At 50.3% G+C, this 285,923-nt stretch overlaps 4 protein-coding genes, 3 long non-coding RNA genes and 2 pseudogenes across 12 annotated transcripts; 6 read left to right on the top strand and 3 right to left on the bottom strand.

Annotated features, from left to right (window-relative positions):
• The first annotated feature begins 7,742 nt into the window (after nucleotides 1-7,742).
• LOC132244800 (uncharacterized) lies at nucleotides 7,743-8,400 on the top strand. Its single transcript, XR_009456572.1, has 3 exons — nucleotides 7,743-7,914; nucleotides 8,135-8,202; nucleotides 8,372-8,400. It is a non-coding gene; the product is annotated as an uncharacterized LOC132244800 (long non-coding RNA).
• A 5,316-nt stretch (nucleotides 8,401-13,716) lies between these two features.
• On the top strand, nucleotides 13,717-19,401 carry LOC132244816 (uncharacterized). The gene is made up of 3 exons (XR_009456592.1): nucleotides 13,717-15,933; nucleotides 16,929-17,084; nucleotides 18,642-19,401. It is a non-coding gene; the product is annotated as an uncharacterized LOC132244816 (long non-coding RNA).
• A 24,034-nt stretch (nucleotides 19,402-43,435) lies between these two features.
• Nucleotides 43,436-48,065, bottom strand: LOC132244901 (schlafen family member 5-like). The gene is made up of 3 exons (XM_059717666.1): nucleotides 47,262-48,065; nucleotides 45,143-45,271; nucleotides 43,436-44,181 (listed from the first exon to the last, which is right to left on the bottom strand). The coding sequence occupies exons 1-3, from the start codon at nucleotides 47,518-47,520 to the stop codon at nucleotides 44,039-44,041; spliced, it is 531 nt and encodes a 176-aa protein (XP_059573649.1). The 5' UTR covers nucleotides 47,521-48,065; the 3' UTR covers nucleotides 43,436-44,038.
• A 2,992-nt stretch (nucleotides 48,066-51,057) lies between these two features.
• On the top strand, nucleotides 51,058-132,507 carry LOC132244900 (AP-2 complex subunit beta-like; annotated as a pseudogene).
• A 20,902-nt stretch (nucleotides 132,508-153,409) lies between these two features.
• LOC132244831 (SMH class II histocompatibility antigen, beta-1 chain-like) lies at nucleotides 153,410-158,397 on the bottom strand. The gene is made up of 4 exons (XM_059717354.1): nucleotides 158,100-158,397; nucleotides 156,148-156,441; nucleotides 153,969-154,052; nucleotides 153,410-153,490 (listed from the first exon to the last, which is right to left on the bottom strand). Exons 1-4 carry the CDS (start codon nucleotides 158,380-158,382, stop codon nucleotides 153,456-153,458), a joined length of 696 nt encoding a protein of 231 aa, XP_059573337.1. The 5' UTR covers nucleotides 158,383-158,397; the 3' UTR covers nucleotides 153,410-153,455.
• On the top strand, nucleotides 158,174-185,787 carry LOC132244829 (uncharacterized). The gene is made up of 3 exons (XM_059717351.1): nucleotides 158,174-158,229; nucleotides 161,755-161,900; nucleotides 183,375-185,787. The coding sequence occupies exons 2-3, from the start codon at nucleotides 161,855-161,857 to the stop codon at nucleotides 184,934-184,936; spliced, it is 1,608 nt and encodes a 535-aa protein (XP_059573334.1). The 5' UTR covers nucleotides 158,174-158,229; nucleotides 161,755-161,854; the 3' UTR covers nucleotides 184,937-185,787.
• On the top strand, nucleotides 169,014-169,194 carry LOC132245249 (U2 spliceosomal RNA; annotated as a pseudogene).
• A 7,578-nt stretch (nucleotides 185,788-193,365) lies between the features above and the next one.
• On the bottom strand, nucleotides 193,366-197,311 carry LOC132244832 (uncharacterized). The gene is made up of 2 exons (XR_009456679.1): nucleotides 193,987-197,311; nucleotides 193,366-193,514 (listed from the first exon to the last, which is right to left on the bottom strand). It is a non-coding gene; the product is annotated as an uncharacterized LOC132244832 (long non-coding RNA).
• Nucleotides 197,312-224,858, top strand: LOC132244830 (hereditary hemochromatosis protein homolog). 6 transcript variants are annotated; one of them, XR_009456676.1, is made up of 5 exons: nucleotides 197,314-197,746; nucleotides 199,377-199,670; nucleotides 201,786-201,869; nucleotides 205,058-205,431; nucleotides 220,451-224,858. XR_009456676.1 is itself a non-coding variant. In XM_059717352.1 (4 exons), exons 1-4 carry the CDS (start codon nucleotides 197,437-197,439, stop codon nucleotides 203,562-203,564), a joined length of 768 nt encoding a protein of 255 aa, XP_059573335.1. In that variant the 5' UTR covers nucleotides 197,314-197,436; the 3' UTR covers nucleotides 203,565-205,046. The 6 variants fall into 6 exon arrangements, 2 of the variants coding, with proteins under 2 accessions (XP_059573335.1, XP_059573336.1); XR_009456677.1 differs by lacking the exon at nucleotides 220,451-224,858 and adding an exon at nucleotides 216,420-218,343 and having other exon boundaries at nucleotides 205,058-205,127; XR_009456675.1 differs by lacking the exon at nucleotides 220,451-224,858 and adding an exon at nucleotides 216,137-218,343.
• The last annotated feature ends 61,065 nt before the right edge of the window (nucleotides 224,859-285,923 follow it).

Here is a 285,923-nt window from a genome sequence, read left to right as displayed (position 1 = left end):
GCTTTACCTGCCATTTTGGGACAGCAACAAAAGGCATACCCAACCTTCCCAGGCAGCCCTCCAGACATTTTCCTACAATTCAAAGAAGATGGAAAGGGTTTACAGAGTACTTACTGTGACAGCTTGATTGTTGGCCCTGGGAAACAGGGCAGGTCTGCATCCAATGGGAAGTCAGGCAATGGCTGGATCAGGCACCCTGCTCTGCCTAGGCCACCTGCGCAGGGAGTTTGCAGTGCTGCAGCATCCTCACCCCTGTCTAGTTCTCTACTAGGGTACCACTACCAACACCAGACCTCACTGCAATCATCCTGGGCTTGACCTAGTATCAGAAAGGGGATAGAACAAGTTGATGGAAGAGACTTCTACTGCAGGGGGGAGAGGGTTTGTGATGCAGCCAGACGCAGGTACATCCCACCCCACTGGGTCATGCCATGCCACAACGTTATTGTTTCCACTGGGAGAAGCTTCATTTGCCTGGAGGTGGTGATCAGTGGTTCTCTGAGGGTCCAACTGTGGCTGTGTTGGCATGAAATCTTTGGCGTTCCTCCTCCCCTACAGGCCACCCCTTTCAACTTGGGTCTCGTCATTAGCCCTGGTGACACGTCAGCATGACAATGTTGTCTTTTCCTCTCTGCTAGGTGTCTGGCAAGAATTGAGACCGCAAAGATTCTGCTTGTGCCTTTTACGATCAAAATCATAACTCAACAGGTAATGGAAGTTAAATGGCTCATACTGGGCAGCCAAGTAGGGCAACGAAGCTGCAGAAGCAAGATGGGTGTCCAGTGCTTGCCTGAGTGTGCTGGCCTTGGTGAAGGTCACCAGATCCCTTCTGGCATGGAGGATAGCATCCAAACAAGTGTACAGTGTCCCAGTGCAAGCCCCCAGGGGTGCCTCCATCTGCAGGCCCACTTCTCAGTTGTTGCAGCCAGCCCCTTGCCCAAAGCGCAACGCTCCACTGTTCGCCATGGCACTGGATCCATGAATGCAGACAAGGCACCTGAGTCACAGTGCTGAGGTGAGTCGGGCGGGGACCTGTTACAAGGTTACACAAAAGTGAGGGGGGAATCTCAACATTAGGACTTACCAGGCCCCTCTGTTGGAGTGTGTAGGCTCAAGATGAGACAAAAGAAGAGGCTTCATAAACCTTCAAGGAGTGAGAAATGACTTCATGTTCAGAGAGGCAGAGGCACCAACACTGTCATCCCGTGGACCCATGCCAGATTGGGCACGGGAGGATGAAGGAGGAGAGGAAGGAGTGGACGGGGAGGGGAGGAGTGCAGGGCTTCACCTCCATAGGGTGAAGCAGCACGGGAGCAGCCAGGCAAGCTGGAACCTGCGGGAGAAGGGCAGAGTCAAGGCACGCTCAGTGTGCGGCTTCTCCGCTCAGCTCCGGGAACAACCACGGGGTAAAGGAGCGTCTCCCCAGCAGGGAGCAGGACGTGGCTCTCACACATGGCTCAGTGGGGCTTTCTGTCCCAGCAGGCCTGGACTCCCCCAAAAGCCCTGAGCTCAAACCCTGGCCTGAACCCCTGGCAACAGGGTCCTCGGGTCCAGAGGTGGGCAATGAGGGGCTAACCCAGGAGATAGCCGGTCCATGCAGGGCACTAGGGCCCTGGCAGGGAAGCAGGACGGGTCATCCTGAGCAGCCTGGAGGCAGGGGGCACTCATTATGTGGGCTGGTGGAGGGGCAGCCCCCCAGGCCTGGGGCTGGCTGGGGTGCAGGGGGGACGCTCACCACCTCGCTGCTCTGACCTTCTCCTCCTCCCCTCCGCCGCAGTGTCAGCCCTGCGGGTAGGAGGCAGAGACACTGGTCACCTCCCGTTCACCCCAAACCCCCAGGATCTGGCCATTGCCACCACCCCATGCCCAGGCCTCCCCTGTCTCCATCGCTGCCTCCGCACCAGGGACAGGACCTGGGCGTCCTGCCAGACCCATCTCCCTTCCTCCCACTGCTGCCTGTGCCTAGGACTGGTTCCTGGGTGCCATCTGCATATACACAACAGGGACAGCTCCCAACACAGAGAGCCCAGGCCTACAGCGCCCCTGCCCCAGCCTTGCCCCACCTAGACACCCATGGCACTGGAGGGAGTTGCGGGCAATGCGCTTGCTGAAGACAAGTGGTAAGTCATTTCCCCTTCACTCACCTCTTCCCTCCCAAGGTCTCCAGAGCTGGGAAGGATCCAGGGGTCCAGACCCTCGACCCGTCCTTCTCCCAACCTGCGAGACCCTTCCCAGGACCAGGAACGGGGTCCTGGCTCCAGCCCTCCTTCAGCTCCCCTCACTGATCCCACGTGCACAACCTAACCCTAGGAAAAGCATCATGTCTGTGGCTGTAGGGCCACTTATGATTCTGGATTGACTCATGGATTTCAATGATTTGGTTGATTTGGCTTGGAAAAGGCAACAATTCTTTAAAAAAATAAAACAATAACTAGGAAAAGCATCATACCTTTGCCCCTATCCTGTCATTTTTGGACCCTGAAAGGCCTTGGTGTTGACCTCCACCCCTGCATGGGGTCGCACCCTACGTCAAGCAGGCAGAAGGCCCTTGTCTGGGTGGAGGTGTCCTGATGTTGGGGGTCCCCTGCCTGGGTGCTGGCCTTCCTGGTGAGGGGAATAATGGCCTGCATCCCCACCTCAATCCCCTGGGAGGGACATTTCCTCCTGCTTGCACAAGAAACAACTGGGACTGAATTGAAGTCCAGCAGGCCCTTTGAAGGAAGAATTTCCCTACCTGCAAACACCACTGCTCCCAGCACCTCCAGCCTGCCCTGCAGCAAGAACATTGCACGTGTTTATATAACAGACAATAGTGACCCACCAATACTTGGTAGGGTGGCATGCACCACCTTAAACCTTATCAGATGACTCCATGGCATGGATCTGACAACACCTGCAACCAAGGCGCACCTTCTCAAGCTATACACAGATGTTTTTGAAGGTTTGGGCCAATTTCCTCTTCACTATACCAAAGGCAAAGACATGCTAGTGGCTGACACGCTTTCTAGAGCTACAATGCTCATTCCTCCTCCTGAACCTGATCTTTTCCACTCAGAAAAGGTGTTTCACACTCTGACGGAAATGGAGCCACTCAGCGACCAGTTACTCCAGCAGTTACAGGAGCACACAAAGTCTGACAAGGGCCTCCAAGCCCTTACAGCGCAGCATCTTCATGGATGGCTGAGCATGCAAAAGCAAGTCAAACCTGAACTGAAGCCCTACTGGCCTCTCAGAGACCAAATCTGAATTCAGGATGATTTGCTTATGATTGGGCCAAAAATAATCTTTCCAAGTTGAGCGAGGACCAACATGTCGACATTGCTTCACTCGCCCCATCAAGGCATACAAAGGTCTGAAGCCTGAGCTTGACAAATCGTATATTGGCCCAAAATGAATGCCCACATCAAGCAATGGATTGCAAATTGTGCACCTTGTCAAGAGCTCCAACCCAGGAATAAGAAGCCGCCATGATCTCACATGAGATCCCAGACCTGCCTTGGTTAAAACTGGCAGCAGACATTTTTGACCTACGGGGACAGTCTTATTTGATCATAGTTGACTATTACTCCAAGTACCCTGAAGTTTTGCACCTGCCAGACAAAACTGGTGGCATGGTAGTCGGCAAAATGTAGTTTGTGTTTGCTCACCATGGTGTACCTAAAGAAATTGTCTGGGCAAAATGTAGTCTGCATTTGCTCACCATGGTGTACCTAAAGAAATTGTCTGGGCTCATGTGCCACTTGCACGTCACATAATGAAACTATTTGTGACTGACTGGGGCATAACCATCACCCATTCTAGCCCAGGTTACCCACAATCCAAAGGTCAGGCTGAACGCACAGTCTGGACCATCAGATTGACTTTTCAGGACGGCTGTGATCTATATCTGGCTTTACTCGATCTGAGCAACACACCCATTACCAGTCTTGAGTATGCTCCAGTGCAGCCTCCAATGGGGAGACTTTTGCTTGGCCGCCCCCTGCTAGAACGGTGGTGCTAACTCCTAGACTACCATCGAATGCCTCCCACAAGTTGTGGGTTCTTCACAGGCACCAAACGGAGGCCTACGACCATGCGGCTGCATTCCTGCCATCTCTACAAGATGGGGAGAAAGTAAGGATGCAAACAAGTACAGGTTGGACACCAGCATTCCTCATGGTGAAAAGGGATGAACCACACTCCTATGTAGTAACAACCCCCAGTGATAATGTCTATAGGAGGAACAGAAGACACTTAAGAAAGGATTACTTGTCAGTCCCAGCAGGATATGTCAGTGTACCTCAAGAAATGGCAGCAGAACAAACTTCAGAAGACAAAATAGACCCCACAGGAGCAAGAGTGTCATCACATTGCAGAGAACCCACCAGTCCCCACAGAGGAACCTGATGCCACCACGTCAACTAAGAGTGGACGTGTGGTGAGATTGCCTGTGAAGTACAAGGACAATGCAATGGGACAGCAGTAAAAGCTAGACCCCACCAGTGAGCCAAGTGCTAGCAACCTCTGGCTTCACAATCCTGAAATGTTCTGAGTTAAAGTAGCGCCTGATGAACATCCAACTAGTTAAGAGGGAGCTCCCAGAGTAAAGAAGGGGGATGTAGTATATGTGATGTACCTTGAAGGGGCCAGCAGTGGGATGACCCAGGCTGAACCCATGATGCCCTGTGGGTGCAGTTTGTGCTGGTGGGTAGTTGTAGTTCTCCCTGCAAGCTGTGAGCATTTGAGTTGTTGCACCCTGTTCCTAATAAAGGTAAAGCTGTCTACCACCCCACTGCTCTGTGCTGAATGGTGACTGCAGGACAGGACCCCAAAGGCATGGAGGTCTGAGTGAGTACCCCATCCCTTGGACCCAAAGGCATAGAGCAAACACTATAATTGGTCCCTTTCCTGGCACTTTGGCTTATGTGAGGAGCCCTTAAATCTCCTGTTGGCCAAAACTATGAGCATGCCCAGCCCTCCTCCCCCTTCCCCATGTGGAGTGACAGGGCCCAGGGAGTGTCCCCCTGAGCTGCATGTGTTCACCCCAAGCCCTTCCTGAGGGCTCAGGTGGGTGCGGAGACAAGAGGATCATCAGGAAAGTCCACTCCTAGTGACTGCACCATGCTGGGGAGCTGAGCTGTATCTGAGCAGGGAAGAGGAAACCCTCACTGGGGACCATGTAATGGGGCTCCTGTAAGAGTCTAAGGAATGGGAGGTTTTTCTCTCCTACAGATGCAGGGGTGGAGGGTTCGGAGGCCTTTGTAACTCTGGATTTGCAGATGGGACAGGGCGCATGTATGTGTGTGTGCACCTGGGGGTCACTGCTCTGTGTGTGTGCACGCGAGTGTCACTAGGGGGGCAGTATGTGCATGTATGTGTGGATTTATTTGTGTCACTGCTATGTGCAGCACAGAGCACTGTTTATGCGCTGCGCCAGGACCAAGCCCAGCAGTGCTGGGCAGGGGAGACCGCATTGGAGGGAGGTGCATGCTGACCCTTGCTCCAGCCTGTTGTTCCTGGGATCCTGTCATCCCTCCGTGCACAGAAAGGGGCTGAGGCCGAGCTGAGCTCTGCATTCCCAGTCCCAGTCACTGCCCCCACGTGTCCTGACTGCACAGGGCAGTGATCAGAGAGGGGCTGAGGTTCGGGTAGCAGGGGCACTGTTTAACCAGGATGCCCTGGACCAGGGCTGTCACTGTTGTTAACCTCCAGCCATGGCTGTCACTGTGCTTGGCCCACACGGACAATGAACACACCCAAAGAGAAAGCATTGAAAGAGGTCAGGGTCTCAGGTCGTCCTGGGCTGCGAACACCCCCTGGCCAGGCCACACCAAAGGCACCCACAGCCCCAGCACTCAGCACCTTGCCCATGTGGGAGGGAGACTGCTGGTTGCCATAGCAGCAGGGCTGTTCCATACCCAGTGACATCACAATCCCAAGCCTCAGTGTCAGGCACTGGCTCCGCCCAGTGCTCTCCCGCCCTTCGCCTGAGCCGGTTGTCCTTCCTCGTCCCTCACGTTTTTAGTTAATTCTGTTGTGTAGAATTAGTTGATTAGTTTTGTAGGTAGTTAATTAGTTTGTTATTTCATTAGTTCATTAGTTAGTTCGTTAGTTAGTTAGTGTATTACTTAGTGTGTTACTTCGCTAGTTAGTTGTTAGTTTGTTAGACAGTTTATTAGTTAGTTCATTAATTCATTAGTTAGTTAGATTGTTTGTTCTTTAGTTCATTATTTAGTTCCCTAGATCATTAGTTAGGTAGTTAGTTTTTATCCAGTTTATTGTCTGGGTGTCGGAAGTGAGCACCAGTGCAGAGGTGAGTGCCCTTTCTCATTCAGCCGTGGGGATGGCACTGGGGACATCGCACAGGCCCATCACGGGGACTTTTGGGAGATGTGGCAGGTTGCCAGCTGGGACTCGGTCCAAACAAGGGCCCGGCACTTGGCCCCATGCCCTGTCCCTGCTCTCAGCAGTCTGGCTCCTCTTTCCCTCCTTCAGGGCATGTGCCCGCCATGGGAGCAACAAGGGCTGGGCAGCATGACAGGCTACAGGGATGTATGTCCTCCGCTCTTGGCAGGGTTTGGCTAGCAGGCAAAGTCCAAGGTGCAATTTGGACAGCACCAGCTCCTTGCCCCCTGAAGCTGTCACCCCCTGCTCTTCATCAGCAAGTTCCCTGGGGAAGGGGAAGAGGACTGGCCCCAGGGGCTCCTCACGCTGGGCCAGGTCCTGGCCCTGCAGCCCCTGCCCATGCCCCAGGCCTGGGAGTCTCCCCCTGGCAATGGCCCTGCTGCCCTCTGCTGCCTTGCACGGTGGGGCCCACACGGGCTCTGGGATCCCCATCCTCAAAGTAGTGCGCAGGCCCACCCAGCCTGATGCGCAGCCCTCATCTCCCCTCAGCACCAGATGCCAGCCTGGGTGCAGACAGTTGGGCAAGACCAAAACTGTCCCCCATTAAAGGGTGCCCATGTATAACCTTGGTTGGTGAAGGCCAGGAGAGGAGGGACCCTGCACCTGGTGAGTTTGGGTTTAGCCTGAGCTGCAGACGGACTTGTGCAGTTGCATGGGGAGGAGGCATGGTCTCTGCATGAGGGCACCCTGCTCTATCTACTTGGCCTCCATTCCCAGGGGGCCGAGCTAATCCAGCCAGGAAACCCCTTCCCACTTTTACTGCTCCTCATTCCCTTATCCCCTGGGACGCAGTGCCTGCCAGGGACATTTTGCATCTCAGACTACCAGCCAGATCCCTGGGGGTCTCTCTTAGACCTGCTTCCTGGAGGGACTCCCACCTGACCTCTTGTGGCACACAGGACTCCTGGCAGGTGCCCCCACACATTGCATCCCAGTGGGGCTGAACACCCTGCACCTTGGCACCAGATTGGGTCCAGCTGATGGTCCAGGAGCAGTGCTGGGGGCAAATTCAGGCAGGAATTCAAGGGGCCAGATGTGTCTACTACCTGCTGCTACAGTGAGTCTTTCTCCTGCCCAGGGAGTGGGATAGTTGGCTATGAGGTTCATGGCTCTGCAACCAGGTGCCTCATGCCCCTCCCAGCCCCATGCAGCACACGAGACGCTGGGGGAGAGTGTACCTCTCCTGCCAACTCCATGGGCCCTCCAGGAATAAGGGAGGGGGTCATGGGCTCATTCCCTGATCCCAGGAACAGTTCTTCCCAAATCCGATTGATGGGACCTGGGACCTTGAGCGGGGCATTGGGACTCACCTGAGAAAGGTGGTAACAACCCAACCCTGTAATCCCCAGGCTGTGAGCCCTGCCTGGCAATGGGGGTCACCTGCCCTGGCAATGGCAAGGGTTGCACCAACCCTGCCCTACCTTGCACCATTTGGACATGAGGAGTTCACTGATCCAAGGAGGCCATTGCTCCAGCTGCTCTTTTCTTCCCCAGGAAGGAAAACCCCATCCCGGGCTTTGCAGAAAGCAGGTGAGCAGGAGCCAGCCAGTGTGAGGACTGAGAGGGAGCCCAAGTGGGCTGGCTGATGGCTGCATGGAGGGGTGGACCAGAGGGACAAGGCTGGGGCTGGGCTCGGGGATAGGGGGCAAAGGCAGGGCCAGAGGGACAGATGGGCTAACCAGATGGCAACGTATACAGACAGACAGGCCGTCATGGCATGAGAACGCTCTAACCATTTTGTTTTTTGCAGCTTGAGCAGACGGCACTGAGGGTCCAGCTGGCACAACAGGAGCAGGATGTGGCAGTCCTCCTCTCCCGGTAGGAGTGGGGCTGGGCAGGGAGCTGACTGTTCCCTTGTGCAGCACAGGGGTCGGGCACAAGCCCAGGGCCCATCCCTGCTTCTGTGCATGTCTCGCCTTGGAGAAGGGGTGTTTTCTGGGACAGCGCCGTCACTCTCTAAGCCTACAAATATTTTTTGTCTCCACAGTGCATGGATAAAGGAGGAGCAGCTCCTGGTGAGTTTGCATGGGGCAGAGGCCGGCAGGGCCATGGGGCAGAGGAGGGAACAGGCTGAGGCCAAGCGTGGCCAGGCAGGGTAAAATCCCAGGGGTGTGGAAGTGGGGAACAGAGTCCTGGCACATTGTGTGTGGGGAGAGGTAGGGCTGATGGGTGCCCAGGCATGTAATGCTGTTGGGTGCTGTGGAAGAAATCAAACTTCGTGTTGTGGCTGTGTTAGAATTGGCAGAGCCATCTAGGTTTATTTAAAACTATACAAGTGATCACAGGGAGAGTTCTCAAAGGAACTCTGACCTCTACAAATTTACAAGCGTATTTATACTTTAGACAGCGAGAAAAGATGCAGGGTTCAGACAAAGCAACCTTTAGAGAAACAGAAAGATGTTGATCATTTGTTTGTCACATGTAAGCAGTTTACTTATTTAAAAGAACACTATGTTTTGGGAACAGTTATCAGCTTCTAGTTTGGCGGAAAGGAGGAGGTTAACATCTGCACACAGACAAAACAAGGCATGAAGGTTTTTCCTTATCTTAGAACATTTTAAAATACATGGCATCAGCATCAGCATCTTTTTTTCTTCTCTTTCCCTCTCTTCTTAGTCAAGTAAGAGGCCTGGTTAAACTTATTTCCACATTCTCCCCTTTTGGGCCTTTTTGGCCCAACATATTAGATATTTAGGTCTTCTGTATCTTCTTGGGTGCGGGTAAAGTTGGGCGCTGGAATACTAGGGTAAAGGTTTTTATATGTTGGAGGGCAATTTGGAGCTGGTGGAACGCTAGGGTTTTTCTCTTTTGTAGGAGGCTGTGCCAAATTTTCCTCCATTAATGTAGCCAATTGCCTTTTTAATTTATCATTAGAGTCTCTGAGACTAGTCTCAATAGATTTTTCTTTTCTTTTCGAAGCTTCATTATAGCCAGGAGCCTTTTAACGTCTAATTTTTTTTTTCTTTTTACTTTTTCACTATTTTAACATACATATCACAAAAGTTGTCTAATTATGGGATAAAGCAATTATGGGCACCCCTGTCATTGTACTAGGAGGCAAGTGGGAACATACTTAACATTTAGAAACATTTAAATTCTTTGCATATTGATAAGACAGTTGAAGAAAAGCATTTTGGTGAGCATGCCAGTGTGGGAGTGATCGTTTTGACCTGTTTTGAAGTCTAGTCTGATTTACAAAGTTTTTTTTAGCTGCTGAGTCTTTACGTTTATATAAGATGATTTAACAGGAAAGACTGAGAAGTATCTAGGTTACGACTAACCAACCTCACCTTGGGAACCAGGAACTAGGTAGAGGCCTTTTTCCTTTCCCGAAGGGCATAGTGGTGTCGTTGGGGTACATTTTTTTTATTCTGTAGTGGTCAATCCTCTTTGCTTTGTAGTGGCAAATCCTTTTCGCCAGTAGGCGCTTGGCACCAGTACTGGTCTTGAGCTCTCCTGTTGGCAGGCGCTAGGCTCACTACCAGTCTGCGGAGGCTGATTACAAGGTTGATATGGAGGAGACTCTATGTCTAATGGGGCTGATGTTTTTTTAGTGTGTGAAGCATGGATCCACGGTTGGAGTCCTTGACATTTTTTACAGTGTTGGTTTTCAGGAGTCCCTGGAATGGGCCTTTCTAGCAGGGTTTCAGCGATGACTTCTGTTGATGGACTTTTACATGAACCCAGTCAGCAGGCAGGATGGAATGGCATGGCTCATATGGTTCCTTGGGGAGAGTTGTTTGTCCCTGTGAAAGAAAAGCCTTAACACACTTCATTAGTGCCGTACAGTAGTCTAGAATAATATCGTCAAGTAAATGTATATTATAAAAGTGGGAGGCAACAGGTGGTGATGCAGGGAGCCTCATGGGTCTTCCCATTAGGATTTTATGTGTGCTAAGTCTGGTCTTTTGATTGACAGTAGATTTTATACTCATAAGGGGTATGGGAAGTGCATCTGGCCATTTTAAGTGAGTTTCAGCACAAATTTTGGCTAGTTTATTTTTTAAAATGCCATTTTGGCGTTCCGCTTGGCCCGAGGCCTGTGGATGGTACGGGCAATGAAAGTTCTGCTGGATTTGCAGGACTTTGCAGACTTCTTTCATTATCTGCCCAGTAAAATGAGTTCCTCTATCGGAGTTTATGGATAAAGGAATACCAAACCTTGGAATAAAGTCTCTGAGCGACTTTTTGCTTACAGTGATGGTATCAGCTTTTGCACATGGGTAGGCTTCTACCCATCCAGAGAACATACATACAATAACAAGAACATATTCAGAAGAACAACATTGCTGCATTTGAATAAAATCTATTTGTAAATTTACAAACAGCCTCTAAGGTGGGGGATGTGCTGCTTTATTTTGTTTTTACAGGTTTTCTCACATTATGGGCTTGACAAATAGGGCAGGTATAACAGTATTGTTGAGCTACAGATGAAAAAGTTGGAGCAAACCAATCAAACTGAACAGTTTTTATCATTCTCCCTTTGCTCACGTGTGCTATGTCATGGTGTATACGAGCAAGATAGGGAAGAAGGACTGTTGGGGCAACCAGGCGGCTGTCCGGGGAGCGCCACAAATGGTCAGGGTGTAACAAACACCCAGCCAGTCTCCACGTATAATTTTCTGGTTCGCATGTTGTCTGCACCAGGATCAATGCCGGTATGTCTTTGGATTGCTGCACAAAGTCGAGTTTGAAAATCGGCTGGATGCTCGTCAGGATTTTGTTTGCCAATTTCTACTTTTGTCCAATCTACATGAGTCTGAGCTACTCTGGTAATGGCGTTTAGCAAAGTAGCTCTAGCATTTTGCAAATTTTGCAGTCCTTGATTTTCTTCATAATTGTAATCATTTTGTGGCCAAGGGGTGCCATCCGGAATATTCCTAGTTTCTGCAATTAGGAGTCGTTTTTGTTCTGGTTTTAACAGACTGTTTAAGAGCCAGTTTACATCAGACACAGTGGGACTGTAAATACTAAAGACCTGCTGCTACTTATCTCTAAAATCAGAAGGGCTTTCTCTGAGTTTTGGAAAGGTATTACAAAAGGTAGTGATATCGCTAGCAGTCCAAGGGACATGAACTACAGTCCGTTGGCCTCCTGGTATTTGAGGCGGGTATTGTCGCAATGGGCAGAGAACAGTTGACTTAAAATACTGCGGGTCTCCGAAGGTGGTCACAATCAATCTTCCTCCCTCTTGGGCATATAGGGTTATTACAGTCTGCCCATTTGAACCTCTTTGGATATTCTTCACCTCGTATAAGGGTCTTAATTCAGACTTTAGATTTTTCTTGACTTCTCGCATACTAGGTAGGTCATCATCATCGGAGTCTAAATTAATGGAAGCTGGGGGAGAAAGCAGGCTTGCTGGCGGCTCTGTAGGTGAACAGCTAGCTGCAGCAGCAGGAGGAGCAGGGTTGACTATTTGGGCAGGAGGAGGAGGAACAGGACAAGGTACCCAGGAATCTAGTAGGTCTTCTGTATCTTCTTGGGTGCGGGTAAAGTTGGGCGCCGGAATACTAGGGTAAAGGTTTTTATATGTTGGAGGGCAATTTGGAGCTGGTGGAACGCTAGGGTTTTTCTCTTTTATAGGAGGCTGTGCCAAATTTTCCTCCATTAATGTAGCCAATTGCCTTTTTAATTTATCATTAGAGTCTCTGAGACTAGTCTCAATAGATTTTTCTTTTCTTTTCGAAGCTTCATTATCCCATAGGTACCAATATTTCATCTGCTTTGGCTTGGGTATCTCTAAGAATCCCCTCAGGTAATTTAATTTATTGGGATCAAAGATTCCTTTATCAGGAAACTGTAACCCAGGGTTTTCATAGGTATAACCATTCCAAGCATGTGCCAATTTAACTAAGTGCTTTTGCTTCTTTGGACCCAATTTAGTTCCATATTCCTTACACATATACCCCAAAGGTGTTTTTGGGTTTGGACAAGAGGATCCTTGACCCATTGTTAGGATAATATAACAAAACAAGGAGAGATTTACCTGAGACACAAGAGGAAGGGGAAACGGGTTCGTCAGAGCGATGCCCGGTGCCAGAGACACAAAAGGATGCACAAACTGGAACACGAGCCCTTGCTTTCAAGATTGGCTCGCAAGCGGCCAACTTGGGGCAGCTGCCCATGAACCAGACACAAGGGAAGGACACAAGACAATCTCTCAAATATAAATCAGAGTTATCAGGACAGACTGTTAGAGACCAGTAGCAAAGGGATAAACAGAGAAAAGTCTAGGCGTCCCCAGACAAAATCAGAACAGTCTACCTGTCAGGGATCCCAAGTCAGTCAGTTTCAAATAAAGTATTCAAATAAAGGTTATAGCTTTCAGTCAGTCAGATAAAATAAACTAATTCTTATACTTATAAAAGTAACGTAGGGAGCGCTTACCACCGAGAAGACATTACTTGTCCAGGCTAGGGAACATTGAGACCCGTTAAGTGAGATTTTTTAATTAGGATCTCTTACCTCTGAGATTTGGTGCCACGGGTGTCAGTTGTGTCCCCAGACTGTTCAAGCTGCCAACCCGGTGTTCTGATTCAATCCCACTGCTGACACCAGAAAACTGGGGGGGAAAACTTCGTCCCCGGGTTCGTTGGGCGGAGGCTCAGACAAACAGGCCAATCGAACTTTAAAGACTTAGTTTAATAAAGAATGCGTTCCTGGTCAGCGTCATACACAAATTCAGAATTTTGCCGTGAAATCTGACTCTGAACATAGGCAGTGAGGGGGTAACATAGAAAATGTGATGTCATAAGCATAGCAACAGTATAAACCAATCAACATTAGGCACGATGCAGACAAGTCTGCACATGTCTTCAACTTGTTACTGGATAAAAAAAACTAGTTTAAACCAGTCTGTAACAGCAAGGTCATGACCTGGCTACATGACTCACTCACAGACAATATGGCAGACTGGAACCATTTTGTTTTTCCCCTTCAGATCATTGGGACTCCTTGGTGTAGGTGTGCTGGGGTGTGAGAGCATATCCAGCAGTTACTTTTATTTCCAGCTTGAGCCACCGTAAGGGAGATCTGCGAGTACAAATTTTTCTCCCACCCCGCTTGTGTGATACTAAGATACCCAAGTGTGATGTATAAGGATATCAGTGCCATTTTTAGATACAGGAGGGACAAAGAATTTCAACAACAAACATAACCAGCACCAGTAAGAGAAAGAACACTACCAGCCAAACCCAGGATGGCAGCCAAAGTCTTTCTTCGTCCTCCGGGCTCAGGTTACCTAAAGGACTGAGAACGTCGGCTCTTGGTCTTGATCGAGGTGGTGATCTTCCGAGTGGGAGCATTCACTTTCTTCAAGGCTGGAGATGATATCTTTGTTCTTCAACTGATGAATCTGGCTGGGCTGAGGTGTTGGGTGCAGGGGAGAGGTTACTAGCACTTGCACCCTGATGCTCCTCACTTGCCTGAGTGAGGTCCTGAGGGTCTTTGTCCTTGGCCTCAGGGAAAGGTCCCAACCTGGGTTGGAATTCAGCTGCTTTGGGGTCCAATGGAGGTGATACCTTCTTGCAGTGCGAGGCATGAGTCCACGTTTGGTGACCTTGGCAACAAACAGCAGTATTAGTTGTCAGAAGTACCTGGAAAGGTCCCTTCCATCTTGGTTGAAGTGCGTTTTTCCGTTGATGGACCTTTACATAGACTTAATCTCCTGGTTCGAGGTTGTGACAGGGAACATCCGGTGGTTGAGGTAAGGCTTCTTGGACCTGTGAATGAACTGACCTGGCATACTTCATTAATGCCTTGCAATAATTTAGTACAGTTTCATCAGTTAATTGTAGGTCTGTTTGGTGAGGGGCAACAGGTGGTGTGGCTGGCATCCTCACGGTTCGTGCCATGAGTATTTCATAAGGGGTTAGGCCATGTTTTCTGTTAACAGTGTTCCTAATGTGCATAAGAGCAATGGGCAGGGCATCAGGCCATTTGAGGCCTGTTTCAGCACAAATCTTCGAATTGCGCGTTTTCAAATCAGAGTTTTTATGTTCTAAAGTACCACTTGATTGTGGATGATAACTGCAGTGTAGGTGTTGCTGTATGTTGAGTGCTTGGCAGATGTTTTTTACTATCTGCCCTGTGAAATGGGTGCCGCGGTCGCTATCTATTGTGAGGAGCAATCCAAATCTAGGGATGAATTCTTTGAGCAATTTCTCCGCTCCACTGATGGAATCAGCATGTACGCATGGGTAGGCTTCCACCCATCCAGAGAACACATCAATAATAACAAGAATGTACTCATAAGAACAGCACTTAAGTAGCTGCACAAAATCAATTTGCAGATTTACAAATGGTCCCCATGGAGGGGGATGGGCTGTGGGTGTCGTTTTTACCCATTGCCCAATGTTGTGAGCTAAACAGATGGGACAGGAGCTACAGTACTGTTGTGCCTTGGAAGGAAAATTTGGGGCAAACCAATTTCTTTGTACTGTAGCACTCATCCCCCCTTTGCTCTTATGGGCCACAGAGTGGGTTAAATGAGCAAGATATGGCAAAAGCTCTATAGGTGCCACCAGGCGGCCGTCCGGGGAGCGCCAGAGAGAGTCGGGGTGCAGTGAACATCCTGCACGCAGCCAGCCAGCTATCTCCTTTTTTGGGGCCTGTTTTTGAAGAAGGGCCAGACTTGAAAGGCTAGCCAAAGGAGACTGATCTGCTGAAAAACAAACAAGACCAGAGTTAGGAGCCTGTGGGCCAGAAAGGGCCGCGTTTCTGGCAGAATGGTCTGCCAGATCATTTCCTCGTGTGACATCATCAACGGGTTTCTCATGAGCTTTATATTTAACAATAGCAATAGCAGAAGGCAATTGAACAGCTTCTAAGAGCGCTTTTACATAACAACCATGACTGATTTGGGTCCCTGATGAAGTGAGGAACCCTCTTTGTTTCCAGGTTTGTCCAAAATCATGAACAACACCAAAAGCATACTTAGAGTCAGTATAAATGGTTCTGGTTTGATTTTTTGCAAGAATGCAAGCACGTGTTAAAGCAATGAGTTCAGCAACTTGAGCAGAACGAGCTTGGGGTGAAGAATAGGCTTCCAAAACGGCATACTGAGTGCATACTGCATATCTCGCAACTATTTTGCCTGCATCATTTCTAAGACAGGAACTATCAACAAACAAAACAAGGTCAGAGTTTGGGATAGGAATGTCTTTCAGGTTAATTCGAGGGGTTAACAACTGAGTTGTGACAGACAGGTAATTATGAGGCTCACCATCAGAGGCGATTGGCAGAAGTGACGCAGAATTTAGAATTGAACAGCGATTTAAGGTTACATTTGCAGCTGACAGTAAAAGTTTCCTCTATTTAGTAAGACGGGAATTGGAAATGTGCTGAGTTTTGCCCTTGAGGAGAAGGGCCATCACAGCATGTGGAACTGCAACGGTTAAAGAGTGTCTCAAAACTAGAGAATTTGCCTTTTCAACCAACAAGGCAGCAGCTGCAAGTGAATGGAGGCAAGGAGGAAGTCCCACAGCCACGGGATCAAGGGCAGAGCTGTAATACACAATTGGGCAATGCTTTTCACCATGCAGCTGAGTGAGTACTCCTAAAGCGATTTCTTCCCATTCATGACAAAACAAAGTAAAGGGTTTCTTATAATTAGGGAGTCCAAGAGCGGAAGCAACAGTGAGGGCTTTCTTAAGGGCCACAAACGCTTGTTTGGCTTCAGGAGTCCAAGGGAGGGGTTCTGGGGTGGTATCATGAGTAAATGCTTGCAAGGGTTTTACAAAAGCAGCATAACCCAGGATCCACTGTCTACAATAACCCGTTGCACCTAAGAATCCCCTCATCTGTTTTCTAGTCATAGGTTTGGGAATGTTGAGGATAGCTTCAACTCTACTACGGCTTCTCTGGTTTTTCTGCTGCTTCTGATACAGAAACCAGTGACCAGAAAAACCATCTCTCACGTGTTCCTTTTTGGGGTTTTTTGTTTTGTTTTGGTTTTTTTGGGGGCGGAGATCTGTGTTTTCAAATGTCTGATTGCATAAAGGCCCTGAATGCCATATTGCAGTGATCTTAAATGAAGGGCAGCAGTCATGCAACCGAGTTGCAATAGGTTTAACCCAGTCAACTCAGTGCCTTAAAATATTTTAAGGAAAGGATTCCTTGGGGTGATATCTTTTATTGAAGCAATTGCATAGTTGGGATAGTGTTAGACAAGCTTTCGAATGCAGGACATTCTTCTTCAGGTCACATGTTTTGGAAATAATGTAAATGCTATCTTTTGTGGTTTAAAACAACCTGAAACTATTGGGAGACTGTGATTGGATGTAGCTTATCCACATCCTCTCCCTATTGGGTTTTATTTTACTTGTCTTTGAAGCTTCTAGTGTTGACCACGGTTTCATTCAAGATACCAAATCACCTGGTTCACAAGTCTGATCTAGTGTGGCAATTCCTGTAACTTGTCTGAATGCTATTTCTAGTGCAACTGCTTAATTTGAAGGCTTGTGAAGCTATGATTTCAGTATAAATCCCATCAGCTTTGCCATTCATTCAGCTTACCCATCTTTTCACTCCCTCTTGTTCAGGTTCAAGAGCGGTTTGTGGCTGATGGAAATGACAGACTCAAGCTGATTGTGTTACTGTGTAGTGAGGATGATGAGACGGTCCAGAAAGCAGCTGCGGGAGCTTTGGCCATGCTGACAGCAGCACAGAAGAAACTCTGCTATAAAATGACTCAAGTGGTAAGGAGTGAAATCTGATTCCCAAAGACTGAATGGTGTGAGCACACAACTCCATAGCAACCTGGATTTATTCTTGTTCAAATATTCATGAATTCAGTGCCACTACCTAATGTTAAGTTTGGTAAAGGTTTGCTTTTCAATCACTGGTGATAGCTAAAGTCAGGTTCAGGTGACTGGCAGAACAGTACAGAAGTGCTTGGCTGGAAAAGCAGGAAGAATTAAAGGACATTATCAAAGTGCTTTCCTGGGCAGAGAACTAAAGCAAGACAGGTTGATGAAGGCTGCTTGCTCAGCCTCTGTTTCCATGGGCCTAATATCTCCATTTCTCAATTTAGCTATCAGTGATTCAAAAGCAAACTGTTACCAGACTTTAATATTAGACTTTAGGTAGTGACACTGAATTCATAAATGCTTGAACAAGAATAGTCTGTTTTCTGAAGAAAGCGTTTAATTGAGTACAGCAATTTGGAATTTCAAGTATGTAACAAAGACAACAGAAACATTCTGCCAAGCTAAGACACAGTCCAGTAAGACACAGTGACAGCACACACAACTTCTCCTAACTTAAAACGAAACGTAATAAGCCAAAGAGAGACAACAGGAAGCCTTGCATAGCTCTTACATAATCCTGAGGGCAGAATGTCTCAAAGTCTCCGGGGGATCTGCAGGTCATCTTAGATGATAAGGAGGAGATCCCACAGGTTTCATCTTTGCCTGGGTTTTTAGAGGTGAATTTGCACCACCTGCTCCCCCTTGAGTGCCTTGATCATAACATGCTTCTTATGTCCAGTCCATCATGTATTGCATACCCCACACAACTAATCCATTCAGTGTCTTTGTCTCTTCTCAGGGGTGTTGGTTGTAGCCGTGTTGGTCTAAGGACATAGGCAGACAAGGTTCTTTGGGTAAATGTGATATCTTTTATTAGACCAACTAAATAGTTGGAAAAATTGTTCTTTGCAAGCTTTTAGGCCCAAACACCCGTCTTCAGGCTCTCTCCCTATGCCTGAAGAAGGGTGTTTGCACATAAAAGCTTGCAAAGAACAATTTTCCAACTATTAGTTGGCCTAATAAAAGATATCACATTTACCCAAAGAATCTTGTCTGCCTCTGCCTCTTCTCATGTATTCCAGTCTCTCACCCCTTACAGGTTCTGCTTTGAAATGTAAATGTAGTTCCCTGCTGTCTGGTTATGCCAGCTGTTTAAGCAGCCTGGTAACCCTACCCTGCTCCCTTAGGTCACATAGCTCCAGAATCAGTTAAAGGCCCCACATATGTGGTAACTGTGCCAGGTCTTTTCCAGGAAAAGGAATTTGTTATTCTACAGTCAGAAGACACCATCTAGCATAACAGCTTGATGGGGGATGAGCTTTCATGGGAACAGAGAGAAATTTTCACGGGCTAGCATCAATTGTTCCTGTCTTAAGTGACCACTTTCTCCCCACTGAAAAGGACCTTACCTAGTGGCAGGCCAACCTTGTGCTCTTAACTGAGATTTTCCCATAATATAAAAAATCTCCAGTTGGTCATTCACAGTTTTTTTTTCCTTCCGTTCAGACAATTCAGTGGCTGGAAATCCTGCAGAGGCTCTGCTTGCAGGACAGTGTGGATGTTCAGCACCGTGGGCTGGTTGTTGCTTACAACCTAATCAGCGCTGACAAAGAACTCGCCAAAAAGTTGGTAGAGAGTGAGCTCCTGGAGATCCTGACAGTCGTTGGCAAACAAAAAGATGACCCCAAAATATAGCATGCTCTTGACGCAGCTCGTGAGTGCCTTGTGAAGTGCATGGACTATGGGCTGATCAAACCGCTGTCACGGGCATGAGGACATCATTGTCTATTGAGAAACGGCAAGGAAAGGGAGGCCACCAGGAGGTCTGGAAGTCTTCCAGATCTGCATAAGGACACTCAGTCCCATGGCCAAGGCTTTACTGAGCACTGGCTTTGTGTGTTTTGTCCTGAAAGAAGGTAAAACTTAATGATATCTAGGTACTGCAAATACCTTCAGTGCCAGGATGCAGCAAATTTCCACTGAAAGAAGCAATATGGGAAGCACATTGAACAGCTGCTGCTTCAGGAAGTCTCAAAAAGGATAAAGAGAATGAGTGGACTTTTTTCAAAAATGAAAATTCTTTATTTCAGCAATTCCTAGCAGTGGAAGAACAAGCACAAGGTTTTATTTCCTCACATCAGATGTTCAGAAACTAGTTCAGATTTGTTATTTAAAAATGATTGTTTCTTCTTTTGAATTGGAATGCAGGCATTTAGCGTGCGAGAGCACTGGGTGGATTCATAATAAACAGCATCTTTGCTCTGTGGGTTCCTTGCAGTCTCCCTTTGATTTAATAAGAGTCTTTGTTAGTCAGAATTTACTGAGGGGAAAAGAAGTGAAGACAGAGCTTGCACTTTTTCACCTCAGAAATAGGCAGTGCTGTATTGTCCTCTGATTATTCATCCAATAATATGAGTCACTGATTAACATCTAGATAAATCTCGGAGAACACTTCAGTATGTGCAGAGACAGTTGCGCATGCAGAGACATCATGCACGACTAGAGACTATGATAGAAGGTCTGTCCGTAGGTAGCTGGTATTGCGAAAATTTTCTAAAAGCCCTGCAGGGACAAGGATTCACAAGGGAAGTGGATTCAGCTAGTGCATATGGAGCAATGTGACCACACACTTTTGGTCACAAAAAAAAAAAAAAAATAAATATATCTTTCCCAAAGAAAAGGATCACCCAGAGGCACCCCTTGGAAATTGCCAGTTCTTAGCTTTTCAGTCAAGCAAGGAGTGAAAGGTAAGAACTGGCAATTTCCAAGGGCTGCCTTAACTCTGCAAATGTTGAGAACCACTGCTCTACAGGTTGAACCAAAGCACTTTGGACTTTACACTGTGAACCTTCACTGCCTGAACTAAACCCCCCTGTTGTGTAACAGATAGAAAAGGTCAGAATATTTTCATCAAAGCACAGGTTTTCATCAGAAAAAAAAAGTTGTTTCAATGGCCTGGAATAGTGTGCTAAATAGTATTGATTTTGAAGAAAATCCTAGTGGGGGAAAAATTCCTAAGAAAAAAAATTCTGTTTCATTTTGTCAAATTCTGACTTTTGGCTTTAGAATTGTCTTCATTTGTTTCAGGTTATCTTAGTCTTTTAGATTTATATTTATTACTGATATTGTATCAATGCTAGTGCAATTTTAATTTCAGAAGCATTGATGTCAGCTGCTATTTTTGTACCTATTGAAACATTTTGATTTACAAAACAAGATAATACCTGTCCCTGTTACAATGAAATAGCTTAATCTGGATCTTAATGCTGTGCGGTTAGAACAACCAACACAAACCCATGTAGATTAACCAGTACCAACAATGACTGAAAGGAACTTATCTTTGGCTGAAAATGCAGAAGTGCAATGTTTATTTCTTTATTCCTTAGATTTAGAAGGAATCCCAAGAAGGCTTGCAGTGGCTCACAATAACAGGAAAAAAAATGCCACTATACATACAAAATAAACTTATGCACAAAGAGAAATAGGAAACATTCATCTTGGTGTAGTAACATTTTGTTTAGCAGGAGCCTGTTTGGGTTTCACTTTAGCAGATTCAAACACCAAACTAGGGAAACTGGGACAATTTCCTGATCTTACCCTGTTAATAAAAAGAAGCAGATTTTCTCTAGTGAGTTGAACTGTTTCAGTTTAGGTGCCCAACTTGCGACCTCTTCAAGAAGCCATGAACCTGTTGGGCTCTTAGCAACTAACTGCCCAGCTGCCTGGTCACTTGTGAAAATCTCTGTGGAGTGCAGGAGCCGGCTACTTGGCTAACAGAAGAGTTCAGAAAACTCTACTGATTGCATGGGATTTGCTCCACATGAACATCAACCTACATGTCCTTTCTGTTAGAGCAGGTCAAATGGCACCTTTAAATCAACTCTGCTCCATTCAAAATGAGACCATTTCCACACCTGCAGAGGATTAGATGCACTGGATGGGCTCAGTGAGCTCTTGTCTTCCCCTAACTTGGCAGCTCTCAGCATTAAAAAGGTATTGTGACTTCCTGAGGCTGCAGTACAAGACATACAACTTTGAAGAACCCTCCACTTTTCTCGGCTTCACCTGTGTCCAGGTAGTGAAACAAGTCCTCTCAGTTTCTGATTTCCACTTCTTTCCTCTCAGTGTAGACTGAACCTCCCTTAGCATCAATAATATCTCCTGTCTCTGCTGGGGTTACCTCAAAGTAGTTGCCTTGATACAACCAGGTGTACTACTATGAACACCTGAAAAAGGAAGTGGTCTCATATCAGGCTCTGTTGGCTCCTAATGCCTGGTATGAATTGCTTGTCTTTCTAGCCTAGCGCAGGGGCTGGCAACCTTTTTCAAGCTATGGGCCAGAAGAACTGATTCCAGCCCAGCATTGGCCAGTTGGTGTTAGTGGCATGGGGGCTTTCCCGGCACCTCTACCGAGCTACGCAGCTGGGCGCTGCACCTGCACCACTGCCACTTTTCCTAGCTCCCCACTCCCTGGCTGCAGTGCCAGGGGAGCTGCACCAGGGCTAGGACCTGGCAGCTGCTTGTTATGCTGCTGCCACTTCCCTCTATGAATCCAGCCTGTGGGCTGTCCACCACTGACCCCTGGCCTAGTGCATTCCTCTGAAGATATTTTGGAGTAGATAGTGTCACAGGATGACCGGTCACAGGGGTTGGAAAGAGACCTTGTTAGGTTATTGTCAGGGACGGGAGATGTTTGTTGTGTTGGGCAGAGGAAGAGGCAGACTTCTGGGCTGGTGGTCAACATCTACGTTGGGAAAGCCCCCGTTAATGGTGAGTCAGAAGCACACAGAGATAAGGAAGGCTGCCTTTTTCAGAACAACAGGAGAATCCTATTTTTAGTGGACTTGGATGCCTAAGTGACTCTGTGGAAGTCCCAGAAAATCAGTAATGCTTTTTAGGAAACAGTTAGAATCAGGTTTGGACTGGTCCTTAGAGGTTCAGGAAACAACCTTTCCCAATTTCCAGCTTTTGGCCTGGCACCAACAGCACTCCTTTAAAGTGACAGCCTCAGATCCAGACATCAAGGGAGGCACAGGGATTTCTGATGATTCACGACTGTGCTCGATAGCGCCAGGAGAAAAGTAAGAAGCAAACTCAGTAAGGATCTTACGCCTTGTACAATGTTATTCCATTTTCCTACTGCTAACATGCTGAATTATTGGGGGTAAACTAATTAAGTCTTTACAGGTTGTCTAGGAATGGTCCCCAAAGAGGTAATACTCTCCTTCTTTTTCAGCCATATCAGTTTGGTTAAGTGGCCAGTAATCAATGCACGACCACAATTAACACCATTATAAAATGCTCTTTTACAGCACCTGTTTCTAATGGACAGCTTGTTCACTGGTGGGTGAGAGAATTCAGCCATTCATCATGCCTGCCCAGGCTGCTGGGTACATAATTTAATCTGTTCTGAAATACCTCCTTGATTGAGAAGCGCTATGTCCATGTTATAGCTCTAATCTGCTCTGAGTGAAAGGGCTAAGTGATGCATCCTGCCAGCATGTCGCACAGTGTAAATCTGGATTCAATGCTGTAAAGTCATTTAGTGCAGCAATAGAGTTGAATTCAGGCATGACTCAGAATCATAAAAAGTGGGGTTGGAAGGGACTTGGGAGATCATTTAGTTCAACCCCCTGCTCAAAGTAGGACCATCCCCAACTAAATCATCCCAGCCAAGGCCTTGTCTACCCATGTCTTAAAAACTCAGCTCAGGACAGGATACGGCTCTTTGACTGAGAATGCCAAAATGACTAGTGAGTGTGACTGTCGCAATGTTTGGGTGCCTGGACAGTGAGACAAGCCAGTCTTCTGTGTTTGCAAGCGCATATTTGTCCAAAAGTATGCAGAGGAATTTCCACGCTAGCCCCTCTCACACGCTGTACCTAACTGGACTCGTCAAAAGTAACATCATGTTAATGTCCTCAGTAACTGTATAAGGAGGCTTTCAAGGGAGTGAGAGAAAGCTTAGTGTGTTTTCTCTTTTGGGTGAGAAATGATTCTTGCACGACTAGTTAGACCAGTTATTCTCAAGCAGGGTGCTGAGGCAATACTAGCCTCAGGAATCCTTTCAAAGGTGCCATAGCACCTGTGCAATATTAGCACACTTAGGTGTGCAAGCACCTGTATGATTCATGAGATAAATTCAAGATATTTCAAATGGGAATCCATAGTGTAAAACATGTTGACCTGTTATGGTCTTTCTGAGTTTTTTGCACCCGAATTGCTCTATTATTTTTCCATAGTCAAGAAACAAGTGAAACTTAAGAGCTGGCATTTTCCAAGGGATGACGTAATGTCTAACTCTATGTCCTAAGAAGTATAGAGTTCAACATATTGCTTAGCCTTCCAATGTCATGCTCCTTGCCGTGGAAACCACATCCACAGAAGATCTTTACTTCTGTATAGCATGTTCATCCCTAGATCTGCAGCTAGATCTAGAAGTAAAAAGAGACTGTGTGCAAAGGAGGACAAAGAGACTGAAGACCTGCTTCAGCAGGCACTTCTCTTGGGACAGCTTCAGTCAGTGTAATGCCATTTCTGGGTTCTAGAGAGAACTGCTGGCTGATGGGAGCAGTTTGTGCTGCAGATAGGGATGTTTAATGGTGACTGATGAATATTAGGCTAACAAAAGCATTTTCCTGGAGATCTGCAGAAGCCGCACAGCAACAGGAGACCTCCTTTCCTGTTCAGAAACGTACTGCTATCAGGATCTGGAAACTTGCAATCCCCCACCATTATCAGTCAGTTCTTAATTAATTTGGAGTCAGCAGTTCATTGTTGAGGTTCCTGTGGTGGTGGTTTGTGTTGCTATTTAAAGGGGGTAGGTTCACTGCACATTAGAGTGTCTTGTGTCTGAAATGAATGGTGTCTCCTAAAATCCAGTAAAGGTAAATGCAAGCTTGTAGCAATGAACAAGGATCGTCTTACTAAGAATAATGTACACCTAAATATCTACATGTATCCCTGTAACCTGCAAATCCCCACCAGATTTCATACACAATATGCAAAATCTTGTGACGGGCTAGCTGGCAGTGCTTAGCCCAGGGGGTTTGCCAGGGTAAAAGATGATTGGAGGACTTGGGATTCCCTTTCCTCACCAGTCAGGCCCCAGAGACTCACCCTCCATGTCCCCTGATTGGCCTCTTGAGTCACCTGGAGGAGGATAAAAGGGGCAGCACAGCTGACTCAGGAGAGACCAGTGAGGGACCACAAGGAAAGAGTTCAAGGAGCTGGGCCAGCGGGGTGGGAGCAGTGGAAAGGGTCCACTGTGTTTTCTCCCCCTCCAGGTACCTAGGCCCTATATTTCTTGTCATTTGACATTTTGTATTTTGTGCCTTTTATATTTCACCAACCAGCATTGTTTGTTTTGCTGTTTGCGTTTTATATTTTGTTAACCCTGTCTTTCGTCAACTGGATGAATATGTCTAAGATTGTAAGTGTCTAACCTTTGTTGAATCCTGCCCCCTCGGGGCATTGTAGTGTCCCCTATACCCCCTGGTTTATACTGGTTATGGTCCCAGTACTGTTCTCGCATTAAAAGGTATATGGTTAAGTGCCCATTGGTGGTCTGGCTCTGCTCTATAGGGGGAGGAGAGTCCCTACACCCCCACAGCACTTGTGCACCTGCTCTGATCCCCTCAATTGGAGAGGGGGTACCTCTTGGAGTACCGCCCAGGTTACAATTTCATGGGTTTTCTCTGAAAACTGGGGATAATAAAGTGATTAACTTCACAAAGTACTTTTCAATGTGAAGGTGACAAGCTTTTATTTATTAATTTGCCAGGGAACAGGGCAGCCCTGGCAGGTGAAACATCTGCCCTCTATAAATAGGACATACAAGCTTTAATGAGCATGACTCCATTCTCTACATGCAGCCAGACCCTAAGGGCATCCTGGGCAGACTTCTAAACAACTCTTCATTATTAGTCTTGATATATATTCTCACTGTTCATTCATTCATTTGTTCAGTTTATATGTCACCCCTCAGGCCCAGATTATAGCAGGGGCAGGCAATTATTTTTGGTGGAGGACTGCTTACTGAGTTTTGGCAAGCCATCAAGGGCAGCATGACAGGCAGCCAGGGACAGATAAATATTAATTTTCTAAATTTGGGGGGGCCCTGCGGGCTGGATAGAATGGCCTGGCAGGCCACATCCGGCCCGTGGGCTGCATTTTGCTCACCCCTGGATTATAGCTTTGAGGACAGCCACAAAAGGGCAGAATGTTTTTAACACTACGGATTCCTATTGGAAACCTCTGGGTTTATTGTGTGAATCATGTTTGCACACCCAACAGTGCTAACATTGCATTGCTCCCTGTGGCACCCTTGAAAGAATCACTGATTTAAGATCTTACAGATCCAAACCAACACCATGGGTTGTACCTCAAAAGTTATTGGGAGCCAGTGTCCTGGGTATCACCCAGCTGTGACCAAAGCAGAACTGTACCCTACACCTTTGCTCCCAGGAGGGGGAGTGGAGGGTGGACCAGGAATGGCTGCAGCTTCATCCTGATATGCCCTGCAGGTCCTCCTTGCACACAGTAGAGGTGCTGTGGCACCCGTTGAGAACCACTGATATAGTCATTGCACTAAATCATTAAGGAGTGATTTCAGGAAGCTTTTTGATTTGATGGGACAATTTATCTTCGTTTATAGCGTTGGCCCGCAAAGGTGTTCCAGGAGTAACTACTTCCCCTGGGTTGTAAAGAGTTAAGCAGAGGGGTGGGGCCACTCCAAACCCAGGAAAGCCAGACCTAGATAGCTACAAGGCTACTTTGAGGGCTAGTAGGAAGGGAAAAGGGAAAGAGGAGCTGCAAATTAGAGGCCATTTTGCCTGGAGCCCTATGAAAGAATTTGGAGGGTGGCGTTGCTCCCTGATACGCTCCATGCACCCTTGAAGGAGGCCCAGGGAGACTGTGACCGACTACTGCTAAAGAGTGAGTGACATTTAAAAGGCGGCAGAAGGTAGTGAGGGAGGTCAGGGTGACTGTGAAAGTCCTTGAGGCATCTGGGACAGCTTGTACTATGCACAAGGTGAAGACTGTCACCCTAAAGGGTCTTTGCAAATGTTGGGGTTTTAAGTTGCACTGATGACAAAATTTCAAAAGGTTTCCATGCAGGGCTTCATGCATTATATTACAGTTTTTGTGCTAATGCCTATGGGTATAAATAAGTCTGACTTGTTTGTATGCTCTTATTAAACTGAGGTATTGTTGTGGACCCTAGGCCACCGCAGCTACACACCCCCTTGCAAGAAGGATTTTCTAAGTTGTAGGGACTAAGGAAGATTCAAAACGTCTGTCCCAGTAAAACCAAACACTCCAAGAAACACAGTGAAGGATATTTTAATATGATTTTAGCACTGAATAAGTGATGACAATACAGGTAATGATTAAAAATAATATAATGCTCATTATCAAAATAATTACTCATATCTAAAATAGAAAGATATTAATCTTAAATATATTGAGTCCTAAAATGTTAAAAAATCTCTAGATGAGCAGCCTGACAAGGAAAAGGAACTTTTTCCTAGATTTCAAAGACTAAGTTTGAAAAAATTCCTAACCTTAGTTCATCTGCAAATGAGCAGTTCAGTAAAAATCCCTGGGTGGATCTGAGCTCTATGCTTGCTTACTTTGCCAGACTGTAAAAACTTATGAAATAAAAATATCTCAAATAAGGTTAGTAGATGTTTGGATATACCTAATATGTTATCTACTCAATAATATGAAGCTGCATTATTCTAATATGGGAATCAAATGCACCTTTTTGTTGTCAAGTAGAGATCTCTTTGCAACCACTAACATAAACCTAGTTTTATTGTAGATGCAGTTTACCTGGCATAAAATCATTAAAGTAGCTCTAAGTGACCCAAAATTGATGTACTTTAACCTAGGTTCCTCTCTAAAATCTTCTGAACGATAGCATTCCCCCACCCCCTTCACCATTCTCTTAGCTTAGCTCTAGTCAAGCAAATGCTATTTTAGTCTAAATTATCACTATTTAGCGGTCAACTAAGGTCTATACAGGGTAGAGAGGGAGGAGATGGCAAGGAGGTTTAAGGTAGAGGTTTTCAAGGGGAGTGATAGCTGGAGTCCATGTTGCAGTAGATTACCAGATCAGCTGGGTAGTGTGTGCTAGGTTCTGAAGGTCCTGATGCAAACTTGAAGTGAGGAGCCCACAGAGGCGCCAAGGAGGAGCTTCATCTAGTCAGAGCAACAAACCAAGAAAATAATCTTAGTAACAACATTCTGGATAGACTTGATGGGTGCAAAGCTTCCAGAGATGAAGCCAGAAAGCAGGAGACTGCTGCAGTGACAACATGAACTCATGAGTGCTTGGACCAGTTTTGGTTGTACAGACAGGGACAAAAGACCAGATACTATTCACATGAAAGACAAAATAGTATCAACAGTGGAGGGTCAAGTCAAAGATGACACAGGCCAGAGGCTGGAGTGACAAGGAAAGTGTAAGTAGTGTCTGTAGTGAAAAAGAAGAGTCTGGGAGGGGAGATTGGGAGCTCAGTTTTGGCCAGCATAAGTTCAAGATGACATCAGAAAGGAACATCAGAAGCCCCTCTTTACTTACACATATGAATACAGAGAAGGGGAGACCCATCCCATCTCTGTCCCTGGCTGACCCAGGGCTGCAGGAGCCTCAGATGGGCTTCTATCCTGCTCCAGCTAGGGCTGTGGGGAGTGGGAGCTGAGCTCAAGTGGGGACAGCAGTAGCAGTGGTAGCATGTGGGCTCCTCTGCCTTGCTGGTCCCACCAGATGTTCCCCACCAGTTGGGGAGCAGGCATAGGGAGGGGAAACCCACCCATTGCCATCAGTGTCTACAGTGCAGCCTGGCTCCCTTTGCAGCCGTTCCCTGCAGCCCCAGCTGGAGCAGGCAGAAGCAGCAATGGCACATGGGTCTCCCATTCCTGTGCCCCAAAGCATAAGTGAGAGTGGAATGGGGGGGGACTGGAGGTCCTGCTGAGCACACAGTGAAGAGAGGGGACACTGAGGGTTGGGGATGGGGAGATTCTTACCTAATCTGGGAACTTTAAAAAATCCCTGGATGCTGCTTATGGTGTGGGGGAAAGGCCAGGAGCAGGGGGTGCAGCCACCCCCGACGTGCCAGTTTTTACTTTGGACCCCCCCGCCCCGCTTTTAAAAAATCCTGGAACCACCTATGATGGCAGCCAATAAGGAGCAGAATTTTAAGACGTGTAAGGTGTAACCGCCAGCATCAACACATACCAAGGGATCAAGGGGTCTAAGACTGCAGTATAGGCCTTGAGATGGGCCAAGAAGAGGTCATGGGAGTTGCTACTTTAGTAACAGACAACAGCTTCAGTGCAGTGCAAAGAACAGCAGCAGGATGGACAGTCATGGGAGTAATTCCAGAGAGTTGTTGCAGACAACACCTTCAGCTTTGCCATGAAGTTTTCCAACCTTACACTATCTTTCATCTTACACTACAGCAAATGAAGCTGTAAATTAGCTCGGGATGCAACACATAGTAACAGGTTTTCAGAAATTGCCTCATAGGTAGGGACAGAATTGATACCCAATATGATGCATCTTTCCAAGCCAGAAAAGCGACGCATGCTGTCAAGAACAATGCCATTTCTCATCATGTCTTCTGCTGTTGTGAAAGATGCCTCCAGCCTGAAATGCCTCATTTTGTTTCACATTAAGGATGGCAGAATTTCTAATAGCTTTCCTTCTCTCTCACTGTACAGCATAAAACAGCAATGTCTTTCCCTGAGTAACCATTTTTTAAATATTGGAGACACTTATCAACCACGTAATGTGCTATTTGCCTCTGACTCAAATTATACTTTATGCTGTAAGAACCTGGCGAGCAGTGGCCACATTCTGCTTCATCTAACAACTCTCTCAATTGTTGACAAGGGATATTTAGCTGCGAATCTTCTTCATCTGTTTTGCCATGATATTTTATATCTGTGTTGCATTCCGGACCCCTTTAACGAATAACATTGCGAAGAACCAGGGGAGATGGGATTAAACATCTTCCTCCCACTTAAGAACTAATCATCATCAAAGATGTGGCAGGCGAGACCCCTGGGGAGCTGACCCAAGGCTGCTCTCAGTAGCCTGGTCGTGCAACCCAGGTGGCGGTGGCGAGGTTTGAAGGAGACCCAGACTTGTGACGCTCGGGGAGAGAGGCACGGGAAGCTACAATGAGTAATCATAGCAACACAGGACTGTGTAATAACAAGTTGTGGTTATACCAACTCCATTATATCCTGGCTCTGGTTCCTACCAGCCAAGACTTCTACAGAGCACCCTGCAAAAACCCATAACTAAAAGGGGGTAACTGGGTCATCATCCCTGGGCACTGACTGGGGGGCAGGGGTACAAAAATAGGAGCTTCTAGCCCTGCTGCTGCCAGGGCACAAAACTGCCCAGTTATGTCTCTACAGAAACCAAGGCTGAACAAGTATATAAACCAAATCTAAGCATAGGAGTAGGTCCATTAGGATGAGAGAAGTTTAACAGTATGCATAGATCTGTGCCAGGGTTGGAAATCGCATAAATATGTTTATATTATCCATGGTGAAAGGGGCTGCATGTTAAACTAAACTGGAGAACATATAAACCTGACAGTGAGTGGTCATAGTAATACAGGGCCATGTAACAGCAAGCCATAGATGCATCAACCCCATCACATGATGGCTATAGTCAGGGATTCCTTACTATAGTCAGGCATTCCTTGGGGAACTAAGGCTGAACCTTCTGATTTAGCCCCTAGGCAAGAGGCTACTGGTTTGAAGTTTGTCTGTCCTCCACAGGGGCAAGTCTCCCAAATGGGGCAAAGGGGATAGTTGATTTACAGCAGAATAATTGACACAACCCTGGAGGGTGAATCTGGCCCCAAATATTTCAAGACACATGGTCAAGAAAAGCTTTCTAAAGTGTCTATACTGGCCTAAAACATGAAAACTACCCTCCCAGCTGTGACATCTTCTCAAGTGTTGATTCTGCTCTCCTGGAGGTAGCAGGAGTACAAACTAGAAATGTGGATGAGGACCAGAGGTTTTTAACACCATCTCATCTCCCCCTCATTAGTATGGAACTACATTGCTGCTGAACTATGAGCCTGCCAGCTCATACTGGAAAGAAGGTGTCAGAGAAGTAAAGACTTCCTACACGTTTGGGAAAGATTTCTGGCTATCAAGTTCTCCCCAGTCTTAATCCCTTTCATGTGTATTACTGTATTTTCCCTGAATCCAAGATGACCTTGAATTGAAGATGATGCCCCAATCATTAGGTTCTATACATGGAAAGCTGTGTGACAAGCAAGCTGTGTGGGGAGATTAAACAGTTTGCCCCTTCTTGTGCCTGCCCCCTTGCCACTTCTCGCCCTGCCTGTCCCCCTCTCCTCTCCCTACCAAGCTTTGCCCACCCATCTCCCTCCCCGTCAGCCTTTGCTCTCCTCCTGCCTCTGCCTGGCAGTTCCCTCTTCCCCCAGCCTTTGTTTCCCACCCCTCTCCTTACCCTTGCTTCGAGCTGGCAGAGTCCATGCCTATTCTAGCCTGGGATATTGAGCACAGCCACAGTCTAGCCCTGATAGCAGCTGTATGGGCTGCATGCCAGTACTACATGGCTGGGCTGTAGCCATGTTCAATGCCCCAGGTGGAAGTATGGAAGGAGCCTGCCAGTAAGGAGCATGGGTAAGGGGAGGGGGATGTGTGTGGAAACAGAAATTAAATGCGGGATGGAAATGTGGGGGAAGAGGCTGCAGGGGACAGATAGCAGGGTACAGAGACAGATGTGGTGGGGCAGGAAGCAGCTGCAGCTGCACCTACAGCCCTGACCCTGAGTAGGAGCTGGAGCTGGTGCTGGAGCTGCAGCAGTCACTTGGCCCCCGACAACCCTCATACTCGGTTCCAAGACAAGGGGCTTTTTTTCATGCTAAATGGAGAATAAAAACTCAGAATTGAGGAGATAAAGTATCTAAATAAGTTTGGAGGGACATCTGTAATGCTTACATCACCAATTCTCTCAGGGGCTGATTCTCACAAATGTAGAGAATTTCCTTCATTTCTCACAGAAACACATTCCCTAACTTCTCAATGATCTTCAGGGTCACAATTGTTTTCCCTTTTCCTGGCAGGTGATACATAAACAGCTTCCTGGTTTTGTAGGGGTCCATGGTCACTAACTCAGATTGTTTAAGAGTCAGAAGGTTGAAAAACTCACAGGAAAGGTGGTCACTTAAAAAGGACCTAAAACTCAGCAAGCCAATCACAAGTGCATCCAGTAATTTTTTGATGACTTCATGGGATATGATATAACTATTGCAATACATTATTTGCAACATAACGTATCCACTATCACTAGTGTCAAGCGCATCAGGGCAGTTGGCACGATTCTCTCGGAGGCGCTGCTGGGGGGGATGTCTCTTAGCAGGGTTTTTCAAACACTTGAGATTGAACCTCTGCTTTGGTTACTTCTTTTGTTGACATCAGTCTGTGGCCGTACGGATGGATGTAATTAAACGGATCAAACAAGAATCTATCCAGCAACCTTTGGGGCTAGTCTTCTCCTCGTCTTCTACACGTGTCCCACCTGAGAGAGCTGACGATAGGGATTCAGCAGAGTCTGAGGATTATTCAAATCTGAGCGGGCCATGATGGGAGTTGGAGTCCTGCACTGCCCTGCTCGTGCAGCATCCTCAGCCCTCTGTACTTCTCTGCTAGGATACCACTGCCATTTTGGGACAGCAACAAAAGGCATAACCAACCTTCCCAGGCAGCCCTCCAGACATTTTCCTACAATTCAAAGAAGATGGAAAGGGTTTACAGAGTACTTACTGTTGTCGTGGAAACACACGCAGCGTACTTTTGGGTCAGGTCAGCAGAAGCTTTTATTCAAAAGAAACTACAGCTGTAGGGGGGATTCCAAAGTGACATGGATTTCCCAAGCACTTGGAAGGAGTCCCCCACCAAGAGCAAAATCAGGAGGCTTATATACTTTTTAACAGTCGCTTACAACTCACATGATCATGTAGTGAAATTAGCTTGAAACGCGGCTATGACATTACTTCATTACTTCTTTGCTGTAATCAGGATGGGAACTTATGGGGGAGGCGAGGTTAGTTCACAAACCTTCTTGCACCTGCAGATCAGAGTTGTACATACATTTTGCTATCTTCAAGACTGCGGTGAGTGAAGCAGTTGCAGAGGAGTTACAAAGAACAAACACTTTCCCTTATCTGTTCTACTGTACAGAGCCAGCAATTCTCCACAAAGCGGTTATGTCATCTTCTAACTCAAATGATCAAAGTTTAAGGCATTTATTTTTTTCTGATTCCAGTCCCCACTTTGAGACTATTTAGTCTCACTTTAGCCTTAAAGTTCCATTCTCATGAGCCCCTCTATTTCATCATGCAGCCTTTCATGTTTTCTTTCAATTTGCTTACACTTTTGTAACACCATTATTCTAGACTCTGCCATGGGTTTTCTTTCCTTGCTAAAGCTTCTATTCTGGCTGAAATGTTAATTATGGCTAATTCCAATTCTCTTACTCCAAGCCACGGTATGAAGGTTCTCACAAAGGCCCTTTTCATGTGATGGTTGAAATTTTTTACTTGTTCCAGATATATTGCACTATGCATTTCAAAACCAGGGATAACATGTCCAAGAGTGCATGCCCCCACCCAATTCCAGGGCAAGATTTTATGAGCCCTGTTTCCGCAGATCCAATAAAGGCCTGGAGCAGAAAGGGTACTCAATTCTGGACAGGTGTTGTGCCATATCCGGCACTTTCGATTGATATGCATCGTATAGAGCAGACCACGTTCGGCTGCTATCCTGCTGGACCGAGATATATTACAAGAAGTAAAATTGGAGTGAATGTCAAATTCCGATCTGTTTGCAATGAGAGCAACAAGAGGTTCCTTAGAAAAGTTGTAGACCATGAATCCTGTACAATTGAGAGAGGGTACTTTACCCAACAAGATTCCACTGGTGCTATTAGGGCTATAATCTAGAGTAGTTAGGCAATGAGGGTAGTGTCCTACAGGTGTGGCTTTATTATAAGCTCCGGTGTTGTTGGATCTGTAACAGAAAGGCGCCTCTACTCTTGGGGAGTTTATCCAGTTAGCAGGGGCGGCCCTCCATTCCTTAGGAGCGGACTGATGGGCAGCTAACTAGTAGTATCTAATGAAGCCACCGTTTATTTTTCCCCATTGCTGGAGGGATATTGGCACTCCGATCATTGGGATTCCTTGGTGTAGGTGCGCTGGGCTGTGAGAGCATATCCAGCAGTCACTTTTATTTCCAGCTTGAGCCACCGTAAGGGAGATCTGCAAGTAAAAATTTTTCTCCCACCCCACTTGGGTGATACTAAGATACCCAAGTGTGATATATAAGGATATCAGTGCCATTTTTAGAGACGGGAGGGACAAAGAATTTCAACAACGAACATAACCAGCACGAGTAAGAAAAAGAACACTACCAGCCAAACCCAGGATGGCAGCCAAAGTATTTCTTCATCCTCTGGGCTCAGGTTACCTAAAGGACTGAGAACGTCGGCTCTTGGTCTTGGTCGAGGTGGTGATCTTCCGAGTGGGAGCATTCACTTTCTTCGAGGCTGAAGATGATATCTTTGTTCTTCAACTGATGAATCTGGCTGGGCTGAGGTGTTGGGTTCAGGGGAGAGGTTACTAGCACTTGCACCCTGATGCTCCTCACTTGCCTGAGTGAGGTCCTGAGGGTCTTTGTCCTTGGCCTCAAGGAAAGGTCCCAACCTTGGTTGGAATTCAGCTGCTTCGGGGTGCAATGGAGGGTGATACCTTCTTGCAGTGTGAGGCGTGAGTCCACGTTTGGTGGCCTTGGCAACGAACAGCAGAATTAGTGGTCAGAAGTACCTGGAAAGGTCCCTTCCATCTGGGTTGAAGTGCGTTTTTGCATTGATAGACCTTTACGTAGACCCAATCTCCTGGTTCTAGGTTGTGACAGGGAACATCCGGTGGTTGAGGTAAGGCTTCTTGGACCTGGGCTGCAGCCTGATGTTGAACCGGTTGTTGCTGATGTGGGAGTCTCAGGAGAGCAGGGTTCGAACAAAGGTCAGCGATATCCTCTGCTGGCTCCGGCGGTGGGGGCGCCCCGGACAATGCTGGATACATCAGAGCGGTGGCCGGCGTGTAATTTGGGGGAGCAGCCAATTTCTCCCGAACACCTTTGAACTGCTGTTTTAATTTTTCTTGAGAGTCTTTTAGACTTCTAGTTTGAGATTCTGTCCGCCTTTTGGACATTTCATCATACCAATAAAAGAATGCGACAAGGGGTTTGGAAAAGACAAAATCACTCAGACGCCCTGTCCACTGGGTCACGAGGTTCCAGCTGGGCCCCTTGCTTTCGACGCTACCTTTTTAGGCAGAATCGGGGCGGCTAGACCCAGCCTTAGTCCCAGACCTGGTCAGTGGCTCATTTTTTTAATTACACAGACACACATTCATTCAATAGCCAGATAGAAAAAGACCAAATCACTGGGAAGCCCTGTCCACTGGGTCACGAGGTTCCAGTTGGGCCCCCTTGCTTTCAAAACTGCCCTGTCACGCAGAATTGGGGCGGCTGAACCCAACCGTAGTCTCAGACCTGGTCAGTGGCTCATATTTCTAAATACACACACACGCGCATTCATTCAGTCAGCCAGACCTCCTCCCCCACACCGTCTTAGTTAATTAACTACAAGCCCGATGTGCTGTTGGATGAAGGTGCTTCAAACAGTTTCTCCCTGAATAAAACGTACGTTACCAGACACAAAATTGGATCCTTTACCAGACAGAAAAGTTTAGCCGGCAGTAAGGTTCAGACTGACCTGGGTCTTGTCATTACCCCTGGTGACACGTCGGCATGACGATCTTGTCTTTTCTTCTCTCTTAGGTGTCTGGTGAGACTTGAGACCCCAAGCATTCTGCTTCTGCCTTTTATGTTCAACTTCACAGCTCAACAGGTAATGGAAGTTAAATGGCTCATACTGGGCAGCCAAGTAAGGCAACGATGCTGCAGAAGCCAGATGGGTGTGAACTGCTTCCCTGGGCATGCTGGCCTTGGGGAAAACCACCAGATCCCTCCTGGCTGGGAGGGGAGCATCTAACAAGTTGACAGTGTCCAAGTAGAAGCTCCCGGGGGTGCCTCCATCTGCAAGCCCACTTTTCACCCGTTGCAGCCAAGCCCTTGGCCAATGGGCGAGGCTCCACTGTTCGCCGTGACACTGGATGCTTGAATGTTGCCGGGCCACCTGAGTGGCAGTGCTGAGGTGAGTCGGGCAGGGGCCTGTGACAAGGTTACATGAGAGTGAGGGGGCAATCTCAACATGAAGACTACCAAGCCCGTCTGTTGGAGTGCGCGGGCCCAAGGCAAGGACACAAGAGAAGAGGCTGCAGAAAACTACAAGGAGTGAGAAGCCACTTACATGCTCAGATAGGCAGAGGCACCAACACTGTCATCCCATGGACCCATCCCGGCAGATCGGGCAGGGGAGGATGCAGGGAGGAGATGACAGGGGTGGGCAGGGAGGGGAGGAGTGCAGGGCTTCACCTTCTCAGGGTGAAGCAGCACGGGAGCAGCCAGGCGAGCTGGAACCTGCGGGAGAAGGGCAGAGTCAGGGCACGCTCAGTGTGGGGTCCTTCTGCTCACCCCCGGGAACAACCACGGGGTAAGGGAGCGTCTCCCCAGCAGGGAGCAGGACGTTGCTCTCACACATGGCTCAGTGGGGCTTTCTGTCCCAGCGGGCCTGGCCTGGGCCAGAAACTCTGATTCCCGGGATGAACCCCTGGCAACAGGGTCCTGAGGCCCAGAGGTGGGCAATGAGGGGCCAACCCAGGAGATAGCTGGTCCATGCAGGACACTAGGGCCCTGGCAGAGAGGTGGCACGGGTCATCCTGAGCGGCCTGGAGGCAGGGGGCACCCGATCATCATGTGGGCTGGTGGAGGGGCAGCCCCTCAGGCCTGGGGCTCGTTGGAGTGCAGGGGGGAAACTCACCTCCTTGCTGCCCCCGACCTTCTCCTCCTCCCCTTTGCCACAATGTCAGCCCTGCAGGTGGGACGCAGAGACACTGGTCACCTCCCATTCACCCCATGCCCCCAGGCTCCGGCCACTGCCACCACCCCATGCCCAGGCCTCCCCTCTCTCCATCACTGCCTTTGTACCAGGGACCGGCCCTGGGTGTCCTGCCAGACCCACCTCCCTTCCTCCCACTGTGCTGCCTGCGCCTAGCTCTGGTTCCTGGCTGCCGTCTGGACATACACAACAGGGACGGCTCCCAGCACAGACAGCCCAGGCCTGCAGCGCCCCTGTCCCAGCCTTGCCCCACCTAGACACTCAGGGCGCTGGAAGGACTTGCGGGCAAGGCACTTACTGAAGACACACTAGCCATACCCTTTCACTCACCTCTTCCCTTCCTGGGCTCCTGGCCCCCACCCCGTCCTTCTCCCAACGTGCGAGACCCTTCCTAGGACCAGGAACAGGCTCCTGGCTCCAGCCCTCCTTCAGCTCCCCTCGCTGATCCCGCGCTCAAAAACTAACGCTAGTGAAAGCATCATGTTTGCCGGCTGTAGGGCCACTTATGGTTCTGCACTGACTCACGGAGCTGGCTGATTTGGCTTGGAGCATGAAACATTTCTTTAGAAAAAACCCAAAAAAACTAGGAACATCATCATACCTTTCCCCCCCGTCTTGTCGTCTTTGGACCCTGCAAGGCTTTGGTCCACAGGGGCAGGGGGTCACAGCCCACGTGTACCAGGCAGAGGGCCCTTGTCTATGTGGAGGCATCCTGATTTTGGGGGCCCTCTGCCTGGGTGCTGGCTTCCACAGTGGGGGGAGCACTTGTCTGCGTCCCGGCCTCAACCCCCAGGGAGGGGCATTTCCGCCTGATTGCACAAGAATCAAATGTTCAGAGATGGATCATGGACTGAATTCAAGCCCAACAGGCCCTTTGACGGAAGCACTCCCTGACCTGCAAAGACCCCTGCTCCCAGCCCCGCCAGCCTGCCCTGCAGGGGTAACACTGCACATGATACCCCCAGCACCCCCACACACTAGCAGTATAAAAAGCATCAAACCTCTCCCTGTGCCCCAGTCCTTTTGGACAGCGGCGAGCCTCTGTTTGTGTGCTCGCCGCTGTCCTGGCCAGGGGTTCCCCCTGGCAGCCTGCATCGGCCAGGCAGAGGGCCCTGGTCTGGGTACCGGCGTGCTCGTGGCGTGGGCCCTCTGCTTCGGTGCTGGCCTCCACAATAGCGGGAGGGCACTCCTCCACGACCCCCTCCACAGGAGGCTGTTGCAAATGAAAAAACAGTGGCAGTGAGGACAAAATGCAAGCCCCTGGCGCAGTGCTGGCAACCTGGCGGAGTATGGGAGAGGGGAGAGCCATCCACGAAGCAAGGGAGGTCGGTGCAGCACAGACCCACACCTGTCACCCCACCAGTCCCACAGTGTGACACCCACAAGGCTCACGTAGTGCCCAGCACCGCACACACACATGCCCTCCCCCCATAGAGCCGGGGCAGCACCCAGCCCCTCGACTGCATGGCCTGGCACAGCGGGGCACAGCCTTACCTTGGGCACACACAGGTGCACACACACTCCCCGTCTCCCTGGGCAGGGGCATGCAGAGCAACTCACCTCTGTGGGGCTGTCCTCCAGAGCCTGGCCCTGCTCCCTGTGTGCAGGGAGGGCCAGCACCAGGGTGCGATTCTCCTGTTGCATCTCCTCCACTTGAGTCTGCACCACAATCACCCCAGCCCGTCAGACCATGCCCACGGCTGCACCGAGCATATCGGGCACCCAACAGCGGCACCTCCTGAGGCACCCGTCAGGCCCCACCTGTCCCCACACGCAAGGTACCAGGACTCTGGTTCCCGCTTTCATGTCCTCTGGGATATACCCACCTGGCCAAGCTCAGCCTCAGCCTGCTCCCTCCCCTGCAAAACAGCCGTGCTTCCCTCACCCCGCCCCTCCCCACAACTCACCAGTAGCTGCTCTTCCCTTTGCCAAGCACTGTGGGGACAAAGCACATTTGTGGGCTCAGGGAGACTGACGGCGCCATCCCACAAAACAGACCTTCCCCAAAGAGAGACTCGTGCAGAAGCAGGGATGGGCCCTGGGCTTCAGCCCTGAGCCCTGTGCCGCACCCCAGGAACAGCCTGGTGCCCCCCAGCCCCACACCTACCGGGACAGGAGGACTGCTGCGTCCTGCTCCTGTTGAGCCAGGCAGGCCCTTAGTGCCTTCAGCTCCAGCTGCAGGAAACGAAAACGTGTGGGTTAGAGAGGCCTCACACCAGTGCCTGTCTCCACATGGAGCCACCTCTTGCCCCATCTGTCCCTCTGGCCCTGCCTTTGCCCTCCATCCTGCAGCCCAGCCCTAGGCTTGTCCCTCTGGTCCACACCTCCGTGCAGCCATCAGCCAGCGCACTTGGTCTCCTCACAGCCCCCAGCCCCGCTGGGACCTGCTCGCCTGCTGCTGGTGGTACCCGCCGCGGGGTTTGTCCTCCTGGAGAAAGAAAGAGCGTCTGGGGCGATGGGCTCCTTTGGGCAGCAAGGTCCCATCTGTCCGTGATGCAGGGTTGGTGGGCCTCCGAGCCCCGGGGCCGGGCAGGGCTCCTAGAGCTGGGCCTGGGGATCCCAGGGGTTGGTTGTTACCCCCTGTCCCAGGTGAGTCCCCACCTCCAAGCTCCAGGTCCCCCCAGACACTCGGATTTGGGAAGGACTGTCCTTGCGATCGGGGGATGAGCCCACGACCCTCCCTTAGTCTTGGAGGTCCCCTGGAGTTGGTGGGAGACGGAGACTGTCCCCCAGGGTCCCATGTGCTGCATGGGGCTGGGAGGGGCATGGGGCACCTGGGGAGAGACCCCCACCATCACAGCTGCCCGTCCCACTCCTTGGGCAGGGAAAAGACTCACGGCAGCGGGGGGGTGCGGCCACGTCTGGCCCCTCACCTCTCTTGCCACCCGCATGACTCCCGGCCCTGTGGGGAGACAAGGGGCCGCCCGTCAGCTGGGCCCACGCTGCTGCAGAGCGCAGGGCGACCAGCCCCTCTGGGCCACAACGCATTGGAGCACCTCCGAGGAGTCCTGCGTGCCACACGCGCAGGGCCTTCCTCCACGGCGGTAGGGTGGGAGTCCGTCCGGGGAGAAGGAACTTGTCCCATCCCCATGCAACCACGCAAGTCCCTCTACCGCTCACGCCAGTCCCAAACTCACCGGGTGCAGGGTCCCTCCTCTCCTGCACTTGTCCAATGGAGGGGACACATGAGGACCCCTTAATGGGGGACAGTTTTCTTTTGGCCCATCCGTCTGCGCCCAGGCAGGCATCTGGTGCTGAGAGGACATGAGAGCTGAGCGTCAGGCTGGGTGGCACTGAGCACCACTTTTAGGATGGGGATCCCAGAGCCCGTATGAGTGCCACCTTGCAAGGGAGCAGAGGGCAGCAGGGCCATTGCCAGGAGGAAGGCTCCAAGGGCTGTGGCATGGGCAGGGGCTGCAGGGCCAGGAACTTGCTGGTGAAGAGCAGGGGGTGACAGCTGGTGGGGGGTGACACAGGGCAGGGACTGTCCAGATTGCACCTTGGACAGCGTGGGCTTAGCCTGCTAGCCAAACCCTGACAGGAGGGGAAGCCACACAGCCCTGTGGACTATCGTGCTGCCCAGCCCTTCTGCCTCCCATGGCGGGGCACGTGCCCAGGTCTCACCCAGGTTGCTGGAGCGCAGGCGCACGGGGGGCAGCTTCTCCCGCCGGAGCATCTGCAAAGAAACACAGCCCTGAGCTGAAGGAAGGAAAGAGGAGCCGGACTGCCGAGAGCAGGGACGAGGCATGGGGCCGAGTGCTGGGCCCTTACCCAACCTCAGCCCCCGCTCACAGCTCATCACATCTCCCAAAAGTCCCTGGGACGGACCCGTGCCGTGTCCCCAGGGCCGCCCCCACGGCTGAGTGAGAAAGGGCACTCATGTCTGCAACTGGTGCTCGCCTCTGACGCCCGGATAGGAGGATGGACTAAACCTAACTACCTAACTAATGCCTAAGGAACTACTAATCTAACTAAGAAACAAACAAACAACTAACTAACGAACTAATGAAATAACTAACTATTGAACTATCTAATGGACTAACAAACTATCAAACTATGAACTAACTACCTAAATAACTAAGAAACTGACTGGCTAACAAACTAACAATCTGACTAGCTAAGGAACTAAGAAGCTACCTAAAGAACAAACAAACTACCCAACAAACTGCTAAACTAAGACACTAACTAACCAACAGAGATCGAGGGAGGGCAAGGAAGGGCGAAGCAACAGAGATCGAGGGAGGACGAGGAAGGGCAAGTGGCGCGGGCGAAGCACGGGAGAGCACTGGGAGGAGCTGGTACCTGAGAGTGAGGCTGGGCATTGTGATGTCACTGGGCACAACAGCTCTTTTGCCATGGCAACCAGGGGTCTCCCTCCCACCTGGGCAAGGTGCTGAGTGCGGGGGCTGTGGGCGCCTTTGGCCTGGCCTGGCCTGGGGGTGCTCCCGTCCCAAGGCGACCTGACACCCTGAGCTCTTTGGGCACATTGTCCGTCCTTGTCCATGTGGCCCAAGCAGTGACCGTCCTGGCTGGAGCATCATAGCAGTGACCGCCCTGGTCCAGGGGGTCCTGGTTAAACAGTAGCCCCCTCTGATCACTGCCTGGTGGGGTCAGGGCACATCAGGGCAGCGACTGTGGCAGGGAACAGAGACCAGCTGTACCTTAGCCCCTTTGTGTGCAGGGCGGGATGACAGGATCCTGGGAAGAACAAGCTGGCCGGAGCAAGGCTCAGCATGCACATACTTCCAATGCAGCCTCCCCTACCCGGCGCTGCTGGGCCTGGTCCTGGTGCAGCGCGTAGACAGTGCCCTGTGCTACACATAGCAGTAACACATATGGAGGTATACATGCATGCACACTGCCCCGGCCCCCCAGTGACACTCGCGTGCACGCACACGGAGCAGTGACACCCTTGTGCACATACAAACAGATGCGCCCTGCCCCAGCTGCAAATCCAGAGTTGCAAAGGCCTCCGAACCCTCCACCCCTGCTTCTTTTGGAGAGAAATAGTTCCCATTCCTTAGACTCTTACAGGAGCCCCACAACATGATTCCTCATGGGGGTTTCCTCTTGCCCCTGCTCAGATACAGCTCAGCTCCCCAGCACGGTGCAGTCACTAGGACTGGACTTTCCTGATGGTGCTCTTGCCCCCGTCCCCACCCCCGCCCCCTGGAAGGGGATGGGGCGAACACGTGCAGCTCAGGGGGACACTCCCTGGGCCCTTTCACTCCACATGGGGAAGGGGGAGCAGGGACGGGCATGCTTATAGATTTGGCACAACCGAATGACCAACTCAGGACGCTTGTGGGGTCCTCACATGAGCCCAAGTGTCAGGGATGGGCCCAACGATAGTGCTTGCTGTATGGCATGGGTCCCAGGGATGGAGCACTCACTCAGACCTCCATGCCTTTGGGGTCTGTCCACGAGTCACCATTCAGCTGAGACCGGCAGGGTGGCAAACAGCTTGATCTGTATTAGTAACCGGATTCAGCAACTCACAAGCTCACAGCTTGCAGGGAGAACTACAACTACCCACCAGCACAAACCTCACCTACAGGGCATCACGGGGAGAGACTGGGTCATCCTACTGCTGACCCCTTGAAGGGACTTCCCATATACCACATCCCCATCCTTTACTCAGGGAGCTCCCTCTTAACTACTTGGATGTTCATCAGGTGCTACTTTAACTGGGAATGTTTCAGGATCATGAAGCCAGAGGTTCAGCTCTAGCAGTGGGCTCTACCCTTTACTGCTATCCCATTATGGTCCATGTCTTTACAGAGCAGAAAAATCCCCCCCAAAATGCAAGAAGCCTTTAGCGTGAGACAAGCCATTACAGCGCTGGCTAGCTCTGGCAAAAAGCCATGAAAGTGAAACCGCTTTAGCATTCTTTGAGGCACGTTTTATTTCTTAAAGACATTTTTCACGTTCTAAGCCAAATCAGCCCAGTGAAGTCCAAATCAGTGAGTCAGTTCAGAACCATAAGTGGCCCTACAACCAGCAGGCCCAAGCCCAGAGGCTTGGGGTTCAGATGCCCCCAAGATTCACCTGCCCTCAGCCTTATGGCCACAGAAGCAAGCGAGGGAGGAGCCTCCCATTTCCATAAAGTGGGCTTTAAGCCCCAACACCTTGGCGGGTACTAAACCATGCCAGAAGAACAGTTATCCCCAGGAACACTTAAGGAAAACTGCCTTCATGGACCCAGATCCATGGTGTTTCCCCTGCCAGGAGCAGCCTCTCTGCAGTCTGCTAGAGCACCCCATGTGCTTCCCCCTTCCTGGGATCTCTGCCTGTATCAGGCCGGGGAGCTGGACCTCAGAGGGCAAAGCTCCCTCATGGACCATACCTGCATAGAAAGAGGAATGGGATCTGCCATCTGAAACCTGAGCCTATTCTAGAATCAGGAAGGGCTCAGCCTCCTCTGGAAAGTAGAGGGATAAAAACCCTCAGGGAAAATGGAAAGCAAAGACTGGGTAAATGGGCAGAAGGATGTGCTATACCAAACCCAAGCAGCTTCTTTACAGTGAAGCCCTTAGGTGAGTCCATAGCAATGCGATGCTGCGGCTAGTAAAGCGACCAAAATGCTGGCTTGCATCCATAGATGCTTCTCAAGCAAATCCCGGGACGTCATTCTCCCCTTGTACTCGGCCTTGGTGAGGCTGCAGCTGGAGTACTGCGTCCAGTTTTGGCCTCCACAATTCAAAAAGTATGTGGAGAAGCTTGAGAGAGTCCAGAGAAGAGCCACATGCATGATCAGAGGTCAGGGAAGCAGACCCTACGATAACAGGCTGAGAGCCCTGGGGCTCTTTAGTCTGGAAAAGCGCAGGCTCAGGGGTGATCTGATGGCCACCTATAAGTTTATCAGGGGTGACCACCAGTATCTGGGGGAACGTTTGTTCACCAGAGCGCCCCTAGGGATGACGACCAGGTCGAACGGTCATAAACTACTACAAGACCGTTTCAGGCTGGACATAAGGAAGAATTTCTTTACTGTCCGAGCCCCCAAGGTCTGGAACAGCCTGCCACCGGAGGTGGTTCAAGCGCCTACATTGAACACCTTCAAGAGCAAACTGGATGCTTATCTTGCTGGGATCCTATGACCCCAGCTGACTTCCTGCCCTTTGGGCAGGGGGCTGGACTCGATGATCTTCCGAGGTCCCTTCCAGCCCTGATGTCTATGAAATCTATGAAATTTCAGAAGGATTTGCAGCACTAATAAATTCTCCTGTCTTTTTATTACATGTTACACACTGACTCAATGGTGGCTTTAGCTAACACACACATGGGGGAGATGAATTCTTCCCCTACGTGTGCAAAACTGTCCATGTGGCAGGGTCCATCAAGTGACTGATCTGTACTGAAGGTCACGAATGTGGGCACTTCTATTTGGAGCTGATGTCACTGTGTGCTCTCTCCATTTGGAAGGCAAGCATTTCCCAATCATTCTCACTGAACCAGTCCTGAGGTTTCTTTGTGAGGAAGCCTTGACATTTTTGGCACGCCTCACGGATGCCTTTCTTGAAGCTCTTGCTCTTCCTCGAGTGAGCAAACCCGAGTCTGCAACCTGAAACCTGACATTTTCTTCTTATCCATTGGTTTGAAGCTTGAGGAGTTGTGGAATCACACATACCTTCTCCGTGTATCCCCCAATATTTACCAGTGTTTGCTTTAATGTTTGAGCAGAGTTTCTTGCATAATCAGGCATGGCTGCGGGATGGCTCTTCTCAGTGACTCTGTACAGCGTAGGGTGTTTGCCTGTGGCTATTAAGAGGACGTTGTGGACAACATGCTGGTTCTCTGACAATCCAACATCAACAGCTCAGCTTCTGGAAAATATCAGTAGTCTCTGGGAAGTCTCCAGAGCTTTCCTTTGCTCTTTTATTAAATCCTCCACGTCCTGATATTCTGAGAACAGTTCTTGGCTGAGTTTTTCTGGACTGTATGTTATCCCACTAGAATTCACTAGGGTTTCAGGAGAGAGAGGGAGAGAAAGAGACAGTGGAAAACAATAATAAAATAACATTAGCATCTTTCCAAGAAAGATGTATGTAGGACTGGAAAAGCCACCGCGGTCATAAGCCCAGGCATCTGTAATCAAGGGCAATTAAGATATTACATCCAAGAAGATCTACACTGTTATCCTCCCCACAGATAGGAAACACCATGCGACAGAATATGACAAACTAAGGGTCTTTAGTGTTAAACAATAAATGCCTCAAAATTGGCAATGTGTCAGAAAAGGAGAGCAGAAATGACAAGGCTCTTACCAATGCCTTGGGCCTGTGCAATGGCAAGGAATTTTTTGGGCCAGTATGTCCATACTAGGGATGTGAATGTTTAAATGTTTACCCATTCACATATTGATAATCGGTAACACCTTACTGTTTATCGTTTGCCATGGGGTGGGAGCAATCTGGCAGGGAAGGGGCAGAGGAAGAGGAGTGTAGTGCCCTGAAGGTGGCAGGGCAAACAGGAGGGAGGGAAAAGCATGGAGGAGGGGAGAGGGGACTAGTACCTAGTATAGCCGGGAAGTGGCGGGAAAGCTGCAAAATAGCAAGGGAGGAGCCACCACTGCAGGGGCTGTCAGAAAGTGAAGTCAAGCTGCTGCACCGCTCCAGCCCTTCTGCAAGCTCGGGGGGCGGTGTGACTGGCCACACATGCCACAGCCGGGGCTGCCCCTGCGGCTGGGCTGGGCAGGGCTGAGGGAGCCACTGTGGGCCAGATACAATCCCTTGGTGGGCTGAATCTGGCCCATGGGCCATATTTTGCCCACCCCTGATTTACAGCCTCAGGGTTAAAGCCAACAGTTTGTGATTGGAATATATAGTAGTAGTCTCTTCTCCCCTTCCCTTTCCTTCCCTTGCCAATCATCCAGCCTCTCTTAATTTCCAAAAACTTTTGAAACATGCTCACTCCACTGTACCTGCAAAAAGACGCTTTTGCAGATCTTCCAAACAGCTGAGGCCTTGCTTTAAATAGATTGGTTTGGCCACCGGAGGTGCACCTGACACACTTAGCTGAGTCATGAAGTCTGCAGCCAATTTGGAAAGATCTAAGAAAAACAATTAAAATTCATGTTAACACCCACTTTTCATTGCCTCAATCCAATCACCACTGGAAGGTCAAATGCCCAAATACCTAGTCCTGAATATCTCAGATAAGAATCCTGTCTCTGGCAATAGGAGCTATATAAGCCAAGGGTTACTCCTCCCAAGGGAGTCCTGTAACCACTACGCTACACAGGCAGGCTCCCTTTTGCTTATTTTTCTGGCCCCATGACTCTTGGCTGTCTATTGGTCCAGCTTCATCTATCCCAGGGGTTCTCAACCTTTTTTGTATCAGGACCCATTTGTAAACATTGATGGCCTGTCCTGACCCAGTGCCCCTCCTCCTAACCCACTGCCCTCTGCTGTCAGTCCGCAGTGTGTGGGGCAAGGGAGGCCCCAAACAGCCCCTCGTAGGCTGGAACTCTGCCAACTTGCAGGGGAAAAGCCACAGTTTCCCACATTTTTCTCCTTGAAAGGAGAATCCATTTTTTAAGTTTGTTGATCCATTTTTAAAGTTTGTTTCATATATTTTTGTGACCCAGGTTGAGAAACAGTGATCTATCCTATTCTGTAGTCTAGTGGTGAGGGCATTCTCTAGGGAACTGGATTCAAATCCTCTAGGGGTAAAGAAGGCCTAGAACTCAGGTCCCTACTTCTTGGGTAAATACTGTAAATACTAGGGTATTGGGCACCACCTGTAACCTGGTAGTTAGAATGCAGTGCGGTTGATTTTAGATCTGAACTGAATACCTTGTAGTTGATTTTAGATGTAGGTTTTTAATAACTCTGCCTAACTTCTGGGTCCTCTCTGAGGCTGCAGGCAGAGTTCATGCACCTCCTGCAAGTGCTAGAAAAATCTCAAGTGGAAGTTAGGCTTGCAAGTGGCTGCTTCAGGTCAGGTCTCAGCAGGCTCACTGGCCTGAGTAAAGACACTTTGGGAACTTTGCCCTCCAAAATGGAAATGTATAAGGCATATGAGCACATAATGAGTGTTGTGCATGCTGGCACAAAGTGACTTTGAATCACTGCTTGGGATGTAGGTGGGCAAAGTATCCCTTATGTGCATAATGAGACATTCTGAATCCAGCCTTAGATGTAGTCCTCTTCACTTGACTGTAAATACATCTCAAGGCCTTTGTGTGCCTCCTCTCTTAGGGCTCCTATACATGTGCAGAGAGCCTGCTCCAATGCATTGGAGCAGACTTGATTAATAATCGAGACGTTAATTCCATGCTCTGGCAGACTCAAATTAATGAGCTCCAGCAGACGCTAGCATCATGTGCATCAGCATCTCTGTGCTGAAAAATGGCAGTGGGGTACTTTGAACTAAAGCTCATTCAATGAGTTTTAGTTCAAAGCGCCCTGCCACCATTTTTTAGTGTGGAAATGCTGATACACGTGATGCTTGGGCACTTTTAATTAGCACAGCTCGCTAATTAAAGCACCCTCCCATGCCTTCCAGAGCACGTGTAAAAACGCCCTTAGTGCCTGAACTAAAATCAGTAGGAGGATTCCCATTGATTCCAATGGCATCAGGATCATAGATCACTTGAAAATGTCCCACAGGTTGGGTTGTGGAAAGAAAATCCTACTACTTGGAAAGTCATAAAGTCGAACTCATCATGCCTGGAAGATGTTTGCCTTCCTGTTTACTTGTACCTAAGTTGAAATACTGTGGGGCCCATACTACTGTATTCTCCTAAATCCACAAACCAGGTCCCTAGCGCTTCTCATACAGCTTGGCCTTTTTATGTGGCTACTCCTTTTTTTCTATTTAATTCAGGTTCTTAATCAGCCCTCACCCACAATGTTTGTCAGTGCTTCATACATGTAAAGCCCTGCACATGTCCTTGGCAGGATAAAGGCAGAGTTTTTTAGAGCCCTTTATATTATCATTTCAACAACAGACATCTGAAAGGTGGATCACCACCCTAGAAGCACGAAAGCCAAAGATCAGGAGGAATTCGCTATGAGACTTTCCTTCTTTCATAAGACCTGGGTCAGCAGCCACCATCATGTCTGTCCATTCCGTGACTCTCAGTCTCTTGGCAAGCCGGGCCTTCACAATCCATGAATCAGGGTTGCATGAAAACACAACACAACAAAACAGCTCAATTTTCACAGCACAAACATAACCGTATTTTCTTCTAGATGCATCATATACATCCAAGATTTTGATTTCATATTTCGCTTTTCCCCCTGCTTTGCAGAAATGATAGATAGGCAAATTCCCGATGCCATAAATTACTTCCATTCGTAACCTGTCAACATTCACATCCTCTTGACATCCAACCACACTGTCCTCTTATCATCCGCTCCAATAATTAAATAGCCTTATGTGTTTGCAAATGCAGATACATAATTTGGAAGAGTGCTTTTAACATATTTCAAGACATTCTTTGTTGCAAACCCTTTAAGTTCAATATGCGTAGACTCAGTGAATGGCAGCAGTTCATCTCTTTCAAAACATTTAGCAGTAACTTCAAGTATGTCATTTTTCTCCTGCACATTAGGTTCCAATGTTGCTTGAGTGTTGCTCTATCGGGCTCTCTTGGCTGTTGGACCTGTCTCTTCTTCATATCTTTGCCTAGAATTAGCTTTCCTCGCCTCAAGAAATTCAAAAGCTTCATCTGGTTTCAGGCTAACAACAAAGGCGAGAGATTTTTGACACAATCCAGAATTTAGGGAGCAGATATGTGGCTTCAAGAGAGCTGGGGCAGATGACAACTTCTCACTGCTCCAAGATTTAATAAAAATCAGAAATTTGCTGTTTTGCTGCATATAGTTAAAATATTTTGTCAAATCTGGAGATTTAATAACAGTTCCTAAAGGAGGTGTCTATATCCAGTCCAATGCCATAATTTTTGTAGTTGTAATCCTCATTTTCAATCTCTAGTGTTATCACACCACCTCCAGAATTTAATAGAGCACACGCTGCTGGGATAAGGACACTGTTTTGTGTCCTTATATGATCACCTGCCATTTTTTTCCTCTTCTCACCCAGAGTTACTTTTCCTACATCTACAACCACATCAGGATAGTCTGTATCATAAATACGCAGCGGTTTCTCCTATTGGGTCATCCTGCTTCTTCAACAGCCAGAACTTTCAGAAACCTTTGGAAACACATGGTTATAATCAATACCACATCTTCACACTAGATACAGTAATATGGACTCTAAGACTCTGGGAAGAATTTTCAAAGTAACATCAGAGTCTTATGGGATGGACATACAAACAACTTTGAGGTAGGAGGGAGCAGGGCTTTAGTGCACATAAGCTGTTCTGCAATAATGGCACATGTAAACAGCCTTACCCCGTGGTAAATGGAATTTAAATGTGGTAGCTTAGCCCTCAGTGAAGGAGGGCTAAGTAATCCAGTGGTATCTCCTATCTCAGGGGTTCCCAACACCATGGGCTGTGGGCCGGTGCCGGACCGTTAAGGGTTGGCTGCTGGTCTGCAGGAGGGTTGGCTGCCAGACCAGAAGTGACCACAGACTGGCAAACTGTGGACTGGAAATGACCAGCATACTGCAGACAGGCAGCCAACCCTTTTTTATACTGAGCCATTTCTGGTCCACTGTTTGCCGGACCTTAGCATAAAAAGGTTGGGAATCCCTGTCCTCTCTCTCCAGAACATAGACTCCGATTTCTGAAAATAAAATAATACCAATTTAAAGTACATGCCAACACAACTGTAACTCTGCATTTTGGGGTGGGCAATGTGCACTGGAAATTATCTGCATGCACTCCAGCAGTATTCAGTGTGTTAATTGTAACTGCCTTGGGAGTGCTGTAATTATAATGTGGAGTGCAATGGGAAAACTGTCTTCTGGGTTGGGAAGGGGGTGAGACCTTCTCCCCTTAATCTCTGTGTGTGATCAAAGCAAAGGGGTATATGTATACAATGAGTGATCCAACATGCCTCCTTTCACCACTCCACTGTATGGTTGGGGTGGCCAATTTGTGATAGGTGGGTCCTATGTGGCATGGACAGCCTCTATGCAGAGCATGCAGCAGATCAGGGAGGGGACAAGGGCAGGAAGCAGAAGGCAGCGCTGCGGAGAGAACTGTTAGGGTGACACTATTTGGATCTTTAGGAGTGCTGGATTTGCAGCTGAATAAAGGCTTCTTTCTGTCTCAGCAAAGCTGCAGACCACAAGGCAGAATGATATATTAAAAGTAACACTGCAGATGCTTAGGCAAGCAGTTTTCTAACAATGTCCTAGTGTTGTAAGTTCATGGTGTAAGGAAATAAGATGCAGCCCACCAGCTATTGTCAGGAGATAAAGCCAAAGCAAGACCTTGGAGATGAAGCAGAAGTCTGCAAGAAACAGCAATTGACCGAGAGAAGCTGAGTTCACGGTCTTACGCATGCGCTCATAGCAAAAAGATATGTAAATAAATGAAATGCATAGGCAACCTTATGCTAATGAAGTAAACCGTAAACACAGGCAGAGCTTGAGATAGGAGGAGATATGGGTAGAAGAAAGGAGGGGCAAAGGTGGAGTAAATGTTAATGAGTATAAACCAAGATGTATAAATGTGAAAAGAACTAATGTTTACTGCAGCTCCCTGGTATTTTTTGGGAGCTCCCCCGAAGCCATCTCCATTCTGAACAAAGCTGTTGTCGTGCAATGCGTGCTGGTGTTTGCTCCCTGCTTGCTCTCTGAGCAACTGGATCCACCCTGTCTCCCTAGTCATTGGGCACCGCATGGAGTCGGGGTCTCACAGGAACAGGGAGCACAGGGCAGGAAGCAGAAGGCAGAGCAGCAGATCAGGCATGGTAGGGGATTGGAGCAGCACTAGGGGAGCATGCGGGGCTAATTTGTGGCACACCTGCCAAAAACATTGCCCCCTGTGGTATGGGGCAGTGGCTGGCTACTGTATGGACTGCCAGCAATTACATGGGAGAAGGGTGTGATATGTGGGTTTAACCAAGGGTATGTGAAAACCTAGTGCCAGGTGGCATCTTGTACCCCCGAGTGAAGCAATGGGGCAGTTTAGCAGGTACTGGCAGTGGCAGAGTGCAGACAGGTCCTATTTAACATGGCTCAAAGCCATGCAAGAATGGGGGGCCTTGGGCCCTTCCCATCGCCTGAAAAACGAGGGGCTGGCAGCCGCCCACCCCGGCTGTCCTCGCGTGTGCTGCGCTGCGCTGCACTGCGCTGCGCTGCGGGGAGGACCGCGCTCTCGGCGCGGCTCGGTTTTCTCCAGTGATCTTTTGGAGTTTCCTTCCCAGGGTAACAGAGCGAAGAGCAGGCGAGGCCGGGGCTGCACGACACGACTCCGCTCCCCGGGGGCTGTCCAGCCCGGCGCCCTCCAGGGAAGCTCGAGACGCGCGGGCGGATGCCACGGCGGAGCGCCCCAAGGCAGGAGCCCGGAGCACGGGGGCTCCGCAGCCGCTGCCCCGGCATCCCCGCGCCAACAGGCCCCAGCGGCGCGGGCGGCGCCAAGCCCGAGCCGCGTTGCGGACACCCGCGGGGTCAGGCGTCGGGCGGGACCGCCACGCGGGACAGGCCGCTTCCCGCGAGGCGCTGCTGGGGGGGAGGGGACGCCCCGCCCCGGCCTGGTCCGGCCCACCTCACCCGCGGCTCCACAGCCCTCGAACCCCCCGCGCCGCCGCCGTCCCCCCCCCCGCGGTCTCCAAGTCCTCCCGCCGCCGGGTCACGGAGAGGGCAGTGCGCGTGCGCACCCCTGCCTCGGGCCACGCGCTCGGCTCAGCCTGGCGTTCTGGCGCAGTCAGGTGATCCGTGCGGGGCGCCGCGATTGGCTGCTGCGGGGAGGGGGCGGGGCAACCGGCGGCGGAGCGTGGCAAGGTGGCGGTGTCGGGTCGGGGCAGCTGCTGCGGCCTGAGGTGTGGCCGGGCCGGTCGGGACTGCAGGCAGTGCGTTTAAAAGTGGACCTAACCAGAAGCGTGCTTGGGTTAGCTGGAAAGAAAAAGCAGAGTTTAAGGATGTAGACTTGTTGTGTGTGTAGTTGTAGCCATTGGGAGTGTGGGGAAAGTTGGGCCACAAGTCTCAGATAGTATGTATGTGTTTTTAAAATATTATGGGTCTCTTCTTGCTGCCCCTTGCCAGTCCTGGTGAAATCTACCAAAGGAGGAAGACCCATGCACTTTTCTCACCTTTGTCCTTCACATGACTTCCTCTTGGGTTTATATGATGGTTTATATGATGGTTGCCTAGTTATTTCCCTTGCAGCGCTCAGGAAGAGCTGCCTCTTGTGAGTCCCAGCTCCTGTCTCCAGGCTGGCTGGGCCTCACCTGAGCTTCCCCGTACTCTTATTTGGTTGGGAAACCAAATGATATGAAATACCTAGGGAAATTGCCTTTGACAGCGTGTGTGGGGCAAGCTCCAGCCCAGAAGGCAGCAAAATGTCTGTTCACCCCAGGGACGGGCAGCCTTAGACCAGGTTGCACTTGGATGGTGGAAGCTGTGCTGCTAACTAAAATAACAGTCAGATATTGTTTGGATCTGCTAACAGTGTTGTGAAGGCACACGCTGTGATTACATTTAAATACGGGCGAGCTAATTTAATGACTGCTAATGACACTTGCAGGTACGTGAGCAAAAATAATAAGGGACTGACGTGTTCATCTTCAAGGCATAAAGGTCTCCTTGGATGTTTAGCAAGGAATTTTCCTCTGGCATTGCACAGTCAGGTGGGTGCGTCTTGGGTGTCTGGCCTTTCTCTGAAGTACCAGGGGTTGGCTGCTGTTCATTGCCAGACTACATCAGCCAGCATTTCTGGCCCACACTGCCAAATCCTGCGTGTAATATAATGAAACTGAAGAATGGGAAGAAATTTACATTACATCTCTTTTGGATGGTGTTAGGCCTTGTGGCCTTGTATATAGCAAAACATCTGAATCTTCTTTCAACTGGGCTAAAATCCTAAGCAATGTGTCAGCAAGAAGATTGCAGTGGAAAGTAGGCTGGGCTTGTTTGATAATTAAAAAGACTGTGGCAGCTTCCTGTCTTGGAACACTTACAGTTTTGCTTGAAGGGATTGTTGCCAAGATTGGTAAGCTTGAGGGGTTTACATTTGATTTGATCTGGGCAATGCTATATTTCCATGTTTTTTCTAGGTGTTTCCAGGCTTCATGAATCAAAATACTCTGTCCTGCAGTAGACTTGCACTTGGCGTTGTGTTTAGCTCAGCCGAAACAGACCTGGAATGAAAGTAAATTGCCCTGATCACTATCATCCTGTCCTAACTGTTGAGTTAAGGACAGGTAACGCAAAAGGTACAGTACAAGCACAATCTTTAAGGGGCACAGGGAGATAGAGACTAACATTTGCCTTTCCCACACTTAGGCATTTGGACATCACAGTCGTGCCCAGAGTGCTCCCTCGAGAGCAGACTGAAACTAACCAAGACTTGCTTACTGCTTCTCAGCTGCTGCTTCTGTTAACTTTACGGCTGAACCAAGAGCAGCAGCATTAGTCTAATCTTAGGGGTGGAAGAAAAGAAACAATCTTTGAGAGGAAGAGACGCACTAAGATGCAGGGTGTGTCTAGGGCAGTGGTACTCAACCTTTTTAGATTCAGGGCACCCCTTGTTAAATTTGGGGCACCCGCCAGCTCTTACCTTCACTTGTTTCTTGATGGGAAAAGTAGCAGAGCAATTTTTTGCAATAGAAGAACTCGAAAGACCACAACAGGTCAGAATGGTTTTGATTTTATGGGTTCCTATTTGAAATCTTGTGAATTTTACAGGTGTTTTTACACCTAATAGTGCAGCGTGCCATGCAATATCCTAAAAAGAATCTAATGGCACCCCAGGGTGCCACGGTACCCTGTTTGAGAATCACCGGTCTATGATTTGGAAGATGAGGTCCACAAATGATATATGGTGCTGTGTTGCTGTTCCATGCCAAATGTGTTCCCATGATTTCTGGGGCTGCAGTGTCTGTGTGCTCCATGGAAGCAAAGCAACCAGACCTTAGGAGAAAGAGATCTTATTTGTTTACTAGCCAATACTTTAAGCCAACAGAAAAAGGAAACAGGCTCAATATCTTACTGTAGGTTCTTAATTTGTTCCTCTTTAGCTAGACAGAGTCATTGAGAAAGCAGGGATATCCCAGGAGATGTCTTTAACCCAGAAAAAAAGGAAGAAAAATGAAATTGGGGTCAAGTAGGGCGTATTGCTCCAATATAGCAAGAGAGAAACAAAGGGAGGAGAGAAGTGTGCAGAAAGTGAGAAAGAAGATCAGGCAAAAATTGAAAGGAAAAAAGTGATTATGGCATTGTGGGGATAGATCGGATTTCAGGTTTTTGGTTGTTACCCTGATGTAATAAAATAATCAAAAGCAATAAGATCTCTTCCTCCAGTGGTCATTTCTTTCTCAGCCCATGGTTGCAAGTTTGCGAGAGAGTCAGTTTCCTCATCCAGCTGGCAGCAGTCCCATTTAAGAAAAAGTTCAAAATGGGTCTGCATTCATGGGAAGTTGGGGCAGCCCATCTGATCTCTATATTTTGTTGTTAATCAACTTAGCTTGGTGGAAGAAAAAAAAAGTGAACATCAAAGTCATTCTGAAATTCCTACAGCAGTAAATGAATGTGTGCTCCTACAGTCTAGTTTTCATGATCAGCCTATCCACAGTAGCTGCTGAATGTGAGACAATAGCACTACAGAAGAGGTTCCCAATCTGTGGCGCAGGTACCACTAGTGATACACAAACAACCCGTAAGTAGTACACGTTAACAGATTTATTATAAGTAATTTATATGACAAAAAATTTACTGGTGGTGCTTAAGGTTGAACTGAAAAAATTGGTGGTGGTAAGGCTGTATCATTTTAAATTGGTGGTGCTCAATCTATCAGAGTTTGGGAACTGCTGTACTACAGTAATAGGTCAAGGTGTCTGTGATAATGAGGGTGGAAAATGTTGGTGTAGAGAGCGATGGAGAGATTTCAAGCTTCCGTAAGGTGACTATAGAGCAATTTATTTTTCTTAATGTTGGGGGATTGCCAGTGTCATCACGATTCAGGAAACAAAGTGATTAAACAGCCTTGTGGTGTGTATAGAAACTGTTTTTACAGTCCTTTGTGTGGTGCTGCAACTCCTGAATATACCTGTAGGGGGAGTCCTACTTTTTTTTCTGTAGAGTCTGCCATTGTTTGAGAAGTCGTGAAACCTGGATTTCTTGCTTTTAGGAATCAAAGCCTTCTTTGATACTGTCTTTTTTTTTTGATACAGAATATATATATATTCTGGAGAGAGAGAGAGATGGATGTATCTATATAAAAATACTCTGTGATGTCATTTGTTGGTATAGTGTGAAGATTGTGAAACTTCTGGGGAATACATCTGCAGAGCAGCTATCTTCTATTATGTACTCTGGCTAAATTATGGTTCTTTTAATGCATGGCTCACATATTGGGGAACAGTGGCTACAGCGTTTGTCCAAATGTTCCTTGTTCTTGCAGGTGTTCTAAGGAATTGGAACCATGACAGACTCCAAGTATTTCACAACTAATAAAAAAGGTGAGCTTTAAACTATTCTAGTGTATTGGAGGCTCCTGGGGACAGTGAGTGCCTATTTTAAAATGAGGTTTTTAACTGCATACAACAGAGTTTGTGCTTTCTTATGTGCTGTGTCCCCATTTCTCTTCTTAGTCATCCAGAAGCTGTTCAAAAGCAGGCCATAAAACAGTTCCCGAACACCCAGCCCCCTCCCACACGATGTCAAAAGACAGGATTGATGAATTGAACATGCTTGCAGTATGCAAACAAGGCAGCCCCACTTACCTTTTCTGGCTCTGTATTACTTTCTGGAAGGTCAAAAACAGAACTTTGGGATTTGAAACATACAGCAGCCTTTTATAGAGATTTATATACACGGCAAAGTGGTCGGGACTGCAGGCAGTGCATTTAAAAGTGGACCTAACCAGAAGCGTGCTTGGGTTAGCTGGAAGGAAAAAGCAGAGTTTAAGGATGCAGACTTGTTGTGTGTGTAGTTGTAGCCATTGGGAGTGTGGGGAAAGTTGGGCCACAAGTCTCAGATAGTATGTATGTGTTTTTAAAATATTATGGGTCTCTTCTTGCTGCCCCTTGCCAGTCCTGGTGAAATCTACCAAAGGAGGAAGACCCATGCACTTTTCTCACCTTTGTCCTTCACATGACTTCCTCTTGGGTTTATAGTAACTATGATGGCTGCCTAGTGATATACTATAAACTGTGTTGAAAAGAGAGGTTTTTTCTGAGTAACTTGATTCATGGGCATAAAAAAGGCATAATGCACACATCAGGGTAGCTGTGGACTTCCTCCATCATTGTGAAGTAATTTTTTCTTAGTTTAACTTCTGGCATAAAGGACTAATGGAAATTATGGAACATTCATGCCAAACCCACTGAACTTGGCCTTTTCTAGTCCCAGTGGGCCTGTCGAACTAATCCTACATTGGATGCTGCCAAGATCAAAGTCCTGATTGAGGGGAGAATGTTGGTTTGATTATGTCGTCCATAGCCCCTCTACAGTGACAGAGTAGCTAGATGTTTCTGTTGACCAGTTACTAGTAACTGTGTGATGACATTGATGTCATTATGCTTCAGAGTCAACACACCCTTGGATCTAATGGAGTTCACATCTTTCTGAGAAACAACAGCACTCTCAACTTACTTCCCTTTGACTGAATCTGCAGGTTCTCACTGAGATGATTATACGAGGCCTCAGAACTGTACATCCTTACTCAGCGCAAAGGGAAAATGCTGGTGGTGCATACCGACCGGTTCAGTCAGGCTCCTGGGCAGGATCTCAGCCTGTTTATGATCTGGATGTCTTTTTCAGGTAGCTGGCAATATAAACAGACACCCCAGCATTCCTCAGAACAATAATTTCATTCCTTTTCAGGAGCCCTGCTAGTGAATGCTACCAAGGAAGAGAATGTACCTCACTGTAAAATACTGTGTTCATTTATAGCCCTGTAGAAGTAATTCATAACAACTCGGCAATCTTCTAGCAGCTAGTTTTGCTGCTGCTGTTTCCTATGGAAACAGTGGCTTGCTATTACCTGGGCCAATCAGCCGATGAAGCAAGAGGGCCAGCATCTCTGCAGCACTTTCCTTTTTGATTTTCTGGCCTTGCCTAATTTAAAACTCTTGGCACCCAGTACATTCATGACTCAGATGGAACAAATGGCTGGGCCTGAGAACCTGAGGCAATGCTTAATGAGAAGAACAGGATTTATGCACCTCTCTTCTCTCAGCAACCCTGGCTGCTGCACCCTGTTTCCAAACATGCCAGCCCACTAGGCTTCCTTAAAATTGCCGTTTGGATTAGAACATTTTTAAGGATATTTGTTGCATCCTTAATTTAAAGGAGCTGGCAAAAAATCCCAAGCAGGCTCCTTTATCCAGTCTGTGGTTTCATTGGCCTGTTTCATTGCTGGCTCATAAACTTGACCTACAGTAGTCCCTGACACTAACAAATCCAGTTCCTCGTGTATTCTTTATTGTTTTCAACTCCCTTTTCCTGTTTTGTTTGCCTTTAGAGAATTGTGCTCACTTCCTTCACCTGTAGTTTGGCATGGTGGAATCAACAATAACACATCATACCCCCAGGGGACTGTTGTCACATGCTGATTTATCTGTTCCTTTTCCTGTTTAAACGGTGATCAGGAAAAGCTGGAAAACTAGGGTGGGAAATGTTTCTTTGGTTTCAGAGCTGCCCGCTCGGATCCAGGAGTCTCATCCACATACCTACTAGAGGCCCAAAGAATATCTTCTCTGTTGGCTGGTTCTGTATCTCTGCTAATCGTTAAGGGAATAGGTACCTGTCACATTATTCAGCCCTCATACTGCAGTTGTAGGTTCTGTAGAAGACTCCTATGATAGATGGGACCATACCGTATCAGTGGTATATGGGAAACAATGGTTCAGACCTTGCAATGTAGCCTTGAAAGAGGTGTTTTGTCCCCAAAAGCTCATCTCTGCAGTTAGCCTGGACTTCTGCCATTCTGTGTGTCCTTATCGGATAGCTTGTATCCAGTGGTGATGCTGCCTTCTCTGTGTTCCTGCAAACCATCTCCAGTTGGAGGGAAAGTTATTTCCCTTCCCAGGCCAGCTGGATTCTATAGATAGATACTGTCCAAGCAGGTTCAGGAATCTGGTGTGGATTGAGGTTTACTTTATGGCTGCAGGGATCCGTCCTCAATTGATTTCTCTACACGGTAACAGCCGGAAGAGTTAATCTCACAGAAGGTCCTTCAGTCACTTTATGGATGGCATCAGGAATCCAGGCCTTGCACTTCCCCGGGTTTCTGTGCTTGTTAGCAGTAGTTCTCCCTTTTTTAACCCTGCATGTATTTTTCTGTTGGAGTAAAATTGATGCAGCTGTTCCTGCAATGTCTGTATTGCACTGTGACCTGTGTCATCTGCTGTTTCCTCATTTGTGCTTTGAGGAAGCAAATGATGATAACTAAAGGTAGGACAGTCCAGGGAAAATAATTAGCTGAACTGAGCCACTGTTTCTTACATTTTCTGTTCCAGGATGGCCTCTCTCTTCCCCCAGGTTTTTGTTTGATCCTTGATATGCTTCAGTGGCTAATTTAGAGATGCTGATCTAATGTTCCTTGAAAGTGGCAAGTTTTGATTGTACTTCATTACTTTTATTAAACATTTTGAAGCCACATCCTCCATATTATTATTACTGCAGCTCTGAAGATTGCCTTATCACTGTATCATAACCTCCATACATTTTGCAGGCCCCATGTGCTACTGCACCAATTCTCTGACTGTAGCGGACTGAAAAGAATGTCCTTAGGATACCATCAGCACTGCTCTTTAACTCAACAGGTTAGCTCAGTTAATCTTTCCTTCTTCTTGTCACAGGCTACCTCAGCTTGGATTGGAAAAGTCCAATAATCAAATTGGCACACACATGGTGGTTTTCTGGTTTCCCAGTAGCCAATGAATCACTTGCACTAGCCTAGAGGCAATGGCATTTACTTTTCACCTGTAGTGGTGGCACAAATCATTCTTCAGGGAGCCCTAAAGCTAGCCTTTCTCTTCATCTGAGCTTCAGGCTGTTGTGTCCCTTTACAGGAGAGATCTTTGAGCTCAAGGCTGAGCTCAACAATGAAAAGAAAGAGAAGAGGAAAGAAGCTGTGAAGAAGGTTATTGCTGCCATGACTGTAGGGAAGGATGTAAGGTAAACGCTGCTTTTGCTCTTCCTGGTGGTCTAACTTCAGCAGGTCCAGTCCTCCCCTATCCTACCTGAGGATCTTTCTCTCCTGAATTGGGGTAAAACGAACAGCTTAATCTTGGAGGGGCTGGCAGAACCAAGGGGCTTTGCAGGTTTGGGGTCTGGGTTCTTTATTAGATCAATGGGAGCTAGTGGCAATATGGGGGAAATTTTATCTGTCTTTGGCAGCCCTTTTGCTTGGTTCAGACCAGTTCTCACTTGGTGATTTCGTGAACAGTGATTTAATCACAGAATGAAAAAGTAACCAGTCCCAGATAAGCCAAAAGCTGTGTAGTTGTTTAAAACCTGTTTGTAACTCAGCTATTTTAGATGTCCTATCTGAGCTGACATTTTCAAATCAAGTTGTTAATCCAGAATTTTTTTTAAAGTTTTAAAAAGGCATTGTTTTTCAGATACCTCTTAGCTTGTGATAAAGTCATTAAACTGGGCCTTTAACACTTAATCGCGCTTGCTAAAGGGAAACCTTTAAATCAAAGGCAAATGACTGCCAATATTTTTCTTTTGTAGCAGCTGAAGTGACTTGAGTCAAGGCTTTCTCCTGTCAGCTTCTCCTAGATCCTGCAGTAAAGTCATAATAGTCCTGGATTCATGGTGACATAGTCTGTTGCCAGGAAAATAAATGTAAGGTTCCAGGTTTAGCAGCATGACTTAATTGCAGGATGAAGGAGCAAATGAAGCGTTGGAGGGAAGCATCTTTCAGTTAGCCAAAGACCTTAACCTTTAGATTCTCATAATGGACCTGAGATATGGGGATCCAGTATAACCTCTGAGTTTCCTCTGCAATGCGACTTACTAGTTGCCATTTGGTATTTATGTAAGACTCTGGTTATTGCAGTTTTAATTTCTTAATCGTTTTAGATTTTACCAGCCTGAAATTTGCTATATAGGTTCCTCTAAACAAGGCTCCTTTCTCAGGCAAAAAAATCTGAGGGTTTATTTGTTTCCTGCTGTTGCCAGTTAACCCCCAAAGCTGGGCACATTAACATTATCGTCTTGTTCTGTCAACTTCCTAATTGGATCCAATTTTGTATGAGCACTTTATTTTACCTGCTTCAGGCACCAGTTTAATCCAGGAGGAGATTAAATGATTAAACAGTTACAAAGTCCCCTGCAAACTGCTTTTGAAGAGGAGAGTGACCTCTAATTTGAATATAGAGTAGTTATAACAGAATATATGGGATATGTTCCAGCGTTCCCCTGGCCTCAGTCAATAATGTTACCATGTAGTCAGGAAGCTCCCTTTCCCTTTGCATATGGTAAATGTAACTTTTCTCTCCCTTTGCCCCACTCTCATTTTATCGAGCTCTCTCTTTCCTGATGTGGTGAATTGCATGCAGACTGACAACCTGGAGCTGAAGAAGCTGGTGTATCTGTATCTAATGAACTATGCCAAAAGTCAGCCAGATATGGCTATTATGGCTGTGAACAGCTTTGTGAAGGTAACATGGAGCAAGGCTCATTAGAAGGCTCCCTCCTATGGTTCTTGTCATTGTGCCTGCTTTGGTGTGTACTGTTTATCACATGTAGTGTGTGGCTTCGTGCTCGAAAGTTGCTGGACTGAATTGGGATTGTATCTAAGGAAGCAAAATTATCAGAGTGGACCAGACCAATGGGCCCATCTGAAATTGTTCCCTGTCTCCATCAGTAGGCAACACCAAGTGCTTTAAAGCAGGGGCAAGAAAAGTTCAGCCCACGGTCTGGATCCAGCTGGCAGTGGACTCCATTTCCTAACAGTGCCTGCCTGCATGGCTGGGGCTGATTTCCATGGAGACTAGAGCAGCAGTCACACTGATAGCGGAAGGCCAGGGTTTCCATGGAGACCAGCCCCAGCAATGCTGGCAGAGTATGTGGCAGGGCAGGGAGCTGCTCTGGGGCTGGGCTGGGATCTTGCAGCAGTGACGATGTGGTCTGGAGCCGGGGCAGAGCCATGATCTGCAGCCTGCATGCTCTGGGCTGGGGAGTGTAGGCAGTGGATTGTGACTCTACCTCGGCTCACAGATTTTCCCTTTTAAAGGAGACAATCACGGGACACCATGGGTTTCCCCTTGCAGGCAGGCAGAGTTCCAGCCTACAAGGCTGCTTAGGTCTCAGGGGAGTGGGAGAAGGGTGATTGGGGTCAGGGGACCATGTTCATGTGCACGCACAAACATGCACATGGATCAGAATGCAGACAGGCAGCATGGTAAAAAGCAGCTCCCTGGAAGTAAGTTTATGGGGTGGGGGGCATAGGCGATGTATGGGAGAACATGTGCCTCCCCCTTTCAGGTTTCTGCACCCACAGTGGGGCTTGGGGCTGCCTCCTGGCCAGACCAGCACTGAGCAGGTGCTGCCTCTGCAGTGCAGTGGGCAGGACCTGGCACAGGAGGGTGGAGTGGGACAGGGAGGCTCAGTGCTGCTGCCGCTGCTGCCACTAGGAGTGCTACACCACCATGGCCACCAAGGTGTGAAGTGTCCCCTGCCCACCAGGCAGCAGTGGGGGGCACAACTCCATGGTGCCGCCACTGCAGCACCTCACCTTGGTGGCCATGGCACGAGCATATCAGGACTGCTCAGTGCCCCAGAGCATCGGGGGGGACAGTTGCAGCTGGACCCGTGTCTTGGTGAGTGAAGGAAGCAGGGGGAGCTCTAATTTGCTATGATAATAAAAACCAACATCAAATGCCAAAATATGTAGGTATTCAGAATTTATCTTATTATAATGATTGAGGTACTGGTAGGCTTCCAAATTGCTTTAAAATTGTAAATATATAAATAAAACATTGTGTTCAGCTGATCCCTATATATATGGTTGCGTTTCATTTTATTGCGGAAAAACGTGGATTTGGGGTTTTTTAATTAGAGACTTTGTGATTTTTTTGCTTCCTGTCAGGCGCAGCTCTGGCTCCGTCCCCTCCCAGGACATGGAGCACATGGAAGCTCTGGCTCCTGCCTGACCACACAGCAATATCCTGGGGCCAGAGCTCCTGCTGCCACTGCTGCATGAGCAGGCAGGGACTAGAGCTTCCATCTACTCCATACCCAGGAGGGAATAAAGCTGAATCTGAACCTGACAGTAAGTGGTGGGGGGGAGGGAAGGCTGTAGAGATGAAGGCTGTGAGGAATGGGGCGGGGTGGGCCGCAAAGGTAGAGGCTGTGGGGAGTGGGAGGTAAAGGACAGTGAGTGGTAGGTAGACAGGGCAGGCAGGGGAGCAAGGGGCACAGGCATGATGGAGGGGGCAGGCTGCAGGGGAGAGAAGTGGTTGGAGGCAAGGGGTGGCTTGATCCCCTCTACCATATACCCCTTGTTGCTGCTTTCCATGCTGCAGCAGTGAGGGGGATGAATTTAAGGCAACCCTTTGATAATTAGATTCTATACATGGTGAATTATAACAGATTTATACATTTTCCATATATGGAATCTAATTTTTGGAATGGGTCACTTTAAATTAAGTTGTCTTAGTTTTAGATAAATCTGGTAAATTAGAACATGTCTGAGCTTCTAGCATGGCAGTAGGGGGGTGTCTGTCCTTCCTGGTTACAGGGAGGAAATCCAGTTCAGAATGGACTTCTGCTTTCCTGGCTAATTAAATTTTAGATGAGACTCAGCAGACTTCTAGGGCTGTGCACTCTTACCCATTACACCTTAAGCCCTTGCTTCCTTTATGACAAATTAGTGAGTAGATCTAATACTTTGACCACCTTTTTCTTTGGAAGGAAATGTTTTATCTCTGACTTCCCCTTCAATGTGCTACAAGGAACAAGGGTTGGTCAAATGAAAGTGTGTTTGAGATAATTTATGGTAAGTCAGCATTTCAGCTACAACTTGTCATCTCCGGGGTCTGTAAGAAAATAGTCTCTGTACGTTTTAAGCTCAGCCCCTTTTTGGTGCTTTTCATTGATAAGGGATTAAATAATTAAAGGATGTGTGTCATGCTTTTGTAAACTAAATTTTGGAGCACTTTCTTGACTGTATAAATGAATTATGTTTGATATGCTAGAAACAGACTGAAGCTAATGCTTGAATTTCTAAAATCAGGGTTTGAAAGTTGCACTGTCTGAGGCATTGAACCTGCTACGTGCATTTCTGCCTCTGAAAAGTACATCTATGTTGATATATCTTTAACTAGGGTCTGATAGATCAGATGGATTACTGCTGAGTCTATAAAATCTCAGCTTCAAGGCAATGCTGTGTAGAACTCTGTTTCTAGACCTGATGGTCTTCAGGAAGTTTACCTTAATGAAAATCGCCATGAGTTAATTACCATCTTTCACCACTTGAATTCTCTGATTTGAGCAGTGACTAGAATCACAGATGTGTTAATGTGCTGTGCCATCTGAAAGCCAAGAGTTTCTAGCTTTCAGGGTGCAAAAACATTTCTCCTTAGTTAGCAGTTCCCCAGATTTGGCTGTAAAGTCATGTTAAAGTTTTGGATGGAGAAAAGCAAGTAGCACAAACTGCCAGAAGTACAAACCATTTTGAACTTGTATAGAATGTTTTTGGAACCTGTAAACTTTCCTGGGGTTTGGCTTGGACTAGGGCAATTATTGCTTTACTCTAACGAGAGACCCATTATCTGGGCAGGGTAAGAATAGAATATCCTAATTCCAGGGCTAGCCATTCTAGTGCTCACTAATATCAGTGGTTAGTACTACAAAACCCACTTATTGCAAGTGCTTCCCCTGCAGGACTGTAAAGATCCAAACCCACTGATCCGTGCATTGGCAGTCTGTACAATGGGATGCATTCGTGTGGACAAAATCACAGAGTATTTGTGTGAACCACTCTGCAGGTGTCTAAAGGATGAAGACCCTTATGTACGGAAGACTGCAGCCGTCTGTGGGGCGAAGCTGCATGACATTAATGCCCAAATGGTGGAGGATCAGGGGTTCCTGGATTCCCTATGTGACCTGATTGCAGACTCCAATCCCATGGTAATGTATTTGTCCCTCAGTGTCTTCTCCTATATTTGTAATAGGGCATGTAGTTGGAACTATTATTTTGCTGTCCAGTTCATGGATGTGTTAACTGGAGATTATTCAAACCTTGAAAAGAACAGAAAGTATCTTGTTCTGTAGGTCTGATCAAGGCCTTACCTTGTTTGGACATGCCCTGACAACTAGGTTGGGTTCCAGTCCTTGCATCCTGTGTGCTTCAAGGCTCTAGGGCTTGAACAGCTTGTAGATGCTGCCCATGGCTCAGCTGGGGTCTCTTGGTATGCAGAGCCTTGATTTAGCATACCTTCACCCAAAAGCTAGAACCTATAATCCATCTATTTGTCACCCTGCATCTGATGCTGACCCATCTGTAGCTTAAATGCACGCTTTCCCCAGGGGCATTCTAGGCTGTGGTTTAGCCCTTCAAGGGTAGCTGATAGTAAAAGCAAACATGAAGACACATTTGTTTGCGCGCATTTGTATGCACACAGGTGGCTTAGCACAAGGATTCTGAAAGCACCATTGATCATTATTAAATAACCTGAAAAATGCACAGATCTATGAACCCTGCATGCATTTTCCATGCTTTAGCTTCCTTACCACTCTAAAGTATGTTGAGGGCTGAGGTCAGGTCCTCTGTGGTGATGTGGGATCCTTTTGTGATGCTCCCAGTTTGTCTTCTGAACCATGGAGTCCTTTCAGGTCACCTCCTTTCTGGCCTTGCCTGCTCCTACTGCTAAACCAGGATTTTGCACTACAGAAAACATACTTACCTATTCCTCTCTCCTGTTCAGTACTTTGTGTGAGGGTCATCTGAGTTCTTTATATACTGTTTCTTTATTACTTCTGTCCCATCATTCTGCTTGGGGGGGGGGGGGGGAATATCGATTCTCCACTAGCCCCAACAGAGGACCATGGTGAGACTGGTTTCCCTGTTCTATCCATCTCAACATGTATCTGGTTTTGGTCAAAGCATAGTTGTTAAGCTAAATACTCTCTCCATGGACCCTTGTCTAATGAGTACAAGCCACAAGTGTCCTCTGCTGGGGGGGTACACATTCATGAGGCTTTCATAATCCACCAGTCCCATGGCAATCCCAGAGGTCGGCCAAGAGCACCCTTCTGCAAATACGGAGTATGTCAAATTTGCTTGGCAAATATGTGTCAGAGGTTGTTCTCTGCCATTTTTCCTCAACTCTAGAACTCTTCCTTTTGAGGTCTGCCAGAGCCCAAGCCTGGACATGTTTTGGAAGCACTAGAAGACCTTTGCATTTGGTCAGGCATTTAGCAAGCAAAGCCATGCTGAGATACTCTTTAGTGGGTTTCTGTTTTATATTCCCCTTTTAAGTTGTTTTGTGTTCTTGCTCTTTTTTTTCTTGTCAGTTTCCTATTTTGTTCTCTTACTGTGAGTTGCCTTGAACCTTTATTGGGACAGGTAGCATATATATTGCATGCATAAATAAATAATAAATAAGTCTGCATAGTAATGAGTGCACAACAACTTCATCACCACAGCCAGAATGCCTGAACTTACAGTAGGTTCTTAAAATTATTGCAGTTTGTCCTTTCAACGTATACCCTCATTTTCTATACCTTGGTAGATTTCTTGACTCTTCCATGGTTGAAATGAAATTTTGGTTCACCTGGTACCTCTTCTCAGTATATCAAGCACCCTTTCCTTCCAAACAAATGCAGCAAAACTGTGTTGTAGATCCACATTAAAGTAAGAGAAGCATCAACCTATATGAGTTGGAAGGGTGATGGTGATGAAGAATTAGTTCTACCACAAACCTGCACTCTGGCTTGGTGGCAGCTGAGAAGCAGGGCTAGCCACTTGTCAGTTGTGGCTGCATTTGTCTTTATTAAAGTGGTTATGAACCAGTGTCTGGTTCTTCAGTGTAGCTGAATAGGAGTGGCACTTTAACCAGCCCATGAGTCAGCTGCCTCTTAAATCTGGCTGAAACCTTGGAATTGATCCCTCCTCTTCCCCAGTTAATGAGAAAAGCCTGTATTTCATAATTATAGTCTCTTTTTGTAATCAACCAGCTTTCGAAGGCAGATGGTAAAATTTACTGTGACTCCTGTTCTTTTCCCATACCCAAAGTTTTAGTCCTGGGAAGAGAGGAACACCACAGTATCAGTGTCATGCAAGTGACACACTTCCCTTTCAGCCGGGGCTGGAGCTGTAATGAGTGACTCATGAGCAAGTCATCTCTGATCTCCATCATAACAATGGCACTATCTGAAGTGGAGTCCTCAAGGAGGTTGAGGAGGCCCCAGGGGCTCTCTAGTGCTCTCTTCTGCCACCCTAAAAGCTGTTGCTCATTTTCAGTAGTTCTTAGATCTAAATGTGTGTGGGCTGGGGTTAGTTTTTCCAGCCAGGTGGGACATCCAGGTTTAAGACTGTATTGCAGGAAAAGCAACCAGGCTTTCCAAGTAAATGCAGAGCCTATGCACAGGGAAACAAGTTGTAAGTGAGAAGCACAGAGTAATTTGATTTTAGGTGTGAGCCAGCAAATAAGCACAAAGAGAAGGAAGGCTTTATCAATACAATGACAGCCATGGTAACAAAAGCAAAAGGTATTTGCCCTTGAGAAAGGGAGAAGATTGAGGTGAGTTTGAGAGTCTTGCTTCATGGAATATCATTTTAATGGTCTCCTGCTATTCTCCCCAGGCTCACTTTACCCATTGACTTGGCTGCAGTGCAAGGGAATCATGTATCCAGGTAGATTCATCCCTAAAATTTCCCTGACCTTTAATGTGAAGGTACTTGCTATATAGGTGGTTTGAGCCTGAAAGAAGGCCCTGCACTCCTTTATTGCTCTTTTAGTTCAGTGTTCTTTAGCACAGTTCTGTTCCTTTTTAATGGATGCTAAAGGCTTTGGGTTCAGAACCTGTAACTTGTTCATATTATAATAAAAGTAAAAAATATGCCCTGCCATGAATATGGTATCGTGGCCCTGACGGTTCGGTTTGAAATAGTGTTCAAGAAGAGACTGTGTCATCCTCAGGTTTTAATTATTCCAGGTAAGATCACTATCTGAGCGATCTTGGGATCTACACTTAGCTCATTCAGGTACCACTGTTTTCACTTGCAAGGAGAGGTGCAACACTGAGGCTTAATTGGGGCACTTAGGCTTAGTTGCTTCAGGCAGAATGAAGAGTTCATTGAACTCCCTGTGGGCACTGCCCATTTTAGTGCTTCTGAGCTTGAGGGAAAAAATGTAAGTGATTAATTGCAACATGGCCAGACAAGGTTCCTTGGGTGAATTTGATATCTTTTATTAGACCAACCCAGATAGTTGGAGAATAGTTATTAAGCAAGCTTTCGAGTTCAAAAACCCTTCGTCAGGCTAAGGAAGTTTTAGCAGTTGGTGTGTGCTCTTCCTGGATGGAATGAAAAGTAAAGAAGCCAGGGGCTGGGCTGGGGAGTCAGGTGCCAGGCAGATTATAGTTTGGCTTCTTTCTTTTTCATGTTGTACAGTTTCCATTTCAGACGGCTGAATTCGATATCTTCCATGTTGCAGGGGTGTAACATGGGCACTTATAAAATCAAATTGCTGAACAAGGGCAGTGGAGTCATCTATACAGGTCACTAGGTGTTAAACAGGTAATCCCTCTTTGGTCGTTACTTATAAGCAGGGATCCTGGTTTTCCCTGATAAAAAATCACAAAGTCTCTGCTAAAACCCCCAAAATCCATGATTAAAATTAAAGGTGCCCCCACAGCCCCTGCTCCCCCAGCCTTGCCAGCGGGGGCCCCCAGCTGTCAGGGGTATGGGCCTGGGTCCGCAGCACCCTGCCCCCCCCTGCTGCGGGCCCAGGTGAAGTGGCTCTCCGCTGCTGCATGCACTCCCAGGGGGTAGTGGGGACTGACACGCCCCCCCCCCCCCAGATCTGTACTTGGGGCAGGCACAGGCTGAGGCTGCTGCCCAGTCAGGTGGGGTTTGGGGCCCGGGGCTGCAGTGCGCAGCTGCAGGGCCCCAGCGGGGAGCAGGACGGGGCCGTGGGTAGCTTGTCCAGGGGAAGTTAAGAGGGAGGGCCAGTTCCCCACTGCCGTGCACACTCCTGGGGCTCAGGGGAGACCCATGCCCCCTAGATCTGTACCCAGGGCAGGTGCACGCTGCGGGGTCAAGCTTCTGCCCGCTTCCCTTCCCCAGGGCCTCTGGAGCCGGTGCCCACGACCCGGTGCAGCTGGGGATAGCAGGGCTGCATGGGGGTTCCTTGCCACTGTCAGCTGCCATTGCCGCCCCCCCCCCCCCCGCACTACCCTGACACAGCAGCTGCGCACACAGGAGTTGTATCGCCAGGGCGAGGGGGGGGCAGTGTACAAGGCTGGGCGAGGAGGTTTTCCACACAGCTCCTCCACTCCCTGCCACACCGGGTCATGGCGGGAGAAGCGGTGCGGCAGGGAACAGTAGGTCCCCTGCTCACCACTGTTCCCCAGCCCTGCCTAGCTCCCTCCCTACAGGGGCCTGAATTCCCCTCTTTCCCCCTGCACTTACCTGCTGGAGCTGCTCTGCAGGCTGCCTGAGGCCACACGCATGTCTATACATGTGATGCCCACTGTCTTTCCACCTTCTTCCCGCTCCCTCCCAGCTCCCTGCAGGCTGGAAGTCTTCCAGCCTGCAGGGAGCTCATTGCAAAATGGCAAAATCTGTGGGTTTCTCTGGTAAAATGAGAAATCTGCGTTTGCTTCTGGTAAAAGGCATAATCCACAGTTTACTCCATTTTTTGTGGAAAATGGAAAACCCAGATCTCTGCTTATAAGTGAGGAGGGGCAAGCTAGTTTTAAAACATCATCCATTCCCTGAGGGCTATTGTAGCAAAATCATGGTACAATTGCTCTATCTAGGAATCTGTGTGCAGCTGATGCCAGATTTCAAATACTTATGAGGAAAAGTTTCGTGGGGAAAAGCCTCTTACAAAATTCAGTACTGGAAGAACAACCTAATGAATTTTCTTTCCCCCTTCCCTGTCAAGTTTGCAAAGCAGATCTTGCTGTCTTCACTCCCTGTTTATCTACAGTGCAAAGGAGCAGAGATGGTTTTTCTCACCTAGCTGGTGAGAACTGCAAATACTAAGGAACTCTTTAGAGGCAAGATTGCTTTGAAGTCAGAATGGGAATTTAGTAAATAAACTACTTTTCCTTTAGCTTTCTGCAGTTCAGGGGACCTATCCTCTTCAATCACACTTCTTGAAATACTTTTCCCTTCCTTAGCTACTTGTAACACCTTTATCCAGTCCTAGAACTGGGTAAAGATTAGAGAGGAAAAATCCTCTGCTTTTATTTTATATTGTTTGTACATTTGATAACATGTGGATAGTGTCAGTTTCTCTGTAGTGCACACCTTTAATTAACTTTGTCAGGATGAAGAACAACAACATCTTCCTTGTGCCTTTTGGCTGAACAGAACTTCTTATATTAGCCTTTTTTTTTTAATCCACATAAAATGCACAGGGGTGTATATGCTGGCAGTTTTTCTGTCACAATTGTGCTTTACTTTTCTAGCTGCATTTTACTTCCATCATCACAATGATCTTTAGCTGGAGAGAGACTATAGATATTAGAGCCTTAGATAACATCCATCAAATCCTGCTGGGCCCAATAATAGCGCAAGGGAGTTTTTTTTTTATGTTTGGATGTTGTATTTATGCAAAATGATATTGTCACTTGTGTGTTTGACCTGGTACATCAAGTGGCACTGGGGTTTTTCAGAGACCTTCAAGGGAGAGATTTGGGCATTCACTGAATTTCAGTGAGTTAAGTGCATAACTCATAGGCCCCTTAGAGAATCCCAGGCTTTGTCCAGCTGTGGCAAGAGCTCAGAATCTTAAATTCTCCTTTAATGGCTTGAAAGAGTGAATGGCATGGAAACAATCCCTTCATCAACATGTGGGTGTTTGAATGATGAAGGGCTAGTTTGGCCCAGCCGTTTAATGCCATCTGTATGTTCCATATCTTATGTTTTAACCCCCTTACAACACCTTCTTCATATAAAACAGTGTCTTGAAATTGAGAGGTTTGGGATTCTATACAGCTAGATGTTGGCTCAGAGAGCTGCTTATGGCAGTTTGGAGTCCTAGGGTGCTGAAGTCCCATAAGGTTACTTTTCCATGAGGAAAATCAGAGTTGCAGAATCGGTCCATAAAAAATCCAGGCTTGCCCTGTATGTGTGACATCTGCTCGCTGCTGCCTTCCGCAGGCTTCCTGGCTGTCCTGGGGGTAGGTGGATTGATGACTTCAGTCATGACATGCAGTGAGTTTATATGAATTAGTGACTGGAGAAAATCAATGCTTGTATTTTTAATAAGGTTATGTGAACTGTTGGAACAGAGATGGAGATTTGGGATGAATAGTCCATCCTTTACAAGACACTTCCACTGGGCTCAGTTATGCAGTAGATCCGTCCATCAGCTGGGATTCTAAAGGAACCTGTTTCCGCCCCTGGGCCATCATTAGTACTTTTGATTAAAGCTGGTGGACAACAGCTTGAAAAATCCCTCAGTAGATGATCCTTTAAGTATATTTCCTAGGGATACATGTAAGATCCCTTATGTCTGATAAACTCTAAATGTAATTCCAGCAGGAAGCAAAGAAGGTAAATTTCTTCAAGTTTTTATGTTGGAAAGCAGGGGGACATAAAACTGTCACTGATTTTTGGCAGCTTGGGAGTACCAGGTTTGATGGACTCTGTTTGTGGTGATCATTTCCCACTATTCTATGTCCCACAGCTGTTTGTCATTTGTGTACATATCAAACCATACAACTACTGACTTGCCCAGAATTTCCTGCAATCAGTAATAAATCAGGGCAGGTGGTGAAAAGCCAACTTTTTTTGCTCTTTCCAGCCAGAGAAGAGAAGGTTCTTACTGCTCTTCTTGTGCTCTTTTTAGAGGCAGTAGAACTTAGGTGTTTGGCTTTTACGGGGGCAAGGCTGGTAGCTGGGACTCCCCCTAGATGTTTAGGGGACCTGTCAACTGAATGATCTCTTTCAAGATGTGTGTGGTTTTTTTTCCCATTCTGCCCTGAATTAATACCAGGCTTTCACATGATGTTTCCTTGGATACACAGTGCCCTTTCGAGGCAGCTGGTCCTGTCCTTTGAAGCATAAGGAGAAGACCTTTTTTCCTATGTTTGATTACAAGGCTGCATGTGGAGTAGCCCAAGAAGATATTTGCTTGTGGTCTTTTCAGTTTCACTGAGAGGGGACAATTTTTTTAGCAGGAATTAATAAGGCTTTGCCTGTCCTCCCTCCTGAATCCAGCACCTTGACCAGAAGAAACCACTGTGGTAAATTAACCTTCAGCTGTCATGAATGACCATATCTGTTTCTAAAGCATTTACACTACAGTTCTGCATTAAATTAAGTGAAAATGGGAAAAGTATCAAAGGCAATGATTGTCCCGTTTTTCTGGGTTAACCGCTTCAACCAGGCTGGGGAATCTTAATAAATCATCTCACCTACCATCCAGCAGAACAAACCTAGAATAGCCTACCTGATCCCAAGGAGGGTTAAGTGGAGCGGGTGTTACCTGTCATAGGTATCCTCCAAAAATTCAACAAGGCAGCAACACAAAACTGATTGACACATTCATTCCTGGCAGCCCTCTCTGGTTTTTGGGGTGTATTCATAGGAAGAGTGTTGATTTGAGGAGCAAGGTCAGGGAGGGGTGCAGAAGGCATCTAGTGTATGTATGTATTTATTTATTTATTCTGTCATTAGTTGGACTTTGTACATCCTTATCTTTTAACAATGACCAGGGTGAGAATTTATCCATTTCCAAGGGCAGAAGGGTTGTCTATATAACATTTAACCTCATTACAGTCTTTTATTAAAGGCATCAGTTAACCTGACTAGATATATTTTACCAGCCTCCTGTGATGGGGTCCACAGGGATTTTGTCTGTATCTGCTATAGATTAATATATTCATTTCTTTCCTATTCAGAAAGTCCAGCTCATCACTGCTTTCCCCAATGTGAAATTAAATTGGTTGTGTTGCTGTGAAGCTGATCACCAAGTGCTATATAAAAAAATACACCAAATAAGTTTCATCTTTGGGTAAACACCAATATTTACTAACAAGCTCCTTCTCTTTGATCTTGGGCTTTCACTAGGTGAAAGCAGGCCTGACTGGAAATTTTAAACAAAGAGTAGCTATCCAAGTACAAACAGCCTCTATCCCTGCAGGATATTCTCTCTCATGTACAAAGGTGTACCCAGCTGGCTAGAGCCCTTTTTTCTTAACTCATTCATGTTTTCTTGGGAACAAAAAAGTCTTCCTCTTCTTTTGATGAGATGTGAGAATGCAAAGCAGCTGCCATTTCGCATAAGCATAATGTTTAGCTTACGGCAAGAAATCCTCATTTCTAGTGTGTATTGGGTTTTTCTTTCCGGGGAGATGGTAAATATTTCTTCAAGAGAAGGCAAGAGGGGTATAGGATGGAAACCTCCTCTTTAATGATACATACATCCAGCATGATGGGTTTTTATTGTCTCTAATCAGCTGCCTCTCTGCCACATGGTACATCATTCAAGTTGGTTGCTGCATAGAGTAATAACTCCATCTGCAGTCTGCTGATTGCTGGGTAATTGAGCAAAGACTGGGATGTGCATTCCTACCAATCCAAATCTTCCTTATTTTTCTGTTGTCTGGCTCTAAATTACAGTGACCTTGTTAGCAGCAGACATTTGCCCTTACAGTAATATTTTGTTATGAAGGAGTCATGCGGCATTTAGACTTAAGTGTTCAGGTGCCACACTACTAATATAGAAATCCATAAGAAGGAATGCATGTAGATGTGTGCAAATATACCCTTAAGCTGGGCATCCTAAAACTTCACATTTTTGTTATTCTTTAAAATGTAATAGCCCATTTGACTTAGAAGGCACTGCCTTTTGAATAGGTTTACATTGTGGCCTTTCAGCCTTTGTAGTAATCCTTTTTCCCCCTCTCCCCTCAGACTAAGATGGGCAACATCTGGCTTTTCTTTTTGATTTATTCAGAAGCTGCTCTGTAGCGCTTATTAGGGTAGCTTCTCAGCTTTGCAGACCTGAATTAACTGGAACTCTCAACAGTTGTCTGAAGCGGAGAAAGAAATGACTCTGTTCACAGTCATGTGAGGTCCAGAGTACCTGGTGCTTGTCCAGTGTCCTCCATGAAACTGAAGAGAACCCAGGTCCTTTCCCAAACCTGTTGCTTGATCGCAAGACAACTCTTTTCTTTCTCTTTACTGCCCACCCCCTTGGTTCAGAACCAATGTGAGGATAAGTATGGAATTCGGAGAGTCGCCAGCTTAGAAGTATAGACTCTTTCTGGTCATTTTCAATCTCATGGCTTCCTTTGTTATACTAATAGCTTTGTGTCAGCTTGGTTTAGGAAAGGCATCTCAACTACATTTGCCTTATTTTCCTGAGACAGTATCTTCATTTTTAAAAAACCTCAGTTTTAATGCTCTAGTGTGCAGGGTTATGTCACCTGAATTCAGTATAATTGTGCTACTTCCAGAGATGGCAGATCTTACTGGGTCTGTTAGTATTGTTAATGAGAGAGGCTGGCACTTAATGGAGGAGCAAAAGGTAACTGGGCTCACCTGGCTCTGACTATTGGAGTATCTTCAAACACTTGTAATAAAGCTCCTGGTTTCAGTGTCATAAAATCTACTTATTACTGTTAATGGTGATCCTAGTTCATATGTTCCTAAGGAACTGTTCCTTGGTGTGCACAAGATGCTGGTACTGAAGTTTGTTCTTGCATTTTGAAACCCTGTTGTAGATGGGCTAATCACCAGCCTTTTCAGTAGTCCTGCATGCAAAATGGTCTCTGGGTTGTCTCCATGGCTATTAGAAAGTAAACCACAAGATGGCAGTCTTTTAAAGTAGAACATGAACTCCATTTGGATGAGAGAAGATCTTATTCTATAATTACTTCTCTTGGGGTTCAGGACATAGAGATGTTTGACTTTTTTCAGGAATTGGAAAGGTAGCAGGAAAGCACAGTATAAAATGCATCCTGGCCCATATCAACCTTCTCGCTTTTAAACCCAACAGTATTTTTCTGTCCTGATATTGGTCATGTTGCTACCATTGGTAACTTTTAATCTTCAGAGCAGTCTCTGTAGACAACTTCCCTAGATTCCATGCGTCTTGGGCTCAGTTGGCCTCACTCTTTTTGATTGGTGCCTTCAGGATGTAGTATTGCATGTTAGTCTTGCACATTTCTCCTCTTCAGGCTGTAGTAACACTTGGTACCATTCTCCTAAGTGTGGCTCTGGCAGTGTGACTGAGCACCACATGGCAGGGTTCCACATTTGCATCTAGGCTTCCCATGGGGTTAGGTTACTAGAAGAAAAATGTTACATTCTAGGCCCTGCAAACCTAGGTTCTTGGCTTAGAGCCAAGTTCGTTTTTTAATACACCACCATCAGGCCAAGCTAGACTGTCAGTAATATATGTGAAACCTTGTCCTCAGGTTATACAGTTAGTGACTCCTCTGCCAGCCCATTATCTTCAGTCACCTTCTTTTCTGTCCTTGTTATTCCATTGTTTGAAGCAGGTGTTGATTCCCAAGAAGGGTGGAAATCCAGACTGGACTCTGACTTGTGTTGGACCAGATGAGCTAAAAGGAATAGAATGTCTGTAATCAGCTCTAACTTCTATCCCAGGGAAAATCCTCGAATAATTAATCAAGGAATATGTATGCAATAGGCTTGCAGAAGGTGGGATTCTGAACGACAGCCAGCATAGCTTCGTCGCCACGCTGGCTCGAGAGAGTCCAGAGAAGGGCCACCCATATGATCAGAAACTTGCATGCCAAGCCATATGAGGTAAGGCTGAGGAGGGACCTGGGACTCTTCAGCCTGAAGAAGAGAAGGCTGAGAGGGGACTTGGTAGCAGCTTACTGCTACATCAGGGGTGTATATCAAGGGCTCGGTGAACAACTGTTTACCAGGGCACCCTTGGGGAAAGCCAGGAGTAATGGCCACAAACTCCTGGAAGACTGTTTCAGGCTCAACATTAGGAAAAACTTCCTACCACAGCCATGGTAGGAAGCCTGTGGAATAAGCTGCCTCCAGAGGTGGTGCAGTCACCTACCCTGAAGATCTTCAAGAGGAGAGTGGACAGTGACCTTGCTGGGGTTATTTGACCCCACTTGTCTTTCCTGCTTGGTTCAGTGAGACTGGACCCAATGATCTTCCGAGGTCCCTTCCAGCCCCTTCCAGTGTATGAATCAGAGCAGATGCGCAGTGAGTGTGTTAATGACAGGGTTCTTTTGTTAGTTTCTATTCACCAGTAAATATCCAGCTCATTTTGTTACAGAATACATGCATGACAAGCACTGAAATGTTCAGTGGCTGTAACAGCACCAAGATAACAACAGCCAAGTGAGTGTGCAGGAAGGAAGGAAGCTTATATTGCAGGCCTTCTGAAATAGGGATGGTCTTTTGATTTTGTGCTTGTTTGTGCAGGGCCTAACACAATAGCATTTTTGTCCATGAGTAGGGCTCCTGAGCTGTACAGTAATACAAATACTAAATTGTCTTGGCTGGAGGTTGATGCAGACAGCTTGGCTGATGGGAGAAAACTGGCTGGGATTAGACACTATGCAGTTGGGACACCATTTTCCTCCTATGCAAAAGCACCCTCTTGGTTTCTAATCTCTTTCCTTTGCCAGTACCTTTATGATCAAAGAATTCAGGAGTTGTGCTGATATGCTGAAACTCCTGTATTCTCTTGAGCATAAAGAGCAATTATAAAACCAAATGGTTTCGCAGAATATTACTTTTGCTGGGGTGATGCCGTTGTCCTGATTCTTGGCAGAGAAGAAGCGTCTTTGCTTGTGACGGTGAGCGGAAGCTGCTGGGAGGGGCTGCAACTGAGGGGACTCTCAGCCCGGGCAGCTGCTAACTCTGGGTCCTGGCAGCTGCAGACACTGGGTCCTGGCAACACATCTGGTGCTGGAACCCAGTTGGCTCTCGACAGCTGCAGGGTCTGGCTGCAGTCTCCCAGCCCCAGGAGTGTGTGAACCCTTGGGGCTGGGAGATGGCAACTGCCACTGTCGCCCAGCCTCCAGGATTTAATGCATCCCCCAAGGCTGAGAGATGATGGCAGCCATGATCTCTCAGCCCTGGGGTTTTCATGCACCCCCAAGGCTGGGAGCCCCTCAGCTTATGGGGCCCCCAGCCACAGGAGTTTGTTTCTTGCTGATGCAGGAGGAGCCTAGAATCAGGCAATAAAGTGTGATGAGATCTAATATGCAGTTCAACAATCGTGTCTCCTGCTATGCATGTGTGGCATAGCAGGAGGCGTGATTGTATGGATTACATATTGGATCCCCATTGTGCCTTTACCTGCACTTGTAGAGGGGCCCTGAGTCTGGGCATTCTTGAGAACTGGATCAAAGAAGCTTTAGTTGGTGGGACTGTTTTCCTACAACAAAATGAAAGGGTAATTGTTGCACAGGTAGGCATACCTGTGATATATTTAATCTGGATAAAACAAGGAATTGTGAACATATGGCCTTGTGAGCTAGTGAACAGAGCATCTGTCTGGCCCAGCTGGGCTTGAAATGTTTGCTGCCCCCTGCCAGGATATCTTTTCTGCTGTCGTCAATCCATCATTAACCTTATTCAGTAGATTAAAGCTATGACAGTTGTAGCTGCCTGTTTGGCAATCACACCTATGTTTTGCTGTGGGACCTAACCCTCAGCATGCTATTTGGACACTTTATTCCATTTAATACCTTATACAAGTTCCCCTTTCACCACAGAGTTTCTCCTGACAAACTATATGAGTAAGCTGAAATAGTACAAGCTAATTAGCAAACTTACCAAGCTATAGTATAGAACACGTAATTAGACTCATTTTGTTGTGCCTAGATCTTCTTCTGGCATTAATGGTGTGTACTGAGAAGAAAGTGCATCCAGGTCTGACAGCTGTGTAGGTGCTTTGAGCTGGTAAACCCATCAGGTTGATTTAATTGATCCGGTCTAGCAGCCTAGAGCTTATATCACTCCTAGATCAAGTTACAAACCCATTTAAGATGGGCTGTTACCACTCTGGTCCTTTTCTCTTTCCAGCTATAACCTTTACTTCCTTTTGGTGACCTCCTGGGGAGGTGGAACTCAGTAGTGTCCGTTTGATCAGTTCAGTTAGTTGATCTCTTTAGGGCAAGAGAGGGATGGTTTTTACCTCTCCTCCCCTCCCCTTCTCCACCCCGTCTACTGGATGGTACAGTTTGTGCAAGCACTGAAGATATTCTTGTGTAGTAGGCTAGATTCTATCCATAAAATAATAGGTTATAAGCTGGTGATATGCTCTTATCCCCCCATACTGATGCTCCAGAGATTTGATTCCTATTGACTAGTTATTAAATATTAAAGGTAAGAAATAGAACACTTTGTAAGAAAACAGTAATGGCTACGGAGTCCCAGGAAGACCTAAAGTAAGTGGCTTTGCTCATGTTCTGACCTGTTTCTCATAGCAAAGAGCAGAGGGACCTTTTCTTGCTCCTGCTGTACTTGAAAACAGCCTGGCATTTGGGGTCTGTTTTGAATAAGCCACCTATTCCTAAAGGATGACACTCCAGGATCAGAGAACGTGCTGGGATTGGCAAAGAGTTGCAATGAGGAGTGCCTCTGTTAAGAGGTTTAAACTGAGCAGCAAGCAGATATGAGTCAGGCAGGTCATCTAGTCACAGGGGTATGCTGTGAAGCACTCGGGTGCAATGGACAGAATGGGGGGTATATATTCTGAATTGATTTAAATTTTAACAAATGAGGGTTAATTTTGTATTAAACAGGAATTTAATCCCATACATTTACACAGTGTTTCTTATCCCACTGGATTAAGCCCTGTATTGGAATGCACAAGATATGGATGCAAATTCCAGCTCTGCCACTGACTTGCTTTGGGAATCTGTCAAGTCATGTGGCCTTCCCTTCCCCTGTTTTCCCGATATATTAAACAGGGATGATGATTCTGATCACCTTTATGAAACTGATTATGGGGGGCTGGTATGATTTTTGCAGAAGAAGCTGACTCCCATCTCCTGGGTGGCTTCGTGCTATCAGTCTTCCCTGCAGCTAGCTTTTTGTGCCATGTAAGAGCTGCCTTTGTCAGGCAGAGTTTGGGATTCTGCCTATCCACCCATCTCTTCTTCCAAACTGGGGATTTGTAGGAAAATTTTGCATTGGAATGTGCTGCTTGACAGAGGCTGAGATTTGCAGTTGGTTCTCTAATGCCAGTGCTTCTGTGCCTGGTGTGCCTCTTGGGCTGTTTGTTTTGATGCTTCTTGGCTATGCCTGAGCAGTGTATTATTAATTCCTGCCTCCAGACCACTCTGGATTCTCTTCCTCCTTCCAGCTTGTCTACTGCAAGATGCCTAAGATTGGAGTTCCCAAGCTGCTCCAGCCTGGGATGAATATCCTCACACTACCCTTCCTGAAAGGGTTGGTTGCAGTTGCTGGTGTGAAAAGTGAACGATGATGTCCCTTGTGATGGACACTGGCTCCATTGTCATTTTTTTCTTGGCAGCATGGAGCATGATCTCATCTTACCTCATATTGGGCTTTGCAGCAAGGGAGAGTTATACCATGGGATTTGGGATAGAATAAGGAGGTGACTCTTTATGGGCAGCTCTTCCTAAGTGTTGAAGAGCCTACGTGGACAAAGCCACAAATCTCCATCATAGGTGATGGCATCAACCAGGTGATACTGAATGGAGGAGGATGCATATGGTGGGAAGGGCTTTGAAGCCCACAACTTATGTTTGATACAGTAGAGAGTGGGGAAGCCACTGGAAAAGAGACTGGCATGGTCAAAGCAGTAAGCTTGGAAGACTCTCTTCTCAGAATACCCAAGAATCTGAGAAACCAGCCATATGGTTGTATTGCAGGGCAAATAAACTGGAGTTTAAACTACTGGTTCTCTACCTGGGTACCACAAGATGCTTATGCTACAGGGTGGCACACAATATTAGAAAGGTTAGGTGTGCAAATATATACACAAGATTCACAAGATAAACCCAAAGATTTCCTGTAGGATTTCATAGTGTCCAACACATTCTGTTCTGCTCTGGTCCTTCTGAGTTGTTTGCAACAGAAGAATTGCTAAACTATTTTTCTGTTGTCAAAAAGTGAGTGAAAGTGAAGAGCTGGTATTTTCTGAGGGGTGCCTCGATTCATAGATTGTAGAGTCAGAAGGGAACACAATGGATCATCGTGTCTGACCCCCTCCCCCTGGCAGGAAAGAGGACCGAGGTCAGATGACCCCAGCCAGGTGACTATCTAGCCTCCTCTTGAAGACCTCCAAGCTAGGTGATAGCACCACCTCTCTTGGAAACCCATTCCAGATCCTGGCCACCCTTACTGTGAAAAATTTCTTCCTAATATCTGACCTAAATCCACTCTCAACTAGTTTACATCCGTTATTCCTAGTCACTCCCTGGGGCACCTTAGTAAACAGCGCTTCCCCTATTCCCCATTGACCTCCCCTAATAAATTTATAGGCAGCCACAAGATCTCCCCTCAGCCGTCTCTTGTGAAGGCTAGAGATTCAGCTCTCTCAACCTCCTCCCGTAGGTTCTATCGCGAAGGCCACTAATCATGCGAGTGGCCCTCCTCTGGACCCTCTCCAGATTCCCCACGTCCCTCTTGAAGTGTGGCGCCCAAAAGTGGACACAGTACTCCAACTGCGGCCTGACCAGTGCCGCATAGAGGGGGAGCATCACTTCCTTTGTTCTATTAGTCATGCACCTGCTAATGCACAACAAGGTGCGTTTGGCCTTGTTGATGGCCTCATTACACTGCTGGCTCATGTTCATTTTGGAGTCAATTATGACTCCAAGATCCCTCTCTGCCTCCAAGCTGCTGAGAAGGACACTCCCCAACCTATAGGTGTGCTGGGGGTTCTTCCTTCCCATGTGGAGTACCTTACATTTATCTTTATTAAATTGCATCCTATTTCTCTCTGCCCATTGATCCAACCTGTCCAGGTCAGCCTGAATCTGCTCCCTGCCCTCCGGTGTACTAACTTTGCCCCATAACTTGGTATCATCAGTGAACTTGGAGAGGGTGCTCTCCACGCCCTCGTCCAAATCGCTGATGAAGATGTTGAATAATATCGGTCCGAGGACCGAACCCTGCGGGACCCCACTGCCCATCTCCCTCCAGGCCGAGACGGAACTATCCACCACCACTCTCTGGGTGCGGTCCCTAAGACAGTTGGCCACCCACCTGACCGTGTAGGTGTCCACTCCACAGTCCACTGGCTTCCCAATGAGGATAGGGTGCAAAACTGTGTTGAAGGCCTTCCTAACGTCCAGGAAGATGACATCAGCCTCGGCTCCCGTGTCCAGGCAGTGTGTGACCTGGTCATAGAAGGCTACAAGGTTTGTCAGGCAGGATCTACCTGTGACAAACCTGTGCTGGTTTCCTGCACAAATGTGTTCTTTGATTATTTTCTCTAGCATTTTCCCAGGAATAGAGGTAAGACTGACTGGTCTAAAGGTACCTGGCTCATCCCTTCTCCCTTTCTTGAAAATGGACACCACATTGGCCCTTCTCCAGTCCTCAGAGACCTGGCCAGAGCACCACAAGTGCTGGAACAGCTGTGCCAGCGGCTCAGCTACGACACTGGCCAATCCTTTCAGCAGGTGTGGATGGAGGTCATCCAGGCCTGCTGACTTGTACCCATCCAGCTCCTCCAGGAGCTCCTTAACTATTTCAGAACTAACCGTAGGCGGACTGGTGCCATGTGGACATCCGTCAACGATCGAGGTGGGGGAATTGGCTTGGTCGGTACATAGAAATACTGAAGTGAAGAACTCATTGAAGAGCTCTGCTTTTTTCCTCGTGTCAACCACCAACTGTCCTGATTTGTCCTGCAGTGGCCCTATGTTGGTCTGAGCTTTCCTTTTGCCCGCTATATACCTGAAGAAGGACTTTTTATTGTCCTTGATTGTTGAAGCCAGCCTGAGCTCAAGCCCCGCCTTGGCCTGTCTAACTGATTCCCTGCAATAGCGTGCCAGGAAGATCTATTCCTCCTTGGTGGCTGCTCCCTGCTTCCATTGCCTATACTACTCTTTCTTTGCCCCCAGACTCTCCTGAAGTTCCCTGTTCAGCCAAGGGGGCTTTTTTGCCCCCTTACCTCCCTTCCTACGTAATGGGATAGACTCCTTTTGAGCCCCAAGGATCACTCCCTTGAGATACCTCCAGCCCTCCTGGACCCCCATTTGCTCTATGTTCTTGAGTTGTATCCCCTCACTAACTAGCCTTCTAAGCTCGCTAAAATTAGCCCTTCTGAAGTCCAACACCTTAGCCCCACTAGTTACTTTACCCATCCTTCGCTGGATAGTGAACTCGACCAAGTGATGGTCACTATCTCCCAGGCTACCATGAACTCGCCTGTTCCCCATGAGATCATCCCCTGTTGCTAAGACCAGGTCAAGCAAGGCACTACCCCTGGTGGGACTAGACACCACCTGGGTTAGGTGGAGGTCCTGCACACAGTGTAAGAACCTCCATGAGCGGCTTGTTTTGGCTGTCTGCTCCTCCCAGCAGATATCTGGGTAGTTTAGATCTCCCATGACCACCGCCTCCCTCGCCTGCATGGCGTCTGCTAGCTGCCTGGAGAATACATCGTCTAGTTCTTGATCCTGACGAGGAGGCCTGTAGTAGACCCTCGCAACCAAGTCCTTTTCCCCGGCCCCCCCTGGATCCTGACCCGCAATGCCTCAGTGTTCCCCTCCTCCACCCCCGCCTTAATGGTGGAAGACGTATACTGCTCCTTAACATAGAGTGGCTATGTTAAGGAGCCCTTCTTAACATAGAAAGGCTACCCCCCTACCTTTTTTCCCCACTCTGTCACGCCTATACAACCCATACCCCTCAATGTCTACCGCCCAGTTGTGTGTAGAATCCCACCATGTCTCGGTTAGTCCAATTAGGTCATACTGGGTGCTAACAAGCAAGAGTGCGAGCTCCTCCTGCTTGTTCCCCATACTCCTGGCGTTTGTATAAAGATATTTTAGTCCCCCAAAGGGGCTCTTGGTGCCCCTGTGTCTTGATGGCATGTGTTCCCTTTATTACTTACCTGATGTGGTCTGGTGCCTTGTTTATGGCTTACCAACCCCTTAATACTTACCTGGTGCGATCTGGCATCTTGTTTGTGCTTTACCAACCCTGGGCTCTCTTCGACCACCGGTTCCCCGACCCCCGTCGAGCCTAGTTCAAAGCTCTTCGGAGGAGATCAGCCAGCCTGCGGGCGAACAGATACTTACCTCTGGGAGAGAGATGAAGATCATTTCCCAGGAAGCCTCCTCCCTGGAAGTTCTGGTTATGGCTGTAGAATCCAAAGCTCTCCTGAAGACACCAATTCTGGAGCCACTGGTTGACTTCCGTGTTGCGGGCACCCTGGCGTCTCCAGCTGCTGCCAACTGGAAGGATGGAAGAAAATACAACCTGTGCTCCAGTCTTCTTGAGGTTGTCTCCCAGTTCATGGAAGTCCTTCATGATGCGGTCAGGGCTGGTCCTAGCCGCACTGTTGGTTCCCACATGGACGAGGACCATGGAGTAGTAGTCAGAGGGCTTAATGAGAACAGGAATCGCCTCAGTGATGTCCCTGATCTTAGCTCCAGGCATGCAGGAGACTTCTCTCACAATAGGATCTGGTCGACAGATCGGCCTCTCCATGCCTCTCAGGATCGAGTCACCCACCACAATCACTCGGTGTTTCTTCTTCTGCCTGGGCAGCGATCCCCCAGCCTGCCCAGTAGGGGCTACAGGGATCACCACCTCTGCAGGAAAATGCTCCTCCTCTGTCTCCTCCACGGTTGTCAGAGCCCTGTATCTGTTCCCCACACGCAATGGGGAAGCAGACACCAGGCCCTGCCGCCTGGATCCAGAGGTGGCTGTCCTCCACTCCCCTGCTGCAGACTCCTTGTGTGGAGTTTCACCTGTGGGCATCTGGAGCTGTAAGGAATGGAAATACCCGTCAATCACGGCCTCATCATCCCTGATCCCCCTTAGCCTGCTCACTGCCTCCTGGAGTTCCCTCACTTGCTCCTCCAAGGCCCCAAGGTGGGCACATGAGGGACAGGCGAGGGGGCTCCCCCCCTTCCCTGATGGCAGGGTCACCACCAGGCCACCCCTGCAGACAGGGGGGCAGGGCTCAGTCTGAGCAGACACCTCAGAGGAACCACGGGTGGGCAGCGCCACCTGAGCTGCAGCTGCCTCCTGTGCTCTTACCTTAGCTGCTCTTACCTTAGCTGCTCAGCTTCAAGTCATCATCGCTCTTGCTAGGTGCTCCTACTTGTTGCTTACTCTTTGGGGGCCGCCTCACGCGAACGCCTGCGCAAACGCAGGTGCGCCCTGTTCACCGCCTGGCTCAGCAAAGAGGGACCCAGGGACTTCCCCTCCGGATCCTCTGCAGCTGCGCCAGCTCCTGCCCCACTTACCTTTGGGGGGTCAGCTGCTGCTGCCCCCACGGTTGCTTCTCAGCCTCCGCCGCCTCAGGTACGTTGCAGGGGACACACGTGTGCTGAGAGTCCGCACATGTGCCCAGTCAGCCTCCTCCCCCTCCTACTGCACCCAACTGCAGTCTAAACAGGATAAGAACCACTGATTTAAATAGTTGCAGTGGGGGCTAGGAATCATAGGAAACGTCACAGTTCCTAGCTTGGCTGCATTTTTTACCTCCTTGTGCCCTTTAAGGTTTCCCCACTAGCCATCTCCTCTCTTGGGCTGAATCCTGCCATTCTCTCCCTGCTGACTGGGGCTTTGGGTTGCATTGCCTCAGTAGGTCTGCCTTCAGCTCAGCCTCTGTAATAATGCTCTCTAAAGCAGTGACTGGGTTAACCAAGACCAGGCAGCTGTCACAATGCCATGCAATAGTTGTTCAGAACAAAATAATTTCAAAGAAAACACAAGTGCATGCTTAACTTAGCTTACCTTCCATAGAGTGACCCCAGCAGGTTTAAAGTGTTTCAAGTCTACACTGGCTGGTGTTACGCCTGTCAGTTCTTGGATGGAGTGTGTCAGTTTTACACGACTCTCTGCAAGAACCGTTTCTTATCCTACTCTAGGATTACAACTTCTGTCAACCCCGCAAAGATGCGTAACATTTATAGCATTAAGACAATCGTCTGTGCATATTTCATGATTCCATAGCATCTGTTTCAGCAGACACCTCATTTATAAAGGTTAACCGCCGGATTCATCCATCATAAGCCTGTCGTCTTCCGATTACTGAGCAATAATTTAACACCTGCTCCCAGTATCCAGCTCATTTCCAAGCTATGCTCATTCTAGGTTGTCTAATACCCATCAGAAGGCTGCAACCCTTGAGTAGGTTTTACCGTATGTCTGGCCTGTGTGTTTTGGAACAGAATGGTCCTCTCTAGCTGTTTGCTAGAGCAGACACTTGTTGCAGTGTATTCCCTTTTTTTCAGCTTGTGAGTTTTCTCCCCGATGTGACCATCTATGCTGTTGCCTAGAGTTTACATTTTTGTGTTTAGTGTTTGGTTAGAGCAGGGGTGGGCAATTATTTGGGCTGGAGAGCCACTTTGGAAGTTTTGGTGAGCTGTTGTGAGCCAGCGCAGCAGGGGGATAATGCTAGCACAGGTGGAGTAGGGGGACAGGCAGGTGAGTGATCCTTTCTGGCCCAGGCCCATCCACCTGGCACCGGGTTGGGGTGCCCAGGCAGAGTGGCTAGGTCCAGCAGCAGTGACAATGAGAGTGGCATTGGCAGCTGAGGGAGCTGCTGCTGGCAGCACTGCCAGGAAGCTGAGGCTGGCTGCTGAGCCACCATAGCCCCACTGTGCACCCAGGAGCCACAGAACCAGCTTCATGTGCCATGGCCTGTCCTGTCCCTTGTACCTGGGCTGGGTGCTGAGGGACCTGCCATGGGTCAGACAAAATCCCTTGGTGGGCCAGATCCAGCCCTCAGGCCTTGTTTTGTCCACCCATGAGTTAGAGCCAATATACCAGGGTCGGGTAATTATTTCAGCAGGAGGGCCACTTAACGAGGTTTGGTGATCTGTCGAGGGCCGCATGGGTAGTCCCGCCCCTTGACAGTTGCCCCGCCCCTGGTCACCATATTGGGACAAGAAATCCCACCCCCTAATCACTGACCTTTGCCACCAGAAGTCTGTCCCCTTGCCCCCCATAAATTCTCCTTTTGGGAGGGGAGGGTTACCAACTTAGAACCAGAAAAAAAAAATCTGCTAAAAGTCAAACATCTATTATAACATATTTTAATTTTATTACAAAAAATATTTTTTCATGTGGGGGCGAGGAATGCAGCCTGCCCGGCCCGCCTCTATTGTGGGGGCTCTGTGCTGCGCGCCTGCAACCCCCACACTCGCACAGCACTGGGGGAAGACCTGCGCTGGAGCTTCCCCGCCCCTTGCCCTGCAGGTCCCGGGACTCCGCCAGGAGTGGAGGGCGTCCCACCCCTGCTTCCCAGCAGAGTCCTGGAACTTGCACGGCAGGTGATGGGGAAGGCTGCCAGCTCCAGCCCGGGTCTTCCCCCAGTGCCGCATGAGTGCCAGGAGCTGCATGTGTGCTGCATGGAGCCCCTGTGATAGAGGCGGGCAGGGCAGACTGCACTCCTCACCCCCACCCGCAGCGCTGGCCAAAGCCGCATGCTGCTGGGTGCCAGCGCCTACGTGGAGCACAAGCACCCTGAGCACCCCCACCTGCTGCTGCTGCCCCGAGGGGGGGCTGTGCATCATGTAGGTGGTCCCCACAGCCCCCCCACCCTCCCTAGCCAAGCCTGCATTCCCACCGCACCCCTGGGCGCAGGCTGTGCACTGCCGCCAGCCCTAGCTCCATGCTATATGCCTGCACCCAGCTGCAACTCCTCCTGCCTCCACCTCTACCCTACATACTGCCTGGAGTGAGGGGGACACTGGGGGAGCCTGTGTGGGCCGGGAGCGATCCGCGGCCCTTTTTGCACACATGGGCTGTGGCCGGCAGCCTGGGCACGCGGGGTTGGAGAGAACGCACGGCGATGGGGTACACGCACGCTAGAATCAGTCACCGACGCGTAATGGTTGATTGAAAAGATTGTTTACTTACACCAGAGATGGTAGTGGTGTAGGCTGGACAGGTCTCCAGGCACAGCTCCCGCTTAGATCCTCGCTAGAGGACCACGACAAATTCAGTTGCTCCCACGGAGTTGGTTAGGCTCCGCAGGTCCGGTTCGGTTAGGTTCGAAAGACAAAGGGTTCCCCGGAGTTACTTAGGCTCCGTGGGTCCGAAATTTACCTGGAAGGGATACGTCTGGGATTGCAGTCGGCGACGGGGAGAGGCTAGAAGCTCCGTAGGTTCGGTTCTAATGCCTGCTTAGGGGAGGCGCGCCGGGTCCATAAGGGTCCGCAGCGCTTGGAGATCTTCACACCGAGTCTCTCTCTCTCTGACTCTACATCCGACTCTCTGACTCCCCCTCCTCCGGCTTGGGCGGAAACTACCCAAGCCTTTTGTACGGCTAGCAAGCCAATCGCTAGCCGCCACTTGTGCCTATATTAGGAATTGGCCAATAATATGGCGCGAATCCTAATACAAATGGCGGGAACTCCTTTGCAGCGTGTATCACTCAAATGCAAAAGAAATGCACCCTGCAAAGAAGCTGTAATTTGGCGGGAAATCCCCTGTTGCACCAGAGTTCTCTCCCGCAGCAGAGAACTCTATTGTGCAAAGAAAGCTACAGATCCGGCGGGAAAATAATTTAGCGGTGCTGAAGCGCACACAAACAAAAAACTACAACTTTGGGTTGTGACAAAGCCAAGCAGATATCCCCCAGGGTGGCTGCAGCAGTGGCAGCAGCCCCTCCTGGAAGCTGCCGCTGGCTGGGCCAGGCCCTTCCGCCCACGAGGGTGGGAGCAAGGGTATGTTGTGGGGGGGGGGGGGGGGGTGTATACAAGGGTGCCTCACTCCCACCTGTGTAGGCTGAAGGGCTAGGCAGGGTACAGTTCATTGGTGGCTGCCCATAGGCTGGAGGAAAGTCCCTGGTGGGCTGGATCCAGCCCACAGGCCATATTTTGCCCACCTCTGCTGTATATTGTGGGTGAGCAAAATGGGAGATCCGGTTGGTAGCTGGACTCCATTTCCCAGCAGCTCTTGCCCACACTGAGCTGGCCAGTGTCCATGGAGACCCCACGAGGGGCTGTGATGGCCCCGTGCTCACAGGGTTTCCATGGAGACTGGCCCGAGCAGCACTGGCAGGGCACGCGGCTGTGAAGGGAGCTGCATCTGGGGCTGGGATCTTGTGCAAGCAGCAGATCTTGGCTCTGCCCTGGCTTTGGCCTTGCGCTGTCACCACTGTAAGATCCCAGCCCTGGCCCCAAAGCAGCTCCCCACCCAGTTGCATATCTTGTCAGCAGCACTCGGGCTGGTCTTCATGGAGACCCTGGAAGCAGGGCCCCGTCACTCCTGGGGTTCCCGCGGAGGCTGGCCAGAGTGGCATGGGCAGGGGCTGCTGGAAAATGGAATCCCCCGTGGGCCTGATCCGGCCCATGAGGCAGACTTTGGCCACCCCTGCTATATATACCAGCAAGCCTGCCTACGAGACAGTGGTCATCTCTGCCACTGAATGGCACCAGGAAGTCTCTGCAGAGGAAATTACCAAGTGCCTTGTTTGAGAAGTGGCAGACAAACCTTGATAGGGCGTGGAGGACATTTGCCTGAGTAACCCAGAGAGAGAAAGATGGGGAACTGTCTCTCTGGGCAAGGAGGGGGTAAAAAGACTGCTAAACGGTCTGCCATGAGACTCCTTGGAGAAGACCCATCTGGGAATTCTCACTCTGCCTGTAGTGCTCAGAGCCACCCTGCCTAGGAGCCGCTGTCGCTGCTGGAATCCACGTGCGCGGCCTAGACAGATTCTCTGCATCCTGCCAAGAGCTGTGCCTCAATCTGACTTCCAGAGTAAATCTCACTTCCCGTCTGACTGCCAAGGTGGCCGTGTTCCTGAATGGGAGATGAGGAGGGGGAAGCGATGTTTCAGTTTGACAGAAGGTGGCATTTTTCAGCTCCGCCTGGTAGGAATGGGAAATGCTTAAAAATAGTTTAAAGAAGGCAGGCTGGTAAAACTTAGCACACATCCCCCCTCTTCCCCTCCCCCCCACACTCTACCTCATACAAAAAAATTATCTCATTGTCACTAAAAGGTTAAACTACAGGATGAGGGTTTTTATTCATTTGTTTGGTTTTTTTAACCATTTTAAAATGGGGAGCACTCTTCCAGCCTAGATTGAGGACCAGTCATTTACTCTCCCAAGGGCTGTAGACGTTACGATGCAGCAGCCCGGGAAAGCGACTGTAAGTTAGAGGATGGATGCGTTGCCCAAGGGCCCAGAAGGGAATTCTTTGTCAGTGGTAAAATTAGAAAATGGCACTTATTAGCGTCCAGTTCAGACCAGGAATAGCGTCACCAGGAAGGGAACAGTAATTGGTCTTTTTAAAATTGATACGTGTTACTAGCCTAAAATGGATAGAGGGCAGTCTGACCTTAATCTAAGCTATCTGGCCACTCAGGACGCATATGCTGTTTACTCAATTCCACATCAAGGTTTTTTCCCCTTATTTAACATGGTGGGAGGGATCTTGGAATAGAGTATGAGGTGGCAGGGTGCAGACAGCGGCTAGAGCCGTAACTGCTGCCTGCCCCTGCATTAGCTTCTGCACCCTGTGCAGCCTCAGGCCCCTGCCCCCTGGCTCCTTCCTCCAGCAGGCTCTATTCCTGCTGCAGTCTGGGGTACGAAGCACAGCCCAGCGTTGCCCCACAGCAGTGGCATGGAGCTGGCACTGCTGCTACAGGACTGAGCTGGGCCTCTGTTTCAGGCTGCAGCTGGGACAGACTTGTTAGCACAGAGCAATGGTAAACAGGAGAGGGGCGGAGAAGCTGTGGGGGGGAGCCAGGGAATTGAGGTTGTGGGAGGGCCAGGCACAAAGTGTAGGGTGAGTTGCTGGGAGGGATTACAAGGGCAGGGGCAGCCCCTGCTGCTCACCCTACAACCTGCCCTCTGACTGCCTCTTCCACTGCCTGCCCTATTACCACAGCTTTCTCTACTGCAGTGATGGTGGGGACAAACAATCCTTTAATAATTAGATTCTACACATAGAAAACGATAGCAGAATTTCAATGTATACAATCTAACTATTGGAAAGTTTTCTTAAATTTGGGGTCATCTTGGATTTGGGTAAATACAGTAATATTTTTAACCGTTGTACAGGAAGCAAAGTTAAGGTACCCCATTGCTGTGGAAAAGGGTGTAACTAGTATGAGCAGCAGAGCCTGTCACAACTCTCAGTACAATGTGTAGGTGCCAATTCAATAGTCATGTTAATAGTGTGGGTCTTATGTTTGAGGGTCCTTATGATTGCTCTCCTGTTTTACCCATCACCCAAGTGCAGAGTTAACGAGCATCATTGTAACTCTGCACTTAATAACATATACAGGTCAGTCTCATCATAAGTGCATTTAACTTGTGTGAATTCAACTATACGTGGGGTGGGAGGGGGAGGCGGGGCTTGAGTTTGCACGCGTGCCTGGAGCTGTGGCCGGGCGGCACGCAGCCATCCCCACCACGCGCTGCGCTGCTGCTGCCGCCGGCCACACAGCTCTAAGCACGGCTCCGTGACAGCGGCGGGAGGCTTTGGAGGCAGAGACAGTCACGGCTGGCACAGTAATATGCGATTTCACTATACACGATTTTCGCCTTACGCGCTGACTTTGGAACATAACCCCCGCGTAAGACGCGACTGACCTGTACATACCACATGGTCCCCTAGGCTTCTTGGGGAGGCAGAGCTGTTCATTGCTGCTGTGAGGAAAGCTCTTTGCTCTTTATGGAAACCAACCCGTCATCTCTCTTTGGAGCTGCTTAATCTGGTCACCTGCTTTTCACCATTTCTTTCTTATTTTAATGGTATAGTAAGTGGAAGATTCCTGTTCTGAAGCAGCAGAACATTATACTTCATTAAGTACATTACACACTTGGTTTAATTTCCATTTAGCATTAAATGCTAAAATAATCTGATTGCTTATCTTGCTCAGCATTCTCTGCTCCCTCTGCTTCCCCCCCACCCCCCCTCCATCAAAGCTTTTCTGTGTAGGTTGACAGAAAAACACGTGTTCTGGCTTCTACCCACCCCCTGCCTCCTTGTGAACATAATTTACTCTGCCATTTGAACTGAGCTGAGGGCCGGAGCTGCTGGAGGGGATAATTCACAAGCCAGAATTGCTCCTTCTGCAGGTTTCTCAAGGACTTGGTCTGGTCTAATACATTTGCTGCATAAACCCTGTTTCAGTGTCTGTCATGCCCCATGTAAACTTATATTTACAAGCCTGTAGTGTGGTTTTAAGACAGGTTATCAAAGGAATGTAGTAAAAACTTGATACCCAAGACCCAAGGAAATGCCTTCTGAGAATCTGAATCCTTCAGGAAATCCCAGCTGAAATTTATATCCAAACCCATGTTTGCAGCTCCCTTGGAATATATTGAAATGAGACCAGCAAGGGCTGATTTTAAATCAGAATGATTTAAGTTGCTGACTTGATCATAATTTTTCAGCAAGCAGAATACCTTGATTTTGAATGGTCAGCTTAGTATTGCTTTAAACTTCTATTCTTTTTCCAAAATAAATTATGTTTGATTGGTAAACATTAAACAGGTTAAATTCTTAACCTAAGAAATACCCTTTAAATTTAGTATTTTTTTGCTGTCTAAGATGCAGTTTACTTAAGTAATTATATTGCATATTATGCATTTATCTGGGAACTTTTTTTCAGGTTTTATGGCAGAAAAATGTGAATTATAAATTTGTTTTTTTTATATACTCGATGCTTAATATTTTTTATCAGATCTGTGGTATACTTGGACGGAAATTTGGGATAGAATTCAAAATTCAAAAACAACATTTTAAAACTTTATATTTTAAAAAACTTTCAGTACCTGTGCCAGATACTTTTTCTGTAAGTTAGTTTATCCAAACATATCGTGCATTTCAAACTAATTTACACTCAGGTGTAAATAATCCCAAATTATGTTGAAAAATGTGGTAGCTTTTCTCATCAGTCTCATTGCAAGCTTTTTTTATAAGTCCCCAGCTTTTCATTAAATCAGAGCAGTGTTGGAAGTCAGGATTGAGAGCCCTTTCTTTGGTTTTGTGGCAGGAGGATCATTAAAGAAATTAATTTATTTTTCCTCATAGAGGCTAAGGAAGCTGGGCTTATTTAGTCTAGAAAAGAGAAGACTGAGGGAGGATTTAATAGCAGCTTTCAGCTACCTGATGGGCGGTTCCAAAAAAGATGAAGCTGGACTGTTTTCAATGGTGGCAGGTGACAAACAAGGAGGAATGGTCTCAAGTTGCAGGAAGGGAAATTTAGGTAGTGGTCGTTTTGTGGGAGTTTTCTCATCAGTCTCCTCATCACAAGTTTTCTATAAGTCCCCAGCTTTTCATTAAATCATAGCAGTACTCATGAAGAGGGTAGTAAAGCACTGGAGCAGGCTACCTAGAGTGGTTGTAGAATCTCCATCCTTGTCTAGGACCTGGCTAGGCAAAGCCTTGGCTGGGATGATCCAGTTAGAGATGGTCCTGCTTTGAGCAGGGGGTTGGACTAAATTACCTCCTGAGGTTCCTTCCAACCCTAATTTTCTCTGATTTTTGTTGCAGTTGCAAATGTATTTACAGCACCTAGATCCCCTAAAGATATCAGTACATAGACACTAGTATTGGGGACATTCTGGAATCTGGTGTGACTTTGTATGTTAAAAAGTCGGTAGGGAGACTTGTTGGCTTCAGAAGCTGCCTGTTGCCTTTCAAACTGAATTAATTGGGTGTCATGCATATCAATATGGGAACCAATGGTTTTATGATGAGGACTGTTTTCTTAAACATTTTTCATTTAGGGGGGAGAGTGACCTTTATGGAAGTTAAGGCCAGGAAGAGCTTCATAACCTGGGTAGATATTTGACACCTGGAGTTAGTTGGAATATTTTGTCTACTTTACTTGTTCCAGCTGTGTACTTTGTATTGCTACCTCTTTTTGGCTGACATGGCCAAAAGTAGCATCACAAAAGGCAGTATTGCTGGAAGGACTCCATTCATTTGGACAACACCAACCAGCCACACCTATAGCCAATTTAGGACTTCACCCTTTTTTAAAAATATTTTTACTACAGAGTTTTTCTCCCTGCACCATCTGCTGCTGCAGTCTCTTAGTGCTCCCGTGGTATATCGGCAGCTGCCTCCCAATAGCACTGCTGATGTTCTCTTTCTGTTCCTCCCTCAGAGACAAAAAGCATTTTAGCAAGGACTCTCCATGCTTTTGGCAGACAGTGAAGAACAAATTGCAAGTTCTCAGGCTACTTTGGGTCCCCTGTGAGCTAAACCGGATAGTGCCATCAACCCCAATTCTCAACCTGTGCTAAGCCCCCAGATCCCAGCTATACACCCCAGTATGAGTGACACACAGGCAATGAATTGTTCTCATCTCTCTCTCCCAGGTGGAGGCGAATGCTGTGGCTGCCTTGTCTGAGATCAGCGAGTCGCATCCTAATAGTAACCTGCTGGACCTGAACCCACAGAACATTAACAAATTGTTAACTGCTCTAAATGAATGCACCGAATGGGGCCAGATCTTCATTCTGGACTGTCTGTCCAACTATAACCCCCAGGATGATCGTGAGCTCGAAAGGTATGCTGGGTCATACCCTTCACATGCAGCTAATGGCCACATGTCTATGCTGCCTCTGTGTCACATCTGGCACCCCTGCTGAGAAGTATATCTTGGTTGCTCACCCCTGCTCAGCATGAGTCGCATCCAAAAAGGAGGCAGGGTAGAAGATTTAGAGCAACCCTAACACACCTTGGCACCACTCTCAACTGCTCTTTCTTGAGCATGCTCCTTGTTGGATGCTCAGGGTTGTGCCAAGGCCTCATCTCTGGTATTTAACTGGACCAGCATGGGGGCAGTACAAAACAAACCCAGTGTCCCATCTCTTTGAGGCTGTATGGGCAGGCTTGATAAAACAGGTTTTTACAGGCTTTGAATGGCAGAAATAGATTTCACATAAAGTACTTCAAAGGCATGGGTGTTTGGTACTGCAGGCATCTACTAGGACCAGTTACCAAGCTGCATAGGCCTACCCTCTCCTATCAGGCCATTACTGGTATCTTGTTCTCTGTATTTTCCTTAAGGAGCTGGACATAGTAATCTCTCATCCCAGCAATGGATTAGTGGAGACTAGCCCTACTGTAAGAACTGGCCAATGCACTTTACACAATACATAAGTTTTAGTATTGTTCCTTAAAAGAAAAAAATGATTTTTGCTTTGTTTTCCTAGATTGCATGCCATGAAAGCCCTGGAAGGTGTTTTAAAAATAACTTATTTTTTATATTATGTCAGGTTTCTTATAAACCGGAAGTTCTTATGACTAGAAAACTAAGCTAACATCACAGGGCGGGAAATAAACCTGAGGAATGACAACTAGGAAGGGATCTTTGTCATGTGTTTAAAACTCTCTCTTTGGTTCATACCTATAACTTCAATGCACAACAGAGAATAAAAGGAGTTTGTGCTAGATTCAGCACCATCAATTCTGGTTAAGATCACAGTTAACACTACTTACTACTTGAAAACCTGCCTTTTGGTTCTCTGGCAAACCACGGAAAGGCCAGGCTCTGTCCCTGATATTTGAAGGGTGGGAGGAAAAGGTTGGGGGAGAGCATAAAGTCAAAAAGCTACAATTTTTTTTCTTAAAGTATTGAAAAAGGATGAAGGCCTGTGTCTTTAAAATTCTGTGCAGGCCTCCTTTTGATGTGCTAGGTTTTGTTCAGTGGCTGTGTTTTTGCAGCAGAACAGCTAATTCCATCTTAAATTGTGCTGGTTTCTTCTTTATACCAGATGTTCTAATATCTCCTGTGCCTGGGCCCAAACTCAAGCTCTTAATTATCTCTAAAACCCTGCAAAGATCTCCAAGACACTATGCCTGAGTTACCTTGGCTTCACCAGAATGGTGCTGTCGGTTTTAAATCCTTTGAAAGGCAGTGTTTGAAAACAGGTGGAATGTGTTTGTTGCACCTTTCTGTGAAGCTTGACCCTTGACTCCTTAGTTCAGAGTTGCTGGGTAGTCCTGACTTCTTGAATCCTGCCTGAACTCTGATAGGATAATTCCTCCTTATACAGATTTCCCTCGATTTATGTGTTACATGTGTTCCTGGAAAACTGTGCATAAATTGAATTTGCATAAAGGGAACCCAGTGTACAATATAAGAAATAGGGATACATTCCCACAGTGGTGAGGGAGGAAGGGAGGAAGGCTGGGGGGGATGGGACTAGGGAAGGAGCGGGGGGAAGGTTGTGGCCGCTCCTGGGGCTGCAGCAGGGAGCAGAGCAGAGGAAACTGTGAGTGGGCGTGGGATGCAGGGGGTGCGTGGCTTAGCTTTTGCTGCTACGCACATCCCAGGAGGGCCGTGGGCTGGGGGGGCTGTGCCAGGCTCTTTCCAGGGGACACACGGCCCCAGATCTGTGCGCAGGACGAGGACAGGCTGCTGCTGCAGGCTGGAGCTGGTGACGGCCCCATTTTCTTCTCAGTGCTCGCTGGTGGTGCTGGAAGGGCAGGTTGCGGGGGCTATGGCGAATTTTGAGGTAGTAGCAGGTCCCCTCCCAGCGCCGTCAAGCTCCAGGAAGAGCCTGGTGCCGCTGCCGGCCCACCCGGCCCATGCCCTGCACCCACTTACAGTTCCCTCTGCTTTGCTCCCTGCTGCAGCCCCAGGCCTCTGCCTCTCCCCACTTGCCCACTGCTGCAGCCGCCCCAGGAGCAGCCAACACCAGCTACCTGCAGTTGCTGGGCTACACCATGCCCCAACCCCCCAGGGGCTCCACTTTTCCCCACTCACCCCAACACCTGCTGCAGTAGCCCCAAAGCAGCCGACAACACCACCTGCCTGCACCGTGGCATGGCGCAGCCCAAGAGCTGGCGTGAGTGGGGACAAGTGGAGCCCTGGGGGGTTCGGGGCACAGTGCAGCCCAGCGGCTGCAGGCAGCTGGTGTCAGCTGCTCCCAGAGCAGCTGCAGCAGGGGCTGGGGTGAGTGGGGCCTTAGCCCCATGGCCCTTTCCCCTCCCCCCACAGACTTACCTGCTTTGGGGGGGGTGTGCCTATGCTGATCGCATAAGAGTGAATTTACCTCACATATAGTGAATTTGGGGTATAAAAAGGGTCATTGTATAAGAGCTAATTCACATATACAGAACCCGCATAACTCAAGGGAAACCTCTATAGCACTTTGTTTCATAGATTTCCAGGAGTTTTACAAAGAAGGTTGGTATCATTTCTATTTTTGGGGATAAATGCTGAGCGGAAAGTCTTGGCAATGTGAGCAGTGACACTTCCTTGTTCTGTTCCTTCTGTGTTCAGGAAAACAAGACTTGGATGGTTCTTTGTAAATATGCACCATTGCATGAAACAAACACCTGATTTCAGCCGTTTCTCTTCTGAACAGAAACAACTTTGTGTCCTCAGTTCAGGTGAAGTCTTATGGAAGGAGTTCTGAAATAATCTTAAAAAAAACCATTTCTTGTGTTTCTTCTTTAGCATTTGCAAGAGGGTGACTCCACGGCTGTCTCATGCCAACTCGGCAGTGGTGCTCTCTGCAGTGAAAGTCTTGATGAAGTTCCTGGAGCTCTTACCCAAGGCCTCAGGCTACTCCAACATGCTGCTAAAGAAACTAGCTCCTCCGTTTGTAACGCTGCTGTCAGGAGAACCTGAAGTTCAGTATGTTGCTCTGAGGAATATCAACTTAATTGTGCAGAAAAGGTAAAGACTGGAGTGCTGCCCTCCTTGGGTGCAATGAAAGGGTGCTGGTTGATATGTACAAGCTTACTTGGAAGACTTAAGCTCTAGATGCATCTGTGATGAAATGGTTGACTAGTTGTCACAAGAGTGTTCAGCCAGTAAGACTTTTTTTAGTTTTTGGTTTTTTAAGTGGATGATCTAGGACACTATTATTTTCTTCCTTTTCCTGTTATAGTGACAGCCAGAAGGACCCTTCCCTCCATGCAGTAAAGTAAAGAATCTAAACCAATAGAAGGGATTCATGAACATGGAGCTCTGCTGAATTAGAGGGCATGTGGTTGGTCTCTTTGAAACCAGTCCATTCTTGTGTACTCTTCAGATAGACGGTGGCAGCTTGAACTGTACATTTTGAAAGCATTGCTCTGCCACTAGAGCTTTGTGATTTCTTTTTGAACAACTGTTCTCGCATCTGTTTGCAAATCTGTGCTGAACTGATATCAGTGAATTCCCAGCAAAAACTGAAGTTGATTTAAAAACTAAACTACTTGTGTGTGAAATAGGAAGCCGTTTAATTGTCAGGCTTGGGTTGATTCTGTTGCATGTGTTCTCCAGGCCTGAGATCTTGAAGCAAGAAATCAAGGTGTTCTTTGTGAAGTACAATGACCCCATTTATGTCAAACTGGAAAAGCTGGACATCATGATCCACCTGGCCTCTCAAGCAAACATCGCCCAGGTCAGCTCCTCAAGGTGCTTTTAGCCCTGCATGCATCCTTGGGATGGCAAACAATGTGAGGGAGGATTTATGTACAAATTGATACCTCCTTAAATTGTTCTCAACTAGTGTGCAAGAAATGACAGCAAATCAATGTTCCCTTCAGCACAGTATATTGTTTAGTTACTTAAAAGCAGGAGCAGCACACCTGTTAATTGGGTTTTACATTTTTGTAGTTGGGTCTCAGCAGAGCTGAGGTTAAAATTTAGGAAACTCTTGACTGTTCATGCTGTGCATCTTCTCTGTCCTGTTACTACATTGCTGAAATGCCATGGTGTGTCCATTCTCTTTGGCAATATTTGTGAGCTCAAAGAGCCAGTCTGCATGAGAGAGCTTTAAGAGCAGCGAGCAAAGAGAAAGCGGGCACAAATTCTCCAGACAAATGTTTTTCTTCTTTTTTGCAACGCCTTTGTGACATAACCAATTCACATCAGCTCTTTCATACACATGGAACATATGAGAAACAAGAATATAAATGCTCTGCTGGGTCAGACTACAGATCCATCTAGCTCAGTATCTCGTCCCTCATAGTAACAGAGTCAATTCTAAAGGGAAGAGTTTAAACAGGACATACAGTATCTCAAATGATCCCTCCCCTGCGCCTCTCTCTTCACTGCTTCCAGCATTCAGGGTCCTAGGTTGTCCTGACTTTGAATTTGTACTCTATTGCATTAATACCCACTGAGGGACCTATCCACCATGAATTTGTTCAATCCCCTTTTGAACCTGGTTAAATTATCAGCTTCCGAATGAGGAGGAGCAGATGAGTTTGAAGTAGTAATACTATACAATAACACATCCCATTTGTATTTTAAATATCTCTAGGACTAAAAAAAAAAGTCAACCCAAAATTTTCCCATGAAAGAATTGCTTCTCTTAGGCAAAGTGTCCTAGAACCTTCATGCATCTACCTGCAAGGACTGCTGTTGTGCCCCAGAATTCATGCATCTCCGTGCATCAGACTGATAGGCCAGGGGTGTGCAAAATGGCAGATCTAGCTGGTAGCTGGACTCTATTTGGTAGCAGCCCTTGCCCACATGGCTGAGGCTGATCTCCATGGAGACCCCAGCCACAGCTCACTGTGATACCAAGGCTACAGTTGCCATGGAGACCAGCCCCAGCTGCACTGGCGGGACGTGCGGCAGGGCAGGGGGCTGCTCCGGTGTCACTGGGATCTTGCAGCAGGGCCAGCTTGGTCAGGGCCAGGGCAGAGCCACAGTCTCAGCCTGCATGTTCTTGGCAGGCATGTGTAGGCAGCAGATCGTGCCTTGGCCCTCGCTCGGGACCACACTGTCACCGCTGCAAGGAGCCAGGGCAGAGCCGCGATGCGCTGCCTGCGAGCTCCTGCCCAGTGGGCAGTCTGCAGATCACAGCTCTGCCCTGGCCCCCACCAAGCTGCCCCGCCACAAAATCCCAGCGGCTCCAGAACAGCCCCCTGCCATGCGCCCTGCCAGCACAGCTGGGGCTGGTTTCCATGTGGCCAGGGGCTGCTGGGAAATGGACTCCACAGCCAGCCGGACTTTGCACACCTCTGTGATAGGCCTATAAAGGAATGGACAGCACTAGCTCCCTTCTCCCCTTTTTCTCCTATACTCTCTGGTGCTGCTTCTAAATAAAGGATGGATTGTGCTAACAAGTTGGTCAAGGAAATTTGAAAATAGGTCAGATTGTGTCATTCTTCTTTCACCCACAGTGAAGTTGATCTTGCTGCTTCATTCTAGGCAGCCCTTCTCTAGGTGGAGTTCAGAGTTTGAATCTAGAGACTGCTCCTGGAGTTAAAGGAGTATATTCATTTAATACCTGCACCTACAGTTATGGAGGGGACATTTTAGATTAAGTTTAAATATAAAACTTGAATTGCATTTACTGCACTCTCTGCCATGGGGACACTATAGCTCCACTTACAGTCTAATAACCAAGCTTGGTTAGAAGTGAAAGAGTCATTGGAAATGTTACCCTTCACTCCCTGACCCAAACAATTCAGGTTTTGTGTGATGCTGCCCAACAGGTTCTGGCAGAACTCAAGGAATATGCTCCTGAGGTGGATGTTGACTTTGTCCGTAAGGCTGTGCGAGCAATTGGACAATGTGCCATCAAGGTTGAGGTAAGTATTTGGCATTTGTTTCTAGACTTCGCTATGACATGTGCAACAGCACAATTTTTGAGCTCTTTGGCAACGCTGATGTATTTCCCTCCTCTACCCTGCATGGTGGGGAAGGCTCCTTATCCCTGTCTTAAAGATTAAATGACTTGCTTATGGTTATACATGGGTCTGTGCCAGAGTCTAAGATGGAACATGAAAATCGTGACTTTCAATTCAGTGCCTTAGAGGGGATGGTCTTATGATTCTTTTGGATCTTGAGGTTGTGGCGGATGCTTAGCTGATATAAATTGCCATCACTCCACTGGCTTCAGTAGAATAATGACAATTACCCACAATGGCTGTGAGCTTGCATTTGGGGAAGGGAAAAGAGAGACCATGTTTATTGCATAAAAAAGCAGAAAAATGTTTCTTTAAAATGGTCGATGGCCCCAGATGCATTTGAACAAGAGCTTGGAGAAGTGTTGAAGATTTGTTATTTTTCAGTATTCAGATTTGAAGTCCCCCATCCTCGTCCTGCCCTTTAGATCATTTAGTGTTCAGATCATTTTGTGTTAAAGGTCTGTAAAACTTCTAGATTTATTTCAGTGTTCAACATTCCTTTTCAGTTTAAAGGCAGAAACTATTTTCAAAGGAAAACAGTAGGCAATATCTTAGTTTACTATTTTTAGGCAAACTTGTACTTCTCAAGGGTTGGACAGATCTATGAAGAGAGCAGGGACTTGTGGTGTAAAGTCCTGGCTTGTTAAGTCACTGTAGATAAACTCATGCAAAGTACTATGTGGACACTTATGCTTCAGGTTAAATCAAACTTGTTTAAATTTAGCTCAAGTCGCTGTTGACTTTGGGAACAGATTTAAACAAACCCAAAACAAACCTGCCTTAAACTAAAGTGTCCGCACACAGATTTGCACCATTTGCTTTCTTCTAGGGGATATGGTCCATTTGCTGCCTCCTGCCTTGCTGTCACCTAGTTCCTCTGGTCTGAATAGATTTTGGTTGAAGATTTTTACCTCTGTGGACTTCCCGCCACATGTCAGAGGCAGCAGAGGAGGTGATCTCCTGCCAGCCCATTTGCATTTCTAATTTTGATGAATCTTTTCAAGTCAAATAATGAGAAGGAGACTGTTTAAAAACCAGCAACAGCAAACAATTGGGCTCCTGAGGCAGAAAGTGCTACCTCTGCAAAGGAGCTTGAACAAATTTGGAGGTGATGCATTTACAGGCTAGTATTCTCCAAATCTCTTACTTGAATCCACTCCAGTCCCTCCACATCAGCAGTTGATGAGCTAACCGGGCCCTCTGATTTCCACAGAATCAGGTTGCTAAGATATCAGGATGCTGTAGGAGGCCTCTTGCCTGCCCTCACACATCAGGTCTTGTGAGACTCATGTCCAGTATATGTAAGGACTTAATAAGATGCCTAGCTTATTTTCAGTGATAATTCTTTACCATATTACCATAAAAATGCACGTCCTAATAAACAGTTAATTTTACTTTTAGCATCTTGTGAAGACTTTGCTTTTGAAAATTAAGGTCTGTTTATTTCTCTAACGATAGCTTGAAAAGAAGGCAATCTCAAAACAATCCACTATAGCATGTAAGAGGACTCTTGTCTCTGGGTTAATAGATACCTGTTCCCAGGGCAACAGAGTTTATTAGAGGCCATTTCCTTCATGGATTGTAACTAATGGAGGAATCTCCTCATTCTCTGAGCCGTCAAAGCTCTCAAGTTTTCGATGGCTTAAAAATCTTCCTTTGACACAGGACAGAGCCAACAGGAGCTCCTGATGGAAAGTTCACAGGGAACCTCATCTCCGCCTGCAGGAATCCTGCCTTTCATCTAATTGTATCTGTTCTAGGAGTAGATTCATGAATATATTTGTATCCACTGCGATTAGAGGCTGGGAGCAAATGCATTCCTCTAGTTTGGGAGCACGTGCATTATCTCTCAGGAGTACAGGGAATTGTGTATTGGCTAACTCTCAGCAAGGCAAAAGAGAAACATGCCACCTGCAGCTATCGTCATAGGGATACAAATGAAGCATCAGCCCGGCCCCAAAACTTTCCATCAGGTTAGAGTAGACAGGCTAAACAAGACACTGAGTGCAAGTAGCAAAGCTAATGTAGTAAATACAGTAGGTGTGGGGGGGTGTGGGGACATGGCAGGAGGGGTCAAATCCCATTCACAGTAAGACTTCCTCTGGAGAGACGTCAGCAAAAGTTCTCAGATAATTGCAGGAGTGGGATCTTTACAGTACAATTTACAGAATTGGGCTCACCTTTCCTGGGCTGTGTTTGGTTTCTGTAGAACAGCAGCAATTTTGAATACCCCCTAGCTGGAAACTGCTTCTTTTCATATTGGCTCGGTTTCTACCTTTGCACTGCACAGTAGTCTGCCACACACACACATCATTTCTGAACTGATATGTTTTTGTATGGAGTCTGCCTGCAGAACCCTCTCAAATGCCTGTCCTGCAATAATAAACTCCCCCCATATGGCAAGATGCATCTTGCCAAGAGTCAAAGTAGAATTGCATGTCCTTCCATAGCAATTCCCTTATAAAGAGCTCCTCATGGTACAGATCAGTACTGTGTAAACATAGGATATTATCCCTGGCATAAGAGAGCATTCTGCAGACTGTTCAATGGGTCAGAATTACCCATATTAATTTGCTTGTCCTGTTCCTGGTGCAGTTCTCAGCACTTGGACAATGAGGTTTCATCAATTTCACTTTTAAGTTCTCATGCCCCGCTGCATTGTTTGGACTGCAAGCAAAAATATTTCTAATGGCAAGCTAGGCTTTGTGCAGCTACTTTGAAAAGAAATCATACTGTTTTAGTACAATTATAACCCATGTTCCTTTAAGGTCAGGTAGGAAGAATGAAAAGTTCACCTTGTTTGAAATCAGGGAGCAAAGTGGAGTTGTAGAACTGCTTCATGTCCATCGTTGCTATTGAACATCTGGGAAGAGATGAAATAACTCATCTGGATATGTCTTCCTTACTGGCTGAGCCTGTGGAACTCATTGAGATCCCAAGTGAACAGACAGCCCAAAAGTCCATCTGCACAACATTTGTAGCCTGGAGACCCTGAGGCTTTTCAGCTTCACAGTCCTCAAATGATGGCTTCTTACACCTCAAATCATGGCTTCCCAAGCAAGCAAGAGAAGAGATCAGAGCACCCTGTTATCAAGGCAGACACCTTTCAATTACAAGGTTCCAGGTTGTATTTTTCTTGCTGTCTTAATGGTGTGACACACACTGAGCAGTGCTGAGGAGGACACCTTTGCTATTCTGTGTGCCTCTGTAAGAGACATTTCTAGGTAGCCTTTTGTTTTCAGTGCAAGGCCAGGACAAGTATGCAATTAAAGGTGTGCCCCTTTTCTACCTCTTCCTGTTGCCAGTGCTGTCACTGAGTAGGATGCTACACTTGGAAAAATGTCGTTTTCTTGGCTGGGAGGAGGTTCCTGGTCACTTGAGCCAAATGTCACAGACTTGATTTATTTGCTGCCTGAGGTTTGTCCATGAGATTTTGCCAGTTCTCAAACTGAGCTTCTGATTTTGCTGTTTAATCCCCTTTGTTCCTCCTTACCACCCCCAAGCACTTCAAGATTGAAGGGGACTATTAGCTCACTCAAGTCTAAGATCCACCTACGTAGATATTGTCTGTACCCTATAATGTTTGTGTCTCTCTACTGAATGCTCTGTGAATATATTTATGGTGGCTGCTTATACACTGCCTTGAGCAGTCTGTTCCTCAGGTTTAATCATTGGCTATGTAATGAGGCTTTATATGTACTCTGCTAACACCTCATTCTAGGCCCTGTTGCATCTGAGCCATTTATAGCTCTTGGGTGTGGCATCCTTTGCTAGTACCCCTCAGAGCGTTGTCTTCCTGATTTTCCTATCTGCTAATGAATATAGCTCTACTACCTAGATATTCTGTTAGCACAGAGAGCATTCTAGCATCCAGTCTTACCCTGTAATGGTGCTTAAAGCTAAGGTTTCAAGCCAGTTAGTCTTTAAATTGTTCTAGCCATAGTTAATCTAAGAGAGGTCTCTGGCCATAGAGTTAGTGAACCCACCCCATAGATACTGAAGCTGCTGTTCCATAGTTCCAAGTTTGCTTTGTGGTGCTAATCAGCAGGGAGCTGGGTTTTCTGTCTCCCACAGAAAAACGTAGTAAAACAAGGATTTCCCTCCTTACTGGAGTAAAACATGGGTTTCTCATTTTAGCAGAGAAACCCAAGGATTTTGCAGTTTTGCAGTGAGTTCTCTGCAGGTTGCCAGAGTTCCAGCCTGAAAGGGGCTGGGAGGAGCAAGAGGAAGGTGGTTAGGCAGGGGGTGCCATGTCATCGGTGGTGGCAGTCCCTCAAAGTCGAGGATGACATCCGTTAGGCTTGATGGGTCCTCAGGTGACTGAGAAGCCCAATTCTGGATGTGTACATTCTTTTGCAATGGGGCATGGTGTTACACGGAGGAGTGGGATTCACAGTCCTGGGTTGGTCTCCTTGTCCTTCCTCTACCGCTGCCATTTCACCTGAGTATCGAATTGTTGGGCCTCAAAATGGTGTGCACCTTGGTGGACCAGATGGCTCCACACCGAACAGTCAGCAGCTTGCTCCTCCCAGCTGTTGATGTCAATACCTATGTGCTTGAGGGCAACCTTGAGCATGTCTTTGTACCATTTCCTTCAGTCGCCCTTTGAGCATTGGCCAACAGAGAGCTGGGAGAAGAGAATCTGGCGAGGGAGGCGGTTCTCAGACATCTGTACGCGGTGGCCTGTCCATCAGAGTTGATTTCTCAAGAGCAAGGCTTTGATGCTAGTGGACGCAGCTTTGTGGAGGACACTCGTGCTGGTCCAGCGGTCCTCTCATTTGATCCCTGGGATTTGACACGGGCACCACTGGTGAAAGCTCTCGAGGGTCTTAATGTGGCGTCGGTAGACAGTCCAGCTTTCACTGCAGTAGAGGAGGGTGGTCAGCACGACAGCCTTATAAAGCAGGAGCTTTGTTGACTTCCAAAGGTCTCTATTTTCAAAGACACATTGCCGCCGTCTTCAAACTGCGACACTGATGCGGCTGACCTGATGGTAGCCTGTTGAGAGAGGTGGCTGTCGAGATACAGAAAGTGCTCCACGTACTCCAGAGCCTCCTTGTCTACGTAGCTAGCACAAGGGATGTTCAGCTGGCTTGGGGAGGGTGGGTGGAGAACCTTTGTCTTGGCAACGTTCAGGAACAGGCCAAGTCTCTTATATGAAGTGTCAAAGAGATCTAGGGTCACTTGCGCATCCTGTGCAAAGTGACCCATCACACAGCAATTGTCTACAAACTGAAGGTCATGGATGTCCTTGGTGGTGAGTTTCGTTTTTGCCCAGAAGTGCCCAAGATTGAAAATCTTCCTGTCCAGTTGATACTGGGTACTGATGCCAGATGGTGGATAACCTTGGATGAGGTGGATGATGACAGACAGGTAGATGGTGAACAAGCTGGGGGTGATCGCGCAACCTTGTTTGACCCCAGTCTGGGTGCAGAAGACATTGGTTTCAGATCTTCCACTCAGGGTAGTGGCAGTCATATTGTCACGCAGGAATCTCAGTATGGTGACAGACTTCAGCGGGCAGCCAAGGCATTGGAGGATGGTCCACACAGCTTCACGATTTAAGGAATCAAATGCCTTGGTCAGGTCAATGAAGGCAAGGAACAGTTCTTGATTTTGCTTCCGACATTTTTCTTGGATCTGCCTGGCAACGAAAACCATGTCTGCAGTGCCCCGGGATGGTTGGAAGCCGCATTGGGTTTCTGGAAGGATCTCTGTGGTGATGGGATGAAAGCAGTTCAGGAGGATGTGGGCCAGGATATTACCTGCAGTGGACAGGATAGAAATCCCCCTGTAGTTCCCACAGTCAGATTTGTCTCCCTTCTTGTGGAAGGTCATGATGATCGTGTTCTTGAGATCCCCAGGGATGCCCTCTTTGTCCCAAAGGTGGAGGATAAGCTGGTGGAGTTGTGATGCGAGCCGGAAGCCACCAGCATGGTAGACCTCTGTGGGTATACCATTGGGCCCGCAGGCTTTGTTGGTTTTCATCTGTTGGATGGCCCGCTTCAGCTCTCCGATGGTTCGTGGATCACCAAGGGAAACGACCACAGGGTGTTGCGGGATGACTTGGAGAGTCTCCTCTGATACGGTGAACTCCTGTTCAGGAGGAGTTCGAAATGCTCCTTCCAGCACAAATGGATGGCATCATCATCCTTGAGGAGCCAGGAGCCATCCTGTGATCGGAGGGGGTTTTGTCCAATGGAGCGGTGTCCATAAGTTGTCTTGGTAGCCTGGAAGAAGTTATGTATGTCATGCTGGTTGGCGTAGCTCTGGATCACGCGCACCTTCTCTACCCACCAGTTGTTTTTCATGTCGCGGATGCATCACTGGACCTTAGCCTTCAGCTGGTGGTACACTGCTGTCTTTTGCCGAGTTTGTGGATGGCTTTGCCAGGTGATGAAGGCTGCATGCTTCCACTTGAGGAGATTGCAGATCTGAGTGTCATTGGCGTCAAACCAGTCCTGGTTCTGTTTCATTGCGAACTCAGTAGTCTGGGCGCAGGCGTCTTGGACAGCAGACTTGAGTCTGTCCAGTGTGCCTGGATAGAGATGTTATCATTGCTAGGGACTTACTCCGGTGTACTATACAACTGGGCCTGGAACTCCTCCCACTGTAGAGGGGTACCAGCAGGGCTGTGCAGGCTGTGGGGAAGGTGTGGGGAGTGAGGGGCACCAGCAGGACTGTGGGGGTTGTGTGGTGCCTTTAATTTTAATCATGGATTTGGTGGGTTTTATTAGAGAATTTGCAATTTTTTTATCAGAGAATATGCAACTTTTTTATCAGGGAAAACCAGGATCCCTGCCATTTCTCCCTGTAGCTTTTACATTTTTCTCTTCCCCCAGCACATTGTACTAGTCCCCCTTGAACTTCCTTTCAATCCTGAATACTGACAGGCAGCTCCTGCAGGGTGCTAGCCTGTTTTGTGTATTGGCTAGCAAGGGGATGCAGAAGTATTAATGCAGGTAGTGTCTGTTAATATCACTTTTGCATGTGTGCTGACCACTGGTTGGATATCATGTCAGAATAAAACCTTTTTTTTTCTTGTGACAAGCCCTTGAGTTAAAGGACATTGTCTTTGTCCTGCAAAGTTTTGAATATGCCAGCACTAAGCTCCTATCTGCAAACTGTGCATGTGCTCAGGGCTGCTTGCTAGCCTTTGCCTCTGTTTTGGGCTTAGAAGTACACCTCAATTTTCAGATCATATACAACACGTGGGCGGTTTATTTGCTTTGCCTTGCGGCAAGTTGTTCCAAGACTACCCATACTGCTTTTCTCCTCAGCAATCTGCAGAACGCTGTGTGAGTACCCTGCTGGACCTCATCCAGACCAAGGTCAACTACGTTGTCCAGGAGGCTATTGTTGTCATCAGGGACATCTTCCGCAAGTATCCCTACAAGTAAGTGAAAGTATTTCAGGCCTAAGGACCTGAGCAGCTAATGCCTTAAAGGACAACTGCCCCTATTTTGCTCAGTGCCCTGTAACTCAAAGCTCCCATCATTTGTGTAACTTCTCCAACTTTAATGGATAAGGTGTCTCTCTTTCTGAAAAGTGGACTATTCTAATCCAAGAATGTGGTACCCTAGTGTTGCTAATAGATTGCTCTTTGACACAGTATGTGTTTGAGTGGGAAGAGTTTTCCTCCATACAGATGTTTAGTTTTCATTAAGTACAAGTTAATTAAAATCAATAAAATTCTGATTATGGTGGTTACATTGAAACACTGACCTATCTTACAGCATTAGGCTCCTGTAATTGCTAGCGTCTGTCAGGTGATTTTATAAGCCACCTCCAGCAGAAGGTTCACAAGCTTAAAAACATGTTTCATCTCCCAAGAGCTCAGGGTGTTGTTTCAAACAAACTCCATTTGTTAAATGTTACCATGGGCTTAGCCTTCTGTTTTCATAGTTTCATAGTTGGTAGGGTTGGAAGGGACCTGAGGAGATCATGTAGTCCAACCCCCTGCCGTGGCAGGAAAGAATACTGGGGTCAAACGACCCCGGCCAGATGGTCGTCCAGCCTCCTTTTAAAGACCTCCAGGGTAGGAGCCAGCACCACTTCTTTTGGAAGTTGGTTCCAGGTCCTAGCCGCCCTGACAGTGAAATAGCTCTTCCTAATGTCTAGCCTGGAACTACCCTCTGCTAGCTTATGTCCATTGTTTCTTGTAACTCCCAGGATTGCTCGGGGGCACAGAGATGCTCTCATTGCCTGTTGGTCCCCCTTGCCTAGTTTGTAAACGGCCACTAGATCCCCTCTTAGCCTTCTCTTTTGGAGGCTGAACAGGTTCAGGTCCCTCAGCCTCTCATTGTATGGCCTGCCCTGCTGCCCCCTGATCATGTGGGTGGCCCTCCTTTGGACCCTCTCCATATTGGCCACATTCCTCCTGAAGTGTGGCGCCCAGAACTGGACTCAGTACTCCAGCTGCGGCCTTACCAGTGTCGCATAGAGGGGGAGAATCACCTCCTTGGACCTGCTTGAGATGCATCTGTGGATGCACGACAAGGTATGGTTGGCCTCCCTGACTGCGTCCCCACGCTGTCAGCCCATGTTCATTGTGGCGTCAATGATGACTCCAAGATCCTTTTCTGTCTCAGCACTGGCAAGCAGGGAGTTCCCCAGCCTGTAGGTGTGTCGTTGGTTCTTCCTCCCCTTTTATTTGAGGGACTTGTGTGTGTTCAACTAGTACAGCAGCATCTTTCAACTGAGATGTGAGGATAGATGAGTAGCAAAGGGTATACATACATCTTCAGGCCTCTGTGGCTAATCCTGCTGCCAGTTGCAGGGAGACTCATTACATGCCATAGAGGTACCCCACCAGAGCTGTGTGCTGATGCCAATATTAATTTTAGTGCTAAGCTATTGGGGAGGTATTGATACCCTGGTTAGAAATCCCAGCCAGGAACAGCAGCCAGTGAAAAGGCAAGACCTGATAAAGATTCAAGAGAAGCGACTGAGCTTATTTGACTTGTTGGAGCAAAGATACCTTTTATTAAGGAGACAAATATGGCAAGTCTGTGTCTTGAGTTTTATCTCCTACATAGTCTTGCTGCCTAAAAGAGAAAGAGGAGCCTTTGGAATCTTAACTAAGTGGGCATCATTTATGAAGATGATAGTGTCATTGGAAACATTTTTTATCATATAACTCATCTCCTTGCTGTGTGCCATTTTATAGCTCGTAATAATGTAAGTTGTCATGATTTTGATCAGAGGGCTTCACCCCTAATGGCATGGCATGGGTTAGAGTGCTAGTTCCACAGTGACGTGATTTGCCCCCAGTAATCAGGCTTTGTTCTGGTAAATCAGGTATGAGAGCATCATTGCCACATTGTGTGAGAATCTAGATTCCCTGGATGAGCTGGATGCCAGAGCTGCCATGATCTGGATAGTGGGTGAATATGCAGAAAGAATAGACAATGCAGATGAGCTGCTGGAGAGCTTTTTGGAAGGATTCCATGATGAAAGCACCCAGGTAAAGCTGTGCTCTCCACCCCCATCCTTCAAGGTGATATGCAGTGGGTGTACATGGCTGACCATAGTATTACTAGAGCTAATTGGAAAACTTCAAATGTTTGGCTAAAATTCAAGGACTCTTGGGAGGCTGTCCTTCAGGATCCCCTGCTTTCATTTCCCTCTGTAGACTGGCTCCCTGGTTTGACTGTGTCTTGCATAATACACCATAATATGTCCTCTAAAAAATAAAACAGGTGGAAAGCAGTGCATGATGGGAGTTTCCATATGTAGTATATAATGGGAAATGTTACTTCTGTCAGGGAAACCAGGACAAATGGGGACACAAGGATATCCCAATGTGAGGCCCCTGAAGGTGCTACAACAGCAAAACATTTTGTGGCTTGGGGCCATTTTGTTTTCTGACAAAAATATCAATGTTATGGGAAGACCTGACACTTCATGCAAAATTTCATTTAGTTGAAGACCCAGTTTTCTAGAGGACACTCTCTGTTGAAAACTTTCAGCCAGTCCTGAGTGTGAAATTGCATATTACATCAGGCGTGATCCTGACTGACCTAGCTATGCTGGCGTAGTGGGGACTCAAATTATTCTGACAAAACTTCACTGTTACTAGTTTAAATCTGGTTCGCTAGGTTGGAGGTTGAAATAAGCTAACACCAGCTACAGTGCAGTCTTGCCATTATGAGTTGATGGTAGGAGCACTTTGCCAGTATAGCATGTTGGTATTCCTATTGGGGTAATGCACTGCTAGTGTAGCCATGGCCTGAGGCTAAGTCTAAATGGTCCTCTCTGCCATTTGCAGAAGAATTCAGTAGGCTTGTTTTGTGTCTTACTGGAATACTGAGTTAGTGCATCAAGTAGGTAGTTTCTTTTGCTCTGAGGAAAGGAAAGACTTACATATGCTGTCCTAGTTGGCTTTAACACCCCCTCCCCCCCATGTCTGCTTGGGAGAGGTGAACAATGAAGTAACTTATAATGTGGTCATCACTGACCCCAACAGCTTGTTAAGACAGCTTGAGATCTTAATGCAAAACTACAGCAATGGAAGTATAAAATAAAACCTGTGATTTAAAAAAAAACCCATGGAGCTGTTTAACTCATTGGGCAAAAGGTTCACATGCTTTGTGCTAAATCAGTATTCTGTATTTGCATGTGATCTGTGCAGTTTGCATTAGCTTCTAGCCAGTTAAAATGAGACAGTAGCATATGCTGGTATGCAGGGTTCTGCTGTGTTGTTTGGGTTTGGACAAGGCAGTGTTACAAGCTAACCTCACATTGTAGCTTTGAGTATCTGCATACTTTTATGTTCCTTTCCTAACCTTTGTTGTGTTCCTGCTTTATCTTAGGTGCAGCTCACTCTGCTGACCGCTATAGTGAAGCTGTTCTTAAAGAAGCCCTCAGAAACGCAGGAGCTGGTTCAGCAGGTCCTAAGCCTGGCCACACAGGTATGCCAAGCTGTATCCAGTAGGAACCCAGGTGGTCCAAGCATCATGATGCTGGCAGACAGTACAGTGTGCTCTGCCTTGACAATGCCAAGGGAACTAGATGTGCCAAGAGACAGGAATGAAGGGTATCTACAGCATAACCAGTTCCTCCACTCTGAGTCAAAGGGCTGTGACTTTCAGTGTTTGGGTTTTCCAAGACACTATTGCTGTGGTGTAGTTGCTGCTTAATTCTTCTTCAACCCTTGGTCCTACCCTGGTTTTGTCTCTGTGATGTGGAACACGAAGCATAGGATGGGTAGGTTCCATAGAGATCCAAAGAATCTTCTCCCTCAGAAAGATGGCTTGTAGTTAAAATCAGAGAGATGAAGTAGAAGAGAAGAGATGTCGGGACTGGCAAACATTTTGTAACCAGCGGGCATTGGATCAGAACACTAGCAGTGTTTTGAAATCAAAAGAACAAGGCTTTATTTTGCTCCCAGGCTGCCAACAAAAGTGGCAATGTTGTTGGACATTTTTAATACTGGATTTAGACCAGCTTGCATGGGCTGCTGAGCAGAGATCCCCTGACCTTGGATCCCTGTGAATCTGAACCAGATTTGAACTGACAGCCTGAAGTCCTGCAACTCCAGATCGTTAGAGAGGATTTTCCTCTGACAGGAACAGCGGAGGCCTCAGCTTAGCTCTCTTGCATTCACTGGGGCTAGTCGTCCAGTGCCCTTTGCACCCTCTCTTCCAAAGACCTGCTGCATTGTACAATTAATATAAAATCCCTTCCAGCTTTCAGAGAGTTTGTTCTTTTTCCAAAATGTTTTAAACTGCCATCATCTGGTCTGCTTTGCTTTAAGAAAGGTCACAGGCACGGTCTGCTGGCATTTAGAATCCTCACCTTGATGTGTGGAGCCACTGTTAATGCCATCAAAGAATGGGGTAAAAGTTAGGTTTGGAGCCTGCATAGCAGCAGAGACAAAGATGCCATTAGGCAGTCCCTGAACTTTATGCTTGGTTGGGTCTAGGATACAGTGTATCACTATAGAGAGAGCCTGCAAAAGAAATGTGCCAGGCATTAAACCCCACTCTGCTGAGTCACAAAACACTTAAGAGCCTAGTATGATCCTAGGGTGCCATTTTTTCCCCTCTTGTTTGTCACAAACCTTAATTCAGTCTGGCTTATTGCATATTTCTATGAATAATAATGCAATGCAAGTTGCATAGCAATAGGCCCTTTAGTGTTTTAGTGCTCTGACCTCTGATTCAGAGGTAGAGATACTGTTATTTTTCACTTTAGCATGAGAGTATCTAAGCATGTATTTCTAGCCATCTCTAATTTGAGGGCTTAATGTGTGTCAGGAGAGATCTCCGGAACAAAATGGAGGTGAGATTGTAGCATGTGGTAGGGTACCCGTGCTAGCCCAAATCATCCAGCCTAGATAACAACCTCCCTGAAGACAGAGTAGGAGAAGGAGGTGAGGAGAAAAAAAAATCTACTTTTGTCTATTCCAGCAGGTGTTTTGAGATTTGAAATCTTATAAAACCTGGTTACATTCAGTTGGCTATAATGCTGGAGAAGCATTTAGACTTGAGTACGGGTATGTGGGGTGGGGAGGGGTGCATTTGGGGAGGGATGTGTGATTGTGTGTAGGAGATGGTGTGGTTGTGGTGCTTGTGGGAGAAGGGGTTTTGGGTATGGCGGGGTGTGCATGGAAGCCTGCTGCACCCTCCCCATCCCCCCCCCCGCACACAGCCCCGTGAGCTGGTCAGCATCTGCCCCACAACAGCCTAGAGTCTGTGCACCCAGCCCCACAGTCCCAGCCCCATCCCACACCCACTCTGGACTCACCCCAGCAGGAGCAGACCAGCCAGAAATCCACATACACATCCCTGACCCCAGCCTGCCCCGTGCCTGCTCTGCACCGCCCACATGTGGTATATCCTGCTGCCCCCTGGACACACAGCAGGGCAGAGGCGGCTCCACACCTGGACTACTTTTCTAGACAGCCCAGGTGGCGGTGGCTCCTTCCAGCTGCTGCCACCGCTGGCCCCAGGCCTGTTGTACTGGTAGGAGCCTATATGTGTAGCCCTGATCCAGCCTGCCCCATGCTTGCTCTGGACTCATGTGCCCAGGCTCAGCAGTGGCGGCTGCCAGGCAAAAACTGTTCCTCAGCGTGGGGGAAAAATGGCTCCTCCCCCTCATTGCTGCTGGATCCTTCCTGCTGCAGCTGCCTGGAGCCCGTGTTGGGTTTCCCTGCATCTTCAGCACCACGTCTGGGCTGCCCAGTGGGGCAGCAGTGACAGAGCAGTTGAGACACAAGGCACCCCGGCAAAGGCTCTAGGCAGCTGCAGCAGGAAGTACCTGCCTGGCAGCCGCCACTGCTGATCCTGGACTGGTGAGTCCCAAGTAGGTGCAGAGTGGCTGGGTTGGAGTTGTGCTGCTGGTTCCTTGCTCGTACCATGGATCTGGGGCCAACAGCAGTGACTGCCAGAAGGAGCCACTGCTTCCTGGGCTGCCTAGAAAGGCAGTCCAGCCACAGAGCCACCCCAGCCCTGCTGCGTGTCCAGGGGGCTGCAGTACATGCCATGGGTGGGTGGTGCCTGGGCCAGGCGGGGCTGAGGGACCCACCACGGGCTGGGCAAAGCCCCTCCATGGGCCAGATCCAGCCCACAGGACGTATTTTGCCCGCCCTTGGCTGAGGGTTTGCCGCACTTTTGGAAGAAGCTCTTGCAGGCTGGAACTCTGCCAGCCTGCAGAGAGCTCTTTGCAAAAGTAGAAAATCTGTGGGTATCTCCATTAAAATGAAAAATCCACTTTTTTTTGTCTGTTAAAAGGGAAAATCCACAGTTTTTCCCATTTTTGCATGGGAAGCAGGAAACCTGGATCCCTGGTGATCAGCGCCCTTACTTCCATGGGTAGCTTAAATGTCCAATATAAAATTACTCCTTACACCCCAAAAATACTGGAGCTTCTTGTTTCTTTTCCTTTGGAAGCTAGGCTTTTATCTCTCTTTTTTAAAACAGCTTTTCATGCTGGTACAGAATTATCTACAATAAAAAGGATGTTACTGACAGCTGGAGGCCTGAAAGACTGAAGGATGTCTTTAACAATGAGAGTGTGTGTGTGTGTGTGTGTGTGTGTGTGTGTGTGTGTGTGTGTGACCTTTTATGCTCCCTTTCAAAAGTGTATGTAAAGCAAACTCTTAGCAAATTAGCCACCTATCCTGTGGCTTTATGTGCCTTGTCCTACCAGTGCCCTTGTAATCCTCAGTCATTGTCTTTCATGGCACAGTATTATGCATCTGCTACTAGTATGTGGCTGAATGAGGAAGTCATTTTGATCCCTCTATTTATATTTATGGTAGGATTAAATAAGGACAATTAGAAGAGCACATTTGGAATGGAGTGGAGGGAGTTCTAAACCCTGAGGTCTGTTGTACTTGATTATCTCACTCGATCCCTTTTCTATTCAACTAGACGTTTTCCTCTTTGACTGGCTATTTAGCTGAGGGGCAAGAAGCCAAACTCTAATTTTTGTTTCAAATGTTGCTGTTTATGACAAGTACTTCAGTCAGTAGCATTGTCTTCAAGGTTGTAGTTTCATTTCCAGTAAAACAGAACAAGGTTACTGGAAGAAAAAGAATGTGACTGCAGCAAATAAGCCTGCTTCAAATCCCTGGATGAGACTCTGTTTTCTTTTAGGATTCAGACAACCCAGACCTGCGAGATCGTGGTTATATCTATTGGCGCCTTCTCTCCACGGATCCTGTGACTGCCAAAGAAGTGGTTTTTATCAGAAAAGCCACTGATTTCTGAGGAGACTGACCTGATTGAGCCAACACTGCTGGATGAGCTCATCTGCCACATTGGGTCATTGGCTTCTGTGTACCACAAACCACCCAATGCCTTTGTGGAGGGCAGCCACGGGATCCACCGCAAGCATTTGCCAGTTCACCATGGCAGGTAAGCAAGGAATAGCTACGTTATTGGCCTTCCCTGCTCTGAGAATGTGAATTAGGGAAGAAATAATAAAAAAATTCCCCCAGCTTTGTTTTGAAAAGTTTGTTAACTTTTCAAAAACAGAACGGGTAGAAAAAGTGCTAGGTCAGGTCATTGAAGTTTGCCCTGGAGTAAAACTAAGATAAGTTAAAGCTTAAATAATGCTGTGAAAATAGAAAGGTTTTGGTTTGTTCTGTATGTTACAAATTTTCTCTAAAGACAAAAAATACAAACCGAAGAGCAGACTGGGCAATAAGCTTGTGATCTGAAATCAAATAGTAAGTGCACAGTGTACTGGAATCCTTGTTTTATAGCGATTCTGTTCAACTGGCAGCCCACAGGCTGTGTGCAGCATGTGAGGGGTTAAATTGCAGTCTTCAGGCTCAAACCAGGCAGCTGCTCCTAGCAGCCAAAGTCTCTGGGCTCTCCCTCCTCCTGCTTTTGCTTCAGAAGGCAGTGCAGTGCAGCACTGCATGGGGAGCTGATAGTCAGGCTGGGCTGTGCAAGGGGAGAGGGAAATGGGAGGTCGAGGGGGGAAGCATTGTATTCCCTGTGGTATGTGAGGTGGCTTTTTGTGCAGTGATGCTGGGGAAGTGCCCATGAGTGCATGTATTGCAGCAGTATGTAAAGGAATTGTGCCTCTACGGTGTAGCAGCTTGGGGGAGGGATTCACAGAGCAGTTGGGGGCCTCGTGGTGCATGCCTGTGCAGCCCAGTTGTCCATCCGTGGCTTGCCTGCTGCTGTAGCCTGCACAGTGTGCAGCCCCCATTGGTGTGGCTTTCAGTGGCTTAGAAGTTGGACAGCCCCATGTTACAGTATTTCATTCCGTTCCATGGTTCCTTCTTCAGGTGAGTTATACTACTTGCTAAGTGCATCAGTTACAGTTGCAGCTCTTTTTCCAGTTGAAGGTATAGTGTCAATGTAATGTGTACCAGAAACCCTGGGAAGTCGTTCTTGAACCACTGTTGGTTTATTGTTTGTCTGATTGTTTTGCTATCCTCTTGCAAATCGGTATAGACAGTTGTGCCTTTGCTGTCTCCTCATATCTCCCTTCCATAGATACAAATACTCCTGATGGCTAAAACACTTTCCATGGCTTTGGAGCATTATGAAGTTTAGTAGCTTTTCCTCTGTCTGAAACTTAGTCTGGCTGCATTGACCAAAGTCCTGCAACCTCAAGTTACACTCAGGACTTCTGGGGCTTCTGCAGCATAGTGCAATGGAAACAGAAGAACTATGTCCTGCTCAGGGGCCAAGAGCAGAATGGGCTAGCTCAGGCCAAAGGTGAGACCAAATCTCCATCTCAGGCTTGGCCAACTAGCTCTCCTGTTCATTGTTATTTCAGGTCAAAGCTGGTATAGCTCAGATGAGTTCTTCACCACTTCTAGAGCACAGAGCTTAGGGATTCAACACTGGCAGATGCTGTCCAGATAGCCAACGGACTCCCTTTGATTTTCCAAGTACCGTATAGCTATTGCTTATATCACTGCACTGCTCTAATATCACGTTACTTAAACATCTGTTAGCTGGGCCAATATCCTCTATACCTCAATCCGCAACAACGTGAAGAAGCAACCAGGGGAACAACAAACAGTACTTTGGAGAGAGTATTAACTTTCAGTGCTGTGCTCCTGTGCTCTTTGTAAATTAAAGGCAAATGGTGCTATTCATTGGCAAATTAGATTTCTTCTACATGAGCTCAGCTTAATAAAGAGATGTCCTTATTGTGATTATCAGCCTTACTGCCTGATAAAAAGACATGTTGATCAGGCTTCAGGGGAGGGCCTTCTTTGCAGCAGTATTGCAGTAAGCCAAATTATGGCTTTCAATTTCATATTCACAATACTACTCCTCAGAGGCAGTGTTGCGGGGAGACTGAAATCACTCATTGCATGTCCTCTTGCTCTGCGCAGGGAAATTGACTTGCATCTTCCGGATGCCAGCAATACTTGCATGTCTGTTCACTTGGATCAAGCTAAAACTGCCAGTGGAAGACAGTGATTTTTAAAAAAAACTTGGGTGGGATCTTAATTTCTTTTGTTCTGAGGAGACGAAACTTTTCGGTGGCAGATTCTTGGGATAAGTGCTTGCTTAAATTATTGATTCCCCCCCTTCCCCCCCTCTCCCCCACCATACGAATGGTATAATTAAAATGGAAGGGTTAAGTGTTGAACTTCTGGGCGTAATCCTGCAAGAAATTACTCATAGTTGTGTTGGCAGTGTGAACTTTCTCCTATGCATTGTCCTCTAAAGGTAGTATGTTGGCCTTTAACTGCTCCAGTTCTCAGCTGATAAGAAGTTCTCAGCTACATGGGCTGCTCAACCACATGAGCTGCTTCCAGGTGCTCTGCTCTTTCTATTCAGGCACACCAGTTGTCATGAATTAGTGGTACCTTTTTGGGGTTCTGTGATGAAATCCCAAGAGTCAGGGGAGTAGGTTGAAAGCCAGCGTTTTGCCTATCAGCTGTGGAAGGTCAGACCCTTTTTTTGCTTGTGGGGATTTTTCTTTAGAGTGATATTATCTTTAAATACCATGCTTGCTCTTCTCTTAGGATGTTTATATTTCAGTCCTTGGTTTGCAGCCACCAGCAGCTACTTGTCTTCCAACAAGTTTTTGCTGCTGGTGTTCTGGGAGCAGCCAAAGCTGGGTCCGATTTAACTTTGGCTTAAGGATTCTGGGAGCTGTGCTGATGTTCTGGGAAAGCCCAAATATATTAATTCAAGAGAAGATCTGCTGGTGAACAGGGATTGAAACATTCTCCCTTTCATTGTTCTCCCAGGGCAATAAAAGAAGGGAAACATGATAACTTGTCTGTATTCTTAATATATGGCCATTCATGATTCTTTTTATTCTTTTGAAAGCTGTCATGCAGATTTCTCATTGGCCTTGGGGGCCGCTAGAGTTTAAAAAAACAAAAAACGAAAAACACACACACACACACACACACGCACACACACAGTCTTTGAAGAAAAGTGATTGTGCATCTCCATTAGAGAAGAGAAAGGGCGTATAAGTAGAGGAGAGGTGGAACATTAAAGTGTCATCGTATACAGGAGGAAGGAGACTGAAGGAAGGGGTTTGACCCTTTGGCATTGCTGTAATACAATTTTACTCATGTCCATTGTTCATAAAAATCATCCAGGTTACACGTTTTGCTCTTACTGGGGATTGAGCTGGATCAGGGAAACTGCTTTCAAGTGAGCATTTCAGCATATTCAGTATGTAAAAGCCCTGCTACTAAAGGTGGAAGCATGAAAAAAAGTCAGCATTAACACTATTAAGGGACTAAATTTCATTCCAATAATCTTTTTCTTATATCTTTTTCTGCATTCACCAAAGTGACCAACAGCATGTATGCAGTTTCCAAAGGTATCTTCAGACAAATCATGGCAGTATCAGGAAGGAGGATCAAGGCTACTCACAAATTAGTAGGGTGGGATCCCTACAGGAATGTTCCCATTTTAAAACACCTTATCAGAATATTAATTCCAGGAGAACTTCCTTAAAACCCCCTGATGCATGTACAGTAATACTGCGTGAAAATAACTTGCTCCCTTACTGCAGACAGTTGGGAGTGTGGGGGTAGGAGAAGCATAAAGTGAATCTAAAATTGTATAGCTTCTCTGAATATAAAAATATTGTAATGATGCACAGGAATTTGAGTGGCCACTATGGCACTTGCAGTCCACCTGTCATGTGTGTGTGTGTGTGCATCTTGTGTGTGTGTGTCCCACTACCTTACATTGAAATAATGCCAGCTGGGTTGAAAAAAAGGTCTAGAATACTTCACAACAAGTGAAAGTTAGATGCTGGCATAGGGCAAGTTATATTTCATGCTTTAGCAAGAAAGCTAATTTCTAGAGAAAGAAATTTGTCCTTTTCCCATTTGTGCCTTGTGTCTGAAGCTTCAGACTGTTGCGATTGCTAGAAGGAAGAAAAGACAGTTGAATAACTTGGTATGTCCCATGTGTGTTGGCTAAGGAGATAATTCGGCTAACCCAGGGACACCTTAAGCAATAAACACTAACCACCAATTCCCATTACTTGTTGCCTCCAATTTGTGATCATAAATCATGCGTTTTGGTCAGTCGCCAAAAAAACAAAACACCATTGCTTGGAGCTGTACCATGTCGCTGTTTGTGGGTCATTTGTATTTTTGGCGGTCATTCATGGGTCTTTGTTCTGCAGTTTCTCTTCTCTGGAGCTCCAAAGGCTGCAACAAAAGTGACTAAATATTCTACCTTATTTATTTTCTGTTTGCCCACAGCACTGACGCAGGAGACAGCGCTGTGGGAACCACTGCCACTACCAACTTGGAGCAGCCTCAGGTTATCCCATCTCAAGGTGACCTTCTGGGTGATCTTCTGAACCTTGACCTGGGCCCCCCAGTGAATGTACCCCAAGTGTCCTCCATGCTGTGGTGCTGTGGACCTCCTTGGCGGAGGGTTAGACAGTTTGGTAAGGAATGTACTCTTTCTTCCATTTCAAATGCTGTACAGTAACTGAAAACATTTGTGGTCTCAGCGGTTGGCAAGACCTTGGGTATTCATTCCCTTCGTGCTGAGTGCCCGCTACTGGGACCTGAAGAGATTCATAGATTACTGGGACCCTCAGCAGCCAGTGTTACTTCTGTGCCAGTTCACAGCCAGGTTCTTCCTTTAGTAAAGAATGCTACCACACAACTTAGATTCCCATTGTAGATCGATAGGACTATTTCCTGCTTTCTCTCACTGGGAAGCAGGGGTGGAGGATTGAAGAGCCCTGTCAGTTCCTAAGGTGTCCGAGAGCATTATAAAATACACCAGTTCCCCTTCTAAAGGGCTTTTATGGTGCCCTCTTGTTCCCAACTCAATTGAATTTCATTACAAGCTCCATCTTTATAGCCTGCACCATCCTATTTGTGTATTCTCCAGAGCATGTCTTGCTTTAAGTATCGGTGACATCTTAATTGCAGTTAGGCCAAGAGGAAGCACTCTTCTACTCCGCATAGTCCTGCCCTTCACCACAGGCACTCACAAGGTAGTATTCTAATATTAAAAGGGTCAGGCACCAGAGAATGAATAAATTCATTCTGCCTCTTGCCTGGGGAGGGCAAGCTGGGCATAAGCTGTCATGACCGAATCAGAAGGGGGAAAATTTATTATGCAACTGAATAATAGGTGCAGCGGGTCTTAAATCTGTGGCTGCCATTCAGTAAGAGAACAGATCACTGAATACAGTAGCACATTTAGCCTTCAGCACTGTGAGTCAGGCCTCTACCATCAGCCAGCAGCTTTGGAGGAGTGGGAGGCTGTTTGTACAGCTGGACGAGCCCCGATGCAACAAATCCTTATTTGTCAGCTTCTCCATTCATTGTAGCAGTCTTGCTAAAACAGACATTAAATACAGAGCCCGACTTGTGGTGTTTCACAAGCTGATGAAGTAAAAACAAATCTAACCCTCCCTAGCATTGCTATTCACAGAGATCAGATGTGCTCAACTTATTTGATCTCTGTGCTGTTTGAGCAGCAGTTGATGCACCTGAAGTTCACGTCAGTGGAACAGGCATGCTAGTCCTTGGCTGCAGTTCTCAGCAGCATGTACTGTATAAGCCCAGCAGCGGGAGCTCAGTTCAGTGACCTCTGATGAAGAGAGAGACAGCCACTGCTGTGCACTGTAACTAATTTTATTTCTTTAATTACATTCATACAATTCAGACAACAATGTCGTGTGACAGCTTGAAAGAGGCATTTGAGCCATAAATCCCTGTAGAGACACCTTCATCTCTGGCTGCAGAGACAAACCTTCTCTATTAAATGTCGAGGCACTTGGTTGTTGGCCAGAGACCTTGTGGATGAGAGTAACTTAAGGACAAAAATGGGTTAGATAAGTCATGTCCAACCTTTTAGCCCCATGTGGTTGGACAGTTGGGGTAGGATCAGTGTACAGGGTGGATCCAGTTTGTGTGCCCAAGCTGCAGCAGTCACTTGGCCCCCCACAACCCTCATACTTGGTTCCAAGACAAGGGGCTTTTTTTCATGCTAAATGGAGAATAAAAACTCAGAATTGAGGAGATAAAGTATCTAAATAAGTTTGGAGGGACATCTGTAATGCTTACATCACCAATTCTCTCAGGGGCTGATTCTCACAAATGTAGAGAATTTCCTCCATTTCTCACAGAAACACATTCCCTAACTTCTCAATGATCTTCAGGGTCACAGTTGTTTTCCCTTTTCCTGGCAGGTGATACATAAACAGCTTCCTGGTTTTGAAGGGGTCCATGGTCATTAACTCATATTGTTTAAGAGTCAGAAGGTTGCAAAACTCACAGGAAAGGTGGTCACTTAAAAAGGACCTAAAACTCAGCAAGCCAATCACAAGTGCATCCAGTAATTTTTTGATGACTTCATGGGATATGATATAACTATTGCGATACATTATTTGCAACATAACGTATCCACTATCACTAGTGTCAAGCGCATCAGGGCAGTTGGCACGATTCTCTCGGAGGCGCTGCTGGGGGGGATGTCTCTTAGCAGGGTTTTTCAAACACTTGAGACTGAACCTCTGCTTTGGTTACTTCTTTTGTTGACATCAGTCTGTGGCCGTACGGATGGATGTAATGGAACGGATCAAACCAGAATCTATCCAGCAGCCTTTGGGGCTAGTCTTCTCCTCGTCTACTTCACGTGTCCCGCCTGAGAGAGTTGACGATAGGGATTCAGCAGAGTCTGAGAATTATTCAAATCTGACCGGGCCATGACAGGAGTTGGAGTCCTGCACTGCCCTGCTCGTGCAGCATCCTCACCACTCTGTACTTCTCTGCTAGGATACCACTGTGTCGTGGAAACACACGCAGCATACTTTTGTGTCAGGCCAGCAGAAGCTTTTATTCAAAAGAAACTACAGCTATAGGGGGGATTCCAAAGTGACATGGATTTCCCAAGCACTTGGAAGGGGTCCCCCCCAAGAGCAAAATCAGGAGGCTTATATACTTTTTAACAGTTGCTTACAACTCACGTGATCATATAGTGAAATTAGCATGGAACGCGGCTATAATATTACTTCATTACTTCTTTGCTGTAATCAGGATGGGAACTTATGGGGGAGGCGAGGTTAGTTCACAAACCTCCTTCTTGCACCTGGAAATCAGAGTTGTACATACTTTCTGCTATCTTCAAGACCGCAGTGAGTGAAGCAGTTGCAGAGGAGTTACAAAGAACAAACACTTGCCCTTATCTGTTCTACTGTACAGAGCCAGCAATTCTCCACAAAGCGGTTATGTCATCTTCTAACTCAAATGATCAAAGTTTAAGGCATTTATTTTTTTCTGATTCCAGACCCCACTTTGAGACTATTTAGTCTCACTTTAGCCTTAAACTTCCATTCTCATGAGTCCCTCTATTTCATCATGCAGCCTTTCATGTTTTCTTTCAGTTTGCTCACACTTCTGTAACACCATTATTCTAGACTCTGCCATGGGTTTTCTTGCCTTGCTAAAGCTTCTCCTGCTGGCTTTCACGCAGCAGAGGATCACTTGCACTAAGACATAAAACATTGTCAGCACTATCAAGACAAACAATATTCCATACAGGATTTTCTTGCCAAGGGCCCCGAAATCTGGGAGCCAGGAGATTAGCCAAGACCACATTACTTCTAGACCCCAGTCAGTATTTTTTGAGGCCGCTTGATGTAGGACCCTTAACTGATTTCGAATTTTACGAATGTCGGTTTCTATTCACATGTCCTGATTGACATAGACACAACAGGTGGAGTTTACTAAGGCACATACTCCTCCCTGGGATACTAATAAGTAACCTAGGGCTATGTGGTGTTGTATAGTTACTTGTGAGATCTGGGAGATCTCTTCTTGCAGAGCCTCAATTCCATCCGCAGTGGCATTTCCCATAGCTTCAATTGTGGCTGAAATGTTAATTATGGCTAGTTTCAATTCTCTTACTCCAAGCCACGGTATGAAGGTTCTCAGAAATTGATGGAACCCTGTGTTTCTGGTAGCTAAGGGGTTAACCGACCTTTTCATGTGATGGTTGAAATTTTTTACTTGTTCCAAATATATTGCACTATGCATTTTGAAACCAGGGATAACAAATCCACAAGTGCATGTCCCCACTCAATTCCAGGGCAAGATTTTATGAGCCCAGGTTCCGCAGAGCCAGTAAAGGCCCGGGGCAGAAAGGGTACTCAAATCTGGACAGGTGTTGTGCCATACCCGGCACTTTCAATTGATGTGCATCCTATAGGGCGGACCACGTTCGGCTGCTATCCTGCTGGACCGAGATATATTACAAGAAGTAAAATTGGAGTGAATGTCAAATTCCTATCTGTTTGCAATGAGAGCAACATGAGGTTCCTTAGAAAAGTTGTAGACCATGAATCCTGTACAATTGAGAGAGGGTACTTTACCCAACAGGATTCCACTGGTGCTATTAGGGCTATAATCTAGAGTAGTTAGGCAATGAGGGTAGTGTCCTACAGGTGTGGCTTTATTATAAGCTCCGGTGTTGTTGGATCTGTAACAGAAAGACGCCTCTACTCTTGGGGAGATTATCCAGTTAGCAGGGGCGGCCCTCCATTCCTTAGGAGTGGACTGATGGGCAGCTAACGAGTAGTGTCTAACGAAGCTGCCGTTTATTTTTCCCCATTGCTGGAGGGATATTGGCACTCCGATCTTTGGGATTCATTGGTGTAGGCGCGCTGAGCTGTGAGAGCATATCCAGCAGTCACTTTTATTTCCAGCTTGAGCCACTGTAAGGGAGATCTGCAAGTACAAATTTTTCTCCCACCCCACTTGGGTGATACTAAGATACCCAGGTGTGATGTATCAGGATATCAGTGCCATTTTTAGAGACAGGAGGGACAAAGAATTTCAACAACAAACATAACCAGCACCAGTAAGAGAAAAAACACTAGCAGCCAAAACCAGGATGGCAGCCAAAGTCTTTCTCCGTCTTCTGGGCTCAGGTTACCTAAAGGACTGAGAACGTCGCCTCCTGGTCTTAATCAAGGTGGTGATCTTCCGAGTGGGAGCATTTACTTTCTTCAAGGCCGGAGATGATATCTTTGCTCTTCAACTGATGAATCTGGCTGGGCTGAGGTGTTGGGTTCAGGGGAGAGGTTACTAGCACTTGCACCCTGATGCTCCTCACTTGCCTGAGTGAGGTCCTGAGGGTCTTTGTCCTTGGCCTCAGGGAAAGGTCCCAACCTTGGTTGGAATTCAGCTGCTTCGGGGTCCAATGGAGGTGATACCTTCTTGCAGTGTGAGGCGTGAGTCCACGTTTCGTGACCTTGGCAACGAACAGCAGAATTAGCGGTCAGAAGTACCTGAAAAGGTCCCTTCCATCTGGGTTGAAGTGCGTTTTTCCGTTGATAGACCTTTACGTAGACCCAATCTCCTGGTTCTAGGTTGTGACATGGAACATCCGGTGGTTGAGGTAAGGCTTCTTCGACCTGGGCTGCAGCCTGATTTTGAACTGGTTGTTCTTGATGTGGGAGTCTCAGGAGAGCAGGGTTCGAACAAAGGTCCAGGATATCCTCTGCTGGCTCTGGTGGTGGGGGTGCCCCCGGGCAATGCTGGATACATCGGAGCGGTGGCCGGCGTGTAATTTGGGGGAGCAGCCAATTTCTCCCGAACAGCTTTTAACTGCGGTTTAATTTTTCCTGAGAGTCTTTTAGACTTCTAGTTTGAGATTCTGTCCACCTTTTGGACATTTCATCATACCATTAAAAGTAAGTGTCCCACTGGTATTGTGGTGTTTTGGATCCACAGGAATCTAAAGCCCCTCTTAAGTGCGCTATTTTATCCCGATCAAGTTTTCCTTCCTGTGGAAAATGCTTCACGGGATCATCCCTAGTATACCAGTTCCACTTATCCAGGTACTTGCAAGCCTCGGGAGAATAGTGTGTGCACATGAAGTACGCCGGAGTCCCCTTAGGGGGGACGGGAACTTTTTTAGACTGACTTGTTCCCATTTTCAGTCACACAGGGAGACAAAGGAGAGGCTTATTTAGGATGTCCGGGCCACTCAGTACCTTGCCCCGCAGTTTTTCACCGCCCAGACAAAAGGCTTCTGACCTGACACCGGCTCATAAAATGGAAATGGGGAGGGAAACACAAGAGGGATCCTTTCACTCCTGCTCTCGGCAGAAGCTACTGGGACAAGGGGTTCGGAAAAGACAAAATCACTCAGACGCCCTGTCCACTGGGTCACGAGGTTCCAGCTGGGCCTCTTGCTTTCGACGCTACCTTTTTAGGCAGAATCGGGGCGGCTAGACCCAGCCTTAGTCCCAGACCTGGTCAGTGGCTCATTTTTCTAAATACACACGCACATTTATTCAATAGCCAGAGAGAAAAAGACCAAATTACTCGGAAGCCCTGTCCACTGGGTCACGAGGTTCCAGTTGGGCCCCCTTGCTTTCCAAACTGCCCTGTCAGGCAGAATTGGGGCGGCTGAACCCAACCGTAGTCTCAGACCTGGTCAGTGGCTCATATTTCTAAATATGCACACACGCGCATTCATTCAGTCAGCCAGACCTCCTCCCCCACACCGCCTTAGCTAATTAACTACAAGCCCCATGTGCTGTTGGATGAAGGTGCTTCAAACTCTTTCTCCCTGAATAAAACGTACGTTACCAGACACAAAATTGGATTCTTTACCAGACAGAAAAGTTTAGCCGGCAGTAAGGTTCAGACTGACCTGGGTTTTGTCATTACCTCTGGTGACACATCGGCATGACAATCTTGTCTTTTCTTCTCTCTTAGGTGTCTGGTGAGACTTGAGACCCCAAGCATTCTGCTTCTGCCTTTTATGTTCAACTGCACAGCTCAACAGGTAATGGAAGTTAAATGGCTCATACTGGCCAGCCAAGTAAGGCAACGATGCTGCAGAAGCCAGATGGGTGTGAACTGCTTCCCTGGGCATGCTGGCCTTGGGGAAAACCACCAGATCCCTCCTTGCTGGGAGGAGAGCATCTAACAAGTTGACAGTGTCCCAGTAGAAGCTCCCGGGGGTGCCTCCATCTGCAAGCCCACTTTTCACCCGTTGCAGCCAAGCCCTTGGCCAATGGGCGAGGCTCCACTGTTCGCCGTGACACTGGATGCTTGAATGTCGCCGGGCCACCTGAGTGGCAGTGCTGAGGTGAGTCGGGCAGGGGCCTGTGACAAGGTTACATGAGAGTGAGGGGGCAATCTCAACATAAGGACTACCAAGCTCCTCTGTTGGATGCATGGGCCCAAGGCAAGGACACAAGAGGAGAGGCTTCAGAAAACTACAAGGAGTGAGAAGCCACTTACATGCTCAGACAGGCAGAGGCACCAATGCTGTCATCCTGTGGACCCATCCCGGCAGATCGGGAATGGGAGGATGAAGGGAGGGGACGACAGAGGTGGAAGGGGAGGGGAGGAGTGCAGGGATTCACCTTCTCAGGGTGAAGCAGCATGGGAGTATCCAGGCGAGCTGGAACCTGCGGGAGAAGGGCAGAGTCAGGGAACGCTCAGTGTGGAGTCCTTCAGCTCACCCCCGGGAACAACCACGGGGTAAAGGAGCGTCTCCCCAGCAGGGAGCAAGATGTGGCTCTCACACGTGGCTCAGTGGGGCTTTCTGTCCCAGCGGGCCTGGCCTGGGCCAGAATCTCTGATTCCCAGGATGAACCCCTGGCAACAGGGTCCTGAGGCCCAGAGGTGGGTAATGAGGGGCCAACCCAGGAGATAGCTGTTCCATGCAGGGCACTAGGGCCCTGGCAGAGAGATGGCACGGGTCATCCTGAGCGGCCTGGAGGCGGGTGACACCCGATGATGATGCGGGCTGGTGGAGGGGCAGCCCCTCAGGCCTGGGTCTGGTTGGGGTGCAGGGGGGAAACTCACCTCCTTGCTGCCCCCGACCTTTTCCTCCTCCCCTTTGCCACAGTATCAGCCCTGCAGGTGGGAGGCAGAAACACTGGTCACCTCCCATTCACCCCAAGCCCCCAGGCACCGGCCACTCCCACCACCCCATGCCCAGGCCTCCCCTCTCTCCATTGCTGCCTTTGTACCAGGGACCGGCCCTGGGTGTCCTGCCAGACCCACCTCCCTTCCTCCCTCTGTGCTGCCTGCGCCTAGGTCTGGTTCCTGGCTGCCGTCTGGACATACACAACAGGGATGGCTCCCAGCACAGAGAGCCCAGGCCTGCAGCGCCCCTGTCCCAGCCTTGCCCCACCTAGACACCCAGGACGCTGGAGGGACTTGCGGGCAAGGCACTTACTGAAGACACACTAGTCATACCCTTTCAGTCACCTCTTCCCTTCCTGGGCTCCTGCCCCCACGCCGTCCTTCTCCCAACCTGCGAGACCTTTCCCAGGACCAGGAATGGCCTCCTGGCTCCAGCCCTCCTTCAGCTCCCCTCACTGATCCCACGCTCACAACCTAACGCTAGAGAAAGCATCATGTTTGCCAGCTGTAGAGCCACTTATGGTTCTGCACTGACTCACAGAGCTGGCTGCTTTGGCTTGGAGCATGAAACATTTCTTTAGAAAAAACCCCCAAAATCTAGGAAGGGGGGCAGGGGGTCACAGGCCACGTCTACCAGGCAGAGGGCCCTTGTCTGTGTGGAGGTGTCCTGATTTTGGGGGCCCTCTGCCTGGGTGCTGGCTTCCACAGTGGGGGGAGCACTTGTCTGCGTCCCGGCATCAACCCCTTGGGACGGGCGTTTCCGCCTGATTGCACAAGAAGCAACTGGTCAGAGATGGATCATGGACTGAATTCAAACCCAACAGGCCCTTTGACGGAAGAACTCCCTGACCTGCAAAGACCCCTGCTCCCAGCCCGCCAGCCTGCCCTGCAGCGGGAACGCTGCACGTGACACCCCCAGCACCCCCACACACTAGCAGTATAAAAAGCATCAAACCTCTCCCTGTGCCCCAGTCCTTTTGGACAGCGGCCAGCCTCTGTTTGTGTGCTCACCCCTGTCCTGGCCAGGGGTTCCCCCTGGCAGCCCGCAGCGGCCAGGCAGATGGCCCTGGTCTGGGTACCAGCGTGCTCATGGCAGGGGCCCTCTGCCTGGGTGCTGGCCTCCACGGTAATGGGCAGGCACTCCTCCGCGACCCCCTCCATGGGAGGCTGTTGCAAATGAAAAAACGGTGGCAGTGACAACAAAATGCAAGCCCCTGGCTCAGTGCTGGCAACCTGGCGGAATATGAGGGAGGGGATAGCCAGCCACGAAGTAGGGGAGGTCCATGCAGCACAGACCCAGACCTGTCACCACACCGGTCCCGCAGTGTGACACCCACAAGGCTCACATAATGCCCAGCACCACACATACACATGCCCTCCCCACATAGACCCGGGGCAGCACCCAGCCCCTCGAGTGCAGGGCCTGGCACAGCAGGACACAGCCTTGCCCTGGGCACACACAGGCGCACACACACTCCCCGTCTCCCTGGGCAGGGGCATGCAGAGCAACTCACCTCTGTGGGGCTGTCCTCCAGAGCCTGGCCCTGCTCCCTGTGTGCCTGGAGGGCCAGCACCAGGGCGCGATTCTCCTGTTCCAGCTCCTCCACTTGAGTCTGCACCACAATCACCCCAGCCCATCAGACCATGCCCACGGCTGCACCGAGCATATCGGGCACCCAACAGAGGCACCTCCACCGCCAAGCTCGGCCTCAGCCTGCTCCCTCACCTGCCCCACACTGCTGCTGGACTTGCCCCACCCCACAACTCACCAGGAGCTGCTCTTCCCTTTGCCGAGCACTGTGGGGACAAAGCACATTTGTGGGCTCAGGGAGACTGACGGCGCCATCCCACAAAACAGCCCTTCCCCAAAGAGAGACTCGCGCAGAAGCAGGGATGGGCCCTGCGGGGAGACAAGGGGCCGCCCGTCAGCTGGGCCCACACTGCTGCAGGGCGCAGGGTGACCAGCCCCTCCAGGGCACAATGCGTGGGGGCACCTGCCAGGAGTCCTGCATGCCACATGGGCAGGGCCTTCCTTCACGGGGGTCGGGTGGGAGTCCGTCCGGGGAGCAGGAACTTGTCCCCTCCCCATGCAACCACGCAAGTCCCTCCAACGCTCACGCCAGTCCCAAAGTCACCGGGTGCAGGGTCCCTCCTCTCGTGTACTTGTGCAACGGAGGGGACAGATGGGGACCCCTTAATGGGGGACAGTTTTCTTTTGGCCCACCCGTCTGCGCCCAGGCTGGCATCTGGTGCTGAGAGGACATGAGAGCTGAGCGTCAGGCTGGGTGGCACTGAGCACCACTTTTAGGATGGGGATCCCAGAGCCTGTATGAGTGCCACCTTGCAAGGGAGAACGGCAGCAGGGCCATTGAAAGGAGGAAGGCTCCCAGGGCTGGGGCATGGGCAGGGGCTGCAGGGCCAGGACCTGGCCCAGCGTGAGGAGCCCATGGGGGCCAGTCCTGTTCCCCTTCCCCAGGGAACTTGCTGGTGAAGAGCAGGGGGGACAGCTGGGGAGGGGGTGGCACAAGGCGGGGGCTGTCCAGATTGCACCTTGGACAGCATGGGCTTAGCCTGCTAGCCAAACCCTGCTAGGAGGGGAAGCCACAGAGCCCTGTGGACTCTCGTGCTGCCCAGCCCTTCTTGTTCTCATGGTGGGGCACATGCCCAGGTCTCACCCAGGTTGCTGGTGCGCAGGCACACGGGGGGCAGCTTCTCCCGCCGGAGCATCTGCAAAGAAACACAGCCTGAGCTGAAGGAGGGAAAGAGGTGCCGGACTGCTGAGAGCAGGGATGATGCACAGGGCCGAGTGCTAGGCCCTTGGCCAACCTCAGGCCCGCTCACAGCTTGTCACATCTCCCAAAAGTCCCCGGGACGGACCCATGCCGTGTCCCCAGGGCCGCCCCCATGGCTGAGTGAGAAAGGTCACTCATGTCTGCAACTGGTGCTTGCCTCTGACGCCCGGATAGGAGGATGGACTAAACCTAACTACCTAACTAATGCCTAAGGAACTACTAATCTAACTAAGAAACAAACAAACAACTAACTAACAAACTAATGAAATAACTAACTAACTATTGAACTATCTAACGAACTAACAAACAACCTAGCAACTAACAAAATACCTACCTAATGAACTAAGAAACTAATTAGCTAACAAACTAACAATCTAACTGGCTAACGAACTAAGAAACTACCTAAAGAACTAACAAACTACCCAACAAACTGCTAAACTAAGGAACTAACTAACCAACAGAGATGAGGCACGAGGACAAGGAAAGGCAATTGGCGCGGGTGAAGGGCAGTAGAGCACTGGGAGGAGCCGGTACCTGAGAGTGAGGCTGGCCATTGTGATGTCACTGGACAAAACAGCTCTTTTGCCATGGCAACCAGGGGTTTCCCTCCCACCCGGGCAAGGTGCTGAGTGCGGGGGCTGTGGGCGCCTCTGGCCTGGCCTGGCCTGGCCTGGCCTGGGGGTGCTCCCGCCCCAGATGACCTGAGCCCCTGCACTCTTTGGGCGCATTGTCTGTCCTTGTCCATGTGGCCCAAGCAGTGACCGCCCTGGCTGGAGGTTCACAGCAGTGACTGCCCTGGTGCAGGGAGTCCCGGTTAAACAGTAGCCCCCTCTGATCACTGCCCGGTGGGGTGGGGCTGGGAACACAGAGCCCAGCTCGGCCTCAGCCCCATCTGCAAATCCAGAGTTACAATGGCCTCCAAACCCTCCACCCCTGCTTCTGTCGGAGAGAAATAGCTCCCATTCCTCTTGCCCCTGCTCAGATACAGCTCAGCTCCCCAGCACGTTGCTGTCACTAGGAGTGGACTTTCCTGATGGTCCTCTTGCCCCGCACTCACCCCCGCCACCAGCAAGGGGACAGGGCGAACTCGTGCAGCTCAGGGGGACACTCCCTGGGCTCTGTTACTCCACATGGGGAAGGGGGAGCAGGGACGGGCATGCTCATAGTTGTGGCACAGCTGAATCGCCAACAGGACACTTGTGGGCTCCTCACGTGAGCCCAAGTGCCAGGGATGGGCCCAACGATAGTGCTTGCTCTATGGCATGGGTCCCAGGGATGAGGCACTCAGACCTCCATGCCTTTGGGGTCTGTCCACAAGTCACCATTTGGCTGAGACCGGGGGGGTGGCAAACAGCTTGATCTTTATTAGGAACAGGATTCAGCAACTCACAAGCTCACAGCTTGCAGGGAGAACTACAACTACCCACCAGCACAAACCGCACCTGCAGGGAATCACGGGGAGAGACTGGGTCATCCCACTGCTGGCCCCTTCAAGAGACCTCCCATGTACCACATCCCCGTCCTTTACTCGGGCAGCTCCCTCTTAACTACTTGGATGCCCATCAGGCGCTACTTTAACTGGTGTGGAAGAAATCAAACTTCACATTGTGGTTGTATTAGAATTGGCAGAGCCATCTAGGTTTATTTAAAACTGTACTAGTGATCACAGGGAGGGTTCTCGAACTCTGACCTCTACGAATTTACAAGCATATTTATACTTTAGACAGTGAGAAAAGATGCAGGGTTCAGACAAAGCAACCTGGGGAGAAACAAAGATGTTGCTCATTCGTTTGTCACATGTGAGCAGTTTACTTATTTAGAAAAAAACACTATGTTTTGGGAACAGTTCTCAGCTTCTGGTTCGGCGGAAAGGAGGAGGTTAACATCTGCACACAGACAAAATAAGGCATGAAGGTTTCTCCTTATCTTAGAACATTTTAAAACACATAGCATCAGCGTCAGCACCTTTTTTCTTCTCTCTCTTCTTAGTCAAGTAAGAGGCCTGGTTAAACTTATTTCCACTTTCCCCCCTTTTGGGCCTTTTTGGCCCAACATATTAGATATTTATAGCCATGAGCCTTTTAACTTCTAATTTTTCTTTCTTTTTACCTTTTCACTATTTTAACATACATAACACAAAAGTCATCCAATTAAGGGAGAAAGCAATCATGGGCACCCCTGTCGTTGTACTAGGAGGCAAGTGGGGACATACCCAACATTTAGAAACATTTAAATCCTTTGCATGTTGATAAGACAGTTGAAGAAAAGCATTTTGGTGAGCATGCCAGTGTGGGAGTGATCTTTTTGACCTGTTTTGAAGTCTAGTCTGATTTACAAAGTTTCTTTTAGCTGCTGAGTCTTTAAGTTCATATAAGAGGATCCAAAAGGAAAGACTGAGAAGTACCCAAGTCACAACTAACCAACCCCACCTCGGGAACCAGGAACTATGAAGAGGCCTTTTTCCTTTCCTGAAGGGCATAGTAGTGTCGTTGGGGTACACTTTTTTCATTCTGTAGTGGTACATCCCCTTCGCTCTGTAGTGGCAAATCTTCTTCACCATTAGGCACTTGGCTCACTACTGGTCTTGAGCTCTCCTGTTGGCAGGCGCTAGGCTAACTACCGGTCTGTGGAGGCTGATTACGAGGTTGATATGGAGGAGACTCTAAGTCTAACAGGGCTGATGTTTTCTTAGTGTGTGAAGCATGGATCCACGGTTGGAGTCCTTGACACTTTATTGCATTGTTCGTTGTCAGGAGTCCCTGGAATGGGCCTTTCTAGCAGGGTTTCACCGATGACTTCCGTTGATGGACTTTTACATGAACCCAGTCAGGAGGCAGGATGGAATGGCACGGCTCATCTGGTTCCTAGGGGAGAGTTGCTTGTACCTGTGAATGAAAAGCCTTAACACACTTCATTAGTGCCATACAGTAGTCTAGAATAATATCATCAAGTAAATGTATATTGCAAAAGTGGGAGGCAACAGGTGGTGAGGCAGGGAGCCTCGTGGGTCTTCCCATCAGGATTTCATGTGGGCTAAGTTTGGTGTTTCGATTGACAGTAGATCTCATACTCAAAAGGGCTATGGGAAGTGCATCTGGCCATTTCAAGTGAGTCTCAGCACAAATTTTGGCCAATTAATTTTTTTAAAAGCCATTTTGGCGTTCCACTTGATCGAGGCCTGTGGATGGTACAGGCAATGAAAGTTCTGCTGGATTTGCAGGACTTTGCAGACTTCTTTCATTATCTACCTGTCATATTGAATGAAATAGTTTGAATGTTTGTAATAGTTGCCCATTAGCCAGTTTCAGGAAGAAGACAAGATTTATCTCCTTATCTAGATCATTGTTTTGGTCTACGTGCAGAAGTTCCTGACTTTGCTCAGTCTTAACTCTTGAATTTTATCTTTAAGAGGCTTTTAACAAAGAGAACCTAACAATGACCCTTAAGCAAATATCCCGAGTTCCGAGAGATCAAACCCTAGGGCCTTTTGACAAGATTGGTAAGAAAAGGTCACTTGCAGTGGTATGGAAGTTCCCCAAAGTAATTAAATTGATCAACAAAAGAAACTAATTACCAAGCAAAGAATCTGTAAAGTAAGATCCGAGCAGAAATTTGGGAGTGATGACAGGTTTGGGTAGGATTGGCCCAGGATGGCAACTCACTCAATAAAAACTGTAACTTACTCTCCCAAATTAGAGGTGACTATACTTGCAGAACAACGAAGGAAGAATCGCAAGTGTAGGCCAGATCAGACTGATCACCTGAACCACCCTCTCCGTGAACACGAATCTCTTAGTTCACGCTGAAGCTGCAGAGCGCCTGAAAGGGACTGAAAGAAGGGGACTTAGTCCTATCAGTATTCAGGCCAGCCCATTGAACCGTACTGCTGAGGTGAGCCCATTGAACCGTACTACTGAGGCCAACCCATTAAATTGTACTACTGAGGAATGAAAGCATATTTAGGTATTTGGCTTCTTGGAATTCTAGGATTGTAAGTATATTATGAAAATAATAGTATTGATTCAAATTTAACTTTTAATTGTAATTGTAGTTGTTTTTGTAATACTATTGTCGTGGAAACACGCAGCATACTTTTGGGTCAGGTCAGCAGAAGCTTTTATTCAAAAGAAACTACAGCTGTAGGGGGGATTCCAAAGTGACATGGATTTCCCAAGCACTTGGAAGGGGTCCCCCCCCAAGAGCAAAATCAGGAGGCTTATATACTTTTTAACAGTTGCTTACAACTCACATGATCATATAGTGAAATTAGCATGAAAAGCAGCTATAATATTACTTTATTATTTCTTTGCTGTAATCAGGATGGGAACTTATGGGGGAGGCGAGGTTAGTTCACAAACCTCCTTCTTGCACCTGGAAATCAGATTTGTACATACTTTTTTGCTGTCTTTAAGGCCGCGGTGAGCGAAGCAGTTGCAGAGGAGTTACAAAGAACAAACACTTTCCCTTATCTGTTCTACTGTACAGAGCCAGCAATTCTCCACAAAGCGGTTATGTCATCTTATAACTAAAATAATCAAAGTTTAAGGCATATATTTTTTCTTATTCCACACTATTCTTATAGCATTGTTTGGGAAGGAAGTACATTCGGAGCATTGTTTCTGATATATGTAATTATTGTGTTCTTAATGTCTGTGGTATTTCTTAAAGCTAAGCAGTGTTACATGCGTAGCAAAGAATTCTAAAATAAAACTGTGTTGTATGAATTGTGTGTATCATTGTGAAAATGTGCAATCAACTAACTACTCCCCCAGCCAGTGCATCAAAACGAATCAGTAAATTGTGTGGGATTTTCTCTGTTCCATAACCCACTAGAGACACTGCCCAGTAAAATGAGTTCCTGTATCAGAGTTTATGGATAAAGGAATACCAAACCTTGGAATAAAGTCTCTGAGCAACTTTTTGCTCACACTGATGGTATCAGCTTTTGCACATAGGTAGTTTTCTACCCATCCAGAGAACTTACATACAATAACAGGACCATATTCATAAGAACAACATTGCTGCATTTGAATAAAATCTATTTGTAAATTTACAAATGGCCCCCAAGGTGGGGGATGTGCTGCCTTTTTTTGTTTTTACAGGTTTTCCCACATTATGGGCTTGACAAATAGGGTAGGTATAACAGTATTGCTGAGCCACAGATGAACAAATTGGAGCAAACCAATCAAGCATAACAGCTTCTATCATCCCCCCTTTGCTCACGTGTGCCATGCCGTGGTGTATGCAAGCAAGAGAGGGAAGAAGGACTGTTGGGGCAACCAGGCAGCCGTCCAGGGAGCACCACAAATGGTCAGGGTGTAACAAACAACCAGCCAGTCTCCACGTATATTTTTCTGGTTCTGGAGCCTGATCTTGGAGGAGGGCAACGTCATGAAGACTTGCCAATGGAGACTGGTTGAGATAGACAGAAACACAGGTGTAGCCTGAGGAGTGGAAATAGCCACAGCTTTGGCAGTGGAGTCTGCCAGAGCATTTTTACATGTAACATTATCATAAGGTTTGTGGTGAGCTTGGCATTTAATAATAGCAACAGCAGAAGGTAACTGTAAAGCATTTAACAAGGCATTTACATATGGCCCATTACTAATTTTGGCACTTCTTGACATGAGGAAGCCTCGTTGCTTCCAAAGTTGACCATAATCGTGTACAATACCAAAGGCATAGCGAGAATCAGTGTCAATATTAACAGAGGTACCAGAGGCTAGGGTGCAAGTCCTGGTAAGGGCCACAAGCTCAGCAACTTGAGCTGAATACACATTGGGCAAGTGATGGCTAACTATAACATCACATTGGGAACATACTGCATATCCTGCAACAGGAGAACCTTTTGAGTTTCTTTGATGTGACCCATCAACATAAAATACTAGATTTGGGTTTTGCAAGGGGCATTGTTAGGTGGGCAGTAACAACAATACAATCGTGGGGTTCACCATCTAAAGGAGTAGGCAACAGGGAGGCAGGGTTTAAAACAGGGCATCTAGTGAAAGTAATATTTGCAGCAGAAAAAGCAAAATGTCATACTTAGTCAATCTAGCATTTGAAAGGTGTTGAGTTTTAGTTTTCAGTAAAAGAGCTGCTACAGCATGTGGGACAGCAACAGTAAGGGGAAAACCTAATACAAGGGTACAGGACAGTTCAACAGTAATAGCAGCTACAGCACGAAGACATGGAGGAAGTCCGGCTGCAACTGGGTCAAGAGCAGAGCTATAATAAGCAACGGGACGGTGCTTGTCTCCATGTGCACAGCAAGTGCAAATCCATCTTTTTCATGATAAGAAAGAATAAATGGTTTAATGAGGAAGGCCTAGGGCAGGAGCTTGCGACAGAGCTTGTTTAATAGAGGCAAAAGCAGCTTCGGCTTTTGAAGTCCAGGGCAAAGGCTCAGAGGTATTAACAAGAGTCAGGTTTTGCAGTGGCTTGACTATAGAGGCATAGCAGAAATATCATGACCCAAATAGTGGACACGAGGGAGACAAAGTTGTAGCTTTTCTTTAGATGCCTTATGGCCTTTTAGGGCAAGAAGGTGAGAAGAGTTAAAGAATCAGCTTTACGGGGTTTAGGTTGTAGCCGCGTTGGTCTAAGGATATAGGCAGACAAGGTTCCTTGGGTGAATTTGATATCTTTTATTAGACCAACCCAAATGGTTGGAGAATAGTTATTAAGCAAGCTTTCGGGTTCAAAAACCCTTCATCAGGCTAAGGAAGCTGCAGGAGTTGCTGCGTGCTCTTCCTGGATGGAACGAAAAGTAAAGGAGCCAGGGGCTGGGCTGGGCGGGGGAGTCAGTTGCCGGGCAGATTATAATGTATCAAAAATCCAATGTCTATGTTTAGTCCATGATCTCTAGTATCCAGCAGGTTGATGAAATGGAGCTCATAGCCTGGTCTCTGGGAAGTGTTGTGTAAGTTCCCCTTGAGGATCAGGACTGAGAGATCTCTCAGTGTGCAAGGATTGCACTTTTTGTTTGGATGTGTGCACTGCTGAAGGCAATCAATGTAACATGAGCTGGAGTCTTCCGCACTTTCCCTTGCAAAGGCTTTGCTACATCTGCTGGGATAATGTTTGCTTCTGCTCCAGGATCTCACTTCAAAGCAACTGGCCAGCCAGCGATCACGACTGTGCTATACCAGGCATTCTGGCTATGAAAGGTCTGTGAAAGCCGCCTTGCAGCCATTGGGACCATATATAGGGCACTGGCTCCTTTTCCAGATTTTGGACCCTCTGCCTTTGATTTGCACATTTTTGCGAAGTGGTTCACTCCCAAGCATTTGTAACAAGTTTCTCCAAAAGCGGGGCAGCACCGAGACTTGTGTGTGCTTCCACACCTTCTGCAGGCTCTGCCTTTGTTAGCTTCATTGCTCAGCTGTGGAGCAAGCTTCGCTGATGGCTTGCTTTGCTTTTGCAAAGTGCTCTGGCAGCTTGGCTTTTGATCCCTGTATGCACGCTTGCTTCTGCAGACATAACTCGGGCCTGAGCACTTGTGAGAGCCTTTGCTCTGCAGTTATCCACAGGCTGCGCTAGGGTGAGGGAGGGATTTAGCTGAAGCCTTTCTTTCAGGTTGCAGGCAGTTATGCTGAAGGCAATTTTGTCCTGCAGCATAACATCCTCAGCGAGTGCAAATTCACAATGCTGTGCTCTGCTTCCGAGCTCCCTTACAAAATCAGCTATGCCTGCAGCCTCATATTGTAGCTAAGCTGCCTGAACTGCTACCTTTCAAAGACAGGGTTTTTCCTGGGTTTGCAGTACTTTTTGAATTCTGCAAACATCTCAGGAAGGGTTTTGACACCCCTTGCATGTTGGTGTCAACTTCTAGGGCTTTATCCCCAGTGCAGTGAAGCATGACTGCAATTTTATAATCCTCTGCCTCTTCCGCAGCCTTTGTGACTGCAAGGTGTAATCGAAGCCTCTGTTCCCATCTCCTCCAATCTGCCCAAGATTTCCAGTGAAGGAGGATGCTGGTGGAAGTTTGAAATGCTCCATTTTTTTCTTGGAATGAACGCTGCAACCCCCTTAATCAGGATGCCGGTGACTCGACCGAGAGACGGGTCACTTGTGACACTGTACAGTGTTTGCTGTATGCCACCGGGTCCCAGGGACGGGGGCTCGCTCAGACCTCCGCGCCTTTGGGGCCCCATCCTCCAGTCACCATTCAGCAGAGACCGGTGGAGTGGTAGAGAGCTTTATCTTGATTAGGAACAGGATTCATCAACTCACACGCTCACATTGTGCAGGGAGAACTACAACTCCCCACCACCACAAACCGCACCCGCAGGGCATCATGGGGAGAGACTGGGTGGTCCCGCTATTGGCCCCTTGAAGGTACATATCATATACCGCAAACAATGCTCGCATCCGAAGGGGTGTGATGGTGAAGCCTAAAGAACTTGCCCAGCAGAGACGGGGAGGCCTGGCCAGGGACAGAGGAGTGCACATGCCCTCTCATCTGTCCCGGCCTCCCCTGGCACACTACCTCTATGCTAATCACAATTCACTCCTGCTCAAGGACCTGCCCTGGGGTGCTGGGGACCACGGCCCCAGGAGCTGACCTTTTCTCCTCCGCTCTGGGCTCCCCTCCTGCAGCACCATGACACCCGTGGTCAGGGCCCTGCTCGTCCTGGCCCTGCTCCCCCACAAGTGCTTGGGGCAGGGCTGGGGCTGGCAGCAAGAGTAGAGTCAGGGCCCGTGGTGCCCAGTGCCAGGTGCCCCAGAGCCAGGTTGGGTCAGGTGAGGGGGGCTCCTGGAGGCTGTGGGGAGAGACCCGCATCCCACGGACAATCCCCTGCTCCCCACAAGCAGTCCAACCCCAGCCCTGACCCTCCAGCCTCAGCTCAGGCCACACCACCCCTCTGGGCCACCTCTAGCCCCAGCTCCTTCTCCCACGGCCCAGCCCCTGCAGCTTCCCTGACAACTGCTGTCATCTTCTGGCCCCGCCAAGGCTGGGGCTGGTCCAGGGCTTTGGGCCCCCACCACCCCTGCAGACCAGCACCGTACAGTCCTGGGGTGGGGGGGGGGGGGGGGGGGGGAAGCTGCTCTTCCTTCTCACCACCCTGCCAGGTGAGTCCACATCTCACTGCCCTGAAATATCCCAAAGTGTTGAGATCCCAGAGACCTTGGCACATGCTGAGCCTGACCGGGGCATCCTCAGGGAGCTCCAACATCTTCCCATGTGCCCAGGCAAGGACTGGTACGATGCTTAGTCTTACCCTTGCTTTGTTATAGAAGCCCAGTCTCGGATCTGGAGGGGGAGTTCAGATGCCTGTGGGTTGGGGTTTGGGGCTGTACTGCAGCAGTTCTTCACGTGGTATCCGGGTGGCTCTTCCAAACGTACGATCTACCTCTCTGGAGGAGTGTCCTTGCTGGGTGAAAGCCTGTTTAAGATTGGTGAGGTGGCGATCCCGGGTGTTCTCTTCGGTACAAATGCAGTGGTATCTGAGGGCTTGGCTGTATATCACAGCTTTTTTGGTGTGTTTAGGGTGATTGCTGGTTCTGTGCAGATATGTATGTTGGTCTGTGGGTCTCTTGCATACTGTGGTCTGTATTTTCCCCTTCTGGATACTGATCATTGTGTCTAAAAAGGAGGTGATGGTGCTGGAGTATTCTAAAGAAAGTTGGATGGAGGGATGGTGACTGTTGAATTTCTGATGGAACTCAATCAGAGATTGCAGGTTTTCAGTCCAAATGATGAAGATGTCATCGATATATCTGAAGTATAGCAAGGGTTTGATGGGGCAGTTCTTGAGGAAGTCTTCTTCCAGGTGGCTCATAAAAAGGTTGGCATACTGTGGGGCCATTTTAGTGCCCCTTAGCTGTTCTCATCATCTGGAGGAAGTGTTGATTATTAAAAGTTAAATTGTTGTGTGTGAGGATGAAGTGTATAAGCTCAGTAATATCTTTGGGTCTGTATTTTGAGTTGTAATCATGTTCCTGTAGATATGCAAGGCAGGCTTGGATGCCATCCTGGTGTGGGATGTTGGTATATAGGCTGGTAACGTCCATGGTGGCTAGGAGTGTGTTGCTGGGAAGGTGGCCTATGTTTTTAAGTTTCCGTAGAAAGTCTGTGGTGTCTTGTACAAAACTTGCTCTGTAGGTGACAAGTGGTTTTAGGATTGAGTCAACGAAAGAAATGCAAAACCTGCCAACACATCTCCACCACCCCCATTATTACTACACCCCACAACAGAGCCATCAGCATCCCAGGATCTTACAGCTGCACCTCCAGAAATGTAATATACCTCATCCAGTGCACCAAAGCCCTGATGGAAGATATGTAGGAGAGACCAGACAACAACCGCGCACCAGAATGAATGCACACCGGAAATCCATCAAAGACAGAAACACCCAATTACCGGTGGGGGCACATTTCTCACGGGAGGGCCACTCTCTCTCCAATCTCTCAGTCCTCCTCAAGGGAAACTTGCACAACACTTCCCAGAGACGAGCCTACGAGCTCCATTTCATCAACCTCCTGGATACTAGAGATCATGGACTAAACATAGACATTGGATTTTTGATACATTACAATCTGCCTGGCAATGGACTCCCCCGTCCAGCCCAGCCCCTGGCTTCTTTACTTTTCATCCCATCCAGGAAGAGCACACACCAACTGCTGCAGCTTCCTTAGCCTGATGAAGGGTTTTTGAACCCGAAAGCTTGCTTAATAACTATTCTCCAACCATTTGGGTTGGTCTAATAAAAGATATCAAATTCACACAAGGAACCTTGTCTCCAGCTGTGTGTGTGTTAGTAAAAGCCACCATTGAGTAGGTGTGTAACATGTAATAAAAAGACAGGAGAATTTATTAGTGCTGCAAATTCTTCTGAGATTTGCTGTGGACTCACCTAAGGCCTTCACTGCAAAGAACCTGCTTGGGTTTGGTTTAGCACTTCCTTCTGCCTGTTTACCTAGTCATTGTTTTCCATTTTCCCTGAGGGTTTTTCCCCTCTACTTGCCAGAGGAGGCTGAGCCTTTCCTGAGGCTGGAACAGGCTCAGGTTTCAGATGGCAGATCCCATTCCTCTTTCTACGCAGGTACTGTCCATGTGGGAGCTTTGCCCTCTGAGGCGCAGCTCCCCGGCCTGATACCGGCAGAGATCCCAGGAAGGGGGAGCACATGAGGTGCTGCAGCAGGCTGCAGAGAGACTGCTCCTGGCAGGGGAAACACCATGGATCTGGGTCCATGCAGGCAGTTTTCCTTAAGCATTCCTGGGGATAACTGTTCTTCTGGTATGGTTTAGTACCCGCCAAGGTGTTGGGGCTTAAAGCCCACTTAATGGACATGGGAGGCTCCTCCCTCGCTTGCTTCTGCAGCCATATGGCTGAGGACAGGCAAAACTTGGGGGCATCTGAACCCCAAGCCTCCGTGCTTGGGCCTGTTGGTTGTAGGGCCACTTATGGATCTGAACTGACTCACTGATTTGGACTTCATTGGGCTGATTTGGCTTGGAACATGAAAAATGTCTTTAAGAAATAAAATGTGCCTCAAAGAATGCCAAAGCGGTTTCACTTTCATGGCTTTTTGCCAGAGCTAGCCAGCGCTGCAATGGCTCGTCTCATGCAAAAGGCTTCTTGCCATTTTTGTTGGGATCTTTCTGCTCTGTAAAGACATGGACCACATCTCCATCCTAAATTAGGCCTGGGGCCAGGGAGCCAAGGTGCTGGAGAACTGTCCAAATATCTACAGGCCACCAACCCTAAAATATTAAAATGGATTTGTCCTGGAGAAGGCAGGCAGCCCGAGTCTCATTTCCTCTCTTACTGTGTTCCCTGTATCATGGAGCCATACAGGTCCTTTCCCTAGCCTTGGTGTAAGGCAGAGCAATATGAAGGCTTTAGTAAATGAATGTGCTGCTTCCAAGGACTCCCCTAGACCCGGGACAGGAGGTCTTGCCTACAGCATAGGAGATTCAGTGGGAGCGTCTACCCGGGCCTTTAGGGGGCAAAGCTCCTGGGTGCGCGTCTGCAAGTGCACCCAGATCACAGCACACTGAGCCAAGTCACAGCAGCGCTAGGTGGCAGGGGAGCCAGGGGGTCGACTGGGCTCAATGTGCTCAGAGGGGTTGGCTGGGGCATGAGGGAGCTTCGGCGCGGGGCTCGCTGGCAGACAGCCCCAGCACAGAAGCACCCTCGTGCCACAGCCAGCTGGACGGGTCTTCTTGTGTGCTGCTGTGCACAAAAAAACTCTGCAGCTGTGTATTTACAAGTCCTACCCTGCTGCAGAGTTGATTAGTTTTGTGCTCTTTCAAAGACACATGGACAGGCTGTGCGGTTCTTTAGGCAAGTGCGCAGTAAACGTTTCATGTAAATGTGCCTGCACTCCCAAAATACCCCGATCTGGGGAGCAGGGCTAGTGTTGAGTTGTGATGACCTCCTGATGGCAGCTGGCAAGACCCTCTGCCCACCGCTCTCAGGCCCCTCATGTCCAGCCGCTCCCCGGGCACCTGATGGAGCTGGTTTCTGGAGTTGCTGCAAAAGGTGAATCCAGAGGCTTTGCAGAGAGGTGCAGAGACCCCTGCCCCAAACCCCAACCCACTGTTGGGCATCTGAACTCCCCCTCCAGATCCGAGACCGGGCTTCTATGACAAAGAAAGGGTAAGAATAAGCATCGTGCCAGTCCTTGCCTGAGCACATGGGAAGATGTTGAGGGACCCTGAGGATGCCCCGGTCAGGCTCACCCTGTGCTGAGGTCTCTGGGATCTCAACACTTTGGGATATTTCAGGGCAGTGAGACGTGGACTTACCTGGCAGGGTGGTGAGAAGGAAGAGCAGCTTCCCCCAGGACTGCACAGTGCTGGTCTGCAGGGGTGGTGGGGGCCCAAACCCCTGGACACCCCCTGCCAGCCCCAGCCTTGGCGGGGCCAGAAGATGCCAGCAGATATCAGGTGTTTGTGTCTCTGAATTTGCCTCACTTGGCCTTCACAAGGTCCCCTCACAGTCCAGCACCTCCCACTCCTGGAGACAGGCCCAGGAAAGAGCCTCAGTGGCCGCGGGTGCTGGTGGCAGGGAAGCTGCAGGGGCTGGGCCGTGGGAGAAGGAGCTGGGGCTAGAGGTGGCCCAGAGGGCTGGGGTGGCCTGAGCTGAGGCTGGAGGGTCAGGGCTGGGGTTGGACTGCTTGTGGGGAGCAGGGGGTGGCCTGTGGGATGCGGGTCTCTCCCCACAGCTTCCAGGAGCCCCCCTCACCTAACCCAACCTGGCTCTGGGCACCAGGGGCCGTGACTCTACCCTTGCTGCCAGCCCCAGCCCTGCCCCAAGCACTGGTGGGGGATCAGGGCCAGGACGAGCAGGGCCCTGACCAGGGCGGTCATGGTGCTGCAGGAGGGGAGCCCAGAGCGGAGGAGGGAAGCTCAGCTCCTGGGGCCGTGGTCCCCAGCACCCCAGGGCAGGTCCTTGAGCAGGAGTGAATTGGGATTTGCATAGAGGTGGTGGGAAGTTGTAGTTCTCCCTGCATGATGTGAGTATGTGAGTTGATGAATCCTGTTCCTAATCAAGATAAAGCTCTCTACCACTCCACTGGTCTCTGCTGAATGGTGATTGGAGGATGGGGCCCCAAAGGCCCCAAAGGCGCGGATGTCTGAGCGACACTGTACGGTGTTACATGTGACCCGTCTCTCGGTCGAGTCACGAGCATCCTGATTAAGGGGGTTGCAGCGTTCATTCAAAGAAAAACATGGAGCATTTCAAACTTCCACCAGCATCCTCCTTCACTGGAAATCTTGGGCAGATTGGAGGAGATGGGAACAGAGGCTTCGATTACACCTTGCAGTCACAAAGGCTGCGGAAGAGGCAGAGGATTATAAAATTGCAGTCATGCTTCACTGCACTGGGGATAAAGCCCTAGAAGTTGACACCAACATGCAAGTGGTATTTGCAGACCCTAATAACAAAACCCTTCTTGAGGTGCTTGTAGAATTCAAATAGTACTGCAAACCCAGGAAAAACCCTGTCTTTGAAAGGTAGCAGTCCTGGAAACTTAGCTACAATGTGAAGCTTCAGGCATAGCTGATTTTGTAAGGTAGCTCAGAAGCAGAGCACAGCATTGTGAATTTGCACTTGCTGAGGATGTTGTGCTGCAGGACAAAATTGTCTTCAGCATAACTGCCTGCAACCTGAAAGAAAGGCTTCAGCTAAATCCCTCCCTCACCCTAGCGCAGCCTGTGGATAACTGCAGAGCAAAGGCTCTCACAAGTGCTCAGGCCCGAGTTATGTCTGCAGAAGCAAGCGTGCATACAGGGATCAAAAGCCAAGCTGCCAGAGCACTTTGCAAAAGCAAAGCAAGCCATCAGCGAAGCTTGCTCCACAGCTGAGCAATGAAGCTAACAAAGGCAGAGCCTGCAGAAGGTGTGGAAGCACACACAAGTCTCTGTGCTGCCCTGCTTTTGGCAAAACTTGTTACAATCGCTCGGGAGTGAACCTCTTTGCAAAAACGTGCAAATCAAAGGCAGAGGGTCCAAAATCTGGAAAAGGAGCCAGTGCCCTATATATGGTCCCAATGGCTGCAAGGCGGCTTTCACAGAGCTTTCATAGCCAGAATGCCTGGTATAGCACAGTCGTGATCGCTGGCTTGCCAGTTGCTTTGAAGTGAGATCCTGGAGCAGAAGCAAACATTATCCCAGCAGATGTAGCAAAGCCTTTGAAAGGGAAAGTGCGGAAGACTCCAGCTCATGTTCCATTGGTTGCATTTGGCAGTGCACACATCCAATCAAAAAGTGCAATCTTTGCACGCTGCGAATCTGGTGCTAATGAACATGACTTAACTTTTTATATAACAGACAATAGCGACCCACCAATATGTGGTAGGGTGGCATGCACCACAATAGACCTTCTCCGACGAGTCCATGGAATGGCTCGGACAGCACCTGCAACCAAGGCGGACCATTTCAAAATATACCCGGATGTTTTTGAAGGTTTGGGCCAGTTTCCTGGTACCCACCACACCTATGTCGACTCAGCGGTACCACCAGTTGTTCGTGGTTGTAGAAAAATTCCCTATGCAACCTCAGGCGAGTTGAAATCTGCCCTCAAGACGAAAAGTGAGCCTAAAACGAATGCCCACATCAAGTGATGGATTGCGAATTGTGCACCTTGTCAAGAGCTCCAACCCAGGAATCAGAAAGAGCCCACGATCTCACATGAGATCCCAGACCTGCCTTGGCTAAAACTGACAGCAGACATTTTTGACCAACAGGGACAGTCTCATTTGATCCTAACCAACTATTACTCCAAGTACCTGAAGTTTTGCACTGTCTCTAGTGGGGTATGGAATAGAGAAAATCCCACACAATTTACTGATTCGGTTTGATGCACTGGCTGGGGGAGTAGTTAGCTATTTGCACGATTTCACAATGATTACACACTTAATTCATACAACACAATTTTATTTTTAAATTCTTTGCTACGCATATAACACTGCTTAGCTTTAAGAAATAGCACAAACATTAAGAACACAATAATTACATATATCAGAAACAATGCTCCGAATGTACTTCCTTCCCAAACAATGCTATAAGAATTAGTATTACAAAAACAACTACAATTACAACTAAAAGTTAAATTTTAATCAATACTATTATTTTCATAATATACTTACTGTGCGGGCCGGGAGCGGTCTGAGGCTTTCGGGGGCGCGCGGCGGGCTGTGGCCGGGAGCCCGTAACGGTTGGGCGGGTACTTTTGCACGACGGACTAGAATTAGGCATGGACTCGTAGCGGTTGAACAAAGAAAACTTTACTTACACCGTAGATGGTCGTGGTGCAGGCAGGAAACACTTGCTTGAGTTGCAGTTACAAACGAACACACGTGGAGTTTGCTATGCTCCACGAAGACACACGAGCGGAGTTTGCTAGGCTCCGCTAAACGAACAGAGCTCTGGATACCACAATGAGAGTCCGAAAGGTGACTCTCGACGAGCGCACAGGGTAGGGATACGTCGGGATCGTTCGATGACAGGGAGAGGTTCTTGGTAGTTGATCAGGCCACCATTCGGTCTGAGATTTACGCAGAAGTCCACGAAGTAATCATGGAATTCTCTCGGATTTCTCCCGGAATTCTCGGAATCGGGGTTCTCGGGGTCCTCCCGAGATTCTCGGAGATCTCCGGCTTGGGCGGAAACTGCTCAAGCCTCTTATACGGCTAGCAAGCCAATCGCTAGCCACCACGTGGGAATAATTTAGAAACAGCCAATAGTGGAGAACAAATTTACATATGGGTGGCAGGAACTCCTTTGCACCGGGGGTTTTGTCTCTGCAGCTGAGAATTGCACCGTGCAAAGAAAGCTCCATGTGGCGGGAAACAATTGTGCAGTGCCAAAGCACACACAAAATCATTGGGTCATGACACTTCCAATCCTAGAATTCCAAGAAGCCAAACACCGAAATATGGTTTCATTCCTCAGTAGTACAATTTAATGGGTTGGCCTCAGTAGTACGGTTCAATGGGCTCGCCTCAGCAATACGATTCAATGGGCTGGCCTCAGCAGTGATAGGACTAAGTCCCCTTCCTTCAGTCCCTTTCGGGCACTCTGCAGCTTCAGCATGAACTAAAAGATTCGCGTTCGTGGAGAGGGTGCTTCAGGTGATCAGTCTGATCCGTTCTACACTTGTGATTCTTCCTTCGTTGTTCTGCAAGTGAAGTTTACCTCCAAATTGGGTCAGTAGGTTACAGTTTTTCTTGAGTGAGTTGCCATCCTGTGCCCCTCCTACCCAAACCTGTCACTACCCCCAAATTTGGGCTCGGATCTTACTCAACAGATTCTTTTACTTGGTAATCAGTTTCTTCTGTTGATCATTTTAATTACTTTGGGGAACTTTCATACCACTGCAAGTGACCTTTTCTTTCCAATTTTTTCAAAGGCCCTAGGGTTTCATCTCTCGGAATTTGGGATATTTGCTTAAGGGTCATTTTTAGGTTCTCTTTGTTAAAGGCTTCTAAAGATAAAATTCAAAAGTTAAGACTTTGAGCAAAGTCAGGACCTTCCGCACGTAGGCCAAAACAATGGCCTAGATAAGGAGGTAAATCTTGTCTTCTTCCTGAAACTGGCTAATGGGCAACCTTTACAAACATTCAAACTATTTAATTCAATATGACATGCACCTGCCAGACAAACAGCTGGCATGGTAGTAGGCAAAACAAAGTCTGTGTTTGCTCACCATTTCATACCTAGAGAAATTGTCTGTGATCACGTGCCATTTGCAAGTCACACGATGAAACAATTTGCGACCGACTGGGGCATAACCATCACCCATTCTAGGCCTGGGTACCCACAATCCAAAGGCCAGGCTGACCGCACAGTGCAGACCAACAAATCAACACTTAAGACGACATTGCAGGACGGCTCTGATCTACTTTACTCAATCTGAGCAACATGCCCATTTCCAGTCTTGAGTAAGGTCCAGGGCAGCTTCTGATGGGGAGACTCCTGCGCAGTCCCCTCCCTGCTACAACGGCGGTGCTGACACCCAGACGACCGTCGATCGCCTCCCACAACTTGCGGGACCATCAAAGGCACCAGAAGGAGTGCTGCGTCTGCACAGCTGCTTTCCTGCTGCCTCTACCACACGGGGAGAAGTAGGGATGCAAACAAGTACAAGTTGGACACCAGCATCCATCACGGCAAAAAGGGATGAACCGTGCAACAGCCCCCAGCGGTAATCAGGAGGAACAGAAGACACTTAGGATAGGATTGCTTGTCAGTCCCAGCACGACAAGTTGGTGTACCTCAAGAAATGGCAGCAGAGCAATCTTCAGAAGATGAACCAGACCACCATGAGCAAGAGTTTCATCACATTGCAGAGAATCCAGCTGTTGCCCAGAGGAACCTGATGCCACCACGCCAACTAAGAGTGGACGTGTGGTGAGATTGCCTGTGAAGAACAAGGACCATAATGGGATAGCGGTAAAGGCTAGAGCCCACTGGTGAGCCGAGTGCTAGCAACCTCTGGCTCCATGATCCTGAAACGTCCCCAGTGTGGAAATAAGTTTCACCAGGCCTGTTACTTGACTAAGAAGAGAGAGAAAGAGAAGAGAAAAAGGAGCTGATGCTGATGCCATGTGTTTTTAGATGTTCTAAGATAAGGAAAAACCTTCATGCCTTGTTTTGTCTGTGTGCAGATGTTAACCTCCTCCTTTCCGCTGAACCAGAAGCTGAGAACTGTTCCCAAAACATAGTGTTTTTTTCTAAATAAGTAAACTGCTTAGGTGTGACAAACGAATGATCAACACCTTTCTGTTTCTCCCCAGGTTGCTTTGTCTGAACCCTGCAGCTTTTCTCGCTGTCTAAAGTATAAATACGCTTGTAAATTCGTAGAGGTCAGAGTTCCTTTGAGAACTCTCCCTGTGATCACTTGTATAGTTTTAAATAAAGCTAGATGGCTCTGCCAATTCTAATACAACCACAACACGAAGTTTGATTTCTTCCACACCAGTTAAAGTAGCGCCCGATGAACATCCAAGTAGGTAAGAGGGAGCTGCCCGAGTAAAGGACGGGGATGTGGTACATGGGAGGTCCCTTGAAGGGGCTAGCAGTGGGATGACCCAGTCTCTCCCCGTGATTCCCTGCAGGTGTGGTTTGTGCTGGTGGGTAGTTGTAGTTCTCCCTGCAAGCTGTGAGCTTGTGAGTTGCTGAATCCTGTTCCTAATAAAGATCAAGCTGTTTGCCCGCCCCGGTCTCAGCTGAATAGTGACTCGTGGACAGACGCCAAAGGCATGGAGGTCTGAGTGAGTGCCTCATCACTGGGACCCATGCCATAGAGCAAGCACTATCGTTGGGCCCATCCCTGGCACTGGGGCTCATGTGAGGAGCCCACAAGTGTCCTGTTGGCGATTCGGTTGTGCCACAACTATGAGCATGCCCGTCCCTGCTCCCCCTTCCCCATGTGGAGTAACAGAGCCCAGGGAGTGTCCCCCTGAGCTGCACGAGTTCGCCCTGTCCCCTTGCTGGTGGCGGGGGTGAGTGTGGGGCAAGAGGACCATCAGGAAAGTCCACTCCTAGTGACTGCACCGTGCTGGGGAGCTGAGCTGTATCTGAGCAGGGGCAAGAGGAATGGGAGCTATTTCTCTCCGACAGAAGCAGGGGTGGAGGGTTCGGAGGCCATTGTAACTCTGGATTTGCAGATGGGGCTGAGGCCGAGCTGGGCTCTGTGTTCCCAGCCCCACCCCACCGGGCAGTGATCAGAGGGGGCTACTGTTTAACTGGGACTCCCTGCACCAGGGCGGTCACTGCTGTGACCAGCCAGGGCGGTCACTGCTTGGGCCACACGGACAAGGACAGACAATGCGCCCAAAGAGTGCAGGGGCTCAGGTCATCTGGGGCGGGAGCACCCCCAGGCCAGGCCAAGCCAAAGGCGCCCACAGCCCCCGCACTCAGCACCTTGCCCGGGTGGGAGGGAGACCCCTGGTTGCCATGGCAAAAGAGCTGTTGTGTCCAGTGACATCACAATGCCCAGCCTCACTCTCAGATACCGGCTCCTCCCAGTGCTCTCCTGCCCTTCGTCCGTCCGCACCACTTGCCCTTCCTCGTCCTCCTGCCTTATCTCTGTTGGTTAGTTAGTTCCTTACTTTAGCAGTTTGTTGGGTAGTTTGTTAGTTCTTTAGGTAGCTTCTTAGTTCGTTAGCCAGTTACATTGTTAGTTTGTTAGCTAGTTAGTTTCTTAGTTTGTTAGGTAGGTAGTTTGTAGTTGATAGGTTGTTTGTTAGTACGTTAGATAGTTCAATAGTTAGTTATTTCATTAGTTCGTTAGTTAGTTGTCTGTTTGTTTCTTAGTTAGATTAGTAGTTCCTTAGGCATTAGTTAGGTAGTTAGGTAGCTTGCCTATCTGGGTGTCGGAGGCAAGCACCAGTTGCAGACATGAGTGCCCTTTCTCACTCAGCCGTGGGGGCGGCCCTGGGGACACGGCGCGGGTCCGTCCCGGGGACTTTTGGGAGATGTGACAAGCTGTGAGCGGGGGCTGAGGGTGGGCAAGGGCCCAGCACTCGGCCCCATGCCTCGTCCCTGCTCGCGGCAGTCCGGCTCCTCTTTCCCTCCTTCAGCTCAGGGCTGTGTTTCTTTGCAGATGCTCCAGCGGGAGAAGCTGCCCCCCGTGCGCCTGCGCTCCAGGAACCTGGATGAGACCTGGGCACGTGCCCCGCCATGGGAGCAAGAAGGGCTGGGCAGCACGAGAGTCCACAGGGCTGTGTGGCTTCCCCTCCCGCCAGGGTTTGGCTAGCAGGCTAAGCCCACGCTGTCCAAGGTGCAATCTGGACAGCCCCCGCCCTGTGCCACCCCCACCAAACTGTCACCCCCTGCTCTTCACCAGCAAGTTCCCTGGGGAAGGGGAACAGGACTGGCCCCCATGGGCTCCTCACGCTGGGCCAGGTCCTTACCCTGCAGCCCCTGCCCATGCCCCAGCCCTGGGAGCCTTCCTCCTGGCCATGGCCCTGCTGCCCTCTGCTCCCTTGCAAGGTGGCGCTCATACGGGCTCTGGGATCCCCATCCTAAAAGTGGTGCTCAGTGCCACCCAGCCTGACGCTCAGCTCTCATGTCCTCTCAGCACCAGATGCCAGCCTGGGCACAGACGGATGAGCCAAAAGTAAACTGCCCCCCATTAAGGGGTCCCCATCTGTCCCCTCCATTGGACAAGTACACGAGAGGAGGGACCCTGCACCCGGTGAGTTTGGGACTGGCGTGAGCGGTGGAGGGACTTGCGTGGTTGCAAGGGGAGGGGACAAGTTCCTGCTCCCCGGACGGATTGCCATGCGACCCCTGTGGAGGGAGGCCCTGCCCATGTGGCACGCAGGACTCCTGGCAGGTGCCCCCACGCATTGTGCCCTGGAGGGGCTGGTCACCCTGCGCCCTGCAGCAGCGTGGGCCCAGCTGATGGGTGGCCCCTTGTCTCCCCACAGGGCCGGGAGCTGTGCAGGTGGCAAAAGAGGTGAGGGGCCAGACGTGGCCGCACCACCCCGCTGCCATGAGTCTTTCCCCTGCCCAGGGAGTGGGACGGGCAGCTCTGAGGGTGGGGGTCTCTCCCCAGGTGACCCATGCCCCTCCCAGCCCCATGCAGCACATGGGACCCCGGGGGACAGTCTCTGTCTCCCACCAACTCCACGGGCCCTCCAAGACTAATGGAGGGTCGTGGGCTCATCCCCCGATCACAGGGACAGTCCTTCCCGAATACGAGTGTCTGGGGGGACCTGGAGCTGGGGACTCACCTGGGACAGGGGATAACAACCAACCCCTGGGATCCCCGGGCCCAGGGACAGGTTTGATGCTTTTTATACTGCTAGTGTGTGGGGGTGCTGGGGGTGTCATGTGCAGCGTTCCTGCTGCAGGGCAGGCTGGCGGGCTGGAAGCAGGAGTCTTTGCAAGTCAGGGAGTTCTTCAGTCAAAGGGCCTGTTGGGCTTGAATTCAGTCCATGATCCATCTCTGACCAGTTGCTTCTTGTGCAATCAGGCAGAAATGCCCCTTCCAGGGGGTTGAGGGTGGGATGCAGACAAGTGCTCCCCCCACTGTGGAAGCCAGCACCCAGGCAGAGGGCCCCCAAAATCAGAACGCCTCCACACAGACAAGGGCCCTCTGCCTGGTAGACATGGGCTGTGACCCCCTGCCCCTGTGGAACAAAGCCTTGCAGGGTCCAAAGATGACAAGACAGGGGGAAAGGTATGATGATGTGCCTAGTTTTTTTGGGCTTTTTCTAAAGAAATGTTTCATGCTCCAAGCCAAATCAGCCAGCTCCGTGAGTCAGTCCAGAGCCATAAGTGGCCCTACAGCCGGCAAACATGATGCTTTCGCTAGCGTTAGGTTGTGAGCGTGGGATCAGTAGGGGAGCTGAAGGAGGGCTGGAGCCAGGAGCCCATTCCTGGTCCCGGAAAGGGTCTCGCAGGTTGGGAGAAGGACAGGGTGGGGGCCAGGAGCCCAGGAAGGGAAGAGGTGAATGAAGGGGTATGACTAGCGTGTCTTCAGTAAGTGCCTTGCCCACAACTCCCTCCAGCGCCCTGAGTGTCTAGGTGGGGCAGGGCTGGGACAGGGGCGCTGCAGGCCTGGGCTTTCTGTGCTGGGAGCCGTCCCTGTTGTGTATGTCCAGACGGCAGCCAGGAACCAGACCTAGGCGCAGGCAGCACAGCGGGAGGAAGGGAGGTGAGTCTGGCAGGACACCCAGGGCCGGTCCCTGGTACAAAGGCAGTAATGGGGAGAGGGGAGGCCTGGGAATGGGGTGGTGGGAGTGGCCGGTGCCTGGGGGCTTGGGGTGAATGGGAGGTGACCAGTGTCTCTGCCTCCCACCTGCAGGGCTGACACTGTGGCAAAGGGGAGGAGGAGAAGGTCGGGGGCAGCAAGGAGGTAAGTTTCCCCCCTGCACCCAAACCAGACCCAGGCCTGAGGGGCTGCCCCTCTACCAGCCCACATGATGATCGGGTGCCCCCTGCCTCCAGGCCACTCAGGATGACCCGTGCCACCTGTCTGCCAGGGCCCTAGTGCCCTGCATGGACCAGCTATCTCCTGGGTTGGCCTCTCATTGCCCAACTCTGGGCCTCAGGACCCTGTTGCTAGGGGTTCATCCTGGGAATCAGAGCTTCTGGCCCAGGCCAGGCCCACTGGGACAGAAAGCCCCACTGAGCCATGTGTGAGAGCCACATCCTGCTCCCTGCTGGGGAGATGCTCCTTTACCCCGTGGTTGTTCCCGGGGTTGGGTGGAAGGACCCCACACTGAGCGTGCCCTGACTCTGCCCTTCTCCCGCAGGCTCCAGCTCGCCTGGCTGCTCCCGTGCTGCTTCACCCTGAGGAGGTGAAACCCTGCACTCCTCCCCTCCCCTTCCACCCCCGTCGTCCCCTCCCTTCGTCCTCCCCTGCCCGATCTGCCGGGATGGGTCCATGGGATGACAGCCTTGCTGCCTCTGCCTGTCTGAGCATGTAAGTGGCTTCTCACTAATTGTAGTTTTCTGAAGCCTCTTCTCTTGTGTCCTTGCCTTGGGCCCATGCACAGAATGCTTGGGGTCTCAAGTCTCACCAGACACCTAAGAGAGAAGAAAAGACAAGATCGTCATGCCGACGTGTCACCAGGGGTAATGACAAAACCCAGGTCAGTCTGAACCTTACTGCCGGCTAAACTTTTCTGTCTGGTAAAGGATCCAATTTTGTGTCTGGTAACGTACGTTTTATTCAGGGAGAAAGAGTTTGAAGCACCTTCATACAACAGCACATTGGGCTTGTAGTTAATTAGCTAAGGCGGTGTGGGGGAGGAGGTCTGGCTGACTGAATGAATGCGCGTGTGTGCATATTTAGAAATATGAGCCACTGACCAGGCCTGAGACTACGGTTGGGTTCAGCCGCCCCAATTCTGCCTGACAGGGCAGTTTGGAAAGCAAGGCGGCCCAACTGGAACCTCGTGACCCAGTGGACAGGGCTTCCGAGTAATTTGCTCTTTTTCTCTCTGGCTATTGAATGAATGTGCGTGTGTGTATTTAGAAAAATGAGCCACTGACCAGGTCTGGGACTAAGGCTGGGTCTAGCCACCCCAATTCTGCCTAAAAAGGTAGCGTCGAAAGCAAGGGGCCCAGCTGGAACCTCGTGACCCAGTGGACAGGGCGTCTGAGTGATTTTGTCTTTTCCAAACCCCTTGTCCCAGTAGCTTCTGCCGAGAACAGGAGTGAAAGGATCCCTCTTGTGTTTCCCTCCCCATTTCCATTTTATGAGCCGGTGTCGGGTCAGAAGCCTTTTGTCTGGGCGGTGAAAAGCTGCGGGGCAAGGCACTGAGCGGCCCGGAAATCCTAAATAAGCCTCTCCTACGTCTCCCTGTGTGACTGAAAATGGGAACAAGTCAGTCTAAGCAAGTTCCCGTCCCCCCTAAGGGGACTCCGGCGTACTTCATGTACACACACTATTCTCCCGAGGCTTGCAAGTACCTGGATAAGTGGAACTGGGATACTAGGGATGATCCCGTGAAGCATTTTCCACAGGAAGGAACATTGGATCGGGATAAAATAGTGCACTTAAGAGGGGCTTTAGAGTCCCATGGATCCAAGACACCACAAAACCAGTGGGACATATACTTTTATTGGTATGATGAAATGTCCAAAAGGCAGACAGAATCTCAAACTAGAAGTCTAAAAGACTCTCAAGAAAAATTAAAACAGCAGTTAAAAGCTGTTTGGGAGAAATTGGCTGCTCCCCCAAATTACACGCCGGCCACCGCTCTGATGTATCCAGCATTGCCCGGGGCACCCCCACCACCAGAGCCAGCAGAGGATATCCTTGACCTTTGTTCGAACCCTGCTCTCCTGAGACTCCCACATCAGCAACAACCGGTTCAACATCAGGCTGCAGCCCAGGTCCAAGAAGCCTTACCTCAACCACCGGATGTTCCATGTCACAACCTCAAAGCAGGAGATTGGGTCTACGTAAAGGTCTATCAATGGAAAAACGCACTTCAACCCAGATGGAAGGGACCTTTTCAGGTACTTCTGACCACTAATTCTGCTGTTCGTTGCCAAGGCCACCAAACGTGGACTCACGCCTCACACTGCAAGAAGGTATCACCTCCATTGGAACCCAAAGCAGCTGAATTCCAACCCAGGTTGGGACCTTTCCCTGAGGCCAAGGACAAAGACCCTCGGGACCTCACTCAGGCAAGTGAGGAGCATCAGGGTGCAAGTGCTAGTAACCTCTCCCCTGAACCCAACACCTCAGCCCAGCCAGATTCATCAGTTGAAGAATAAAGATATCATCTTCGGCCTTGAAGAAAGTAAAGCTCCCACTCGGAAGATCACCACCTCGATCAAGACCAAGAGCCGACATTCTCAGTCCTTTAGGTAACCTGAGCCCAGAGGACAAAGAAAGGCTTTGGCTGCCATCCTGGGTTTGGCTGCTAGTGTTCTTTCTCTTACTGGTGCTGGTTATATTTGTTGTTGAAATTCTTTGTCCCTCCTGTCTCTAAAAATGGCACTGATATCCTGATACATCACACCTGGGTATCTTAGTATCACCCAAGGGGGGTGGGAGAAAAATTTGTACTTGCAGATCTCCTTTACGGTGGCTCAAGCTGGAAATAAAAGTGACTGCTGGATATGCTCTCACAGCCCAGCGCACCTACACCAATGAATCCCAATGATCGGAGTGCCAATATCCCTCCAGCAATGGGGAAAAATTAACGGCGGCTGCCTTAGACACTACTCGTTAGCTGCCCATCGGTCCGCTCCTAAGGAAAGGAGGGCCGCCCCTGCTATCTGGATAATCTCCCCAAGAGTAGAGGCGTCTTTCTGTTACAGATCCAACAACACCGGAGCTTACAATAAAGCCACACCTGTAGGACACTACCCTCATTGCCTAACTACTCTAGATTATAGCCCTACTAGCACCAGTGGAATGCTGTTGGGTAAAGTACCCTCTCTCAGTTGTACAGGATTCATGGTCTACAACTTTTCTAAGGAACCTCATGTTGCTCTCATTGCAAACAGATCGGAATTTGACATTCACTCCAATTTTACTTCTTGTAATATATCTCGGTCCAGCAGGATAGCAGCCGAACGTGGTCCGTCCTATACGATGCATATCAATCGAAAGTGTCGTATATGGCACAACAGCTGTCCAGATTTGAGTACCCTTTTTATCCCGGGCCTTTCCTGGATCTGCGGAAACAGGGCTCATAAAATCTTGCCCTGGAATTGAGTGGGGGCATGCAGTCGTGGACGTGTTATCCCTGGTTTCGAACTGCATAGTGCAATATATCTGGAACAAGTAAAAAATGTCAACCATCACATGAAAAGGGCGGTTAACCCCTTAGCTACCAAAAACACAGGGTTCCATCAATTTGTGAGAGCCTTCATACCGTGGCTTGAAATAAGAGAATTGGAATTAGCCATAATTAACATTTCAGCCACAATAGAAGCTTTAGCAAGGCAAGAAAACCCACGGCAGAGTCTAGAATAATGGTGTTACAAAAGCGTGAGCAGATTGAAAGAAAACATGAAAGGCTGCATGATGAAATAGAGGGGCTCATGAGAATGGAAGTTTAAGGCTAAAGTGAGACTAAATAGTCTCAAAGGGGGGGACTGTGGAATCAGAAAAAAAATAAATGCCTTAAACTTTGATCATTTGAGTTATAAGATGACATAACCGCTTTGTGGAGAATTGCTGGCTCTGTACAGTAGAACAGATAAGGGAAAGTGTTTGTTCTTTGTAACTCCTATGCAACTGCTTCACTCACCGCGGCCTTGAAGATAGGAAAAAGTATGTACACTCCACGCCTGCTTGTTCACCTTCTCCTTCAACAGCTCCAGGATAGCGTTGCCTGCACGGGGTCACTAGGGTAAGTGCAGGGCTGAGGGGGCAGACCCCCTCTTAGCAACCCCAGCCAGGCCAGGCACCCCCAGAGCCCCGCTTGCAGACCCCCTACCCTAAGGGGCCCCCCGCACAATGAGGATGCCCCAAAGTTCCATGCCCTGCCGCCTGCACAAGCCCTGCCCCCAGGCTCCAGGCTTCGCCCATCCCACCAATCCCCTTCCCGGCCCAGCCCACAGCCAGGGTTTGCCTGTGGGGCAGTCCTCCTCAGGCTGGGGCCCGTGCCCTCCGCTGGAGCTTCAGTCCCTTCTTTTGGCAGTGGCTGGCAGGCAGGAAGCCATGCTCTAGCGCCCCCCAGCGCCACTGTGGGGATGTGGCTGCCTTTCCTGAAAAAAACTGAATGCCTGTTCACTTGCTTCTCAGTTCAGTCCACGCAGCTTCGACTGACAGGTGAGCACTGACTGCGTTGTTTCATCCTCAGGCTCTTTGGCTGTCTGTGCTTAGCTCAGCAACCACTCAGCTAGCAGCACGCAAAACTGCTGCTCAGAGCATAGGACCCACACACCCAGCCCGCCAAACAAGCTCTCAGCAAGCCCAGCACAGGCAGGCCTTGCTCCCTCTCCTTCCCATCATGTGCACGTGCACATTGCCTCCGATGTGGCTTCCCCCTCACACCAGTCCCTCCCTTCCTGTGCATCCCCAGTGCAGAGCTGGCTGTACGTGGGCTCCTCCATGGATGTGACCCAGGTCAACACCGTGGCCTGTGAGCAGTACAGCAGCTGCCACGGCTGCATCCTGAGTTGTGACCCAGCCTGCGCCTGAAGCAGTGAGCTGGATGCCTGCGTTGTGCACTGGAGACAGAGCGGGTGAGTCCCTCCCCTCCTGCCCCATGGCTCTACCTACGGTGTGTCCGCTTGGCCATCTGAAGAGGTCTCCATGGCCCTCCAGATGCCCAGGACTGCCCCTGCCACAGTCCTTTGGTCCACTAAGTAGTGGTTCCTGGGTATCGCCTCTGTCGCTGACCTGCTGGACCTGACACTGTGGCTCCTGCCCCTTTTTCTCGGCTATTTGCTGTGTAGCTGGTGCCCAGAACCAGGTGCTGGCCCAGTGCACAGCCCCTGCTCCCTCCTCCAGGTCCTCCAGGCCCTGCCCAGACCAGGGGATGAGCGGGCCGTGGGCATCTGAGCCTGAGGCTGGTGCAGCCACGGGACTCCGGTCATCTCTGCCTCTCTCCCATGTCGGGTTACTGCAGGACATCATATCTGCCAACATCTCAGGGCTGTGCCCAAAGGAGATGGAAGGTGGATGCCTGGAGGGTGATGGTGGCAGGGGAACCCAGGATCTGGGCAGGGAGAGGGAGAGGCCAAACACTCCTCAGCAATGTGGATGCTGCACAAGCTGCAGGCTGGGGAGCTGTGAGCCACAGCAGGCAGAGGCTGTGCAGCGTGTGCATCCCTGGGTGAACATCAAGCAACCTCAGGACCATGCATGGGACTGTGCTCCTGAGCCTGGCCGGGGTCTGCGCCCTCCAGATGTGTTGAGAAGTGGTGACTGTATTAGCTGAAGTTGGCCTGGTCCTGCCTCTCACCCAGAGCTCACACCAAGGAGCTCCGTGGCCCCACACCCAGCCAGAGCTGCTAGCTCCACGAGAGCGAGGGTGAGACCTGTCCCCAGCCCCAGCTGCTGCCACCCCCGGGTCATGTGGGCCTGGGAGCCCAGAGCAGCTGGAGAATCCACTGTCCTCCCAGGTCCCAGGCACAGCAGTGATGAGCCCTTCCTGCTCCCCTGCACCAAGGCCTGGGCACGGCCTGGCTCCAAGGGCTCTTCCTAGCACTTACTGTGGCAGTAAACACCTGCAATGACCCACACAACACCAATAAAGATGCCCACAGTCAGCACTAGGTTGGACTCTGGAAGAGGGAAGGGGTCTGTGAGTGAGGCAAACCCCCAGACTTGTTCCCAATGCTGCATGGGCCCAGTGCCCCCTCCCCATCAGTACCCCTGCATCCTCTGACCCCCCAATTCCTCCCCGCTCAGTAGGGTCAGTCAGCTCCTCCCTCCTGAGCACCATGTTTCTTCTCCCTCCCTGTGCGGGGGTCACTCACCCGTCCGGCCCTTGTCCCAGGCCACTCTCAGAGCTGCCCCCAGGCTCTCGTGCCTCACGCTGCAGGCGTAGTTGTGGTTGCTGCTCGGGGCAATCTCGATGGTGGCCCAGGTCTGGTAGGTCTCACCTCTGCTGGGAAGGACCCCTGCATGGCTCGTCTCCTGGGGTTGCACCTCCCCATTTTTCAGCCAGACAGCAGCCATGTCCTTGGGGCAGAAGTCATGGACCTGGCAGGCTAGGGTGGTGCATCCGCCCCAGGATGATGGCTTCTCGCTCACCTGTGCCACGGGATGCTCTGGGAGGGAGGAGACACCTGCTAGAGTGACTGCCCTGTTGGGCCCTCAGCACCCCTGCCAGAAGCCCGGGCTGGGCCCTGCACCGGGCCACACAAACTGGCTCCAGCGCCCATTTGAGGCAGGAGCAGGCAGTGTTGGGGAAGGAGCGTGGGGGACGGGAGACACGGATGCGCTGGGCTCAGGGCTGCAGGAACAGGGTTCGACACAGCTGATCTCTGGTTCTCAGACACGTGGCCAGGGCACAGACACCACGTGGGCTCTGCCCAGCTGGGAGGCCTGACCAAGGCAGGGACAGAGGCACCGTGTCCTACAGCTGTGCTGGGGTCTCACCCAGCAGCAAGACCAAGAAGCAGTGGTCGCCATCCTGGACACAGGGGGATGGGGCAGGCATTCCCTGGGGTGAGGGGGTGCCCGGTCAGTGCTGTCCTGGGCGGTGACACTGGGACTCACTGCTCTGCAGCGCTGCCTCCCCGTGCTGCAGGTACTGCCGCAGCCTCTCCATGCAGGTCTCCTGCAGGTAGGCTCCTGCATGCTAAAGAATGGCCTTGTTCTCATTCCACCTGCGCTGGGTGACCTGGGTCTGCGTTGTTCCTGCTACCCAGAGTGGTGCTTCTCTGTGCGGGAGCAGCGCGGCACTGGGCAGCCTCCCCATGGGGCAGTGAGGCCCGGGAGCAGAGCCCGAGCAGGGGATGCTGCAGCTGCCCAGAGCAGCGACCCCACTGCAGCCCCAGAGGTGCCACCAGCGCTGTGCCCCAGTCAGCCCAAACCCTGCCTGCACCAGGGGGGGGGACAGGGCCTGGTCCCTGCACCCCATGACTCTCCCCACATGGACATCTGAGTCCCTGCAGTCACTGCCCACCCAGCCCTCATGCCTGGGGGTCTGGTCCTCGCCCCCTGGGACTCTCAACTCCTGCCTTGCCAAAAGTTCACACACTTTAACACAAAACTTTACTTCTGTCCTGCTCAGGATCCAGCTCCACATCCAGCCTCCACTCTCTTGTGTTAATGGACCCCAGCCCTGGGCCTGCTGGCACTGTGGAGGGCTCCAGTGTGTGTGTGTGGGGCGGTGGGGGGCAGTTCCAGTTTGGGGAGTGGATTTGCCCCCCTTGGGCCACAGCCTGGAGTAGCTGATGGCTCCCGGTTACCTCCCAGATGCAGTTGGCTGGGGGTCCTGAGCTCATCCACACCTGGGGGGCAGCAGTGGGAGGCTCACAGAGAGGCATGAGAACCCCCCACCACCCACTTCCCTCAGGGAGTCACTAGCTGGAGCTGGGGGGCAGCAGGGGCTTGGGGGGGCACTCTGCGCTCACCACCCCTCCCCTTGCACCCCTCCTGCCCAATGCACGTGTCCTTTGCCCCCCCCCGCCCCCCGTCCATGGATACGCGGTTCTGCATGCATGTGCTCCCCTCTGCTCTGGGGACAGCCCCCTCTCCCACGCCCATGTCTGCTGCCTCCCATCACATGCACACCATCATGATGGGGAGAAAAGCGGGGCAGCTGGGTGCTGGGGGAGAAGGGGGTGCAACTGGAAGCCTGGAGGTAGACACAGGTGTGACCCGGTGCCCAGGGTGGGTGCAGACAGGACACGAACGGGTTCAAGTCTCTCCGCCCCGCCCTCAGCCCGCCCACCTGCGCCGCGGCCAATGGAGAGCTTACGCGTCACAACAGCGGGGCGAAGGGGGGGAAGGAGCAGAGGGTTCGCGCGTGCGCAGTGCAGCGCAGGCTGGGCGGCGGGAGTCACGTGCCCGCGCCTAGGCCCCGTCCCCCACGCCCCGCGCCGCTGCCGGTAGGGCCGGGACTGCGTCCGTCCGTCGCCCCGGAAACGCGGCAGGAGCGGCGGGGGGGGTGTCGCGGGCACGCGCGCTCGGCAGCAGCAGGCGGCGGAGGAAGCGTGTCGAGGCCGCCTCAGGCCCGCTTTGACACCCTGCGGCACCGACATGAGCGCTGGGGCAGCGCCGGCACCGGCCCGGCACCGCCCCGATGGAGGCCGGGTCTCTGCACAGCCGGGGGGCGGGGGGCGGGGGGAGCCGGAGGGGCAGGAGCAGGCGTTGTGTCCGGGTGCGCACTCCAGAGCCGCCCGCCCCCCGCGCAGACACGCGCCCCGGCTGCGCTAGAGTCCGCACCCAGTGTTTGTAGGGGGTAGGGCGGGGTGTGGATATCCACATATACACTTGTACATGTATACACATACATGTGCACGTCAGTATACATACTTGGAAAGAGTGCGTGTGGCAGTGCACATACACGTCTGCCTGTTTGTGTACACCTGCATGCACGCACACAAACACGTGCACACTGTGCACACACATGGTATGCACATGCACCCCATACACTGCACTGTGTGTATACACCTACACATACATATGCGTGTGCATGCATGTACGTACACACATGTACATGCATGTATGTGGCTGCATGGGCTCACATACAGAGTGAGTGAGGCGAGCACCGGGTGGATTTGAGCACTCGATTCCCAGAGCAGTGGGTGCGGGGGACAGAGTTTGGTGGAGTCGCCCTTTACAATGAGATCCCTTTTAGCCCAGGGAGGTGAATCCGGGCGACCCCTTTCACTGGAAGCTCATGGGCACGTGCAGCCCTTGCTGGTGCTGTTCTTGTTTTTCCTAGCCCATGCTGCCTGCCCAGCTGGACGTGGCCCAGGTGTAAGAGTTAAGGCTGGTTCAATACTTAGATTTCTGCAGTAACCTTAGGAATGGTGTTGGTTGTCGTATGCACCACATAGACTCACTGAATCAGAGATGCGTCAGCTTTTGTAAGCATCTGGCAAAAATCAACTTTTTTTTCCAGCAACATCCCAAATAAAGAGACCTTACAAGATTGTCTCGGTACATGAAATGTCAGTCTCAGCTGGGCTCCTTTGTGATATTAGCTCTATTAGGCATGTAAACACCTGCATGTGATTCACAAGACAAACCTCGAGATTTCAGGTAGGAAGCCATAGCTTCAGAAGCCGTTCGTATCTGCTGTGGTCTAAGCTCTTGGCAAGAGGTAGGGGTGGGAGTCAGTCTACTATTTTTCATAATGAAAAAATGAGTGAAATTTTTGAAATGCAGGTGCCACAAAATTCAGGCAAGTTACAGAAGGGCACCTGGAGCTGAAAAAGGCTGAGAAACCAGTGTACTAGGTACAGGAAGCCATGATGATAGCTTTCTCTACAGCATCTTAAATAGCAACTGGATATATTTTTCATGCCTGTTAATGGGGACTGATTTCAGAAATGCTCCTGTGAAGACATTAAGTAGGACTGGAATTGTCTCCTCGTTTTATTCACCTTAGGCCTAAAGGCCTCAAGTTGCAGTTTGTTCATTACTGTACCTGCCAGTTTTCAGGGACTCTCCAGCGCTTGACACTCCTCACTTCCCTCTCCAGCGCTCTGCGCCGTCTTCCCCAGGGCACTAAAGTTCCTGGTTATGCCTCTGGCTTTGCTTACACAAAAAATTGACCCAGTTTACCTCTGGTTTACTCAATCTGGCCAATTTAAGTAGTGCACACCAATTCACAGGTGGTTTTCTTGGTGTAGCTTGTGTTGATAACTTTTTTAAACCAATTTTAATTAAATAGGCACAATATCTGGCTCGGTGAGGCCTGAAACATTATTTCCCACACCCTTTGCATAGTCATGCATGCACATAGGAAAAGAAAGGAGAAAGTGCTTGATGAAGTTACGGAACCACTTTGATCTCAGTTAATTTACTACATATCTGCTCCCTGACATAGGAAGTTGCTTGGCTTACCTTTCTAGTAGGATCTATTCATTTAGCAATAGCAGTTATAATTATGCTTTAAAAATACTTACAGTAAAATCTGATTTCACATGCTCCTGCATTTTGGGGGGAGGGGAAAAATCTTGACTAGAAAGTCTCACTTCTTGAATGAAACTTTCCGTGCTTCAAAGCTCTCAAAGCTAAACAGAATTATTGAAAACTAGGGTTGGAAGGGACCTCAGGAGGTCACCTAGTCTAATGCCCTGCTTGAAGCAGGACTACCCCCAACTACATCACCCCACCAAGGCTTTTAAAATTTCCAAGTGAACATAAGTAATAGGTTTAGATGCCAAAAATGAGTCCAGTAAGGCAGTTATTTTAGTACTGTAGTGTATATGAATCATTGTGTTCCTGTGAACTTGAACGTGTAGGAAGAATTATATTTGTCAATCTTCTTTTGTTAAATAGAAACCAAAAGACTTATCTAGGCAGAATTGTGGTGGGGGATATTTATTCCAGTTTTTGCTATAATTTTAAATCTTCCAATTTGAATGTTGTATCACTGGGATTTTTACCTTTAAATGGGTAAAGTATTGTCATGAAATACTGTATGATGCACACCCAAAGAGAAAGTACAATGTATTTTAAGGTTGGGAAATGATATTAGAGCAAATAGAAGCAAAAGTGTCTAGCCAAACCAATAATTACCCTTCCATGAATACTAGATTCTGTTTCTCACCTGTCTAAACGCTTTCCTCTGGTGAGATAGTATCATCTTTTTACATTAATCTTAGGATTTAGTATGGGATATTTTAAAAATTGCTCTTCTGTGTAAAGTTAAGACTAACAGTCCTGATTTCCTCAGTTCTGAAAAAAGCCCCTCTTCTTCCTGATTTACATACTTAGAAATGTGTTTCTGTTTTAACACTGATTGATGGAGGTTGGGCGTTTTGCTTTTGTTTTGGCGAGTCTCTGCTTTTACACTGGTATGTGGTATCATAAGTGGTAGGTGATTTCCCTTGTGGAGTGGGGGGTGGGGTTCCAAAGAGGAAATCATCCACTATGAATACAAAGTACTGAATCAAGCCCAAAGCAAAGTCAATGAAAAGACTCCCATTCATCTCAGTGTCAATTGGATTGGATCCTTAAAATGGCTTTTCTTGGGGAAACAAGAAAGATTAAAAATAAATTAAAAACAAAAAACAAGACGGCTTAAAAATAGAATGAAAAGTTTTGACTTTTAAGCTGCTAGTTCAGGTCTAGTAAAGGCTGGTAGGGAATAAAAGTCGTAACTGTTTGGGAACCTTTTGGCCTTTTTGAAGATAGGCTAGTATGATTTGTGGTGGAAAAGCATCAAACCCTACTTTCCAGCTTTTCTTGTGCTGTTTTCAAGGTTGCTTTGAAGACTGTTTGTTGGCTCTGTTAATATCTTTGGAAATGGTGATTTGTATTGGACATGGAACTTTTGTAACTCTTGGAAAGGATTTCTAAATGTATTGTCTACAGAACTAACCGTGGGTATTTTTAGAGTCCAAAATGTGAACTGATTCACTAATTGAGAAATTAACTGTTTTTTCTTCTTCTTTCAGCGCTACAACTTGTTGTGAAGCATTTCCAGCTGCTCCACTTGTGCATATTTTCAAACAGGCAGGATCTTTTGAAGACGACACCTCATGTTATATTATTAAAATGGCTATCCATACAAGGCTGAGTGTAAAAATGAAAATGCTGACAGGTATTTCTTAATCTTTTGAGATTTTAACTAACATTTCATTCTTATTTATGTTTTATTAATTATCTCTGTAAGCAAATATAAATTGCTGTATTATGCATCTACTAGACAAGGGTTGCTCAATTTCCAGCCCCGGGGCCAAATGCAGCCCCATGGCTTGTGGGGCTCCCCATGGGTCTGGGGAATTGGCAGCAAGCGAGTGGTGGCCATGAACACAGCCTCCCCCCCACTTTCCCCTGCCAAATCCCCAAGCCCCAATACCTGCATGGCTGGTCTGAGCCAAGCTATGCCTCTTTCCCCCGTGGGCCTGGGCCACGTTCCCCCACTTTGGGATCAGGGTTGGACCGTGTCCCCTTCCTTTCCTGCAGGGCCGGGTTGGGCCAGGCCATGCACTCTTTCCCTCCCTACAGGGTCACCTGGCTAGCCTTCTTTCCCTCTTCACAAGGATGGGTCAAGCTCCTTTCCCCATCAGGGCTGTGTTGAAGCCAGTTTGTCCCCCACCTGGCCAGATGGTGCCCACCCACTTGCCAGAGCAGGAACACCTGGATCCAGCCCATGAATGTACTGGCCACTGACAGTCTGGCCTGCCGTGTAAAACTGTTGGGGCTGCACTGTACTATCGGTGGTCCATTAAACCAATTTTAAACAAACAAGTCATGGAATCACAGATTATGTGATCATAATTTTATCACTAATTTATATTTTCCTTTCAAAGGAAAAAATAGAAGTACTCTGTGACAGGCTCACAGCCACAGGGGCTGCCATGACACCCCTGGCGGCCTTGCTGCTCCTGCCTGGCTCCAGCTCTAATGTCACTCTCTCTTCATTGTTCACCAGCCGTGCCTCGCTCTTAATAGTACAGGTTGATTCAAGGAGGCTGCCAGCAGGCCTTAGAGCGAGCCCGAATCCAGTAAATTTCCACTGGGTCTGAGGCCCCATTGGCCTCTGTCCAGACATCCAACCTTGGTAGGTTCCTCTCGGCCTGACTACAGGTGCCCTACAGGGACCTAGCCTTAAGGGCAAACTGTGTGGTTCCTTTTCCTCCCCTACTCCACGCCCTAAGCCTCAGAGATGTTCTCCCTTTGATTTTCCTCCTTATACACTCTGGCCCCTTGAGCTCTCAGACCCCTCCCCCGCCCAGCCCTGGACACAGGTGGCTCTGGGCCTCTTGGACCTCGTGATCTGGGTCTCGGCCTTTTTTCAGTTCTGGGACCCCTCCCTGGGTCCCACCCTCAGCGTGAGGGCTCCTGGGATACTGGCTCTCTAAGCAAGCCTTGAGTCTGTACCCCCAGGGTTCAAGGCTAAACATAAATCAATAAGAAACATCACCGCCGTCTGGCAGACACCTCAGTCTTTAGAGGTGTAACATAAAGACCACTTGCCTGTAAACCCAGTCTTCCTCAGTCCAAGGAACTTGCCTCTGTTTCCAGACCTGTAGAGTTGTTCAGCCAAAATCCAGTTCCCTTCAGGGACCCTGGAGCCAGGAGTTCTGCACTGTGCAGTAGCTGGGGAGAAACGAACAGACTGGTGCAGACTCTGGGCTCATATAGCTCCAGCCTGAGCCCTCTTCCAGCCAGGTGAGGCCCTCATTAGCTCCCCCTGCCCCCTAAAAGCAGCCTCTCAGGCTGCTTGCTCTCCTAAAGGATCAGGCACATCCCAGTGCCCTGCTACATATTCTGTATACTAGATAACCAAGAGATGATTACTGTGTTAATTATTTGTATGTCCTTCGATGAGGACAGGTGACAATCCTGACTAAAGTTCTGTTGTAGCAGATGCTGTACAAATGCAAATAAAGACTTAGGGTGCGTGTAGATGAAATGAAAATTCCCGTTTATGTCGACGCAACTGCATGTGTCACTATGGCCTGTTTGTTACTTCTTATCCTGAAAAGATATAGTCTGAAAAAGCTCCATTTGTATTCAAAGGCCAAGTCTGTGTGTGCATAGTTTTCAACAAATGAGCTGTTAAACTCAGTAGGACTATTAGCGCATGAGGCTAAACGTATGCATAATCATTTGCAGAAGTGGGGTGTGAAACTGTAGTTTTACAAATACACAGCAAAGCTAAGGCAGGTCTTACCTTTAAAGCAGCTAATCAGTCTAGTATTATGACTTCATTTGCTTAGCTAGAGTAAACCAAACAAAGGAAATGAGACTTAATAGATACAGCATGGGATATTGGAGTTTTTACAGCTTAGTTTTATTTTGGAACAGTTTGTAGGCCGCATTAGCCCACTGATTGCACTGGTGGTTGTGCAAACACACATGAGCTTCATGCTGATAAATTACAATTTTAAGCCTTGGGACCGTTCTCTCTCTCTCTTGGTTGGAGGATTTGGACCAAAAAGGAAAAACACAGGAGGGGGGGGGGGGGGTGGACTTTGAGGAAGTGATTGAAGAGAACAAAATCTGAAAAACGATTCTGTAAGAATATCTTCTTTTACCACCTGTCATGATGTATAAATAGGCAAGAGGTCAGTTTGGCTTTTAAATTCAGGAGCAGTGTGTAGGTCTGGGATGAAAAAAAACACCCCATTTCTTCCACCTGTTCCCTTATATACTAAGCAAATTTGATTTAGAGAAAGAAGGGTTTTGTTTTTACTAAAACTGCACTTAACCTTGACCTGGCAATCGCATAGCATCATAGCTCTTAACTTATCTGAATATTTGATTACTGTAACTTAAAAAAAAAAAAAATTAAACATCTAGGAATTAAGAACTGTAAAGTAATAGGTAGTGTGTTATTTTATCATCTCAGGTTCAAGCAGGACAGTTTCAGGAATGTATGACTTGAGAGAGGCAGCCAGACAGACAATCCAAATGCTTCAGTTGGCAGGATGAAGTGATATGCTAATGTAAGAGAAAAGGTGGGTGTACAATGGCAAGGAAATAAATACCCGTTAAAGAGGTGGGAGGTCTAGGACAGTGGTTCTCAACTTTTTTTGTACCAGGACCTGTTTATGAAGATCAGTGGCCAGTGCTGACCTGCTTTCCCCCAGCCCTGCTAAAGGGAGCCCCCAGCTGCCCCTGTGCCATCCGGGCCAAAGTCCCGCAGTTCATGCGGATTTCAGCGGAGAGAGTCCGCTGTGGCAGCCCCCCCTGCCCTGGTCTGGGGCTGCCATGCCTCACCAGGCAGCCTGGTCGCGGTCCTTCCAGCCCGTCCCCCAGCAGCGTCTCCCAGTTGCTCTGCCCGTACAAGTATGAGCACCAGCTCAAGTACCACCAGCCCAGCTATGCAGCTCCCCCCGATGCCTCCCTCTCTTGCTGAAGGGGCAGGCGCCTACCCCTCCCGTCCCCCCTGCCCTGATGCAGCCTCGGTGCCCGGCTATCTTCCCCCATATCTGGCAGGTACCCATCCCCCCCCCCCCCCCCCCCCCCCCAGAGAGAGAGAGAGAGAGAGACAGACAGACAGACAGACAGAGAGAGAGTCCCCAAGTCCCGGACCTCCAACCCCCACTGATCATACACTTAACTGCATCCAGCTATTGGTGCTTCTCCCAGGGCCCTGCCTGGGTGCATGCAGGCCATGTGGATGTGTGTGCAGAGACACTTGTGCCTGCTACCTCCAGTCACCCAAAGCAGTGACTTGCAGGCAGGCTGGAATGAAGGTTATGTGTATGGGGAATGACAAGCTAGATGTGTGTGGAATTAAGGGCTAGCTCGGAAGAAGATGACGTTGGGAGAGATCGGGGGTGGAGGGGAAGAGGTGGATTCTTTGCTAGTGAGCTTTCCTGGGAGTCAGGCAGCGTGGGATAGCTAGAATCTTCCTGCTAGCCCTGCTGTAAGTGTTCGGATTCAATGCTTGCAAGCATAATATTGTTATAGCGTTTTGATGATAGCGTTAGAGCACGGGTGCTCAACCTCTGGTCCTTGAGCCAATTGCAGCCTGTGGAGCTATGATACCTGCGTACTGCTTGCATATGGATTGGGCACTGTCCATCCGTCTCACCAGACAAAAAGGTTGAGCACTCTTTGTTAAGAGTGGTGTTTTAGCTGTGATGATCCAGGAAGTATGCAAAAGGCAAGGATTTTTTGGGTGTGGTGACTTTTACTGGACCAACTGCGTGGTTGGAATTAAATTACACTTCACTCCCTCATCCAAGTCGCTGCTGAAGACATTGAAGAGTACTCTGTCCAAGTTTGCAGATAACACAAAACTGTGGGGAGGAGTGGACATGCCGGAGGGCAGGGAACAACTACAAGCAGACCTGGACAGGTTGGACAAATGGGCAGAACACAACAGAATGCAGTTCAACAAGGGGAAATGCAAAGTGCTGCGCCTAGGGAGGAAAAATCTCCAGCATACCTACTGCCTGGGAAATGACCTGCTTGGTGGCACGGAAGCGGAAAGGGATCTCGGAGTCCTAGTAGACTCCAAGATGAACATGAGTCGGCAGTGTGACGGAGCCATTAGAAAAGCCAATGGCACTTTATCGTGCATCAGCAGATGCATGACGAATAGGTCCAAGGAGGTGATACTTCCCCTCTATCGGGCGCTGGTCAGACCGCAGTTGGAGTACTGCGTGCAATTCTGGGCGCCACACTTCAAGAGGGATGCGGATAACCTGGAGAGTCCAGAGATGGGCCACTCGTATGGTTAAGGGCTTGCAGACCAAGCCCTACGAGGAGAGACTAGAGAACCTGGACCTTTTCAGCCTCCGCAAGAGAAGGTTGAGAGGCGACCTTGTGGCTGCCTATAAGTTCACCACGGGGGCACAGAAGGGAATTGGTGAGGATTTATTCACCAAGGCACCCCCAGGGGTTACAAGAAACAATGGCCACAAGCTAGCAGAGAGCAGATTTAGATTGGACAGTAGGAAGAATTTCTTCACAGTTCGAGGGGCCAAGGTCTGGAACGGGCTCCCAAGGGAGGTGGTGCTCTCCCCTACCCTGGGGGTCTTCAAGAGGAGGTTAGATGGGCATCTAGCTGGGGTCATCTGAACCCAGCACTCTTTCCTGCCTATGCAGGGGGTTGGACTCGATCTATTGAGGTCCCTTCCGACCCGAACATCTATGAACTGTTGTTATTTTTGTTGCTGTGGTTGTGACGTTTGCTGGCAGGTCCTGAACTAACGAGTTCTGCGAAGCTTCGAGGCCCCCAAAAGTCAGTTTCTGAACTGGTGTTATCGCTGACAGCGCTGAGCATTTCACGGGCCCCGCTTACGGTGCTGGCAGTGCTACGGTATTTGCAGCATACAGGGAGACTGACAGCCTCGCGTCCTGTTGAAGACTTCTGACTGTCAGTTTCAGCCGTGTATTTAACGTGCACTTTGTTGACACCGCCTTCCAGCAAGCGCAGGGTCCCTGTGTGGGGTCGGTCCCTTGCTCGAGTCGCGCGTGCTCCTGGAGGAAGTAGGGCCGGGCAGAGGAGAGGGCGGGCGGCCAGAGGCACGTCCCCTTGCCAGGGGAGGGTTCAAGTCAGGATGTCGTCATCACGTTGGGGCGTTGCGCTGCCTTCATTCAGATCCTCCGTGTCTCTGTCTCTGTCTCGTCTCTTCTCCTCACGCAGCCAGCCAGGAGGCGAGAGGCGGGGAAGCGTTGAGGGGGTAGGAATCTTTGGGATACACGAGCGAGGGAGACGCCAGTGCCAAGGGCGGTGTTGCGAGAGGGATTTCTCCCCAGGTTGCTGGGCCCAGAGGCTGCTCGTGACAGCCGAGAGACAAGGGGCCTTTTCCAAAGGGGAGCAGCAGCTCCGTCGGGACGGTGGGGTGTGAGCATGCTGAGAACGCCTCAAATGAGGCAAAGCAGAGGCTCCGCGCCCCAAACTGGAAAGGAGCTGCCACCTTCAAGTTGTTCTCGGCTCGTGCCTGCACAACTGTTAAGCGTGTTCGCTCAGCGCTCGCTCTGTGCGATTAAGTGCATTTGCACGCAACAGGGATGTCCACTGACACAAATTGTGTGTCAGTGGACATCCCTGTTGCGTGCGGGTGCACTTAATCGCACAGTGTGTGCACAGAAACAGAGAAGCGCAATCACTTGCAACCCTGTTCTTGTTGTTAGCTGTAAACTAGCTGAGAACTAAGACGAAGCAAAGGAGAGGCGCCGCAGCCGAAACTGGAAAGAAAAGTTTTGCTCTGTCTGTTTCAGTCGCCCGCAGCTCCTTCACAGGCAGCGATTAAAGGTGTTCCTGTTCAAATACCGGTGGGTTGGCTCGCACTCAGTGATTAACGGGAGTTCAAGCACAACTGAAGCACAATCACACTCTCACAGGCAACAATTAAGGGCGTTCCTGTTCAAATACAACCGGGTGGGCTCACACTCAGTGATTAATGGGTGTTCAAGCACAACTGCAGACATTCACACTCTCACAGGCAACAATTAAGGGTGTTCCTGTTCGAATACAACCGGGTGGGCTCACACTCAGTGATGAAGGGTGTTCAACCACAACTGAAGTACATTCACACTGATGTATGAATGTGACGAACATCCACTAAGCACGGTGGCACCGACCAGTGAAGCGCATTGCCCCTCAGGGATTAGAGCCTGTTCCCCCTCAGGGATCAGCAGCTGCCCTTTTGATCCCTGCCCCTTTGACAAGGGCTCCCAGTGTACCCGTGTCTGCTCAGGGGGTTGCTGCTGCTGGCAAGAGCAGGGCTGGAGGAACGCCCCGCGAAACAGGAGAGGGTTAAAGCGAGACGCTGTCGTCATCGCGCTCGCTCGGGCTTTGAGCAAATCATCTCTCATCTCATGGCCAGCGAGGAAGAGGCGAGAGGCAGGGCAGTGTTGAGAGGGCATGAATGGGGGGGCCTTTGGGCTATGTGGGGGGGGTGGGAGGGGGGCGCTTCGGACCTGTTGGGCACGAGATATTGCGGAAGGACTTTTCCGTGTGGGTTTGTGGCGCCAGAAGCTGCAGGTGACGCTTGTGAGCGGAGGGGCCTCCATGGCAGCTTGCGGTGTGTTTGGGGAGGCTGCCCGTGGGGGCCCCGAGGTTTCCACGGGGTTCAGGGTATTGCTTCTCGGCCTTTTGGCTAAGATCAAGTGTAGTTGGCTAACTTTGTATCGCATGTAACCTAGGTGCGTTCCCAACCTCACCCCCATCCTTCTATTGTTAGTCCCTCGCCCGGGAGTTCTGTATTTCCCTATCGGCTTTGTCATCTTTTTTTTTGGATTTACCATCCTTACCATTTACTAATAAAAGTCAATCTGTTCTTATCAGTTTAATATCTGATATGTCCTCGATGTGAGGACTTTATATTAAATGGATTTTTGGAATTGGGAGATGGACTCGGAGCTTGCTCCATCCACTCCACGCATCGGCCTGGTATTGCAGTGCCTCCAGGAGCGGTGCACCTCCCCTCGGGGAGAACTTGCTGCTGTCAAAAAGTAGATCTTGTCGCTTCTTCAGAGACACTGGGGGGGGGCTGGTGCTAGGCAGGGACCCCTAGTAGTCTGGCAAGCGAGCTACTACTTGTCTGAAGCTTTCAAGAGGACGGGTTGGCTGTCTGTCTGGAGGAAAGCGGTCCCTCTGCCTGTACCTGGATGGAGAATGCGGGCAGCAGCGTGCAGCTGAGGAGGGTGTCAGGGGCAGCCTGCTTGGTGACCCCCTGCGAACAGCTCTGTTGCAGCGGAAATCCTCTGTCACAGCAGAAATTGTGGGCTTTAGGATGCCAGAAAGCTGTGGATGTTGTCATCACGCTGTTATGAAGCAAAACGAACTAAACTGAACACAGGCGGTACGGTACGTCTCAGAGATCAGATGCGAGCCAGAACTGAAAGCTGGAAGGCCTGGGAAGAGCCAGAGGCCGCCACAAAACCAAGGCGAGGCTTCTGGAGCACTATGCGCTACACACCAAAAGCACTGTTCTAGTGGTTGGGTGTGAACAACTGAGAGGCTCCACACCCGGAACTGAAAAGGCTTGGCTCCATTTAAATTGTCCTCGACTCCTTCACAGGCAACAACACCTCTCAGTTGTTCTCAGCTAGTTCACACCCAACAACTAGAACAACGCTTTTGCATGTGGCCACCAGCCATGAGGCGCCAGGCACGCTGTTGTAGGGGGCAGTCTTGAATATGAGCCTTTGGCCAGGAGGTGGGGTTTGTGCATCTCCCCTGCCCACGGAGGGCACTCCTTCCTCCCACTGCACCGTCCATCTTCCCCTGCTCAAAGGCCACACGACGACAAAACTATGCATGCACTCACCACGTAGTTGGTGTGTGGCGCATAGTGACTAGCTAAAAAACAGACTTGTTTTTAGCTAGTCACTCAGCTAATACATTCTGATTTTTTTTTTGAACTGTTACTTGAAAGCAAAAGTGAACGTGACTAATTACTAACAGTTAAGCATACACTAGTAGGTATACATTCTTGTCTTCATAAGAGTAAGCAGACACACCCAAACCCGATATACTTAAGGTAGTTGTGAGGTCCAGGAAGTGTACAAGAGGCAAGGATTGGTGTGGGTGATATCTTTTATTAGACCAACTGCATGGTTGGAATAGATTAGTCAAGCTTTCAAATGCAATGCATCCTTCAAGATATCACCCACAAAAACCCTTGTCTCTCACATACCTCCTGGATCATCACAGCTACAACATCATTCCAACAGCAGGAGAACCAATGATTTTTTTGGTGATGTCTTTCATCAGACCAACTCTATAGCTGCGAGAGCTGTTAGATAAGCTTTCAGACATCAAGTGTCTTTCCTCAAGTCCAAAAAACCTTGCCCAACAGCTCTCCCAACTATACTAAAGAGAGCACAAGAAATCCTTGCCTCCGACTCCATGTAAATGCAAACAGTCTGCTTGGAGGCACAGAGGAAAACTGTGAACTAGGTGTGAAGAGGAATTATCATTATAGGATACAAGAAATGCAGTAAAATAGTTCAAGCACCATGCAGGCTTACCCAGAGACATCAACATTTTTCACATACTGCAATACCTGCTATTTGAATATGAAGCTCAAAAGATGAACACCAAAGCCTGGTTCCTACTAATCACAAGTTTATTGCCATGGCAAACAAAAGCGCAAAATAGTTCTACAAGGTAAAATATACAGTCCTCTGCAGAGGGAACAGGCCCACTAGCACTATCAAAAGATGTTCATTAGCACACTGCAGGTTACATGAAAAGTACCAACTTCTATTTAATACAGTTTTTCCAGACAAGACAAAAGCACTATCAGGCTGAAGAGGACAATTACTGCATTCCCTTCTGTGATAAAGACAAAGGTAGGAATTAGACCTAATACAGAACAGTTAACTATTAGACATTACCGCAGCCTCAGAACATGTTATTTCCAGTTTTAAATTACAGTCTGAGATGAGGAGACTGACAGAGAATTAGAGGCAGTGAACTGGCCAATGTGCTGCAATAGCCAATTAGAAGGGTAATCAGCTTATACTGGCAAATACGAAGGGGACATTAAGGCAGTTAACATTTTATTTCAATTAAAACTTCTACAACTGACACTTCAGGTCCCAATGAAAAACTGCATCTTATAAGATAGACTGTTTTTCTTTCCCCAAACACAAGGCCTAAAAATATTCCCTAATCGTCACTAAAAATGTCCTTGATTCCTGATCAGAATTATCTTGGTATACTATACCATTTCAGGTTTCTAGTTGGGGGGAATACTATGAAACAAAAATATGGTTCAGTGGTAAACTGTGCAGCGATCCTGAAATACATTATGCCAGCTTTACTTTGTGGGGGAGAAACCCAACAGCTCCATAGCTAAAGCAAGCCAAAATACCAAAACTTCTAATTCAGTGACTCTCCACCAAGGTGACTTGAGCTCCTCTGAAGGCAGCCATAGGGTGCCACACAATCACCCTTAGTGCTGGCAGACAGGAAAATAGGATTCAGAAGTAGGGGTCTACCAAATTCAAGATTTTCGCAGAAACCATGACTCTGGTAGGCGTCTTGTGAAAAAGCCCAAGCTGAAAACCTGGCAGCAAGCAGGGCTGTGGGGAGGGGACGGAGGGAGCTGAAAACGGGCTGGAAGCCCCGTGTCACGGCGGGGTCCTCGCGGAGGGCCGTGACCTCCTTAAGGTCCCTCGCTCCGTGTCAGGCCGGCCCAAGGCACCCTCTAATTCTCGCCCGCCACATCTTGCTGGAAAATGTAATAGGGAGGCTGCCTATGACTCCCTGGGCACGGCTACTCGGGACCTCTGTCCCCGCGGTTCTCCCGGACCCCCTGGGGGTCTCCTGATACAATGGGTGCTTCCTAGGCACCCCAGCCTTATGGGCTATGCGTGGCTCCTACCAGCCCCTAATACCACGCCCCAAGCCTCGCAGATGTAATAGACGTCGGTATGTCTGCAGGCCCGCTTCCCGGGCCTCCTCTATGATCTAGCCCACTCTGGGCTTTCTCTAGTACCCAGCCTCTCACTGGGACTCTCGTCCAGCCCGCTCTGGGCCTCCCCTGACGGCGTGGTCCCGCTCAGGGACTCCCTAGCGGGCCCCCGGTCCTTCCCGCCAACCGCACGGGTACCCTCTCCGATACGGGCTCCCCGCGCTGCTACTCCCCGTTGTCGCGGGGGCAACCGCAGCGCCTTGCCTCTGTCTGAGGGGTGTTGCCGCACTAGCCTGCGGCCGGGCTCGCTATGCCCGTCTCGGGCTCCTCACTACGGCCCGTCTCGGGCTCCTCACTACGGCCCCGCTCTAGGGCTGGGGTCTATGCACCCCGCAAGTGATGCCCTTGCTGGCCTCCGCTGTGCCTGTCCTGGGCTCCCTAATATGGCGCTCCCCCTCTTTGGGGCTCGCCGTGCCCCCACGGGGCTTCTCAATGAAAATCGCCCCTCGCTCTGGGGCTGGGGTCTATGTACCCCGCACGCGATCCGGGGTCTATGTCCCCCGTCTGCAACCTACTTACTGGTCGTGCCCGCGACCCACTGGCCGCGCTCCTCGCCGCCAGTTGCTCCCGCACTGGCGTGCAAGCTGCGCCTTCTTCACTGGCGCTGTGAAAATAATGCGCCCTCTTGGCGCTAGCCAGCGCCCTCACTGGCGCTAGGGCACCCCACACTCTCTGGGGTCCCTATGAGGACACTGCGCCCTCTTATGAGGGCAATGCACCCTCCTGCGCTAGGGCTCCCCACACTCTCTGGGGTCCCTATATGAGGTACCTATACGGTACCTAGTATTGAGGCCTCCTCCAACCCCTACAGCCTCACCCAAGCCTCCGGGTGTAATATCACAACGTCAAAGCAAAACCACAAGCCCCTAGGCTGTAACCCAAACGCAAATTCAAGCCGTCCGGCTGTAACTCCAAACACAACCCAAAGCCGCCCGGCTATAACTTAACATCGTGGCTTAACCTTCGCTCGAGCGGTACTTGCTGTTAGCCTCGGGAGCTCCTGCCTCTCTGGCTGCTGGCAGAGAACTGCTAGCCTGGCTTCGGCCCTGGGCTTTATAAGGGCCAGGCCCTGCCCCCTGCTGGCCAGCTGGCTCCCCTTAGTTGCTCCGGCAACCCGCAGCTGTGCTCAACTGGCTCTGCCAGGGCTCTCTCCCTGGCAGTTTCCCCTCTCTAGGAGCAGGCACCGAGGTGCCCTGCGACACCCTGGTCCTGGGGGGAGTGAGGGGGGAAGCAGGGGCAGGCTGGACTGAGAGTTTCTCTGCAGAGCATGACAGGCCCCTCCCACGTCTCCAGTTGGCTGAGGGGCCCTGGAAGCCCTGCCCCTCGCTGGAGATTGAGAGAGGGCCATGGGTTGGGACTCCCAGGGCCCCTCAGCCAGAGGTGTGGGGGGGCCTGCCATGTGCCACCGTGAAAATGGCGACCGCCACTGCACTCGCATCGCAGAGTCGGGGGGAAGCCCCTGTGAACGAGGTAGGCCCCATATTCATAAGGTAAAGTCAGAGATTTCAAGCAGGAATTCAATATTAAAGACGTTCTGACCTGCCCTGGCTTTTCTGAGTTGGTTGCAACAGAAAAATTGCCATTATTTTTCTGTAGTTAAAAAAAAAAAGGTAGAAGCTAAGACCTGGAATTTTCCAAGCCAGGTCTTCAGTCTAAAAAGCGGAGGAACACAGTACTAATTAAGAGCTGATTATGAAAAGTCTTTAGGAGGAAAATTTGGAGAAAGAGCAGCACAAGAACTACAACTTTGACAAACAGGATGTTAACATGCAAGCCAAGCGTCTGTTTAATTCGCATTTTTACTTGAAAGGTTATAAGAAAAGTTCCTACACACCAAAGAGCTACTCAGCACAGCTCACAAAGACATGCACAAGGACCCAGAGGGACGGCCTTCCATCTTCAGCTCCCTCTGTGCAAAAACGAAGTTTCTTTCCTACCCGTGGGGACTTTTTACCGTCTTGTACCACCTACACTTTCCCCAGAGCCTAATGAAGGGACTTTGATCCCGAAAGCCTGCAGAAAAGGACAGTTTTCTTGCCATTTTCCAGTTGGTCTAATAAAAGGTATCATTTTGGAACCCAGAGTTCTAGTTTTTTGTATATAAGAAAAGTTAGCAACTTTGCAGTCATATATGAAAGCCTAGAGCTACAATAAGAGACCTTGTGATTTGCACCACTTAGCAGCACTGTGAGCAATCATATAAATTAGAGGTGCACTGATACCTTGGTCTCATATCGGATCGGTACCAGTACCAAGAAAATTCGCTGTATCGGATATCGGGCCCAATGGGGCTGATAATTTGGCTGATAAATGCCTGTGCTGTGCGCAGTCACAGCACAGCACTCAGGAAGCAAGAAGCGCATCTGGCAGCGTGGAGAGCTGCCTTCAGCTGGCAAGTCCGGTGTGGTGGAAGGGGAGGGAAGCGGCATGTGGGGGGCAGATCAAGGCTCTCGCTGGTGATGGAGGGGGCGGGGGCAGGTGCTGTCCAGGCGGGGTGGAGAGGGGGAGCTGCAGCTTGTGGTGGGGGGAGGTGGCTCCCACTGCTACTTGCACTCTGGGAGGGCACGGGGGGGAGGGGGTGCCCCTTGGATCTGTGCACGGCAGGGTGGGCTGCAGCCGGGGCTGCGTGGAGCTCTTCTCGGTGGAGGCTGGGCTCGGAGAGGGCGCCGGTGGCATTGGGAGGATGCTGCATCCACCCCAAATTTCACCACCGCTGTGCTCCCAGTGCCACCGCTGCCAGCAGCCCAACGCAGCCCCGGGTTTTCCTGGTGCGTGGGTGGAGGTGGGGCGTTGAGCCAGGGCTGCACCGAGTGGCTGGCGGTGGTGGCGCTGGAAGCAGAGCCCTGGCAAAATTTGGGCTGAATGCAGCATCCTCCCAGCGCTGCCGGCACCCACTCCAAGCCTAGCCCCTGCCGAGAAGAGCCCCACGCGGTCCTGGCTGCAGCCTGCCCCGTCCCACACAGATCCAGGGGGGCACATGTCCCCCCGGTGCCTTCCCGGGTTGCAAGCAGCGGTGACAGCCGGGCCCCCATCACAAGCTGTGGCTCCGTCCCCTCCACCCTGCTTGGGCAGCACCTCCCTCTGCCTCCTCCCTCACCACAGGCGGGGTTGATCTGCACCCCCGCCACGCCCCTTCCCCTTCTCCTTCCACTTCCCCTTCCACCAGACCGGACTTAACCAGCTGGAGGTAGCTGTATCGGAAACCAGATCGGTATCAGCCAATATGCCTCCTTAAATATCAGCTATCGATATCGGCCCCAGAAATCTCTATCGGTGCGCCCCTAATATAAATTCATAACTTTTAAAAAGTATTTTAAAGGTAGTATTTGGTTATTGTCCCAAATTTCACTAAGGTTTTAATAAACATAAGAGTATCTTACTACTCAGAAAGAGCTTAACTAATTTCCTTTTTCTCTAAAAGCTGTAAAATGATCAGCAATTCATAAAAAAGCACAAGTTTCTGGGCAAAGCCTTCAAAAGCCAGAACGACACTGCATGTTGTGTTAGAGTTTGATTGAGTATGTCAGGAACTCAGCTAAAATGTCTTTATTAAATCCAAAAGCCAAAAGCAGATACATAGTGACTTTAAGCTGGTAGTTTTCAACCTTTTTTTTTTAGTAAGTGTACCCCCGGCAGCCCCCTTTTTAAAAAGTGTACCCCCAGGGGGGTGGGAGCAGCCGGATGCAGAGCAGGTGGGGGTGGCGAGCGGTCAGACGTGGCGGGGGGTGGCAAGGGCCAGACACAGAGCAGGGGCACGGTGAGTGGCAGAGCAGCGGCAGTGCAGCTTCTGTGGGCCCTGCTCTCACGCTGCCCTGGCCCTGTGCTCCTGTGAGGCAGCAGGTGTGCTACAACTGTGCCCGCCCCTGTATATTCCCTGGGACCTTTCAAATTACCTCCAGAGGTAGGCAACACCTGCCTTAAGCAAATGCTCTAAAACACTGACAAAGAAAGTTTTGCGTTTCAAAGCTTGTCTAACTTATTTCCAACCATTCAGTTGGTCCAGTAAAAGTGATCACACCCAAAAATCCTTGCCTCTTGCATACTTCCTGAATCATCACAGGTAGAACATAACTCTAAACACACGGGTGCTCAAACCACGGGGTGCTCAAACATCACTCTAAACAAAGGCATGCCAGGGCCCCATCCATCTGTGCAGAGGGAGGCAGGGGGCACGCCAGCCCCAAGACAGCGCAGACAGGGGGCTTTGTCAGCCTCAACCCGAGCCCAAGGGCCTTGACAAGGCCCCACTACAGCGGCCGGTTGGGGGTGTGCCCATCCCCATGGCAATCCCATGGAAGGAAGAATGGCCAGGCGCCAAACCAGCCACGCAGGGAAAGAAGGCAAAGCGCCATAAGAAGAAGTGCAAAGGCCTGAACGTAGGACAGAACAGTCTCATGCACCGCTACGGGCTTGGGACCAACTGGCTAAGCAGCAGCTCCACAGAAAAGGACCTGGGGGTTACGGTGGACAAGAAGCTGAATAGGTGCCAACACTGTGCGCTTGTTGCCAAGAAGGCTAACAGCATACTGGGTTGCATTAGTAGGAGTGTTGTCAGCACTGAGGGAAGTCACTATTCCCCACTTTTCTGCACTGGTGAGGTTACATGTGGAGTGCTGTGTTCAGTTTTGTGCCCCCTGTCAGGAGGTGATGTGACTCCACCAGATTGCTGTTTGAGACATTAAGTGACATGGCTACCTGTGAGTGACATTCGGTGACGCAGTGGCGGAGGAATGTGACCTTAATATGCACCATCATGCGGACAATGCGTGATCGCTTATAGCCTAACCGATCAGAAGTTACCCCTAGAGCGTGGCTGGCTGGACCAGCATGCTGAGGCCTCCAGAATGTTCCATCAAGGGGGGACCCTGATTGGCTAGGGAGTTTATAAAGGGGACTGCGCGCCTCGGCGTGGGGTCCCCAGACGCTCCCAGACGCCGGTCCTTGGGATCTGATCTCAAAGACAGCCTGATCCCCTGTCTTGCGGTCTGGACAGACCCCTCGGCTTCTAGCTAGATTTCTAGCGTAGGCTGCTACAGCTTACAGTTAGACCACACGCAATCCGGAACGCCCTGGGTGTTGCCCAGCCAGGCATCCTACTTGTACTGCTATTACTTTCGGCTGCAGTCGACCTCCACGACTACACCTTACTTTGTCACTCGCCGCCACCATCATTTGCTCGTCTTTTCTACCCACACCACATCGTCTGTATCCACCTGCTACTGTAAATAGTCCTTGTAGTTAGTTCCTGTATTCACCAAGTTACTTCAACTCGTTAATCGTCTTGTTGGCTTGTAAGTAAACTTATAACTTTTCTTCACCTACCGTTTGTCTCAGTGTCGCGCTCATTCTCTCTCTCTCCCGTACACCTGGCATCCCCGAGCGTGTCTGGGTTGGCGTCGCTACCCAGTGCCCCACTCGACACGCAACTGCGGCCGCTTCCCAAGCACCATCTGGGAATCGTGGCCCACGTGGCGACGAGGATGGGATCGCCGAAGGAGCGAGAGAGGAATAATACCCGAGCCCAGCAGTGAGGTATCGACCTTATGATAAAGTACAAGACGTAATTCCTTTTATAACATGGAAAGAAATCGCCGAAAACAAAGATAAAGACCCCAGACGAGAATACGGGCGATGCATTAAATATGTAAAACAGAGTAGCGGCCGTGCCACGCCGTCGGACAGATTCAATTGCCCCACTCTCCGTGAGGAGAGCAGAGAGAGTGAAATCCTAACGGAGCTCAGGGAACAATTAGAGAAACAGGGGCGAGAGTCCTCCCGGTGCAGATGTGGAGGAGAAAAACAGAAAAAAGGAAAAGTTATCAATATAATGTTTAGAACAATAACTGAGCTCTTAAGACTTGCAGCGAACCAAGCCGGTGACATCGAGGCCTTGGCCCAAGGTGTCGCCGACAAGAATGCAAAACTTGCAAGGTTAAAGTCTCAAAATGGCGGCGACGCTGAGGAGAAAAACACGGTTGGCGAAGAAAAGGCGCGAAAAAACCTAACGGACGTTGCAGCGGGTAAGGAAGGCGCAGCTCACAAGATGGGAGGGGTAAGTGACATCACCCCAGGAGGGGAGGAGAACACCGGCCCCCTAGCGCCCCCCACCGTCTTACCGGGAAATGTAGGGAATGATGCTTCGGCGCCCCCTACGGTGTTAATAAAGGGATCAATCACCGACCCTCTAGCGCCACCTCCCCCACCGCCACCATACAAAATCCCCTCAGCATACCCCAGTCTTCCCCAGAAGGCCGACACCGCGAGTGCCCCCACCTTCCAAGTACATCCAATCGCCACAGTCACAACAACGGTGGAGGGTGAGGTAACCCGGACGGTTGCAGTCTACCGGACCCGGACAAGGGGGGAGATGCAAGATTTAATCAGGGAGACAAAAATCAGCCCGGAGGAGACCCCAGTAGTGTGGGTGGGGCGCCTCGTATTAAATCACGGAGGCGAATTACTCGACACGGAAGAGGCCTTTACTCTGATGAGACTGGAGCGGGGGAACACGCACGGACCAAACCCAAATTGCTAACAACTGGGTATGGCCGATACCAATAAGCGCAGTAGTAGTCCCGACCCTTTTAGCACAAATTCACAAGCGGCATGCAAACCCACCATCTCATCCGACGCCGCTGCAGTTGCTTTATTCCATAGCTGGCACGAGTTACCTGATATGGAACAGAGGTACGGCCAGTGACGCTAGATGAGCGACAACGGCGAGAGTACTGGCCGCACCGTTGGTGCAGGGAACCAGGCAGAGCTCCCGTGGAGGCGGATGCGGTGAAAGCCTGCGCAGAACTGTACGGGGGACACCAAACCCCCTTGCTAAAGGTAACGCTACACACTTTGATAGGGAGCCCCATAGGGAACATCCTTACGGAATTACCAGACCTTACAAGGACCAGCAAAGTGGAGGCGGCCACGGCTAGTCCAATCATACAAGTAGCAGAGGGGCAGGAAAAGAAACACCAATCCCCTAGGTCATCTCTAAAGATGTCCCCCAACGTTCAGTGGAAGGAGAGAACCCCGGAAGAAAAGGCTAGATTTGGGTTCCTTCTTAAAAATACTGGCCTCACACCGATGCAACTACGAAGAATAGAAGATCAAGGCCAAAAGGAACTAGCTACCCGCATGGGATTCAAATATAAAAAATTGGATCCAGACAAGAGGACCCAACAAAAAAACGAGTAGCGGCCATTGAGGCGGGCACCGGCGGCCGCTTTAGTAGCGACGAGCGCCCGTATATAACTTTAACTATACAGAAATTAAGCAGTCGAGAGGAAACGTCTGTGCGCTTTTTACTAGACACCGGCGCACAAGTTAATGTTATTAAACCCGACGTCTATCATAAAAAACTTTCGGGCAAAGCATCCACACCAGAAGACAGGCGGATGATCCAGGCTGACCTGGACAGGCTCAGCAAGTGGGCGGATGAGAATCTGATGGTGTTCAACGCCGATAAATGCAAGGTTCTCCACCTTGGGAAAAAAAACCCGCAGCATCCTTATAGGCTCGGCAGTGCTATGTTGGTTAGCACTATGGAAGAAAGAGACTTGGGGGTCATCGTTGACCACAAGATGAACATGAGCCTGCAATGCGATGCTGCGGCTAGTATAGCGACCAAAACGCTGGCTTGCATCCATAGATGCTTCTCAAGCAAATCCCGGGACGTCATTCTCCCCCTGTACTCGGCCTTAGTGAGGCCGCAGCTGGAGTACTGCGTCCAGTTTTGGGCTCCACAATTCAAAAAGGATGTGGAGAAGCTTGAGAGAGTCCAGAGAAGAGCCATGCGCATGATCAGAGGTCAGGGAAGCAGACCCTACGATGACAGGCTGAGAGCCCTGGGGCTCTTTAGCCTGGAAAAGCGCAGGCTCAGGGGTGATCTGATGGCCACCTGTAAGTTTATCAGGGGTGACCACCAGTATCTAGGGGAACGTTTGTTCACCAGAGCGCCCCAAGGGATGACGAGGACGAATGGTCACAAACTACTACAAGATCGTTTCAGGCTGGACATAAGGAAGAATTTCTTTACTGTCCGAGCCCCCAAGGTCTGGAACAGCCTGCCACCGGAGGTTGTTCAAGCGCCTTCACTGAACACCTTCAAGATGAAACTGGATGCTTATCTTGCTGGGATCCTATGACCCCAGCTGACGTCCTGCCCTTTGGGCGGGGGGCTGGACTCGATGATCTTCCGAGGTCCCTTCCAGCCCTAAGGTCTATGAAATCTATGAAAAAATGTCAAAAATAATATTCGTACAGGGGCTCCCTGCAGTTGCCAGTACTCCTGTGATAAGGTTTAAAGTCAATGGCAAGACCCTATCTGGGACCCTAGGGGGCATAAATATCTTAGGGGTCCCCGGAATTAAATCTTTGCGACTACAACAACATCTTATCTCAGCCCTACCATTAGAAATCCTGGAGACGGAGAGACACCGACCAATCGTTAAGAACCCGACGTCGTGGCGATACGAGCCGATAGCGACAAAAGAGCATCTACGGGCATCCATTGAGAAGCTGCTACAGAGCCTTCAACATCACGGCTGTATAACAGAGGTGAAATCTTCCACTTACCTCTCACCCGGGTGGGGCATACCAAAGCCCGGGAGGCCATCAGAGGCCCGGCTAGTGGTTGATTACCGGCAGGCCAACCGCCGATGCGCCTTACTGCAAATGCCTGCAAATCATACGATCAAAGAAATCATACAAGACGTTACAAAGGCCCAGGCCGGGGGTGAATGGTGGGCAGTAACATTAGATTTAAAAGATACGTTTTATTCAGTCCCAATGATAGACGACCAAGGAATATTAAATATGTGTGTCGGTGGCAAGATATACGGATGGAATGTATGCCCACAAGGATACCAAAACTCCCCAGCTCTTGCAACTGCTATGATGAATAACAGCATCCAATCTTTCAGAAACATCTATGCAGGCACACAAGAAATCAACATCTGGACCCATGTAGACGATGTAGCAATAATGGGACGTCACCGGGAAGCCGTACACCAAGCAGCCACGAACCTAAGGGCCCATCTGTGGAGGGAAGGTTGGAAGATAAACGACGAGAAGTCTATGAACGAACCAGCTAACAGCTTCACGTTCCTGGGGACTCATTTTGAAGGTCAGTACCGTTCGGGTACTACACATAACACTATGCCTACATATACAAAACGACCAAAGACCAAGGCTGATTTTCAAGCCCGGCTGGGACACCTAAATTGGCTCCGAAATTATGTAGCACCTCCACATCTTAAAGTGGTACAGCGTATTCAACAACAGCTCCGGAAAAAGCCTAGGAATCGAAAGCCATGGACGAATTATGACCAGAGGGCTCTAGAATCAGTACTAACTGAGGTGACTAACACTCGCCTGACGGTGCCGTCAGAAAACGCTCCTCTAAACGTCTACGTAGGGTTCACAGAAGAACACATTTGGGCCACTGCTAGAAACACTGAGGCCGAACACCCAGCGTACATGGGTCGCCGCACCCTGCAAGAGCATCAGCATAGATATGGGTGCCTAGCAAAGGCCATGTTGGCTACCCAACTGGTAGAACACTTAGCTCCATATACGGGAACTCTGATTGCACCGGGAGGGTCACTCTTAACATCGTTAAACCCTGGCAAAATCCACCCAGAGTATCCGGGGACTGCGAAGACATGGTGCGCAGTAGTACTGAGATTTCATTACTACTGGTCAGGATGGAGAGTTTTAGAGGGAGATTTACCCCCGAGTGAAGACGAAGAGTCCCTCATGCCTAAGTTATATGGGACAACGGAACCAGGTTGGGTGGCATCAGATGGGACCTCAAGAGAAAACGGGGCTTACGGATTTTATTGTAAGCCCTGCCAACTCACTAAAATCTATAACACACATAACAGTGAATCAGTTCAGGCGACGGAGCTGAGGGGATTCCACCTAGCCCTCGAGCACATTCGAGGCTGCCATGATAACACCTTGCCAGTTCCTGTAATTACAATTGATTCCGAGTACATCTATAGAATCATGACCAAAACTGCTAGGGCTACAGAGCATCTACAAATCTGGGAGGACATCAGAGAAACCCTGCTACAGCTCGAGACATTACCACTGATAAAACACACCCGGTCGCACCGGGGGGACACAGACCCAGCACATCAGGTCACTGATCAAGCTCTTGCACAAAGAGTAGTATCGAGATGTACAGAAGCGGTCCAATCAATCCAAATGAGTAATAAGAATAGTCAAGGTACAGTGGACGACCAATTATTCTTAAAGTGGCTTCATGAATTCTGGGGGCATCCCAGTGCTGCCAGAGCCCGAATCCGATGGCAATTAGATGCGGAGAAGGGGCCTAATATAAAACGTTGGCGAGAAATAGTGCAGGCATGCCCCACCTGCGCTAAAGAAAAACCGAGACAACATAGACACAAATATGGAGCTTTCAACACCGAGTACTTCTCACCGGGAAAAACCTGGCAGATTGATATATTAGGCCCCCTACCAGAGGCGAAAATACCTAACAAGGGCTTAGCTATAGTAGACCTAGGAACAAGACAGCTCCTTGTCCTCCCGCTCACAAAAACAACTGCAATAAAGGTCCAAGACAGTTTAATAAATGCACGCGCTCGTTGGCAAGTGCCAGCTGAAATACATTCAGATGGAGGGCCGCCTTTCACCTCTAAAGTTATTGAGCAATTTGCGGCCAAACATAATATCAGTTGGCATCACCATTTACGATACCATCCCCAATCCAACGGGGTAGTTGAGAGGCATATCGGCCTCTATAAGGAGAACCTACGCCTACGGGGCAATGGTAGTTACAAAAATTGGATCAAATTCAATGATGAAGTCCTAATCTCACTAAACAAAGTCAAAGATTTATGGCAGGAAAGACCAGCGGTTACACCACCTACTTGGAAACCTTGCTACAACGAAAAAGAAAGAGTATGGCTAGCAGTACCCACGGCCATAACAACGCGACCGACGCCTCTCCCTGGGACAGTTGAAAAAACAGGAAGTTATCCTAATACTTACTTTATTTCCCTAACAGCAGCCACACCGCCACGCACCATCCTGGCCCACCATAATTGGTTGAGCCGAAGGAGTTAGGGGGAGGGTTTCCCAATTAATAATCGGGCGCAACATTGTATATATATATATACATTTATACTAATTAGGTGATGTTTTCTTTTCAGATACCTCCTATTTTAATGGGCAAGTCATCCCCAGCCTGTCGTCTAGCAGCCTGCCTGGGGTCGCCAATAGTGCAAGGATGGTGACAACTTTCACCACCATCCACCTGTTCCTGCTCCTAACTCAAGCAACACCAGAGCCGAGCGCTGAGGAGGACCCGCTACATCGGAACTCTGTGCTCCGGATGATTGAAATCTGGGCGAATGCCACCGGCCCGCATCCAGAGGGGGTCACCGCTTGCATCCCGAAGCCTGCAGCAATCGAGGACAATGTTCTAGAGGCGTATGTTACTCCCCTTAATATCGCAAAATGGTTTTCAGAGGTACGAGGACCATTGTGCGGAACCTCTATTTGTAGAATCAATGGTCCCATACCTTGCCCAGGTTGCCAAGTAGTTTCTTTTCCCGACTATACACGCATAAGAGGGAATAAAATGGCGGCGTACTACTGGCCGTCAGGTCAGATAACGGAGAAAAACATCTCTAGCCTAAACTGTAGGAGTTGGGGACTAGGGAGTAACAAAGCAGAGCCAACTGATTGTCATCGTATCCCCTGGGGGGCTCGAAAGTGGGGCACCGATGAAGATCAAGTGCAATTCCTACCATGGCAAGCCCATAGTCTCCAACCTTCATGGTTCCTTTTCCTTAATAGCACTCCCATGCCAGAGGGAGGGTGGAATGTAAGCAGAGGGGTAAATCTCACTATTTTCCACGGGACACATCAGCTGTTAAGTGCCTTCTTCCCATTGAGACAAGCGGAAGTGCGGCATTTAGAAAGCCGCAACCTAACACACCCCTACTGCACACCTAAAATCCAGGCCCTTTGGTGTCGTAGAAAGGGGCTACCGACCAACGCACCCCGAGGACTCATGTGGGCATGTAACAACGATGTACTATATACTGCTCTACCTGCTCGCTTTGATGGGGCTTGCTTTATTGCCAGCGTAGAACTCCGCCCACCTCTTGCTACAAACACTTCCAACCCATACACTCCCTGGTTCGCACACACTGAGGCCAGGGGAAAACGCTCCGCTACCACTTGGTCCAGAATGACCTATAGCCAACAAGTAGGCAAACGTTTTGAATGGGCAATGGAAGGGTTGTTCCTTTGGTATGTAGGAATCATGAGAGCTCGGGAGGCCATTGTAAAATTAGCAGAGGAAGTAGAAATAGGCTTCAATGCCACCAATGAAGCTCTATTCCTGCTAAACAAGCAGTTACAAGAAACCTCAAGGATGACTATGCAAAATCGACTTGCCCTCGATGCTATGTTACTTCATAATGGAGGAGCATGCAAATACCTAAATTTATCTGATGAGTATTGCTGTATTTCAATTCCTAATGTGACCGTACCGCTAACGGCTCAACTGGAGTTAATTAAAAAGGCCGCTAAAGGTGCTAATGCCATAGCGAAAGTAAGCAGTGGTTGGCTCGCGGACCTTTTTTTCCAGTTTTGGTTGGAGTTTTTCCTCGTTAGCAACGTGCATACTCGCCCCATTATTAACCCTGTGAATACCTCTATTCAGTTGTTTATTGTGTGTTTGCGTAGGATGTTGTGTCGTTGATTCAGTCAAAAAGAAAGTCATAACACCATCAGCCTTAGTCTACGCTCAAATACCTAATCCTTCCGAAGACAAGGACTTTGAGTATGTGTCTATGACCAGTATTAGATAAATTAATGATGTATTCGTGTTCAATCATATAACAATCTGGCAGTAGTCAAGGGGGCATGTCAGGAGGTGATGTGACTCCACCAGATTGCTGTTTGAGACATTAAGTGACATGGCTACCTGTGAGTGACATTCGGTGACGCAGTGGCGGAGGAATGTGACCTTAATATGCACCATCATGCGGACAATGCGTGATCGCTTATAGCCTAACCAATCAGAAGTTACCCCTAGAGCGTGGCTGGCTGGACCAGCATGCTGAGGCCTCCAGAATGTTCCATCAAGGGGGGACCCTGATTGGCTAGGGAGTTTATAAAGGGGACTGCGCGCCTCGGCGTGGGGTCCCCAGACGCTCCCAGACTCCGGTCCTTGGGATCAGATCTCAAAGACAGCCTGATCACCTGTCTTGCGGTCTGGACAGACCCCTCGGCTTCTAGCTAGATTTCTAGCGTAGGCTGCTACAGCTTACAGTTAGACCACACGCAATCCGGAACGCCCTGGGTGTTGCCCAGCCAGGCATCCTACTTGTACTGCTATTACTTTCGGCTGCAGTCGACCTCCACGACTACACCTTACTTGTCACTCGCCGCCACCATCATTTGCTCGTCTTTTCTACCCGCACCACATCGTCTGTATCCACCTGCTACTGTAAATAGTCCTTGTAATTAGTTCCTGTATTCACCAAGTTACTTCAACTCGTTAATCATCTTGTTGGCTCGTAAGTAAACTTATAACTTTTCTTCACCTACCATTTGTCTCAGTATCACGCTCATTCTCTCTCTCTCTCGTACACCTGGCATCCCTGAGCGTGTCTGGGTTGATGTCGCTACCCAGTGCCCCACTCGACACGCAACTGCGGCCGCTTCCCAAGCACCATCCGGGAATCGTGGCCCACACCCCCTACCACAGAAGAGATGTGAACAAGCTGGAGATTAGGAAAAACTTTCTGACTAAGAGATTGGTGAAGTACTGGGACAGCTTATCTAGAGGGTGGTGGACTCGGAATATTTTAAGGCCCGGCTCGACAAATCTCTGGCACGATCAAATTAAGGATGGTCCTGCTTTTAGCAAGGGGTTGGACTAGATGAGTTACTGGAACCCCTTTCAACCCTAGTTTTCTATGAGTTATTAGAAACATTTGGAAAAACAGCCGTATAAGAAACAAAATTGGCGATGTAGCATCCATGGGCATCTACACGCAAGCAGCAGCTACGTCCCCATTGCAACACGCTCCTCTGGTATAGCGCGCCACTACGGTGAAGTAGCGGCTAAAAATAATCATGTGCCACACATACAGCACAGTAAAGTTGCCATAGTGACACATGTAGATGCGCCCTGTATGTTGTGTTAGAATTTGATTGAGCGTGTCAGTAATTCAGTTCAAATGTCTTTATTAAATCCAAAAGCCAATAGCAGAGATACAATTACTTTAAACAAATGCTCTAAAATAGTGACAAAGAGCTTTTCAACTCAGCTCTGGTGGTGCGGTGGGTTAGCATGTGATACTTATAAAACAGCACTGGGGAAGTGATGCCAAGGTTGTGAGTTCAAGCCTTACCTAGAGCATTTGACTTTTAGTTGGGATGCTGAAGCAAGCATGTGTGCGCCCTTCGCTCCTGTGCGGCGGTAAGGAACCAGCAGCAGCAGCAAGCTGAGCTGGGCCAGCTGCAGGGAAGTGGGAAGGGGTTTTCTCCCATCCCTGTTTAGTTGAGGGGAGAGCAGGAGGAGTCTGAACTGCGCATCAGCATCATTGGCTTCAGACAGTGTCCAGGTGAGTGCACAGAAGGGAGTCTTAAGAGAAAGTTAAAGCATTGTGGGTTAGGACACATGGAGGTCAAGGGGAAAGGGACCTGGTGATGGGGGTCTGCTACAGACCACCACATCAAGGAGGAGAGCTAGACTGGGAATGCTTGAGGCAGCTCTCAGGGGCCGTACAGTCTAGGGACATGGTTGTCATGGGGGACCTAAACTACCCTGACATCTGCTGGGAAGAGCAGTCAGCCAAATCCAACCGTTCACCTAACGCAGGAAGTATATGGTCCCACTGGACGTGGTGTTGGCTATGGGGGATGACCTGGAAGGGGAACTAGAGATTCGTGGTCACCTCGGGGACAGTGACCACCACTCACTCAATCAAATTCATCATACGGTGTAGAGTGGGTAAGATAATAATAGGGTGGAGGTGCTTGACTTTAGGAAGGCTAACTTCAGCGTGCTCAGTTTAATCAGCGATGCACTGCAGGATAGGAGTATTGGCGAGATGGGAGTCCAGGAAGGGTGGTCGTTCCTAAAGGAAGTGATCCTTCAGGCACAGAGGGAGATGATCCCAGTGCGAGGGAAAGGGGAGAAAGGGGCCAAAAAACTTCCTTGGCTAAACACAGACATCTAGAAGAGCCTAAGGGAAAAAAAAAAAAAAAAAAAAAAAAAAAAAAAAAAAAAAGGCGGCATATAGGTGGTGAAAGCAGGAGGAAGCTACCAAGGAGGAGTGTATCTACTTGGCCCGCACTTGCAGGGAGGCAGAAAGGCCAAAGCAACTACAGAGCTGAGGCTGGCAACACAAATTAAAGACAACAAAACGTCTATTGTTAGGTATGTAGGGAGTAAAAGGAAGGCGCAGGGCAGCACAGCACCCCTACTGAAGAAACAGGAGCAATTAGTGACAGACGGGGGGGACAAGGCTGAGCTATTCAATGAGTTTTTTGCCTCAGTGTTCTCGAACAAGGGTCAAGATCAGTCTCCTAACAGGCTCTTAGATGGGATCAGAGGGATACCAGCCCACCAACTGTCAACGCTGACGTGGTGCAGAGTCACTTGGATGGACTGGATGTGTAGACGGGGGGGACAAGGCTGAACTCCTCAACGAGTTCTTTGCCTCAGTGTTCCTAAGCGAGGGGCACGACAAGTCTCTCACTGGGGTTGTAGAGAGGCAGCAGCATGGCGCCAGACTTCCATGCGTAGACCCTGAGATGGTGCAGAGTCACTTGGAAGAACTGGATGCCTTTAAGTCGGCAGGCCCGGATGAGCTCCATCCGAGGGTGCTGAAGGCACTGGCCGACATCACTGCAGAGCCACTGGCAGGAATATTTGAACGCTCGTGGCGCACGGGCCAAGTCCCGGAGGACTGGAAAAGGGCCAACGTGGTCCCCATTTTCAAAAAGGGGAGGAAGGAGGACCCGGGCAACTATAGGCCAGTCAGTCTCACCTCCATCCTTGGTAAAGTCTTTGAAAAAATTATCAAGGCTCACATTTGTGAGAGCCTGGCAGGACAAATTATGCTGAGGGGAAATCAGCACGGGTTCGTGGCAGGCAGATCGTGCCTGACCAATCTAGTTTCTTTTTATGACCAGGTTACGAAACGCCTGGACACAGGAGGAGGGGTGGATGTCGTATACTTAGACTTCAGGAAGGCCTTCGATATGGTATCCCACCCCATACTGGTGAACAAGTTAAGAGGCTGTGACTTGGATGACTACACAGTCTGGTGGGTGGCGAATTGGCTGGAGGGTCGCACCCAGAGAGTCGTGGTGGATGGGTCGGTTTCGACCTGGAAGGGTGTGGGCAGTGGGGTCCCGCCGGGCTCGGTCCTTGGACCGATACTCTTTAATGTCTTCATCAGTGACTTGGACGAGGGAGTCAAATGTACTCTGTCCAAGTTTGCAGATGACACAAAGCTATGGGGAGATGTAGACACGCCGGAGGGCAGGGAACAGCTGCAAGCAGATCTGGACAGGTTGGACAAGTGGGCAGAAAACAACTGAATGCAGTTCAACAAGGAGAAATGCAAAGTGCTGCACCTAGGGAGGAAAAATGTCCGGCACACCTACAGCCTAGGGAATGACCCGCTGGGTGGCACGGAAGTGGAAAGGGATCTTGGAGTCCTAGTGGACTCCAAGATGAACATGAGCCGGCAGTGTGACGAAGCCATCAAAAAAGCCAATGGCACTTTATCGTGCATCAGCAGATGCATGACGAATAGGTCCAAGGAGGTGATACTTCCCCTCTATCGGGCGCTGGTCAGACCGCAGTTGGAGTACTGCGTGCAATTCTGGGCGCCGCAATTCAAGAGGGATGCGGATAACCTGGAGAGGGTCCAGAGAAGGGCCACTCATATGGTCAAGGGCCTGCAGACCAAGCCCTACGAGGAGAGACTAGAGAAACTGGATCTTTTCAGCCTCCGCAAGAGAAGGTTGAGAGGCGACCTTGTGGCCGCCTATAAGTTCATCACAGGGGCACAGAAGAGTATTGGTGAGTATTTATTCACCAAGGCGCCCCCGGGGGTTACAAGAAATAATGGCCACAAGCTAGCAGAAAGCAGATTTAGACTGGACATTAGGAAGAACTTCTTCACAGTTCGAGTGGCCAGGGTCTGGAACGGGCTCCCAAGGGAGGTGGTGCTCTCCCCTGCCCTGGGGGTCTTCAAGCGGAGGTTAGATGAGCATCTAGCTGGGGTCATCTAGACCCAGCACTCTTTCCTGCTTATGCAGGGGGTCGGACTCGATGATCTATTGAGGTCCCTTCCGACCCTAACATCTACGAATCTATGTTTAAGTTAGCAGGCCCAGATGCGCTGCATCCGCGAGTACTGAAGGCATTTGCCGGTGTCATAGCAGAACCACTGGCACAGCTGTTTGAGCACTCGTGGCACTCGGGTCAGGTCCCAGAGGACTGGAAAAGGGCCAATGTGGTCCCCATTTTCAAGAAGGGGAGGAAAGAGGATACAAGTCATTATAGGTCAGTCAGCCTCACCTCCATCCTTGGAAAAGTCTTTGAAAAGATTATTAAGGATCATATTTGTGGGAGTCCAGCGGGAAAAATAATCATAGAATCATAGAAGTCGGGTCGGAAGGGACCTTGGAGATCTTCAAGTCCCACCCCCTTCCTGGGCAGGAAGAAAACTAGGCTCAAATGGCCCCAGCCAGGTAGGCATCAAGCCGCTTTTTAAAGACCCCCAGGGTAGGAGCCAGCACCACTTCCCTTGGAAGCTGGTTCCAGATCCTAGCCGCCCTAACCGCAAAGTAGTTCCTACGGAGGTCTAATTTAAACCTACTCTCCAACAACTTGTGGCCGTTATTCCTTGTTATCCCGGGGGGCGCTAGGGGAAACAAGGTCTCCCACAAACCCTTCTGGTCCCCCCAAGTGAGTTTATAGACAGTCACCAGGTCCCCCCTCAGCCTTCTCTTGTGAAGGCTGAAGAGGTTCAGGTCCCGTAACCTATGGTTGTAGGGTCTGCCCTGCTGTCCCCGGATCATGCGGGTGGCCCTCCTCTGGACCCTCTCGATGTTGTCCACATCCCTCTTGAAGTGGGGTGCCCAGAACTGGACACACTACTCCAGCTGCGGCCTGACCAGTGTCGCGTAGAGGGAGAGGATCACCTCCTTGGACCTACTTGAGATGCACCTGCGGTTGCACGATACAGTCTGGTTAGCCCTGCCGACCGTGACCTCGCATTGTCGGCCCGTGTTCATCTTGGAGTCAATAATGACTACAAGATCCCTTTCTGCCTCCGTGCTCTCAAGAAGGGAGTTTCCCATCTTATAAGTGTGCTGCTGGTTACTACTGCCCAAGTACAGCACCCTGCACTTGTCACTATTGAAACGCATCCTGTTTTTGTTAGCCCACCCCTGCAACCTATCCAGGTCTTTCTGCAGTCTCTCCCTCCCTGCTAACGTGCCCACCTCTCCCCATATTTTGGTATCATCAGCAAATTTGAACAGACTGCTTTTCACCCCCGTCTTCCAAATCGTTGATAAAGCAGGGCAACCAGCATTGATCTGTAGCAGGTAGATCATGCCTGACTAATCTGGTTTCATTTTATAACCAGGTCACAAAATGCTGATGCAGAAGTAGAGGTGGATGTTGTTTTTTGGGATTTTAGGAAGACCTCCGATACGGTATCTCATCCCATTCTCTTAAATAAATTAAGAGGCTGTGACTTAGATGTTTAAACGGTCTGGTGGGTGGCAAATTGGCTTGCGGGTCGCACCCAGAGAGTGGTAGTAGATGGGTCGGTATTGACCTGGAAAGATCCGGGTAGTGGGGTCCCACCGAGCTCAGTCCTCAGACCTGTACTCTTCAGTGTCTTCATCAGTGACTTGGATGTGGGCGTGAAGTGTCCTGTGTCCAAGTCTGCAGATGATACTAAATTGTGGGGTGAAGTAAGCACTCTGGAGGGTAGGGAATGACTGCAGGCAGACCTGGACAGGTTGGAAAAGCGGGCTGAACACAACAGGACGCAGTACAACAAGGACAAATGCAGAGTACTGCACCTAGGACGTAAAAATATCCAGCGCACCTACTGGCTAGGAAATGACCCTCTCAGCAGCACAGAAGCGGAAAGGGATCTCGGAGTCCTAGCAGACTCCAAGATGAGCATGAGTCGTCAGTGTGACGAAATCATCAGCAAAGCTAACTGCACTCTATCGTGCATCAGCAGATGCATGACAACTAGAACCAAGGAGGTGACACTTCCCCTCTATGCGGCACTGGTCAGACTCCAGATGGAGTACTGCGTCCAGTTTTGGGCACCATACTTTAAGAAGGATGTGGACAGCTTCAAGAGGGTCCAGAGGAGAGCCACTTGTATGGTTAACGGTTTACAGCATAAGCCCTATGAGGAGAGACTAAGGGACCTGGACCTCTTCAGCCTCCACAAGAGAAGGCCGAGAGGTGATCTTGTGGCCAACTACAAATTCATTAGGGGGGCGCAGCAAGGAACCGGAGATGCTCTGTTCACCAGAACGCCTCTTGGGGTAACAAGGAACAATGGTCACAAACTGACAAAGAGCAGATTTAGGCTAGATATCAGGAAAAATTTCTTCACTGTAAGGGTGGCCAAAATTTGGAATGGGCTTCCAAGGGAGGTGGTGCTCTCCCCTACCTTAGGAGTCTTTAAGAGAAGGCTGGATAGGCATCTGGCTGGGGTCATCTGACCCCAGCGCTCTTTCCTGCCTAGGCAGGGGGTCGGACTCAATGATCTGTTGAGGTCCCTTCCAACCCTAGCATATATGAATCTATTAATTTATGAATCTTGCGTTTGAAAGCTTATCTAACTTAATTCCAACCACGCAGTTGGTCCAATAAAAGTCACCACACCCAAAAAATCCTTTCCTTTTGCATACTTCCTGGATCATCTCAGTGAGAACACTACTCTAAACAAAGAGTGCTCAACCTTTTTGTCCGGTGAGACGGATGGGCAGTGCCCAATCCGCATGCAAGCAGTACGCAATCGAAGCCCATGGAGGGAGGAAAGGTAGGGGCAGAACAAGAACCCAATCCATCGACAAATGGGGGGGAGGGGAGTGCCTCACCGAAGGAAAGAGTTTAGACAGGTGAGAAACGCCAAATTTCCCAACTGTGGGGAGCCTAGTGGGGCAGATATCATAGCTCCACAGACTGCAATTGGCCCAAGGACCAGAGGTTGAGCACCCGTGCTCTAACACTATCATCAAAACGCTATAACAATATTTATTATGCTTGCAAGCATTGAATCCGAACACTTACAACACGGCTAGCAGGAAGATTCTAGCTATCCCACGCTGCCTGACTCCCAGGAAAGCTCACTAGCAAAGAATCCACCTCTCCCCCTCCACCCCCAATCTCTCCCAACGTCATCTTCTTCAGAGCTAGCCCTTAATTCCACACACATCTAGCTTGTCATTCCCCATACACGTAACCTTCATTCCAGCCTGCCTGCAAGTCACTGCTTGGGTGACTGGAGCCAGCAGGCACACGTGTGTCTCTGCACACACATCCACATGGCCTGCATGCACCCAGGCAGGGTCCTGGGAGAAGCACCAATAGCTGGATGCAGTTAAGTGTATGATCAGTGGGGGTTGGAGGTCCGGGACTTGGGGACTGTGTGTGTGTGTGGGCAGGGGGGATGGGTACCTGCCAGATATGGGGAAGATAGCCGGGCGCCAAGGCTGCATCAGGGCAGGGGGGACGGGAGGGGTAGGCGCCTGCCCCTTCAGCAAGAGAGGGAGGCATCGGGGGGAGCTGCATAGCTGGGCTGGTGGCACTTGAGCTGCTGCTCATACTTGTACGGGCACAGCAACTGGGAGACGCTGCTGGGGGACGGGCTGGAGGGACCGCGACCAGGCTGCCTGGTGAGGCATGGCAGCCCCAGACCAGGGCAGGGGGGGCTGCCACAGCGGACTCACTCCACTGAAATCCGCGTGAACTGCGGGACTTCGGCCCGAATGGCAAAGGGGCAGCTGGGGGCTCCCTTTAGCAGGGCTGGGGGAAAGCAGGTCAGCACTGGCCACTGATCTTCATAAATAGGTCCTGGTACAAAAAAAGTTGAGAACCACTGTCCTAGACCTCCCACCTTTTTAACGGGTATTTATTTCCTTGCCATTGTACACCCACCTTTTCTCTTACATTAGCATATCACTTCATCCTGCCAACTGAAGCATTTGGATTGTCTGTCTGGCTGCCTCTCTCAAGTCATACATTCCTGAAACTGTCCTGCTTGAACCTGAGATGATAAAATAACACACTACCTATTACTTTACAGTTCTTAATTCCTAGATGTTTAATTTTTTTTTAAGTTACAGGAATCAAATATTCAAATAAGTTAAGAGCTATGATGCTATGCGATTGCCAGGTCAAGGTTAAGTGCAGTTTTAGTAAAAACAAAACCCTTCTTTCTCTAAATCAAATTTGCTTAGTATATAAGGGAACAGGTGGAAGAAATGGGGTGTTTTTTTTCATCCCAGACCTACACACTGCTCCTGAATTTAAAAGCCAAACTGACCTCTTGCCTATTTATACATCATGACAGGTGGTAAAAGAAGATATTCTTACAGAATCGTTTTTCAGATTTTGTTCTCTTCAATCACTTCCCCAAAGTCCCCCCCCCCCCCAATTTATATTTGCTTACAGAGATAATTAATAAAACATAAATAAGAATGAAATGTTAGTTAAAATCTCAAAAGATTAAGAAATACCTGTCAGCATTTTCATTTTTACACTCAGCCTTGTATGGATAGCCATTTTAATAATATAACATGAGGTGTCGTCTTCAAAAGATCCTGCCTGTTTGAAAATATGCACAAGTGGAGCAGCTGGAAATGCTTCACAACAAGTTGTAGCGCTGAAAGAAGAAGAAAAAACAGTTAATTTCTCAATTAGTGAATCAGTTCACATTTTGGACTCTAAAAATACCCACGGTTAGTTCTGTAGACAATACATTTAGAAATCCTTTCCAAGAGTTACAAAAGTTCCATGTCCGATACAAATCACCATTTCCAAAGATATTAACAGAGCCAACAAACAGTCTTCAAAGCAACCTTGAAAACAGCACAAGAAAAGCTGGAAAGTAGGGTTTGATGCTTTTCCACCACAAATCATACTAGCCTATCTTCAAAAAGGCCAAAAGGTTCCCAAACAGTTACGACTTTTATTCCCTACCAGCCTTTACTAGACCTGAACTAGCAGCTTAAAAATCAAAACTTTTCATTCTATTTTTAAGCCTCCTTTTTTTTTATTTTTTAAATCTATTTTTAATCTTTCTTGTTTCCCCAAGAAAAGCCATTTTAAGGATCCAATCCAATTGACACTGAGATGAATGGGAGTCTTTTCATTGACTTTACAGAGTACTGAATCAAGCCCAAAGCATTCATAGTGGATGATTTCCTCTTTGGAACCCCACCCCCCACTCCACAAGGGAAATCACCTATCAGTTATGATACCACGTACCAATGTAAAAGCAGAGACTCGCCAAAACAAAAGCAAAACACCCAACCTCCATCAATCATTGTTAAAATAGAAACATGTTTCTAAGTATGTAAATCAGGAAGAAGAGGGGCTTTTTCCAGCATTGAGGAAATCAGGACTGTTAGTCTTAACTTTACACAGAAGAGCAATTTTTAAAATATCCCATACTAAATCCTAAGATTAATGTAAAAAGATGATACTATCTCACCAGAGGAAAGCGTTTAGACAGGTGAGAAACAGAATCTAGTATTCATGGAAGGGTAATTATTGGTTTGGCTAGACACTTTTGCTTCTATTTGCTCTAATATCATTTCCCAACCTTAAAATACATTGTACTTTCTCTTTGGGTGTGCATCATACAGTATTTCATGACAATACTTTACCCATTTAAAGGTAAAAATCCCAGTGATACAACATTCAAATTGGAAGATTTAAAATTATAGCAAAAACTGGAATAAATATCCCCCACCACAATTCTGCCTAGATAAGTCTTTTGGTTTCTATTTAACAAAAGAAGATTGACAAATATAATTCTTCCTACACGTTCAAGTTCACAGGAACACAATGATTCATATACACTACAGTACTAAAATAACTGCCTTACTGGACTCATTTTTGGCATCTAAACCTATTACTTATGTTCACTTGGAAATTTTAAAAGCCTTGGTGGGGTGATGTAGTTGGGGGTAGTCCTGCTTCAAGCAGGGCATTAGACTAGGTGACCTCCTGAGGTCCCTTCCAACCCTAGTTTTCAATAATTCTGTTTAGCTTTGAGAGCTTTGAAGCACGGAAAGTTTCATTCAAGAAGTGAGACTTTCTAGTCAAGATTTTTCCCCTCCCCCCAAAATGCAGGAGCATGTGAAATCAGATTTTACTGTAAGTATTTTTAAAGCATAATTATAACTGCTATTGCTAAATGAATAGATCCTACTAGAAAGGTAAGCCAAGCAACTTCCTATGTCAGGGAGCAGATATGTAGTAAATTAACTGAGATCAAAGTGGTTCCGTAACTTCATCAAGCACTTTCTCCTTTCTTTTCCTATGTGCATGCATGACTATGCAAAGGGTGTGGGAAATAATGTTTCAGGCCTCACCGAGCCAGATATTGTGCCTATTTAATTAAAATTGGTTTAAAAAAGTTATCAACACAAGCTACACCAAGAAAACCACCTGTGAATTGGTGTGCACTACTTAAATTGGCCAGATTGAGTAAACCAGAGGTAAACTGGTTCAATTTTTTGTGTAAGCAAAGCCAGAGGCATAACCAGGAACTTTAGTGCCCTGGGGAAGACGGCGCAGAGCGCTGGGGAGGGAAGTGAGGAGTGTCAAGTGCTGGAGAAACAAGGAGACAATTCCAGTCCTACTTAATGTCTTCACTGGAGCATTTCTGAAATCAGTCCCCATTAACAGGCATGAAAAATATATCCAGTTGCTATTTAAGATGCTGTAGAGAAAGCTATCATCATGGCTTCCTGTACCTAGTACACTGGTTTCTCAGCCTTTTTCAGCTCCAGGCGCCCTTCTGTAACTTGCCTGAATTTTGTGGCACCTGCATTTCAAAAATTTCACTCATTTTTTCATTATGAAAAATAGTAGACTGACTCCCACCCCTACCTCTTGCCAAGAGCTTAGACCACAGCAGATACGAACGGCTTCTGAAGCTATGGCTTCCTACCTGAAATCTCGAGGTTTGTCTTGTGAATCACATGCAGGTGTTTACATGCCTAATAGAGCTAATATCACAAAGGAGCCCAGCTGAGACTGACATTTCATGTACCGAGACAATCTTGTAAGGTCTCTTTATTTGGGATGTTGCTGGAAAAAAAAGTTGATTTTTGCCAGATGCTTACAAAAGCTGACGCATCTCTGATTCAGTGAGTCTACGTGGTGCATACGACAACCAACACCATTCCTAAGGTTACTGCAGAAATCTAAGTATTGAACCAGCCTTAACTCTTACACCTGGGCCACGTCCAGCTGGGCAGGCAGCATGGGCTAGGAAAAACAAGAACAGCACCAGCAAGGGCTGCATGTGCCCATGAGCTTCCAGTGAAAGGGGTCGCCCGGATTCACCTCCCTGGGCTAAAAGGGATCTCATTGTAAAGGGCGACTCCACCAAACTCTGTCCCCCGCACCCACTGCTCTGGGAATCGAGTGCTCAAATCCACCCGGTGCTCGCCTCACTCACTCTGTATGTGAGCCAATGCAGCCACATACATGCATGTACATGTGTGTACGTACATGCATGCACACGCATATGTATGTGTAGGTGTATACACACAGTGCAGTGTATGGGGTGCATGTGCATACCATGTGTGTGCACAGTGTGCACGTGTTTGTGTGCGTGCATGCAGGTGTACACAAACAGGCAGACGTGTATGTGCACTGCCACACGCACTCTTTCCAAGTATGTATACTGACGTGCACATGTATGTGTATACATGTACAAGTGTATATGTGGATATCCACACCCCGCCCTACCCCCTACAAACACGGGGTCCGGACTCTAGCGCAGCCGGGGCGCGTGTCTGCGCGGGGGGCGGGCGGCTCTGGAGTGCGCACCCGGACACAACGCCTGCTCCTGCCCCTCCGGCTCCCCCCGCCCCCCGCCCTCCGGCTGTGCAGAGACCCGGCCTCCATCGGGGCGGTGCCGGGCCGGGGCCGGCGCTGCCCCAGCGCTCATGTCGGTGCCGCAGGGTGTCAAAGCGGGCCTGAGGCGGCCTCGACACGCTTCCTCCGCCGCCTGCTGCTGCCGAGCGCGCGTGCCCGCGACACCCCCCCCGCCGCTCCTGCCGCGTTTCCGGGGCGACGGACGGACGCAGTCCCGGCCCTACCGGCAGCGGCGCGGGGCGTGGGGGACGGGGCCTAGGCGCGGGCACGTGACTCCCGCCGCCCAGCCTGCGCTGCACTGCGCACGCGCGAACCCTCTGCTCCTTCCCCCCCTTCGCCCCGCTGTTGTGACGCGTAAGCTCTCCATTGGCCGCGGCGCAGGTGGGCGGGCTGAGGGCGGGGCGGAGAGACTTGAACCCTTTCGTGTCCTGTCTGCACCCACCCTGGGCACCGGGTCACACCTGTGTCTACCTCCAGGCTTCCAGTTGCACCCCCTTCTCCCCCAGCACCCAGCTGCCCCGCTTTTCTCCCCATCATGGTGGTGTGCATGTGATGGGAGGCAGCAGACATGGGCGTGGGAGAGGGGGCTGTCCCCAGAGCAGAGGGGAGCACATGCATGCAGAACCGCGTATCCATGGACGGGGGGCGGGGGGGGGCAAAGGACACGTGCATTGGGCAGGAGGGGTGCAAGGGGAGGGGTGGTGAGCGCAGAGTGCCCCCCCAAGCCCCTGCTGCCCCCCAGCTCCAGCTAGTGACTCCCTGAGGGAAGTGGGTGGTGGGGGGTTCTCATGCCTCTCTGTGAGCCTCCCACTGCTGCCCCCCAGGTGTGGATGAGCTCAGGACCCCCAGCCAACTGCATCTGGGAGGTAACCGGGAGCCATCAGCTACTCCAGGCTGTGGCCCAAGGGGGGCAAATCCACTCCCCAAACTGGAACTGCCCCCCACCGCCCCACACACACACACTGGAGCCCTCCACAGTGCCAGCAGGCCCAGGGCTGGGGTCCATTAACACAAGAGAGTGGAGGCTGGATGTGGAGCTGGATCCTGAGCAGGACAGAAGTAAAGTTTTGTGTTAAAGTGTGTGAACTTTTGGCAAGGCAGGAGTTGAGAGTCCCAGGGGGCGAGGACCAGACCCCCAGGCATGAGGGCTGGGTGGGCAGTGACTGCAGGGACTCAGATGTCCATGTGGGGAGAGTCATGGGGTGCAGGGACCAGGCCCCGTCACCCCCCTGGTGCAGGCAGGGTTTGGGCTGACTGGGGCACAGCGCTGGTGGCACCTCTGGGGCTGCAGTGGGGTCGCTGCTCTGGGCAGCTGCAGCATCCCCTGCTCGGGCTCTGCTCCCGGGCCTCACTGCCCCATGGGGAGGCTGCCCGGTGCCGCGCTGCTCCCGCACAGAGAAGCACCACTCTGGGTAGCAGGAACAACGCAGACCCAGGTCACCCAGCGCAGGTGGAATGAGAACAAGGCCATTCTTTAGCATGCAGGAGCCTACCTGCAGGAGACCTGCATGGAGAGGCTGCGGCAGTACCTGCAGCACGGGGAGGCAGCGCTGCAGAGCAGTGAGTCCCAGTGTCACCGCCCAGGACAGCACTGACCGGGCACCCCCTCACCCCAGGGAATGCCTGCCCCATCCCCCTGTGTCCAGGATGGCGACCACTGCTTCTTGGTCTTGCTGCTGGGTGAGACCCCAGCACAGCTGTAGGACACGGTGCCTCTGTCCCTGCCTTGGTCAGGCCTCCCAGCTGGGCAGAGCCCACGTGGTGTCTGTGCCCTGGCCACGTGTCTGAGAACCAGAGATCAGCTGTGTCGAACCCTGTTCCTGCAGCCCTGAGCCCAGCGCATCCGTGTCTCCCGTCCCCCACACTCCTTCCCCAACACTGCCTGCTCCTGCCTCAAATGGGCGCTGGAGCCAGTTTGTGTGGCCCGGTGCAGGGCCCAGCCCGGGCTCCTGGCAGGGGTGCTGAGGGCCCAACAGGGCAGTCACTCTAGCAGGTGTCTCCTCCCTCCCAGAGCATCCCGTGGCACAGGTGAGCGAGAAGCCATCATCCTGGGGCGGACGCACCACCCTAGCCTGCCAGGTCCATGACTTCTGCCCCAAGGACATGGCTGCTGTCTGGCTGAAAAATGGGGAGGTGCAACCCCAGGAGACGAGCTATGCAGGGGTCCTTCCCAGCAGAGGTGAGACCTACCAGACCTGGGCCACCATCGAGATTGCCCCGAGCAGCAACCACAACTACGCCTGCAGCGTGAGGCACGAGAGCCTGGGGGCAGCTCTGAGAGTGGCCTGGGACAAGGGCCGGACCGGTGAGTGACCCCCCGCACGGGGAGGGAGAAGAAACGTGGTGCTCAGGAGGGAGGAGCTGACTGACCCTGCTGAGCGGGGAGGAATTGGGGGGTCTGAGGATGCAGGGGTACTGATGGGGAGGGGGCACTGGGCCCATGCAGCATTGGGATCAAGTCTGGGGGTTTGCCTCACTCACAGACCCCTTCCCTCTCCAGAGTCCAACCCAGTGCTGACTGTGGGCATCATTATTGGTGTTGTGTGGGTCATTGCAGGTGTTTACTGCCACAGTAAGTGCTAGGAAGAGCCCTTGGAGCCAGGCCGTGCCCAGGCCTTGGTGCAGGGGAGCAGGAAGGGCTCATCACTGCTGTGCCTGGGACCTGGGAGGACAGTGGATTCTCCAGCTGCTCTGGGCTCCCAGGCCCACATGACCCGGGGGTGGCAGCAGCTGGGGCTGGGGACAGGTCTCACCCTTGCTCCCGTGGAGCTAGCAGCTCTGGCTGGGCGTGGGGCCACGGAGCTCCTTGGTGTGAGCTCTGGGTGAGAGGCAGGACCAGGCCAACTTCAGCTAATACAATCACCACTTCTCAACACATCTGGAGGGCGCAGACCCCGGCCAGGCTCAGGAGCACAGTCCCATGCATGGTCCTGAGGTTGCTTGATGTTCACCCAGGGATGCACACGCTGGACAGCCTCTGCCTGCTGTGGCTCACAACTCCCCAGCCTGCAGCTTGTGCAGCATCCACATTACTGAGGAGTGTTTGGCCTCTCCCTCTCCCTGCCCAGATCCTGGGTTCCCCTGCCACCATCACCCTCCAGGCACCCACCTTCCATCTCCTTTGGGCACAGCCCTGAGATGTTGGCAGATATGATGTCCTGCAGTAACCCGACATGGGAGAGAGGCAGAGATGACCGGAGTCCCGTGGCTGCACCAGCCTCAGGCTCAGATGGCCACGGCCCGCTCATCCCCTGGTCTGGGCAGGGCCTGGAGGACCTGGAGGAGGGAGCAGGGGGTGTGCACTGGGCCAGCACCTGGTTCTGGGCACTGGGCACCAGCTACACAGCAAATAGCCGAGAAAAAGGGGCAGGAGCCACAGTGTCAGGTCCAGCAGGTCAGCGACAGAGGCGATACCCAGGAACCACTACTTAGCGGACCAAAGGACTGTGGCAGGGGCAGTCCTGGGCATCTGGAGGGCCATGGAGACCTCTTCAGATGGCCAAGCGGACACACCGTGGGTAGAGCCATGGGGCAGGAGGGGAGGGACTCACCCGCTCTGTCTCCAGTGCACAACGCAGGCTGGCAGCTCACTGCTTCAGGCGCAGGCTGGGTCACAACTCAGGATGCAGCCGTGGCAGCTGCTGTACTGCTCACAGGCCACGGTGTTGACCTGGGTCACATCCATGGAGGAGCCCACGTACAGCTAGCTCTGCACTGGGGATGCACAGGCAGGGAGGGACTGGTGTGAGGGGGAAGCCACATCGGAGGCAATGTGCACGTGCACATGATGGGAAGGAGAGGGAGCAAGGCCTGCCTGTGCTGGGCTTGCTGAGAGCTTGTTTGGCGGGCTGGGTGTGTGGGTCCTGTGCTCTGAGCAGTTTTGCGTGCTGCTAGCTGAGTGGTTGCTGAGCTAAGCACAGACAGCCAAAGAGCCTGAGGATGAAACAACGCAGTCAGTGCTCACCTGTCAGTCGAAGCTGCATGGACTGAACTGAGAAGCAAGTGAACAGGCATTCAGTTTTTTTCAGGAAAGGCAGCCACATCCCCACAGTGGCGCAGGGGGGCACTAGAGCTGGGGGGCGCTAGAGCATGGCTTCCTGCCTGCCAGCCACTGCCAAAAGAAGGGACTGAAGCTCCAGTGGAGGGCACGGGCACCAGCCTGAGGACGACTGCCCCACAGGCAAACCCTGGCTGTGGGCTGGGCCGGGAAGGGGATTGGTGGGATGGGCGGAGCCTGGAGCCTGGGGGCAGGGCTTGTGCAGGCGGCAGGGCATGGAACTTTGGGGCGTCCTCATTGTGCGGGGGGCCCCTTAGGGTTGGGGGTCTGCAAGGGGGGCTCTGGGGGTGCCTGGCCTGGCTGGGGTTGCTAAGAGGGGGTCTGCCCCCTCAGCCCTGCACTTACCCTAGTGACCCCGTGCAGGCAACGCTATCCTGGAGCTGTTGAAGGAGAAGGTGAACAAGCAGGCGTGGAGTGTACATACTTTTTCCTATCTTCAAGGCCGCGGTGAGTGAAGCAGTTGCAGAGGAGTTACAAAGAACAAACACTTTCCCTTATCTGTTCTACTGTACAGAGCCAGCAATTCTCCACAAAGCGGTTATGTCATCTTATAACTCAAATGATCAAAGTTTAAGGCATTTATTTTTTTCTGATTCCACAGTCCCCCCCTTTGAGACTATTTAGTCTCACTTTAGCCTTAAACTTCCATTCTCATGAGCCCCTCTATTTCATCATGCAGCCTTTCATGTTTTCTTTCAATCTGCTCACACTTTTGTAACACCATTATTCTAGACTCTGCTGTGGGTTTTCTTGCCTTGCTAAAGTTTCTATTGTGGCTGAAATGTTAATTATGGCTAATTCCAATTCTCTTATTTCAAGCCACGGTATGAAGGCTCTCACAAATTGATGGAACCCTGTGTTTCTGGTAGCTAAGGGATTAACCGCCCTTTTCATGTGATGGTTGAAATTTTTTACTTGTTCCAGATATATTGCACTATGCAGTTCGAAACCAGGGATAACACGTCCACGATTGCATGCCCCCACTCAATTCCAGGGCAAGATTTTATGAGCCCTGTTTCCGCAGATCCAGTAAAGGCCCGGGATAAAAAGGGTACTCAAATCTGGACAGCTGTTGTGCCATATACAGCACTTTCGATTGATATGCATCGTATAGGACGGACCACGTTCGGTTGCTATCCTGCTGGACCGAGATATATTACAAGAAGTAAAATTGGAGTGAATGTCAAATTCCGATCTGTTTGCAATGAGAGCAACATGAGGTTCCTTAGAAAAGTTGTAGACCATGAATCCTGTACAACTGAGAGAGGGTACTTTACCCAACAGGATTCCACTGGTGCTATTAGGGCTATAATCTAGAGTAGTTAGGCAATGAGGGTAGTGTCCTACAGGTGTGGCTTTATTGTAAGCTCCGGTGTTGTTGGATCTGTAACAGAAAGGCGCCTCTACTCTTGGGGAGATTATCCATTTAGCAGGGGTGGCCCTCCTTTCCTTAGGAGCGGACCGATGGGCAGCTAACGAGTAGTGTCTAAGGCAGCCGCCGTTAATTTTTCCCCATTGCTGGAGGGATATTGGCACTCCGATCATTGGGATTCGTTGGTGTAGGTGCGCTGGGCTGTGAGAGCATATCCAGCAGTCACTTTTATTTCCAGCTTGAGCCACCGTAAGGGAGATCTGCAAGTAAAAATTTTTCTCCCACCTGCCTTGGGTGATACTAAGATACTCAAGTGTGATGTATCAGGATATCAGTGCCATTTTTAGAGACAGGAGGGACAAAGAATTTCAACAACAAACATAACCAGCACCAGTAAGAGAAAGAACACTACCAACCAAACCCAGGATGGCAGCCAAAGCCTTTCTTCGTCCTCTGGGCTCAGGTTACCTAAAGGACTGAGAACGTCGGCTATTGGTCTTGATCGAGGTGGTGATCTTCCTAGTGGGAGCCTTCACTTTCTTCGAGGCCGGAGATGATATCTTTGTTCTTCAACTGATGAATCTGGCTGGGCTGAGGTGCTGGGTTCAGGGGAGAGGTTACTAACACTTGCACCCTGATGCTCCTCACTTGCCTGAGTGAGGTCCTGAGGGTCTTTGTCCTTGGCCTCAGGGAAAGGTCCCAACCTTGGTTGGAATTCAGCTGCTTCGGGTTCCAATGGAGGTGATACCTTCTTGCAGTGTGAGGCGTGAGTCTACATTTGGTGACCCTGGCAACGAACAGCAGAATTAGCGGTCAGAAGTACCTGGAAAGGTCCCTTCCATCTGGGTTGAAGTGCGTTTTTCCATTGATAGACCTTTACGTAGACCCAATCTCCTGCTTTAAGGTTGTGACAGGGAACATCCGGTGGTTGAGGTAAGGCTTCTTGGACCTGGGCTGCAGCCTGATGTTGAACCGGTTGTTGCTGATGTGTGAGTCTCAGGAGAGCAGGGTTTGAACAAAGGTCCAGGATATCCTCTGCTGGCTCCGGCGGTGGGGGCGCCCCGGGCAATGCTGGATACATCAGAGCGGTGGCCGGCGTGTAATTTTGGGGAGCAGCCAATTTCTCCCGAACAGCTTTGAACTGCTGTTTTAATTTTTCTTGAGAGTCTTTTAGACTTCTAGTTTGAGATTCTGTCCGCCTTTTGGACATTTCATCATACCAATAAAAGAATGCATCCCACTGGTTTTGTGGTGTTTTGGATCCACGGGACTCTAAAGCCCCTCTTAAGTGCACTATTTTATCCCGATCCAATGTTCCTTCCTGTGGAAAATGCTTTACGGGATCATCCCTAGTATACCAGTTCCACTTATCCAGGTACTTGCAAGCCTCGGGAGAATAGTGTGTGTACATGAAGTACGCCGGAGTCCCCTTAGGGGGGACGGGAACTTTTTTAGACTGACTTGTTCCCATTTTCAGTCACACAGGGAGACGTAGGAGAGGCTTATTTAGGATGTCCGGGCCGCTCAGTGCCTTGCCCCGCAGTTTTTCACCGCCCAGACAAAAGGCTTCTGACCTGACACCGGCTCATAAAATGGAAATGGGGAGGGAAACACAAGAGGGATCCTTTCACTCCTGCTCTCGGCAGAAGCTACTGGGACAAGGGGTTTGGAAAAGACAAAATCACTCAGACGCCCTGTCCACTGGGTCACGAGGTTCCAGCTGGGCCCCTTGCTTTCAACGCTACCTTTTTAGGCAGAATCGGGGTGGCTAGACCCAGCCTTAGTCCCAGACCTGGTCAGTGGCTCATTTTTCTAAATGCACACACACACATTCATTCAATAGCCAGAGAGAAAAAGACCAAATCACTGGGAAGCCCTGTCCACTGGGTCACGAGGTTCCAGTTGGGCCCCCTTGCTTTCAAAAGTGCCCTGTCAGGCAGAATTGGGGCGGCTGAACCCAACCGTAGTCTCAGACCTGGTCAGTGGCTCATATCTCTAAATACACACACACGCGCATTCATTCAGTCAGCCAGACCTCCTCCCCCACACCGCCTGAGTTAATTAACTACAAGCCCGATGTGCTGTTGGATGAAGGTGCTTCAAACAGTTTCTCCCTGAATAAAACGTACGTTACCAGACACAAAATTGGATCCTTTACCAGACAGAAAAGTTTAGCCGGCAGTAAGGTTCAGACTGACCTGGGTTTTGTCATTACCTCTGGTGACACGTGGGCATGACGATCTTGTCTTTTCTTCTCTCTTAGGTGGCTGGTGAGACTTGAGACCCCAAGCATTCTGCTTCTGCCTTTTATGTTCAACTTCACAGCTCAACAGGTAATGGAAGTTAAATGGCTCATACTGGCCAGCCAAGTAAGGCAACGATGCTGCAGAAGCCAGATGGGTGTGAACTGCTTCCCTGGGCATGCTGGCCTTGGGGAAAACCACCAGATCCCTCCTGGCTGGGAGGAGAGCATCTAACAAGTTGAGTGTCCCAGTAGAAGCTCCCGGGGGTGCCTGCATCTGCAAGCCCACTTTTCACCCGTTGCAGCCAAGCCCTTGGCCAATGGGCGAGGCTCCACTGTTCGCTGTGACACTGGATGCTTGAATGTAGCTGGGACACCTGAGTGGCAGTGCGGAGGTGAGTCGGGCGGGGGCCTGTGACAAGGTTACATGAGAGTGAGGGGGCAATCTCAACATGAGGACTACGAAGCGCCTCTGTTGGAGTGCACGGGCCCAAGGCAAGGACGCAAGAGAAGAGGCTTCAGAAAACTACAATTAATGAGAAGCCACTTACATGCTCAGACAGGCAGAGGCAGCAAGGCTGTCATCCCATGGACGCATCCCGGCAGATCGGGCAGGGGAGGACGAAGGGAGGGGATGACGGGGGTGGAAGGGGAGGGGAGGAGTGCAGGGTTTCACCTCCTCAGGGTGAAGCAGCATGGGAGCAGCCAGGCGAGCTGGAACCTGCGGGAGAAGGGCAGAGTCAGGGCATGCTCAGTGTGGGGTCCTTCCGCTCAACCCCGGGAACAACCACGGGGTAAAGGAGCGTCTCCCCAGCAGGGAGCAGGACGTGGCTCTCACACATGGCTCAGTGGGGCTTTCTGTCCCAGCGGGCCTGGCCTGGGCCAGAAGCTCTGATTCCCGGGATGAACCCCTGGCAACAGGGTCCTGAGGCCCAGAGTTGGGCAATGAGAGGCCAACCCAGGAGATAGCTGGTCCATGCAGGGCACTAGGGCCCTGGCAGAGAGGTGGCACGGGTCATCCTGAGTGGCCTGGAGGTGGAGGGCACCCAATTATCATGTGGGCTGGTGGAGGGGCAGCCCCTCAGGCCTGGGTCTGGTTGGGGTGCAGGGGGGAAACTCACCTCCTTGCTGCCCCCGACCTTCTCCTCCTCCCCTTTGCCACAGTGTCAGCCCTGCAGGTGGGAGGCAGAGACACTGGTCACCTCCCATTCACCCCAAGCCCCCAGGCTCTGGCCACTGCCACCACCCCATGCCCAGGCCTCCCCTCTCTCCATCACTGCCTTTGTACCAGGGACCGGCCCTGGGTGTCCTGCCAGACCCACCTCCCTTCCTCCCGCTGTGCTGCCTGCGCCTAGGTCTGGTTCCTGGCTGCCGTCTGGACATACACAACAGGGACGGCTCCCAGCACAGAGAGCCCAGGCCTGCAGCGCCCCTGTCCCAGCCTTGCCCCACCTAGACACTCAGGGCGCTGGAGGGAGTTGTGGGCAAGGCACTTACTGAAGACACACTAGTCATATCCCTTCATTCACCTCTTCCCTTCCTGGGCTCCTGGCCCCCACCCCGTCCTTCTCCCAACCTGTGAGACCCTTCCCAGGTCCAGGAACGGGCTCCTGGCTCCAGCCCTCCTTGAGCTCCCCTACTGATCCCACGCTCACAACCTAACGCTAGAGAAAGCATCATGTTTGCTGGCTGTAGGGCCACTTATGGTTCTGGACTGACTCACGGAGCTGGCTGATTTGGCTTGGAGCATGAAACATTTCTTTAGAAAACCCCCCAAAAAACTAGGCACATCATCATACCTTTCCCCCTGTCTTGTCATCTTTGGACCCTGCAAGGCTTTGGTCCATAGGGGCAGGGGGTCACAGCCCACGTCTACCAGGCAGAGGGCCCTTGTCTGTGTGGAGGTGTCCTGATTTTGGGGGCCCTCTGCCTGGGTGCTGGGTTCCACAGTGGGGGGAGCACTTTTCTGCGTCCCGGCCTCAACCACCTGGGAGGGGCTTTTCTGCCTGATTGCACAAGAAGCAACTGGTCAGAGATGGATCGTGGACTGAATTCAAGCCCAACAGGCCCTTTGACAGAAGAACTCCCTGACCTGCAAAGACCCCTGCTCCCAGCCCTGCCAGCCTGCCCTGCAGCAGGAACACTGCACGTGACACCCCCAGCACCCCCACACACTAGCAGTATAAAAAGCATCAAATCTTTCCCTGTGCCCCAGTCCTTTTGGACAGCGGTGAGCCTCTGTTTGTGTGCTCGCCGCTGTCCTGGCCAGGGGTTCCCCCTGGCAGCCCGTATTGGCCAGGCAGAGGACCCTGGTCTGGTACCGGCGTGTTCGTGGCAGGGGCCCTCTGCCTGGGTGCTGGCCGCCACGGTAACGGGTGGGCACTCCTCCACGACCCCCTCCACAGGACGCTGTTGCAAATGAAAAAACAGTGGCAGTGAGGACAAAATGCAAGCCCCTGGCGCAGTGCTGGCAACCTGGCGGAGTATGGGGGAGGGGACAGCCAGCCACGAAGCAAGGGAGGTCCGTGCAGCACAGACCCAGACCTGTCACCCCACCGGTCCCACAGTGTGACACCCACAAGGCTCACGTAATGCCCAGCACCGCAGACACATGCCCTCCCCCCATAGAGCCGGGGCAGCACCCAGCCCCTTGAGTGCAGGGCCTGGCACAGCGGGGCACAGCCTTGACCTGGGCACACACGGGGCCACACACACTCCCCATCTCCCTGGGCAGGGGCATGCAGAGCAACTCACCTCTGTGGGCTGTCCTCCAAAGCCTGGCCCTGCTCCCTGTGTGCCTGGAGGGCCAGCACCAGGGCGCGATTCTCCTGTTGCAGCTCCTCCACTTGAGTCTGCACCACAATCACCCCAGCCCATCAGACCATGCCCATGGCTGAATCGAGCATATCAGGCACCCAAAAGAGGCACCTCCCGAGGCACCTGTCAGGCCCCACCTGCCCCAACACGCAAGGTGCCAGGACTCTGTTTCCCGCTTTCATGTCCTCTGGGATATACCCAACTGGCCAAGCTCGGCCTAAGCCTGCTCCCTCCCCTGCCCCACACCGCTGCTGGCCTTGCCCCCCCGCCCCGCCCCCAGCTCACCAGGAGCTGCTCTTCCCTTTGCTGAGTTCTGTGGGGACAAAGCACATTTGTGGGCTCAGGGAGACTGACGGCGCCATCCCACAAAACAGCCCTTCCCCAATGAGAGACTTGTGCAGAAGCAGGGACGGGCCCTGGGCTGCAGCCCCGAGCCCTGCGTGGCACCCCAGGAACAGCCCGGTGCTCCCCAGCCCCACACCTACCGGGACAGGAGGACTGCTGCGTCCTGCTCCTGTTGAGCCAGGCAGGCCCTTAGTGCCTTCAGCTCCAGCTGCAGGAAACGAGAGCGTGTGGGTTAGAGAGGCCTCATGCCACTGCCCGTCTGTCTGCGCACGGAGCCACCTCTTGCACCATGTGTCCTTCTGGCCCTGCTTTTGCCCTCCATCCCGCAGCCCAGGCCCAGCCTTGTCCCTCTGGTCGACGCCTCCGTGCACCCATTAGCCAGCGCACTTGGTCTCCTCACAGCCCCCAGCCCCGCTGGGACCCGTTCACCTGCTGCTGGTGGTACCGGCAGCGGGGTTTGTGCTCCTGGAGAAAGAAAGAGCGTCTGGGGCGATGGGCTAACTTAGGCAGCAAGGTCCCATCTCCCCGTGATGCAGGGTTGGTGGCCCCCCGAGCCCTGGGGCCAGGCACGGCTCCTAGAGCTGGGCCCGGGGATCCCAGGGGCTGGTTGTTACCCTGTGTCCCAGGTGAGTCCCCAGCTCCAGGTCCCCCCAGACACTCGTATTCGGGAAGGACTGTCCCTGTGATCGGGGGATGAGCCCATGACCCTCCCTTAGTCTTGGAGGGCCCGTGGAGTTGGTGGGAGACAGAGACTGTCCCCAGGGTCCCATGTGCTGCATGGAGCTGGGAGGGGCACGGGTCACCTGGGGAGAGACCCCCACCCTCACAGCCCCAGAGCCCGTATGAGCGCCGCCTTGCAAGGGAGCAGAGGGCAGCAGGGCCATGGCCAGGAGGAAGGCTCCCAGGGCTGGGGCATGGGCAGGGGCTGCAGGGCCAGGACCTGGCCCAGCGTGTGGAGCCCATGGGGGCCAGTCCTGTTCCCCTTCCCCAGGGAACTTGCTGGTGAAGAGCAGGGGGTGACAGCTGGTGGGGGGTGGCACAGGGCGGGGGCTGTCCAGATTACACCATGGACAGCGTGGGCTTAGCCTGCTAGCCAAACCCTGACGGGAGGGGAAGCCACACAGCCCTGTGGACTCTCGTGCTGCCCAGCCCTTCTTGCTCCCATGGCGGGGCACGTGCCCAGGTCTCACCCAGGTTGCTGGAGCGCAGGCGCACGGGGGGCAGCTTCTCCCGCTGGAGCATCTGCAAAGAAACACAGCCCTGAGCTGAAGGAAGGAAAGAGGAGCCGGACTGCCGCGAGCAGGGACGAGGCATGGGGCCGAGTGCTGGGCCCTTGCCCACCCTCAGCCCCCGCTCACAGCTTGTCACATCTCCCAAAAGTCCCCGGGATGGACCCGTGCCATGTCCCCAGGGCTGCCCCCATGGCTGAGGGAGAAAGGGCACTCATGTCTGCGACTGGTGCTCGCCTCCGATGCCCGGATAGGAACTACTAATCTAACTAAGAAACAAACAAACAACTAACTAACGAACTAATGAAATAACTAACTAACTATTGAACTATCTAATGAACTAACAAACAACCTATCAACTACAAACTACCTACCTAACGAACTAAGAAGCTACCTAAAGAACTAACAAACTACCCAACAAACTGCTAAAGTAAGGAACTAACTAACCAACAGGCACAAGGACAAGGAAGGGCAAGTGGCGCGGGCGAAGGGCAGGACAGCACTGGGAGGAGCCGGTACCTGAGAGTGAGGCTGGGCATTGTGATGTCACTGGGCACAACAGCTCTTTTGCCATGGCAACCAGGGGTCTCCCTCCCACCTGGGCAAGGTGCTGAGTGTGGGGGCTGTGGGCGCCTTTGGCCTGGCCTGGCCTGGGGGTGCTCCCGCCCCAGATGACCTGAGCCCCTGAACTCTTTGGGCGCATTGTCTGTCCTTGTCCGTGTGGCCCAAGCAGTGACCGCCCTGGCTGGTCACAGCAGTGACCACCCTGGTGCAGGGAGTCCCGGTTAAACAGTAGCCCCCTTTGATCACTGCCCGGTGGGGTGGGGCTGGGAACACAGAGCCCAGCTCGGCCTCAGCCCCATCTGCAAATCCAGAGTTACAATGGCCTCCGAACCCTCCACCCCTGCTTCTGTTGGAGAGAAATAGCTCCCATTCCTCTTGCCCCTGCTCAGATACAGCTCAGCTCCCCAGCACGGTGCGGTCACTAGGAGTGGACTTTCCTGATAGTCCTCTTGCCCCACACTCACCCCCACCACCAGCAAGGGGATGGGGGGAACTTGTGCAGCTCAGGGGGACACTCCCTGGGCTCTGTTACTCCACATGGGGAAGGGGGAGCAGGGACGGGCATGCTCATAGTTGTGGCACAACCAAAACACCAACAGGACACTTGTGGGCTTCTCACATGAACCCAAGTGCCAGGGATGGGCCCATGGACAGTGCTTGCTCTATGGCATGGGTCCCAGGGATGAGGCACTCACTCAGACCTCCATGCCTTTGGGGTCTGTCTACGAGTCACCATTTGGCTGAGACCGGGGGCGTGGCAAACAGCTTGATCTTTATTAGGAACAGGATTCAGCAACTCACAAGCTCACAGCTTGCAGGGAGAACTACAACTACCCACCAGCACAAACCACACCTGCAGGGCATCACAGGGAGAGACTGGGTCATCCCACTGCTGGCCCCTTCAAGGGACCTCCCATGTACCACATCCCCGTCCTTTACTCGGGCAGCTCCCTCTTAGCTACTTGGATGTTCATCGGGCGCTACTTTAACTGGTGTGGAAGAAATCAAACTTCACGTTGTGGTTGTATTAGAATTGGCAGAGCCATCTAGGTTTCTTTAAAACTGTACTAGTGATCACAGGGAAAGTTCTCAAAGGAACTCTGACCTCTACAAATTTACAAGCGTATTTATACTTCAGACAGCGAGAAAAAAACACTATGTTTTGGGAACAGTTATCAGCTTCTGGTTCGGCGGAAAGGAGGAGGTTAACATCTGCACACAGACAAAACAAGGCATGAAGGTTTCTCCTTATCTTAGAACATTTTAAAACACATAGCATCAGCATCAGCACCTTTTTTCTTCTCTTTCTCTCTCTTCTTAGTCAAGTAAGAGGCCTGGTTAAACTTATTTCCACTTTCCCCCTCTTTTGGGCCTTTTTGGCCCAACATATTAGATATTTATAGACATGAGCCTTTTAACTTCTAATTTTTCTTTCTTTTTACCTTTTCACTATTTTAACATACATATCACAAAAGTCGTCCAATTAAGGGAGAAAGCAATCATGGGCACCCCTGTCATTGTACTAGGAGGCAAGTGGGGACATACCCAACATTTAGAAACATTTAAATCCTTTGCATATGGGTAAGACAGCTGAAGAAAAGCACTTTGGTGAGCATGCCAGTGTGGGAGTGATCTTTTTGACCTGTTTTGAAGTCTAGTCTGATTTACAAAGTTTCTTTTAGCTACTGAGTCTTTAAGTTCATATAAGATGATCCAAAAGGAAAGACTGAGAAGTACCCAAGTCACGACTAACCAACCCCACCTCGGGAACCAGGAACTAGGCAGAGGCCTTTTTCCTTTCCCGAAAGGCATAGTGGTGTCATTGGGGTACATTTTCTTCATTCTGTAGTGGTAAATCCTCTTCTCTCTGTAGTGGCAATCCTCTTCACCAGTAGGCGCTTGGCTCACTACTGGTCTTGAGCTCTCCTGTTGGCAGGCGCTAGGCTCACTACCGGTCTGTGGAGGCTGATTACAAGGTTGATATGGAGGAGACTCTAAGTCTAGCAGGGCTGATGTTTTCTTAGTGTGTGAAGCATGGATCCACAGTTGGAGTCCTTGACACTTAATTGCAGTGTTGGCTGTCAGGAGTCCCTGGAATGGGCCTTTCCAGCGGGGTTCCACCGATGACTTCAGTTGATGGACTTTTACATGGACCCAGTCAGCAGGCAGGATGGAATGGCAGGGCTCATCTGCTTCCTTGGGGACAGTTGCTTGTACCTGTGAATGAAAAGCCTTAACACACTTCATTAGTGCCGTACAGTAGTCTAGAATAATATCATCAAGTAAATGTATATTGCAAAAGTGGGAGGCAACAGGTGGTGAGGCAGGGAGTCTCATGGGTCTTCCCATCAGGATTTCATGTGGGCTAAGTTTGGTGTTTCGATTGACAGTAGATCTCATACTCATAAGGGCTATGGGAAGTGCATCTGGCCATTTCAAGTGAGTCTGAGCACAAATTTTGGCCAGTTAATTTTTTTAAATGCCATTTTGGCGTTCCACTTGGCCCGAGGCCTGTGGATGGTACGGGCAATGAAAGTTCTGCTGGATTTGCAGGACTTTGCAGACTTCTTTCATTATCTGCCCAGTAAAATGAGTTCCTCTATCGGAGTTTATGGATAAAGGAATACCAAACCTTGGAATAAAGTCTTTGAGCAACTTTTTGCTCACAGTGATGGTATCAGCTTTTGCACATGGGTAGGCTTCTACCCATCCAGAGAACATACATACAATAACAAGACCATATTCATAAGAACAACATTGCTGCATTTGAATAAAATCTATTTGTAAATTTACAAATGGCCCCGAAGGTGGGGGATGTGCTGCTTTTTTGTTTTTACAGGTTTTCCCTAATTTGGGGCTTGACAAACAGGGCAGGTATAACAGTATTGTTGAGCCACAGATGAACAAGTTGGAGCAAACCAATCAAGCTTAACAGCTTCTATCATCCCCCCTTTGCTCACGTGTGCTATGCCGTGGTGTATGCGAGCAAGATAGGGAAGAAGGACCGCTGGGGCAACCAGGCGGCCGTCCGGGCAGCGCCACAAATGGTCAGGGTGTAACAAACACCCAGCCAGTCTCCACGTATATTTTTCTGGTTCTGGAGCCTGATCTTGGAGGAGGGCAATGTCATGAAGACTTGCCAATGGAGACTGGTTAATTGAGATAGACAAAAACACAGGTGTAGCCTGAGGAGTGGAAATAGCCACAGCTTTGGCAGCGGAGTCTGCCAGAGCATTTTTACATGTAACATTATCATAAGGTTTGTGGTGAGCTTGGCATTTAATAATAGCAACAGCAGAAGGTAACTGTAAAGCATTTAACAAGGCATTTACATATGGCCCATTACTAATTTTGGCACTTCTTGACATGAGGAAGCCTCGTTGCTTCCAAAGTTGACCATAATCATGTACAATACCAAAGGCATAGCGAGAATCAGTGTCAATATTAACAGAGGTACCAGAGGCTAGGGTGCAAGTCCTGGTAAGGGCCACAAGCTCAGCAACTTGAGCTGAATATACATTGGGCAAGTGATGGCTTTCTATAACATCACATTGGGAACATACTGCATATGCTGCAACAAGAGAACCTTTTGAGTTTCTTTGATGTGACCCATCAACATAAAATACTAGATTTGGGTTTTGCAAGGGGCATTGTTAGGTGGGCAGTAACAACAATACAATCGTGGGGTTCACCATCTAAAGGAGTAGGCAACAGGGAGGCAGGGTTTAAAACAGGGCATCTAGTGAAAGTAATATATTTCCAGCAGAAAAAGCAAAATGTCATACTTAGTCAATCTAGCATTTGAAAGGTGTTGAGTTTTAGTTTTTAGTAAAAGAGCTGCTACAGCATGTGGGATAGGAACAGTAAGGGGAGAACCTAATACAAGGGTACAGAACAGTTCAACAGTAATAGCAGCTACAGCACGAAGACATGGAGGAAGTCTGGCTGCAACTGGGTCAAGAGCAGAGCTATAATAAGCAATGGGACGGTGCTTGTCTCCATGTGCACAGCAAGTGCAAATCCGTCTTTTTCATGACAAAAAAGAATAAATGGTTTGGTATAATCAGGAAGGCCTGGGGGATGAGCTTGCGACAGAGCTTGTTTAATAGAGGCAAAAGCGGCTTCGGCTTTTGAAGTCCAGGGCAAAGGCTCAGAGGTATTAACAAGAGTCAGGTTTTGCAGTGGCTTGACTATAGAGGCATAGCAGAAATATCATGACCCAAATAGTGGACACGAGGGAGACAAAGTTGTAGCTTTTCTTTAGATGCTTTATGGCCTTTTAGGCCAAGAGAGGTGAGAAGAGTTAAAGAATCAGCTTTACAGGCTTTAAGGGAGGTAGATGCTAACAGCAGATCATCAACGTACTGCACAAGCACAGAATTGTCTTTAAATATTATGTATTCTAAATCCTTCTTCAGAATTTGAGGAAAAAGACAAGGGGATTCAGTCTAGCCTTGGGGCAATCGAGTTCAGGTACACTGAAGTCTCTTCTAGGTAAATGCAAAGAGAAACCGGCTATCAGGATGTATAGGGATAGAGAAAAATGCAGAACACAAGTCAACAACAGTAAAATAACAGGCATTAAGATGAATACAGGACAAGACAGCGGCTGGATTTGGCACAACAGGAAAAGTAGGTAAAACTGCAGAATTTACTGCACGGAGGTCTTGTACAAAGCAATAGGTATTCTTTCCAGGTTTCTTTCCAGGAAGAATAGCTGTATTACAAGGACTCTTAGTCAAGACAATGAATGATACCTTGCTTCAAAAGAGCTGTTATAACAGGACGTATCCCTTCTTCGGCTTCTGGGCATAAAGTGTATTGAGCAACTTTAGGTAATGGCTTAGCTGGGTTTAATCTAATTTTTACAGGCTGGGCAGTATGAATTTGCCCTACTTCATTAGCATGTTGGGACCAGAGAAACGGAGGGACAGCCTTTATGATTTCCTCTTGTAACAGAAAGATTAGGGGACTCAGGCTCAGGAGGTGAGCTAGCTAGCTAGGGTAGCAAGTACAGCCATTTCATTAACACAGGGAACATCCACATAAACACCATGAGGAGAACAATAAATAGTACAGCTGAGTTGACAAAGCAAATCTCTGCCTAACAAATTAACAGGAGAACAAGGACTGAGGAGAAAAGCATGTTGATCAGAAACAGGGCCGAGAGAAACATGTAAGCGTTGGGAAACAGGATGAGAAACTATCTGATTTGAAATTCCTACAGAGTTTACAACAGCAGAGGAGAGGGGGGGAGGGAAAATTTGTCACACAACCCTGATCTCCTCCAGTCTAAGAGTTTCCACCTTGCACCCTTGCTTTCGAAGAGCACACAGTCTGGTGTCCTGGGGGCAGCTGCACAAGGTTTCCACTCCTAGCTTCAGAAAGACCTCATAGTTCTTTGCAGAACTGAACTCAATGCACACGGGGAAATGAAATACATTCACTGACCACAGCAACACAGTTTCTTTACTCTTTTCTTTAACCTTCATTCACAGTTCCTACTTACATAGTGGGTCTGACAATTCTGGCAGCAAAAGGGTCGGATACGGTAAGCCTCAAGCGGCGAACAGGAAGACACACAGGCAGTCTCTCACTGAAAAGCCCCAGTAGAGATTTCAAACGGTCTCTTACCTTAGTTTGGCTAGCCGGGGCATCGGTGAGGAGATGGTCTGTATCTCAACCGATCACTCCGGGCGTCTCTATCCGAGTCACGGCACCAAATTGTGGAAGAAATCAAACTTCGCGTTGTGGTTGTATTAGAATTGGCAGAGTCATCTAGGTTTATTTAAAACTATACAAGTGATCACAGGGAGGGTTCTCAAAGGAACTCTGACCTCTACAAATTTACAAGCGTATTTATACTTTAGACAGCGAGAAAAGATGCAGGGTTCAGACAAAGCAACCTGGGGAGAAACAGAAAGGTGTTGATCATTCGTTTGTCGCACGTAAGCAGTTTACTTATTTAGAAAAAAACACTATGTTTTGGGAACAGTTCTCAGCTTCTGGTTCGGCGGAAAGGAGGAGGTTAACATCTGCACACAGACAAAACAAGGCATGAAGGTTTTTCCTTATCTTAGAACATCTAAAAACACATGGCATCAGCATCAGCACCTTTTTCTCTTCTCTTTCTCTCTCTTCTTAGTCAAGCAAGAGGCCTGGTGAAACTTATTTCCACACTGGGAACGTTTCAGGATCGTGGAGCCAGAAGTTGCTAGTACTCGGCTCACCAGTGGGCTCTAGCCTTTACCGCTATCCCATTATGGTCCTTGTTCTTCACATGCAATCTCACCACACGTCCACTCTTAGTTGGCGTGGTGGCATCAGGTTCCTCTGGGCAACAGGTGGATTGTCTGCAATGTGATGAAACTCTTGCTCATGGTGGTCTGGTTCATCTTCTGAAGTTTGCTCTGCTGCCATTTCTTGAGGTACACCAACTTGTCGTGCTGGGACTGACGAGCAATCCTATCCTAAGTGTCTTCTGTTCCTCCTGATTACCGCTGGGGGCTGTCGCACGGTTCATCCCTTTTTGCCGTGATGGATGCTGGTGTCCAACTTGTACTTGTTTGCATCCCTACTTCTCCCCGTGTGGTAGAGGCAGCAGGAAACCAGCTGGGCAGTCTTAGCGCTCCTTCTGGTTCCTTTGAAGGTCCCGCAAGTAGTGGGAGGCGATCGACGGTCGTCTGGGTGTCAGCATCCCCGCTGTAGCAGGGAGGGGACTGCGGAGGAGTCTCCCCATCAGAAGCTGCGCTGGACCTTACTCAAGACCGGAAATGGGCATGTTGCTCAGATTGATTAAAGTAGATCAGAGCCATCCTGCAATGTCGTCTTAAGAGTTGATTTGATGGTCTGCACTGTGCGGTCAGCCTGGCCATTGGATTGTGGGTACCCGGGGCTAGAATGGGTGATGGTTATGCCCCAGTCGGTTGCAAATTGTTTCATCGTGTGACTTGCAAATGGCACGTGATCACAGACAATTTCTCTAGGTATGAAATGGTGAGCAAACACAGACTTTGTTTTGCCTACTATCATGCCAGCTGTTTTGTCTGGCAGGTGCAAAACTTCAGGGTACTTGGAGTAATAGTTGACTAGGATCAAATGAGACTGTCCCTGTTGGTCAAAAATGTCTGCTGTCAGTTTTAGCCAAGGCAGGTCTGGGATCTCATGTGAGATCGTGGGCTCTTTCTGATTCCTGGGTTGGAGCTCTTGAGAAGGTGCACAATTCGCAATCCATCATTCGATGTGGGCATTCGTTTTAGGCTCACTTTTCGTCTTGAGGGCGGGCTTCAACTCACCTGAGGTTGCATAGGGAATTTTTCTACAACCATGCACAACTGGTGGTACCGCTGAGTCGACATCGGTGTGGTGGGTACCAGGAAACTGGCCCAAACCTTCAAAAACGTCCAGGTATATTTTGAGACGGTCCGCCTTGGTTGCAGGTGCTGTCCGAGCCATTCCATGGACATGTCGGAGAAGGTCTAAGGTGGTGCATGCCACCCTACCACATATTGGTGGGTCACTATTGTTTGTTATATAAAAAGTTAAATCACGTTCATTAGCACCAGATTTGCAGTGTGCAAGGATTGCACTTTTTGGTTGGATGTGTGCACTGCTGAAGGCAATCAATGTAACATGAGCTGGAGTCTTCCGCACTTTCCCTTTCAAAGGCTTTGCTACATCTGCTGGGATAATGTTTGCTTCTGCTCCAGGATCTCACTTCAAAGCGACTGGCAAGCCAGCGATCACGACTGTGCTATACCAGGCATTCTGGCTAGGAAAGGTCTGTGAAAGCCGCCTTGCAGCCATTGGGACCATATATAGGGCACTGGCTCCTTTTGCAGATTTTGGACCCTCTGCCTTTGATTTGCACATTTTTGCAAAGTGGTTCACTCCCAAGCATTTGTAACAACTTTCTCCAAAAGCTGGGCAGGACCCAGGCTTGTGTGTGCTTCCACACCTTCTGCAGGCTCTGCCTTTGTTTGCTTCATTGCTCACCTGTGGAGCAAGCTTCGCTGGTGGCTTGCTTTGCTTTTGCAAAGTGCTCTGGCAGCTTGGCTTTTGCTCCCCTGTATGCACGCTTGCTTCTGCAGACATAACTCGGGCCTGAGCACTTGTGAGAGCCTTTGCTCTGCAGTTATCCACAGGCTGCGCTAGGGTGAGGGAGGGATTTAGCTGAAGCTTTTCTTTCAGGTTGCAGGCAGTTATAATGAAGACAATTTTGTCCTGCAGCACAACATCCTCAGCAAGTGCAAATTCACAATGCTGTGCTCTGCTTCTGAGCTCCCTTACACAATCACCTATGCCTGCAGCTTCACATTGTAGCTAAGCTGCCAGAACTGCTACCTTTCAAAGACAGGGTTTTTCCTGGGTTTGCAGTACTTTTTGAATTCTGCAAACACCTCAGGAAGGGTTTTGACACCCCTTGCATGTTGGTGTCAACTTCTAGGGCTTTATCCCCAGTGCAGTGAAGCATGACTGCAATTTTATAATCCTCTGCCTCTTCCGCAGCCTTTGTGACTGCAAGGTGTAATCGAAGCCTCTGTTCCCATCTCCTCCAATCTGCCCAAGATTTCCAGTGAAGGAGGATGCTGGTGGAAGTTTGAAATGCTCCATTTTTTTCTTGGAATGAACGCTGCAACCCCCTTAATCAGGATGCCGGTGACTCGACCGAGAGACGGGTCACTTGTGACACTGTACAGTGTTTGCTGTATGCCACCGGATCCCAGGGACGGGGGACTCGCTCAGACCTCCGCGCCTTTGGGGCCCCATCCTCCAGTCACCATTCAGCAGAGACCAGTGGAGTGGTAGACAGCTTTATCTTGATTAGGAACAGGATTCATCAACTCACATGCTCACATCGTGCAGGGAGAACTACAACTCCCCACCACCAGAAACCGCACCTGATATATATCACAGGGAGAGACTGGGTGTCCCGCTATTGGCCCCTTGAAGGTACATATCCTATACCACAAACAATGCTCGCATCCAAAGGGGTGTGATGGTGAAGCCTAAAGAGCTTGCCCAGGCTTCCCCAGCAGAGCCGGGAAGGCCTGGCCAGGGACAGAGGAGTGCACATGCCCTCTCATCTGTCCTGGCCTCCCCTGGCACACTCCCTCTATGCTAATCACAATTTGATCCTGCTCAAGGACCTGCCCTTGGGTGCTGGGGACCACGGCCCCAGGAGCTGAGCTTCCATGCTGGGCTCTGGGCTCCCTTCCTGCAGCACCATGACCGCCCTGGTTGTCCTGGCCCTGCTCCCCCACGAGCGCTTGGGGCAGGGCTTGGGCTGGCAGCAGGGCTAGAGTCAGGGCCCTGGTGCCCAGAGCCAGGTTGGGGCAGGTGAGGGGGGCTCCTGGAGGCTGTGGGGAGAGATGTGCATCCCACGGACAACCCCCTGCTCCCCACAAGCAGTCCAACCCCAGCCCTGACCCTCCAGCCTCAGCTCAGGCCACCCCAGCCCTCTGGGCCACCTCTAGCCCCAGCTCCTTCTCCCACGGCCCAGCCCCTGCAGCTTCCCTGCCACCAGCACCCGCGGCCACAGGCTCTTTCCTGGGCCTGTCTCCAGGAGCGGGAGGTGCTGGACTGTGAGGGGACCTTGTGAAGGTCAAGTGAAGCAAACAAAAAATCACTTCAGATTCAGATGATTTGGGGGACAGTGATTCAATTTGGTGATTTGACTCATTGTCCTGAATTAATTCAGCCAGCCCCAGGTCCCAACTCTGAAAAAAATGAAGAAAAGCCCCCAGTTCACCAAGTACTGCCAGGTAGGGGGGTGGATCCCCGCTGCCCCCTGCTGAATGGGGGGCTCTGCCATGAGCCCCCGAACCCGCATGCCACTGCAGAAGCTGGTGAGTGGGGGGCTTTATTTTTTTCTTTAAACTGGGAACTGGGGCCAGGTTGGGCAGCCATGGTTCAGGGTGCGGGGTGGGGCTGGGGCATCGGGCATGGGTCAGGGGCCACTCAGGGTGGCTGGGGGAGCAGGCAGGGGATGCGGCCTGGTGGGGTACCCCAATCGGTCCCTTTCCCCCTCCTCCAGCACCTCCTGCCCCTACCCACTACTTTCATAGTTTCATAGTCCCTTCCGAGCCTGGAAATCTGTGAAATCTATGACCAGCCTGAGGTCAGACTGGCAGAAAGGGGCACAGCTATAGATTGCACACTTGCTCCCTGCGGCCCGGTCCACTCTGCCTTATCTGCTCTACCAGCTCTCCAGGGGCTGGACCACCCTCCACCTCCAACAACAGCCAGCAGGGAGGGGAAGGCAGTGGGGAAGAGGGGAGGGGATGAGAGCAGGAAGGGGAGCGGGGTGACCGGTGGCTCTGTCTCTCTGCGACCACCACTGCGGCTGTAACCACTGCCACAACCACTGCCACAAGCGCAGGCCAGGCTCCTGGGAAGGGACTAGAGGGGGGTCACAGGTATAAATGCTTCACACCTGTAATCTCATCAAATACTACAGGGCTGCGGTGAAGGGGCGATTGAACATCTCCAGAGATGACTCCAGCAACACCTTGTACCTGCAGAAGAACAATCTGAGAGCTGAGGACAGGGCCGGGTATCACGGTGTGAAGCCCACAGTGATCAGAAGCCTGCTGTGCCCAATACAAAAACTTCTGAGCAAATCTCTTGTCAGCTCATGCCCAGGAGCGAGAAGCAGCCACAGCCTGAACAAACAGCTGAAGCGGAGCTGGACACACACCCCAGGCACATTTCTCCCTCTGGGCTCCAGCCCCTGCAATGGGCACCAAAAATAATGCACAGTGGGAAACACAGAGCACCTGGTCCCTGCCCAGCTGGGCAGCAGGGACCTGGCCAGAGCACCCACCCAGCTCCTTGCAGCAGCCGGCTCAGATGCAGCCAGCCGGGAGACGCCAGGATCTGGGGAATTGCCCCAGCGCCTCACACAGCCAGGGCCAGCCTGCTTGCACCGTCCCCAGGCAGGCTGGATGGGACTTCTCCAGCACTCACACCCTGGGAAACACCCCCAAGCTGTGGCACAGGGAGGGGCAGTGCTGGGCTGCAGCCTTTGGCTGGTGGGTGCTTGTAGTCAGACCAGGACAGTCCCACATCCCAACAGCTGGGGCCAAGTGTGACCGGGGAGGACAGGATGTGAGAGAAGACACTGGCCGTGCTTGAAGTGGGTGCTCCAGGGAGTCTCAGTGACTCTGTCCTGCAAAACCCACCATGCAGGCCTGGGCACCGGGCACCCAGTTCCCTCAGCCACCTCAGGCTCAGCCGCTCAGCCAATACTGGGTAATGCAGCCTGTGCGCACCTGCAGCCCCTGCCTGGGGCAGAGCCCTGTGCCTCAGCTGTGTGCCCCCTCCCTTCATGGGGAGCAGGGCAGAGAACAGCCCTAGCCTGGCCCAGAGCATCAAGGACCCAGCGGGGCTGTGGGCAGTCAGGGCTTGGTGCTGCAGGGGGATGGATCCAGGAGTCAGGAGCAAGCCACAGCAGGAAGCAAGGGGGTAGAGAGCAGTCAGAAGATCCAGGGTTGTCACCTGGATCCAGACAGAGGAGTCTGTCCTGCTATCCAACCCATGCTCCCACAGGAAACAAGGTCCAGCTGGGCACACTGAGGAAGGCAAAGCCAGGTCCTCCCAGACCCTTCTGGTCCATTATGGGGGATGTCAGTGAGTGGGGGTGGGGGGTGTCTGGCATTTTTGGCTAGTTGGTGGTACCCCACGACCCCCCTCCCTGAGAACTCACTGTCTCCTGCTCTGACATGACCAAGCCCATGGGCCATATCTCCATGCCACACAGCAGCAGGGCTAGTCATGAGTATGCCTGCAGAGACCAACCCAGGGACTGCTGGGAGGAGCTGCAAGAGACCCCACCAGAACAAGAGGATGCTGATAGGACTGGACCCTGTCCCAGCCTCCTGTGGCTTGCACACACAGAGGGCAGGATGGGGCTCCCCAGCCCTGGGCTGTCCCCATCATGCAGCACTCAAGGGCAGCTGGGCCATGACCCATACCCTGCAGGCAGAGGGGAAAGGTCCTGGGGAAGCCTGAACTACTCCAGTAGGCCAACAGACACCCAGGGGCTGGGGCTTTATGCAGCTGTGTAGGACTAGGCTTCAAGGGGTTAACCACCCTGAGCCACTCAGGTTTTCGACCGTGAGGCAAAATACTTAGGCACCCAGGGTTTGGTGCCCTCCTCCAGCTTGGCATCTGTGCATGGCAGGATGTATCCCTGATGGACCTCACCCTTCTCCTATCCCAGAGACCAGACGAGTGCACATCCACATCCTGTGATACAGTCGGACACACCAGATCCATGCATGCAGCCTCCCCCCCCCCCCGCACACACACAGGCACCAGAGGGCAAAGACACCCAGCAGATGTGCATGGGCAGAAATAAGCACAAAGCAACTATGAAGGACCAACTGCTCTCTTAGGAAAGGGAGGATTTTTATGCTCTGCTTTTTCATCATTTCCCTCATTTGCCTCGTTCAAATGATAGCCAGTTTCCCAGACATGAAGCAAATTCACAGCATTTATCCTTCACACCCTGGGATACCTTCCATATAAAATAAAAAGCATCCAGTTTCATTAGGTTTCTGTATTCTAGTGGTATTGATCCCTCAGCTGCTATGAAACAAGTTGTCACTTCTACCAAAAGTCAGGAACCCTCTGAATAAAATAAGGCACCCCCAAGCCTCTGGGGCTCATTCGACATTTAAGTAGCATGGATCCATCCTTCACTGAGAAACTGGAATTTTCCCTGGGAGATTTTTCCCTGGCAGGACTCTGGGATATTTCCCTGGGAGAGAGGGGAAGTCCCAGATCATGGGAGGTTTTGCCTTGATAATATCCAGCCGGAGACAAAATCTGTAACTCCTCTAGATTTTTATTGTTTGGCTCTTGGTTTTCTGTGCCATTAGTCTGGTACAATAACAAAGCCAACTCCCCATTTCCAGGTTTCCCTTTGGCTCTCAAAACCCCTTTAGTCAACAGCCAAACCTACCTTGTGTGAGATCTGTGAAAGGCCCTTATAAAAAGAGCACATGCAAATGTTGTTCCCCAATTTCCTGCTTAACGCAGGCAAGGTTCCTCCTTAAACACCAGCCCTGGCTCTGTGCACCTCAGTGTCTCCCCAGAGCTGCCGCCTCCTGTCTGCTGGGGACACCGGGCACCAGCCACAAGGACCATGACGCCAGCGCTGGCTTTGCTCATCCTTCTGGCAGCTCCACCAGGTAAGTGCCTCCTGTCTTGTGGGATAGAGGGATACAGAGGCAGGATGAGAGGGAGACTTGTAGAAGATTGTTCATTTGCTAATGCTGCATTTTTCTCCATTAGGTATCCTGGCCCAGATCACGCTGAAGGAGTCTGGCCCTGGGGTGGTGAAGCCCGGAGAGACCCTCAGCCTGACCTGCACCGTGTCTGGATTCTCTCTCACTAGCTATTATGTGCACTGGGCTCGACAGGCAGCAGGGAAAGGGCTGGAGTGGGTCGGAGCTATCTGGGCTGGTGGAAGCCCCTACTTTAACAGCGCTCTCCAAAGCCGCCTCACCATCAGCAGAGACACGTCCAGCAGCCAAGTTTACTTGCGCCTGACCGGGGTCCAACCTGCAGACACGGCCCAGTATTACTGTGCCAGATGCACAGTGAATGAAAATGCATGAGAGCCTGCACAAAAACCAGCCCTGCAGGACCTGCCCGCCCGTGTGAGCAGCAGAGGCAGCAGCTGCCAGGCCCAGGCGCTGCTCCCTGCTGGGTCGGACACATCAGGCCTGTTAGATCACTTGAACCAGCCAGGGATTCAAGCCAGGGAAGGAGGCTCAAAAGTGACAGTGGGTCGGAATCTGATATTTAGCATAGCAATCTTACCTTTCAGAGGTTGGTTTGAATCCTATGCTTGAGATTCCACTGTTTTGATTGGTGGAGCCCTTCCACCAATTAGGAGGCAGCAAGAGAAAGACCCTCACACCCCTTTCCTGAAGGGAGGGGGAGAAGAGCTTCTCAGGACCTGACTGAACACTGAAAACTGTCAGGTTTGGGGGACTTTAGGGGCAGAGCCCTGGGGCGTATAAAAGGAGCTGCGCCACAAGGGGCAGATGCAGAGAAAAGTGGGGTTTAGAAGAGCTGAGGAGAGCTGCTCAGCAGGGCAAAGCAGTAGCCCAGGAAGAGCCCCTGCAGACCTCTGTCGGTGGGGAGCATGGCACAGCTCCAGCGGTTAGGCTCTCGGTGCACAGCCCAGCGCATGGTGTCCAGACCCTGGGAGCTGCATGAGGCGGCTTGGGTCTGCAACCTCTGGTGTGCGGCCAGACACAGTGCACAGGCTGTTGCACGGAGCAGGACCTTAGAAGCCTCTGGGGTGGCTCAGGTCCTCAACCCCGAGAATGAGGCTGGGAGCTCAGTGCTTGAGGCACTACATGGAGGGTGAGAGACCCTGGTCGCCGCTTGAGGCGTCTTGGGTCTACAGCTGCTAACATGGGCAGCAGCTCAGTGCAAACAATGCAGCCCAGAGGGTCCGGGAACAGACCAAGCCCTGGTGCTACACAAGGATATCCAAGCCGCCAACCCCTAGCATAAAGCCAAGTGCCCACTACACACAGCGGTGCACGTGGCCCTAAGCCAGGATAGCAGCAGGAGAGTCAGGCAGCAGAAAAACCCATCAGGGACAGAGCTTGACCTGGAGAACAAGAGGCAATTCTCCGGGACTGTGGAATAGTAAGTGAACCTGGAGAGAGGGTCCCCATGGGGAAGCCCCTCACCCCTCAAACTGGGTGAGATATATACATACACACACACACACACACATATATAGGGTTTATTGTTTTGTCAACTTGTACATAGATTATATATATATGATCTTACCCTTTAATGGTTTTGTTGTGATAATAAATCTGTATATAGTTAAGTAATTGATTGACTGGATCTGACTCTATAGGAGACAGAGGCGGCCACTGGGCTGTGGTGTCCCTCCACAGCTCACTGCCCTACCAATAATTCCCTCAACTGGAGAGGGAAGTACAAACCTGTGTACACCCAGGTTACATTAGAAAGGACCAAGGAGTCCTGTCCCCAGTCTCCATCGTGCCCCTGCTCTGCCTGTCCTTCTTGCAGGAATACAAGGCAAAGACTCCCTAGGCTGGCACCCAGGACTCAGGCAATTGCCAGCAGACTGCTGTGCTGTTACAGGACTAGGGACACAGCTCTGTAGTCCTGATGTTGGTCCTGGACTTGATTAGCACTCTCCAATTAACAGCTGACAATAGTCTGGTTCCAAGAGAAGGTGATTCTTGGCTAACAAATTGACCAGGCGTATCTATCACCACACTATCAATCCAGCAAGTGCTTGTACTATGAGTAATCAGGCTGTTCACACACTGTTGTGTAACTGAAACATATTGAATGGTTTATTAATAATATAACAACAAATATACAACGGGTACATTACATAACAGCACTAAGCAGGAATGAAGCCCACACCCAATACAATTATTCTTATTATTCCTAAAACCTATACCTAACTGATCTCATACCTATTTTACAATTCAATCACCACAAACACTAGTACCACAGAATCAATATCAAATTGGGGATGACTTTGAACTTTTTTATGTGAGCGGTAAACTTTATTCGCCACTGGATCTGACATCCCAGAACACAGGGAACATATATCACACTGAAAGGGATGATCTGATGGCAGCTTATCTTCCGCTTTAAGGAAGGAAGGAGAAAGGAACAAGTGATGGGTGGGTGGTACTTATCCCAGATGGCAGAGGGCAGCTACTCAAGTGCTATGCATACCCGGAGAGAGAAATGGGGAACCCACCCTAAGCACTCTTACAGGTAGTCTCAGGATTCGAGGTCATGGGGGACGAATGCTAGCTCTATGGCAGCCTCACTGTCAAGGGTGTGCTTGCCTCATCTGACCTCCATGGTCACGGCATAGCCGAAGGCACAACACCACACATCGATCACCTACACCAACGCACCAATACACCAGAAAGCCACTTCCATTTCTTTCTTTCACCACACTTCTATCAGTCTCTCTCTCTCTTGCACAGGTATCAATCAACAAAACCAACCAGCAAACCGTGAAACCCACCATCCACATCGCACATGTACCCACTCACACCCAGGCATGCTATCACTCACTAACGTGCTAAGGGTCAATCAACAAAAGTGTTCACGGGGGCAGTACACCCAGCATGCCAGGGCTCTGTACACTGCACACCTTTGTGCTAGGCACTCTCTTCCAACATCTTCTGATCTTAACTGGGCACACTCTCAAATAAGAGCTCATCTCAGGCTCAATACATGACCACTTAAGCCAGGAAGCCAAACAGGTGAGGCTAACTAACAGTGCCAACTTTGTCTCCAACACTGACACCCCCTGTCCTGCTCCAGATACTACAGCCCTCTCTGCTCAGCCTGACACAGCTGGAGATGGCAGCTGGACCGGACTTTCCCAAGAGCTGATCCTGACCAAGGCCTCCCCTTGTCCCAAGAGAAACACACTGTATATGGGTGGTTCCCAGGGTCTCAAACAGGAAAGGAAACTCTCTCCAGTGCTAATGGAGGCACTGAGGGACTCAGAGGATGAGGAGGTACCAGAGTTAGATCTCATGCAAATTCCACCTTACACAAGGAGAGGAGATCCTCCTTAGTCCTGGACCTTCAGTCTCTGCCCAGCACCAGCTTTGGTCCCTCCTGCCTGCTGGGGACTCTCCCCCATCCCAGGACAATAAGGGTGCAATCGCTTCTTCTTCTTCTGCTCCTCAGTTTTGCCTACACCTATGGGTGTCCTGGGGACCAGAGCCATGGCTTGGCACAAGGGGTAATGATCCCCTTTCTCTCTGTCCCTTTCCACACAAGTCTTTTCTGAAATCCAGCTCATTGAGTGCAGCCCAGGGGTGCTCCCTGAGAGCTGCAGACACCACCACATTATTACTGTGCCAGGAGAGACATGGTAGCACAGAGCAGGGTAGGGGCTGCACCCAAAGGGGAAGCAGGCTGAGCACTGCTCCCTTGGGCCCATCCCAGCCTCCTGCCCTGCACTGACTCCCTGCACAGCAGTGACCAAGTGCAGGAGCTGAGCCCAGTCCAGGCCCCAACCCCCAGAGCCCTGCTTGCCCCTCCTGCACTGCCCATAAACCCTCCTGGGTCAGCCCGCATTAGTCCAACCCATGTGGGGAAGGGCTGGGAGGGGGGAGTCTCCCAGAGACAGCACCCTGGAGCTTGCACACACAGAAGACGCAGCACTGCACACTTACAATAACTTCCTGTATACCACAAACAGCGCCCGGGACAGCCCCAACACAGACCCACTGTGCTCTGATCTCAGGGCTGCAGCAAAAGCCACCAGCGCAGACACACAGAGGCAGCTGCTTTGGGTACAGCTGGCCCCCACAGCTCCTCCCTCGACACTACAGCTGTACTGGGAAGAGCACAAGTGACCCACCACATCCCCAATACCTGCCTGTGCCCACCAAGGAAATTCCACCAGAGACGAGTTGGGAATCAGACTCAACACATTGCAGCCAGGGCCTGACCTAGAGAGAAGGTACAGAAAGACCTGGACCTAGTGAGACAGATGCCCAGTGCGAGCTTCCCATTACCTGAGCCATCCAGTGAGAGCTTCCCTCAAGCAGTGATAGGCTGGGGAGTGTTTAATAGTGCCCTGAATCCCAAATAGTGCCCTGAATGCCCAAGATGTGGGCACCAAGGAGCAATCTGGTTATGTGGTGTCTAGTGGGTGAGCAAGCAGGGAGGGTCCAGCAGCTGGAAGCAGAATGAATGGAGTCAAGGGAAGAGGCATGTGGTGACCCAGGAAAGTGATTAACCCTCAGGATACTTCACTGCCGGCTGCAATGCATTACCCACCACTTGCTTTCTTGTCTTGAGGCTGATGCCTTTGTTACCTACACAAAGCAGCTAAAAACCAGGTGATGAGGTGAAAGCAGAGACAATCAGTCCACATTCTTAGCCAGGGCTCTCCTATGGGACCTGATCACATCCTCCTTGGCATCTCACCTCGGATACCAATGTGTGGGTCTGGTGCTCGGCAGGGCGCCTGCTGTCCTGTTCCAGTGGGGTTTCGCCCCTGCCGCTCTAGGCAAGTCATCCATGACTGGGGCTCGCTCCCCCATATGAGCTGCAGGAGATGTCCCTCCTAGGCAGATTCCCGGGGAGTGTCCCAGACACCAGTTGATACCACAATTCAACACAACAACAGAAGCTACAACAGGCAACATCTTAGTGACAACCAGACTCACTCAGGTGCCCAGAAATTTGTACCATTCTTGCTCTTGCCTGCCTCCTATTCTCTGCGTTCCCTTCCCTCTCCAGACCAAGACGAAGGGCCCCCCAGCCAGGCATTCCTCAACCCTAGGTCCCACTACAAGACTCAGAGAGGATCAAAGAGCTGAAACTCCTGGTGGCCCTGAAAGCAAGCAAGCAAGCAAGCAAGCAAGCAAGCAGGAGGAGCCTTGTGGGAAGGGATCTCCTCTGGGAAGCTGAAGTTCACACCCCAGAGTCTCCATTTCCCTCTGTCTCTCCCAACTTAGACAACAATTTGCAAACAGGTCAGACAGTTAAGAATCCCAAAGTCTCCTTGACAGAGGTAGCTCAGGGATGTAGGAACTCAAGAGCCACGGCTTTCCAGGGAGACATGGGCTACTCCAGCTCCAAGCCAAGTGGATCAGGCCCCTGCACTTCTGAAACGTTCACCCTCCAGGCATGGGCAAGATCACTGAAGTCAATGGAGATGCCAGGAAATGGAGTGGTTCCCCACCAGACAGTTGCTCTAGCTTCTTCAACCACAGGCCAGGGCTTGTTCCAGCCCAAACAGAACAAGGACCAGAGCAACAGCAGGGGAAGAAATCTGAGTCTTTTAAAAGAAGGTGGGGTATACAAACATGGCAGTCTGCTCCATAAAATGTATTTTTGCCCTATCACAGCCACCACCTATTGCCCTGCAACATCTGTGGACCACACCAGAGGGACCACACCCTAGGCACCAGGCTTTTGTCACATAGGCAGGGTGGAAAATCCCCCCTCCCTTAGGATTTCGACCCCAATGTCCCAAGCTGACCGGGACAGATTTTTGGAGAGAGTCACAGATGGTAGCATTTCTGCCACAGGTGGTATTCTCTTCTGTCCTACCAGTGACCGGACGTTGACGACGAAACGAGACCTGCATCAGAGAGACCGACTGGTGGTTTCGGGAATGGTGTTTCAAGGTGGGCTTTGGCTTCCTTGACAATGACCCACACATCAGGATGAGAGACATGCTTGGGTGGGATGGGCTCCACCTTTCCCCCAAAGGTAAGCAAGCGTGTGTTCTCTTCTAGGTTGATGGATCTCCTCTGGTGGGCCTTAAATTAGGCTCATCGGGGGAAGGGGAAGATGAGGGGGGAGAAAGCCTTGGACCACTAAACCAAATGTCACCCACAAAAACAGCCCAGCCTAGACTGACGATAAGCAGAACAAATGCCCAGGTAAGTAACAGGGGCCAGGGCAGTGCTGAGATTAGGGGGCCAGTGCACACATCTTCAGGAGTCCTCAAATGCCTCTACACAAACGCTCGTGGTATGGGGAACAAGCAGGAAGAACTTACCCTCCTGCTAGCTGACACCAACCCAGATGTAGCGGGGCTCACAGAAACGTGGTGGGACCCAACGCACAACTGGGCGGTGAATAGGCTGTACAGGAGGGACAGGACAGGGAGGAAAGGTGGGGGTGTGGCGCTCTATGTCAAGGAGGAATACACATCCTCAATGAGTAGCACAAAGTCAGAGGAGGGGCACGCTGAAGTGCTCTGGGTTAGAATACAAGGACGTTGAGGGGAAAGGGACATAATGGTCATGGTCTACTACAGACCACCCAACCAAGGGGAAGAGCTGGACCAAGAATTCTTCAGTCAGCTCACGGAGGTAGTTAGGCACTACTGCCCAAGTTGAGGGTGGAGTTGAACATGACTCCACCCTCTTACAGATGCATCTAACGTGTGTCTGTCCTTTTCCCCATCCCCATGAAGCCTTGGATGACCTTCTGTCTGTGACAGCCACAGTCAGTGCACTGAATTGTGTGTGGGAGGGAGGGACCCATCTCCTTATTTTCTCTTCAGTCCTGAAAGCAATTGGGAACCTGGACCCATCCTGGATGCTGAATGAAACCCAACACGGCCTGTGGGCATGGAAAGGGGCCGAGTGACCCACAGTCCTGCTGCGCCAAGATTCAAGGGGAGGGCGTTTCAGCGTCTCTGAGGGCAGCCTGCTGTTTCAGCAGATGAAGACCCATGGGCAAGGCCTGATGTTACTGTGAGGAACACAGTGAATGGGACCGCTCTGTGTATATTGAAAAACCCCAGCTGCGTATCACCCTTCTGCTGCAGGGGACAGGCACCCACAAAGCAGACAGCCCTGAGCCCAGGGATGGGAACAGGCACTGTATGAACACAAATCTGCTGGACTATTTCATGTGGGCATCCATTCCCCACCAACAGCCCCTTTTTTACACAAGATCCCTATGTTCCTGCAGGCCAGAGATCACTCCATTACCAAAACATCCCAGCTCCTCTACCAGGAAACAAGGGGCAAAGGCCACAATTACCACATCTAAGAGGATCATCAGAAAGGTGGTGGCAGCCGTCAGCATCTGGTTCTGAGTATCAGTAACCAGCCGAGAAGGTTGAAAGTGTTGCAGGGAACTCCAGTGTCTCCTGCAGAGGTTGTCTGTGAAGAGTATTTCCATGTCCTGATTGCTAGATCTTTTGCCTTCCCATCTGCATTCATATCCCTGATCTTTCCCCTTCCCATGTCCTAGAACTAGACACCTGCACACAATATTTGGCCAACCTAACTCACAGTCCTCTCCCATTAAAGTCAGATGGCTCCTGTGCTGTCTCGAACCAGCCACTGCTACAGCCATCACGTCTGCACCCTGTGGGGCTTGAGACATTTATGGTTTAATGCCCGTACCGATGAGCATCATTTAAAGGCTTTAGTAGTGACCACATGCAAATGAGGCAGAGGAACTCCCTAATAAAGGAGAGGCTGAGCCACACGGGAAAGCAGTGATGGAAAGCAGCATGGCAGGTTTGGGTGTGCTCCTCTTCCTGGCAGCTTGCTCACGTGAGTGTAGAAGAAGCCAGCACTTGGTGAGCACAGGACCTTGTGGAGAGGAGGGAAGACGGGACTAGGCTCCAGGCAGGGATACGGGAACACTGGAGTTTCATTCCCACCCTGGAGGCTCAGCAATGCCACTGTCAGGGTCTGTGAGGCCTGCGATTTCATATTCTTTAGCAGAGATGAGAATCTGGGGCTGATTCTGTGTGGCTTGATATGCTCGAAGGGGAGTAAGGATATCAATCCATCCACTTTGACAGGTTGGCAGTGGGAATAAAACAGTTAATAGATATGAGCAGTTCACATATTTCTATGCGGGGAAACAAAGGGCAGACCTAGATACAACTAGGAAAGGGTTTTTAAAAGGTAGTAATGAACCTGACTTAATTTCTTCCTTTCTTCTTTCTCTTCAGGAGTCAGCTCCCAGATCCAGCTGACACAGTGCAGAGCAGAGGTTAAGAAGCCTGGGGAATCGGTGAAGCTGAGCTGTAAAGCCTCAGGCTACACCATTTACTGATTATAGCATGCACTGCGTTCGCCAGTGTCCGGGGAAAGCACTGGAGTGGGTAGGACACATCACCACGGATCAGGGCAGTACGGGCTATGCCGAGGCATTCAAGGGCCGATTCACCATCACCAGGGACACCTCCATCAGCACAGCCTACCTGCAGCTGAACAGCCTGAAGACGGATGACACAGCCGTGTATTACTGTGCCAGGCACACAGTGAGACAAACCCCAGCTGGAGTCATTCAGAAAGCCCATGTCACACCCTCCATGTCTCTTAGAGATACCAGGGCTCTTGGTCACCCTAATGAGCACTTACCCCATGGAGAAGGCAGTGGCTGCTTTCTGTCAAATGTGTCCCATGTCGAACCAATGGGATTTAGGTTCCTAGGTTGCTTCACCACAGAGCTGTGTTCCCACGTCACAGAGAGCTGTTAGGGATGCAGGTAGATAATCCAATGCCTTTGAGTAGGTGGTTTGATGAGGAAGGAGTGTGTGGAGGTTTGGCCAAGCTGTGTGGAGTTGGATGGCACTTAGAATATATGGATTTACAGGACACTAAGGAACAGGACATCCTTCCTACTCAAATAGGTATATTTATAACTACTGCATCACTGTTTACCACCTCCTCTTTTCCTGTGGAGAGAAATGTCACTGCGTCCCCCACAGGGAGTATCTGGGGAAAGGTTCCCAAGTCCGAGAGGGATTCCTGGGAGAGCCTCTGTTATTTTCAGTGGAAGTTTTACCTGTCTCGACTGGCATTTTCAGGGATCCTCCTCCTCCTTCTTCAGACAAGTCTGGCTTGCAGGGCTGCTCTGAGAAGGCTGGATCTGCAATTTTAGCCTAACAGCAGAGTGTGATGAGAAACATTTTTGATGGGGCGCATGAGGGGTCTTGGAGAAGTCCTCTAAACCAGGGGTGCTCAACTTCTGACCTGTGGGCCAAATGCAGCCTGTGGAGCAATGACACCTGGCCTCTGCAAGTCCCCACAGCTTGGGAATTTTGGCAGCAGGGGAGCAGTGGCCATTAATACTGCCATCCTCCCCCACTGCCAAATTCCCATGCCTCCTCCTCCCAGAAAGCCGGGTCAGGGCTAAGCCACACACCCTTCCGCCTTCGCTGCCAGTTTGGGACCAGGTCATGCCCCCACCCTCAGCAGGATAGATTGGGTCCAGGCCATGCCCACTTCCCACGCATGGCTGAATTTATGGCCTCCACCTCCACTGCAAGGTGGCCAGATGGTACCCTGCTGTTCTGGGCCCTGTTGGCTGGGAACTGGGGTTGATGGGGATACTGTGAGCCCAATCTGGGTGGTGGGGGAAAGCGCAGACCCAGTCAGGGCTAACAGGGGCTGCCAGGCCTAATGGGATCCTGCCAGGTCCCAGTTTCCCTCAGTCTGGTCCAACTACCCTGTCCCTGAGAGCAGGTGTGCTGGGCAGGCCCAGAGTCAGCTTGGCTCCTAACTCCTAGCATGCCCCTGCTCACTAGGGCTGTGCTGGTCTTTGGATCATGCTTCAGATCTGGTGCCACTTTGGACACTTCGGCATCCCAAGCAGCATGCCTGGATCAACGCGTGGGCTCAGTTAAGCTATCTGAAGCAGTTCGGAGCGTCCAAAGCACTTCGGAAATGCTTTGGATGCTTCAGACGCTTCATCCCCTTCCTGGGGCAGAGCCGTGTGCCTCAGCTGCATGCCCCCTCCCTTCACAGGGCCTTGAACAGCCCATGCCCACACAGGAAACAGGGGCCAGCTGGGAACACTGAGGCTGCCACAACCAGGGCCTACAAGACCTTTTGGCCCATGGCGAGGCTGGGCTCCAAAGGGTTAACCACCCTGGGCCACTCGGGTTTTCCACAAGAGCCAGAAGGATTTGACATAAGACAACAGACAAGTGCACGTCTACATGGTGTGATGAAGACGGACGCACCGGATCCGTGCATGCAGCATTCCCCTGCGCACACAGGTGCCCCGGCATGTGCAGAAACAACCGCAGTGCAACCATAAAGCACCAACTGCCCTGTTAGGAAAGGAAGAATTGTTATGCTCTGCTTCTTCCCCATTGCCCTCAATTCCCCATTTCAAAAGAGAGCCAGTTTCCAAGACATGAAGGATATTCATAGCATTTAACTCTCACACCCTGGGATCCCTTCCTAGTGCAAACAAATGTATCCAGTTTCATTCGCTTTTGTATTCTGGGGGTACCACTCCCGCAGCTGCTATGAAACAAGTTGTCACTTTAATCCCAGGAGAGGGATTCTCTGAATGAAGTAAGGTACCCCCCAGCTGCTGGGGCTCAGTCCACTCATTGAGCATTGAAGTAGCATGGACCCATCCTTCACTGAGACACTGGATTTTTTCCTGGGAGATTTTTCCCTGACAGGACTCTGGGAGATTTCCCTGGGAAAAAAAAGGTTAGTCCCAGACCATGGGAGGTTTTGCCTTGATAAGATCCAGCCAGAGACACATTTCGGAACTCCTCTAGATCTTTATTTGCTCCCCAGGCTCCTGGTTTAATGTACCATTGGTCTGGTACAGTAACAAAGCCCACTCCCCATTTCCAGGTTTCCCCTTGGCTCTCAAAACCCCTGTAGTCAACAGCCAAACCTACCTTGTGTGTGATCTGTGAAAGGCCCTTATAAAAGAAGCACATGCAAATGTTGTTCCCCAATTTCCTGCTTAACGCATGCAAGGTTCCTCCTTAAACACCAGCCCTGGCTCTGTGCACCTCAGTGTCTCCCCAGAGCTGCTGCCTCCTGTCTGCTGGGGACACTGGGCACCAGCCACAAGGACCATGACACCAGCACTGGCTTTGCTCATCTTTCTGGCAGCTCCACCGGGTAAGTGCCTCCTGTCTTGTGGGACAGGGGGATGCAGAGGCAGGATGAGAGTGGGGCGGGTAGAAGATTGACCATTTGCTAATGCTGTATTTTTCTCCATTAGGTGTCCTGGCCCAGGTCATGCTGAAGGAGTCTGGCCCAGGGGTTGTGAAGCCCGGAGAGACCCTCAGCCTGACCTGCACCGTGTCTGGATTCTCTCTCACTAGCTATAATATGCAGTGGTTTCAGCAGGCAGCAGGGAAACAGCTGGAGTGGGTCGGAGGTATCTGGGCTGGTGGAAACACCTGCTATAACAGCGCTCTCCAAAGCCGCCTCACCATCAGCAGAGACACGTCCAGCAGCCAAGTGCATCTGCGTCTGACCGGGGTCCAACCTGGAGACACAGCCCAGTATTACTGTGTCAGAGACTCACACAGTGAATGAAAATGCATGCGAGCCTGCACAAAAACCAGCCCTGCAGGACCGACCTGGCTGTGTGAGCAGCAGAGGCAGCAGCTGCCAGCCTGTGCTCCGCTGCCTGCTGGGTCGGACACATCGGGCCTTTTAGATCGCTTGAACCAGCCAGGGATTAAATCCAGGGAAGGCTCAGAAGTGACCAGTGGGTCAGAATCTGATTTAGAAAGGACCAAGGAGTCCTGTCCCCGGTCTCCATCATGCCCCTGCTCTGCCTGTCCTTCTTGCAGGAATACAAGGCAAAGACTCCCTAGGCTGGCACCCAGGACTCAGGCAATTGCCAGCAGACTGCTGTGCTGTTACAGGACTAGGGACACAGCTCTGTAGTCCTGATGTTGGTCCTGGACTTGATTAATGCTCTCCAATTAACAGCTGACCAAATAGTCAGTGAGGTGATTATTGGTGAACAAAATGACCAGGTGTATCAATCACCACCCTATCAATCCAGCAACTGCTTGTATTGTGAGCAATCAGGCTGTTCACACACCGTTGTGTACCTGAAAGAAATGGAACAGTTTATTAATAATATAACAACAAAGACACAACAGGTACAATAAGCAACAACACTAAACAAGAGCGAAGCCAACATCCAGTACAACTATTCTTAGTATTCCTAAAACCTATACCTAACTGATCTCATTCCTATTTTACAGTTCAATCACCACAAACACTAGCACCTCAGAATCAATATCAACTTAGGGATGAGTGTGGACTTTATTTGAGTGGAAAACATTTTTCAACACTGGATCTCTGCCATCCCAGAACACAGGGAACATATATCACATTGAAAGGGATTATCCAATGGCAGCTTACCTACTGATTTAAGGAAGGGAGGTAACGGAACAAGTGATGGGTGGGTGATACTTACCCCAGAGGGCGGAGGGCTGCTACTTAAGTGCTATGCATGCCCAGAGAGAGAAACTGGGGAGCCCACCCTAAGCACTCTTACTGGGAGATCACAACCAGGAGACCAGCAGTGGTGCAGACAGGTGGAGTCTCAGGATTCGAGGTCAGTGAGGATGAATGGTAGTTCTGTGGCAGCCTCCCTGTCAAGAGTGTGCTTGGGTCGTCCGACCTCCACGGTCATGTCATTGCCCAAGACACAACACCACACAATGATCACCCACACCAATGGACCAATACACCAGAAAGCCACTTCCACCTCGTTCATTCACCACACTTCTATCAGTCTCTCTCTCTCACAGGTATCAATCAACAAAACCAAACAGCAAACCATCAAACCCACCAGCCACACCAGACATGCCCACTCACAACCAGGCATGTTATCATGCACTCACGTGCTGAGTGCCAATTAACAAAAGTCTTTATGGGGCAGTGCACCCAGGATGCCAAGGCTATGTGCACAGCACACCTTTGTGCTAGGCACCCTTTTCCAACATCTTCTGATCTTAACTGGGCATGCTCTCAAATAAGAGCTCATCTAAGGCTCAACACATGACCTCTTAAGCCAGGAAGCCAAACAGGTGAGGCTAATGAACCATTCCAATGGACTCAGACCCAACTTTGTCTCCAACACTGACACCCCCTGTCCTGCTCCAGAAACTACAGCCTGGGGTACTTGGGACAGGTCCCAGAGGACTGGAAAAGGGCCAACGCGGTCCCTATTTTCAAGCAGGGGAGGAAGGAGGCACGTAATTATAGGCCAGTTAGCCTCACCGCTATTTTCAGCAAGACCTTAGAAAAAATCATAAAGGATCATATCTGGAGAGGGCCAGTGGGTAACACAATGTTAAGGGGCAACCAGCATGGGTTTATAGCAGGCAGATCCTGCCCGACTAACCTGGTCTCTTTTTATGACCGGGTCACAAAGCACTTAGATGCAAGAGCAGAAGTAGACATTATTTACCTGGATTTTAAAAAGGCTTTTGAACCAGTGTCACACCCAATTCTGACGAGCAGACTGAGTATCTGTGATGAGGATTTTCTCACAGTACAGTGGGTGAAAAATGGATTTATGGGATGTACCCAGAGAGTGGTGGTGGATGGGTTGGTTTCACCCTGGAGGGATGTGGGCAGTGGTGTCCCCCCAGGTTTTGTCCCGGGACCAGTACTTTTTAATATCTTCATCAGTGATTTGGATAAAAGTTGTTGAAAGCAACTTGTCCAAATTGGCAATTATGGGGTATAGTAAACACACTGGAGGGCATGGAACAGATTCAGGCAGATTTGGATAGACTGGGGAAGTGGGTGGATCAGAATAGGATGCAATTTAACAAGGGTAAATGCAAGGTGCTGCACCTGGGGAGAAAGACTCTCCAACACACCTATTGACTGGGGGTTCCCACTCTGAGCACCACAACAGTGGAAAGAGACCTCGGAGTCCTGGTTGACGCAAAAATGAACACGAGGTGCCAGTGTGACAAGATGATGCGCAAGGCTAACTGCACTCTTTCTTGCAACAGCAGGTGCATCACAAGCAGCTCTAGGGAAGCGATAATTCCCCTCTATGTGGCATTGGTGAGGCCACAGATGGAGTACTGCATCCAGTTTTGGGCACCACATTTCAAGGGGGATGTGGATACCCTTGAGAGGGTTCAGAGGAGGGCTGCTTGTATGGCTGAGGGCCTGCAGGTAAGACTCTCTGAAGACAGACTGAGAGACCTGAGTCTCCTCACCCTGCGCAAGAGAAGGATGAGAGGCAATCTTGTGCCTGCCTACAAACTCATCGCGGGGGTCATCAGGAAATAAGGGACACTCTGTTTACCAGGGCGCACCTTGGGGTTACCAGAAATAATGGCCACAAACTGAAGGAGAATAGATTTAGATTGGACAGAAGGAAGACATTCTTTACGTGAGGGTTGCTAAAATATGGGATTGGCTTCCAAGGGAGGTGGCTCTTTCCCCAACCTTGGAAGTGTTCAAAAAGAGACAAGGACAGGCATCTGGCTGGGGTTACTTAACCCCAGGGCTCTTTCCTGCCTGGAGCAGGGAGTCAGACCGGCTGATCTACCAGGTCCCTTCCGACCCTGGAAATCTATGACATCTATGAAATCTATGACCAGCCTGAGGTCAGACTGGCAGGCTGGGGTACAGCTATGGAGTGCACTCTTGCTCCCTTGGGCCTAGTCCAGCACCTTATCCACTCTACCAGCTCACCTGACCCCTGTCTGGAATTCTTGTGGCCAAATTATGATGTTGAGCAATTACACATCAAACTAAATTACATAAATTAATTGAAATTAATCATTCAAACATTAGTGTAATTAATTTAAGGCATTAAGGCAGTCTTAAACTCTGAGAGAGTGAGCCCTTTCCCCTAGGGTAGGACATCCCAGTGCTGCTAAGTATGGTGAGACCCATACACCATGCCTTGAACCTCTGATATAAGCCAGAATGGGAGAAGAAGTCCTGGCTAGACAAGCCCCTTGTCTGATCCAATTAAGATAAGCCCCATAACCTGCATTCACACTTCAATGGAGACCCTTGGACTTGACCCACCAAGGGCCCTTGATGCACCTGCAGCAGTAACAGGCTCTCCCTGTAACGGACTTCTCCATGCAGAACAGGGCTGGAGTGCACAGGATCCCACCTGCCATTAGTATCTAACCTTTAAAATGATACAAACCTTGTATTCTCCTTTAACTGCCTTAAAGACTGTTGGGAAAAAAAACAAAACAATGTTTCCTCCCATGATCGCACATACCAAGAGCAGACAGACCAGAACTGACTTAAAAGAATTGCTCCTGAAACTTTTCCAGTGCACTCACCCAGGAGCCTGATCCCCGGGAAGTGCATAACAAAAATTCACCTGCTTTCAGGAAAGCAGCTGTTCTGATACCTCAATTTTTACACCAACTTTCCATGATCAAACTAGAACCTAGAATTACTCCAGATTCTTATAAAAACAGGGTGAATTTCACTCTAAATCTTTGGTGAAAGCCATCAAGAATAGCAAACTAGGGCATGCCATTAAGGACAAGACAAGATCCCCATGACAGAATACAAATACCTGAAGACAGAACAATCTGCCCTTTTCCTAAGTTGCTACCCAGTGGCCACATCTACACAAGATGCTTCATGCACAGTAGCCTAATAACACTGTGCAGTAGTGCATCACAGCATGCACAGTGCTAATACACTACTGTTTGTAATTATTTGGCTACTGCACAGAAGTGTCACTAAAAAGTCGTGGCCACGGTAGTGGCCACAGGCTCACATGACAGTGGGGACTAAGGGGCCAGAGCGGGCGGTAGAGGAGGGAGGCATTGCCCACCCCCCTGACCCCTTTCCTGCTCCTAGGAGGCAGCAGGGGCATGGGGTGCTGCGCAGTGCTGGCCTCAACCTGCCCCACATGGTGGAGTACTGCCATAATAGCAGGGACTGGGGCTGGATTCCCCCTGCCCCACTCCTTGCAGCCAGGGGTTGGAGCCCCCCACCACCACCAGCCTGCAGGGAGAGGCAGGTTGTAGGGAAAAAGGGATGGAGGTAGGAGAGCAGGAAGGGGAGGGGTGGGTGACCGGTGGCTGTGCCCTGCCGTGACCACCACTGCGGCTGTAACTAGTGCCGCAACCACCGCCACAGTTGCAGGCCTGGCCCCAGCTTTGGCCTTGGACTGAAGTGGAGGTGGGAGAGGCCCCAGCCCCCACCCAAATCGGCAGCGAGGAGCAGGGAGAATGGCTTCGGCCCCAGCCCCTGCTCCAGCCCAAAGTGGTAGGGGGGAGGCAGAGAGCGGCCATGGCCCCGGCTCCAGCTTGAGGTGGGGAGGAGGGGGGAGGGGGCCAGATGCAGGTCTCTGTCTCTGCCAGCAGCGCGCCCCCCTCCCGGGCCCTGTCATTCTTGATGGACAACTTGCAAGTAAATACATAAGGGGTTTTATATCAGGAACTGGGAGACCGTCTGTGCACCAGGGCACCCCAAGGGAAGACAAGGTCTAACCATCACAAACTCCTGGAAGACCGTTTTAGGCTGGACATAAGACAAATTTTATTTACTGTCTGAGTCCCCAGAGCTTGGAATAGACTCCACCCAGAAGTGGTGCAAACACCTGCTCTGGACACTTCTAAGAAACATTTGGATGCTTATCTAGCTTGGGATACTTTGACAATAGCTTCCTACCCCTGGGCCAGGGGACTGGACCCAATGATCTTCCGAGGTCCCACCCATCCCTAACGTCTCTGAAATCTGTGAAATCTGTGAAACTTCCTACAGTTCTGTGTACAGACCCAAGAAGCAACATACAATACTCACCTGATGCAAAGGCGAATGGAAATTGGCAGTTAATGCCCCTTGGTTCTGTGGGCTTTTACACAGGCTGGCAGGCACAGGATCCTGAATCATGCTCTTTTCTCCCCAGGTGCCCAGTCCCAGGTGCAGCTGCTGGAGTCTGGAGGGGATGTGAGGAAGCCTGGAGAGTCTCTGTGCCTCTCCTGCAAAATCTCTGGGTCCACCATCATCAACTTCTTTATGATTTGGGCTAGCCAGGCTCCTGGGAAGGGACTGGAGGGGGTCGCAGGTATAAATGCTTCACACCTGTAATCTCATCAAATACTACAGGGCTGCGGGGAAGGGGCGATTGAACATCTCCAGAGATGACTCCAGCAACACCTTGTACCTGCAGAAGAACAATCTGAGAGCTGAGGACAGGCCCGGGTATCACGGTGTGAAGCCCACAGTGATCAGAAGCCTGCTGTGCCCGATACAAAAACTTCTGAGCAAATCTCTTGTCAGCTCATGCCCAGGAGCGAGAAGCAGCCACAGCCTGAACAAACAGCTGAAGCGGAGCTGGACACACACCCCAGGCACATTTCTCCCTCTGGGCTCCAGCCCCTGCAATGGGCACCAAAAATAATGCACAGTGGGAAACACAGAGCACCCGGTCCCTGCCCAGCTGGGCAGCAGGGACCTGGCCAGAGCACCCACCCAGCTCCTTGCAGCAGCCGGCTCAGATGCAGCCAGCCGGGAGACGCCAGGATCTGGGGAATTGCCCCAGTGCCTCACACAGCCAGGGCCAGCCTGCTTGCACCGTCCCCAGGCAGGCTGGATGGGACTTCTCCAGCACTCACACCCTGGGAAACACCCCCAAGCTGTGGCACAGGGAGGGGCAGTGCTGGGCTGCAGCCTTTGGCTGGTGGGTGCTTGCAGTCAGACCAGGACAGTCCCACATCCCAACAGCTGGGGCCAAGTGTGACCGGGGAGGACAGGATGTGAGAGAAGACACTGGCCGTGCTTGAAGTGGGTGCTCCAGGGAGTCTCAGTGACTCTGTCCTGCAAAACCCACCATGCAGGCCTGGGCACCGGGCACCCAGTTCCCTCAGCCACCTCAGGCTCAGCCGCTCAGCCAATACTGGGTAATGCAGCCTGTGCGCACCTGCAGCCCCTGCCTGGGGCAGAGCCCTGTGCCTCAGCTGTGTGCCCTCCCTCTTCACGGGGAGCAGGGCAGAGAACAGCCCTAGCCTGGCCCAGAGCATCAAGGACCCAGCGGGGCTGTGGGCAGTCAGGGCTTGGTGCTGCAGGGGGATGGATCCAGGAGTCAGGAGCAAGCCACAGCAGGAAGCAAGGGGGTAGAGAGCAGTCAGAAGATCCAGGGTTGTCACCTGGATCCAGACAGAGGAGTCTGTCCTGCTATCCAACCCATGCTCCCACAGGGAACAGGGTCCAGCTGGGGACACTGGGAGATATCAGGGAGTGGAGGTGGGGGGTGTCTGGCATCTTTGGCTGCTTGGTGGTACCCCATGACCCCCCTCCCTGAGAACTCTGCCTCCTGCTCTGACATGACCAAGCCCATGGGCCATATGTCCATGCCACACAGCAGCAGGGCCAGTCCTGACCATACCTGCAGAGACCAACCCAGGGACTTGTGGGAGGAGCTGCAGGAGATCCCAGCTGAACAAGAGGATGCTGATAGGACTGGACCCAGTCCCAGTCACCTGTGGCTTGCACACACACAGGGCAGGATGGGGCTCCCCAGCCCTGGACTCTCCCCATCATGCAGCACTCAGGGGCAGCTTCTCCATGAGCCATACCCTGCAGGTAGAGGGGAAAGGTCCTGGGGAAGCCTGAACTACTCCAGTAGGCCAACAGACACCCAGGGGCTGGGGCTTTATGCAGCTGTGTAGGACTAGGCTTCAAGGGGTTAACCACCCTGGGCAACTCAGGTTTTTGACAGGAGGCAAAATACTTAGGCACCCAGGGTTTGGTGCTTCCCTCCCAGCTCAGCATCTGTGCATGGCAGGATGTATCCCTGATGGACCTCACCCTTCTCCTATCCCTGAGACCAGATGAGTGCACATTACATGCTATGATGCAAATGGACACACCGGATCCATGCATGCAGCATTCCCCCGCACGCACAGGCACCAGAGGGCAGAGACACCCAGCACACGTGCATGGGCAGAGATAAGCACAAAGCAACTATGAAGGACCAACTGCTCTCTTAGGAAAGGGAGGATTTTTACGCTCTGTTTTTTTTCTCATTTCCCTCCTTTCCCCTGTTCTAATGATAGCCAGTTTCCCAGACATGAAGCAAATTAACAGCATTTAACCAACACACCCTGGGAGTCCCTCCACCTGCAATAAAAAACATCGAGTTTCATTAGGTTTCTGTATTCTAGGGGTATCACTCCCTCAGCTGCTATGAAACAAGCTGTCACTTCTACCAAAGGTCAGGGACCCTCTGAATAAAGTAATGCATCCCCAAGCTGCTGGGGCTCAGTCCACTCATTGTACATTGGAGTAGCATGGATCTATCCTTCACTGAGAAACTGGATTTTTCCCTCAGAGATTTTTCCCTGGTAGGACACGGGGATATTTCTTTGGCAGAGAGGGGAAGTCCCAGACCATGGGAGGTTTTTGCCTTGATAATATCCAGTCAGAGACACAATCTGGAACTCCTCTAGATCCTTATTTGTTTCCCCAGGCTCCTGGTTTAATGTACAATTTGTCTGGTACAGTAACAAAACCCCATTTCCAGGTTTCTCCATGGCTCTCAAAACCACTGTAGTCAACAGTCAAATCTGTGAGATCTGTGAAAGGCCCTTATAAAAGAAGCACATGCAAATGTTGTTCCCCAATTTCCTGCTTAACGCATGCAAGGTTCCTCCTTAAACACCAGCCCTGGCTCTGTGCACCTCAGTGTCTCCCCAGAGCTGCCGCCTCCTGTCTGCTGGGGACACCGGGCACCAGCCACAAGGACCATGACACCAGCACGGGCTTTGCTCATCCTTCTGGCAGCTCCACCGGGTAAGTGCCTCCTGTCTTGTGGGACAGAGGGATGCAGCAGCAGGATGAGAGTGAGACTGTTAGAAGATTGTTCATTTGCTAATGCTGTATTTTTCTCCATTAGGTGTCCTGGCCCAGGTCACGCTGAAGGAGTCTGGCCCAGGGGTTGTGAAGCCCGGAGAGACCCTCAGCCTGACCTGCACCGTGTCTGGATTCTCTCTCACTAGCAGTGCTGTGAGCTGGGTTCGGCAGGAAGCAGGGAAAGGGCTCGAGTGGGTCGGAGATAGCTGGATTGGTGGAAACACCTATTATAACAGTGCTCTCCAAAGCTGCCTCATCATCAGCAGAGACACCTCCAGCAGCCAAGTGCACCTGCGCCTGACCGGGGTCCAACCTGGAGACACAGCCCGGTATTACTGTGTCAGATACACAGTGAATGAAAATGCATGCGAGCCTGCACAAAAACCAGCCCTGCAGGACCGACCTGGCTGTGTGAGCAGCAGAGGCAGCAGCTGCCAGCCTGTGCTCCGCTGCCTGCTGGGTTGGACACATCGGGCCTTTTAGATCACTTGAACAAGCCAGGGATTAAATCCAGGGAAGGAGGCTCAAAAGTGACCAATTGGTCAGAATCTGATATTTAGGAGGAGTTCTGCTTCACTGTGCCTCTGCTCTGCCTGTCCTTCTGGCAGGAGTACAAGGCAAAGACTCCGTAGGCTGGCACCCAGGACAAAGGCAATAGCCAGCAGACTGCTGTGCTGTTACAGGACTAGGGACACAGCTCTGTAGTCCTGATGTTGGTCCTGGACTTGATTAGCACTCTTCAATTAACAGCTGACAATAGTCTGGTTCCAAGTGACCACAGGCACATCAATCACCACCCTATCAATCCAGCAAGTGCTTGTACTATGAGTAATCAGGCTGTTCACACACTGTTGTGTAACTGGAACATATTGAATGGTTTATTAATAATGAAATAACAAATACACAACAGGTACATTAAATAACAGCACTAACCAGGAATGAAGCCCACACCCAATACAACTATTTTTATTATTCCTAAAACCTATACCTAACTGATCTCATACCTATTTTAAAATTTGTTCACCACAATCACTAGCACCTCAGAATCAATATCAACTCGGGGGTGAATATGGACTTTTTTATGTGAGCGGTAAACTTTATTCATCTCTGGATCTCTGCCGTTCCAACACAGGGAACATATACCACACTGAAAGGGATGAGCCGATGGCAGCTTATCTTCGACTTTAAGGAAGGGAGGAGAAAGGAACAAGTGATGGGTGGGTGATACCCCAGAGGGCAGAGGGCTGCTACTTAAGTGCTATGCACCCCTGCAGAGAGAAACTGGGGAGCCCACCGTAAGCAATCTTACTGGAAATCTCAGGATTGAGGTCATGGGGGAAGAATGCTAGCTCTATGGCAGCCTCGCTGTCAAGGGTGTGCTTGCCTCATCCAACCTCCACGTTCACAGCACAGCCCAAGGCACAACACCGCATAATGATCACCCACACCAATGCACTGATACACCACAAAGCCACTTCCACCTCGTTCATTCACCATGTTTCTATCAGTCTCTTTCTCTCTCTCTCTCACAGGCATCAATCAACAAAACCAACCAGCAAACCATGAAACCCACCAGCCACACCACACACGTAATACTCACACCCAGGCATGCTATCACGTACTCACGTGCTAAGGGTCAATCAACAAAAGTCTTTATGTGGCAGTGCGCCCTGCATGCCAGGGCTCTGCACATGGCACACCTTTGTGCTAGGCACTCTCTTCCAACATCTTCTGATCTTAACTGGGCATGCTCTCAAATAAGAGCTCATCTCAGGCTCAACACATCACCACTTAGGCCAGGAAGCCAAACAGGTGACTTGGCAGAAGGGGTAATGATCCCCTTTCTCTCTGTCCCTTTCCACACAAATCTTTTCTGAAATCCAGCTCACTGAGTGCAGCCCAGGGGTGCTCCCTGAAAGCTGCAGACACCAGCACATTATTACTGTGCCAGGAGAGACATGGTGGCACAGAGCAGGGTAGGGGCTCACCCAAGGTGGAAGCAGGCTGAGCACTGGTCCCTTGGGCCCATCCCAGCCTCCTGCCCTGCACTGTCTCCCTGCTCAGCAGCAACCAAGTGCAGGAGCTGAGCCCAGTCCAGGCCCCAACCCCCAGAGCCCTGCTTGCCCCTCCTGCACTGCCCATATCCCCATCCTGGGTGACTTCCATGAGCTCAGCCCTCATTAGTCCAACTCATCTGCGGAAGGGCTGAGAGGGGGGAGTCTCCCAGAGACAGCACCCAGCAGCCTGCACACACAGAAGACAGAGCACTGCACGCTGACAATAACTTCCACTATACCACAAACAGCGCCCAGGACAGCCCCAACACAGACCCACTGTGCTCTGATCTCAGGGCTGCAGCAAAAGCCACCAGCCCAGGCACGCTAAGGCAGCTGCTGGCTACAGCCAGGACCTTCGACTCCCCCGTCTTTCCCCATCTGCCACTACAGCTTTACTGAGAAAAGCACAAGAGACCCACCATATCCCCAACACCTGCCCACCACAAAAATCCCAACAGAGACTAGTTGGGAATGAGTCTCAACACATTGCAGTGACCAACTAGAAAGTGGAAAGAAATCCCCTTTCCCATTCCTTGTAGCTGTTATCCATTCTCCCACTCGGCACCAAGAAGACGGGGCAGCAACACTCACCACCTGTGCTCAGAGAGAGTGCAACTGGGAGAGAAACATGCCCAGACCGGAGGAAGGGCTCTTTGTGCCAGAGACTGTGTCTAAAATGCCTTTCAACTGTAATTTTGGTAAAATACAACATCTTAGAACAAAACAAAACAAAACAAAACAAAACAAAAAATCACTTCAGATTCAGATGATTTGGGGGACAGTGATTCAATTTTGTGATTTGACTCACTGTCCTGAATTAATTCAGCCAGCCCCAGGTCCCAACGGGGGTGGGGGGGGAGGGGAGGACGCTGCCCCCTGCTGCATGGGGGGCTCTGCCATGAGCCCCCGAACCCGCATGCCACTGCAGAAGCTGGTGAGTGGGGGGCTTTATTTTTTTTTTTAAACTGGGAACTAGGGCCAGGTTGGGCAGCCATGGTTCAGGGTGCGGGGTGGGGCTGGGGCATCGGTCAGGGGCCACTCAGGGTGGCTGGGGGAGCAGGCAGGGGATGCGGCCTGGTGGGGTACCCCAATTGGTCCCTTTCCCCCTCCTCCAGCGCCTCCTGCCCCTACCCACTTCTTTCATAGTTTCAAAGCCCCTTCCGAGCCTGGAAATCTATGAAATCTATGACCAACCTGAGGTCAGACTGGCAGACAGGGGCGCAGCTATAGATTGCACACTTGCTCCCTGCTGCCCGGTCCGCTCTACCTTATCTGCTCTACCAGCTCTCCAGGGGCTGGACCACCCTCCACCTCCAACAACAGCCAGCGGGGAGAGGAAGGCAGTGGGGAAGAGGGGAGGGGACAAGAGCAGGAAGGGGAGCGGGGTGACCAGTGGCTCTGTGTCGCTGCGACCACCACTGCGGCTGTAACCACTGCCACAACCACTGCCACAAGCGCAGGCCCAGCCCTGGCTCCGGCCCCAGACTGAAGTGGCGGCAGAGAGACGCCCCGACCCCTGCCCAAATCAGCAGGTGGGAGGGGGGAGAATAGCCTCCGCCCCAGCCCAAAGTGGCAGGGGGAGGCGGGGAGCGACCCCGGCACTGGCCTGAGGCATGGAGGAGGGGGCCAGATGCAGACGTCTCTCTCTGCCTACACCCCCTGCCCGTCCCTCCCCACCCGGTCATTCTTGACAGGCAAATTGCTAGTAAATACATAACGGGTCTTGCATCACGAACCAGGATGTTCACCATCTGTTCACCAGGGCACCCCAAGGGAAGACAAGGTCTAACCATCACAAACTCCTGGAAGACCGTTTCAGACTAGACAGAAGACAAAACTTCTTTACCATCCGAGTCCCCAGAGCTTGAAACAGACTTCACCCACAGGCAATCACCTACCCTGGACTCTTTTAAGAAATGTTCGGATGCTTATCCAGCTGGGATACTTTGATCATAGCTGACTTCCTACCCTTGGGCCAGGGGGCTGGACCCGATGATTTTCTGAGGTCCCTTCCAGCCCGAATGTCTATGAAATGTATGAAACCTCCTACAGTTCTGTGTACAGACCCAGGAAGCAACATGCAATACTCATCACATACAAAGGCTAATGGAAATTATCAGCAGGTCTGTCCCTGGTGGGGCGGAGGGGCAATTCAGGTGACCGTCCCAGGCTCTCCGCTTTGGGGGCCCCCGCAGAGCTGGGTGAAGCAGCGGTGGTGCCAAGCTGCGCAGTGCAGCAGCTCCACGTCCAGCTACCTGCTACCCGCCACCCCCAATACCACTTCTTAAGATCTGGGGCACATGGGATCAGAGTAGAGGCAGGGCCCCACATGGGCAGACTTACCACAGGCCCAGCACGCTGCTCAGTTGAGCTCTGATGGGCAGTGAGTGGCCTCTTGGCTCTGTGGGCTTTTGCACAGGCTGCCACGAAAAGGATCTTGAATCATGCTCTTTTCTTCCCAGGTGTCCAGTCCCAGGTGCAGCTGCTGGAGTCTGAAGGGGACAAGAGGAAACCTGGAGAGTCTCTGCGCCGCTCCTGTAAAGTCTCTGGGTCCACCTTCAGCAACTTCTTTGTGATCTGGGCTTGCCAGGCTCCTGGGAAGGGGCTGAAATGGGTCACAAGTATAAATGCTGCTACCAGTAACCTCACCAGTACAACAGTGCTGTGGTGAAGGGGCGATTGAACTCCAGCTGCACGTTGTAGCTGCAGAAAAACAATGTGAGAGCTGAGGACAGGGCCTGGTATCACGGTGTGAAGCCCACAGTGATCAGAAGCCTGCTGTGCCCAATACAAAAACTTATGAGCAAATCTCTTGCCAGCTCATGGCCAGGAGCGAGAAGCAGCCACTTGTCATAAAAAGAGACTAGATTACTCAGGCATGATCTACCTGCTACGAACCCGTGCTGGTTTCCCCTCAGCATAATTTGTCCTGCCAGGCTCTCGCAAATGTGAGCCTTGATAATTTTTTCAAAGATTTTGCCAAGGATGGAGGTGAGACTGACTGGCCTATAGTTGCCCGGGTCCTCCTTCCTCCCCTTCTTGAAGATGGCGACCACATTGGCCCTTTTCCAGTCCTCTGGGACTTGGCCTGTGCACCACGAGCGTTCGAATATTCCCGCCAGTGGCTCTGCAATGATGTTGGCCAGTGCCTTCAGCACCCTCGGATGGAGCTCATCCGGACCTGCCGACTTAAAGGCATCCAGTTCTTCCAAGTGACTCTGCACCATCTCAGGGTCTACGCATGGTAGTCTGGCGCCTTGCTGCTGCCTCTCTACGACCCCAGTGAGAGAATTGTCGTGCCCCTCGCTTAGGAACACTGAAGCAAAGAACTCGTTGAGGAGTTCAGCCTTGTCCCCCCTGTCCGTCACCAATTGCTTCTGCCCATTTAGCAGGGGCCCTATTCCTCCCTGGGCCTTCCTTTTACTCCCAATATATCTAAAAAACAATTTCTTGTTGTCCTTTACTTGGGATGCCATCCTCAGCTCCATGGTAGCTTTGGCCCGTCTAACTGCCTCCCTACAAGCGCGAGCAGAGGAGGTATATTCATCTTTGGTGATCTCTCCCTGTTTCCACTTTTTATGTGCTCCCCTTTTCGCCCTTAGGCTGCCCTGGATTTCTCTGGTCAGCCAAGGAAGCCTCCTGGCCCCTTTCCCTCTTTTTCCTCGCATCGGGATCATCTCACTCTGTGCCCGAAGGATCATTTCCTTAAGGCACAGCCACCCTTCCTGGGCTCCCATCTCTTCAAAACTCCTACTCTGCAGTGCGCCCTTGACTAATCATCTGAGTTCATTGAAATCAGCTTTCCTAAAGTCTAGCACTTTCACCCTACTAGTTACCTTACTCACTCAACCTCTTATGGTGAATTCTATTATCAGGTGATCACTGTCCCCCAGATGGCTACCGATCTGTAGGTCCCCTACCATGTCATCCCCCGTTGCCAATACCAGATCCAGTATGGCATTCCCCCTAGTGGGACCGTGTACCTCCTGTGTCAGGTGGAGGTCCTGTACACAGGTTAGAAACCTGCGTGAACAGTGGGACTTTGCCGTCTGCGTCTCCCAGCAGATGTCTGGGTAGTTTAGGTCCTCCGTGATTACTGCCTCTTTAGCTTTTATGGTCTCCGAGAGCTGCCTCAGGAGCCCCGAATCTATTTCTTCCCCTTGGTGTGGGGGTCTGTAGCAGACCCCTACCACCAAATCCCTTTCTCCTTGCCCCCCATGTAGCCTAACCCACAATCCTTCTACTTCCTCGTCCTTCGATTCTGTCTTGATGAGGGTCGAAGTATATTGCTCATTGACATAGAGCGCAACCCCTCCCCCTTTTTTCCCCACCCTGTCCTTTCTGTACAATCTGTAACCCTCAATATGTACCGCCCAGTCGTGGGACGAATCCCTCCAGGTTTCCATTAGCCCTACTAAGTCATAGGTGTTTTGTGCAAGCAGGAGCACTAGTTCATCCTGCTTGTTCCCCGTGCTCCTAGCATTAGTATTTAGGCACTTGAGCCCTGCGACTGGTGCCTTTGCTGCCCCCCCGCTCCGAGTCCCAAGGGGCCCATTGTTTCTTACCTTCTCATTGCTCACCTGTGCTGTAGTACTGGCCGCCCCATGGCTTGCAGGTTCCCAATGTTCTCCTTCTTCAGGCTGGGTTGTCCTTGTGGGTGCCTCATGGTTTGGTGGTTCACAGCTTCCTCCGCCCTCATCTTCCCCTCCCCCCGACGAGCCTAGTTTAAAGCCCACCGGATGTCAGTGAGTGGGGGTGGGGGGTGTCTGGCATCTTTGACTACTTGGTGGTACCCCATGAACCCCCTCCCTGAGAACTCACTGCCTCCTGCTCTGACATGACCAAGCCCATGGGCCATATCTCCATGCCACACAGCAGCAGGGCCAGTCCTGAGCATACCTGCAGAGACCAACCCAGGGACTTGTGGGAGGAGCTGCAAGAGACCCCAGCTGGACAAGAGGATGCTGATAGGACTAGACCCAGCCCCAGCCTCCTGCAGCCTGCACACACACAGGGCAGGATGGGGCTCCCCAGCCCTGGGCTGTCCTCATCATGCAGCACTCAAGGGCAGCTGGGCCATGACCCATACCCTGCAGGTAGAAGGAAAAGGTCCTGGGGAAGCCTGAACTACTCCAGCAGGCCTACAGACACCCAGGGGCTGGGGCTTTATGCAGCTGTGTAGGACTAGGCTTCAAGGGGTTAACCACCCCGGGCAACTCAGGTTTTCAACGTGAGGCAAAATACTTAGGCACCCAGGGTTTGGAGTCCTCCCCCAGCTCAGGATCTGTGCATGGCAGGATGCCCGGTGAACCTGGTCCTTCTCCTATCCCAGAAACCAGACAAGTGCACATCCACATCCTGTGATGCAGACGGACACACCAAATCCATGCATGCAGTATCCCCCTGCACACACAGGCACCAGAGGGCAAAGACACCCAGCAGACGTGCATGGGCAGAAATAAGCACAAAGCAACTATGAAGGACCAACTGCCCTCTTAGGAAAGGGAGGATTTTTATGCTCTGTTTTTTCATCATTTCCCTCATTTGACCCATTCAAATGATAGCCAGTTTCCCAGACATGAAGCAAGTTCACAGCATTTAACCCTCACACCCTGGGAGTCCTTCCACCTGAAACAAAAAACATCCAGTTTCATTAGGTTTCTGTATTCTAGTGGTATCGATCCCTCAGCTGCTATGAAACAAGTTGTCACTTCTACCAAAGGTCAGGGACCCTCTGAATAAAATCAGACACCCCCAAGCCTCTGGGGCTCATTCGACTCATTCCACATTTAAGAAGCATGGATCCATCCTTCACTGAGATACTGGATTTCTCCCTCGGAAATTTTTCCCAAGCAGGACTCTAGGATATTTCCCTGGGAGAGATGGGAAGTCCCAGATCATGGGAGGTTTTGCCTTGATAATATCCAGCCAGAGACAAAATCTGTAACTCCTCCAGATTTTTATTTGTTTGGCTCTTGGTCTACTGTGCCATTAGTCTGGTACAGTAACAAAGCCGACTCCCCATTTCCAGGTTTCCCCTTGGCTCTCAAAACCCCTGTAGTCAAAAGCCAAACCTGCCTTGTGTGAGATCTGTGAAAGGCCCTTATAAAAGAAGCACATGCAAATGTTGTTCCCCAATTTCCTGCTTAACGCATGCAAGGGTTCTCCTTAAACACCAGCCCTGGCTCTGTGCACCTCAGTGTCTCCCCAGAGCTGCCGCCTCCTGTCTGCTGGGGACACCGGGCACCAGCCACAAGGACCATGACACCAGCGCTGGCTTTGCTCATCCTTCTGGCAGCTCCACCGGGTAAGTGCCTCCTGTCTTGTGGGACAGAGGGATGCAGCGGCAGAATGAGTGTGAGACTGGTAGAAGATTGTTCATTTGCTAATGATGTATTTTTCTCCATTAGGTGTCCTGGCCCAGGTCACACTGAAGGAGTCTAGCCCAGGGGTTGTGAAGCCCAGAGAGACCCTCAGCCTGACCTGCACCGTGTCTGGATTCTCTCTCACTAGCAGTGCTGTGAGCTGGGTTCGGCAGGCAGCAGGGAAAAGGCTCGAGTGGGTCGGAAGTATCGGGAGTGGTGGAAGCGCCTGCTATAACAGCGCTCTCCAAAGCCGCCTCACCATCAGCAGAGACACGTCCAGCAGCCAAGTGCACCTGCGCCTGACCAGTGTCCAACCTGTAGACACAGCCTGGTATTACTGTGCCAGATACACAGTGAATGAAAACCCATGAGAGCCTGCACAAAAACCAGCCCTGCAGGACCTGCCCGCCTGTGTGAGCAGCAGAGGCAGCAGCTGCCAGGCCCAGGCTCTGCTCCCTGCTGGGTCGGACACATCAAGCCTTTTAGATCACTTGAACCAGCCAGGGATTAAATCCAGGGAAGATTAAATCCTAAGGGGGAAGCAGGCTGAACACTGCTCCCTTGGGCGCATCCCCGCCTCCTGCCCTACACTGACTCCTTGCTCAGCAGTGACCAAGTGCAGGAGCTGAGCCCAGTCCAGGCCCCAACCCCCAGAGCCCTGCTTGCCCCTCCTGCACTGCCCATATCCCCATCCTGGGTGACTTCCGTGAGGTCAGCCCTCATTAGACCAACTCATCTGCGGAAGGGCTGAGAGGGGAGAGCCTCCCAGAGACAGCACCCAGCAGCCTGCACACACAGAAGACAGAGCACTGCACGCTGACAATAACTTCTTCCATTACACGAACAGCACCCAGGACAGCCCCTACACACCCCCACTGTGCTCTGATCTCAGGGCTGCAGCAAAAGCCACCAGCCCAGACGCACAAAGGCAGCTGCTGGCTACAGCCAGGACCTTAGACCCCCCCATCTTTCCCCATCTGCCACTGCAGCTTTACTGAGTCTCTGTGCCTCTCCTGCAAAATCTCTGGGTCCACCATCACCAACTTCTTTATGATTTGGGCTTGCCAGGCTCCTGGGAAGGGACTGGAGGGGGTCGCAGGTATAAATGCTTCACACCAGTAATCTCACCAAATACTACAGGGCTGCGGTGAAGGGGCGATTGAACATCTCTATAGATGATTTCAGCAATGCCTTGTACCTGCAGAAAAACAATCTGAGAGCTGACGACAGGGCCTGGTATCATGGTGTGAAGTCCAAAGTGATCAGAAGCCTGCTGTGCCCAATACAGAAACTTCTGAGCAAACCTCTTGCCAGCTCATGGCCAGCAGCAAGAAGCAGCCACAGCCTGAACAAACAGCTGGAGGAGTCTGTGCTGCTATCCAACCCATGCTGACACAGGAGCAGGGGCCAGCTGGGGACACTGGGAGATATCAGTGAGTGGGGGTGGGGGGTGTCTGGCATCTTTGGCTGCTTGGTGGTACCCCATGATCCCCCTCCCTGGGGACTCACTGCCTCCTGCTCTGACATGACCAAGCCCATGGGCCATATCTCCATGCCACACAGTAGCAGGGCCAGTTCTGAGCATGCCTGCAGAGACCAACCCAGGGACTTCTGGGAGGAGCTGTAAGAGACCCCAGCAGAACAAGAGGATGCTGATAAGACTGGACCCTGTCCCAGCCTCCTGTGTCTTGCACACACACAGGGCAGGATGGGGCTCCCCAGCCCTGGGCTCTCCCCATCATGCAGCACTCAAGGGCAGCTGGGCCACGACCCATACTCTGCAGGTAGAGGGAAAGCTCCTTGGGAAGCCTGAACTACTCCAGCAGGCCTACAGACACCCAGGCGCTGGGGCTTTATGCAGCTGTGTAGGACTAGGCTTCAACGGGTTAACCACCCTGAGCCACTCAGGTTTTCGACCGTGAGGCAAAATACTTAGGCACCCAGGGTTTGGTGCCCTCCTCCAGCTCGGCATCTGTGCATGGCAGGATGTATCCCTGATGGACCTAGCACTTCTCCTATCCCAGAGACCAGATGAGTGCACATCCACATCCTGTGATGCAGTCGGACACACCAGATCCATGCATGCAGCCTCCCCCCGCACACACACAGGCACCAGAGGGCAGAGACACCCAACACATGTGAATGGGCAGAGATAAGCACAAAGCAACTATGAAGGACCAACTGCCCTCTTAGGAAAGGGAGGATTTTTATGCTCTGCTTTTTCATCATTTCCCTCATTTGCCTCGTTCAAATGATAGCCAGTTTCCCAGAAATGAAGCAAATTCACAGCATTTAACCTTCACACCCTGGGATACCTTCCATATAAAATAAAAAGCATCCAGTTTCATTAGGTTTCTGTATTCTGCTGGCATCGATCCCTCAGCTGCTATGAAACAAGTTGTCACTTCTACCAAAAGTCAGGAGCCCTCTGAATAAAATAAGGCTCCCCCAAGCCTCTGGGGCTCATTCGACATTTAAGTAGCATGGATCCATCCTTCCCTGAGAAACTGGAATTTTCCCTGGGAGATTTTTCCCTGGCAGGACTCTGGGATATTTCCCTGGGAGAGAGGGGAAGTCCCAGATCATGGGAGGTTTTGCCTTGATAATATCCAGCCGGAGACAAAATCTGTAACTCCTCTAGATTTTTATTGTTTGGCTCTTGGTTTACTGTGCCATTTGTCTGGTACAATATCAAAGCCAACTCCCCATTTCCAGGTTTCCCTTTGGCTCTCAAAACCCCTTTAGTCAACAGCCAAATCTACCTTGTGTGACATCTGTGAAAGGCCCTTATAAAAGAAGCACATGCAAATGTTGTTCCCCAATTTCCTGCTTAACGCAGGCAAGGTTCCTCCTTAAACACCAGCCCTGGCTCTGTGCACCTCAGTGTCTCCCCAGAGCTGCTGCCTCCTGTCTGCTGGGGACACCGGGCACCAGCCACAAGGACCATGACACCAGCGCTGGCTTTGCTCATCCTTCTGGCAGCTCCACCGGGTAAGTGCCTCCTGTCTTGTAGGGCAGGGGGATGCAGCAGCAGGATGAGAGGGAGACTGGTAGAAGATTGTTCATTTGCTAATGATGTATTTTTCTCCATTAGGTGTCCTGGCCCAGATCACGCTGAAGGAGTCTGGCCGAGGGGTCATGAAGCCCGGAGAGACCCTCAGCCTGACCTGCACCGTGTCTGGATTCTCTCTCACTAGCAGTGATGTGAGCTGGGTTCGGCAGGAAGCAGGGAAAGGGCTGGAGTGGGTTGGAATACTCTGGAGAGGTGGAAGCACTGAGTATAACAGCGCTCTCCAAAGCCGCCTCACCATCAGCAGAGACACGTATAACAGCCAAGTGCACCTGTGCCTGACCGGGGTCCAACCTGTAGACACGGCCCAGTATTACTGTGTCAGATACACAGTGAATGAAAATGCATGAGAGCCTGCACAGAAACCAGCCTTGCAGGACCGACTTGGCTGTGTGAGCAGCAGAGGCAGCAGCTGCCAGCCCCGTGCTCTCCCTGCTGGGTCGGACACATCAGGCCTGTTAGATCACTTGAACCAGCCAGGATTAAATCCAGGGAAGGCTCAAGAGTGATCAGTGGGTCAAAAATCTCATATTTAGAATGGGCCCCACATACCCTGCCCTTGTCTCCATTGTGCCCCTAGCTTGACCTGTCCTTGAAGAACTACAAGAGAAAGGCTGCCCAAGCTGGCACACAGGATTCAGGCAGTTGCCAGCAGACTGCTGTGCTTTTCCAGGACTCGGGACACAACTCTGGAGTCCTGACACCCCTTGTCTGTGCCAGGACTTACAGACCTCTCTGCACTGGTCAACACAATTGGAGACGGTGGCTGGACAGGGCTTTCCTGAGACATGATCCTGACCAAGACATCCCCTTGCTCCCACACAGACCCATTACCCTTGTCTACACAAGATGATGACTGTGCAGTCATTACTGTACGGTCATTTAGTACTTGTATAAAAAAATACTAAATGACTGCACAGCAACTGGAGTTACTGTAAAGTAGCATCACCAAATGGCTGTTTTGTGATGCTGGCTCTGCAGTAGCCTGGGACTCCAGCTGCCACAGCAGGATCCTGACCACCCTGTGGATGCTGGATACCAGGTACCTGCAAGGACGTTCAGAGTGCCCGTGGCTGGATGTCAGGTAGCTCACAGGGGTTCACAGTGGCCATGGCTCCAAACTACCCACAAAGTTTGGTCTGACACAGCCCTGCCCTGAGTTAGGCTCGTGGCTGGGGATGAATCCTGAAGAACCTTCCCACTTGAAGAGAAGGCAGACATGCTGCAAGGTTGCAGCTAGGCCTGTAAGCAGAGCCAGACAACTATTTATGGTATATTGTTGTTTTTAACGATTTCTATGTGGCCTGGACATCATTGACTACAGACCCTTACGAGATGCACAGGGCTCAGCCAGCTCATGTTGGGCCAAGAATTCTGGCATCCTGGCCTAACCCCATGGGAAAGGGATTTCTTGGCTGGGGTTGGCATTGCACAGTCTGTCAAAGAAGTTTCTTTGGTTCAGTCAAGTTTTCATACTTCAAAAGATCCCACATCCACAGGGTGGCACCAAATGTTCACATTAGTAATGATACAGAGATACTAGAAGACAGCACTTAGGACAGCACCGGGGGCTCCTCCCATCCTCTGCTCCATGAAGGAGAGATGTTGGAAGGACATGGGGATCTCTGCTGTGAGTGCCTTTTACCATCAAAGGCACTGCAGTGTCCAGCTCTTGAGGGGTGGAGTAGCATGGGGGAGGCGGGGTGAAGGGGGTTGAGACCTCAGTGCCCAGCTCACCAGCAAGGTTTGCCCTCATTCATGGACCAATTCTTTGGTAACAGACAGCTTGACCCCACCATCACCTTGGCTTTCATGGGGTCTTATCAAGCTGCACTAGTGGGGATTCCCACCATTGCCTGGCACATCTGGAACTTGGGTGAGTGCCAAGAGAGAGGGAATACAAGTGCAGGATATGGACAGAGGGACATACAACTGTTATAAGACGCAGAGAAAATGATGCAGCCTCCCTCTCTCCAGATACCCACCATGACCAAGAGAAACCTTCTCCAGTGCCCTCTATGAGTACAACATGATTCCCGGCCAGTTCACACTGTCTGGTAGACTAAGAACACCCTCATTTACCAAGTTATTCACACAATGTAATGCTACAGATATAGGGGAACACAGGGGTGCAGCACTGCCCAGCACAGGCAGGCACCCCGCAACAGAGACACTCAGCGAACCTGCATGGGCAGAGATCAGCATGGAGCGAGCACAAAGGATGAACTGCTCAAGTAAGGAAAGGAAGGATTTTATGCCCATCAGTCCCTATTCTATTTATCCCCATTTCCATAATTTTACCAGGTCAAAACTTAATGATTATCACCATTATACCTGTTTCGTAGACAGTAAGCCAATGTGTTCCACTTAAGGGTCACCCCCTGAGATCCTTTTTCAACACACAAACACCTGTATAGCAAATTTCTGTTCTGGGGGTATCACTCCCCCTGCTCCTATGGAGTAAGTTGAGACTTCTAGCCCAGAAAAGTCACCTTCGGAATAAAATAAGACCCCCTTTTCCCTCCCCCTCCCCTCCCCTCCAAGATCCTGGGGCTCAGTCTATTGATTGTAACACAAAACAGCATGGACACATCCCTCCCTGAGACCATCATAAGACAAAAGCAGGGGAAGTTTTGTTCCCTGGGAGAGAAGGGAAGGTCCCGAGCTTGAAAGGATTCACTTTGACAACTCCTGGCTCATGCACACTTTCCATAATGCCTCTAGGTCTTGATCAGCTTCTCCACGTTCCTAAACCCCTCGGCTTTCAAAACCCCAATAGTAAATAGACAGATTTACATTGTGTTCAGGGAGATCTACAGAAAGGCCCCTTATAAAACAAGCACATGCAAATTGTGCGACCCAGTTTCCTGCTTGACACCTGGAAGTGTCCTCATTAAGCACCAGCCCTGGCTCTGGGTGCTTCGGTGTCTCCTCAGACCCGCCACCTCCTTTCCCTTGGGGATACCAGGCATTAGTCAGAAGGACCATGACACCAGCACTAGCTTTGTTAATCTTGCTAGCAGCCCCCCTGGGTAAGTGTCTGCTGGGATGTGGGGCAGGGGGATGAAGATGCAGAGGGAGAGGGTCCATTGGCTAATTCCCTATTTGTTTCTCCATTAGGTGTCCTGTCACAGATCATGCTGAAGAAGTCTGACTCTGGGGTGGTGAAGCCCGGAGAGACCCTCAGCCTGACCTGCACCGTGTCTGGATTCTCTCTCACTAGCTATGGTGTAGAGTGGGTTCGGCAGGCAGCAGAAGAAAGGCTGCAGTGGGTAGGAGTTATCTGGGGTAGTGGAAGCACTAACTATAACAGCGCTCTCCAAAGCCGCCTCACCATCAGCAGAGACACGTCCAGCAGCCAAGTTTACCTGCGCCTGACCGGGGTCCAGCCTGCAGACACAGCCCAGTATTACTGTGCCAAACACACAGTGAATGAAAATGCATGAGAGCCTGCACAAAAACCAGCCCTGCAGGACCGACCTGGCTGTGTGAGCAGCAGAGGCAGCAGCTGCCAGCCCCGTGCTCTCCCTGCTGGGTCGGACACATCAGGCCTGTTAGATCACTTGAACCAGCCAGGGATTAAATCCAGGGATAGCTCAGAAGTGACCACTAGTATGAGAATTGAACCTAGGTGTCCTGCCCTGGTCTCCATCATGCCCCACTTCTCCGTCTGTCCTTCTTGCAGGAATACAAGGGACAGACTCCCCAGCCTGGCAGCCAGGACTCAGGCTGCCGCCAGCCTGCTGTGCTATTATAGGACTAGGGACATGACTCAGGCGTACACGTGCCTGGGAGCTCAGCCTCGGCGTAGGAGGCAGAGCACAGCCCTGGCCCTGCACTCCACCTCCCACCACTGGGCTGAGCTCCATGGAGCCGTGCTGGATGCAGGCTTCACCCAGCGCCAGTCCGAGGTGGCAGCGGCAGCCTCCTGTCATCCAGCACAGATCCAGGGCCCCACAGCCCTGAGACAGCTGGGAGGCTGTGCGAGACTCCTCCCAGGTGTGCGGGCCCCCAAATCTATGCCTGGATGGCAGGAGGCTGCCGCTGCTGCCTGGGGCCAGCGGCACCATCTGTCCTGCCCGGTGCTGGGTGCAGGCTGAGCTCAGTGCCGGTCCTAGGCAGCAGTGGCAGCCTTCTGTCATCCAGTGCAGATCCGGGGCCCGCACCCCTGGGAGGAGTCCGGCGCAGCCCTCCGGGGGTGCAAGCCCCCGAGATCAGCTTGCCAGATGACAGAAGGCTGCTTTCAATACTTTGAGCTGCACTTTCCAAGAAACTTCTGCACCTATGTCCTTTAAAGTTGGCAGGCTTCATGCCCTCAGAAGGGGCTACCACCCCTGCAACGTGCATCTGAATCAGGCAAGATCTGACAATGTTTTAGGCATTTTCATCATTCCCCATTATAGCCTATGGGCAACATGTTAAAACGAGACATTGCTTTGAAATGAAATGAAATGACAAAATGAAACACTGTCCCTTCAAAATGAAACGATGGTGTTTCACACAGCCTGAATGGCCTGCTGTGCTGGGGGAGCTCCAGAGCCACAGGGTGCAGGGCACTGTGCTGGGAGCAGCACACAGACAAGAGCAGAAGAAGACAGACCCTCGGCATTTGAAACACCCTTAGGCTGGTCACAGGTCACAGGGAGATGCATTCACACCTCTTGCAATGCTGAAGGCCTCGACCACAGGCAGGGGAAGACTTATTGTCACCCCACTGAAATGTTGAAGACCAAGGTGGTACCTGGAGAGACCCCTAAATACCCGCTTGGTTGCTGCAGATGGAGGCAGCTGGGACTCAGACCGGTGGCCTGTCCCTCACACATTGGGTGCAGCACCTAACACACCGCATGGTCTAGCCATCTCCCAGGGGAAGCCCCCACTCCTCCAGCCCCTGACAACAGGGCCCAGGGTGCTCCAGATCCACCATTGCTGCCTCCTGTCCCATCCCCCTGCCCTGTCCAGGCTCCTGCAACAGTCACTGGAGGAGAGCAAGTCCCAGCAACCTGGAGATACCTGGGTCAAGGCCAGCAGGTGCCAGAGGAAGTTCCTGGGGAGCCTGGAGGCTGAAGTAACAATCCCTCTGGAGAGGGGAAGATGCCCCATGCCCACACAGCACTGCCCAAGTAGGTGCTTCATAGGGCTCAGCCCTGTGGGGAGACTCACAGCCAGAACCAGACTCAGGGGGTCTCTAGGCACAGGCCAGGGCCAAGGCTGCTGAACCCCTGCTGTGGTAATGGAGACAGCCCAGTCAGCCATACCTGTGCTGGGCAGGGAAAACCCGTGTGCTAGGGGCACCTGGTTAAAACAACAGCTCCTGGGTGCCGAGCTTCAGGCCCTCTTTGATCATTGCCCTGTCGACTCAGGGCACAAAAGCCACAAAGGTCTCATAATCTCTGGTTCCCTCTGGCCCCGCAGGGTCAGAGCAATCAGGGGTGACCAGGGGTCAGCAGCTTCCCCTGAGCCACCCCTGTAGCCCAGCTCCATGCTGCCCTTGGGAAGCTCCTCTTCCTCCTCTCTGCCCTGCCAGGTGAGTCCACGTCCCACAGCCCTGAAATGCCCCAAATCCCTTGAGATTCCAGAGGCCTCAGCAGGTCCTGAGCCTGACCACAGCACCAGAGAGTCCTTGACCAATTCCCATGTGCCCAAGCAGGGCCCAGCATGATGCTTCTTCTTACCCTTACTTCTTCCTAGATCCCAGTTTCAGATTCACCTAGTGGAGTCTAGAGGGGGAATTCAGAAGCCCAGATGATCTCTACACTTTTCTGCAGTCTTGGGATCCAACTTCAGCAGCAATTCAGTGACCTGGCTCCATCACGCTTTTGGGAGGAGGCTGCAGTCAGGGGCAGGAATACACAACCCTGGTCATAGCCACACAACTTGCTACAGCGAGTTGGTGAAGGGGCCATTCTCCATCACCAGAGAGCTGCATCACCATGCACCTGGACAGGAGCAGCCTCAGAGCAGAGAACAAGGCCTGGAGGGACTGTGGGGAAGAGATGCAGGTTGTGAGACTGCGGTCAATGCAAACCCCAATGCAAAGCTACTACCAGCTCCATGTCTTTAGGGATCAGCTGTCACAGCCAGGAAGGATTTGCTGAGCTGCCAGGGATGCACGCTCCAAAGTCCCACAAGCACCAGGCAGTGCCACCCCCTGTAAACCTGCCCCCTGCTCTGCCGTGGCCGAGCTCATTTCCATCAGTTGTTTATCATCCTGATAACCAGTTTCCCAGGCGAGAAGCAATTGTGCTGCATTGAACCCTCATGCACTGGGATTCTCTTTTCCCACAGACAACTCAGTGCCCAGCTCACCAGCAAGGTTTGCCCTCATTCATGGACCAATTCTTTGTTAACAGACAGCTTGACCCCACCATCACCTTGGCTTTCATGGGGTCTTATCAAGCTGCACCAGCGGGGATTCCCACCATTGCCTGGCACATCTGGAACTTGGGTGACTGCCAAGAGAGAGGGAATACAAGTGCAGGATATGGATAGAGGGACACACAACGGTTATTAGGCGCAGAGAAAATGATGCAGCCTCCCTCTCTCCAGATACCCACCATGACCAAGAGAAACCTTCTCCAGTGCCCTCTATGAGTACAACATGATCCCCGGTCATTTCACACTCTCTGGTAGACTAAGAACACCCTCATTTCCCAAGTTATTCACACAATGTAATGCTACAGCTATAGGGGAACACAGGGGTGCAGCACTGCCCAGCACAGGCAGGCACCCCGCAACAGAGACACTCAGCAAACCTGCATGGGCAGAGATCAGCATGGAGCGAGCACAAAGGATGAACTGCTGAAGTAAGGAAAGGAAGGATTTTATGCCCATCAGTCCCTATTCTATTTATCCCCATTTCCATAATTTTACCAGGTCAAAACTTAATGCTTATCACCATTATACCTGTTTTGTAGACAGTAAGCCAATGTGTTCCACTTAAGGGTCACCCCCTGAGATCCTTTTTCAACACACAAACACTGGTATAGCAAATTTCTGTTCTGGGGGTATCACTCCCCCTGCTCCTATGGAATAAGTTGAGACTTCTAGCCCAGAAAAGTCACCTTCAGAATAAAATAAGACCCCCTTTTCCCTCCCCTTCCCCCCTCCCCCCCAAGATCCTGGGGCTCAGTCTATTGATTGTAACACAAAACAGCATGGATACATCCCTCCCTGAGACCATCATAAGACAAAAGCAGGGAAGGGTTTGTTCCCTGGGAGAGAAGGGAAGGTCCCGAGCTTGAAAGGATTCACTTTGACAACTCCTGGCTCATGCACACTTTCCATAATGCCTCTAGGTCTTGATCAGCTTCTCCACGTTCCTAAGCCCTTGGCTTTCAAAACCCCAATAGTAAATAGACAGATTTACATTGTGTTCAGAGAGATCTACAGAAAGGCCCCTTATAAAACAAGCACATGCAAATTGTGCGACCCAGTTTCCTGCTTGACACCTGGAAGTGTCCTCATTAAGCACCAGCCCTGGCTCTGGGTGCTTCAGTGTCTCCTCAGACCTGCCACCTCCTTTCCCTTGGGGATACTGGGCATTAGTCAGAAGGACCATGACACCAGCACTAGCTTTGTTAATCTTGCTAGCAGCCCCCCTGGGTAAGTGTCTGCTGGGATGTGGGGCAGGGGGATGAAGATGCAGAGGGAGAGGGTCCATTGGCTAATTCCCTATTTGTTTCTCCATTAGGTGTCCTGTCACAGATCACGCTGAAGGAGTCTGACTCTGGGGTGGTGAAGCCCGGAGAGACCCTCAGCCTGACCTGCACCGTGTCTGGATTCTCTCTCACTAGCTATGGTGTAGAGTGGGTTCGGCAGGCAGCAGAAGAAAGGCTGCAGTGGGTAGGAGTTATCTGGAGTAGTGGAAGCACTAACTATAACAGCGCTCTCCAAAGCCGCCTCACCATCAGCAGAGACACGTCCAGCAGCCAAGTTTACCTGCGCCTGACCGGGGTCCAGCCTGCAGACACAGCCCAGTATTACTGTGCCAAACACACAGTGAATGAAAATGCATGAGAGCCTGCACAAAAACCAGCCCTGCAGGACCGACCTGGCTGTGTGAGCAGCAGAGGCAGCAGCTGCCAGCCCCGTGCTCTCCCTGCTGGGTCGGACACATCAGGCCTGTTAGATCACTTGAACCAGCCAGGGATTAAATCCAGGGATAGCTCAGAAGTGACCACTAGTATGAGAATTGAACCTAGGTGTCCTGCCCTGGTCTCCATCATGCCCCACTTCTCCGTCTGTCCTTCTTGCAGGAATACAAGGGACAGACTCCCCAGCCTGGCAGCCAGGACTCAGGCTGCCGCCAGCCTGCTGTGCTATTATAGGACTAGGGACATGACTCAGGCGTACACGTGCCTGGGAGCTCAGCCTCGGCGTAGGAGGCAGAGCACAGCCCTGGCCCTGCACTCCACCTCCCACCACTGGGCTGAGCTCCATGGAGCCGTGCTGGATGCAGGCTTCACCCAGCGCCAGTCCGAGGTGGCAGCGGCAGCCTCCTGTAATCTGGCACAGATCCAGGGCCCCACAGCCCTGAGACAGCTGGGAGGCTGTGCGAGACTCCTCCCAGGTGTGCGGGCCCCCAAATCTATGCCTGGATGGCAGGAGGCTGCCGCTGCTGCCTGGGGCCAGCAGCACCATCTGTCCTGCCCGGTGCTGGGTGCAGGCTGCGCTCAGTGCCGGTCCTAGGCAGCAGTGGCAGCCTTCTGTCATCCAGCGCAGATCCGGGGCCCGCACCCCTGGGAGGAGTCCGGCGCAGCCCTCCGGGGGTGCAAGCCCCCGAGATCAGCTTGCCAGATGACAGAAGGCTGCTTTCAATACTTTGAGTTGCACTTTCCAAGAAACTTCTGCACCTATGTCCTTTAAAGTTGGCAGGCTTCATGCCCTCAGAAGGGGCTACCACCCCTGCAACGTGCATCTGAATCAGGCAAGATCTGACAATGTTTTAGGCATTTTCATCATTCCCCATTATAGCCTATGGGCAACATGGTAAAACGAGACATTACTTTGAAATGAAATGAAATGACAAAATGAAACACTGTCCCTTCAAAATGAAACGATGGTGTTTCACACAGCCTGAATGGCCTGCTGTGCTGGGGGAGCTCCAGAGCCACAGGGTGCAGGGCACTGTGCTGGGAGCAGCACACAGACAAGAGCAGAAGAAGACAGACCCTCGGCATTTGAAACACCCTTAGGCTGGTCACAGGTCACAGGGAGATGCATTCACACCTCTTGCAATGCTGAAGGCCTCGACCACAGGCAGGGGAAGACTTATTGTCACCCCACTGAAATGTTGAAGACCAAGGTGGTACCTGGAGAGACCCCTAAATACCCGCTTGGTTGCTGCAGATGGAGGCAGCTGGGACTCAGACCGGTGGCCTGTCCCTCACACATTGGGTGCAGCACCTAACACACCGCATGGTCTAGCCATCTCCCAGGGGAAGCCCCCACTCCTCCAGCCCCTGACAACAGGGCCCAGGGTGCTCCAGATCCACCATTGCTGCCTCCTGTCCCATCCCCCTGCCCTGTCCAGGCTCCTGCAACAGTCACTGGAGGAGAGCAAGTCCCAGCAACCTGGAGATACCTGGGTCAAGGCCAGCAGGTGCCAGAGGAAGTTCCTGGGGAGCCTGGAGGCTGAAGTAACAATCCCTCTGGAGAGGGGAAGATGCCCCATGCCCACACAGCACTGCCCAAGTAGGTGCTTCATAGGGCTCAGCCCTGTGGGGAGACTCACAGCCAGAACCAGACTCAGGGGGTCTCTAGGCACAGGCCAGGGCCAAGGCTGCTGAACCCCTGCTGTGGTAATGGAGACAGCCCAGTCAGCCATACCTGTGCTGGGCAGGGAAAACCCGTGTGCTAGGGGCACCTGGTTAAAACAACAGCTCCTGGGTGCCGAGCTTCAGGCCCTCTTTGATCATTGCCCTGTCGACTCAGGGCACAAAAGCCACAAAGGTCTCATAATCTCTGGTTCCCTCTGGCCCCGCAGGGTCAGAGCAATCAGGGGTGACCAGGGGTCAGCAGCTTCCCCTGAGCCACCCCTGTAGCCCAGCTCCATGCTGCCCTTGGGAAGCTCCTCTTCCTCCTCTCTGCCCTGCCAGGTGAGTCCACGTCCCACAGCCCTGAAATGCCCCAAATCCCTTGAGATTCCAGAGGCCTCAGCAGGTCCTGAGCCTGACCACAGCACCAGAGAGTCCTTGACCAATTCCCATGTGCCCAAGCAGGGCCCAGCATGATGCTTCTTCTTACCCTTACTTCTTCCTAGATCCCAGTTTCAGATTCACCTAGTGGAGTCTAGAGGGGGAATTCAGAAGCCCAGATGATCTCTACACTTTTCTGCAGTCTTGGGATCCAACTTCAGCAGCAATTCAGTGACCTGGCTCCATCACGCTTTTGGGAGGAGGCTGCAGTCAGGGGCAGGAATACACAACCCTGGTCATAGCCACACAACTTGCTACAGCGAGTTGGTGAAGGGGCCATTCTCCATCACCAGAGAGCTGCATCACCATGCACCTGGACAGGAGCAGCCTCAGAGCAGAGAACAAGGCCTGGAGGGACTGTGGGGGAGAGATGCAGGTTGTGAGACTGCGGTCAATGCAAACCCCAATGCAAAGCTACTACCAGCTCCATGTCTTTAGGGATCAGCTGTCACAGCCAGGAAGGATTTGCTGAGCTGCCAGGGATGCACGCTCCAAAGTCCCACAAGCACCAGGCAGTGCCACCCCCTGTAAACCTGCCCCCTGCTCTGCCGTGGCCGAGCTCATTTCCATCAGTTGTTTATCATCCTGAGAACCAGTTTCCCAGGCGAGAAGCAATTGTGCTGCATTGAACCCTCATGCACTGGGATTCTCTTTTCCCACAGACAACTCAGTGCCCAGCTCACCAGCAAGGTTTGCCCTCATTCATGGACCAATTCTTTGGTAACAGACAGCTTGACCCCACCATCACCTTGGCTTTCATGGGGTCTTATCAAGCTGCACTAGTGGGGATTCCCACCATTGCCTGGCACATCTGGAACTTGGGTGAGTGCCAAGAGAGAGGGAATACAAGTGCAGGATATGGACAGAGGGACATACAACTGTTATAAGACGCAGAGAAAATGATGCAGCCTCCCTCTCTCCAGATACCCACCATGACCAAGAGAAACCTTCTCCAGTGCCCTCTATGAGTACAACATGATTCCCGGCCAGTTCACACTGTCTGGTAGACTAAGAACACCCTCATTTACCAAGTTATTCACACAATGTAATGCTACAGATATAGGGGAACACAGGGGTGCAGCACTGCCCAGCACAGGCAGGCACCCCGCAACAGAGACACTCAGCGAACCTGCATGGGCAGAGATCAGCATGGAGCGAGCACAAAGGATGAACTGCTCAAGTAAGGAAAGGAAGGATTTTATGCCCATCAGTCCCTATTCTATTTATCCCCATTTCCATAATTTTACCAGGTCAAAACTTAATGATTATCACCATTATACCTGTTTCGTAGACAGTAAGCCAATGTGTTCCACTTAAGGGTCACCCCCTGAGATCCTTTTTCAACACACAAACACCTGTATAGCAAATTTCTGTTCTGGGGGTATCACTCCCCCTGCTCCTATGGAGTAAGTTGAGACTTCTAGCCCAGAAAAGTCACCTTCGGAATAAAATAAGACCCCCTTTTCCCTCCCCCTCCCCTCCCCTCCAAGATCCTGGGGCTCAGTCTATTGATTGTAACACAAAACAGCATGGACACATCCCTCCCTGAGACCATCATAAGACAAAAGCAGGGGAAGTTTTGTTCCCTGGGAGAGAAGGGAAGGTCCCGAGCTTGAAAGGATTCACTTTGACAACTCCTGGCTCATGCACACTTTCCATAATGCCTCTAGGTCTTGATCAGCTTCTCCACGTTCCTAAACCCCTCGGCTTTCAAAACCCCAATAGTAAATAGACAGATTTACATTGTGTTCAGGGAGATCTACAGAAAGGCCCCTTATAAAACAAGCACATGCAAATTGTGCGACCCAGTTTCCTGCTTGACACCTGGAAGTGTCCTCATTAAGCACCAGCCCTGGCTCTGGGTGCTTCGGTGTCTCCTCAGACCTGCCACCTCCTTTCCCTTGGGGATACCAGGCATTAGTCAGAAGGACCATGACACCAGCACTAGCTTTGTTAATCTTGCTAGCAGCCCCCCTGGGTAAGTGTCTGCTGGGATGTGGGGCAGGGGGATGAAGATGCAGAGGGAGAGGGTCCATTGGCTAATTCCCTATTTGTTTCTCCATTAGGTGTCCTGTCACAGATCACGCTGAAGAAGTCTGACTCTGGGGTGGTGAAGCCCGGAGAGACCCTCAGCCTGACCTGCACCGTGTCTGGATTCTCTCTCACTAGCTATGGTGTAGAGTGGGTTCGGCAGGCAGCAGAAGAAAGGCTGCAGTGGGTAGGAGTTATCTGGGGTAGTGGAAGCACTAACTATAACAGCGCTCTCCAAAGCCGCCTCACCATCAGCAGAGACACGTCCAGCAGCCAAGTTTACCTGCGCCTGACCGGGGTCCAGCCTGCAGACACAGCCCAGTATTACTGTGCCAAACACACAGTGAATGAAAATGCATGAGAGCCTGCACAAAAACCAGCCCTGCAGGACCGACCTGGCTGTGTGAGCAGCAGAGGCAGCAGCTGCCAGCCCCGTGCTCTCCCTGCTGGGTCGGACACATCAGGCCTGTTAGATCACTTGAACCAGCCAGGGATTAAATCCAGGGATAGCTCAGAAGTGACCACTAGTATGAGAATTGAACCTAGGTGTCCTGCCCTGGTCTCCATCATGCCCCACTTCTCCGTCTGTCCTTCTTGCAGGAATACAAGGGACAGACTCCCCAGCCTGGCAGCCAGGACTCAGGCTGCCGCCAGCCTGCTGTGCTATTATAGGACTAGGGACATGACTCAGGCGTACACGTGCCTGGGAGCTCAGCCTCGGCGTAGGAGGCAGAGCACAGCCCTGGCCCTGCACTCCACCTCCCACCACTGGGCTGAGCTCCATGGAGCCGTGCTGGATGCAGGCTTCACCCAGCGCCAGTCCGAGGTGGCAGCGGCAGCCTCCTGTAATCCGGCACAGATCCAGGGCCCCACAGCCCTGAGACAGCTGGGAGGCTGTGCGAGACTCCTCCCAGGTGTGCGGGCCCCCAAATCTATGCCTGGATGGCAGGAGGCTGCCGCTGCTGCCTGGGGCCAGCAGCACCATCTGTCCTGCCCGGTGCTGGGTGCAGGCTGCGCTCAGTGCCGGTCCTAGGCAGCAGTGGCAGCCTTCTGTCATCCAGCGCAGATCCGGGGCCCGCACCCCTGGGAGGAGTCCGGCGCAGCCCTCCGGGGGTGCAAGCCCCCGAGATCAGCTTGCCAGATGACAGAAGGCTGCTTTCAATACTTTGAGTTGCACTTTCCAAGAAACTTCTGCACCTATGTCCTTTAAAGTTGGCAGGCTTCATGCCCTCAGAAGGGGCTACCACCCCTGCAACGTGCATCTGAATCAGGCAAGATCTGACAATGTTTTAGGCATTTTCATCATTCCCCATTATAGCCTATGGGCAACATGGTAAAACGAGACATTACTTTGAAATGAAATGAAATGACAAAATGAAACACTGTCCCTTCAAAATGAAACGATGGTGTTTCACACAGCCTGAATGGCCTGCTGTGCTGGGGGAGCTCCAGAGCCACAGGGTGCAGGGCACTGTGCTGGGAGCAGCACACAGACAAGAGCAGAAGAAGACAGACCCTCGGCATTTGAAACACCCTTAGGCTGGTCACAGGTCACAGGGAGATGCATTCACACCTCTTGCAATGCTGAAGGCCTCGACCACAGGCAGGGGAAAACTTTTTGTCACCCCACTGAAATGTTGAAGACCCAGGTGGTACCTGGAGAGACCGATGTGAGCTCTTTACACCTCTTTAAATAGAGGCACATTCCTGGGTCCGTATATGTAAAGAACAAAGACGACCCTTTCTAGAAATGCCCACTTGGCTGCACCAAGTGTGTGCACAGGGAAATACCCACACAGCCCCAGTTGGAACAAGCATGGGAATTCCCATTGAAGCAGAGTCCTGTGGACCCTTAATACACAGGCAGACACATAGACAGCAAAGAGCAGGTGTTATTAAAGCCTCTCTGTCCTACTTTGATCCAGTCCCTCCAGCCCTGCCATCACCCTCAGTTCAATTAAAAAAATAAAATAAATCAAGGTTTACACTTCTCTGCCTCGCCCTTGGAAAGAAGAATACAATAAAATACAATAAAAACAAAAAGCAAAAACCCCCAAATCACACAGAACAACCAAACAAAAAAAATCTGCAACTTTCATGTCTCTTTCTGGGGCTGTGCTTTCTCTGACTGCCAGACAGATGGACAGCAGACACAGCCATCAGACAGTGTTTGTCAGCATGATAGGTACAGGTTTCAGCAAAACCTTGCTCCATCTCGCTTGGTACTGCCACACCAGCCAAGCACCTGCCCCTGCACTTTACTCCCAGCCAAGAGCCTCCCCCATCCTGCCTGAGCTGTACCATCCCCCAGTAGCTGGCTCAGATTCCCAGCTTGGCCAGAGCTGGAGGAAGCAAGGAGGTCCACATTAGCCTTTCCTTGGGTGCTTCCTTGTGCTGTGGACATCTGTCCTGCCAACTTCAGGCATCAGCCCTATACCTGTGCTGGACACTGCACAGTGACACAGGGCAGAGCAGGGGGCATGGGCAAGCTGCCAGCTCCACAGAGCGCTTCACCCTCACCGTGGAGGACCACAGACATCCCTTCTCAAAACTGCATGCCTGGCTCACCCACGGCCTATCACTGGGGGCTTCCTACCAAGCTCTCCTGTGCTCAGGGGCTGGAAAAGTAGGGCCTTTAGCTCAGGACTTCCTTTTAGAGGCACAAGGGGAGCAGGTTTTGTGCAGCTCTCAGGCTGGTCCCAGCCTCATGCCCTTCACTGGCACCCTGAGCAGCCACAACCAAGAGCGGGAGCTGAGCCCACCCAGGCCTGACTTCTAGCACTCTGTTCAGTCCATGCAGGAATCAAGGTCTCCTAGCACTGACCTTGGTGTCCAACATTCACAGAGGTCAAAGCTGGAAAGCAGAGCTGAGGCCACAGACATACAAATATACACACACACACACACACAAACACACACAGGCACTTCTACCATTGACAGTTCAGTTAAGGGAGTTTCAGCTTTCCTAGGGCTACTGCAAGCATCTGCTGCACTCCTAGCCAAGAGCAGGGAGGCAGAGGACACAGTTGATGTCGCTGTGAGAGACATGGGGACCAGAACCTGCTGGTGCTCATAGGGATCCCCTGTTGCACCATCAGTCTCATTTCTCTGCTGTGGCAGGCACCGGCTCCACACACCAGCATCACCAACCCCAGCACCAGGAGAGCCCCCTGCATGCACACAGATCTGCAGGGACTTCACCCTGAGCCTGTCCCCCAGCACCAGCCTCTTCTGCTGCACCTGCAGGGCAGAGATTTCTCTGTGCCCACACAGCCCCACACTCATACCCAGGCAGTGATGGAGGAAAAGCCCATGGCCATCACCACATAGAGCAGCAGGAGCAGGAGGCAGGGGGATGTCATGAGGGCCTGGACCCTGCTCTCTGCTCAGCGCCAGCCAAGCCTGGCACCTGAGAGCAGCCCCAGGCCGCCCCTCCCATGGGCAGGGCTCCACTGCAGCAGGAGGCACTCCAGATCTACATAGACAGAAACTCCCCAGGACTCGGCTTTCACAGCAGCCCAGATGCATTAGGTACAGCCAGTAGTGCGCAGAGCTGAGCTACTCAGGCCTATATCCTGTGGTCAAGCCTCTCCAAGTGGATATAGTCTCCCTGTGGGCTTTCAACACTGCCATGGCTGTACCCAGCAAACCCAGGCCTGACTCTGCTCCTCTGCAACCCATGACAAGGACTGGACAGCTTCTCCCTGACCTCAGGCACCTCCATACCAGGCCCCACCATTCTGCCAGGTGTGGGGACAGGTCCCTTCAGCAAGTGGGCAATCAGGACCCCAGGGCCTGGAGTGGGACTTGCACAGAAGTCAGATGGGAGGATGCAGCACCCACTGTTTATGCCCAGCATAACTACCCCAGAAAAGGCACCTTCTGAATAAAGCAAGCCTCCCCCAACCCCATGCTTCTGGGCATTGGCAACTGGTGCCCCCCGCCTGCATCCAGTCAGTGACAGAGGGAGCGGTCTCCCCATGGCCTATCTTGCTGACCATCACTAGTTTGTAGGACAATGAGCATCCTGGGTTGTACTATAAAGACACATCCCATTGTACAGAAGTGGCTTCACTAGGGAGGGTGACTTACTGATCATGACCCCATGGTAGAAGAGGTGGGGGTGGCATGACAAATGCCAGAGGATGGAGGACAGAGGACAAACATGAAGTGCTAGAACAAAGCAAGTCCTTTTAGGAAGGAGAGGCAGCCAATGGTGAATCTCCGTTGCTGCGTGTGAGGCTTGGGCCATGCCAAATGGGGTCTGGCTCCATCAGGATTGTCCCAGGGGAGCTCAGATCTTGTTCACTCCTTGAGAACAGAGGAAGGTGGAAACTTCTGGCGTAAACGGCACTGTGAAAGATAGCACAGCCTTGCTAACACCACAATTAATGACCATTTCCTTCTAATGTTCTGTGCAGCAAGCTACTTGGTCCCAGCAGGGAGTTTCTGGGAACAGTTCCTACATCACAGAAAAACTCCTGAGACAGGCTCCTTCTTACCTTCATGGGGATTCTGCCCCTCTCGCTGCCTCAGGTCCTACTGAGGGATTCCCATCATCCCGGATCGAAGAAGCAAAAGCTCCAGCCCTGCATTCAGGAGGGAGGATCCAGCCTGGACTTGCTATGGAGATCAGAGCTGGAAATTTAATGGAGACCTAAAAAGTGACCAAAGATACAACAGAAAGATGGAGAAAGAGGGAAGAGTTCTCTTCCAGGGAGAAAGAAGGAGAGACTCAGATGGAGATACACATGCATGTGGAGTCAGTTGCTGGCTAGAACCACTCATTGCCCATTTTTCTCTGAGTTAATGCTTCCCTTTGTCCCCCTCCACTGGAAGCACAATTATAACACTTCCTCTACCAAACAATGATTGTTTCTTCTTGTTTCTCCCTCTCTGCAACATACAGAAAAGTATTTCAAAAGTTTCAACAACCTAGAGGAAGGGGAAAATGGGACATTTCCCTTCTCTGTTTCTGACAGTTGTTCAGAGCCACATATTTGCAGTGCAATTCCACAGGAAGAACAGAACGAAGCATCACAGAAATGAGGAGTTTGCACATTCAGCAGTTCACAGCCTCCAGCCACCGAGGGGTGGGACGTACAAAGTGAGAACATAAAACCCGAAATCCTTTCCCATGAGGCGAGCCTCTGTATCCCATCATCTGCTGTGGGTCTAGACATCCAAATTCCCCTATACATTTGCCTGTGAAGAGGGCTCCAGTTCACAAATTAGTACAGTTCATTTTCTCACATCTGCACTTGCATCCCACAGCCTTTCCCTGCCAAAGGATGCATCAGACACCCAAATGCACATTGGGCCCAATTATCCTTTGAGCTCACACTCTACTCCCACCGGGGTCTGCACATTTTAGGGAAACCAGCTGCACTTTAGTGACCCAGTGTCCCTCTGGCCTCAGTTCTGGGTGTATGCCGGTGGGGCTGGGATTTATACATGTAACAGACTGCCCATGTGGGCTCACCAGATTGGCCTGAAACTGAAAGCAGCGACCAACCTCACAGTGGACGAAACCCTAACCTTGACTGCTACATTGACTGCTTCAAGGAAAGAATGAACAATGAAATAATCGACAACACACGCCACCACCACAACCTCTCTCTACCAGAGAAAAAGGCCATAGCCTCTCTAAGATCTAACCACCAAATAGTAATAAAACCAGCAGATGAAGGAGGAGCCATAGCCATCCTAAACCGTGAGGATTACATAAAGGAAGCCAACAGACGGCTCTCTGACACCACCTACTACAAAGAACTACAAGAAGATCCTACTCCCCTTTTCACCAAAAAACTCAACAATACCATCAAATCATTTCCATCAAGACTACAAGAAAAACTACAGACCTTGATCCCCCTGCTACCTAACCCAGGGACTTTTTACATGCTCCCTAAAATCCACAAACAAGGGAACCCTGGCAGACCTATCATATCCAACCATGGGACCCTAACTGAGGAAATATCAGGTTTCGTTGAATCAATCCTAAAACTGCTTGTAACCCACAGAGCAAGTTTTGTACAAAACACTGCAGACTTGCTACGGAAACTTGAAAACATAGACCACCTTCCCAGCAACACACTCCTAGCTACCATGGACGTTACCAGCCTATATACCAACATCCCACACCAGGATGGCATCCAAGCCTGCCTTGCATATCTACAGGAACAAGATTACAACTCAGAATACAGGCCCAAAGATATTAGTGACCTTATACACTTCATCCTCACACACAACAATTTCACTTTTAATAATCAACACTTCCTCCAGATGATGGGAACAGCTATGGGCACTAAAATGGCCCCACAGTATGCCAACCTTTTTATGAGCCACCTGGAAGAAGACTTCCTCAAGAACTGCCCCATCAAACCCTTGCTATACTTCAGATATATCGATGACATCTTCATCATTTGGACTGAAAACCTGCAATCTCTGATTGAGTTCCATCAGAAATTCAAGTCACCATCCCTCCATCCGATTTTCTTTAGCATACTCCAGCACCAGCATCTCCTTTTTAGACACAATGATCAGTATCCAGAAGGGTAAAATACAGACCACAGTATACAAGAAACCCACAGACCAACATACATATCTGCACAGAACCAGCAATCACCCCAAACACACCAAAAGAACTGTGATATACAGCCAAGCCTTTAGATACCACCGCATTGGTACTGAAGAGAACACCTGGGATCGCCACCTCACCAATCTTAAAAAGGCTTTCATCCAACAAGGAGACTCTTCCAGAGAGGTAGATCGCACATTGGAAAGAGCCACCCAGATACCACGTGAAGAACTGCTGCAGTACAGAAGAAAACCCCCCACAAATCGCACACCGCTGGTTATGATGTATCACCCCTCCCTTGAACCTGTACGGAAGATCCTCAAACAACTGCAACCCATACTAGACAGAGACCCGATTATTAAAAAGATCTTCCCAGAGCCACCCATCCTAGCCTTCAAACAAGCACCGAACCTCGCCAACCTCATCACCAGAAGCAAACTTCCTCAGGCCCAGAACACACCAAAAGGATCCAGACCGTGCCAGGACAAGAAATGCAAAACCTGCCAACATGTCTCCACCACCCCCACTATTACTACACCCACAACAGAGCCATCAGCATCCCTGGATCTTACAGCTGCACCTCCAGAAATGTAATATACCTCATCCAGTGCACCAAATGCCCTGATGGAAGATATGTAGGAGAGACCAAACAACAACTGCGCACCAGAATGAACGCACACCGGAAATCTATCGAAGACAGAAACACCCAATTACCGGTGGGGGCACATTTCTCACGGGAGGGCCTCTCTCTCTCCAATCTCTCAGTCCTGATCCTCAAGGGAAACTTGCACAACACTTCCCAGAGATGAGCCTATGAGCTCCATTTCATCAACCTGCTGGATACTAGAGATCATGGACTAAACATAGACATTGGATTTTTGATACATAATCTGCCTCACATCTGACTCCTCCGCCCAGCCCAGCCCTGCCCAGCCCAGCCCAGCCCAGCCCAGCCACTGGCTTCTTCACTTTTCATCCCATCCAGGAAGAGCACACACCGACTGCTGACACTTCCTCAGCTTGACAAAGGGTTTTTGAACTCGAAAGCTTGCTTAATAACTATTCTCCAACTATTTGGGTTGGTCTAATAAAAGATATCAAATTCACCCAAGGAACCTTGTCTGCCAGATTGGCCTGAGATACTTACCCTGGGCTAGAAACAGTGCCGGTGAACTCTGAGCAACTGCAAGGGTGGAGCAGGGGAGCCCTGCCCCCTGGAGAAGGGGAAGCCAATTGAAAGAAGGGGTTTTCAATCCCCTCATTCGCATGGAAGTGAGATGGTTGGGGTTGGGGGTCCACCACCTTGAGCCCTGGTTTGGCAGTTTGCAAGCCAGGGAGGGACTGCCGGATGGAATAAAAGCAGCAGCCGAACTGGCATTGTGGCAGTCGGCCTCCCACTGCACTGCAAAGAAGAAGCAGCGGCCAGGAGCGCAGGCGGCATCCTTATCCGGAGCAGGGAGCTGGGCCAGTGAGTTGAGGAAACCCCTCACCTTCCCTGGGAAAGCGGGACAGCAGCAGGCAAGGCACTGAGATCCTGAGGGAGCACCAAAGCGCCAGGACGAGGGTCCCCGGGAGCTCGGGGTGCAGGCCAGCGCTTGGAGCAGGATTGGTGAGCCACGAGGCACGTGGGGTGCCCGGCCAGTCATCTGGAGAAGGGTTAGGAGCAACGACCCCTGGGAGCTGCCCGTGCTGCTGACCCGCTGCCACTGACTGCCTCAGGGGACTCAGTCCTGTCCCTTATTCTGCAGCTGATGGTCATTGGATGGAGTCCCTGAGCTTTGTGCTTGGGTCATGCTGATTGCTGCAGGAGCCTACTCTGTTGCTTGTTGCTTGCCTTTTTGGTTGCCACAGAGGGTCACCCTTCAGCCTCTTTGTGGGGTTGGGGTTTGATACAATTTGATTGCTGCAGACCAGAAGAGCTTAACCTTCTCTTGTAGTCTGTCACTTTTTGGGAAGCCTGTGGGAGCTGCTGGGAGTGAGCACCTTGCTTCCTTGTGGTAGCATCTCAGCGGTGGCTGAAAGCTGCCAGTTAGCTTACCTGTGGTTCTTGAGCCAAGGGTTGACTAATGCATTCGGGTTTGTTTTGTGATTCTGGTTACACCATTTAAGTTCACTCGTAAGTCACCTTTCCTATTATTCTTGTTTTGTAAATAAAGTGTAAATCATTAGATCAGTTAAGTGTTAAACCTTGGGACCACGGGCTGCTCTGTGGGGAGCAGGGGCCGGCTGGAAGGTAAATTGGTACTGGCCAGAAGCCCTGCCCCACTCTCACCACACCACACACCGTCCCTGATATTGGGCAGGGGTGGCAACTATTGGGCTGCCACCCTGGTTATATAAAGAACTGAGCAGTGACCACATGCAAATGAGGCAGGGAGCTTGCTAAGAAAAAGCAGCCAATTCCTACTGAAAACCAGCCACTGGCAGAAAAAGCTCTCAGCATCTGTACAGCTCTCACAGGCATTGAGGGAACCTGACATGGCAGGTCTCGGTGTGCTTCTCTTCCTGGCAGCTTGCTCAGGTGAGTGCAGGAGATGCACAGACACCCAGTGAGAATAGGGCCTCTGGGAAGGAGAGAACCTGGGCTCAGGCTGGGATACAGACATTTTGGGATATAATTACCATACAAGGGTCTCCAGGGTTTCACTGTCGTCAGTGTTATTGAGAATCCACTGTTCAATTCCAATAGGAAACACGGGAATCTCAGACTCTGTGCCCTCTGGTTTGCCTGGAGGAGAATAAAGCAAAACAGTCCCTTGCCACTTACAGGGTGTCTGTGGATAAAAGAGTTAATAAATAAAAATTGAGATACTTTCAGGCAGGAACAAAAGGATGGACATGGACACAACTAGGAGAAGGATTGTAAAAAAGCAGACATTAATGGGATATAATTCCCTATATTGTTCTTTCTCTGCAGGAGCCAGGTCCCAGACCCAACTGACTCAGTCTGGAACAGAAGTCAAAAAGCCTGAGGAGTCGGTGAACCTGACGTGTAAAACCTCTGGTTATTCATTCACCACTTATAATGTGGATTGGGTACGTCAGGTCCCTTCGAGTACATAGGAGGGATCAATACCAATACTGGTGGTACTAGCTATGCTGAAGCTTTTGAAGGGCGATTCACCATCACCAGGGACACCTCCATCAGCATGGTCTATCTGCAGCTGAACAGCCTGAAGACAGATGACACAGCCACGTATTACTGTGCCAGGGACACAGTGAGACAAAATGTATCTAGAGAATATCAAAAACTTCAGTGAAATCCTGTGGGCCTCCTGGTGACACTGAGGCCCTTAGTCACCCCAGTGAGCACTCACCCAGTGGAGGCAACTTTGGGTCCTTTCTTCCTAAGGTGTCAGGTGATCCATGAACCCCAATTTCAGTGTGATCCAAGGGTATTTTTGGCTCCTGCGTAGCCAGGTCTCTCCTCCATCCCAGAGCTCTGTTCCCATGGCTCGAGGAGCTTCAGTGGAAGAGGCAGATGGGCCAAAGCCTTTGAGAAGGTGGATTGTCCAGAAAGGAGAGGGTGGACCCCTGGGTCCCTCACAGGACTGGAGGTAGGATAAAGGACAGCTGGCTCTCCTAGAAGGACCCTGGCTGAGGTGAGCAACTGCTATTAGAGGTTTGCAGGTAAGGGAGCACCATGTGCTATGCTAGGAAGGGACACATGGCTGCAGGAAAGCAGAAGCACTAGGCAGCGGTGCAAGAGTGATCTTGAGCCTGTGGTGCACAGATGTGAGGTGGCATGAGCGGTGCCAGGAGGGATGGGAAAACTGCAGTGCTAGGGCACAGGGCCTGTGGGAGGGAAGGGGGGAGGTGGTGGAGAGCCTCAGTGCTGGGTGTGGGGCTCGGGTCTCAGCGGCTGGGGCTCGGCCCTGTCATGAGGGTCTGGATTCTCCCAGGGAGCTCAGATGTTGTTCACTCCTTGAGAACAGAGGATGCTGGAAACAACTGGAGTAAAAGGGACAGAGAGGAAAAGGGGACCCTTACTGCTCACAACCATCTTTTTAGAGTTGTTCTTGGACAACTATGCTGTGTCCTGAGTCTCTGCTAATGCTGTGGGAGGGCAAGTCACATTATCTCACCAGAGAGTGTCTCAAACAATTAACTGAGGAATTCCAGAGATGGTCTCCCCATGATCTGCAAAGTAAATTGCGAGCTTCCCAGCTGTTCTCCTAAGGGACACCCATCCTCTATGTACCAATAAGAACCACTTCCACTCAAGCACTGAGGAAGGATCTGGCTTTGGTTTGCTAAGGGAATCTGGTGCACAGAGCTCTGCAATCTGGCATTTTAACTGGAAAACAGAAAGGGACTGAAGGCACAGTCGTAGGAGAGAGAGAGGCACAAAACAGGAGGATGCTTTTACAGGGTTTGTGAGATGGAGGGGGAGATACAGGCAAATGGACATTGTAGATGAACAGACCAATGGTTTAATGCTAACCCTCCCCCCCACCCTCCCAAAACACAACTTATTTATTGATTTATTTTAAGGAAACTCGTTTAAAGACAGGGTGATTTTTCTCTGCCCACTTCTCCCTCACTTTCTTCCCACCCCTCCCAAGACCTGAAGATATTTTCAAAGTAAAAACAATAAAATGGAAGGTTGAAAGCAGACATGCCACCTCTGCTTCCAACAGATGTGTACAGCCTTAGGCTGGCAGCACATTTCCACATTTAAAACAGGGTGACACATCACAGAACAAGGAAAGATATTGAGAAGTTCACCATCTGCAGACACTGTGACTGGGATTTGCAAACTGGAGGTCTGGAAACCCAAATCCCTTTTCCATGTGTGACACCTACTGTATCAATTCCTCTGCTGAATTTTTGGACATCCAGGCTCACCTGCACATTTTGTCTGTAGAGAGGGCTCCAATCCACGGTTCCTAGAGTTCATGCCATCATAATTGCCCTCTTATCCCAGAGCTATTCCCTGTCAGGGTCCCAGAGTCAGACACTAGTGCACATTGTGTCAGACGATATCTAGGGCTCATACTCTGGTCCCACTGAGGCTGACATACCTCAGGGCTCCCCTGAATGGGGCCTAGCCAGACTGCAGGGCCCAGCACCCATCTGGGATCTGAACTCATGTATGGGAGAAGGCCACTGAGGATGGGATGTACTCAAATGCCTGAGCAGTGACCACATAAAAACAAGGCTGGAAACTGGCCTGATAAAGGAGCAGTGGATCCCCACTGAAAACCTGCCAGAAGAAGAAAAGCTCAGTGTCTTTGCAGCCCACACAGGACCCAACATGGCAGGCTGGGAGTGCTGTTAATCTTGGCAACTTGTTCAGGTGAATGCAGGAGACAGAGACCCAGGGAAGACAGGGCCTTGTTGGGATCTGGGCTCAGACCTGGAACAGAGACAGTCTGGGTTTTAATTCCCGATGAGAGGGCTTTTCTCTCCGACTGCCACCATTGCTAGTGTGGACCAAACAGCCAAATCCTTTAGTAATGTTAAGAATCTCAGCCTGTGTTTTTCTGTGCTTTAGTGTGCTTGGAGCAGAATAGGGATAAATGTCCATCTTATGTTATGGGATGCTGCATGGATGAAAGGTTTAATAGTGACAAGAGACTATCAGATAGCTGGGGGGGGGAGAAGAGGGCAATAAGTGGGGAGCCAAAGGAGGAACCTGAACACAAGTAGAAATGGGATTTTAAAAAGGCAGAAATAAGAGTTAATTCCCTCTGTTATCATTTCTCTGCAGAATTCATCTCCCAGATCCAGTTGACACAGTCTGGAGCAGAAGTCAAGATGCCTGGGGGTAAAGCTGACTTATAAAACCTCTGGCTACACATTTACATACCTTGGCATGAACTGGACACAAGAAGCTCGTGGGAAAGCACTGGAATGGGTAGGCTACATCAATACCAATACTGGTGGGTATTGGCTCTACTAGGGCATTCAAGGGCTGATTCACCATCATCAGGTACACCTGGCTAGGGAATGGAGCCACCAGGAAAAGTGGCTACGCCACTTCCAGAAGTGGGCAAGGAGCTCTGGAAGTTGTGTGGCTGCAAGGGGAACCCCCCCCCCTACTCCCCTGGTCAAGGGGATAGACTGCCAGGGGACCCCCCCATCACTGACTGGTGTCAGGTACCAGATACTCAAGAGGTACCAGATACCAGTGGGGTGAGCGAGATGCAAATCAGGGGCAGGCCGTCCCATATGAAGCTGTGTGCCTGGCTTACCGGGATGTACCCACAGAGACAACCTGAAGCCTGTGGGGTCTGTGCAGTGACTGGCCATCACCTCCACAACTTCCCCTCCAGAACCAACAAAGATAGGACCTGGGCTCCACCTCCTTGTCCTGGCAGCAGTGCTGGAAGGTATTTAGCACTCCAGGAGGCAAGGGAGATGGAGGGGAGAACTGCATTGATCCCATCCTGATACTAGTTACCCTTGATTCATAACTTGGTTTTCAGGTGTTTGGCCCCAGGTGCAGCTGGTGGAGTCTGGAGGGGCTGTGAGGAAGCCTGGAGACTCTCTGTACCTCTCTTGCAAAGTCTCCGGATTCAACTTCAGCAGACATGGCATGCACTGGGTCCAACAGGCTCCTGGGAAGGGGCTGGAGTGGGTTGCTTATATTGGCATTTCCTCCACTCCCCTGTACTACACTGACAGTGTTAAGAAGCAATTCACCATCTCCAGAGATAACTCCAGCAGCTTCCTGCACCTGCAGATGAACAGCCTGAGAGCAGAGGACATGGCCCGGTATTACTGTGCTAGAGACACAGTGAAGCAAATGCTATTAGAGCTAATGCAAAAAACCCTGAGCACAAACTCCACTTGTGCCCTGTCCCACAGGAGGCTGCAGGGACCAGAGCACCACAAGACTGGGTCCAATGCTGGAGGGAGCCAACCTGTTGGTGTCAAGAGTGAACACTTTCTTTGACTGCACCAGTCACACATTCCTCCGCATGGGGTTATTGGGAGAGCTGGTCTCCACACTCAGCACTTGAGCCAGTCCCGATGGCAGGGCAGGGGCAAGGGCTGCACCCCCAGCAAAAATTCAAAGATTTTTGAATCCTGCTTTGCAAGTCCACCTGCTTTGACCTGGGCTTGGGAACATGAGCCACCAATGCAATGTCACAGCTGGCAAAGCAAACAAAACTCTGGCTTGCATCCATAGATGCTTCTCAAGTAAATCTCAGGATGTCATCCTCCTGCTGTACTCGGCCTTGGTGAGGCCACAGCTGGAGTACTGCATCCAGTTCTGGGCTCCACAATTCAAGAAGGATGTGGAAAACCTTGAGAGTCCAGAGCAGAGCCACACGCATGATCAGAGGGCAGGAGTGTAGTCCTTATGAAGAGAAGCTGAGAGCCATGGGACTCTTCAGCCTGGAAAAGCGCAGGCCCAGGGGTGTCCTGGTGGCAGCAAAGAAGTATGTCAGGGGCGTGCATCAGGATCTGGGGGAATGCCAGAGCACCCCAAGGGATGACAAGGACCAACAGTCACAAATTCCTCCAAGACCATTTTAGGCTGGACATAAGGAAAATTTTCTTTACTGTCCGAGCCCCCAAGACCTGGAATAGGCTCCTTCCAGAGGTGGTGCAGGCACCTACTCTGGACTCTTCTAAGAAATGTTTGGACACATATCTTGCTGGGATCCTTTGACCCCAGCTGACTTCCTGCCCCTGGGGTGGGGTGGGGTGGGGGGATAGACTTGATGAACTTTTGAGGTGCCTTCCAGCCCTAACGTCTATGAAATAAGAAGCTCAGAGTCTGGGCAGCCCTCCAGGGTGCTTAGCATCATGGACAGGACAGGCTTGTGGTTTCTGCTCCTCTTGGCAGTTTGTTCAAGTAACCACAGGAAGCTCACAGACCCTGGGTGAGAACTGCAGGGAGAAAGAGGTACGGTCTCACGGTGAAGGGTTCAGGCTTGGGTAGCAGGGGGCTCTGGAGTCTGTTTAACGCACTTACTTGTCAACTTTTCCTCCGTTTCAGTGAGAAGCAGGTTTTCCTGCACTCCATGCCTCAGTTTCCCATCCAAGAAATGGGCACAAGGGAACTTCTGTCCTGCCCAGGAATGAGATGTCCATCTAAGCATTAGTGCTGTAGCCCAGGTGTCCACGGGTTTCTACCTCCCTCTCCAGTTGAGGGAGTTATTGGCAGGGCAGTGTGCTGTGGAGGGACACAACAGCTCGGTGGCTGCCCCCATTCCCTATAAAGTCAGGTCCAGTCAATCAATTACTTAACTATATACAGATTTATTATTACAAAAAAACCATTAAAGGGTAAGGACATATATGTATAATCTATGTACAAATTTACAAAACAATAACCCCCCTCCCCACACAGTTATCATTCAAAATGGAGATGAACAGTAGAACAGACCAGACCAAAGGAAATTGATAGAGCAACTCTATAACTCTATTCATATATAAACTATTACTTCAAAATGGTTTATGTAAACTGTGAGGCACAGTCCACAAATATAATCAGCAGTTCTTAGACTACCTGGGTGCCCTCCAGGGCAGGGGCCCCACTCCCAAGGGACCACTACAGGAAAGGAGGTGGGGGGAAGAAAAAGGAGAGGAAGACCCCAAAGACTCCTAAGCTCCCCCACTATCACCCAGGAGTGGCCCATGTGGTGCCCCTTCACATCCCTCGGGGGGCCCTACCCTGTGGGACCCTCTCTCCAGGGCAACTTACTACTCCACAGTCCCGGAGGGTTTTCTCTCCTTCTCCAAGTCAAGCTCTGTTCCCCGCCGGGTTTTCCTGCCACCTGACTCTGCTGCCACTGTCCTGGCTTAGGGCCACATGCACCGCTGTGTGTAGTGGGCAGTTAGCCTTGTGTTAGGGGTTTGAGGCCTGGATAGCCTTGTGCAGCACCAGGGCTCAGTCTGTTCAGGACCCTCTGGGCAGTGTCATCTGCACTGAGCTGCTGCCCTGTGTCAGCAGCTATAGACCCAAGACACCTCAAGTGGCTTCCAAGGTCTCTCACCCTGCATGCAGCGCCGCCTGCACCGAGCTCCCAGCCTCGTTCTGGGGGTTGAGGACCTGAGCCACCCCAGGGGCTCCAGAGATCCTGCTCCATGCACTGGCCTTTGTACCGTGTCTCTGGCTGCATGCCAGAGGTTGCAGACCTGAGCCGCCCCAAGCAGCTCCCAGGGTCTGGACAGTACAGGCACTGCCAGTACTGGCTAAGCCCAGGCCTTTCAGAGCAGACTCATCTTCCATGTGGTAAGAAGTCAGGTCTCCTGGGGATCACAGAGGCTGTCAGACCCCTGACCTAAGAGATTAGAGGGATCAAAATACAGGTTGGGGAGAGCAGTGTGCACCTCCCTTCAGCTGGGAAAGGGGAAGAGAGGTAGAAATGGCTTGTATGAGGATAGGGAGTTGCACCAGAATCTTACAAAACTCCCCCAAGAAACCTTGATAATCAGATCATTTTCCTAAATGAAATGAAAAGAACAGGCCCCTGACTGGCATCTGTTGGCAGTGAGGAAATAACTCTCTCATAGTTCATGGTTTAAACATTGAAATTACCAGTGTGCCAAGACTTTATGCTTTCAACAGAGGATGTAGCCAGATGGTGGCAGTAAAAGGCCATGGTAATACTTTGTGAAACGCTGTAAGTTAATACAGGGAAGGTTTTGTTCTCTTCAGACCAGTGAGGCTGAAATATCCCAGGTGAGGCCCTCAGCTTCCACATCTCCTCTTCACTGAGTGGGAACTGCATTCAGCTCCCATTAGAAACCTCTGAAATCCCAGGAAAGTCACGTGTCACCAGGGCAGAGGACTCACGGTCGTGGGTCGCTGCACTTCCAACTGCACTCAGAGCCTAGAAGTATGAAAACGCAGGTGACAGGTGAGGGTACCATGTTTTAAAGAAAGAAAGGGGGAAATAAAACTGGCAAAAGGGGAACAGGAAGGAGACTGATAGAAATCCTCCACAGGCTCCAGTTCACTAATTACCAGATATCATGTAATCACATCTGTACTTGAACCCCAGGGTCTTTTCCTGTCAGGGGCAGTGTAAGGCACCCAAATGTCAACTGGGCCCAGTTACACTTTGAGCACAAACTCTGGTCCCACTGAGGTCAGCACACGTCAGGGCTACCATCTGCACAACGCTGACCCAGTGTCCCTCTTGCCTGATTTCTGGGTGGTGGGCTGGGATAGATATAACTGAGTAAGCAGTGACCACATGCAAATGAGGCAGGGAACCTGCTGATAAACAGCAGCCAAGCCCCACGAAAACCAGCCCGTGGCAGAAGAAACTCAGCATCTGTACAGCCCACAGGGTCATTGAGGGGACCTGACATGCCAGGTCTTGGTGTGCTTCTCTTCCTGGCAGCTTGCTCAGGTGAGTGCAGGAGATGCACAGACACCCAGTGAGGACAGGGCCCGGGGGGAGGAGAGAAGGTGTCAGGACCTGGGATCAGCCTAGGATGCAGCAATTCTGGGATATAATTACCACCTAAGGGTCTCCAGTATTTCACTGTCATCAGCGTAAGTGAGAATCAACTGTTAAATTTCAATATGCACATCTTAGGCTCAGACTCTGTGCACTTTGATTTGCCTGGAGAAGAACAGTGGGAAAGCATCTGTCACCTCACACAGGGTGTCTGTGGATAAAAGAGTTGAAAATAAAAGGAGTTTAGACACTTCTAGGCAGGAACAAAAAGGATAGATATGGACACAACTAGGAAAGGGATTGTAAAAAAGGCAGAAATTCATAAGACGTTATTCCCCATTGTCCTCTCTCAGCAGGAGTCAGCTCCCAGGTCCAGCTGACCCAGTCTGCAGCAGAAGCCAAGAAGCCTGGGGAGTCGGTGAAGCTGACATGTAGAACATCTGGCTACACATTCACCAGCTATAGCATGAGTTGGGTGCGTCAGGCCCCTGGGAAAGGGCTTGAGTACATTGGATATATCAATCCCAGTAATGGTGGTACTAGCTATGCCGAGTCTTTCAAAGGGCAATTCACCATCACCAGGGACACCTCCATCAGCACGGCCTACCTGCAGCTGAACAGCCTGAAGAGGGATGACACTGCCACGTATTACTGTGCCAGGGACACAGTGAGACAAAATGCATCTAGAGCAAGTCTAAAACCTCAGTGAAAGCCTTTGGGTCTTCAGGCAACACTGAGGCCCTTTGTCACCCCTGTGAGCACTCACCCAGTGGAGGCAACTTTGGGTCCTTTCCTCCTGAGGTCTCGGGTGACCCAAGAACCCCAGTTCCAGTACAACCCAAGGGGATTTTGGTTCCTAGGTACCCAGGTCCCTCCTTCATCCCAGAGCTCTGTTTGCATGGCTCAGAGAGCTGCAGTGGAAGAGGCAAATAGGCCAAAGTCTTTGAGAAGCCATGTTATGGGATGGCTGCTTAGAGCACCAAACTTCAGCCCCCACTGGGACAAAAGGAAGGCACTAGCCCATTCACCTGTTTTCATGGGCGTTTGATCAAAACTTCAAGGGCAGGGCTTCTCTCCCACTATTGTGCACTGGTGAGGCCATGCCTGGATCACTGTGTGCAACTTTGGGCCCCACACGCCATCCAAGAAGGATGCCAAATTCACATTTGAAAGTGTCCAATGGGGAGAACAAAAAATGAATAGAAGTCCAGGAAACAGGACCCACAAAGAAACATTGGAAGAATTAGGATGTTTAGTCTGGAAAGGAAATGACTGAAGGGGATTTGATAGCAGCCTTCAAACACCTGCAGGGTGCTTATATGGAGGATGGAGACAGACTGTTCCTTGTAGGCATTGGGGGGGGGGGGAGGGGCATAGCATAAGGAGCAATGGCCCTAAACTGCAAGACAGGAAAGGGAGGGTTGGAGATAAAGGTAATGCTCTCACCTGGAGTGTGGTTCAGCACTGGAACTTATCCCAGGAGAGGCTGTGGATTTCATAGACATTAGGGCTGGAAGGGACCTTGAAAGATCATCAAGTCCAGTCCCTCCTCCCCAGGGGCAGGAAGTCAGCTGGGGTCAAAGGATCCCAGCAAGATAAGTGTCCAAACGTTTCTTAGAAGAGTCCAGAGTAGGTGCCTGCACCACCTCTAGAAGGAGCCTATTCCAGGTGTTGGGGGCTCAGACAGTATCAAAATTTTTCCTTATGTCCAACCTAAAATGGTCTTGGAGGAATTTGTGACTGTTGGTCCTTGTCATCCCTTGGGGTGCTCTGGGGAAGAGACGTTCCCCCAGATCCTGATGTACACCCCTGACATACTTGTATGCTGCCACCAGGACACCCCTGGGCCTGCACTTTTCCAGGCTGAAGAGTCCCATGGCTCTCAGCCTCTCTTCATAAAGCCGAGACTCCTGCCCTCTGATCATGCATGTGGCTCTGCTCTGGACTCTCAAGGTTTTCCACATCCTTCTTGAATTGTGGAGCCCAGAACTGGATGCAGTACTCCAGCTGTGGCCTCACCAAGGCCAAGTACAGTGGGAGGATGACATCCTGAGATTTACTTGAGAAGCATCTATGGATGCAAACCAGAGTTTTGTTTGCTTTGCCAGCTGTGACATTGCATTGGTGGC

This window comes from Alligator mississippiensis, chromosome 14, assembly GCF_030867095.1.
Source record: "Alligator mississippiensis isolate rAllMis1 chromosome 14, rAllMis1, whole genome shotgun sequence".
Lineage (NCBI taxonomy): Eukaryota > Metazoa > Chordata > Crocodylia > Alligatoridae > Alligator > Alligator mississippiensis.
Note: the sequence above shows the minus strand (reverse complement) of the source record. Positions and strands in the feature narration are given on the sequence as shown.

What these genes read in the sequence shown, in the direction of transcription:
- LOC132244901 (XM_059717666.1), bottom strand. Translation starts at nt 47,520, where the DNA reads ATGGAAGTAATTTATGGCATCGGGAATTTGCCTATCTATCATTTCTGC. An exon ending in GATGGTGGCTGCTGACCCAG is followed by an intron (nt 45,272 to 47,261) that starts GTCTTATGAAAG and finishes TGTTTTTCTTAG; the next exon opens with ATCTTTCCAAATTGGCTGCA. An exon ending in GCAAAAGCGTCTTTTTGCAG is followed by an intron (nt 44,182 to 45,142) that starts GTACAGTGGAGT and finishes CTGAAACCCTAG; the next exon opens with TGAATTCTAGTGGGATAACA.
- LOC132244831 (XM_059717354.1), bottom strand. Translation starts at nt 158,382, where the DNA reads ATGTCGGTGCCGCAGGGTGTCAAAGCGGGCCTGAGGCGGCCTCGACAC. An exon ending in CTGGGACAAGGGCCGGACGG is followed by an intron (nt 154,053 to 156,147) that starts GTGAGTGACCCC and finishes GACCCCGTGCAG; the next exon opens with GCAACGCTATCCTGGAGCTG. An exon ending in TTCCTATCTTCAAGGCCGCG is followed by an intron (nt 153,491 to 153,968) that starts GTGAGTGAAGCA and finishes TACTTGTTCCAG; the next exon opens with ATATATTGCACTATGCAGTT.
- LOC132244829 (XM_059717351.1), top strand. Translation starts at nt 161,855, where the DNA reads ATGGCTATCCATACAAGGCTGAGTGTAAAAATGAAAATGCTGACAG. An exon ending in AAAAATGAAAATGCTGACAG is followed by an intron (nt 161,901 to 183,374) that starts GTATTTCTTAAT and finishes TTTTCTTTTCAG; the next exon opens with ATACCTCCTATTTTAATGGG.
- LOC132244830 (XM_059717352.1), top strand. Translation starts at nt 197,437, where the DNA reads ATGTCGGTGCCGCAGGGTGTCAAAGCGGGCCTGAGGCGGCCTCGACAC. An exon ending in CTCCATTGGCCGCGGCGCAG is followed by an intron (nt 197,747 to 199,376) that starts GTGGGCGGGCTG and finishes CCTCCCTCCCAG; the next exon opens with AGCATCCCGTGGCACAGGTG. An exon ending in CTGGGACAAGGGCCGGACCG is followed by an intron (nt 199,671 to 201,785) that starts GTGAGTGACCCC and finishes GACCCCGTGCAG; the next exon opens with GCAACGCTATCCTGGAGCTG.